The following is a 288,358-nucleotide window of genomic DNA, read 5'->3' on the forward strand; positions in this document are numbered from 1 at the left end:
TTCATTTAAAAGTATATGATTTTGTATTTAACCCTACTAAATTTTACTTTTTTAGACTGTGTTTGAGTCTGTCAAGTTATTTTTGGATCTTGATTGTCATTCTGACAATTAGGATCCCCAGCATCACAATAGATCATGTGTAAATTTAATAAGTTTATCATCTATTCTTTATTCAAGCATTGAGATTGATTGGCATGGGGGCAAGATCAAGTTGTAGGAGTCCTCCATCAGAAATTGCCTTCAGGGGCAGCTTGGTGGTGCAGTGGATAGAGCACCGGCCCTGGATTCAGGAGTACCTGAGTTCAAATCCTGCCTCAGACACTTAATAATTACCTAGCTGTGTGGCCTTGGGCAAGCCACTTAACCCCATTGCCTTGCAAAAAAAAAGAAATTGCCTTCAAGGCTAATTTTAAGACTCTTTTTGTCTGTCAATTGGCTCAGAATATCTCTAATTGTTCTGTCTCATTGCCCATCTCTCTTCATCTTGTCACAAAGTCTTTACTTCAGAAATGCTTTGCTTAAATTTAACTACATGAGATGAACAACATCTTTGTGTGAGTTATTTATGTTGTGTTCAGTTGCTTAGTAATATCTGACTCTTCATGATCCCATGGTCCATAGCTAGCCAGATCCTTCTATCCTCCAGTATCTCCAGAAGTTTGTCCAAACTTATATTTGTTGCTTCAAAGCATTACCTATCTCATCTTCTCCCAACCCCTTTTCCTCTTGCCTTCAATTTTTCCCAACATCAAGTTTCTTCTTTTGTGATCAAAGTATTTAAGTTTCATTTTCAGTATATGATCTTTCAGAAAATAATCTGAATTAGTTTCTTTAAGTATTGATTGATTTGATCTTCTTGCTTCATAAGAGACTCCTATTAACTTTTTAAAAATAGTAGTACTATTCATTATTTTCTTCTGGTCTTATAGTTTCTTCCATGATTTTGAGGGTCATTGAATCACAAAAGCATTTATTAAATTTTTACTACACCAGGCACTGTTATAAATGCTGAAGATAAAATACAAATAGAGAGGGCCATCTCTTCCCTGAAGGAACTTATATTCTAATATAGGAAGATAGTGCAAAAAATGGAACTAAAAATGAGGAGGGGGAGATAACCCAGCACAAAGACTGTAGAGAAAGTCAGGAAGCAGAGACTAGAGAAGAATGAAGACACTCTTTTAAATGGAAGTTCCATTTTTAAAATCCCTTAAAATGATCCCTTCTTGGTTCTTCCCAGACCCTTTATTTAAAGAACATCGAGGGGGTGGAGCCAAGATGGCAACAGGAAAAGATCCTTGCCTAGATGTTCTCTCCATAATATTTCAAAAATCTTGAAATTATGACTCTAAATTTTCTAGAGACAGAATCCACAGAAAGATCCAGTGAGGTAATTCTCCAGACCAAGGTAACCTGGAAAATAGTGGAAAGGCTCCGCTCCACAGGGTTAGAGGGGCAGCCTGCCAGAGTGAAAAATTTTCAGCCCCCTGGAGACAGCCCCAGGGTGCTTGGAAGCTGCAACTCACAGCAGTGGGGACAGTTTCCTGACCTATACCCTGGGGAATACTGGGCACAACTTGGGGGATCAGTGGGGGGGGGTCCTCTGCCAGAATGAGCCTGTGAAGCCCAGGCCATCATGGAGGTGACCACAGTCAGATCCTGATTGCAGTCTAGCCCCCCAATAGCCCCATGGCAGAGGGGTGTGCTTGTGGTCATTCACAGACCAGGAGGGAAGACAGAGCTTCACACACTGAGATCCTTGTGGGGGAGTGACCCAATAATACTCAAAAGCTCAGGAAGCACCCCAAAACCAGGCACAGGCTGGAGAAATGAGTAATCAGAGAAAAAAGAGGAACACCATTGAGAAATACATGATCTATGATCCCAAGAAGGATCAAAATACTCAATCTGAAGATGAGGAAGTACAAGCTCCTGCATCTAAAGACTCAAAGAAAAATGAAAGTTGGCCTCAGGCTATGATAGAGCTCAAAAAAAAGATTTTGAAAATCAAGTAAGGGAGATAGAAGAAAAATTGAGAAAAGAAATGAAAAAGATGCAGGAAAAACATGAAAAGGAAGTCAGCAGCTTAGTCAAGAAGATCCAAAAAAAATACTTAAGAAAATAACATGTTAAAAACCATCACAGGTCAAACAGTTTAAAAAAGTTATTGAGGAGAAGAATTCTCTAAAAAGCAAAACTGGCCAGATGGAAAAGGAGATAAGAAAGCTCTCTGAGAAAAACAAATCCCTCAGATGTAGAATGGAGCTAAAAGAAGCTGATGACTTTGCAAGAACTCAAGACACAGTACTTCAACACTAAAAGAATGAAAAATTAGAAGAAAATGTGAAATATCTCATTGAAAAACAACTGATCTGGAAAACAAATTCAGGAAAGATAATATAAAAAATTATTGGAATACCTGAAATCCATGATCAGGAAAAGAACCTTGACCTCATTTTTAAAGAATTCCTACAGGAAAATTGCCCAGATATTCTAGAAGCAGAGGGCAAAATAGAAATTGAGAGAATTCACCAATCGCCCCCAGAAAGAGATCCAAAAAAAAAAAACAACCCCCAGGAATATTATAGCCAAGTTCCAGAGCTCCCAAGTCAAGGAGAAAATAACAAGCAGCCAGAAGGACACAATTCAAATATCGTGGAGCTGCAGTCAGGATCACGCAGGACTTAGCAGCAACTACATTAAGGGCTCATAGGGCTTGGAATATAATATTCCAGAAGGCAAAAGAGTTTGGAATGCAACTGAGAGTCAACTACCCAGCAAAAATTGAACATCCTCTTCCAAGGGAAAAGATGAACTTTCAATGAACCAGGGGAATTTAAAATGTTCCTGTTGAAATGACCAGAGCTAAACAGAAAGTTTGACCTTCAAATACAGGACTCAGGTGAAGCATAGAGAGTGGAGAAGGGTAAACTATGAGGGACTTAATGATGATGAACTGCATGTATTCCTGCCTAGAAAAATTATACTGGCAATACTCAAATGAACCTTCTCATTTAATAGAGCAGATAGAAGGAGCTTTTATAGATGAGGCACAGGAATTAGAAGATATAATATATTGTAAAAGTGGAGTCAATGGCTAAAAGGGAAACATACTGGGTCTAAGAGAAAGGAGAGGTGAAATAGGCTAAGATACTTCATATAAAAGCCCTTTTTTTTGCAATGAGCTTTCACAGTGATATGGAAGGAGAGGGGGGATGAGGGAACCTTCACTCTCATCAGAAATGGCTCAGAGAAGAAACAGCATGTACACTCAGTAGGGTATAGAAATCTAGAGAAAAAAGGAGAGAAGGGGGCAGGGGGAAGGGGGGGATGTGGGTAATAGCAGAAAGGGTAGATCATAGAAGAGAACAGTCAGATATAACACATTTTCTTTTTTACTTCTTGCAAGGGGCTGGGCTTGGGTGGCCTGCAGGGTCCATGGGGCCAGGTGGTTGCTGGGTCTCAGGTGTGGTATGTGGGCTCAGGGTCTCTTGGCCCCAGGGCCGGTGATCAGTCTGTGGCACCAGTCAGCTACCCTACAGAACATTTTGGAAGAGGGACAGAGTGAAAAGAGAGAGAAAATATAAGTTAGTGGGGAGGTATGGATGGAGGGAATTACAATCAGCAATAACAACAGTGGGAAAATATGGAAGTAATTTTTGTGGACTTATCATAAAGAATGTGATCCACCTGAGACAGAGCTGATGGTATCAGAACACAGACTGAAACACATTTTTTTCTCTTTCTTTTCCTTTATTTCTCATCAGGGTCTATATTTTTTGGGGGAGCGGTATTATGTTTACTCTTAAGCAAGAACATTTTAGTAATATATAAAAAAATCACTTGTACAAAAAATAAAAAATATTTAACAAAAAATAAAGAACATAGAAAAGGAGTAGAACCAATAGAATGTTGCATACAGCAATTGCATTATTATTTTAAGAACAACTTTGAGTAAATAAGTCATTTTGACTATTATAAATACCCAAATTAACTACAAAGGATATATATGAAAGAAGATGCCATCTATATCCAGACTAAACCAATAAACAAAAGTAGATTTAGGATGATATGTGTATATATGAATAGACATAGATATATAAATGTATCTATATCTATCTATCTATCTATCTATCTATCTATCTATCTATCTATCTATCTATCTATATCTGCCTTATGGTAGGCATCTTTATGGCATGGGGGTGCAGAGGGAAGGGAAGAAAAAAGTTACATGATAACTTTATTATATATTTAAAAGGAATAATAAACTATATAAAAGATTGGCAGTTTCATATATAATCATCTTTTTTTCTGTTCTGTTAGGGAAATGCTAGTTTTCTTAAATTCAGAATAAAATAAATAAAAACTATTTTAACAAATAGTTAACACACTCAAATAAATAAAGAACACCCAGGCCACCCGTGTCTTCATCTTGAGAATTTAGTCCTGAGAGTCCTCAAAATTATATTCCCTCTAGTTTAGACCTCCTATATATAAACTTGGCTTGTATCAATCATTCATTTAACCTTTGAACTGTGGTTCCATTTCCATTTGTTTATATAGTGAACTGGGGACTTTGATCTTAGGGTTAAACATGGTGGATCTACTTTCACTGATGTAGAAAACAGTTGTTGTAAACAAATCTTTTCCATCTTTCATCTTTTTTTTGTTTGCACTTAATTTAATCCTTATATACAGTTATAACAATCTGGTTTATAAAATAACCTTTCTCCAGATCTTCCACTATCCTCCCCCCATAAGAAGTTATATTCTTATGTACTAAACTGAATTATCCCTAGCTGCTTTATTTCTCTCCTTGGCAAAGAGATCAAGTTATTGCTAAATGAGACAATTTCTAGGCTCCCCTGGTTTCCTGGAATTTGATTAACATAATTAAGCTTCTATGGGAAATGGTCAGGTTGTCTATGCCAATATGTTTTGCTTTATTCATATTACAAATTTCAATTCTGTTATTAGCCCATTCTCATCTTCCTTTATGCTACCTGCTCAGTTTCCCCATCTGTAAAGTGGGAATAATAATAGCACCAACTTCCTAAGATGGTTGGTGGATGAAAATGAGCTATTTGTAAAACTTAGAACAATATAGATAAATAATAAATAGTTATTATCTTTCTGTCTGAGAAACATCACTTTACTATGGAGAGAAGATTGGCTTTGGAATCAAGGATTCTGTTTCATTCTTGGCTCTGCTGCTTATTATCTAGGCCACCTTGGACTAAGTTATTTGACCTACCAAGGTCTCAATTTCCTCATCTGTCAAATGGGGTTAATATTATATTATGCTACCATTCTCAGTTATTGGGTGGGCAGCATTGGAACCTTAAAGTAAGAACTGTTATTTTGGTGATTGTCTTTGACCTTCCTGAAGCTATCCTTCAACTCAATGCTGTTATTTCATATTCATTCTTGGTTATTACCTCTTCTTTTCACCTCGATTCCTATCTAGTCCTTGTTGCAAAGGATTGCAAACATTAAAAATTTGAATAAAACACATTTAGCTTTGAAGTAGCTATTACTTTTGTCCTCCAAACTGGGATATCAAAATTGTCACTTCTTACTTTTACAACTAATATTAGTACTACTGCTGCTACTCTTCCTATTCCTATTACTACTACTGTTTGTTAGTAGTATAATTACTAGTGTTACTACTACAATTCTATTACTATTATTTTACTATACTTCAACTGCTAGTATCACTACTATTGCTACTCCTGTTGCAACTATTACTACTATTATTATAATTGATTTTATTACTATTACTATTATTACTTCTACTACTACTGATCATAATAAAAATTAGCACTCTGTGATGCTTTAAGATTCACAAAGCATTTTAAAAATATTATCTCATTTGAGCCCCATAACAACCCTGGAAAATATGTACTCTATTATTCATTTTACAGATGAGGAAACTGAGGCAGGCAGGTCAATTGACTTACCCAGGATCACACAGCTAGTACTTGTATGAAGCCAGATTAGACTGCGAATTAATCAAAAATCAATCACAAATATTTATTAAGTGATTACCATATTGCAGGAAGTGTTCTGGGGACTAGAGTCAACAAATACAAAAGGAGGATGCAGGTGTTACATTCAAAAGGTCCTGCCAGAAGAGCTCACATTAATTCAATTCCTGGTAATTACCTTCTGAGAGGTTACTTGGCTCCATATTGTAATTTTGTGTCCAAGTTACAGAAAATTCTGAGAAAAAGATAGGCTATAAGCAGAGAGACTGAAAGCTGTTCCATAGTGAGTGCTTGAATTTGGGTAGAAACATTGAAGGGACCTAGGTGATAAAAGTGATTTTTTTTTAAAAAAAAAAGGTCTTCAAATAAGAATAGAGCTGAGTTCAAATCCTGATTCAGGCTATATCATTAGCTATATGAACCTAAATCCCTTAATCTGTCTCAGCCTCAGTTTTCTCATCTATAAAATAGGAATAATAATAACATCTCTTGTTGTAAGGTTGTTGCAAATATTAAATAAGATAAAAACATGCAAAATCCTTAGAAAACCTTAAAGCATCATCTACTAAGTGTTGACTATTATTAACAAGCACATTTAACTCCTTGCCATATAATTATTATATTCTTCTTGCTCTAAATACTTTGATTTAACTTCATTGAAACTCTTAATTTTTTGTGAATTATTAGCCACCAAGGGGATACCCCATCCTCCACCACTGCTTGCCACAGAGGAGTTAGAAATGTTAGGAGTTAGACTGTTATAGCCTGGGCTTCTTTGAACAACAAAACCACTGGGCTTCTTTGAACAATAAAACCACTTCAAAGATGAGTATATAGAATATCTAAAGTACCAGATCATGTGCATCTAGTGAGTCACTTTACCTAACATAAAAGATAGGAATTCTTGCCAAGAAAAAAAAGACCAATTGATAGTTATATTTCCATAAATTAGTATCTTTAAAATTTTTCTTGGTTGAGGTTGTTTATGCACTCCATTCTCATCTTACACACTGAGCAGTGAAAAGTAGCTTGTTTCCTGGAAGAAGACATTCTTAAAGTTGGTTTTGGGTGGGAAAGGGTGGAACCTGAGAGGTGAAGGAAGACAAATAGAAGACTCTCAATTCAATCTCAATAGTTTTTTAGCAATACAGAAAATTATGCTGGTATTATGCTGTTATTCTCGTAAAAAACCCATTTGGTGTGCACACCACTGAGGAAAGAGTTCTAATCTGACCCAGATTCTGATAACCAAACAGCAGAGGTGTTAAACAGAATTCTAAAGTGTGGGCAACAGAAATCAGTCACTCTCAAACCTATGTATCCTCTACATCATTAAGGTTTGGTTTGGAAGGAAATCAGAAGAGAATAAAGGACAAGAGATGTATAGACTTCTAAAAAATGCTGGAAATGAATGAACATTCCCTTAATTCTCTTCAAAGGATCATAACCCTAGAACTGGAATGGGTTTTAGAGACCATCTAGTCCAATCCTTTCATTTTACAGCTTAGGAAACTAAGGACAGCTTCCTGAGTGGTACTTACCAAGACACAGCACTGTAGAGGTAGGAGGTCCATTCACAACCCTTTCACAGTTTGTTTTCAGCTGCTCAAAAATTATTAACTGGATTGATGGATCATAGCCTTCTATATTTTCTAAGGGAGTTGTGGAAGGGTTGTTTCTGGACATAGAGATATGTACAAGCTGTCTTGATTCAGTTTTAAAGGAAAGCAGAGGTGAGTGAGCCAAGTTTTATCTGTTCTGCAGCCAACTCCCTACCTGCTCATCTCAATAACTCAACTCTAATACAAAGCCTTAAGGTTTGCAAAGGCCTTTACACATACTTTATTATAATTCTGTGAGATAGGTGTTATTATTACCCTCCCATTTTATAGCAAGTCCCCATCTCTTCATCCTTGAAGGGAAGATTTCTTATTAGTTTTCACATTCCAAGACTTGGGGGGAGGGGGTTGGAGCAGGGATAGAGTCCCAGGCTTTGAGTGATGAGATCTGAATTTGAATCCTATTTCAGATATTTGTTAGCTATATAATCTTGAACATTTCACTTACTCTCTGTCAATTTAAACTTCCTCATCTGTAAAATCAATAAGCATTCAGGAAGTGCTTACTATGTGTTTAAGGACTCTGATGGTGCCTCAGACCTTGCACTTTGAGATAAAGCTATGAGACTGGTGGTTGGTGTGAATTTAGCTTGGACAAGGATATATGGACATCAGACGTTTCTTACTCATGACCCTTAGACAACAGTCTCTTTACAGTCTTGATCTCACAGTCGATAAATTCAAACATATCTAATTCTTAAATCTCCTTGCTTTATTACTGTTTACATTTTACCAAATTCTTATCACCTCTCATCTACAAGTCCTATAATTAATCTCCTCTGCTCCAGTCTCTCCCTTCTCCAATCCTTCTTTTACACAGACTCAGGTCTAACCACAACATTCTCCTGTTAAATACTTACAAAAGGTCTTATTAATTCATGAACTAAATAGAGATTCCTTAGTTTGACTTTTAGCACTCAATCTGGCTCCTACTTGCCTTTCCAGATTTATTTACTGTCACCCACCCCATCTTCATTCTCTGCACTGTGACCAAACTGACTTGCTAGTTATTCCCCAACTGGCATTCCTTTATTACATCTCACTGTTGAAATATTGGCTGTGCTCCAGCTCAGGAATATAATTGATGGGCTACAAACCCCTTAGTGTGAGCTAGCTCTCACCTAGCAGAATGGACAAATGAGAACAATTTGTTCCAACGTCCATGAAGACTGTTGAAGTAGGTTCTCTGGAGGACTTAGAGCTTGGTCAGGGAAGGAAGATGCCAGGGTTATTCACGACATCCTGGGTCATTGCCAGTTTTGTCCTTTTGTCTTGTGGCTGAACTTCAATGACTCAGGGGAAAAAATGAGGCCAATGATTTTGTGCAACTCTGTCTCATTTTAATTCAACAGTCAAGACATCACTGGGATATTATTGGTCCTCTTCAAAAATGAAGGATAGACTAAAAAGACAATGACAACAGCAACAATAACATTGTCTCCCTTCCTTTGCCCCTTAGAATCAAGGTTCAGCTCTTTAAATGATGCCTGACCCCAACTTCTTAGTGTTATCTCAGTCCTCAAATTATCTTTATTTCACTCTGTCCATGTTCTATTCTTCAATAGAACAGAAGCTTTTTGAGGATAGGGATTGTTGTCCATTTTGTCTTTGTATCACACAGCACATAGTAGGCATTTAATAATGATTAATGCAATTGGCATCTATCAGGAGATAATTCAATGTAGAGGAAAAGTAGTAGCTTTGGAGCCAGAGCATTAAGGTTCAAATATTTAGTATCTGCTTGAAATTGAATAAGTCACAAAAACTCACCTGGACCTCAATTTCTTTTTTTTTTAGTAAGATTGATAAGATTGGGCTATTTGGTTTCTTCTCCCTCTAAATTTATTGAAGACCTCATCTTTTGCTAGAACTGAATTGAGGAAGATAATTCACTGAAGCACATAGTGCTGTCTACCTCTACTTTGAGTTCTGAAATGGAAACTGGGTCATTGTGTAGAAGTCAGACATGCCAGACTCTGAGGCTTCTATGCAAGCCCTGCAACTTATACTCTTAGAGAGTTGTCCACTGACCCAGTTGTCCACTGGGTAATAGTATGTGGACTAGGCGAGACGTGATGTTAGGTCTTTCTAACTCCAATACCATGCTTAAGATTACAATTGCCTCTAGTTTCTTATTTTAATTCTCTCCTTCCAGGATACAGCCAAAACCTATAGAATTCTACGGTTGAATATGATCTTAGAATTCATGACATTTTTACAGAATGAATTGATTTTCAAGAGACCACTTCATCTAGTCTCTAATTATATCCCCCCCAAGGCACTTTGTGAGACACTCTACCTGTGAGATAGCACTCTATGAGATAACCCACACTCAGTATTGCAGTTCGTGAACTCCAATCAATGTGTTAAGAGTAGACATTGAAATCAAACAAAATAGCAAAAAAACCCCAAAAGATCCCTCTGTGTACATAGGGGATATATTTACATACTACAGTACTATCAGAAGGGAGATTAGTCACAGGCAGAGAATACACTAGACCAAGGAACCATCATGAAAGATGTACATGGCCATGTAACCTTGGTGACTTCAAGGACACATGTGGTCAGGGTGCTCTTCTACTTCTTGTAATTGCCATATTGATGAAAATCTATGATAATGCTATGGTGTTACTCACTACTCTATGCTGCAGCTTGTATCTGTTAGCTATGACACTGAGATGTCTATATTTATCTCTATATCTAATTTATATCAATACTATATATATGCATAAACACATATATACATGTATGTATAGACATATACATCCATTAAGTGATGCTATGTGCTTTGGGGGTATCTAGCCCTTAAGTATACAAATATATATCCATGAAGCAATGCTATATATATATATATATATATATATATATATATATATATAGATATATATATATATATATAGATATAGATATATTTGGGGCATCTTGACATTGAGTTACCATCTGTCTTTTACCATCTGCAGGAAAAGCTTTTCCCCACATGAGCAGTTTAAACTACTTTAGTGCATAATTACTGGACCTGTAATTGGTGATCTTTAGCTAAGCAAAGTCTATAAAGCCCCCCAGAATGCCCCAAGATTAATATAAAATAGATTGTGTCTTTGAGGTCTTTTTCATAGGGAACAGTTTGATAATGAAAAAGACAAAAACATGCTTTTGTGTAAAGGAAGAAATTTCTGTTTGTCAAGTGATGAGCATTTTTACATCTAATGGGAATAGAAAGAGAATTTTGCTTTTAATATATGCTGGGACTATATACTGAATGCTCTCTATCCTGGGGCCAAACTTCTAGGGATATCGATAATTTACTACAACTCATTCCTCAGTGATTAACAACCCCTGATTCCATCATACCATTTCCATCTTTAATTTTGAACTGCTGCCAATATTCAAATTTCATTTTCAGTCACCTACCATTTGCTCTCTTAATCCCATCTGCTCAACCCATTCTAAAATTTCCCTTACAAATGTGCTCATTAGAATTTCTGCTCCATAGATATTGAATTAATTTCCATCTTACAGCTTTTCTCCTATTCCTTCCATTTTCTTATATTTACTGAAATCTGGCTTCCTCCTGATTTCTTAGCTTCCTAGGTCTCCTTTTCCCAGTACTTGTAGTATTTTTATTTATAACTTTGACTGGAAGGTCCAAGTTGGGGAGTTGGAATACTCATTATTCCCCATTGCCACTTACAGGTTCTCCTTTTTGTCACTATTATTCAGCAACCTATTCTCCTTTAAGGGTCACCCAATCCATATTTACCACCCAATTAAGAGTCTGGTATTTGGGGGCGGAGCCAAGATGGTGACAAGAAAGGATGTGTCTTAGGCGCTCTCTCATAAAACTCATAAGCTAAGGACTCTAACTAAATTTTCGAGAGACAGAACCCACAGAGGGACCCAGTGAGGCAGTTCCCCTACTCAAGTTAACCTGGAAAAGAGCAGAAAGGCTCTGCTCCCTGGGGTCGGAGGGGCGGCCTGCCAGAGGGGTGGCCCGCCAGAGCGAAAGAACTTCAGCATCCTGGAGGCAGCCCCAGGGCGCTGGGAACTGCAGCTCACAGCAACGGGGGAGTTTCCTGAGGTACACCCTGGAGAGCACCGGGCACAAATTGGGGGAATAGTGGGGGACCTCTCCCAGAGCCCAGCCCTCAGGGCACACAGCAAGCAGCTTGGCCACTGCAGCCCAGATCCAGGAACAGAAGCAGGCAGAGCCGGTAAGCAGGAGCCCCCAGGGCATGAGCCCATTGATCCTAGGGAGGGGAGTGAAGAGAGAGAGAAAGAGAGACTGCTGGATGCTGAGGTTCTGACTACATTCAGATCCTGATCGCAGTCTAGGTGCCCCCATAGAACAGCAGGGGCCCCTCCACTTCAGCCCCGTGGCAGAGGGGGGGCGCATATGGTCATTCCCAGACCAGGAGGGAGGATAGAGCCTCACATACTGAGACCCTTGTGGGAGTGTCCCAAAAGCTCAGGAAGCACCCCCAAAACAGGCTAAGGCTGGGAAAATGAGCAAGCAGAGAAAAAGAGGAACACCATTGAGAAATATTTTGCAAATGAGCCCAAGAAGGATAAAAATACTCAGTCTGAAGATGAGGAAGCACAATCTCCTGCATCTAAAGACTCCAATAAAAGCAGAAATTGGGCTCAGGCTATGACAGAGCTCAAAAAAGACTTTGAAAATCAAATGAGGGAGTTGGAGGAAAAACTGGGAAAAGAAATGAGAGAGATGCAGGAAAAACATGAAAATGAAGTCAGCAGCCTAGTCAAGGAAATCCAAAAAAAAAAATGCTGAGTAAAATAGCATGCTAAAAACCAGCTTAGATCAAATGGATAAAACAGTTCAAAGAGTTATGGAGGAGAAGAATGCTTTAAAAAGCAAAATTGGCCAGATGGAAAAAGAGATAAGAAAACTCTCTGAGGAGAACAAATCCTTCAGACAAAGAATAGAATTCAGGGAGATTGATGAATTTACCAGAAATCAGGAATCAATACTTCAAAACCAAAAAAATGAAAAATTAGAAGAAAATGTGAAATATCTCATTGAAAAAACAACTGATATGGAAAACAGACTTAGGAAACATAATTTAAAAATTATTGGAATACCTGAAAGTCATGATTAGGAAAAGAGCTTTGACATCATTTTCAAAGAATTGCTACAGGAAAATTATCCTAATATTCTAGAAGCAGAGGGAAAAATAGAAATGGAGAGAATCCATCAAGTTGCCCGAGAAAGAGATTCCCCCAAAAAACCAACCCCTAGGAATATTATAGCCAAGTTCCAGAACTCCAAAGTCAAAGAGAAAATATTACAAGCAGCCAGAAGGACACAGTTCAAATATCATGGAGCTGCAGTCAGGATCACACAGGACTTAGCAGCAACTACATTGGAAGCTTGTAGGGCTTGGAATATAATATACTGGAAGGCAAAAGAGCTTAGAATGCAGTCAAGAATCAACTACCCAGCAAGGCTGAATGTCCTCTTCCAGGGAAAAAGATGAACTTTCAATGAACCAGGGGAATTTCAAATATTCCTTTTGGTATGGCCAGAGCTGAACAGAAGGTTTGATCTTCAGATACAGGACTCGGGTGAAGCATAGAAATTGGAGGAGAGGGGGGAAATATGAGGTACTTAATGGTGATGAACTGCATGTATTCCTGCATAGAAAAATGACATTGATAATACTCATATGAACCTTCTCAGTTAATAGAGCAGGTAGAGGGAGCTTTTGTAGTTGAAGCACAGGAGAAAGCTGACGAAGATAAAATATGGTGTAAAAATGGAGTCAATAGAAAAAAAGGGAAATGTCATGAGAGAAAGAAAAAGGAGAGGGGGAATAGGCCAAGATATTTCATATAATAAGGTTTTTCTTTATTACAATGAGCTATTGCAATGATATGGAAGGGGGGAAGGCAAGGGGGAATAAGGGAAACTTCGCTTTCATCAAAGGTGGTTAGGAGAGGAAACAGCATATATATATTCAATGGGGTATAGGTATCTGGAGTAAGAAGGAGTGGGGGGGGATTAGGGAAGGGGAGGATGTGAGTGATGGAGGAGAGGCTGGACCATGGGGGGAGAGTGGTCAGATATAACACATTTTCTTTTTTTACTTCTTGCAAGGGGCTGGGATTGGATGGCCTGTCCAGGACCATAGAGCCAGATGGATGCTGGGCCTAAGGGGTAGTATGAGGGCTCAGGGCCAGGACCAGGGATCTGTCTGCTGCACCACTTAGCTACCCTACAGCAGAGTCAGAGTGAAAGGAGAGAGAAAATATAGTACATGATAGTGAAGAAATACGAAAGGAGGGAGTTGCAATCAGCAGTGGTAATGGTGGAAAAATATGGAAGTAACTTTTGCTATGGACTTATCATAAAGAATGTGATCCACCTGCAACAGAGTTGTTGGTGTTGGAACACAGACTGAAGCAAATTTTTTATTATTATTATTTTTGGGGGGTGCAGGGCAAATGGGGCTGGGTGGCCTGCCTGGGGCCGCATAGCAGGGTGATTGTTGGGTGTCTGAGGCCAGATTTGGACCCAGGTGCTCCTGGCTCAAGGGCCAATGCTCTGTCTGCCACCCAGCCACCCCTACTATTATTACTATTTTATTTTATTTTGGGTCTTTCCCCCCCCCCCTTTTTTTTTTGGTTTTTGCAGGGCAGTGGGGTTTGGTTGGCTTGCATGTCACACAGCTGGGTGATTATTGGGTGTACGGGGCCGGATGTGGGCTCGGGTGCTTGTGGCTCCAGGGTTGGTGCACCATCCATTGCACCACCTGGCCATACCTACAATCATTATTATTATTTTTTTAATTTTAATTTTTTTCTCTCCCCTTTACTTTATCGCTCAAGCAAGTCTATATTTATGGGGGGAGGGGTATTTTGTTTACTCTTAAACAAGGATATTTTATTAATGTAAAAAATTATTTGTACAAAATGAGAATAAATATTAAATAAGATTCTGATATTTGTTATCTACTGAATTTCTCAATGATTTTGGTTCTTGTTTCACAGTCTTTTTATCCTCTCCAACTCCTGCCTACATTCTTGGGGAATTCAACATACTGAATGATCATTCATCTCCCAGTTCCTTAACTTATTTCCAATGATTTACTCCTTCACCCAACCTCAACTACACAGATAATTATGCTCTTCCTCTTAACATATTCCACTTTCATGTTCCTGAAACTGAAATTGCCTTTTCTGATTGTGATCTATGTTGAATTGGTTGATCCCTCTACCCCAAATTCCCAAGACCTGTTTTTTGACTTCATAAATCTTTTTTTTTTCATTCTTTTCCTGGGTCATCACTCTTGATGCTATACTTTCCTTCCCTTCTCATCTTGACTCTTTGGGTAACCAATTCAACTCTACACCATTCTTTTCTCCCTAGACCCTTTGTCATAATCAGCAATGGTGCTCTGCAAGACTTTAACCTTAAATTGCTCTTTAGGATCTACCTTTGTTCCTATTTCATATGCTGCTGAAAGAGGCCAGAAAAATCCCCAAACTGTGCTGACAAATTATATTATACAATCTGAATCAGACCCTCACTGTAGGAAAGCAATCCTTTTATATCTCCCTAATTGTTTTACTGAGGCAGTTAGGTGGTTCAGTGGATACAGTGCTGGGTTTGGAGTCAGGAAGACCTGAGTTCAAATGCAGCCTCGGATATTTCCTAGCTATGTGACCTTGGGTAAGACACTTAGCCTCTATTTGCCTCAATCCATTAGAGAAGAAAATGGCAACCACTCCAGTATCTTTGCTAAGAAAACCCTATGAGTAGCATGGTGCATAGTCTCATAAAGATTTGGACATGACTGAAAAGCAGCAACAATTGGCTAATTATTCCACTCATAATTATACTTTTTTCTATTTTTAAATTTTAGTTATTTATTTTGAGTTATGAGCTGTCTTCCTCCCTCTTTTCCAACCCTATACTAGAGAAGGCCAACATTTAATACAGATATATATGGGAAACCATACAATATATACTTCTGCATACCAATTCTTTCTCTGGAGTAAATAACATCTTCCTTCATAGTCCTTTGTAGCTGATTTGAATATTTATATTACTCAAAAGAGATGTGTCATACACAGTTATTCTTCGATCAATACTGTTGTTCCTGTGTGCAATGTGTTCTTGGTTCTGCTTATTTTGCCCTGCCTTATTTTACACAAATATTTTGAAAATCAAACTTCTTGTCATTTCTTACAGTATAGTAATATCCAAGTATACCTTTTCCAGATCTTTTCATCCCTTCTCTAATTTCCTATAGCTCTCACTCATCTCCAGCTCTCAAGAATTTTGCCTTATATTTCAATGAAAAAGTGAAGCCAGTTGAGCTCCTCCTTATCCCTTCCTTCTTAGCTCACATTATTCAGCTACCTTCTAGCAACATGTCCTCCTTCACCAGTTTCTCACCCTCTTGCCAAAAGCTAATATCTCTAAATGAATGAATGATCCTACTCTAACCCCATCTTTTCCAGAAGATTGCCCCCTTTATAATTCCTACTTTTCTTATCAATCTTCAAATTATAAATTGCTTCCCTTCTGCTTCCAAATATGTAAATCTCTCCCTATCCTAAAAAAATAAAATAAAATCCTCACCTGATCTGTCCATTCCCAGTTACTATTGTTCTATGTTTCTCCTTTGTTCTGTGCTGACACTTCTTGAGAAGGTTTACTATAATTAGTTCTTCCAGCTCCTTTCCTCTCACTCTCTTTTTAACTCTCTCCAGTCTGGCTTCTGATTACATTATTCAACTGAAAGTTGGGGGATCATGGATATACCATAAAATTGTCTAAAGATTCACAAAACACCCTTGTTAGCCTAATTATCTTGCTGTATCAGTAAAATTCCTGCTTCCTCCCAAGACTGCCTCCCCCTTCCCCAGATGTGGCTGGAACAATAAGATAGCAAATACCACTCCCTTAAACCTGTGGGAAGCCCATGAATACATGACTCCCTCCATCTCAGGAAATATGTTCAAACATAACACAAAGACCCTGACCCTATCCCACTCTGTCTAGTCCCCTATCTGTGTTTACATGTGTTTATGAAAAGACAATATATATAACTGCTGTTTTTGCTTCTGTATCCTGTTTGCTCTCAGTATCTCCCCCCTCAAAACACTATTAAAAACCCTATCCCTTGAACACTCAGGTACTGTCTGATTTGGGTACTCTTCATCCCCAGTAAGTCTCCAGGAAATAAAGATCTCCAAACTTATCAAATTCTGGTCTCCATCTTGCTCTTTGGGTTCAGCAAAACAAGCAATAGAAATGTTTCTGTCATGAATCATACTTGCCTCATTATTGTTGTTGCCCCTTCATTGCCACAGCTACAATTCACTGTGGTTTTTTTTATTTTTTATCTCATCACTAGTATGTATCAAGGCTTGGCCTTGTTGCAATGGTCTTCTTAGAGGAGACTCTGGCATGCATGTCTAGTTTCCCTCTTCCAATGAAATTAAAAATTTCCCTTATAATTACTGTTGATTCTTTGGTTTAATTTTAATTTTATTTTTCAGTGTTAACAATTGGGGTATTACCTCTATGAGGTCTTTGGTATGTTTTAGAGGTAACAACAATTGCATGATCTCTGTGACTCTTTGTTCATTTATTTTCAGTTTGACACCTCTCATAATGTAGTCCCCTTCTATCTCCCTAATATGTATTCAGTCTGGTTCCCTGACTGTTCTGCAAACAAGACACTTCATCTCTTGGTTCTGGGCACTTCTCTGACTGTCTCCTATGTCTGAAATGCTATAACAATGACCTTTCTTTCTCTCTAACTAAAATACCACATTTTGCAAAAAAACTTCACCAACTCCTTTTAATTCCCTTTTGGGGAGGCAATTTGGGTTAAGTGACATGGTCAGGGTACATAGCTAGTAAGAGTCTGAGGCTGGATTTGAATTCAGATTCTCCTGACTCCAGGGCCAGTGCTCTCTTCACTGCACCTAGCAGCCTCTTCCTCTCTTAATTCTTTTTTTCTTTATTAATTTATTTCTTTATTTTCACATTAGTACAATAGTTTTGTAAATATAAACATAATCCTCCCTCTCCCCACAAAGATAGAGAAACCTCAAGAAAAATAAAGGTAGAGAAAGAAAAAAATATACTTTGCTCTGTGTTCAGATACCATCCACTCTGTTTCTGGGATAGATTGTGTTCTTTGTCATAAGTCTATCAGAGAAGTTGCTATTTCTAATTCCCACAGTTGCTATTGCTAACTATATTTCTCTCCATTCTATGCCTCCCCACCCCCATTTATTCTATTTTCTCTCTCCTTTTACTTTATCCCTCTTCAAAAGTGTGTGGGGCAGCCAGGGGGCAAAGTGGACAGAGCACCAGCCCTGGAATCAAGAGGACCTGAGCTCAAATCTGGCCCTAAACACCCACCAACCACCCAGTTGTGTGACTCTGGGCAAACCATCTAACCCCACTACATTGCAAAAAAAAGGTATGTATATGATTAAGCTCTCCTGTGATCTTCTGTCACTTATATCACCCCCCTCCCCCCAGCCCCTTTCTTTTCCCATACCTTTCCTCTCCTTTTTTTCTCTAGGATAAGATAGATTTCTATAAACTATTGAATATGTGTGTTGTTTCCTCTATGAACTATTTCTGATGAGACCAAAGGCTCACTTATTTCCCCATAGCTTCCTCCCCCACTCCATTGCAAAAGCTTTTCTTGATTTTTGCATAAAATATCTTTGCCCATTCCACCTCTCCTTTCTCCCAGTACATTCCTTTTTCACCCATTAACTCCATCTTTAATATAACTTCATATTCAGCTCTCTCCTCTACCTTGTTTATATATGCTCTGTCTAACTGTTCTAATAATTGAGAAAGTTCATATAAATTATCAGAATTATCTTCCCATACAAGAATACATGCAGTTCAACATCATTAAATCCCTCATCATTAGTCCATTCCATCCAGCCTTTCTATGCTTTACCTGTGTCCTGTACTTCAAGATCAAACTTTTTGTTCAACTCTGGTTCTTTCAACAGGAAAGTTTGAAAGTCCCTTATTTCATTAAATATCTATCTTTTCCCCCTGAAAGAGGATGTTTAGTTTTTCTGGGTAATTGATTCTTGGTTGCATTCCAAGCTCTTTTGCAATATAGAATATCATATTCCAAGCCCTATGAGCCCTTAATGCAGATGCTGCTAAATCCTATGTAATCCTGACTATAGTGCCATGATATCTGAATTGTTTCTGGCTGTTTGTAATATTTTCTCTTTGACCTGGGAGTCCTGGAATATGACTATAATATTCCTGGGAATTTGAGGGTTTTAGGGAATCCCAGGAAGAATTCCCTTAATTTCTATTTTACCCTCTGCTTCTGGGATATCAGGGCAATTTTGCTGGATTATTTTTTGGAAAATGACATCTAGGCTCTTTTCCTGGTCATGACTTTCAATAGCCCAAAAGTTTTAAAATTATCTCTCCTGGATTATTTTTCATTCTTTTGGTTTTGTTTTATTGCTTCTTGATTTCTTCACAAAATCATCAGCTTTCCTTAGCTTCATTCTACATTTGAAGGAGTTATTTTCTTCAGAGAGCTTTCTTATTTCCTTTTACACCTGGCCAATTATGCTTTTTTAAGGCATTCCCCCATTGACCATATGGACTGCTTTTTCCATTTGATCCAAACTGGTTTTTAACAGTTTTCTCTTTATCATTTTTTGTATTTCCTTCACCAAGTTGCTGACTGGGTTTTCATGATTTTCCTGTATCTCTTTCATTTTTCTTCCCAATTTTTTCTCTAACCTTACTTGATTTTCAAAACCTTCTTTAGGGGTGGCTAGGTGGTGCAGTGGATAAAGCATGCTCTGGAGTCAGGAGTACCTGGGTTCAAATCTGACCTCAAACACTTAATAATTACCTAGCTGTGTGGCCTTGGGCAAGCCATTTAATCCCATTTGCCTTGCAAAAACATAAAACAAACAAACAAACAAAAAAACCTTCTTTGAGCTCTTCCACAGCCTGAGACCAATTCTGATTTTTCCTGAATGCTTCAGATACATAAGCTTTGACTTTGTCATCTTCTGAGTGTCTGTTTTGATCCTCCATGGGACCACATGTAATTATCTATGGTCAGATTCTTTTTTCTTCTGTTTACTCATTTCCTCAGCCTATGACCTACTTTTAATGTACTTCCCAAACTTTTGATTATTTTTGGGACACCTCCCCAGAGACCTTAATTCCTTCAAGGTTTTAGGAGAGGCTTTGCCTGCTCTCCGGACCTGTGCTCTGGTCTGTGGATGATCACAAGCTCTCCCCCTGCCCTGGAGGAGGGTCCCTCCTTCTGTTCACTCTGGTGCAGTGCTGCTGTGGCCCAGGCTGTGCTGAGACTCTTTTCTACCCTATGGAACAAACTCTTCCCACAGATCTTCCAAGTTGTCTGAGTCCTTGTTTCACTCAGTCTTTCTTTGGATTCTGCCACTCTAGAAATTAGATAAAGTAATAATTTTATTTTATTTTATTATATTATTTTATTTTATTTTTTTAGGCTTTTTTGCAAGGCAAATAGGGTTAAGTGGCTTGCCCAAGGCCACACAGTTAGGTAATTATTAAGTGTCTGAGGTCAGATTTGAACTCAGGTACTCCTGACTCCTGGGTCAGTGCTCTATCCACTGCACCACCTAGCCACCCTAAAGTCATAATTTTAGACAAATTAATTATTTAGTGTCATATCAAACTTCCAAAAAATTCCTTTAATGATTTAGAAAAAAATACTAAATTCATATGGAGGAACAAAAATTCAAGAATATCAAGGGATAAAATAAAAAGAAAGCAAAAGAAAGCAACTTAACATACCAAATCTAAAATTATATTATAAAACATTACTTATCAGAACTGTCTGGTGCTGGCTAAGAAATAGAGTGGTGGATCAGTAGAATAGATTAGGTACAAAAGAGACAGCAGGAAATGATTATAGTAATCTACTGTTTCCCAGAGAGTCCAGCTTATGGGTTAAGAACTCACTATTCAATAAAAACTGCTGGGAAAATTGGAAGATAGTTGGCAGAAACTAGGATTAGACCACCATCTCACACCCTATACCAAGATAAGGGCAAAATGGGTGCAGGATTTAAATCTAAAAGATAATATTATAAGCAAATTAGGAGAACAAGGAATGGTTTACCTGTCAGAGCTATGGGAAGAGGAGCACTTTATGACCAAATAAGAGGTAGAAAACATTATAACAAATAAACTGGATAATTTTGATTACATTAAATTCAAAAACTTTTGCACAAGAAAAACCACTGTAATCAAGATCAAAAGGAATATAGTAAATTGGGAAACAATTTTTCTGACAAAGGACTCATTTCTAAAATATATAGAGAATTGAGTCAAATTTATAAAAAAACAAGTCATTCCCCAATTGACAAATGATCAAAGGATATGTAAAGGCAATTCTCAGATGAAGAAATAAAAAACTATCTATAGTCATATAAAAATTGTTCTAAATCTTTACTGATTAAAGAAATGCAAATTAAAGCATGTCTGAAGTAACATCTCATAACTCTCAGATTGGCCAATATGACCAGAAAGAATAATGATCAATGTTAGAGGGGATGTGGGAAAACTGGGACACATGCATTGTTGGTGGAGCTGTGAACTGATCCAACCTCTCTGGAGAGCAATTTGGTATTATGCCCAAAGGGCAACAAAAATGTGCATACCCTTTGATCCAGCAATACCACTACTGGGTCTATACCCTGAAAAGATCATGAAAAAAGGTAACTATTCCATTTGTACAAAAGTACTCATAACAGCTCTATTTGTAGTGGCAAAGAATTGGAGTTGAGGAAATGTCCATCAATTGTGTAATGGATGAACAAAGAAAAAACCTATTCCTGCTCTCTAACTCTCAGTTTCCTGGGAGATGCAACATACAAACAGTTGTCTATTAACAAATATTTAAATAATTAAATATAAAATAAATATCAGAGGAAATGCACCAGGATTAAAGAAAACTGAGAAAAGTTTCTTGTAGAAGCCACTAAGAATGATAATACAGGATTTATTCCATGTATATTGAGATGGGAAAAAATCATGGCTTTGTTTTGAGGTCTCTGAGGACTAAGATATCACTTGATTGAGTGACCAGTTCAGGTCTCTGACCTAGCTATGGCCTTAGGAATAAGCAGTGAATAATGCTCAAGTTTGGGAACATCAAACAGGGGATTATAGGATCACAGATATAGATGTGGCAGATACTTCAACCTCCCTTATGCTGTGGATGAGTTTAGAATTCTGCTATAAATATCTTGTCTTTCAGAGAAAAACAAGATACAATACAGGTGGAGATCCACGAAGTTAATAGACAAAGTACTCTACCAGTCCACAATATAATTCCCAAAGATGGCTGAAGAACTACAAAGAGGGTGCATTAGGACCACTTATTATCTTCTCAGGGAAGATAAAGAAAAGGAATATGGAAGAATTGAGGACACAAAACCCAAAGAGCTCCCTCTTACAGATATGGCTAGATAATTGTAAAGAGGAGGACTAATTTGGGAAATATATGGATTAAAATCTTTGTAAACAGGAAATTGAATGTGGTTATACTCTTGGGAAAGGATGCTAGCACTGCTCCAGCCTAAGGAAGATCTGGATAAAATGTGATGCGAAAGAAATCATATCCTTAAGGAAGAAAAATAAAGTATAAGAGATCACAAAATTACATAATAAGATAATGGGTTTTTTCCTAAATTGAAGGCAATAGCCTTTGGTCTTTGTTCAAACTCCACAATTCTTTCTCTGGATGCAGATGGCATTCTCCATTGCAGACAGCCCCAAATTGTCCCTGATTGTTGCACTGAAGGAATGAGCAAGTCCATTAAGGTTGATCATCACCCTCATGTTGCTATTAAGGTGTACAATATTTTTCTGGTTCTGCTCATCTCTCTCAGCATCAGTTCATGCAGATCTTTCCAGGATTCCCTGAATTTCCATCCTCCTAATTTCTAATAGTACAATAGTGTTCCATGACATACGTATACCACAGTGTGTTAAGCCATTCCCCAGTTGAAGGACATTTACTTAATTTACAATTCTTTGCCATCACAAACAGGGCTACTATGGATATTTTTGTACAAGTGATGTTTTTACCCTTTTTCACAATCTCTTCAGGGTACAGCCCCAGTAGTGCTATAGCTGGATCAAAGGGTATGCACATTTTTTGTTGCCCTTTGGGCATAATTTCAGATTGCAATGAGCCCATTATTCTGAGTGCTATTTTAATACAAAGGCAACCTGGTACAATTGCAACTTGGCTCTGCCCCCTACAATGCTACCTGTGAGATCTCAGGCAAGTCAGTTCATCTCTTTCTGGGATTCAATTTCTTTATCTGAAAGATGAAATGATTGAATTGAATGAACTCTGAAGTCCCTTGTGGTTCTAAATTTGTAAACCTATGATCCTGTAGGAAAAGGGATTTGGAAAAAAACCTTATCAACTCATGTAAATCCAAATGAACATCACTGACTTTTCTCACTAAGTCAGGTATTCATTTCTTTTTTTATAAAATAAATTAATTTATTTTCCCAATCAAATGCAAAAATGTTTTTCAACATTCAGTTTTTGTAAGGTTTTTAGTACCACATTTTTCTCCCTCCCTTCTCTCTCCTTTCCCCTTGACAGGGAGTAATACAATATAGGTTATAAATATATAACTATATTTTCATAAAAATCATGTTGTGAAAGAAGGATCAGAACAAAAGGGGAAAAGCAAAATATAAAATAAATTTAAAAATTTGAAATTTGTATATTTTGGTCTATATTCAGGCATCATAGTTCCTTCTCTGGATGTGGATTTTATTTTCTATCACAAGTCTTTTAGAATTCTCTTTGATCATTGTACTACTGAGAAGAGCAAATCCATCCTAGATGATCATCACACAATGCTATTAAGTGTGTACAATGTTTTTCGGGTTCTGTGCCTTCACTCAGCATCAGTCCATGCAAATATTTTTCTGAATATCACTCATGATTTCTTACGGAATAATATTCCATGGTATTCATATACCACAACTTGTTCAGCCATTTCCCAATTGATGATCATCTCCTCAGATTACAATTCTTTGCCACCACAAAAAGAGCAACTATAAATATTTTTGTAAAAGTGTTTTCCTCCTTTCTTATGATCTCTTTGGGATAGTATTGGTATTGCTGGATCAAAGTGTATGCATAGTTTTATTGCCCTTTGGTCATAGATCCAAAATGATCTCCAGAAAGACTGAATCAGTTCACAACTTCACAGATCACAACAGTGCATTAGTGTCCCAGTTTTCCCTTCAACACTGATCATTTTCGATATTTGTCATATTGATAATTTGATGGGGGTGAGGTATTTCTCATAGCTGTTTTAATTTGCATTTCTCTAATCAATATGATTTACAGCAATTTAAAATATGACTACAGATTTAGACTATATTATATATATATGTATGTATATATACATATATAAAGACTACAGTTTTAATTTCTTCATCTGATAACTGCCCATTCATATCCTGTGATCAAGTACTCACCTTTCACTATAGCAACTGAAGAAAGAGTTTTATAACAACTTTATTTGCCATGTTGTACCCAAAGAGCAAGATGGAGACCAGAATTTGATAAGGATGGAGATCTTTATTCCCGGAGACTGTCTGGGGATTGAGTACCCAAATCAGACAGTACCTAAGTGTTCAGGGGATAAAGTTTTTATAGTGTTTTTCTGAGGTGGGGTACTGAGAGCAAGTAAGATACAGAAAAGCAAAGACAGCAGTTAGATATATTATCTTGACATATACATATGTAAACATAGGCTTCCATAGGGGTGAGAAGGGGTCAGGGTCTTTGTGTAATGATTGAACATATTTTCTGAGATGGAGGGAGTCAGGAAATTTACTATTTTATGGTTCCAGCCTCATCTGGGGAAGGGGGGGAGGCAGTCCTGGAATTTAACAGATACAGCAAAATAATTAGGCTAACAAGGGTGCTTTGTAAATCTTTAGACAATTTTATGGTATATCCATAACCCCTTGTGTCCTATCCAACTATTTTCAGACCCAAAGGTGCCTAGCCAAAGTTATATTTCTAAGGAATATCTCCAGGCCCAGAAGGAGGTCAGAGACCCCTTTCTATACAGGAATTTCACAAACATTGATATTGTACTTCAGCTATACTAAATATAACACAAATTCATTTTTTAAAAGTTAATTAAGTATGGCTCATAATGTAATACTAACACTAAGATACTAAAAGTGACACTATACTGTTAATTTTGGCAGGGAGACAGAGATGGTCTGTGAAATTTTTTTGTTACAACATTCCCTCCCCCTTCCAAGTTGGTAATCATTGTGCATAATTATGAGGTTATAAATTTTACTGAGGCAACTATTCCCCTGTGATCAGAAAGCATGCGCTGAAGGGGATATTTCTATGTCCTACATCTAGTTAAGAAGTTTGTAGTAAGAAATATTCAACATATTTTCACAGTCTCTCCAGATTTTTTATCCCCCTTTCACCCGGCAAATAATATATTTCAACTACATTGTCTCTAATTAAAACTGCTCTTCTTGTTGTTATCTTCAGGATGGCAGTTATAATAGATGAGGTGTTTTCCTATATATTTTACATCTTCTTACACTGGTTTGGCACTTTTGGTGGGCACTTCCTTGGAATTGTTATCATTTCTTTTCTTTGAAACATTTGCAAAAGAAAAAAAACAATACTTTTCCTCCCTCTCTCCAAGAACCTATCCCCAAGAGCCTTCTCTTCTCTTCTTATGTGTAAGCTCTCTTTGATTTAGATTAATGTCTTTATCTAGTTACTCAGTGACTTCAATTTAACCTATTCCCTGGATCCATCTTGGAATTTTTGTGGCCTATTATTCTACCCTTTTATAGAGGTACTTGTGGTGGTGTTATGGAATATGGGAATAGTTCATACCCTCCAGTCTTCTAAATGAGGTGAAAGTACCTCTCCCATCCCCTTCTGAATCTGCTACCTCATAAAAATAAAAAAAAAACATGAATATTAACAAGAATCAATATATTTCTCTAAATCTAGTAGATTTCCTCTTAGTTTTATATTCTAGAGTTCCTTCACTTCATCAACTCTTCATCTTGATCCCTACTCCAATATTCATTTCTTATTTTTCTTATTTTTCTTTTTTTTTTAGGTTTTTTTATAAGGCAAACAGGGTTAAGTGGCTTGCCCAAGGCCACATAGCTAGGTAATTATTAAGTGTCTGAGGCCAGATTTGAACTCAGATACTCCTGACTCCAGGGCCTGTGCTCTGTCCACTGTGCCACCTAGCCGCCCCCTCCAATATCCATTTCAAAGATCTCATTCCTATATCTTAATCTACATTAAGATTATGTGTGTGTGTGTGTGTGTGTGTGTGTGTGTGTGTGTGTGTGTGTGTGTGTGTATAGATCAAGTAAAAAATATGCAAAATTGCAAAATCATTGTAAAATCACATGGATTATATGAATATGTAGATGAAGTTCATGGGTTGCAGATAGCTATAATATGGGGTCTGGATGGGCTTTGTGGAGAGAATAGGAGGTAAGGGTAGTATCACTCTTGTTAGGCTGAGGATGGGATAACATAGGTGTACCATCAAAGATGAATCCTCTTTTATCTGGTTTCTGGGGCTATCTGAGACATTTCAAATCTGCTGAATCTAGGGACACAAAGAATTTTGGAAAACAAACAATGGGGCAAAGGTAGTAATTAGCTTACATTTGCCTACTTCGTTTTCCTTACCAAGTACTTATTATACAAAAGACAATAACAAATAGCAGAATTATCAGATAAACTCACATATCCCAGCAAATGGAAATAATAGAAGTTATACATATTAGAACACACCAAAGAATACTGAATCCTATCTCTAGCTGGGAGTGAGGTAAGTACCCATTTCAAACCAGGAGAGAAAGAAAAAAAAAATCTTAACCCAAGGATGACAGTTCTAGTAATCCCTAGAATTTCAGATAAGTCTGGAGACATTATGAGGTTGGCTTGCCATGCAAATCTGTCCTTCTAAAGTCCTCTCACTTTTCCTTGGGGTATACTCTATCCATGTGACTTTCTTTTTTATAACTTTTTTTTATTAAAGATATTATTTGAGTTTTACAATTTTATCCCAATCTTGCTTCCCTCCCCCTCCCCCTGCCCTACAGTCTTTACTTTGTTTCCATGTTGTACCTTGATCCAAATTGGGTGTGATGAGAGAGAAATCATATCCTTAAAGAGAACAGAATTCTCAGAGGTAACCAGATCAGACAATTAAATATCTATTTTTTTTTCCAAATTAAAGGGAATAGTCCTTGTACTTTGTTCAAACTCCACAGCTGCTTATCTGGATACAGATGGCACTCTCCTTTGCAGACAGCCCAAAATTGTTCCCAATTGTTACACTGATGGAATGAGCAAGTCCTTTAAGGTTGAACATCACTCCCATGTTGCTGTTAGGGTGGACAGTGTTTTTCTGGTTCTGCTCATCTCACTCAGCATCAGTTCATGAAAATACCTCCAGGTGTCCCTGAAATCCCGTCCCTCCTAGTTTCTAATAGAACAATAGTGTTCCATGACATGCATATACCACAGTTTGCTAAGCCATTCCCCAACTGAAGGACATTTACTGGATTTCCAATTCTTTGCCACCACAAACAGGGCTGCTATAAATATTTTTGTACAAGTAATGTTTTTACCTTTTTCCCTCATCTCTTCAGGGTATAGATCCAGTAGTGGTATTGCTGGGTCAAAGGGTATGCACATTTTTGTTGCCCTTTGGGCATAGTTCCAAATAGCTCTCCAGAAGGGTTGGATGAGTTCACAGCTCTACCAACAGTGTAATAGTGTCCCAGATTTCCCACATCCCTTCCAACAGTGATCATTATCCTTCCTAGTCATACTGGCCAATCTGAAGGGTGTGAGGTGGTACCTCAATGAAGCTTTAATTTGCATTTCTCTAATAATTAATGATTTAGAACATTTTTTCATATGGCTATGGATTGCTTTGATGTCCTCATCTGTAAATTGCCTTTGCATATCCTTTGACCATTTGTCAATTGGGGAATGGCTTTTTGTTTTAAAAATATGACTCAGTTCTGTATATATTTTAGAAATGAGTTCTTTGTCAGAATCATTAATTGTAAAGATTGTTTCCCAATTTACTACTTTTCTTTTGATCTTGATTACATTGGTTTTATCTGTGCAAAAGCTTTTTAATTTAATGTAATCAAAATCATCTAATTGGTTTTTAGTGATGTTCTCCAACTCTTCTTTAGTCATAAACTGTTCCCCTTTCCATAGACCTGACAGATAACTAGTCCTTGATCTTCTAATTTGCTTATAGTATTGTTTTTTATGTCTATGTCCTGTAACCATTTGGATTTTATCTTGGTAAAGGGTGTGAGGTGTTGGTCTAATCTAAGTTTCTTCCATACTAACTTTCAATTATCCCAGTAGTTTTTATCAAAGAGGGAGTTTTTATCCCAGTGGCCGGACTCTTTGGGTTTATCAAACAGCAGATTACTATAATCCTCTCCTGCTTTTACACCTAGTCTATTCCACTGGTCCACCACTCTATTTCTTAGCCAATACCAAACAGTTTTGATGACTGATGCTTTATAATATAATTTTAGATCGGGTAGTGCTAAGCCACCTTCGTTTGCATTTTTTTTCATTAAGCTCCTGGCAATTCTTGACTTTTTATTTCTCCATATGAATTTACTTACAATTTTTTCTAACTCATTAAAGTAATTTTTTGGAATTTTGATTGGTAGGGCACTAAACAGATAGTTTAGTTTTGGTAGAATTGTCATTTTTATTATATTAGCTCTCCCTATCCATGAGCAGTTGATATTTGCCCAGTTATTTAAATCTGATTTAATTTTTGTGAGAAGTGTTTTATAATTGTTTTCAAAAAGATTCTGAGTCTGTCTTGGCAAATAGACTCCCAAATATTTTTCACTGTCTGAGGTTACTTTGAATGGGATTTCTCTTTCTAGCTCTTCCTGCTGTTTCGTGCTAGACATATATAGAAAAGTTGAGGATTTATGGTGGTTTATTTTATAACCTGCAACTTTGCTAAAATCTCTAATTGTTTCCAGTAGTTTTTTAGATGATTTCTTGGGATTCTCTAGGTAGACCATCATGTCATCTACGAAGAGTGAGAGTTTTGTCTCTTCCTTCCCAATTCTAATTCCTTCAATTTCTTTTTTCTTCTCTAATTGCTGATGCTAACATTTCTAATACAATATTGAATAGTAGTGGTGATAATGGGCACCCTTGTTTAACCCCTGATCTTATTGGGAATGCCTCTAGCCTCTCCCCATTGAATATAATGCTTGTTGATGGTTTCAAATAGATACTGCTGATTATTTTAAGGGACAGTCCATTTATCCCTACACTCTCTAGTGTTTTTAATAGGAATGGATGCTGTATTTTGTCAAAAGCCTTTTCAGCATCTATTGATATGATCATATGATTTCTGATAGGTTTGTTATGGATATAATTGAGTATACTAACAGTTTTCCTAATAATGAACCAACCCTGCATTCCTGGAATAAATCCTACTTGCTCATAATGTATTATCTTAGTGATGACTTGTTGTAATCATTTTGCTAAGATTTTATTTAGGATTTTTGCATCTATATTCATGAGGGAGATAGGTCTATAATTTTGTTTCTCTATTTTAACTCTTCCTGGTTTAGGTAACAGTACCATATTGGTTTCATAGAAAGAGTTAGGCAGAGTTCCATCTTTCCCTATTTTTCCAAAGAGTTTATATAGGATTGGAACCAATTGTTCCTTAAATGTTTGGTAGAATTCACTTGTGAATCCATCAGGCCCTGGAGATTTTTTTTTAGGGAGTTCAATAATGGCTTGTTGAATTTCTTTTTCTGAGATAGGGTTGTTCAGGTATTTAATCTCTTCTTCATTTAACCTGGGCAACATATATTTTTGTGAATATTCATCCATTTCACTTAGATTATCAAATTTATTGGCATAAAGTTGGGCAAAATAATTTTGAATTATTACTTTAATTTCCTCCTCATTGGTGGTGAGTTCACCTTTTTCATTTATAATACTAGCAATTTGGTTTTCTTCTTTCTGTTTTTTAATCAAATTGACCAGAGGCTTATCAATTTTATTGTTTTTTTCATAATACCAACTTTTGGTTTTATTTATTAATTCAATAGTTTTTTTTTGCTTTCGATTTTATTAATTTCTCCTTTAATTTTTAAAATTTCTAATTTGGTATTTGATTGCAGATTTTTGATTTGTTCTTTCTCTAATTTTTTTAGTTGCATATTTAGTTCATTGATTTCCTCTTTCTCCAATTTATTCATATAAGCATTTAGAGCTATAATATATCCCCTGACAGTTGCTTTGAATGAATCCCATAGGTTTTGGTATTTTGTTTCATTATTTTCATTATCTAGGATAAAATGGTTAATTCTTTCTATAATTTGTTTTTTGGCCCACTCATTTTTTAAAATGAGGTTATTCAGTTTCCAATTTGTTCTGGGTCTATATCTCCTTGGCCCAGTATTGCATATGACTTTTATTGCATTGTGATCTGAGAAAGATGTAGTCACTATTTCTGCCTTTCTGCAGTTGATCATTAGGTTTTTATGTCCTAGTACATGGTCAATTTTTGTATAAGTTCCATGTACTGCAGAGAAAAAAAGGTATATTCCTTTCTATCCCCGTTCAGTTTCCTCCATCAGTCTACCATATCTAATTTTTCTAACAATCTATTTACCTCCCTAATTTCTTTCTCCATGTGACTTTCTAAAGAAGTCCTATAACCAGCTCCATAATTTCCTTATAATGGGATGCAGCATTGAGCTCAGAATACTCTCCATGAATCAGGAGTTACATCTCCTGATTGTACTTTCCACAATACCCAGTTGTCCCTTCCCCATCTCATTTGGGTAAGGATCTGTTTTACATACAAAGTCTCTCTCTTTTATATGTATGAATATCAATCATTTCAGTATGCATGAATCTTCTGATCAATCAATAAACAAGAATTTATTAAGTACCTACTATATTCCTGTCAAAGAACAAAAATCAAATAATCCCTCCTTTCAAGAAGCTTGCATTCTATTGGGAGAGAAAATATGTGTGTGTATGTATAAATATATATGTACATATATATATATATATAATATAACTATATGGAAAATGCCAAAAGAATACAGTATATGTTGTTTAGACAGGGCACCAGTAGTTGTGGGACTGCAGTGGACAGGAAGCACTTGGTGTAGAAGGTATCGTTTGTGCTGAGCTCTGAAGGCAGTAAGGGATACTATGAAGGAAAGGTGAGAAGGGTGTACCTTCAACAGCTGCTATACATTGGTAAAGGGAGTGATCTCCCCATGCTAATGATATCACTGATCTGGGAAGGAAATGCAAAAATAATGCTATACAATATGATAAGTAAACTCAAAGGACTTGGAAGAAGAAGACCTGGGCTTTTCTACATGATCTTGGGTAAGGTATTGAGCTTTTTTTTGAACCATTTACAAAATGGGAATAAATGTATTTATATCATCTACTTCACAGAGTTTATGTGGGGGATATGATTTTGGAGCAATTTCAAATGCAAACTCATTTGTAAGTCTATAGGAATCTATCTTTTTTTGGATATAGTCTTTCCAAGCCCTCATAAGGTACAGAACCCTAAACACAGATGGTAAATTACCTAATCAACATAATTGACTAACCTGGACTTTTCTCTCTGTTCTTAAGTAGGAAAGCCTGCAAACTCTTTTTTTTTTCTCTGAAGGGAATGGTAAAAAAATAGACCTTTCAAGATCTTTATGTTTCATTCCTTCAACTAGCTCCTGTCTTTTTGATGAGATATGTTTTCAGGCTTCTAGATTACTTTGAAACTCTGGGAGTTTTTATCTTTGTTATTCTCCAAGACTGCATAGTTTCATCTTCCACTTCTCTCCAGATCAAAGAGGATTACTTGGTTTGTTCTTTCCCTTAATTTTGGGGGAAATGTTTCTTAATCGGCTGTTGAGCAGTTTGCTCACAAGCTGCCAACAGGCTCAGTCCCACTGACAAACAGGCATTAGCAGAATGGAGGTTGTTATCTTGATAACATAGTCAGATTGGTATTCTTATCTACCTTTAGTGTTTTTTTCATTTTGCAAGGGATTAGAGAAGTCCAAGTGATGTAAATCCCTCTCTAATTACAGATTGGTATCTTTTCTACAATTTAGCTTTACTGAGTTAAGATACTTGCCCGAGATTACAAAACCAGTATGCATCAGAAGCAAAACTTGAACCCAGGTCTTCCTGACTTGGGGGCTTCTCTCTACTATGTCATGCCAATTCTCATTTTAGAAGATAGAATATGAGAGTTTATTCTAAAAAAAAGTTTGGGATACTTTTGTTTGATGTCCTCTCTCTGTTTTGGTTTAAGAAACTTTATTGTGTTCATTTCTGATATCTGAGGTTGCTCTCAGCAGTAAGGTCAACATCATTTCCCCCAGAGGTTTGTTTTTTCTTTTGAGTTTCCTGTCTATGTTCACAAAATGAATTCTTTTAGTTTTTAACAAACATTATGAACACCTCTCTTTTTTCTATATGCCACAAATTTCCTGTCATCTATCTGAATCACAAAATTAACCACATAAAAATGCTCTCATACTCAGGGGACCTGGAGCCTTTCTCTTAAACATTCCTCTGAGCACATATGTGGAGAGAATAAAATTAAATTGGAGTCAAACAAGATTCAGTCCCCAAAGATATTCCTTCCTGTCATTTCTTCTTTCCTGTCATTTAGTTGCAAGGGCTGTAGCAGAATGAATTATTTTGTAGGGGATTAGGAAGATGAATGAAGAACAATTTTACTTCTCATCCTAGGGTTCTTATACAATAGACATAAATTGTATGTGGCATATGACTTGTCAATTGGACTTGAGCATAAAATATGTCAGAGGGTATGATGTGGAATTAGTTCAGAAAGTTCACCCTTGATTGTAAAGGGTTTTAAATTTCAAGCAGCAGAATTCACATTTCTATTTTGCAGGCAATAGGGAGTTATTGAAGATTGTTGGGCACATACTTTCTTTACATCAATTTGAGTTCCAGAGAAGCCATCCTCAAGACTCATCTCTGATATCCATGGATAGTTTCTTAAATATTTATAATTCCTTTCTCCTTTCCCTCTTTGATACTGGAATTTTCTCTTTGAAATTTAGTTTGAGTGTTTTAGGGAAGAAGTACCGATTTCTTCCCCCCAAATAATGCCTGTCTTTTGTTCATACCTATTTGGTCTTCCTATTTCTGTTTTTCCCATGTTTTTCCCACAGTTCTGGTTCAGTGAACTCTGCTGTCTTCCATATCTCTTGAATGATTGTCCAAATAAATGGTTGACAGATGAATCTTTATCATTTATTTAGGTTACTTATAGTCTCTGAAAAATTAGTTTTATAGTATTTGGGCTTTCAGTTAAGAATCATTTATCATCACTGTTTTGCTTTGTTATCAGCACTTTGCATATACTTTGTATACATATTTATACATATTTTGTATATATTCAAAACATATAAAGAAGAATAAGCATAGCAAATGAATAAATAAATAAACAAAAAGACTTTAATGCAATGAATATGAATTAGGAGGAAAAGAAATACTTTGAATTCTGGAATAAAGGGATAATATTGGAATAACCAAAACAAAATCCTCAAAAATAAGAAAGAAACTGCTACATTAAGATCCAGTCAAAGGAAAATATTAGGAAGGAATTAGAAGTTTTGAAGAATTTGAAAAGACAAGAAAATGAACAACAAAAATAGAGGAAAGAAATTCTGACCAGGAAAACCTATGAAGAATTTTTAGAATCAAAGGTGAAAAACCTTTAAAAAGTGAAAAATGTGGGCAGCTAGGTGGCACAGTGGATGGAGCACCAGCCCTGGAGTCTGACTATCTGACTAATCCAGCCTAAGTCACCTAATAATTACCTAGCTGTGTGTCCTTGGGCAAGCCACTTAACCCCATTACCTTGCAAAAAAAAAAAAACACCTTAAAAAAGTGGAAAATGCAATATAAAAATACATAGCACGAATGGCAAATATCACAGCAGAATCAAAGAACAGCAATATTGAAACAATGTGTGTGGTTTCTAGAAACCAAAGCAAATGACCTTGAAAAAGCTCAGAAAGACAATTTAAAAATCATTCTTTCCAGGAAAAATCATTTTTTAAAAAATGCTAAAGATTATATTTAGGATAGTCATTATATTAAATTGATTGAATGTGTTTGGGAAATGTGTAGATTGGGGATTCTTAACCTTTTTTTTGTGGCATAGCCCCCTTTAGCAATATGGCAAAGCCTGTGAACCTCTTTTCAGAATCATGATTTTAAATGAATAAAATAAATAAGAGTTATCAGAGTATGTTAAAAAAAAAACTAAATAACAATAGCAAGTTCCTGAAACTCTTGCCTAAGACTCTTGCTATAACAAAAGAATCAACAGAACTATGTTAAAAAGTAACTCCCAGGTGGCACAGTGGATAGAGCACCAGCCCTGGAGTCAGGAGTACCTGAGTTCAAATGTGACCTCAGACACTTAATAATTACCTATCTGTGTGGCCTTGGTAAAGCCACTTAACCCCATTTGCCTTGAAAAAATCTAAAAAAAAAGTAACCCCAGTTTAAATCATCCAGAAATAGTTACCAAATAGTAGCATAAATGTTAAAGAAAGTCTTGTAAGCTTCGGCAAAGGAGACAATTTTTTTTTTTAGTAAGGAAAATAAGTACAAATGAACATTGTGTACAAAAAATGAAAGTTTGGAATTGACAAAGAAAAATGATTTTATACCTCAAGATAACATATTCTGTAAAGTTGATTCCTCCAATATGCTTACTAACATTTATATGGCATTTTTAATTTTAAAATTTTTATCCTTTATTAAATTACATGTAATATAATTTTTATAAATTTTTTAAAATTTTGAGTTCCAAATTCTCTCCCTTCCTCCTATCTTCCTTGAGAATGCAAGCAATCTGATATAGATTATGCATGTGCTGTGGTGCAAAACATTAGATGTGATTCAGTTCTCTATATATTTGAGAAATGAGGCCCTTTATCATAAAAAGTTGCTATAAATTGCCCCCCCCATTTTTGTAAGATTCTAATTAGCTTTCATTTTATATTGACTTTATATCATTCACATTCACAGTTATGATTATTGTGTATTTCCCTTCATCCTATTTTCCTTCTTTTTATTCAGTCTTCCTTCCCTTCTTTCACTCCCCTACTCATTATTCCACTCTCCTCCTACTTCCTTGTAGGGCAAAAGATATTTCTATATTTAACTAAGAATATATGTTATTTTCTGAGTCAATTCCAATGAAATGTAGATTCAAATGTTGCCTGCCACTCCCTTTTTCCCTTTCACTGCAAAAATGCTTTTTTGAGGTCTCTTTCATGTGAAATAATATACTCCTTTCCACCTCTCACTTCATCCTTCTCTCAGGTGCATTCTTCTTTCTTATCCCTTAATTTTATTTTATTTCTTTTCATTTTTGGATATCACCCCATCATAGTCAACTCACACCACTGATCTTTGTCTTTTTATACTCCTAACTGCCCTAATAATGATAAACTTCTTAGAAGTTATAAGTATCATCATGTAGGAATGCAAATAGTTTAATCTTATTAAATCCCTTCTTATTTCTCTTTCCTGTTTATCTTTTAATACTTCTTTTGAGTCCTGAAATTGAAATTTTCTTTTTTAGCTTTGATAATTTCAACAGGAATCCTTGAAAGTAACCTCTTTCATTAAATATCCACTTTCACCCCCAAAGAATTGTACTTAGTTTTGCTGGTGGATGATTCTTTGTTGTAATCTTAGCTCCTTTGTCTTCTGGAATATCATATTCCAAGTCATTTTATCCTTTAATGTAGAATCTGCTAAATATTGTGCTATCCTGATTGTGGCTATACAATATTGAATTGTTGTTTTGTAGCTGCTTATATTTTCTCCTTTACCCGAGAGTTCTGAAATTTGGCTATAATATTCCTGAGAGTTTTCATTTTGGAATTTCTTTCCATTTTGCCCTCTAATTTGAGGATATCATGGCAGTTTTCTTGGATTTTTTTGAAATATGATGCATAGACTCTTTATTAATCATGTTTTTCCATGTAGCCCAATCATACTTAAATTATTTCTCCTTGTTATATATTCTAGGTCAATTGTTTTGCCGAAGAGATCTTTCACATTTTCTTTTTTCATTCTTTCATTTTGACTGTTTTATTGTTTTTTGATGTCTTGTGATGTCATTAATATTTCCTCAAATTCTAATTTTTAAGCATTATTTTCTTCACTGATTTTTTAACTTTCTTTTCCATTTGACTAATTCTACTTTTAATTCTCTTCAGTGAATTTCTCTACCTATTTTTCCATTTGACCAATTCTGCTCTTTAAGGAGTTTTCTTCACTAGATTTTTGTGCCTCTTTTACCATTTGACCAATTATGGTTTTTTGGCTTTATTTTCATCAGTATTTTTATGCCTCTTTCACCAACTTATTAACTCTTTTTTCTTTTATTTGTTTGTTTGTTTAGGTTTTTTTTCAAGGCAATGGGGTTAAGTGACTTGCCCAAGGTCACACAGTTAAGTGTCTGAACTGGGCTAGTGCTCTATCCACTGTACCACTTACCTGCCCCTTAGTGATTCTTTTTTCATAATTTTCTTTCCTTTCATTTCTTTTCTTAAATTTTCCTCTTTCTCTCTTCTTTGATTTTTAAAATGCTTTTTGAGATCTTTGACCAATTCACATTTGGGGGGAAAGTTTTGCCTGCAGTTATTTTGACTTTGATGTCTTCTTCTTGGTTTATGTCTTGATCTTCCTTGTCACTATAGTAACTTTCTATCATCAGGTTCTTTTTGCTCATTTTTTCTATCCTATTGCTTAATTTTGATGCAGAAGTCAAGACAATTCCTCTGTTGAAAGGAAGGGTAGGAGAAGTGGTATGAGAAGTTTGAGGAGAATAGTTTTTGAGTAACTCTTATTCATACTGTGATAGTTAATCAGCAAAGAAAAATATTGTATCCAGCAATGAGGACCCAATTGAGATTAGATGATAACAATTTGCCAAGAACCTAGTTGGTTTAATTATACAACTTTCTCCAGGTACATTTAGTGATGTAATAAAAGGAGGCAAAGATAACAGATGGTGGAAGTAAGCAGTTGGGGTTGGGCAAGGGGAAGCTGGTGACAGGACAAAAGGACAAGAGTAATTCAATGATCATTGATAATGTATGATCAGCTATAGGGTAAAACTGTGGGTGGAAATTAATAAGACCAAAGCTGAAATGATGGACTCCTGAGAGAAGAAAAGAGCCTCGAGGTCATGATGAGGATTGAGAAAGAGGGACAGATTGGAGGATAGGAGCTAGTGGTCAGAGAGAAGAATTGCAGAGATGAAAAAAATTTTTTAGTGATGACTGAGGTAAAGTGAAAGAAGAGGTCTTAAAAGTTTAGAAGGTTAACAAATCAAGTGATGGTGTTGGAAGTGACATTGTTATGTACGAATTAGTACCCAAGTATGAAATCAGGGAATAGAGTTTCGAGAAGGACTATGAGCAAGACACAGGGAACATCCTGAGAAAAGTATCCAGAACTCATTAGATGACTGAAGCAAAGGATATGAACTGATTGATAAAGATGGATGGAGTAAACCTTAAAGAAGAAGCCATTTTGCAATTTTGACATTGGAAAAATCTGAAAGTTTGTGTAAAAATCAAGGAGACCCACCTCTTTTTCTTGCCCTGGCTTTCTGTGACCATGAGAAGGAGCACCCAGTACAGAAGAGGATAGCTAGACATTCAGTACAGTGTCTTAGGACAAGAAGTTGGAACTTTCATTGTATTATTTTTTCAATAATTTAAATATCTGTAATTTTGTTATCATGGCAGCTCTTTCTACTGAGACAGACCTTGATAAGTTTTTGTAGATTATTATCATGGCTAAAAAGTTTTTCAAACTGCCACCAACTGAGTGATGGGTATCTCCAGACTTAACTAGGTTATACTTAAAAATTGACCCACTCAACCCTACTTGAGGACTTTACTGGCTTGTGGACTACCTGGGACTACAATAGTTGGCTCTTCTCAGTGTTTAAGTGCCCACACTGGGAGGAACAGATGGGATGGCCACTCCCTTCGAGATGTTTTTGAGAGAGCAGGCTCTGATTTTTTGAATAATTCAACATAGTTGCCTCGTGTGAAGATGGGTGAGGAAATAAGACTGTTACTGTGAACCCATGATCCAGGTGATGATGACCAAACCCTGGGGGGAGGGAAGAGTCACATTGCAGTGACTCAACATAAGCATTTATGAAATTGGAGATAGTGATTCACTTTTGCCATATAGGAATGAGAGGTTCCCAGAGAAGCTAAAGAAACCAATTGGGTGAGATTGGAGGCTATGATGACTCTAAGGAAATGAAACTTTAAGTATAAGGAAGATGGGTTGTGGCCTCTTTTTTTTGAGCTAAAATCCCCCACAATATAGAAACTTGTCCTTATAGGACTAAGTGGGAGAGCTGGTCTCTTAGGAAAAAGATAAAGAAGATAAGTTTGAGGAGAGTCAAAGGACCATGCCTCAAAAAAGAACATAATGATTAGTCTGATGAGCACCAGCTGATGAAAATTAGGAATTAGAACAGTAGTTCTCAAACTTGGTGACTTTAGGACCCCTTTAAAACTCATTGAGAATATCAAAGAGCTTTTGTTTTAGTTTAATATATATTAGAAATTAAAACTTATAAATAAAAATTAACATTTAAAAAATAACAATATTTAGCTTATAGTATATTATATAAATAAAATTTTAATGAAAAACATGTTTTAAAGTGGCATCATTCTTATATATTTCTGTAAAGATGCTGAATCTCCAAATTCTCTAGATGGGAGCAATGAGCTCAAGAAGTAAAAAGACATCAAGATCAGTACTGGAGAAATTAAATGACCTTCCATAGGTCATACAGATGCTAAGCTTTAGAGCTGAGATTTGAACCCAGGTCCCCTAACTCCAGGGTCAGTGCTCCTGTACCACTCCCAAAAATTGTATCTGAGTCCTCCATAAAGGAAGAGATCTTTGACCAAAAAATTTATGGGATTCAATACCCATGCAAGTCAGAATGTTAACTTTCTTTAAAAAGAAAGAGCAACATGCAAAATCTCCCTCCCCACCCCAAAGTCACTTCTTCCACTTATGAACCCTATCCTCTATTTCTTGTAGATGGTTTCAGGAGTAGCTGGAGACAAAGAAGGTGACCACTGGTGACCAAAACTTCAGGTGAAGAGCTTCCTTGAGTTTAGCTACAAGGGATTACTAGATTTGAACTTAGCAATACCCAATTTTAAATTCTGCTTTAAATATTTAGTATCAGCTATGTGACCTTGGGCAAGTCACAACCCCATTGCCTTGCAAAAAGCAAAAAAACAAATTTAGTATCCCTTTAATTCTGGGCAAGTCACTTAATCTTTCTGAGCCTTAGCTTCCTCAACTATAAAATAGGGATGATGATAATAATAGCACCTGCCTCATAAGATTTTGTAATGATAAAAGGGTTGATGTAAAATATTTTTTCAAACCTTAAAGTGCCTTCTTGTAAATATGAACTATTAGTTTTACCTCTGAAATTTTTTTTTTGCAAGGTAAATGGGGTTAAGTGACTTGCCCAAGGCCACACAGCTAGGTCATTATTAAGTATCTGAGGCTGGATTTGAACTCAGGTATTCCTGACTCCAGGGTCAGTGCTCTATCCACTGTGCCACCTAGCCACCCATACTTCTGAAATTATTAATTAGGCTTTGATCTCAGTCCATCTCCATTCATTATTGGGACAATGCTCAAAGCTTGCTAACCTAATAGAAGCTTTCAGGATTTTCACTTCACTGTCACTGAGACATCAAGAACCTATGCATACACTGAAATTACATCCAACTTATCCTGTATATAACTTATTTGTACAGAGTTTATTGCATGTTGCATGGGCACATCCTTATGAATATCTTGAAAACAGGGATTATTTTTGCTTTTTTTAGTACCTTTAGCATTTATCTGTTTCAGGCACAAAGTAAATACTTATTAAATCCTTGTTTACTGACCAACTGGTATTAGGGACTTTTAGGAAGGCCATAAGCTGGAGACTGTCCAGTGGAGAGCAACCAGGATGATGAAGAATTTTAGGTTTATGCCATATGAGGAATGATTGAGCAAACTGGGGATAAAATTCAAGGGAAGAATCTGAAAAGCTTCCATGTGGAAGAGGGTTTAGGCTCTTCTTGGACCAATGTAATAGGACTAGGAGTGAGGGTTAGAAGTTTCAGAACAGCACATTTTGGCTTGATACAAGGTTGGCCTTCCTCACAATGAGTGCTGCCACCAAAATGAAATAGGCAACCTTAGGACATGGTTGGTTCCAAGCAGTTACCAGACAATAAAATTTTTTTTAGGTTTTTTCAAGGCAAATGGGGTTAAGTGGCTTGCCCAAGGCCACACAGCTAGGGAATGATTAAGTGTCTGAGGTTGGATTTGAACTCAGGTCCTCCTGACTCCAGGGCTGGTGCTCTAATCCACTGTGCCACCTAGCTGCCCCAATAAACATTTCTTAAACACCTACAATATTAAGCACTGTGCAGAGTGCTTAGAATACAAAGGAAGGTGAAAGACATTCCTGCTGTCATGGAGCTCACAGTCTACTAGGGGAGTACATAAAAAGAATTAGGTGGAAACAAGAAATATAAATAAAATATAAATTGGAGATGATCAATAGAAGGAAGGCATTAGAATTAAGGGGGGTTGAAACAGGCTTCCTGGTGAAGGTGGGATTTTAGGGTAGCTAGATGGCACTAAGCTTGGAGTCAAGAGGACCTGAATTCAAATCTGGTCTCAGAGCCTTACTAGTTGTGTGACCTTGGGCAAATCACTTAACCATGAGCACTTCTCATTCAGGGCCATGGCCAGTTATCCTGATCCAATTCTGGCCCCTGGACCCAGTTTAGGCACAGCCCCTCCCCCAGACTCAAAGCCAATTCTTGTGCATGACACAACTGTCTTCCTGATGTCATGGTCCTCTTCAAGAACAAAGGGCAAACAACAGCAACAACATAACAGCAAAGACTTGAAGGAAGCCAGGGAGCCCAAGTGGAAGAGATGAGAAGGAAGAGGCTTCCAGGCCTGGGGGGCACAGCAAGTGAAAATGTCTGGAATCAGGAGTTGAAGTGTCTTATATGAGGAACCATAGGACAGTCAGTGTCAGTGGATTATAGAATATGTGTGTGGGGATGGGTTAAATATGTAAGAAGATGGGAAAGGTGAGGAAAGCAGATTTATTTTTGTTATTCCATAAATTAACCCCTTTATTTTTATTTTATGGGCTATAGATATTTGATAAGGAGATTTTATTGGTCTTTCAATTTCTTCAGTCTTCTGATGGTAGGTTTATAGTGACTGCAGAAGTGATATTATATGTCCAAGTACCATCAGCTACTGTTTTCATACAGGATTCACAATGCCAGATATCCAAAGTCCATCTCTTCATTTTAGTCTTACCACAAAAGGAGCAGGTATACTTAGTGTGCTGGCTAATTTCAATTTTCTTCACCATTTTTCTGAAGGAAGCACTATAGCATGTGCCATATTTATCAATAATTCTGATCTTCTTGGTTATCATGTTGCCAGTTGCAGGACTGCAGCCCAGAGAGGGGACAGATTTTGGAGGACTTTAAGTGTCAAACAGGGAGTTTTATTTGATCCTAGAGGTTATAGGAAGCCACTGGGGTTTATTGAGTAGAGGGGGCAGGGTAATCTGGTCAGATATATGCTTTAGAAATGTTCCTTTAAGAAGAATCTTATGGCAGGCAGATCAATCAGCACACTATAGCACTATCAGAGGAGAAAAGAGGGCGTTCGTAAAAAAAAAGTTACAGAGATAAAATTGGCTTATAGACTGGATATATAAAATTGGCTTATAGACTGGATATATAAAATTGGCTTATAGACTGGGTGTGAGAAAATGAGGAGTAAAGTATGACATCTAAATTGTTAGCCTGGGTAACTGAAAGGATGGTGGCACTATTATTCACAGTAATAGGGAAGTTCAGAAGAAAGGACAATTTAGGGAAGAAATAATGAGTTCCATTTTAGATATGTTAAGCTTAAGATTTCCACAGGACATTCATTTTGTAATGTCCAATAGGCAATTGACAATATGAGACTGATGGTAAGCAGAGGGTATAAAGCTGGATAAGTAGATTTGAGAATCATCTGCATAGAGATAATAATGGAGCTCATGGGAACTGATGGTGAGGTCTTCAAAAGAAATGCTATGGAGAGAGAAGAGCAGAAAACTAAGGACAGAGTTCTGAAGTACACTCACAGTTAGTGGACTTGATGAAGGCCCAGCAAAGGAAATTGAGAGGAACTAGTCAGATTGGTAGGAAGAAATCCAAAAGAGGATTATGAAACAAAAACTGAGAGAGAAAAGAATATTAAGCAAAGGATGACTGTTAATGTCAAGGGCTGCAGAGAGCTCAAGAAAATGGAAAAAAGCCATTAGATTTAACAATTAAAAGATTGATAATAACATTGGGAGGGCAGCTAGGTGGTACAGCAGATAGAGCAACAGTCAGAAACACCTGCATTCAAATCCAACCTTAGACCTTTAGTAGCTGTGTTACTACAGGCAAATCACTTAATGCTGTTTGCCTCAGTTTCCTCATCCGTAAAGTGAGTTGGAGAAGGAAATACTAAACAACTTCAATATCTTTGCCAAGAAAATCTCAAATGGGGACAGAGAGAGATGGACATGAAAGAAATAACAGCAACAAAACCTTGGGAAGAGCCAATTTGGTTGGTAGAATGATGAAGTTAGAAGTCAGAGAGTTAAGAATAGAGTGAGAGGTATCTTTTACAGACAGCCTTTGTAAGTTTAGCTACAAAAGATATACAACAGACCTCAAACTTATAGGTGAATCAAAGGGATGTCTACCCCAAACATATGAAGACTTCTTCCAGTAGAATGGTTGGATGAGAACGATTTCTTTTCAGTGGTGGCGGAAGTGGTGATTGAAGTAGCTGAAGGCCACTTTGGAGTACATAGATCTTGGTCAGACATTGAAGATGTCAAGGTCATCCACTACATCCCTGGCCATCATTGATTGCTTTAAGCTTTGTCCTGCTGCAAGATTTCAATGACTCAGAAAGAGAGAGCAAAGCTGATAACTTTGTGCAACTCTTTCTTCTTTAAATCCAATTCATGAGCAGGTCAAGACATGATTGGTCTCCTTTGAACATCACAAATAAACAACAGCCAAAAAGAAAGGAGAGATGTGGGATAAACATAAAAGGGAAAGAATGGGTGCATCAAGGGAGGGTTTTTTGGGAGAAGGAGGGAGACATGGGCATTAGGGAAGGAGCCAGTAGAAAAAAGAGAGATTGAAGGATAATCTTTACATATCTTGTTGGGTAGCATTATTACTGATGTGTCCTTGACCAAGAGCTGTTCCAAGGATGTAGCTTCTAGAGGGTGAGGCAGGAAGTAATCAGCCACTTTGAATCAAGGACTGATAAATGTGGCCGATCACCCTTTCCCCAACTCCTAATTTGTGCCAGATGTATCTCTATAAGTATTTCAAGGTATATAAATGCTTAGGTTAGCACAAAACATCAGGTCTCTCATCTCTCCCACCCTCAGCATGCAAGAAACCACACACAGCTAGAAAGGGCAATCATGAATACGGAAACTACGCCCTTAGAGTTAGACCCATCCAGATCTGAGTGATTCTTGAGAAACAATTTTTTTTTAATGCATCAAAGTCTCTGCAGATGTCTTTCTCTAGTCTGATTATGCATATTGCAGAACAAAGGCCAAAATGTCACCTCTGGGGGTTACCTGATCAAACAAAAAGTAAAAGCTGACAAATAAAGGGAAAGGGTGATAAGACTCAGCCCCCTCCCATCTGCTGTGGAAATCTGTGCTCAGTAGAACTGAGGAGGGGAAACACCTGCACCTTGGGAAAGATCAAAAGAAAAAGGTACCAGCTAGTCTGTTTGTTTGCAACCAGCTGAACCAGATCTCTGATCACCCAAAAATTTATGGGGCAGGTAACCCCCAGGACAACCTCTACCTCCCACTCTTGGAAGGGATTTTACTTGAGAATAACTTAGTGGTTTTTTCTTGGACCCTGTAAATTAAGGGGTTTTAACTTGGAAATTTTGAATATGCATATGAATGTGTACATTTATACATATAGGCGCATATACATATGTGTGCATATTTGTATTTCAACCTAACTTGTTTCCTTTGTAAGTTTTTGTATTTTAATTACAAACTGGGATTCTAAGCTAGGCAATAAAATTATCTTTTGAGAGCATCCATTTGAATACTTGAGTCTCTCACCTAGCAAAGTGTTGATTTCTGGAGACATGCTTTCTGCACCATTCACCTCAATTCATAGTATAAGGTCATTGTTTCACCTGTACATTCCTGATTTCATCCATTTCTTGTGAACTTCCATAGACCTTTTTTTAAGACTTAGGATATTTCACTCAGATAGCTCAAGTTTACTACAGATCAATAAAGAATATTGAACCTGTTCCATTCTGACTAGATTTAGTTCACTCCTCCTCAGTCATCTATTAAGGACACAATATGGGCCAGGAAATGTGCTCCTTAGCCTATTGATCTTCTACTCTGAGGGGCTCACTATACTGGAATTAGGTTAATATGGATACCCAAATAATTTGGGGGACTGTTGCTCAGAACTATTGTACTCAACTGATACAGCAGGCTCAGCCTCCCCTGTAGTTGTTATTACAAAAAAATATATTGGAGGAAGTGAGGTGCTACACTGAGTAGAGCACCAGACATGGAGTCAGGAAGAACTGAATTCAAAACCAATTTCAGGTGCCTTCTAGCTATATGATTGGATAAGACACAATCTCTGCCTGTCCCATTTGTAAAATGAATATAACAGTATCTATATTTCAATGTTGTTGTGAGGTTAAAATGAAGAAATATTTGAAAAAGTTTTTCAAATCTTTTAAAGTATATTTTATTTTTTCCAATTACATGTAAAAAGCAATATTTTACATTTGATTTCTAAAATTTTGAATTCTGAATTCCCCCTCTTCCCTTCCTCTTCCACCTTGAGAATACAAGGAATTTAATAAACATTAAATATGTATAGTCATATAAAACTTATTTCTATATTAAACATTATGAAAGAAAGGGACTAAAGGGGAAAATGAGGAAAATAATTTTAAAAATTATGCTTCAATCTGCATCTAGACTCCATCAGTTCTTTCTCTGAAGGTGGAAAGCATTTTTCATCATAAGTCCTTCACAAATGAATTGGATCATTGTATTGCTGAGAGTGACTAAATCATTCATAAGTTGGCCATTTTACAATGTTGCTATTATTGACTATAATGTCCTCCTGGTTCTGCTCACTTTACATCAGTTCATATAAGTCTTTCTAGGTTTTTCTAAAATCTTCCTGCTCATCATTTCTTCCAGCAGAATAGTATTCCATCACATTCATAAACCACAACTTGCTCACCATTTCCCAATTGATGGGCATCCCCTCAATTTCCAATTCTTTGTTACCAAAAAAAGAGCTGCAATAAATATTTTTTGTACAAATCAGTTCTTCCCCTCACCCTTTTATGTATTTGGGATATAGACCAAGCAGTGGTATCCTTGGCAAATTTTAAGGCACTTTATACATGCATTGTATATTATGGAATAGGTGACCTATCCACACCAATGTCCTGAAGATAAGGCAGCTCTATTTGAATTGAATTTTAAAAAAATATTTCTTTCCCTTCAAATAAGATATTTGATAATGCACTGCATATCTACTGGGTGAAGGGCAGCCATGGTGTTCAATTTATTAACAGGTTACATTATGATTCCACAGGATATTAATGGAACATCAGTTCCCACCTTCAAAGTTCACTTGATAGATAGTTCATAATATAGAGAAACCTTACCCAAAGATTCTTGATTGTTTCCAGTAAGTTGCAAAATAAGAAAGCCACCTAAAAAAAGGCTTTTTAAAAAAATACCACAGTTATTTTCCAAAATTAGTACCCACCATAGAATCTTCCCTTATACCAAAGAGAAACAGTTAAGCAACTCGGTAACGTTCACCCCCATGACAAACCTAGTACCTTGCATAAAAAAAAAACAAACCTGTGATTTTCTTGAAGTAGACAATTGCTCCTGAAGAAACTTCCCTGTCCAAAGTATATTATTGGAACTACTCTACAATTCACAATCTTAGAGTTGTCTTAGTTAATGGAAAATTAAATGACTTTCCCAGAAATATATAGAAATATGTGTCAATGAGTCCTCAAGGAACACTGAGTTAACCATCCTGTCTACTATGCAACATTCCTCCTTTTCTTATGCAATAAGGACTTAATAAATATTAGTCAAATTGAATTGAAGTTGATGTGACTGGGTCTAGCAGCATATGTGACATTTTGTGCCAGGAATCTTTCATCTCCCTACTAAGAAGAAGAAAGTGTATTTCATCATCTGTTCCCCAGGAACAACATAGGTCATTGTACTCAATACCATTTCAGTTTTCTCATACTGTTGCTTTCATTTATATTATTTTTGTCATGATGTAATTGTTCTCTTTATTTTGCATCAGTTTGTATAAACTTTTCCATGTTTCTCTTAATCCTACTGTTTGTCATTTTGTACTGCATAATAATATTTCCTTAAGACACCACAGTTTGCTTGGTCAGCCCCTAAGAACACTGCTTTTCACTTTTCTTTGTGAAAAGCAGTCTTATAATTTGCATTATAAGTGATCCACTGAAAAATGTTCCAGTTGCATTATAAGTGATCCACTGAAAAATGTTCCAATATGTATCACAATGATAATTGTCAACCTGACTGGAATGGGACTCTAACTTCTGGGTGGTCAGAGCCAAACAAAGCAGGCTAGAGACAGGAGAGTCAAGAATCAAATAGAAGTTTAATTTCAAAATGAGTAAAATGCTTGTAAGTGAAAGTTCTCTTGAGAAGCAGGGTTTATGGCTTGTGGCAGGGTTTGGATTTTTATATGAATACCACAAAAAATGCCTCTGGAACACATCACAGTCATTCTTAGGTCTTGAGTAAATGGTTTGCATGGAAGGTCCATAAGTGTAAGCATTTTGGGGACGAAACAGGTAACCTTGGGTACTGTGGGAACAACCTCCAAGTCATTAGATAGTTGAGCCTTGTGATTGTTTTAAGCCTTAAGGGTTGTTGAGCCTTGTAATCATTCAGTGGGCTACAAAACCAGAGTTAGCACTGTAGGAACAGGAGTATAGCACCTGGTTGTGTTCACTTAGCAGTTACAAGCATGGGTATTGTTCAGAGTGTTAGGAAGTTTGATTGATCACTTTCTGTTACAACATATTGGCTAGGGTCTCAACTCTCAGACCAATTTCCCCTGGAAAATAGGGAAATTAATAAATCCTAATGCTGAGGTTTTGCTATGGCTCAGATCTTGGCTCAGATTATTTGGTTCTCCAATTGTTAAGCCAAGTTCAGAGCATAACCTGATTGTGGAACCATAGCTTGAATAAACAGGGTATCTCCTATTATCTTGGCATTTCTCTATTTTTGGTCAAAGGGAAGGGTTCTGAAAGAATCTCTACTTTCATGGCCAATAAAACAGAGGCAGGTACAAAACAAGATACTACAAGAAGTCAGTTAGGCCAGGAAGAGATGTTGCCAAGGGGATTAGTTCCTTGATGGGACCTGTTAGAAAAGTATGTCCCAGTATCATTGCTAGCTATTATTTTGTTGCAAGCAGAAAGGAGGAGCAAAAATGTGAAGGAAGAAATGCCAACATATGCTTAAATCAGGGCCTTGGTATTTGGACATATGACCAAAGAGAAGAGGAGGAAAAAATCTAGGACAGTATACTTGACCTTCACCTAGAATCTTGGAAGAGATACCTCCTCTGGATGCTACTTCTGGGTTCATCCTAGGAGAATCTTGAGGTCCCTGAAGGGTTCTACCATTTACTCAGGAGCAAGGGCATTCTTCAAATGATCCAACAGTATACAACCATAAGATTGGAAGCTGTGCAGGGTAGTCAAAAAGACCTGGGAAGGACCTTTAGATAAAACACCTTATATCAGTCTTTGGATCTGAGTTTCTTTTCAGTATAACTCAGTTCTTAGTTCTTACTTAAAAGTCTTTAAACCACACAGAGAGGTGATCTAGTTTCCCAACCACATAGGGTTAGGCTCAAGCAATGCAATAAAATTTTTCTCACAATTCCCATAATTACATAAAGTCAGGTACAGATAAAACTATGTCAAGGTCTCACAGTGGACTAGTTCTGAGAAGGGAAGATTGACACATCACCAAGATAACCAAGAAATTTTAAACATAAGCCTCTTGAAACAAAAGGTCAAAGCAATACAATAATTATCATAATATTAATTAAAATCAAGTCTCTTTGTATATTAGTAACTCATTCTCAATATCTAGTTAGCTAGCACATTTTGAATCCCAAATGTCTCTTGTAGATACCTAGAAATCTTTTTTTAGGACAATAATCTTTATTATCAGGACATCTCTAAGAGGGCTCTGCTTCTCTGGTTCCAAATCTGGAAGCTCCTAGAAAATTTTGACTTATTATAATTTATTACAGTCATTAAAACTTGGTTCTTCAATTTTGAAGCTTCAGAGAATTTCAATTTATACACCATTTGCTATTTCTATCCTTACCTAAATCTTGTACCTTATATGAGTCTTCATTTCTGAGTTACTTTTCTGTTTCTTAGCTCAGCATCAGATAGTTTTGATAATTCCTGCCTTATGATATAGTTTAAGATCTGATACTGCTAAACATTCTTCCCTTACATTCCTTTACCACTCTTGACTTTTTGTTATATTGACCCTGCCTACCCCAGAATAATTTTTATTTCTCCAATTATTTAATCTGATATGGTTCTGAGTTTGTTTTATCAAATGTACTTCCAGGTAAAACCCAATTGCACCCATATTTTAAAATATTTTAAATAAAGTAAGTATTGTTCTTTACCAAAAACTTTTTCCTACTTCTAATGATATAATTATATGTATATTATTATTATTGATATTATCAATTTTATTAATAGTTTTCATTGTTAAATCATTTCTGCATTTCTGATATAAGTCCCAATTGGTATCCCTTTTCAATTTGGTTAAAGATCAATCTGAGTTTTGTTTGACAAGAGTGGAAAAGTGAAGAAGACCGAAGAAAAGCAGAAAAGTTCAAAGAGATAGAAGTGAAGGATAATTTAAATAATTAATTTTAAGCTCATCTCTATTTGCCTCAACTCATCATATGTAAAAATAGGGACCCCCGGAGGAAAAAAAATGGCAAACCACTCCAGCATCTTTACCAAGAAAACCCCATGATCAAAGTCCATGGGATCTTACAGAGACAGGCATGATTGAACAAAAACATGGGGAAGGAAAGAGAAGATTTTTAGAGAAATTATTTCAATCTTCCCCAAGAGGTGAATGTGTGACCCAAAGCTTTCCTCCAAACAGCCACAGCTGCCTTCTGACTCTGCGTCTGGAGGTTCCTTTTCCCATTGGTAAGTTCTTCCTAAAATATCTGAGGGCTGAACCAGTCATTCCTCATTCTCCAACCACCATGTCCTGTACATTTATATGTCAGCTTTTTTCCTATTTGAATGTAAGGTCTTTGAGGATGGGGACTGTCTTTCTTTTTTTGGCTTGTATCGGTATCTCCAGCATTTAGAATAGTGACTGGCACATAGTAATCATTTAACAAATGCTTTTTGATTGACTGAATGTGGTTCAGTGGAATTAAAACACTGATTAAATTTTAGAAAACCTGGATTCAAATCCCAGCTCTGGCACTTACTGCCTGTGTGACCTTGTCAATTCACTTAATCATTAGTTAGCTTCAACTTCTCTTTTTTACAAAGGGGATTATATTAGATGACCTCTAAAGTCCCTTATTGCTCTAATTTTTAAAAAGACTTTTTTAGTTTCTTTTGCGAGGCAAATGGGGTTAAGTGGCTTGCCCAAGGCCACACAGCTAGGTAATTATTAAGTGTTTGAGACCAGATTTGAACCCAGGTACTCCTGACTCCAGGGCTGGTGCTCTATCCATTGTGCCACCTAGCCGCCCCTTCCCTTCCTGCTCTAAATCTACTATCCTATTATTGGGAATGCAGGTAGAAAGGAGACTATATAATTGAAAAATCACTACATTTGGAGTCAGGTGACCTGGATTCAAATTCCCTAAGTAGTTCACATTGTTTCTTGGAACCTCAATATCTATATCTGTAAAATGATCCATTGGACTTCATGGTCTTTAAAGTCTGAAAGATTCAATGACATGAGTAGAGGAACCTGTACCTCTGGTTCTCTAACTCAAAGAAGATGAGCTCCAAAGGAACTGGGAGATGGTGTCAATCTTTGAGGACATATAACCACCCTGCTATGACAGGGTCTCTGGACATATAGTTGAACTATAGAGTGAGGAGAAGAGGTTTAACAGTTAGAAGGGATCAACACACTTGAAACTAGTCATTTGTGGACTATAAGTGATGAAGCCATGAAACATTGGGGGATGTTGAGCACACTGTAATTTGTCTATCATAGAATATATTCTGTTTAGTGTTAAAACTTGTTTTTTAGATACATTTTTCAGGAGGGTGGAGAGGGTTTGAAGAAGAAAACATTTCCTAAAGTTTCTGGGTGGGATTTAAAATATACCAACTAATGTCTTGGGTATTATTTTATTTCTCTCTAATTTTCAATTTGAATATTCTTTCACAACATGATTAATAAGGATCTATGTTTGCCTGGTTATACATGTAGAGCCTATATTAGATTGCTTTCTGTCAGAGGAAGGAGGGAGGGATGGGAGGGAGGGAGAAAAAAATGTAAAATTTAAAACCTAGGAAAAAAAGATTGTTGAAAACTGCCATAGCATGTAAGTGGGAAAAATAAATAAAATATTTTTTCCCACAAAAAATAAAATAAAATGTAAGATTATAGGTTCAATACAAGATTAAAGGCAACTAGGTAATTTGTCTAAAGTAATATTGATAATGAATAACTGAACAAAGAAAAAATACCAACTAAGACCCATGTCTAAAAGGAACCTTTACCATATAATAGAAATACAAGAATATTTTTTTTTTCATTCTTGGACTCCCAAGATTCATTACTAGAAAGAACCTGAGAAAAACTGCCAAATCTGGGTTGGGGGAGGAGGTAACATCCAATGGGAAATTCTTCTGAAAATATTGTCTGGAAGGAGGAAAACATGTTCTTATCTCTTAGAAACCAAACACTTCAATGAATATGGAAATGTTTTGGCTCCCTGCTTCAAATTATTTAAATTACCCTTCATTTCTTTCTCTTTGATCTTTTCAGGCCGTGCTTTTCTTCAGTCTTCTTCACTTTTCCACTCTTGCCAAACAGACCTCAGGTTGATCTTTAGCCAAGTTGAAAAGGGATACTGTGGCAGCTGAGCTCTCATCATTAGCTTTTATCACATTGTTTTCTCATTTGCTATTCAAAACAGGTTCATTTAGTTTTCAAAATCAAGTTGGTTTTTTTGTTGTTTTGTCATTAGAACAGATCTACCCTAAAAGAAGCAAAGCAAGAGAGCTTCCCCTACTATTTTCCAACCATATGACAGAGAGAGAGAGAGAGAGAGAGAGAGAGAGAGAGAGAGAGAGAGAGAGAGAGAGAGAGTGAGTGTAAGGGAAAAGGAAGAGGAAAACCCTATTTACAAAAAGCTGGAGGAAGATGAAAATATTAACTAATATCATGGTTTATGCAAAAAGAAGGGTAATGAAATGAACCATTTAAAACTCTTCACAAACTGGCCCCAACCTGCATTTATTTTCTTTCTTTCTCTCTCTCTCTCTCCCTCCCTTCCTTTCTTTTTCTTTCTGTGGACTTTTTTTTAGGTTTTTGCAAGGCAAATGGGGTTAAGTGGTTTGCCCAAGGCCACACAGCTAGGTAATTATTAAGAGTATGAGGCCACATTTGAAATCAGGTACTCCCGACTCCAGGGCTGGTGCTCTATTCACTGTGCCACCTAGCCGCCCCTGCGGACTTTTAAAAAAAATGCTCTATTTTATTTTTCTATTTATATGCATTAGTTGTTTTTCCACATTTATCCATTTGCAAATTTATAAGCTACACATTTTTCTATCCCCCCCTCCCTTTCCTTCCCCTCTCCCCTGACAGTGAACAATCTGGTAAAAGTTATACATGTACATTTGTGTTCAACACATTTACATATTAGTCATTTTGTGCAGGAGGAATTAGGACTAAGGGAAAAGAAAGAAAGCCATGAGATAGGAAGGAGAGACACAAGAGGAGTTTTAGAAAAGTAGACACAGTATACATTCAGATTCTGTAGTGTTATTTCCCCCTGGAGGTGGAGGGCATTGTCTATAACAGGTCTCCCACTCAACTTGCATTTTTTTTGCTTACTTTACATTATTCTACTATTCAAACAGTTTAGGCTAGTCAAATGGCCTTCCTGCTTTTCCTTCTCCAAGGCTGTCATCTCCCCAATCTTCCAATTGATTGTCTCCCATTCCTGGAATGCTCCTCGCCTCCATCTTTCTAGATTCCTCATTTCCTTCAAGAACTCAGTTCAATCATTGCATTCCACATGAGACCTTTCCAGCAGCTAGTTCCTTCTCAAAAGCACTTTGCATTTATTTTATTTATATCTATATCTAATCTATCTCTTCTATCTGTCTCTATCTTTATCTCTATCTCTATCTATCTATCTATCTAATCTCCTCTAGCTGGATTATAAGCTCCTTGAGGGAAGGAACTTTTTTTTAAATTTGGTATTTCTGGAACCTAATACTTGAAACATGTTAGACACATAATGAAAGATCATTGTTTGACTGATTGATGGGGACATAAATATAACTATTGAAAAGATTCTAGGGGTGGCTAGGTGGCACAGTGCATGAGCACCAGCCCTGGATTCAGGAGGACCTGAGTTCAAATCCAGCCTCAGTCACTTAATACTTACCTACCTGTGTGACCTTGGGTTAGTCACTTAACCCCATTTGCCTTGCCAAAAAAACAAAGCAAAACAAAAAAAAAGAGAAAATATTCTATATGGGGAACTTGACCATATAACAATATTATGTGAGGATCACATGAAGAATAATGGATGTATTAAATTGAGAATTCACTCTTGAATTATGGGATAAGCAAAGCCACTTGAACAGTAATTTTTGTAATCAAAGCTACAGGTGACTTTGATCCACTGTTAGGTATATCACTCATGTTAAAGATATCTAAAGAAAGAAACCATATATGCTGAAATATTATTTTTAGTAATAAAAACTAGAAACAAAATAGGCTTCAGTTTGTTGAGTAATGATTATTCAAATTGAGGAATATGAGTGCTCTAAGAAATGAAAAATAGGAATTTAAAGAAATGTGGAATGATGTAGATCAATTACCAATTGCATATGATTTCATTTGGTCATCTTAACAAGCCTATGAAGTATAGAGTGAGAGAAGGTCATTGACTTGTCTAGAATCACACAATAAGACTCTGAGGGCATATGTGATCTCATATTTTCCTGACTCCAGGTTCAGGACTCCATTCCCTTCACCACCTAGCTACTTTTGTGGATTAATGTGAAGACAAAGAAGAATATTTCAAGTGAATTCTCAAGATATCTTTCAGCAGAATGATCACATTCCCAAAGATTATCCCCAAATGTAAATGGTGATAGTCACTTAACTCATTTAAAGAAAAGATTTAGAACAGAAATAGGACAGAACTTCTTGTATTAGAGCTGGCTATTTTATTTGGAATATAAGGCCAGGTGTTAATCTTCTGTGCTTAAGGAATATACACTGATCTTTGAGGGCTTCATTTCACTTAGTATCGTAGTTTGTGCCAAACTGAGACACAAATTGAACACACCTAAAAAGAGAAGCTATCTATTTCCTGAAGGTTAAGTAGGGCTTAAAAGAGTGGTGGTTCTAAATGTGGATCCAGTTTCCTTAGGTTATTATAAGGGGTCCATTTCATTTTTTAGTGCTATAGAATGAATGCAAACTTACCTCCTACAGACTGGAGAAGTCTGTCAGCAATACATATGTGTGTTTCTGTATATGCATATACACATCTCATATCTATTTAATTATATATATATATGAGATGGATATTATATAATCTATATTGTATATACACACATTATATGTTGTGTATATATGTTGTTGAGTCATTTATCAGTTGTGTCTGATTCTTTGTGACCTTATTTGAGGTTTTCTTGGCAAAAATACTGGTTTGACATTTTCTTCTCTAGCTCATTTTACAAATAAGGAAACTAAAGCAAACAGGGTAAAGTGACTTCTCTAGATTCACACAGCTAGTAAGTGCCTAAGACTGGACTTGAACTCAGATCCTCCTGTCTCCAGGCTTGACACTCTATCCGTTATATCATTTAGCTGTTCCATATGTATGTATATATGTGTGTATATACACTTATTTTAAAATATGTATGTATATATGTGTATATATACACTTATTTTAAAATATGTAAATTCATGGTGAATAAAAATTAATTAAAAACTACTGAATGTATAACTTTTCATCAACATTTATTTTTCCATTAACTGGTGATAGTAGTACAAATGCTATCATATGAAGGTGTGCAACTTTTTAATGGTCCTCCATACAGAAAGATTTATAACTGCTGAACTAGTGGAAAGAGAACAAGACTGAAATTCTAAATCCTATTCCCAGTCTACAAACCAACCATCAGTGCAGCTGGGGGAACAGTCTATAAAGACTACTAGAATCAGGAAGACCTCAGTTCAAATTTGACCTCAGTCTTTTACTAATAAATTCTCTTTTGTGTACACTTTTACTAATAAGTGATCATTTGCATATACTTTTTCAAATATAAAACGGGGTTAAAAATAGTACCTGAGTAGTTAAGTGACACAGTGGATAGAGCAATGGGTTTGGAATCAGGAAGACTTATCTTCACGAACTGAAATCTGGTCTCAGATACTTACTACCTGTAGTACTTACTAGTAGTTCCAGACTCTGGGCAAATCGCATCATTTCATTGCCTCATGCAAAGAAAATGAAAGAAATTAAAGAAAATGGGTAAGACTGAGCATCTTTAAAGAATAGAGTATGGCCTGGATGAGTGGATTCAGATGGTTTCAGAGGACAATAATAATAATAATAATAAAGCTTTTGTAATTGTGTTCTAAAGTTTGCAAGGTATTTTTAATACTTAATCTCAATGAAATCTCACAATAATCCTAGGAGACTCAGAGAAATTATATGTCTTGCCTATGATTCCACAGATAGAGTAAGATAAAAGATTTAAACCCAAGCTTTTCTTACTTTAAGGATATGATTCAAAACCTAGTATCCTTCAAAGTTTAACTCAATGGATATTTGTACATGGAGACTGATTCTCCCAACACATCCTGCTGAAAAATATATCCTTGCATATTATATATCATATGTTATATGATATATAATAATTTATATTTATTTGTATATAATTATATACACAAAGATTCCCTGATAGACTATAAAGTTCCCTGTGGTCAGAAATTCTTTTCTTCTTTGTATTTTTGTTTCCAGGGTTTGGCAAATAGATTTCAGGTATGAGTAAGTAGCTATTGATTGAATACTTGGTTTTCTGTCTTTACATACCCCTGCCACATAACAGTTCGTATTTTATATAATACTTTAAGGTTTGCAAAGCACTTCCAAATACTGTCCCACTTTATCCTCATAATAACTCTGGAGGGTAAATGCTATTATTTTCATTTTACCAAAGAGGAATCAGACCAGAAATGACTTGTCCAGGGTCACACAGCCAGTTTAAGTATCTGAAATCAGGTTTGAACTCTAGTGTTTCTGACTCTGGATTTAGCATACCATCTTCTATGCCACCTTGCTACCTGAAAGTAGATATTTCATAAATGTTTGTTTATTGATTGAATCTCCTTTTCCATGCCATCTGTCAGGGTAAGTGGTCAGATCATTCAGATTAAATGTTTTTCTCTGGACTGTACAATTTTTGTTTCCCTATATTGGAGTAGTTCTCCCAAAAAAATGAACCAAGGGAACACGGATAGTGAGTGGGTAGATGAGCAAGGAATCAAATTCTTTCTATAACATGAAGAATTGCTTGGGGGCAAGTATTTCCCCAGGAGAGTTCTCTCTTTCAGCCCAAATGTCTTTCATGTGACAGGGTTATTCCACCTGTGTAGGAGTTTATGATTAAAAGAAGATAATCTGAGTGGTTAGTGGAGGCAGGCCTCAAGATCCCCAGTTTAATACATCACTGTTTGTGTAGGTGGGTGACAGGGAAGTAGAAGGAACTTTATAGTCATCAGATACTGACCTCAGATGTGAAAAAATGGGAGAGATCATTATTGGCCTTTTCATAACTTTCATAACTTTTTATTATGTATAATATATTACCTTTTCTCTTTTTCTCACCTCTCATGGAAAAGATAACGTTTGTTCAAACTAGATTAGAGCCTCATCTGATACTCATCTAAGTTTATTTTGACAGTCAGGGAAAGTTACCTTTTGGTTTAATTTGACCTCTCTAAATATAACCTTTCCTGGCTAGGAAAACAAATTAGAGGTATACCAGATAAAACCAGCTCTGTTTAAACATATGCTATTGAATTCATAAGCAGAGAGAAAGGAAGCAATAAAACACATGCTCCTATTAAGGAGTTAGTCCTTCTGAACAATATTGGAGACACTATCTTACCTCTTTTATTTAAAGTTCTGGAAGACTAAAGGTCAGTGGAGATGCTCATTCCCTTCTCCCCACCCCCATCCCTGCCACTTCCTCCAAAGAACAAGACAGCTTTGAATCAGGAGGATCTTACCTATTAATAAAAATAAAACTTCCTTATTTCAATCAACAAAATATGATGGGCTCTAAGAGACAGAGCTGTTCAGGGAAGAGGTGACTGATTCTGCTCCACCAAACTCCTATTTCCTCCCCTAAAATGTCATCACTGAACTCTGTTTTTACTTTCTCTTTTGAAATCATTCTAGCAGCTAACTCCACTAGAATAGAAGCCCTTTGAGGTCAGGAACTCTTTAGTCTTAGTCTTTGTCTCTTCAGTACCAAGCTCAGAGTCTTGCAAATAAATGTTCATTAAGTGAGTAAATGAATGAAAAAGACTGCGAAACTCCCCCATTAATTATCATCTCATCTATACTTGTTTCTAATGAACCTATATTCAAGGCCCATCTTTAATATAAAACCAGATCCTGTGGGCCTAATTTCAGTTTTCCTATTTCTTCTGGAGATAGGATAGTATGAGCCTGCAAAGAAAACCAGTTGTGTTTCTTCTATGTTTTGGGTATTTTCCCCCTAGCCTGTCAATTAGCTAAAGTAAAAAAGCATCAGACCAATGTGTGATTTAATTAAATGTCACACCACCAGTTGTTCAGCATAGTATGGGTATCTGTGGGTGATGGAGAAGCAGGACACTTTCTTTCCCACAGAAAGGAAAATTGCAAAGACTTCAGAACCACAATGGCAGAAATTTGAGTTTTTTCTCTCTCTCTCATCTCAGTCACATCTGACCCAAACTGTCATCTCGGATTAATGCCATAATACACAAATATCTACCTTCCTAAGGATCGGGAATTTACATCATCACTAAAAAATAACTTCTTATCTTCTTCCAACTGTTTCCACTCTTCACCTCTCTACCATTCTCACTCTTTTCAGTGTCACAATTCTTTTCTGCTTGGCTGTCCTTTGCCCATGTGGTAAGTTGTGATTTGTTTTTCTATGTCTTCAGGACTTCAAGAAGTAGACTGAGGAGGTGGCCTTCTGGATATCAATAAGGTAGGAAACCTTTAATAAAAAAAACAGACTTGTCCCTTGGGAAAGGGTAGAAGGACACCATCACTAACCCTCAGAATTGGCAGAACTTGGAATAAAAAAGAAAAGGAAGACCTAGAATCCAACAAGAAGAAACATGACTGAGTCAGACATATGGTCTGACTAGAACAGAAGTAGGAAAGAAACAAATATTTATGAAGTTACTACTATGTCTGAGATACCATGTCTTTACTGATACGATCTCATTTTTTTTTCTTTAAAGCAACCCTGGAAAATAGGTGGCATTATTATTCTAAATTTTCAATTAAAGAAACTGAAGCAGAGATTAAGGGTAAGTGGTTGGATGACCTTCTCAATGTCACTCAGCTGGTAGTAGTAGTAATAAAAATAATTACAAACAACAACAATAATTTATATAGCATTTACTATGCTAGGCACTGTCTTTAAGTGTTTTACATCTTTTATCTCATTTGATCCTCAAAGCTAATCCTGGGAGGTCGGTGACATTATTATCCCCATTTTATAGGAAACTTAGGTAAACATAAATTAAGGGACTTAGCAAGTGTCTGAGGTCACATTTGAACTCGGGTCTTCCTCTTGTCCTAATGCTCTATGCACTATGGTGCCACCTAGAGGTCTGATAGTAAACTAGGCTTAAAGACAGCTCTTTAGATTGTTTTTTCAACTAAAGTGGGGAACCTTGTACTAGGCACTGCAACACATTGACTTCTTCAAGATGGGCAGAAGAAAAGAATTCCCTTTGTTTTTCCTTCACCCTGAAGAATGGAACCATGAGAGATCCACAGATCTTAATCTTTTCTATGAATAAGCAGTTGGCAAGAGTCTACTCTTTTGTTGAATGAATAACTAGTTTTCTCCTCATCTTTTTTTTATGATCCCCCCCCCCCCTGACAAGTCTACAATCTTTGTTTCTAATTGTAGCATTAGGAAGAGGTCATTAGTCAATGATTAAAAAATATATTTCTATAAAACACCGAAAAAGGGGGAAAAAGTGTCTAAAAGAAGACAACCAAGATGGTGAAGGTTTCAAAATCATTCCATATGAGAATTGGCTGAAGGACCTGAAAGAGACTTATTTAGCCTATTGAAGGAAGATTCAGGCATGACTTGATGGCTATCTTCAAGTATTTTTAGGTAGAAGAGGAATTAACGTTGTTTTGCTTGTGCCCGGAGGACGTAACTAGAAGCAATGAATAGGAGCTGCAAAAAAGGCAGGGAGTAGGAAGAATTTTTTAATATTTAGAAATAATATTTATCCTTCATTTTTGAAGACCTTGATATCAGGAAGGTGAATCCATGCCAGGCACATGAGTTGGATTTGAGTGAGGGGGCTGAGCTAAGTCACGAGCCTCACTTTCTCCACTAGAGCCATCTGGGTTCAGAGACCATATATGAATCAGGATGACTGGAGATGGCCCTGTATGCGAGGCAATCAGGGTTTGCCCAAGGTCACACAGCTAATAAGTGGCAAGTGTCTGAGACTGGATTCAAACTCCTATCCTCCTAAATCCCAGGCCAGTGCTCTATCCTCTATGCCTTCTAGTTGTCCTTAATATTTAGAAATAACCTAATGTGGAACAAAATACCCTGGAGCTAAGTTCTTCTAGTAGAGGTTGCACGACCACTTGGTTCAATGCATTGGACAACTCATTGTTTTTTTTCAGGAATCAGCTGGATCACATGAACCCAGAAATCCCCTGTAACTATATAATTCTACGAGAGATTTTTGATGGATGAGGATATTTGTATTAAGTGTAATGAAACTGTAGGACTTTCATGGGGTCAAATGGTTGGTCGCAGCTGCCAATGATGCTTTGCACCTACATATCTCTTTTGGGAAATATCTATGGTAGAAATCGTTTGTGGTGTGTGTGTGGGGGGGTGTCTAAGGCCCTCAATTTATAAGTTATACAGATTTTCTGATCCTAAGTTGGCATGAATTCCAAGAAAGTTATACACCTCTGAAAGACCAGAAAATTCAAAGTAGGCAGATTTGAGGCTAAGATAGAGTTAATTAGTTTTTACAAAAGGATATTTACTAATTTGCTATATACAGTGAGAATAGTATTCTCAGAATTACCTCTCCCCCAAAGTCTGTGACACATTCTCCCATCTGTATTTATGAAGTCCAGTAGAAAAAGGGCCCATTGTTCTCAAAATCCCTTCCTAGCAGCTTCCATGGTGGTACATTATCTGGGTCACCTTTTCTTCTTTGACTACTCTTTTTTCATTTCCTTTCCTGGTGACGCCTTTATGGAACACTCATTGTAACTTTCCCTTGGCATGGTATATATAACTGTTGAGTTCTTTATTGTCTTTAAGCTGTCTCTCCTCAGTGTCTTAATTCCCAAAGAAAATAATACCACTATCTACTGCCTATCCTAGAAATATAGTTAGAATTCTAATGAAGTCTAAATTCTTTGATTCTCCAGTTTATAAGGTACTCAAGTCAAGGTGGCAAGGAAAAAGAAGGTTATTTTTCTTTTCTCTATACTCTAAAGAAATTCCCTTTCAGGGATTTTACTAGAATTGCTCTATTTCTTCTCTAAGTTCTCAGAGATTCAAATAGGGGTGGGGGTGGGGTTGGGGGAGAGGAGGTTTTTCTGAATTGACTTGCTACTTTATTGAATACTCAGAATACATACATAGGAGGAGAGGCAGTACATTAGTTTTAAAAGTTTGATTGATTGATTAAATGAACCTCCAATCTTATACTAGTACATGAATACTGCCATTATCAGCTCAGAAAAGATTTGGGTTCCTTTTTTTTCAGATTGTATACTGAGAGCAGCCATACCCAACATGGGGAATCTTCCATCTTGTCAGTGGAAAGAATCAGCCTCATAATCATCCCCAAATTCTCTCCCTGAGTGATTTAGTCCTTCCAAGGACAGTTAATAAGCAATCATGCAAATAAATAGTCATGAATTTCATCTCTGGATTTATTCTTTTGCTCAGCATTCAAATTTTAAAATCCTTGTCCAGGCATATCCCCAGTGCAGTTATTCTTACTACTCTTGTGTATTTACTTATCAATGTAATTGTTCCATGTTTAATAACTTGAAGTGGTTTTAAAATGGCAAACATAATAAAATCAGTGATTTGTATTTGTGATAATTTGGAAATACAATTGATGTCATCTGAAGTTTTGTTTCATGTTTTAAAATACTTGATGTTTATGTTATATTGCTAAATTCTCTTTATTGTGAAATTTGAGAGGCCATTGTTACAGAAATGTTGTTAGATAAAACAGCTTTTTAATCTAGATTCTATTATATACAAATTGAGCTTTTAAAAAGATGTGATTAAAAATAGATATTTGAAAATTGTTAAATATTTAATGAGGCATATTTTGTTATAAAGCAAACAATAATATATATATTTGTAAATTTTCTTTTGAAATCCTTGATGATTATGAAATATATAGGGTGGTTTAAAGATATAACTTCAACATATAAATGACAGCAAACTACCAAGTATGTGTTATATGTCTGAAATTCCAGAAATATAGGTAGTTTTTAAATTTATAAATAAAGAATAAATGAAATGCTAACTGTTAGGGAAACATCAGGAAAGATATTCAAACCTTAAGTTGTTGGGGGGTGTTTTTGCTATTGAAGATAAAAATTCCTGGGACTGTAATTTTCTTTTGTTTTGAGTGCTTACAGGGATAATTGTCTGAATTGTCATGAAACCAATCATACAAAATGGCATGTGCTGCAATCTGGGAGTTCTAAAGGTGCATGTCTGTACTTGGGAAAATCTTTGGGAATGAGTAGGATCCTTGTGACTCTATTTCTCCATTGTGCTATTTCTTTTCTGAAGAGGAAAAAATGCCCTATCTGGTTAATCCTGAGTCTTGCTTTTGAGACCCTATGGCTATATGATTGGCATTCAGATATGATTCATTCCTGGAATCAAACAGAACTAAGGGAGTTTTTCCCAATTTCTAATATAGGGCATTATTATAACTTCATATTTCCATTTTATAGCAAATTTATATAATCAAGAAGTTTTTAAAATACAATGTGAAATCTATTAAATAATTGATATTGGAATAACGCTGAACTACTAATAGGATGCAAGAATGAATATTTTACAACTTTATCCTAAATTTGTGGTCAAATTATAATAGAGTGATGATATCCTCCTAAGAGGGGAATGATTAAACAAAATAATAAAACAAAGATGTAAAATAAACTTTTCTAATTAAATGGAATAGTAAATTTTGAGAAAGCAGCAGGATTAGATTATTTTCTCTAACAACTATGTACAGATGTATTGGATTGACTTCCAAATTTAACTATCATGGAAATTCAGGCTTTGAGTATCTTTTAATAATCATTTTTCAAAATTAGGTTGTGTTTTTTAATTAAGTATTTAGAAAGTTGCATATAAATTGTATTGATAATGGTGAAGACAGTGAAATTATTTCCCCCATTTAAAAATATTTTTAAAAAGCAAAAGAACAGACTTTAAATGAACTTTCTAAGGAAAAAGCATTAGTACCAGATGGATTTACAAGTTAATTCTATCAAACATTTAAGATCAACTAATTCCAATATTAAATACATTATTCAGAATAATAGACACAGAAGGGATCCCACCCCCAAGACTGCTAAACTGCCTGGGGGGAAAGAAGAGGTCTAAGCTTGTTATTTATCAACATGGACATATTTGGGGGGACACTGAATCATTTGGGCAAGACCCTTAAGATAGATCCCCTTACCTCTCAGGAATTTCCTAAATGACTGGAAATAAGACATAGAATACAATTGTAAAATGTTTTCAGACAAAGATGTCTAAAATAGTCTTCTAGCAACTGTCAAAAGTTACATACAATAGCAAATGATAGAGCCAGGATTCAGACCTATATCCTTTGACAACAAATCCATCACTGGATCTGAGAAACAGTGTGAAGTAATGGAAATGGTGTTCAATTTGCAGTCAAAGGACCCACCTAAGATTCTGATTTTACCACTTCCTACCACATGATCTTTGATGGGTTTCTTTCCCTCTCTGATCCTCAATTTCTTTAGCTGTAAAATGAAATGGTTGGGCTAGATAATCTAAAATAAAAGTCCCACCCACCTCTAAATCTATGATTGTATGAAAATGATGAATGGCATTGTGTTGCAAGATGTTACCTCAATCAAATTAAAACCTGGGAAAAAGACCCACTGCATCCAGTCAACCTGATCCATATCTGACCACTGGACCCAGATGGCTCCAGAGGGGAAAATGAAGCTGGTGACTTTGCATAGCCCTCCCTTCCCTTGCTCAAATCCATTTCTACTTGCAAGTCAAAGCATCACCTTCCTGATGTCATTGGTCCTCTTAGAGAACAGAGGACAAACAACAACAACCTGTCACTGTATTTGTGAAGACTATACAATAAATGGTCATCGATGATTGTCACCAGATAGAACTTTCCATTCTGTCATCAGAACTCTCCATCACTATTGTTTCAATGGGAACAGCAGGAAACCCTTGTAGACATATTTTAGCAACATCTGACACAATTGTTGGCGAAGCATTTGAATAATTCAAACAAGTAGTGCAAACTTTAGGGCTTCTGGAAACCTTTAGCTTCAGCTTGGTAACATTTTCCTTAAAAAGTGAAACTCTGAAAGCTGTTTGTAATCAGATGTGAAGTTATTTTAGGAAGTTAGGTGAGGTTATTTAAGCAAAGTTTAATAGTATTTTGTTTTGAAGAGGCTTGCAAATTAGCCTTACTGAGTAGTTAAGGGCAAACCCTGATGATTGACTATGTGAAATCAGTATGGAGCATGGGCATCAGAATATAATCATGATTCATTTTATTGCAGCAACTTCCCTTGATCCTTTTCTTCTATTTTTCCTTCTCTTGCCCCAGATTGCCAGTCTATATTTTATAGAATCCCTAGAAAGGTTGACCCATAGAAATATCAGTCTTAGGGGGAAAGCAAAAGCATTTTCCTATATATATATATATAGCTAAGTGGTCCAAGGAATAAATCGTTGTACCTAGAGTCAAGAAGACTTGAGTTCAAAGTTAGCTTAGTTACTTACTAGGTATGTGACTCCCCCCCAACAAGTCACTTTAACCTTTATCTAGCTTAGTTTCTTCACCTATAAAATGAAGATAATAAATGCACCTACTTTCTGTAATTTTTCTGAGGATTAAAAGAGATAATATTTGCAAAATATCTAATATGATACCTAAAACATAGGTGCTTAATAAACTCTTGTTTGCTTTTCTATTGCCTTAAGCAAACTAATAGTATCCAGACATCTGCACTGTATTGTGCTTTCTACTCTCAGCTCTAATCTCAATTTATTGTACATGTATAAAATACAATTCTTTGAGTTTGCCATTCCTCTGTTAATAATTATATTTATATTACAATATGCTATGCCCAATAATTATCTCATTGATCCTTACAAGAACCCTGGGGTGTAATTGCTGTTATTATGTCCATTTTACAGTTGAGGAAATTGAGATAAATGGCATGACTTACCTAGTGTCACACAGCTAACAAGTGTCTGAGGTTGGATTTGAACTCAGGTCTTCATGACAAGATCCATTGTGCACCATCGATATGTCCCAAAAGAAGCAATATTTGGGCAACTAAGACACGAACACTTAAAGCAGCTGTAGGTGATACTCTACTACTTTCCACTTTATGCTTTTCTCTCCTCTCCTGGCTTTTCTTTTTTCCTTTTAGTCCTGTTCCTTTTTCTCATTCTTAACTCTTCTTTCCCAAATTCTATACCATCTGCCTTCTAGTGACATCTAGTGGCACCTATAGACTTAGCTTAATATGAACCATATGAAAAAGCAAAATCTGAATAGGGTTAGATGAAGAATGATCCAGTCCAATTAGACCAAATGCTGCCTTACCTTTCCTATTTCCTATTACCACTTCCTACCACATGATCTTTGATGGGTTTCTTTCCCTCTCTGATCCTCAATTTCTTTAACTGTAAAATGAAATGGTTGGGCTAGATAATCTAAAATAAAAGTCCCACCCACCTCTAAATCTATGATTGTATGAAAATGATGTACGGCATTGTGTTGCAAGATGTTACCTCAATCAAATTAAAACCTGGGAAAAAGACCCACTGCATCCAGTCAACCTGATCCATATCTGACCATCCAATATCTGACCATTCAGAGGTCAGATATTAGATTGTAACTAGAAATGCCTAAATAGGAAGTTTCTAGCTTTAATTATCTATATGGAAGAGGTACTGGAAAATTAAAGGATTAATCAAAATTTAGAACTAAAAAAACGTCTTTAAGCCAGCTCTTTCAATTTTCAAGTGAAGATCCTGTTCAGAGAAGTTAAGTTACAGAGGTGGTATTATGATGATATCACTAGTTAGTGAGAAAACTGGTATTTGAACCCAGGTCCTCTGACTGCATGGGCAGTTAGGTGGTAAAGTAGATAAAATATTGGCCCTGGAGTCCTCCGGAGCTGAGCTAAAGTCTGGCTTCAGCAACTTATTAGCTGTGTGACCCTGGGTAAGTCATTTAATCCTGTTTGCCTCATTTTTCTCATCTGTAAAATGAACTGGAGAAGGAAAAGGCAAAACACTCCAGGCTCTTTACTAAGAAAATCCCAAATAAGGTTACAAATAGTCAGATATGACTAAAACAATGATTGAACTATCCCACACCTCCTCTGACTATAAATTCCTTGAGGCCCAGTGATTTTCAGTCAGAAGGAATTACTTTTTTGGTAACAAAAACTTACCGGATACAGGAGGACTTTTGTCCTCTGTCACTAAGAGGCTCCTGGCTCTGGGTTCACATGATTTGTGGTTTTGTTTTAAGAGCAGTCTAACCTTTAAAGAGGAGGGTTAGGTTTTTTTGTCCTTCTCTATGGCTATTTTTGTTACCCCTTCCCCAAATTTCATGAAAAGCCCCAGGGAGGGAACCTCTTAAAAATTAGGTTTGACTCATATCTAGATTCTCCTCTTGATGGGAATCAAAACATATTGTAGGTCTGGTAAAGGACAGCTATTATTTTTATCCACATGAAAGAAATGCTAGCAATACAAAAGACTCAAAAATGTGCATTGCAACGAAAAAGACTTAAACATGAAACAGGAACCCACAATTCCTATTATACTTTCCTGGAAGGCAGATACTTGTAATAGCAAAACTTGAAACATTGTATGGGACTACTGAACAGCCACTTTATCTTCACCTTGGTTTTGCACATTCATAATGCTAATAATAATAATAATAATGATAATACCAATCTTGTGCAGTTTTTTATTTAAAGCCTAATATATCTCAGGCACTGTGTTAAGATCTTTTACCAAATTATATCATTTTATCGTCAAAATAACTCTGGGAGAAAATTTCTCTGATTAGCCCCATTTTATAGTTGAAGAGATTGAGGTTAAACAGAGATTAAGTGGTTTATTCAAGGTCATGCAGTTAGTAAGCAGCTAAGGTTGAATTCGGAAAAAAAAAGCAATTTTCTCATAGTGCATGTCTTCTGGGAAGCCAGACAAGGTTATGGACTCGTCGTTCTGTCAGTGGTCTTCTTCTTTGAGAAAAGTCACAGAAAAGTATTGATATTGCCAATAATCTCTCATTGCAGAATCTAGGAATTCTGAACTCCTGGAGTAACTACTTCTGGAAAATACATCTCATGCTCAGCCAAGGATCTGAGACTCAAACTCAGGCTTAGCTAGATGAGTATATGCTCTTAGCTGTCTTATGTGAGTAGGGGGGGGGGTGAAGGAAATGGGGATATTCTCAGTTCATCCCCTAGGAGTCCAAGTCACAACTTGGGAGAGAGGAAAAAGAAAGTCAAGATGGAACTTGTATCACCTTTTAAAATTGTGCTGGCTTGTGGCCAGTCTCTTTTTGATCTGGCACCTCTTCCCTCCTTTCCATTAGAGATACCCAGGGATTACTACATAATCCCTAAATGCCAAATCTTACATTATGGAGAACTGTGTCTCCAGCAGTGACTGGGGGCTCAGTTTATGCTCCTTAGGATGTCTCCCTCAGAGACCCACCACACAAATGTTTTAATGGGACATAACCTCACCCCTACCTCCTCTCCCTTAGTGTATATTAACAATCACTCTTCTTTTGTGCTAGCCTGGGAATATTAACTAATGGTCTAAAAAGTGAGTGTAGTGGGGGGCAGCTAGGTGGTACAGTGGGTAAAGCACTGGCTCTGGAATCAGGAGGACCTGAGTTCAAATCTGACCTCAGACACTTAAGAATTACCTAGCTGTGTGGCCTTGAGTAAGTCACTTAACCCCATTGCCTGTAAAAACCAAAAAAAGGGCATTTTTTTATTAAAGATTTTATTTGAGTTTTATAATTTTTCCCCAATCTTACTTTCCTCCCCCACCCCCACAGAAAGCAATCTGTCAGTCTTTACTTTGTTTCCGTGTTATACATTGATCTAAATTGAGTGTGATGAGAGAGAAATCATATCCTTCAAGAAGAAACATAAAGTATAAGAGATAACAAGATCAGACAATAAGATATCTGTTTTTTTCTAAATTAAAGGGAATAGTCCTTGAACTTTGTTCAAACTCCACTGCTCTTTGTCTGATACAGATGGTATTCTCCATTGCAGATAGTCCCAAATTGTCCCTGATTGTTGCACTGATGGAACGAGCAAGTCCATCAAGCTGATCATCACCCCCATGTCGCTGTTAGGGTGTACAGTGTTTTTCTGGTTCTGCTCATCTCACTCAGCATCAGTTCATGCAAATCCCTCCAGGCTTCCCTGAATTCCCATCCCTCCTGGTTTCTAATAGAACAATAGTGACATACATATACTACAGTTTGCTAAGCCATTCCCCAATTGAAGGACATTTACTTGATTTCCAATTCTTTGTCACCACAAACAGGGTTGCTATGAATAGTTTTGTACAAGTGATATTTTTACCTTTTTTCATTATCTCTTCAGGGTATAGACCCAATAGTGGTATTGCTGGATCAAAGGGTATGCACATTTTTGTTGCCCTTTGGGCGTAGTTCCAAATTTCTCTCCAGAAAGGTTGAATGAGTTCACAGCTCCACCAACAGTGTAATAGTGTCCCAGATTTCCCACATCCCTTCCAACAATGATCATTATCTTTTCTGGCCATATTGGCCAGTCTGAGAGGTGTGAGGTGGTACCTCAGAGAATCAAAAAAAAAAGGCATTTTTAAAAAGTGAGTGTAACATGGGAAAAAGTAAAAGGGCAGTGTAGGCAAAGTCACCCTCAGCTGCATTTCATCTTCACATTATTCGCTTTGAAGTGCTTTCAAAGTTCAGATTCCCAGTCCTACTATGTGCACAAGAACCATAATTCAAAGACACCAATAATGAAGTCACATTCTAATATAAAAGAAAATGACCTGGAAAAATTATACAATCCAAAGCTTGACAATGGTTTTTCCATTGAATTTGGGTCAAGGTAATACTCTCTCATTTTACTTCCACATTTGGAAACTCAGGCCAAGATTGATGAATTGAATTACTCAAAGTTGTATATTGCTCAAAGTAGCTAGGCCAAATCTAGAAAATTCAGGAGAATTTTATCACAGAAGAAGATGACACCACAATCATCACTAACAGGAAAGACTTGACAATGACCCCTCAGTGCTCTCTTTTAAACATCCTCCAGCACAGCAGATGAAGCTCTACAAGGTTTGAAGAACCTGCAAAAATATGATGACGAAACATATCAATGATCATATTTTGAGGAAAGTCAGCATTGCAACTGCAACTGGTCTTCTAGCTTGTATCTCCCTTCTCTACCCCTTCATTTAATAAAGGGGCCTTCTATATAGTAAGTGCTTTAATTTATCTCAGTTGAATGAAAGAATGAATGTTATTTACGTAGTGATATGATCACTCAAAACATGTACTTAAGCTATGTGACAGCTAGACAGTTCAGTGGATAAAGCACTGACCCAGAGTCAAAAGGATCTGTATTCAAATCCAACCTCAGATACTTTCTAGTTCTGTGACTTTGGGCAAGTGACTTAACCCTAATTACTTCACATCTAGGGCCATCTCCATTCATCCTGATTCATTGCTGGTCACTGAACCCAGATAGCTCTGGAGGAGACAATGAGACTGGTGACTTTGCACAATACTTCCTCACTCAAATCCAGTTCACTTATATCTTGGTATCACCTCCCTGTATCACAATCTTCCTCAGGAATGAAGAATGAAGGACAGGAAGAATGAATTTGTGATTGAATTCTAGCATATGGCCACTAGATGGAAGCAAAAACTAATGAATGTTGTTGTTCATTCTGCCCCCCACCCCCACCCCCACCCCCACCCCACCATGGAAGGATTCTTTTCACTGTACAGAAAGTTTTTTCAAGGACTTTCAACTATGTGGCAGTTTATTTCCAGTGAACCCAATTCAACAATGTTTATTACAGTCTACTATGTGCAAAGAACTGATCATCTAAGTACTGGAGATAGAAAGATATAAAAAAAAGAGTCTCTGCCCTTCATGTTCTCATGGGAAGATATGAAGAGAAAGCAAATTGCTATAAATTATTAGAAATAATTTAAACCAGTGGTTTTCAAAAGTATGGTTCAGGAATAGAGGATATTCCCCAGACACCTTCCTGGGAGTCTCCTAGATTAATGCAATTTTTATATTAAGATGTCTATGCTCTGGCCCCACTTGTTAAATTATCCCTTCTGGTTCTAGGGGATCCTGAGAGATTTGGGGAGTATGTTGTTTTTCTATGTCTATCAGCTCTTACTCTTTGACTTTCTTCTTATATTTTGTCATTGTTCCATTTTCAGAGGGCCAATAATTCACACTTGAGTTCCATTCAATGATCTAACATCAATTAGCTTTTACAAAAGGATGTTTAATTCAAAGATACATTAAAGATACATATCAAACATTTTCTCCTGATAATAGAGGCATAATACCCCCAGATTTCCTTAGTTTGGGTTGCAGGGAGGAAGGAATTAGGTCAATAACTTAGTTTCTACATAGCATTGGTCCCACCAAATTCATATCCAGATGCAGCCTGCCTGCTAGGTGAGTCCCATTAAACTCTTGTCCTGAAGGTTACTGATGCTAGGCTAGAAACAATAGCTGTCCTGGATTTCTGTGAATCATATCCTCTTCCTTGCACCTAGAACAGAAAAGAATGAGCAAAAAGTCTAAAAAAACCCCTGTTTTCCAGGGCCATATGACCTAAAAATTGGGGAGGAGCCCCAAAGATCCTTCTCTTTACCCCATAGTTTTACTGAAAATTTTGAGTTCAATACCAAGTTCCCCTAGATGCAAATAGAGCAAAGCCAAGACTGAAGGTTTCTCAGGTTTTGCTAACATCCCAATCAGAGAGTCAACCATCTGGTTAACCATTCAGAACTGGTCACAGGCTGTTCATACAGGCTCCATAGTCTCTCCAAGAAAATTTTCTGAAATATTACTAAAATTCTCCTAGAAGGGGCGGCTAGGTGGCACAGTGGCTAGAGCACCGGCCCTGGAATCAGGAGTACCTGAGTTCAAATCCGCCCTCAGACGCATAATAAGTACCTACTGTGTGGCCTTGGGCAAGCCACTTAACCCCATTGCCTTGCAAAAACTAAAAAAAAAAAAAAAAAAAAAAAAAAAAAAAGATTCTCCTAGAAGCCAAATTCCCAGCACATGGAGAGATGCTATCTGATCTAGTTAAATAGAATCTGCAAAATCCCTGGAATTTGCAATCATTTGTATGGACAACCCTATTGGCCTATATTTTGGAGAATTGTTTCTCATCACTTTTTTAAAAAAAATCTGGAAAACAGTTATCTTCCAATACTCAATTAACTCTCTCTTTTTTCCTTATCCTTTCCAAGATTACTAGTTAGCTTGTACACCAACCTCTTCTTTCAGTGACCTTGTATATAATTCATCCCTTGAAGCTATCAAGGGTGATAAGGTTCTCTGTTATAATCATCCCCACCCCCTTTGTTAAACTGAGTATCAATTCCCTATTAGTCACATATATATATACACATATGTATATACTTATAGTAACACATAGATATTGGCACACGCACACACATACACACACACACACACACATATATATATATATTTACATATATTGGATTTTAAGAGTTGGGCAGATAAAGTAGAAGAAAAATGAAGGGTTGAGTAATTCTACCTTTTAAGACATGTGTTATAGTACATAAAAAGATGAAACTGGAAGACAGCATTCTAGCAACATCTTACTGATAGTGACAGCTAATGGCATTGTCTTTCTCAGGAGCTGAAGACATACTAGATGAGCTGAAGAAATTTGACCTCAAATTTGACCTCAGATATTTAATATTTATATGATCCTAGGTAAGTCATTTAACTTCTGTCTCATCTATAAAATGAGGAGAATAAAAGCACCTATGGCCTGGAGTTGTGAGGAACAAATGGTATAATATTTGCAAATTGTTGTACAAACTTTAAAGTTAGTATAAATACTAGCTGCTGTTATTGTGGTTATTTTTATTATTTTCTCCCTTATCTCTTTTTTAACAAACAAGTGAACAAACACACCCTAACTGTTGTTTTTCGTCTTCTTTGCTAGGCTCAGTTCACTTTTAACTTCAGAACTCAATGCTTTTTTTCCACTGAGTCTTATTTCTCCCATCTTTCATATATATATATATATATATATATATATATATATATATATGTGTGTGTGTGTGTGTGTGTGTGTGTGTATACATATTTATTTATTTTTACAAATTTAAAGTGTTGATGACTTTAAGTTCTAAGGTAGTCAGTCTCTTTGGACAACTTCCTGTTTTCCACATCAGAATCAGGTTTCTATATTCTTTAGAATGTAATTCTTAACTTTCCCACCCCCTCCTGGGATTCTATAGAATTTAAGACCATGACATTTTAACTATACTTTACCTGATCTCTTTAAAATTTGCTTTCCTAAAACTTAAGGTACATGCTAAATTATATTGATCCCCCTCCTCTGCTGAAAATTTTGAGCAGTCTTTTACCTTCAGTTTTCATGCTTTCTACTGAAATGATCAGTTCTTCCTTATTACTAAGAATCAGATCACTGTTTTCTTTTGAAGGACAAGATTATTATTAATATAAGTTAAGAAATTGCTAATCTTTTTTTTTTTGGTTGAGAATACTTCTTTAATGAACCAATCAGATCTAGGTATGAACAAAATTTGGATACCTTCTCAAAGTGATCAAAGACTTTTCAGCTAGTTGTGACAGGTAGTTTGATTGGGTGAAGGACTCAGTAACCCCCTAAGAGATCTATATAATAAAATCGGGGAGTGAGTTCAGAACTGAGGAGGAAGATTTGAGTATCCAAGAGAGGAGAAAGAGCTGCTCTTGGAAGCAACTGCTTTAGGGTTGGATGGGGGTGAGGTAGGAGGAGAGTGCTTTTGTTTCTGCCTGGGTCTTCTCCCCTCACCTTAGTCAGAGGAAGATCTTATAAGCTTACCTTTTCATCAGCATTCTAGCAAAATCTTACTGATAGTGACAGCTAATGGCATTGTCTTTCTCAGGAGCTGAAGACATACTAGATGAGCTGAAGAAAGAAGACTTTGTTCTGATAACAGGATATAGGGTGGCACTTCCTTGGAAACTCCAAGGACTAACAATGAAGATATTTAGTTTTTGATATTGTTTTCGATGGATGGTAATAATTAACAGAAATCTCTGGACCTCAGATTCCTCATATGAAAAATGAGGGGCTGGATTTCATGTCCTCCAGCTTTTTATGAGTTTCAAGATAATGGAAAATTTTGATTAGAAATGCAGGATGCTTGACGTCTGTCTTCTTCCTCTAACATCAGAATAATCAAAACCAGAAGATGGATAATAATAAATAACAGATGTTTCAATAATTCCTTATTCACCCAAATATATTAAGACTTCCTCATGATCACTTTGTCAGTTGACTTTACTAACTGAGATGAATTTAATCAAATATATAGATGTTTATCTCCAGTAGTGTGGTGCCTAAGCAATGAATTCTTTGGCAGTAAAACTTCTTCCTTTTAATTTAATTTAATTTAATTTTTTTCAATTACATGCAAAATAGTTTTCAACATTATCCATTTGCAAGTTTATGAGTTCCACATTTTTCTATCATCCTCCCTTTCCCTCAGTGCCGATCAATCTTGAAAAAAGTTGTACATATACAATTGTGTTTAACGCATTTCCATATTAGTCATATTGTGAAAGAGGAATTAGAACTAAAGGGGAAAAAAAGCATGATTAAGAAAGAAAAATTATAAAAGAAGTTGTAAAAAGGGAACATAGGAGGTTTTGCTCTGCATTCAGAATCCCTAGTTTTTTTCTCTTGGATGTAGATGACATTTTCCATAGAACAGGTCTCTCAGAATTGTTGTGATCCCTGAACTGTAGAGAGGAGATGCATCCATCACAGTTGATCATATCATAATAATCTTAATGTATGCAATATTCTCCTAGTTCTGCTCACTTCACTCCACATCAATTCATGCAACTCTTTCCAGGCTTCTCTAAAGTCCAGTTGCTCATGATTTTTTACATAATAATAATAATAATGATAATAATAATAATAATAAACAACTACATACCATTCATATACCACAATTTCTTCAATTATTACTCAATTGGTGGGCATCCCCTCAATTTCCAATTCTTTGCCAATACAAAAAAGATTTCTATAAATATTTTTTGAAATTGTGGGACTTTCCAATTTTTATGATTTCTTTGGGATATAGACCTAGTAGTAGTGTTATTGCTGGATCAAAGGGTATGCACCGATTTATTACCCTTTGGGCCTAGCTCCAAATTGCTCTCCAGAATGGTTGGATCAGTTCATAATTCTCCCACCTGCAGTGCATTAGTGTCCCAATTACCCCACATCCTCTCCAATACTGATCATTTCCTTTATTTGTCATCTTAGCCAATCTAATGGATATGAGGTAGTTGATCAAAATTATTTTAATTTGCATTTCTCTAATCAATAATTATTTGGAGTACTTTTTTCATGAGTACAAATAGCTTTAATTTCTTCATCTGAAAACTTGTTCACATCAGTTATTTTGCAATTGGAGAATGTCTTAGAAATTTTATGCAATTCTCTATATATTTTAGAAATTTATCAGAAATTTATTAGAAATACTAGCTATCAAAATTGTTTCCCAGTTTTCTGCATTCCTTCTAATCTTGACTGCATTGGTTTTTTTGTGCAAAATATTTTACATTTAATATAGTAAAAAATCATCCATGCAATTTATATTGTTCTTGATCTCTTGTTTGGTAATAAATTTCTCCCCTCTCCACAGTTACATCAGAGTATTTCTTAATCTCTAATTGGTTTATGGAATCACCTTTGATGTCTAAATGATATTAGCATTTTGATCTTATTTTGATAGGATGTGAGATTTTGCCATGCAATTTTCTGGTTTTCTCAGGAATTTTTGTCAAATAGTGAATTGTTAATACAGAAGCTAATGTCTTTGGGTTTATCAAACAGTAGATAATTGTGGTCATTTACTTTTTGTTTCTTTTGTATCTACTCTAAGCCACCGATTCACTTCTCTGTTTCTTAGCCAGTACTAGATAATTTTGATGACTAGTGCTATATAATACAATTTTGGATCTGATATAGGTAGGACTCCTTCCTTTGCATTTGTTTTTTTATTAATTCCCTTCATAGTCTTGATGTTTTGTTGCTCCAGATGAATTTTATTACAAGGTTTTCTAGCTCTGTAAAACAGTTTTTGGTAGTTTAATTGGTTTGGCACTGAATAAACAATTTAATTTGAATAGAATTTTCATTTTTATTATGTTAACTCAGTCTCATGAGCAAGTGACATTTTACCAGTTGTTTAGAAGACTTCATTTGTATGCAAATTGTTTTCTGGTATTGTCTTGGGAGTTAGATTCCCAAGTATTTTATATTGTCTATAGTTACTTTAAATGGAATTTCTCTATCTCTTGTTGTTGGACTTTATTGGTCAATATAGAAATGATGATTATTTATATGGGTTTATTTTATATCCTACTATTTTGCTAAAGTTGCTAATATCATTTTAGTTGATTTTCTAGGGTTCTTTAAATAAGTCACCATATCATCTGCAAAGAATGAAAATTTTATTTCCTCATTGTCTATTCTGATTCCTTCAATTTCTTTTTTATTGCTGTAACTAAGATTTCTAATACAATATTGAGTAATAGTGATAATGGGCATACTTGTTTCATTCCTGAAATTTGAAATGCTGCTAGTTTATCCATATAATGCTAACTGGTAGTTTTAGATAGAGTAAAACTCTATTTGTTCCTATGATCTCTAGTGTTTTTAATAGGAATAAGTGATGTATTTTGTCAAAGGCTTTTTCATCATCTATTGAGATAATCATATTTCTTTTAATTTTGTTATTGATATGGTCAACTATGTTGATTGTTTTCCTAAAATTGAACTATCCCTGCCTACCTAATATAAATCCTCTGTGATAATAGTGTATTATCCTAGTAATAACTTTTAATCTATTTGCTAAAATTTTATTTAAAATTTTTTCATTAATATTCATTAGGGAGATTGGTCTATAATTGGCTTTATCTGTTTTGACTCCTTCTGGTTTAGGTATCAGCACTGAATTTGGCCAAGCACCTGTTTTTAAAAATAGTTTATATAGAATTGGAATTTAATTTTTTCTTGAATGTTTGGTAGAATTCACTTATAAATCCATCTAACCCTGAAGATTTTTTTCCTTAGGGAGTTTCTGCTGGTTTCTTCAATTTCTTTTTTTTTTCAGAAATGGGATTATTTAAGTATTTTATTTCCTTTTCTGTTAATCCAGGTAGCTTATAGTTTTGCAAACATTCAGCTCTTCCACTAAAATTGTCAAATTTGTTATGATTGGGCAAAATAGTTCCAAATTGTTATTTTAACTTCCTCCTCATTAGTGCTGAGTTCACCCTTTTCATTTTTGATACCTATAATTTGATTTTCTTCTTTCTTTTTTTAAGACAGTGAAACTTCTTACAGGGACAAGATGATGGATCGTTTTGGGTAGTCTAAATTCTCCTTCAAAAATAAAAATTTTATTTCTATGAAGGGATAAAATTAATTGTTTCAGTACTCAAACATGCATCCTGAGGAAGCTTTGTGTTATAAGCAAAGAGTTAGGCAATAATCTACTCTATTTACCTCCAACAATCAGAATGCCCCACTTCATTCAAGATTCAGGTGAAGTACCACCTTCTACATAAAACCTTTCCTGATCTCCCCAACTACTCTTATCTTCCCCAAATTCCTTGCATATATTTTATATTTATTTTCTATGATTCTTGGGGGGGGGGTAGCTAGGTAGTGCAGTGGTTAGAGCACCAGACCTGGCGTCAACTAGACTCATCTTCCTGAGTTCAAATCTGGCCTCAGACATTTACTAGCTGCTCGACCCTTAGAAAGTCATTTAATCTTGTTTGCCTCAGTTTCCTCATCTCCAAAGTAAATGGACAAGGAAATGGTAACCCACCCAGTTGGTGCTTAATAAATGCTTGTGGATTGATTCTTGACAATGGTCTTTGTAGGACAAACTGAACCATCATTCACTGATATAATTATAAAGTGTTTTAAGGAATATAAGGCACTTTTTTTCGGTAGGCAAAGCAAATATTTTAAATTCTGACTTTACAGATGATTATGTTACATAGAGTCTCTGAGAGATTATGATTTCCCTTTAGTCACACATGGAGCAAGGTTTGAATCCAGATCTCCTGAGTTTACATTTAGTATTAATTTTACTATGCGTTGTTTTTCTATCAATGAATATAACCAGAGACTCAAGTTTATTTGTATAACACTAACCTTTATTTGTGGCTTTTGATAACTAGCCATTTGTTCCATACTTGGGCAAGGAACAGAACTGATGAGAGTCTGGAAGAAGGGAGAGTTGGTCTTCTTGTCTCCAGATTTGAGGGAGAAAACACAAGGTTCCAGATTCGCTTCAGGGAGCAAGGAAATGACTAGCCTAATTCCAGAAGGCAAATTGAGAGAGCTGATGAGCTTTCTTAGCTCTACTTTATACTAATAGGGTTTTGAGGAGGTTGGAGGCCAGAAGAGCCCAGAGAGTCAGAAACGGATGGAAGACTTGGATCCATTAAAAAAAATGGAAGGGGATGGCTAGGTTGTGCAGTGGATAGAGCATCGGTCCTGGAGTCAGGAGGACCCGAGTTCAAATTTGACTTCAGACACTTACTAATTACCTAGCTGTGTGACCTTGGGCAAGCCACGTAACCCCATTGTCCTGCAAAAACCAAAATAAAAAAATGGAAAAACCATACTGAACTCACAATTTGGAGAAGGGGGCTGGAATGGAAGGATATTCTAGAGTATGAAGGCCACAAGGGCAAAGTAGAAGGTCAGATCAAGAAGGCAACTGAAGCATAGCAGTGATTATTGCCTAACAGCATATTATTTAACCTTTCTGAATCTGTTTCTTCATCAATAAAATGGGAATAATGACATTGTACTATTTATCTTACAGGATGGGCTTTGTATAAATTATTATATTCTTTTACCAGCATTCAAATGTGGCAGTCTTCTGATTTGATGGACATCGCTAGGATCAACTGTCATACTGCCTACATGGTGACTTTGTAGTTTAATTGTCTCTTCTTCTTGGGGAAAGATAGTAGTGGGGACTTGTTTTTCATTTCTTCATTCTCCTCCTAAGCTCACTCTCTTTTTCAGATAGTCAAAGTCTTTGTGTACTCTTCCCTCCTCCTTCATGCTATGAAAGGGAAATCTAATCTTAGGCTTTAATACTAAAGTATAAAGTCTAAGTTTTGGTGTCAGTCTTGTGAAGAGGGAACATTTTCTAGTTGTTGTAGTGGTGTCTGACTCTGTGACCTCACTTTTCTTAGCAAAGATACTGGAGCAGTTTGTCATTTCTTTATTCATTTCATTAGAAATGAGGAAACTGAGGCAAACAGGATTACAGGTCACAAAATTAAAAAGTGTCTGGGTTTGGATTTGAACTCAGGAAGTTATCTTCTTGTCTTCAGGCCCCACATTCTAGGCTCCCCCAAGAGGGAATATTTAGATATTAAGCTTCATTTCCATTTGTGGTCTTGGAAGGAGAATATTATCGTATACATCCCTGAAATCACAATATATCCCACCTCAAGAACTACAATTTATTTATGTTACTAATTCTGTAGCAGTCAGTTATTAGGGGGTTAAAGCGGTTAAAGGTGACTTCTAGAGAGTTGTGAGTGATTCTAAAACACTTGGTGGCAGTAAAGCATCAGAGAACACGGGCTCCCAGGTCCTGGTGACCCTGGTTCCTCTCATTGGCTAGTCCCCGGGATGCTGTTTGGAAGGGGAAGGAAAAGGTTGAGAAGGATGGGTGAATGGATGGCTTAGTGCAAAATTCTCATAGCTCCCAGAAAAAACAACCAGAACAATGCCTCAAAAATTCCTGACCTAAGTCCAAATATTTACTCTGTACTACTCCTGGGACCTTGGACAAGTTGCCTCCCCTATTGACCTTAATTTCTTCATTCATAAAATGGAAACTCAGGGGTCTTGTCCACCTCCACAATTTATAATATTATAACTGGCAAGACAGGAGCATCTCCATTTGAAATTATGGATTTAGAATTGGAAGGGCTCTCAAGAGTCACATCACCCAATTCCCTCATTATTTAAGTAAGGAAACAGGAGTCATGAAAGTTAAATAAATTACTCAAACTTATAGTTAAGAAGAAGAACCAGGGTATGAAGGGATATCATTTTAGTTCACTTATGTTTAGTAATGATAAATTAGGTGTTGTTTTTTTGCAAGGCAAACAGGGGTTACGTGGCTTGCCCAAGGCCACACAGCTAGGTGATTATTAAGTGTCTGAGACTGGATTTGAACCCAGGTACTCCTGACTCCAGGGCTGGTGCTTTATACACTATATCACCTAGCTGCCCCTTAATAATGATAAATTAGAATGGAAAATTTATTACTTTTTAGAAAGAAAATAACATTAGGTGATTTGAATAAGGACACACAACTAAAAATTTTCTGAGACTAGATTTGAACTGAGATCTTCCTGACTCCAGGATAGGAGCTCTATCCACTGAGCCATCTACCTTCCCCCTTGAGTGGAAAATTTAAAGGAAGATAAATTTCCCTGCTACTTGATTTGTAACTAGCCACAGGACTGTGGCTGATAAACGAGTCCTTCAGGTTGGAAAAATTCCCAGCAGGGGAACATTAATGGAAAGTATCTCTTAATAATCTGTAAATTCTATGTGTTGTATTCAAAAGAAGGGCAGAACCCAGTTTCAATATGACGAGAGCTGAAAGACCCTATCTGCAGGAAATCTCTGTCCTGCCCATGACAGTGCCTAAAATTCCATTCCTACCATTGTGATCAAATGTTTAGGATTTGACTTTGTCTATCCAGAGGATGCTATTTTGAGAAAGGCAAGTTATCTTATCTGAGAAAGAGGGGTCCACAATATTAATTACTGTGAATAGACAGGAATTTAGACCCTTCTAAAAGTGGAATTAGCTGTACTGAGCCCAGGAAGAGCTACATTTATAGAGGTCTGATAGTGAAGATAAATGACTAATTTTTTTTTTAGGTTTTTGCAAGGCAAATGGGGTTAAGTGGCTTGCCCAAGGCCAACTAGGTAATTATTAAGTGTCTGAGGCCGGATTTGAACTCAGGTACTCCTGACTCCAGGGCCAGTGCTCTAGCCACTGTACCACCTAGCCACCCCTAAATGACTAATTATTGAGGATATTGCAGAAGGGATCTGAATATAGGTTCAGGTTATACTCAGTGACTCTGAAATTAATATCAGATTAGATGATTTTGTGATTTATCAGATTGGTATTTGTCACCTAACAGAGAGCAATATTCCAGAGTAAAAGGAATATTATTAGTACCACCATCACCATCACCATCACCATCACCATCACCATCACCATCACCATCAACTACCCCCATCATATTTCTACAGCAATGTAGGGTAGAAAAATGATTGACATAAATCCTTTTATTGATCTTTTCAAAATCCTATGAGGCAGATGTTATTATGATCCCCCAAAACTGAGGTTAAGATATTAAGTGACTTGTCCAGGGTCAGACATCTAATATCTATTTAAGGTAGGATTTGAACTCGGGTTTTCCTGACTCCAAATTTTGTCACTGTTCCCTGAACCACCCTACTTCCACATGGAATAGCCTACATTTAAATGTTGAGAAACTTAGATGTTTCTGCTCTGGTCAGGGGTTCAATAGTGGAGGGGAGGGGCAATTCAGTAGTTATCTTTGCAAAATAGGGATCTGTAAGAGGGAATGAGGCTCTTGGATGTGTAAAACAAAATATCATGAAGACAGAAAAATCAGGACTTTGCCACAGTGCTAATATATAGGGGAAAGCAGGAAAAGAACAGGTTTACTCTTAGTAAATTTTACCTCAACTCTCCAAAAATGTATCATATGATTCATTTTAAGTTTAATCTGCACTAACATACTCTCCATTACATTCTTAGGTCTAGTCAAAGAACAAAACAATACATCATGCCCTGATTTATAGCATTTGTTATAGATCTGTGGTAAAAATTTCCCAACAGAAATTTAACAATTTTCCTCATCACCTCCTATGAATTGACGGTAGCTGCCCAATATCATTGTGCCTTAAAATCTGCCAGTTTGGGCTCTGTGGGCACAACTACACCTGGACCACCATGCCTAGGATTTTATATTCATGATGCCCAGCTCTCTAAACCTGCCTTTCCCTATCTTCACATGCCTTTGTTTCTTTCCAAGGTTGGAAATCTGAGATCATTGGCTTTGTAGTTGGCAGCCTGGATTCTCTGCTCCATGCCCCTCCTCCCAGTTTGCATCTGGTGAGGGCTGCCCTCTATAATAACTACCTGCCTCATCCACTACCTAAATTTGTTTTTAGTGTAAGAATTCCTACTAATAGTCCTTGGGGTAGAACAACAAAACAAGAGGCAGAAATGGTAAAAATGGAGATGTGAAACCATCCTGGACAAAACTCATCTACTTAATAACTTTCCCTGGGGATGGCCCTGATCAGATGTGAAGGTGGGCCAAAAAAATGAACACACTAGTGTTTTCCTGTGAATTCCGATACTATCCGATTACTATCATTTTCAACTGCCCCTCCCCTCATCTTCTGCCTCCCTTGTAGTTGGGGATTGGTTCAGTTCCTGCTAAGCAGCTGATAACCTTGATGTGGGTTTTGTGGTTTTATAGTACTCAGCCCAGCTTTCTGTGGACGTGGCATATTTTCGGTTTTTGACATTGCATCTCTCTCACTCACACACTTTCCTCTTGGGACTAGGACTACTTGTAGGACAAATGACTAGAAAGGAGAAATTCCTGATAGTGTTGACCTGTTTACTCATGGGGCACATTGCTGGGGTTTGCTGTTGGTGTCATCAAGCCTCAGGTGCTTTGACTTAATATGAAAAAATGCAGATTTTAGTACCTTGGTCAATTTTCAGCTGGGTTCAATTCAGGGACTTCCAGAATCTCATACCTGAAGAAAAGTCCCTTCTACAACATAGCAAACTATAGCTGAGCTTGGGCCTAAGGCTAATTCATATGGTTTGAGGTTACCTTTCATCTACTTCATAGTATGTATTTTGCATATAGTTATTTATTATGTTTCTTGTCTTCCTCCTTAGAATATAATCTCCCTGAGGGCAAGAACTGTTTCTTTCTTTGAATACCAAATACATAATATAGTGCTTGAGGCAGCTGAGTAACACAGTGGATACTGGAGTCAGGATGGTTGGAGATTAAATATGACCTCTGACACTCACTTAACCAGATGTTAAGAAGGAAATTGGAAATTATTCTATTATCTTTGCCAAGAAATCCCCAGGATAACTTTGGTGGCTATAGCCCACAGGGTCATGAAGATCAATTAAGAACTTAAATGTTTGTTGATGAAGACTGATGTGGAGTTTGAAGGTACAGAAAGTGCTTCTGATTGGAGTGGGAGATCTTGAGGAGGCTGTGGTGGTGGTGCAGTATTGGAACAGTCATACTTGGAGGGGGTAATCTCCTTCAATATTGATTATATATCCTACAATTTTGATACTGACTCCTTGGGGCAAAGCCCCTTTCACTCTGTGCTACTGAAAATTCTGGCCACCTAATCTGTGCTCCATCACTTCTAGTGTGGGTAAATCTATTCCATCATTTCTTCGGAGTAGCCCATTATATTATTGCATAGCTTGAATTTTTCTGAAGATTTTTCTAAAATCAAACCCAACTTTGATTCTTTGCAACTTTTGCCCATTGATTTTTTTCTGGGTTTGCCCTCTAGAGCTAAACAGAACAAGTCTAGTCCTTCTATCTTTTGACCATCTATCATGAATTAAGATAACTACTGTGTCCCTCCCAAGTTTCCTCTTCCCCCAGGCTTAAACTCTTTAATTCTTTCCAGTGCTTCTCATATAGCTTTGTCTCCAGTTCTTTCATTCATTTCTGTAGCATTCTTTTGAACTGACTCTGTCAAGGGAGTCTTCCTAAAATATGACATAAAAAAGTGAACACCATAATCCAAATATGAAGTATAGTTGAAGTATTACCTCTCTTATTTTTTTACATATTATTCTCCAATTAAGTTAGTATTAACACAAGTCTCAAAGCCCTTTGATATGGAATTCTCTCCTTAATGGTGGAGCTAAGTGTCTCACATTGTATGGGGGTTAGAAGGACTTGGAGAAAGGGGAGAGAGATCCAGTCTTTGCTATTTCCTATGGTTGTTCATTGTGGAACTGGTTTTTTGGTGGGAAGTCAAACCTTGAATATAAAACTTGTGGCCCTTCTTTCTCAGTTATGAATAATAAGAATAAGAATAAGAATAAGAATAAGAAATAATTAACTTAGCTTGAACATCTTCTAGGTTAATAATATTTAAGGGATTAGAGAGATATAATTTAGTCAGCCCTCTCTCTCTCTAAGGAGAATAAAGTCATGACCAATTTCTAGACTCAATTGACCTGTTTCCTCTCTAAACAGGAATTAAAGTATCCCTTAAAGAAGGGGATGGGGAGGAGATGCTAGATAAAACTTCCCTATGAATCACATATAACACTCCCATGTACATGTGATGGGAATAATGTGGTTACAGTGGTCTAAGATTTTCTTAGCTTTCTTGACCACCATATCACATTTATCAGTTCTGAGTAAAAGTTTAATCCATTCGAAAACCTAGATCTTTTTCATTTAAACTGTTCTCTATTAATCCTGAAGTCTGCTTGTTGAGCTGGTACTTAGTCTCTGAACCAGATCACCATATCTTAAAATATTGCAGTCAAGCTTCTAATTTTATTCCCAGTCCACTTTCTCATCTGCTCCCACACAGGTACCTTCTATACCCCTTGTCCATTCTTTCCAATTTTCCTTCATGTTTTGTTCTATTCTTTTCAAATGTATGCTCCTTGAGAACAGGGACCATCTTATATTCTTGGTTGTCTTTTTAAAAACTAATTCTCAGTGCTTAAAACAATACCTGATATTCAGTGCTTAATAAGATTCTATCAATCTATCATCTATCTATCTATCTATCTATCTATCTATCTATCTATCTATCTATCCATCCTCTATTGGTCTATCTACCTATATCTGTGTGATTAAAATCCTTATCTTCATTTATTCACTTGATTTTTAAAAAAAAACCCAAATGTAGTAGTCCTCATTTATCCCTATGATATTTCATGTTTCTCCTCTTTTTGGTTGGGTTTTATTTAAAATATATATATTTAGAACATCACTATAATATTGACTCCTGGGGGTCATGTCAGACGACAGCTTTATTGGTAAGGCTGCTTTTAGAGAACCTAAAGATTCTACAGTAACTTTCCTTGAACTGAGTCCAAAAAAGAGGAAGTGATTTTTTTCCATGAGTTTCATTCCATTAATTGCTAAACAAATACAGCTTAGTTACTATGTGATCAAAACATAAGCTCTGGATAGGATATAATAGAATTAAAAGACATGCTACTTGCCTTTAAGAAACTTAAAATCTAGTTGTAAAATAGTGTATAATTAGAACACAATTAGAGAATGTATTTAACAAAATATGAACAATACATTTACTTTCACTTGTATATGTATGCATATATGTATATATAAGTTAATATTATCTAATATATGTATATAATATTGTGCTGAAGGATTTCATTTAAAAGTATTGTTTAATTTATAAAATATGTTTATTGTATTTTCTTAAAAAATAATGTTGCTTAATTTCTTGGAGTTGCAGTGACTTAATTTACAAAATAGAGATAATAATGCCTATAGTATTTACTTCAGGGTTGCTATAAAAAGAAAATGATATATTTTTGTACAGTGTTTTACATGTTATAAAGAACACCTTAATTTCAGAGATGATTATTTTTCTTTTGACTAATGATGGTACCACTTCTATCTTGTTGAGCTTCAAAGAAGTTAAAAATTTCCTCATATTAAAAAAAAAGACTGAGAACAACTGGTCTAGTCAAATCTTATTACTTCTACCAATTTACAGATCCACTAACTGAGAGTCAAAAAATTTAAATTATTTTGTGTGTGTGTGTGTGTGTGTGTGTGTGTGTGTGTGTGTGTGAAAATTTAAATTGGAAGTCATTATCACTGGTAAATCCTTAGGTAGCTTGCTGCTGATTTGGATAGCAGTAGGCAGCACAATGTGTTTATTAAATTAGTACAACTAATTATATATTTTATATAAATATAATTGTTAATACAATAAATATTAACTTCTAATTACTCAAGTTAATACATTAAATGAAATGAGAATAACCTATGAAGTTAGTTTTACATAAATATATCATATAGGACAGATTCTGTCCTCTCAACTTTATCATTTTTGATCAGTTCTGGGTTCATTTCTTATTTCTGACTCTTTCAATGAGTTGGAACTATTCAATTAAGTTCAATATGAATTGAATGTTTATGGTGTGCACTGAACTTTGTTAGGTCCTACATGAGATACAACAATAAAAAAACCCATTATGTAGAGACGACTGTAGTGGTACACTTCCGAAATACCTACTACTTTGTGGCTAGTGAGTCATTTGAGCTGGAGAGTTCTGAATTGGAATAGGACTAGTCTATCTAGTGTATACAAGAATTCTTCTACCAGTATGATGAGCCTCAGGAGTTGGTATATCATTAGGTTGCCTAAAAAGAGAAGAATTGATGTAGATACAGAAACAGAACAAATCAAAGCTTTCATGCTGATCAGTAGTGGAATCAGGTTTATGAATAATGCCTAAGTCCAGGTCAGTTAAATGTGTATTATAAAGGAGAATTTTTGAATTCTCATACTCACCTATTTACATGTTACAGCTAGCAACAACTTCCTGTAGTTACAGGTGAACTATTCGAATCTTCCACAATTGCTTATCTAACCCTTTCCTTTTGAGCATAAATTGACTAGCTTAATATATCCTATGATCTATAATTCTATGAGGCTATGCATTGGAATAGGTTTCTTTAGTAGTCAGTAAATTTTCTATCATGATGGATCTTGATATAGAAATGAAGTAGCAATGATATTGTAGAGGTGATCTCTTTATAAATATGAACAGATCTTTCAACTCTGAGACTCTCATTCTCTAAGGATATTTGTTGAATAATTTCCTCTTCTTAATATCTGAGAAGTTAAGAAAGCAATATAATATGTTTCTGACTCTCTTTGACTCGCTCTCTCTCCCCTTCTGTCTGTCTCTCATATAGTATCCCCACTCTCAGAGAGTCAGGAGATTCATCTCCTGACAATTAGTCTTGTGACCCTAAACAAATCATTTAACCCAGTTTGCCTCAGTTTCTTCCTCTGCCAAATAAGCTAGAGAAGGAAATGGCAAACCAATTTGCCAAAAATCCCAAATGGGATCTTGTAGAGTCAGACATTACTGAAACAACTACAATAAAAATAGCCCAGGACTTAGAAAAAACAGTAGAGTATAACCTTACATTTGTAAGTTCACATCTATTATCTCATTTTGTCTTCAAAACAAATTGTTAGTACGGTAGATATAATTCCTATTTTACAGTTGAGAAGTCTTGGTAAGACAGAGGTAAAAGTGACTTCCCTTACAATACCAGTTAGTTCTGTAAGAAGGTTTTGAGGTCTTTGGTCTTTTTTCCTCCTTAAAAGTATTCTCGGAATTGACAGATAGACACTTTTGGTGAAGACTGATTTCTCTTCCTGTTTGGAATATTGCACTTCTCATTTTAAATGAAAAATCTCATGCAATTTTATTGGCTATTTATGATATGTGATTTAATACTTTCTGAGTTTCCATAGCACCTTCTTTCATCACTAAGGATCTGGAGTTTGAAGGACTGTTTTTTGATCAGTTAAATTTGGAGTTTTTATCATACCTGTTTGATCATATCAGTTTCCTGATATAGAAACTATATTGGGTCTTCATTACATTTTAGGATAAAACAGAAACTTCTTTGTTAGGCCTTTGAAGTCTTTTAGAATCTGGCTTCAGAATGTTTTCCAATATTTATTGCACATTAATTTCACTGCTGCACTCTATACTTCTGCTATTCTGACACACTATAGTTATATATCTTGTCTCTATGTCTGATCACCACTTCATTCTATGTGTTGTTTCCCTCTTTTATCAGATAGTGAGGTGGCATGGTGGATAGGGTCCTAGACCTGTAGTCAGGAAGATCTGAGTTCAAATTCTGATTCAGTTATTTAAAAGCTATGTTTCCTTGGGTAAGTCACTTAATTTCTGTCTTCCTTAGTTTCCATAATTGTAAAATGTAGCACTTATCTCTCAGGGTTGCTATGACCATTTGCAAAATGCTTAATATAGTGCCTGGCACATTCGAGAGAACATGTAAATGTTCTTATGATTTTAGGTTTTGATTTTAGAATATCAGCTACTTGAGGGCAGAGACTGTCATTGATTTTGTATTTGAATCCTAAAAGACTTAGCACATCTTTGGGTGTCTGCAATAGGATAGTCTAACGTGAATGAGTTAAAAATTTATATATGAAATATTGTAGAGGTAGAAACAGCAAGATTGGACAATTGTTAATAAATGTGAGGTGAATGTGAATAAAGAATCAAATATGACAAGAAGGTTGAAAACATGACTGATCAGAGATTAGTAGCTCTCAGCAACAAGAGGGAAATTTGACAGAGATGAATTTCCAGGAAAGAAAACAGTTTCTGTTTTGAAATGCTGAGTTTGAAATGACTATGGGACATACAGTTTGAAATGTCTAATAGGCAGCTAGTGATACAGATTGGATCTTAAGAAAAGACATTGGAACAAATATAAATAGCATAGGGATGATAATTAAAATTAAGGACATTCATGACATCATTAAGTAAAATAGTATAAAAGGAAAGAGGACTCAGGAAAGAGCCTTAGAGGAAAATGACATCCATTACTCATGACATGGATGAAGATTCAAAAAAAAATGTCAGATAGATTAGTGAGATTGGTCAGAAATGAAGAAGAAAGGGTAAGCTAGGTGGCTTAGTGGATAGAGCACTGACCTTGGAGTCAGGAGGCCTTGAGTTCAAATTTGGTCTCAGATCCATACTAGCTGTGTGACGCAGGGGAAGTCACTTAATCATGATTGCCTCCAAAAAAAAAAGGAAAGGAAAAAATGGAGGAGAAAAACTAAAATGAGAAAATTCTAGATTTAGAACTGACCTTGTGGGTCATCAAATCATTTTAGAGAAATAATTGAGACTCAGAGAAGTTATCACTTGTGCAGAGTCATAAGTTAGTGTTCAGGCAGGATGCAAACCTAGGCCTTCCTGACTCCAGGTCTCATAGAGAGAGAATATTTAGGAATAGAGGTAATCAACAGTGTCAGTTACTTTAGATAATCAAAAAGGATTTTAAACTGTTGAAGAAGACTCCAAAAATTTAAGTAGAAGATAGGAAGCAGAACCAAGGTAAGTGTAAAAAAAACCATTAGGACAATTAAGGACTACAATAAATTAAAAGACTGAATTGGTGGGTGAGGAAAATCAATCAAATAGTAGTAGATTGTCACAAGGATGAAAGAGAGGTGGGTATAATTGTGGAGTTGTTGGTGAGAATAAGAAAAGGAAGTTGACGGAGATAATCAAGTTATTAAGGGTTAATGATTGGCTAAAAAGTTTTAGTCTGATTCTTTGAGTTGTGTTGTGAACAACCCATAAATATATTTAAAATTATAATATATATCATAATATTTATAATTGTTCAACAATTGAGGGCTATGACTTCTTCAGAGCCAAAGAGAGGCTAGACAGATTTAGATATCTTGCAGAAAACTACACCATGCCTAAGGGGAACATCTTGAAGACTCTAGAAAATGAGTTTCTATGAGGTTAAAAAAAGACAGACCTTGCATCTCAGTTTGTCAAAGTCACCTTGGTAGAACATAGCATAGTCTAGATTGGAATCTGATTTCTAATCCAGTGCATCTCCTGCCTGGTCTCTATCCTCCAGAGAGAAAAGAAGAGGAGGGCACCTTAACATCTGAAACTGCCATCTCATAATGGGTCTCCATGGGTCTCTTGTTTGGTCACTAGCCTCCCTTAGAAGAACAGAGCCATTCCAGTTTCTGGCTATTATGGTGAAGAAGGAGGGTACCATTTTGGTCATTCCATCTCAGCCACTCCTATATCCCACCTGTACTCCAGCCTCTTGTGGGAAATGGAAAAGGTCTCTTCCATCACACAGGCTCCCTCTTTTCCCCTCCTCCTTATCTCACATCACCCGGTTACCTCCTGCCACTATCTGATCCTTCACCATAGTCTCACATAATGAGGTAACCCTTCTCCTTGTCAAAATGCACCTCTATTCATGGATAATTTTTCATTCCCTATTCTCTAGAAGATTGCTCTATTATCCCCACTCTATCACTAATCTTTCATCTTGGAGATCCAAGAAGGTCTTTAGTTGGAGCTGTTTAATTCTTACATTCTTTCTGTTTTCTCTGCTAAGGAGAATGATGTTTACATTAGAAATAACAAAAATGACTAAGAGGGAGTTCATAGCCAAGACAAGAGAAGAGATAGTAAAAGAACACCTAGATATCCAGGATGAATATAAGTTGTCCAATAATTTCTTGATCTGAGTAAATGATAATTTCATCTTTCAAATGATAGAGATGAAATGAAAACTCATATACTAAAAATTGGTCACTTTCAGTGATATTTGGAGGATCTTCAAAAATGAGAGAGATACCACAAGATTAGAGAAGGGAAAATGTCTTGAATTTTAAAGAAGGAAGACAACAGAGCCTACAAATAGTAGTCCAGTGAACTTGACCATCATTCTTGGAAAATATCTAGTATGGCTTATGCAAAAGAATAATTGGCAAACATGTAAAAAGGGAAGTGGTGGTCACAGTGAGTCAGAATGGCTTAATTAAGAGCAGGTCATGTTACATTTTCGTGAATTTTCTTTTTCTTTTTTTTTAAATTTCTAGTGTGTGCATTGGGTATGGAAAACTGACTTTGCAAAAACACTATGGGAGCCAAAGATAAGGGGGTTTTAGTCAATCAATTATAAACATTTATTTCCACTATGCTCTGGAGATATTAAAAAAAAGACAAAAGACAAACCCTGATCTCAAGGAACTAACATTCTAATGGGGGGAACAAGAAGGAAAAATTATATACAAAGAGCCTACATAAAGGATAAATAGGAAGTAATTAACAGAAGGAATGTACTGGAATTAAGAAGGGTTGGGGGGAAAAATAGAATTACAAAAGATGGTATTTTAGTTGAGATTTAAAGTAATCAAGGGAAACCAGTAGGCAAAGATGAGGAAGAAGAGCATTCCAAGTATGAGATACAATCAAAAAAAAATCCTGGGACTAAAATATGGGATTTCTTGTTTGTGGAAGAGATTGGAGGCCAGCATCTATGAGAAGAGAACATGATAGGGGATAAAGTATAAGAGAGTTTTAGTGAAATTTGAGCCAATAATATTACAGCCAAAATATCCTCAAACAAGTCTTTAACACAATCATGAGCTTTATTAGAAGAGAGATAGATATTAGCAATTAGGTGCTTGTCTCACTATACTTTATTTACCCTTTTCAGATATAATCTGAAGTTTTATGTCTTAGTCTTGGTGTGATTATTTAAGTACACTGATCAACTGAATAGTGTCCAGGGGAGGGCAACCAGATAGTTAAGGGGCTTGAGTTCATGTCATATGGAGATTAGATGAAAGAACTAGCCATGTTAAGCCTGAAGAGGAGAAGACCAAGGAGGCAGTGATGAGTGTATTCATGTATTTGAATGGCTGCCATGTGAAAAAGGCAAAGTTACTCATTCTTTTAGCAGAGGGCAAAATGGGGAGATTTGCAGAGATCACTGAAGGCTGGATATCTGGAAAAAAGCAAGCAAGCAAACTTCCTAGTAATTAGAGCTGTCCAAAAGTGATCTGTAGAATGGACTGTTTTAAGAGGGAGGAGATTTCTCTCCATCTCTCCCTCTCCTATCCCAAAGAAGTTTCTGGAAGTCTTTGCTGGGTATGTTAGAGTGGGAATTTCTTTCAGATAGGAAGTTGGACTAGATCAGTACTAGATGAGTACTAGGTTTTCTTCCTGTTCTCCAAATCTGTATCTTCCGTGTGTATAGTACTTTTGGTAGGATGAAGGGCAACGCTATAGACCTGTGACGCCTCGCTAAGGAAATCCTGGTGTTTCTTTGCTGATATTGTTAGATACCTTATCTGTAACTGTTAGATTTTGATGAAGAAGACTCCAAAGGATAGCTACCTTATCTCTAACTGTTAGACTTTGTAAGTAGCCTCTGAAATGGTAATATTAAATGATTTGTCCATTGTCACATAACTTGCATGTGACAATCAATTAATCAGAAAAAGAAGTTGGATCCAAGTCATCACAGGGTTTTTCTTTGACCCTTTCAGGTAATAAGAGCCGATAGGTTCCCAAAGTGTTTAATAAACATTACCTCTTTTGAGCCCTACAACAGCCTTCTCAGGAAGGTGCTACATTTGAGGAATCCTATATCACATAAGTGTAGGCTGATCCAGACTCTAAACCTAGCCCTCTTTCTACTTCAACATACTGCCTCTCTCTCTCTCTCAAAACATTGTCATCTATGGTGTCCCATAGAAAATCTCAGGGAAGTAGGTTGGAAAACTAGGGCACAGAGAAGGTAAATGGTTTGCCCAAGGCAGACAAGCCTTGCCTCATAGCAAGGCTTTTTAATTACATTGTATGAAACTGTATTCCTCTGAACCCTGCAATGGCTATATGAATAAACAAACTATTTATTTAGAATTTGTTTTCCACAAAGCATTGCACTAAGTGTTGGAAATTCAAAAACAAAAGTAAGACAGTGTCTGCTCTTGAGGACCATACATTCAATTGGGCTTTACATGAGATGGAAAGATCCCATGCATCCCAGGGTATAATGGCAAAGAAGATGGTAATGTCTCTTCGTTAATATCATTTCCACAGATACAGGCAAATAAAAGAAAAGGGTGTTATAGTGCAGAAAAATACAGAATTATATTTAGAGAATCTTGGTTTGAATGTCTGTTTGGCTGTTTCCTACCTATATGATTTGGGCAAGTTAATTTATTGCTCAATTTCCTTATTTGTAGAAGGACAGGTTTAGACTACATAATCTCTAAGTTCCCATTCAGATTTACCACCTTTGAACTTTAGAAAAAAATAGCTTAATTTCAACCCTTTGGAAATAATTGCCCTGGAGGTAATCTTTAAAAGTTGCCTATTTAAAAAAATGCACATTTCTCAAGAAATAACCTTCAGAAATGACTTGCTGGAATAAACCTATGCTTAGCCCTGGTGAAAAGTTTGGGTGGAGAAATAGAAAACTAGATGGAAACCAAACTCCTGTTCTTCAAGATGGCCTTTCTGACATAACCGTAAAACTCACATGATTCTGAGTTCCCACCAGTACATTTCCTGCTCTTGACTGGGGTGGTGAGGATTCTGGTGGGAGGTCTTTGGCACCAGCACCTTGTCAGACTATTTCGTCACCCCTCCATTCTCTGGTGGACTTAATAAGTAAAAACTGAAGTCACCAGTCAAACCACAGCACATGTTATTCATTGTCTCCCCCCTCCCACGCATATCCCCCTTTTGATGCTGGAAATGCTAGTAATGTTCAGCTTTGAAGAGACCTGAGCTTCTCGACCTTCTGCTAGACCTTCCATGGCTTCTGGGATTTTCATCCTAAAAATGAATCTGTGGACCATGTATTCAAGCACAGTGCTGTAGATAGCAAAACTGGTGACCCATGTTCTATTCCAGAAATAGACAAAGACCTTCTTCAGAAGACCATGATGACCTCACAAATGAAGTGAAACCTTTAAAAGATGAATATAAATGAATGACACTAATTTATTAACTAATATTTGTCAATTAATTAGCTAACTGATGTGGGATAGTCCTTTTTTAATTAGGGTTTTTTTTTTGCAAGGCAAGGGGGTTAAGTGGCTTTGCCCAAGGTCACATAGCTAGGTAATTATTAAGTGTTTGAGGCCAGATTTGAACTCAGGTACTCTTGACTCCAGAGCCAGTGCTCTATCCACTGTGCCACCTAGCCACCTCTGGCATAGTCCTTTTAAGAGAAAAAGTCAAATGTCAATATAGTAGAAAAGGTGTTAATCTGTGAGTCAGGAGATCTGAGTTCTTCCTGGTCCCAGCTCTGCCACTATCTACCTGTAGGACCTATGGTAAAGTCATGGCTCTTCTTTTTGCAGAGTTTCATTATCTACAAATTGAAAAAGTTAGACCATATGGTCTTTTTTTTTTTTTTTTTTTTTAGGATTTTTGCAAGGCAAACGGGGTTAAGTGGCTTGCCCAAGGCCACACGACTAGGCAATTATCAAGTGTCTGAGACCGGATATGAACCCAGGTACTCCTGACTCCAGGGCCTGTGCTTTATCCACTACGCCACCTAGCCGCCCCAACCATATGGTCTTGAAGGTACCTCCCAGTTTTATGATTCTTTGTTTCCATGACAAGAAAGCATGCTAATAACTGGTACTTGGTTTAATCACAACTACATTGGTTCCTAATGATCAGTGAAAATCAAATCCAGTCTCTTAATCCTTTCAATATCTCTAACAACTGGCAGTGAAATGATTTAGAGTCCAAAGACCTGGGTCCAAATTCTTTTTCTATTACTGAAAACCTGCATGATCTTGGGTAAATCATTTTCCACAACTTAAATTGAAAAGATCAGATAAGGTGTCTTTGAAATCTATGATCTTATTATTACTTTTTACTATTGTAATGGTAGTCCTTTAAATTAATGTAGGATTTTCAGTTTAATCTTTACTTGAAGATTATGCTTACTTGACTATACTTAATAATACAGAAATGGACTAATATATTTTAGAATGATTTTTTAGCAACCAGGATTATACAGGAAGCTTGTTATATATGCTTGTTAATCATAAAATTGTCTATAAGACCCCCATCTCCATGGTTTCTGTTTAATTGATTCTTTATTGTATTAATTTATATATTGTTAAAGATTTTTTTTTTACTAGAAAGGAAAGCTCTTGGCCTTCAGAACCTAGGTGTGTTTGTGGAAGAGAAAGTTGTCCTTTATAGATACAAAAACATAAGAAATAAATATAATGGAAATATATATAAGTATAATCTCTCACTTCAGTGACTGATATTTGCTCATATCTAAAATAGGAGAGTTAGATTAGAAGATCTCTAAGGCCATTTCCAGTTATATGTCCTAGAATATATATATGTCCTAGAATGCCAAACTGTATCTCCAATTCCATTATTCCTTTCTTTATCTTTCTTCCTTACTTTACTAGGAAAATTATCTTCTTCAGTCACACTTTTGCCTCGACAGTGGCCTATGCTTTCCTTTTTAACTCCATGTTTTATTGTAATATTCCACTTTTTTCCCCCAATCCCAGAAAGTCTACCTAAAAGTATTATCATGAGAGGAAAAATTAAATCATTAAATTAATAACAATAATTAATATTTACATAATTTATATATTGATAAATAAAAGTAAAAAAAGGAAAATTAGTCAAGACATATTTATTATCCTTATAGTCCAAAGAATCTACCATAGGCTTATGAAGGCAAGAAGGGTAGATATTGCAATTTTTGCTTTATAGGAGAGGTTAAATGAGCTGACAATCCATTTATAGAAATGGAACTCAGATATCCTGATTACATGCCAGGCCTCTACCAGCCTGCCCTTTTAAAAAGCTCATTAGCAAGGTTTAAGCTAGGTTTGTAATGTTCCTTCAAGGAAATCTCTCATTTCTTTTTTTCCCCCTCTGGATTCCAGTCCCCTGTTTTGCTTTTGTTTTCTAGGAGGTAGAAAGATAGAGATGTACACAAAGACACAAAGATAGAGGGAAAGAGAATCAAAGGGAGAATAAAAAAGAGAAAGAAAGAGATGGAAAAAAGATATTAAAAACATACAAAGGACATCCTCAAATAACTTATAGAGAATTTAATCCATTGTTTCTCAAAGTGACACTTATCATATATAATACATAGTCTAGAAATTTAGCTAGGGAAAAGATTTATGTTTTGGAGTGGCTAAGAAAGGTTTCATTAAACAGAAGATTTAATTTTGTCCTTCAAGTATAGACAGGATATTTGGAAAGGTAGGGAGGAGATATATGAGATAAGGGGAACTACATGAACAGAGACTCGGAAGGAGATATCTGCACAACATACTGAGGAGTCAGTGAAGAGACAGTAGAGTAGACAGTCTATGTTGAAGAGGGGTTGAAGAGTTTTTTAGCTTCTCCTAGAAGCGAGATTGCTTTTATCTTTACTTTCCAAAGACACTTTCAGATCAACAAAGATCAAATGAAATAAATATAGAAAGTACTTTGCAAAACTTAAAATGATCTATATGTGTTAATTGCTATCATTAGCATCATCAAACTACTGTCTTTCCTCAGCTTCCTGTCAGTAAAAGTTCATGCTGTCCCTCTTCAAATCTCAATACAGTTTTTGTTCATTGCCCTTTAATATTCATTTCCACTTTACTGTATTCTCATTCACCCTTCATGATGCTCATTGAATCCTATGTTTAATTCATATTTCTTTAACTCTTTAAAATCTATAGTCCATCATCTTCCTTCCACATGAGCCATAGGGATCTTGTCTGGTTGTATTCCTTTTTTGATATTTCAGACTTGGTATCTCCCTTGGTCCTTATTTTCTCCCCCCACTCTTTGTATCTATGGTGTCAATTGTCTGTCCTCCCTGGAATTTATAATTGATATCATTCCTTATTTTGTTCAATTCACCTTTTTTCAAAATGGTAAATTCCATGCTCATTCCAGACTTCCTGGTTCACTGCTTTAAAAAATTATTGATACATTTTGGTTTTATATCCCCTATATTTCCCAATATATCATTTCTTTTCTTCTTCCCTTCTCCCCTTTTCCTTTTATAAGGAATTAAAAAAAGAAAAGAAATAATCAACTCATGAAAACTAGCACACTGGAAAAAGCCTGAAATCCTATGTAGTGTTCCACACCCAGGGTCTTTGCAAAAAGGGAAATACCTTCTTTTTCATCTTTGAGGCCAAATTTGGTCATTACAATTTCACAGTATTCAGTTTCCATTGTTTTGTTGTTATTTTGGATATTTTATTAAGAAAAATTTATATTACTTCCAACTTAATATATTTTTCTGTTTTAACAGTGATGCCAGACCTTACTGATCAAACAAGGTCATAGATAAAGTAGTTATGAGCTTTTCATCTTCTTTGATTCTTCTTTAGTTTCTCTTATATTCTACTGTAGTTTTTCATTATGTACTAGTAACTATTAATTTGGAACTTTGGGGAATGTATAAAGGTCTCGTATATAGAGACAGAGAGAGAGAGAGCAACACAGAGAGAGGGAGAGACAGAGAAGGGGAGAGGAATAGGGAAAATGAAAGCGAGGGAGAGAGAAAAAGAGAGGGGGAGGCAGCGAGGCAGATGGGGGAATAAAAGAGTGGGGGAAAGGGAGGAGAGAGAAGGAGGGTAACAGGAAGGGAAGGCAGAGGAGAGGGAAGGAGTGTCTTTCTTTGGTCACTGTTTTTCTTGAAGGGGAATGTCTGGGTAAAAGAGTATGTACACTTTAATCACTTTCTTAGTCTAATTCCAAATCTTTTCCCAGAATGTTCATATTGACAGCTCTATTACAACCTTAACCACTCATTCTGCCTTTACTCTCTCATCACCCATTCACTGTCATGTCCCAACTATGAATCACCTCATTTTCTCTGTGCCATTTCTGCTTATGTAGGCCAAAGAACATTAATGATCTAGAATAGATTTCCCCTCCTTGTCATAACCAAACCCCTAGAAAGAAACTGTTTGTTGACTCTAGTCTTATTATCATTTCTAATCTTTTCTGCTAGAATGTGAGTTTATTGAGGACAGGAGTGTTTTCTGTGCATCATTATATCCCTATATCAATTAGTCTTGTGTCTTTTCCTGAAGTAGGTACTCAAGAATAAATTTTGAAGTCAAGTATGTTTAGTGCATACCTTGTAATTCCAGCTACTGAGAGGACAAGGAAATCTTTTGAGCTTAGCTCTTCTTATTTGCAAAGCTATGCTGATTAGGTGTCCCTATCAAGTTTGACTCCAATATTGAGTCTCCATGAGTGGGTTTAAGTTATCTAGTAGGAGATGAAGCTGCAGAATTGGAAATAGTACAAGTCAGAGTTCTTGTGATAGGTCCTAGAATTAGGTTCATAAGGAGCCCCTTCACTTCCAGCCTGAAGTCTGAAATATCAACCTGAATGAGATAAGGAGACCCATCCTTAATATTTACATAGAACTCTCTGTCTCTGCCTTTCTCTTCATCTGTATCTATTATCTATATCTATCTATATCATTGAACATATATGCATGCACACATATGCTGAATTAATTTTGCTGTTGATGTCCCTCTAAGTAGAGGATTAAATCTGAGTTTTTTCTCTGAATTTATGCAATAGGTTTCTCCTGGTGAAAGGAAATTCTTGCCTGAAATTTTCAGATTGTAACTTATTTCACTTGCTGTCTTTAAGATGGAAATGATCCCAATATTCTTTGACTTTGGCCTGTTTTGACCAAGCCTGCCTGTGACTGAGGACATTTTGAATCAAAGGTATCATCTGGTTAGATGACATCTGTATTAGAGTTGGTTTAAAAAAAAAGACAGTTTTATAACCCTTTAAATTTAGATTGTTCATGTCATGCATTCATTATTCTCTGCATAGATGTGAAAGGTCACTAGAAACCAAGAGTTTTACAAAAATGCAGCTGAAACTGAAAATTTTTTTGACCTAAATCCTTTCAAATGAAGATCCCTCTTACATTTTTTTTGTCCCCATGGGGGGTGAGTTTGGGGGAGGTTGGTGGCAATAATTGTTTTTCTGAAACTCTTTGGTTTTGACTGTGACCTTTACCATGTACCTGTTCTTGGGGTTTGCATCATCTAAATGGAAGAAACCAGGGTGGGGGAGTAGAGGAAACATTTTAGGGGAACCTGAAGGTTGGGCTTAGACTTGGTGCTTTAAGGAAAAGCAAGAAATCAAAATTATTAGATCAGGCTTGTTGCTATAGTCAGAAAATGAAAAAAAAGTTTCTCATATTTTTACAACTGAAAAATTTCCATTGGTTCTAGCCAAATTTGTCAACAACCTTTCCCTACTTCTTGTCTTGTTTGCAACTCTGCACTTCCCATGCTACTAGTGAAGATGGCTTATATACCTGCCTACAAATCCTCATTTTCTTCACAAAAGCAAATATCCTTAGAAGCTACCTCTGTCCCATCCCCTAATTTAAAGCACGAGTTTTAGAAACATGAGGAGGAGTTTGGAAGTCAAGTATCTTTTTGTTATGTTTTTCCTTTTGACTGACTTGAAAATCATTAGATTCAATTGGATTCATTCAACAAATATTTATTAAAAGCCTATCATACACAATGAAGCACAATGACAAGAATCTGGTTTGAAATTCTACTTTTTAAACACTTACTTGAGTTCCTCCCTCATCCTCAATTTGCACCTATAAAATGAGGGAGTAGTCTCAGGACCATTTTAACTCTGGGACATAGATTTATGATGGGCACTGGGAATATAAAGACCCCCAAAAGTTACAGTCCTTGACCCTGAAGAGCTTATTTTCAGTTGGAGGGTGGTGAGGTGATCACATATACTCAGAGAAATCAATTCCATGTAAAGTCAAGAATGGGAGAACATTTGTAAGTATGGGAAGGAGAAGGCATCAGAAAAAGGCTTTATGTGAGAGGTAGCATGTTAGCTGTGTTTTGAAGGGGGTCTAAGCTGTAGAGGTAAGGTGGGACTGTATGTCAGACAGGTTCAAAGACACCGAGATGAGAGTTAGGAGGTCCTTTATGGGAAATAATTAATAGGCCAGTGTGGCTGGAAGGTAGACTATAGTAAGGACAATAATATGTGAGACTTTTAGAGAGACAGGCAGGTGGAAGTTTTATTTTAGAAGATTACTGAATAAACTGATGATTTTTATCTTTTCTTCCAGAGGCATTAAATAGCCACTGAAGATTATCAAGTAAGGGTGAAACATGGTCACAAGAAGTAACTGTTGGACAGCTATGTAGATGTGAGAAGTCATCTTCTCTCTATTGCTGATTTTTTTCCCTATGATGCTGGGGATGATTAAAATCTTCAAGTTTCTCTTCAGTAAAATAATTCCTGAATCCTATTTACTTCTTAGAGGCATTATGAGGACTAAGTAGATTTTTTTTTAATTAAGAAAGTACTCTTTCTGTGATGTCACCATCATTGATTCAACTTGACTCATAATTCAAGGGCCCACCAGGGAAGAGCATGATTTTAGGTACTGGAGAACCACAGATTAAATAAAGCATTATGTCAGTTTCTGTTCTATGGAGTTCACAGTCTAATAAACTACAAATAAATAAAATACAAATTGAAGTTTGGGGGTAGATTGAATCCTCAAAATCTTCCTTGGACAAATGCCAACATCAAGAAATTCAGTTTCATCTAGAGAATACTAATATGCATTTATGCATAAAAGTAAAACATTTGATTGGGACATGACCTGATTGTATTCATGATGGCTTTCCATTTGGGTCTGATTTTGATTTTGTGTTTCCAAACTCATTTACCTTTACAGTAGAGGCAAGAGTTGCCAAAAGGAGAATCATGACCCCTTTCCAAAAGGGAAAACTGAGCAAATGAAAAAATCCTTTCCTATACTTTCTCTCCAGTTCATAATTCCTTGTCCCCTATGAATGCCCTGTGCCCCTTACTGAGGTATATAGTCTTTGGCCCAAAACTGGGGAATTCCTTGGGTCTTTCCATTAAGTATAATTTCCAAAGAAGAGCTTCTCCTTTGTACCTGACTTTTAAAACTCTGGAAAGTTATATCCTAACTCAAGAGTAGAGCTTTAGGGGAAACCTCTAAAATAAAGGTTAAGCATGGTTCATGTCTCCTCAAAAAGATATTAACAGATTATCTTGTAGAAAAGTTATTTAGGATGAAGTAAAAGCTATTTCTTCTTCCACCAAAAATGTTTCATAAAAAGACACATATTCTATGTGACATGTATCTATTCACTTCTATTAGAAACAACCAAGAGGTAGGAAATACTCCTGGCAAATCTGTTCAAAAGATATTTATGTTTAACCTTATATTTATGTTTAACCTTTAATTTCTTAGTATCATCTCATGGTCCATATCTTCTGGTTAAACATGCATGGTCCACACACATAGATAGACATATAGATGCAGTTGCAGAGCCAAATATAGTCAGACACAAGATAGATAAATATGTGAGTATAGTCATAGAAATAGATTTATTGCTATATAGAGATGTGTAGGTATAGAGATTGAGATATCTCACCTTTCTCTTGAGAAGGAATGCTTAACAACTTTGTGATGGCAAATTCTATCTTGTTTATTCATAAGTGACTAGTTGGCTAATTTTGTCTAATAGTCACCATCTCTAGAGCAGGGAAGGGGGAGTAAATGAAAAAAGGAGTGGGAGAAATTTATTTTTTGATAATTTTTGTAGTATATTTGAAAGGAATAGGAAATTGTGCATACTGGATTTGCAATTTCATATGCAATCATCTTTTTAATTGAATTTTGCTATAGAAATGCTTATTTTATTCCATAAATTAAAAAACAAAAAAGAAGTGACTAACTATCTTTTTCTTCCTTCAACACATAGGAGATGCAGGGGACCCCAAGTAGCCTGGTGTAGCAGAAAAAATATTGCATTTAGAGGTATAAAACCTATATTCAAATTCCAATCCTTCTACTTCCTTTTGGTGAAACTTTGGGTAAGTCATTTTATCTCATTTTCGTGATTTTTAAAATGAAGGGACTGCTGGGATAACATAGATTCTTCCCCTTCTCTCCCTCCCCCTCCTTCCCCCAGCCCCCTATCTCGTCCCAGAGAAGAAGATTTATAGACAGAAGTAGCTAAAAAGTAATGATAGCAACTAGCATTTATATAGAACTTTAAGATTTGTAAAACAAAGTGCTTTACAAATATAATATTTTTTATTCTCTAAACAACCCTGGGAGATAGCTAGCCATGATTATTCCCATCCTACAAGTGGGGAAACTGAGGCAGAAAGAGATATTGTGACTTGTCCAATGTCACACAGCTTATAAGTATCTCAGACCATTTCTTGGTTTCAGTATTTTACTCACTGTGCTAACTTACTGCCTGCTAGAATGACTGACCATTCCATAAAAGCCCAAAATGAATTTTGCCAACTTCTGTTTTTATCATTATCAAACCTATTTGTGACCCACATAAATATATACAATATACACATGCATACACACATACATATATCAATACATTTATACACCCATATGAATGTGAATAAAGATACATATATGTATAATAGATAAATTATAGGTACATTTATAAATGGCTTTTGGACCTCTGAAATTTAGACACATCTGGACAGGGTTGAGTTCTCATGAAATTTGCTCTATCTCACCTTTCAGAACCAAATCCAGGTTAAGTGTAAAGCAAACTAACCAAATGTATCTTTAGCACATTTTGCCTGCTAGTTCGGCCTATGTAATATCAATAAACATGCCATAGTTGGATCAATTGACTGAGTAGTACCATTTCTGTTCCTTGGTATCCAAATAGAAAGTTTGATAATGATAAAACAAGTGTTGGCAAAGTTATGGACTGATCAAATATTCTAGCAGGCAGTGAGTTGGTAGTGGGTCTTACTAGAATTTGAGTGGTAGAATTTGGCTCATTTATCTCCAGTCCTCTAATCTATGATTCATGAATAAGAGAAAGTGAGTCTGTAGTTATGGTATAAAAGGAAGGAAGGGAAATAAAGCTTTGTAAAAATCCCCATCCCAAGTTCTAATCGGGAGTCTCAGAAGTGTAAATTTTTGGGGGGTCAGTTAATACTATAGTTCAAATCTTTGGTACCCTTTCACCTCTGTGTTGACTTAATATTATTTCCTAGTCTCCGGTGGACATCTCTGGGTTGGGGCATCTGAATAAAAAAAAAATAATAGGAGGAAAGGAATTTTAATTAATTAAATAATTTGTATTCAAATTTGTAATTTCATCAGTGTTGACAACTCCCTGGTGTAGAAACTGCTTCCACCACTACAAATTGGACACAGACCTATAATTTATCATCTAAGGGGTTTGCATGGGTTCCTGAGAGGTTAAATATCCTGGCCCTCATCCTACAAATGGGATGTGTAGGGTATTGGATTTGAACCCAGGTATTTCTGATGCTCAGGCTGACACTTGATTTACTGCCTCTCTGGGGGAGGAAATAAAGATTGAAAATCAAGAAGTGAAAACTTCCAGTGAAGCAGCATTAACATTTTAATTTAAAGACTGTCTGGAGAGAGACTCCCAAAGATATAGAGGACCTTAGTATTCATTCAGACTAGCAACTGCTTTTTATAGAAAATCAGGTTGAGACAAGATGACTTTCCCAAGCCATATGTTCTCAGTGAGTGGCAGAACCAGGATTGTAATCCATGTGATCCTAGGTATGTGCTCTTTCTAGTATCCTATCCCAACTACATAAATCATATGGGTTGGGTATATAGTAGGCACTCAATAAATGCTTGGTGTTTAATTGATTGACTATGTAGACAGACTTATGACTCTATTAAATCCTTTCTCCGTAATTATAATACTGACTTTTGGTATTGTTAACCTGGAGTACTACCTTGTGACATTCCTTGTTTTGGAAAATCAATTTCATCATATATTGCTGCATTCATTCATTCATTCATTTATCTATTTATTTGTTTATTATCTGTATATTTATTTATCTATTGATTTTTCATCCATTTATTTACCACTTCATCTATTCATTATATGTGAATGTATTGTGTACAAATGTGTAAAAACACATACATACATACATATATTTACATTTATTTGTGTGTATATGTGTATGTTTATCTATCTATCCATTTCTTCTCTCTCTCTCTCTCTCTCTTTTCTTGGTCACTGTCTATATCTATCTTTGTGTGAGTGTATGTGTGAGATTTCTTTCATTTTAGGGAACTCTCTGGAAATCCTCCTCATGGATAAGGTCAGCCAATTTCTGTAATACTGTAATACTTGGTAATACAGACTAAACCCTCTGAATTTCTCACCAGATTGTAATCTAGAATAATTAATCATTTTGCCCCAGATAACTTATTTCAGAAGTTCACTCCAGCTCTGTCCCAAAGACATATAACTGGAAATAGCCCTCAGCAAGCTCCAGTCCATTTCCAGGAATATCTATCTGAAGTCTGCACATATGGTTTGATATTCTCTAAGGGGAATCTAAGTCTGGTGGACAATAATGCAAGTTACCCATGATGAAGATAGTTTTTCATGTGCATTCATACCTGCAACAAATATATATTAAACAGCTACTGTGTACAAAACACAGTGTTAAAGGAATACCAAGGATAAATAAGGCAGGGGTTTGAATAGAGCCCTAGTAGAGTTAGAGTTTACGATCTGTTAAGTGTCTTTGATTTTGTGTGCAGGCAATAGATGAAACACATGTTATCCTGCTTTTGATCTAGGAATTGAATATGCCTAAGAGGATTGGTTTCAGGCTCATTGGATGGTTTTCTCCATGCCTGTTGCAGGCTCACTAGAGCATCTTGCTTATGTAAGGATTTTGGTTAAACGCCCACAGACTCAGAAGGTCTTTGATTATGTGCCAACGTGGTATCGCCTCTTCCACAACATCCCCCCGCCTTGCCGCCCACAGTAGAAAAGAGAAATCTCTCTTGTTCTCAGGGCCCTTAGGGGCCCTGTATTTCTCAGATGGAGCAGTCACACTTGAATCTGATTTTGAATGTATTGACTTGATGAACAGATCTTCTGTTCATACATGTGGTATATAATGGGCTCATATATATACATATATATGTATATGTATGTATATATATATGTATATGTATATATATCTGAGTTATCATAGGAAAGGGACCCCATGGTACATATGTATTTGTGTGTCAAGGTCCTTCCAAACCTGGTGGTCAGGTCATGGACATAAACCTCAAAGACTTCAGGAGGTTATTATTTAACAATTAATTGGCTCTGCTAACATCCAACAAAGTCTTCCCTTTCCATTGATATTTTTTATTTTCCCTGCCTCACTTCCTCCTTGAGAATTTGTAAGGAAACAAATTTAGGGGACATCGCTATATAGGTTTTGTTTTTGTTTTTTAAATAACTATTTAAAATACCATAGGAAAAAATGTAAGTTCAAAATGTTGACTGTTTTGACCAGCAGTCAAGACTAAGAGCTTCTTCCCCACTCCATACATCCCTCCTTTCATTGCATCACAAAGGAAAATGGGACTCAGTAGAAAATAAATTGTAATTGGAGCATCTGGATTCTTGTATAACCATTTACTGCCTTTATTTCTTTCTTCCAACCACCCCCTTTTCCTCTTCTCTTTGTCTCCCTTTGTTTCTTTCTCTCTGTCTCTCCTCTCTCTCTCTTCTCTCTTCTCTCATCTCTCTCTCTCTCTCTCTCTCTCTCTCTCTCTCTCTCTCTGTCTCTCTGTTTCTGTCTCTCTGTCTATCTCTCTGTCTTTCTGTCTCTGTCTGTCTCTTTCTCTCTCCTCTCTTCCTCTTCTCTCTCTGACACGCTCTCTTTCTGTCTATCTGTCTGTCTATCTCTCTCTGTCTCTCTGTCTCTTTGTCTCTGTCTCTCTTCTCTCTGACATTGTCTGTCTCTCTCTCTCCTCTGCCTCTCTCCCTCCTCTATCTCTGACACACTCTCTGTCTCTGTCTCTTTCTTTCTGTCTCTTTCTCTAATACTCTCTCTCTACACACCTACATACACACACATACATACAATAACATACATCCCCCAACACACACACCTGAGACTGATTTTCTACCTTCCCATACTACCTGAAAAGTTGTTTCCCACTTTCCTGTATCTTGTTACTTCTTCTCTGATTCTTCCCCTTTAAAAAGGACCCAGTTTAGTTCTCTAAAAAATATCACTTTTCTCTTTCTAGGACTAATCACAGAAAGAAGGTTCAAATCCTGTCTTAGACATAAGTATTATCCTGGGCAAGTCACTTAATCATTTTTTGACTCAGTTTCCTCATCCATAAAAATGAAGAAAATAATAGCATTCATTCTCTGGCTTTGTGGGAAATCAACAGAGATAATGTATAAGAAATACTTTGAAAATCTTAAAATGCAATACAAATATTAACTATTATTCTTATTCTTATCACCTCTTACCTATAATCTTATGATAATTTTCTAATTGGTCTCCCAGACTCCAGCCTCCCTTCTCTCTGTTTTATCTTTAAATTGCTATACTCAAAGCAAAATTCTGATAATTTTATTCTATTGCTCAAGAATCTTCCATGTCAGACATTCTTAACCTGGGGTCTCTAGGCTCATTTTAAAAAAAAATTACTAACTTGAGATTTAATGAATTTGGTTTCTCATGTAATTCTTATATATTTTATTTCATATATTTAAAAACATTTAGAGAAGAGGTCCACAGTGTTCACTAAACTGGTCCAGAAGACCATGACACAATAAATATTAGGAACCCTTGTTCAAAATAAAATTAGAGCACTCAGAGGTCCCTAGAACATACTTTGAGGTGATCTTTGTAATGCATACATAAAGTTTTGAAAAGTCAAAGGGAGCTTTAATAGTATTTTATTTTTCCCCAGTTATATATTTAAAAAGTTTTTTCAGCATTATTTTTACAAGATTTTGAATTCTAACTTTTATTCCCTCCCTTACTCTTCCCTTCCTTCTTCCGAAAATGTTAGTTTGATATAATTCATACGTATGCTATTATGTAAAACATATTTCCATGTTCTTCTCAGTTATGGAAGAAGTAGACAAAAGGAAACGAAACTACAAATAAGAATAAAGTAATTGGAAAAAATATGCTTTGATCTGCATTCAGGGTCCATCTTTTTTTATTAGGATATGGATAGTATTCATTGTATTGCTGAAAAGAGTATGGTCAAAGTTGATAATCATACAATGTCACTAATGCTGCTAACATTGTTCTCCTGGTTCTGCTCATTTTACTTTGCAACAGTTTGTACAAGTCTTTCCAGGTTTTTCTCAAATTGCCTATTCAACACTTCTCATTGCTCAATTGGATACCATTGTATTCATATACCAAAGTTTGTTCAGCCATTTCCCAATTGATGGGCATTCCCTCAATTTTCAATATTTTGCCACAATGAAAAAGGTTGCACATGTAAGTCCTTTTCCCAATTTTAATGATCTCTTTGTAGTGGTATTACTGGATCAAAGGGCATGTAGAGATGGTAATCCTTTGGGCATAGTTCCAAATTGCTTTCCAGAATGTTTGGATCAGCTCACAAGACCAGCAGTGCAAATCAATGTCTCAATTTTCCCATATTCTTTTTAACATTTATCTTTTTTCCTTTTCCTGTCATATTAGACAATCTGATAGGTGAGGGGTGGTATCTCAGAGTTGTTTTAATTTTCATTTCTCTAATCAAAAGTGATTTAGAGTATTTCTTCATATTCTTATAGATAATTTGATTTTTTTTCCTCTGAAAACTGCCTGTTCATAGCTTTTGACCATTTATCAATTGGGGAATGACTTGTATTATTGTAAATTTGATTCAGTGCTCAATATATCTGTGAAATGAGGCCTTTAGCAGAGAGACTTGCTCTAAAGGTTGTTTCCTAGATTTCTGTATTCTTTCTAATCTTGGTTGCATTAATTTTATTTGTACAAAAGCTTAATATAATCAAAGTCAACCATTTTACATTTTAAAAATTCTCTGTATCTCTTGTTTGGTAATGAATTCTCTCTTAATAGATTTATCAGGTATACTATTCCATGCTCTTCTAATATCCTATTAGTGTCTAAATCATGTACCCATTTTGTTCTCATCTTAGTACATTGTATGAGATGGTTGTCCATAACTATTGTTTAGTCAGTACCAGATAGTTTTGATGATTACTGCTTTATAATATAGTTTGAGGTCTGGTGTTGCTAGGTTTCCTTCCTTTGTATTTTTTTCCATTAATTCCCTTGATAATATTAAGTTTTTGTTCTTCTGGATGAATTTTGTTGTTATTTTTTCTAACTTTAACAATTTTTTTGTAGTTTGATTGGTATGGCAATGAATAAAAAATCAACTTAGACAAAATTGTCATTCTTATTATATTGGTTCAGTCTACCCATGGGCAATTGATAGTTTTCCAGTTGTTTAGATCTAACTTTATTTATGTTAAAAGTGTTTTGTAATTGTGTTCATATAGTTCCTGAATTTGATTTGGCAGGTAGATTACCAAGAATTTTATGCTGTTTACAATTATTTCATTTTATTTTTTAAAATTTAATTAATTAATTTATTTTCCAATTACATGCATAGGTAGTTTTCAACATTTATCTTTTTACAAGATGCTGAGTTCCACATTTTTCTATCACTCTCCCTTCCCTCCCTCCTCTCTATGGCAGCAAACAATCTGATATAGGTTTTATATGTATAATTGTGCTTAACATATTTCCATATTAGTCATGTGGTAAGAGAAAAGTTAGAACTAAGAGGGAAAAAAAGAAAGAAAAACATAACAGAAGTTTTGAAAAGTGAATTCAGAATTCATAGTTTTTACTCTGAATGCAGATGGCATTTTCTTTAACAAGTCACTCAGGATTGTCCTAAATGACTGAACTGCTGAAAGAAGTCACATCCATCACAGCTGATCATCTCACAATAGTAGGATTAAAGTGTACAGTGGTCTCCTGGTTCTGCTCACTTCACTCAGCATCAGTTTATATAAGTCTTTTCATACTTTTCTGAAGTAAGGTCACTCATGATTCCTTAAAGAACAATAGTACTCCAAAACATTCATATACCATAACTTGTTCAGTCATTCCTCAATGACTGAATGTATCTCTTAATTTCCAATTCTTTGCCACTACAAAAAGAACTGCTAAAATATTTTTGTAAATATATTATATTAAATGTAATTTAATTTTTTGTAAAATTGTAATTTATAAAAAATGTAAATATTATATTAAATGTAATTTCTCTTTTTATCTCTTGATGTTGGGTTTTGTTGGTCATATAAAGAAATGATCATGATTTAGGTGGATCTATTTAATATTCTGCAACTTTGCTGAAGTTTTTAATTATTTTAAGGAATTTTTTAGTTGATTCTATCGGGTTCTCTAAGTATAGTGGCATATCATCTGCAAAGAACAATAGTTTTGTTTCCTCATTGCCTACTCTAATTCCCTTGATTTATTTTTCTTCTCTTATTATTCTTCCATTTTATGGGAGAGTTCATCCTATTCACATTGATAGTTATGATTATTACCTGTGCATTTCCCTCCATCCTGTTTGTCCTCTCTCTCCTTTCATCCTTTCCCTCCTCACCAGTGTTTTGCTTCTGTCTACCATCTTTCCTGATCTGCCCTACATTTTGTCAGTCTCCCCTCCTCTCTTTATTTAATCTCTTCCCCCTTTACTTCCCTATTGGTTAAGATAGATTACTATATTCAACTGCTGTGTATATTATTCCCTTTCTGAACCAATACTGGTAAGAGTTTACTGTTAGCTTCTCTGGTCTCAGTTTCTTCACCGATAAAATGAGAGGGTTGAACTAGATGACCTCTAGAGTAACTTTCAGCTCTGTCTAGGATCCTATGATGCTAAGAAAGGATTAAGAGCTCTGCCTTTGGCCTCTTGTCTGCACCAGTTTTGCTGCCTTAGATGAATTCTTTCATATTGAATGATTAGCAATTCTATACTAATGACATGTCATTTGGAGAGAAAGAAATGATGTTATTACAGCGTGAGAAATCTCAGCAAACAAACTGTGTTCAAGCAGCAAAGTTGCAGATACACAATATAGTCATGAACATCATCTTTGTGCCTTAGCAATGATATGTCTGAGAGCAGGGGCTCTTTACCCGGTACCTTTGAAGGGTTTTTTTAAAAAACATTTTTATAATTGTATTTTAATATAATTGGTTTTCTTTTTTAATCACATTTATATGTATGCATATTTATGTTGTGTGTGTATGTCTATGACACAAAAATGAATAAGAATCCTTTGCAATATGGATTGCCTTCTAAATTTCTTGATGCCCATCCTATTACTCAGTTCAATCATTCTCGGTTCCAGTTTACTTCTTTAGGTTGCTGAAGAAATCTTCTGTTTCTTAGTTTTTAGGTATGGTTCCTTCCTTCCCCTCCTCCAAGTTAGAACTATACTCTCTTAGTAGAGCATCTGGGTGGTCCAGTGGATAGAGCACTGACCTTGGATTCAGGAGGATGGGAGTTTAAATCTGGCCTCAGACACCTGAGTCCAGATATGTGACCTTAGGCAAATCATTTAACCCTGATTACCTCATATCCAGGGCCATCTCCAGTCATCCTGATTCATATCTGGTCACTAGAGCCAGATGGCTCTGGAGGAGAAAGTGAGGCTGGTGACTTAAGCACAGTACCCTCTCACTCAAATCCAATTCATGAGTTTGATAAGGCATCACCTCCCTGAAGTTGTGGTCTTCTTAGAAATGAAGGACAAAACATTATACTCTCTTAGCACATTTAGAGATTATACTTTGGTCCTTCTCTCTCCTATGGAAATTATTTTTATTATTTTCTTCTTCCTTGATTATTCATTGGATTTCTCTAGACTACTTCAAAATACCTCAGACACTACATCTTTTATTATAGGTTTTTTTTATCTCCTTCCCCTTTCTTTTAAAAAAAAAATAATTTCAGGGAGGCAACTAGGTGGTGCACTGGATACAGCAACAGTCCTGGAGACAGGAGGACCTGATTTCAAATCTGAGTTTAGACACTTAATATTTACTTAGATGTGTGACCTTGGGAAAGTCACTTAACCCCATTGCCTTTCAAAAAAACTTTTTTTCTAATTACAAAAATGAACTTTTTTTTTAGGTTCTTGCAAGGCAATGGGGTTAAGTGGCTTGCCCAAAGGCCACACAGCTAGGTAATTATTAGGTGTATGAGGCCTGATTTGAACTCAGGTACTCTTGACTCCAGGACCAGTGCTCTAGCCACTGAGCCACCTAGCCACCCCCAACATTCTTTTTCTAAAAAAAAAATTGAATTCTAAATTCTCTTTCTTTCTCTATCCCTTTATCCCCCCCACCACTGAGGTTTCCTTCTCCTTTCTTTTAAAAAAATAATATTTTTCTAATTGCATGTTAAAAAGAACATTCTTTTTTTTTAAAAAATTGAGTTCTGAATTCTCTTGCCTTCTCTCTTTATTTCCTTCTTCCTCCATTGAAAAGGCAAGTTGATATAGGTTATACAAGTGTAGTCATGCAAAACATATTTCTGTATTAGTCATGTTGTGAAACAAAGCACAGACCAAAAAAAATAGAAAGTTATAAAAAGTAGGCTTTGATCTACACTCATATGCCATCATTTCTTTCTCTGGAAGTGAATAGCAGTTTTCATCATATGCCCTCCAGAACTCTCTTGGATCATTGTATTGTTGAGAATAGCTAAGTCATTCACAATAGCTAACTCAATCATTTCCCAATATTGCTGCTGTGTACAATGTTTCCTGGTTCTACTCACTTCACTTTGTATCAGTTCACATAACTCTCTAAGTTTTTCTGAAAGTATCTTGCTTCTCATTTCTTTTAACACACTAGTATTACATCACGATCATAAAACAACTTGTTCAGCCATTCTCTAACTGATGAGCTAAAAGAAGAGCTGCTATAAATGTTTTTGTAAATTTAGGTCCTCCTGACTCCTGGCCCCGAATTACATTCACTGTACTACCTATCCTTTGAATGGCTAGTGGTTTTGTTTATTTTATATGTCTTTTCTATATACTCAGTTTGTATTGACTGGGGAGAGTCAATTGTTAAATTTTCAGTGTGTACATTTACACCTGGAAATTTAAATACATGGAAATTAAGACTTGATTTATTGCTTTTTAATTGCCTAGATTCTAGAGATTTAAAAGAAGGAAATGAGAATAATAAGAGAATTAACAATGAAGTTTAAATTTAAAAATGTGGCATGTGCACATTTTTTTTTTTAGAGACCTGATCAGTGCATCCTTTTGTACAAAATAACCTCCCTGACAGCAGAGGCTGTTTCAGGTCTTTGTGTCTCTCATAGTGAACGCAGGACCAAGTCTATAATAGATGCTTAATAAATGCATGTTGACTTGATCTGACTGATTTATTGATTTGACTTCTTCCTTCAGCTTATTTCTTTTTTCAATCATCTTCTTTAATTTACGTTTGGGTAAATTTATTTCATCTTTCACACTTCTTTGATTATAACTATCCTAAACACCACTGTGTTTATTTTTTTTTTTTATCATTCGATTCCTTCCAGGAAATCAGATGATAAAATTCAGAATTAAAGGGACTCAAAAGATCATTTAGTTTAATTCATTGATTTTTAAAAGGCCAAGGTAGCTTAAGTAACTAATTTAAGCTCACATACTCTGATTATAAGTCCAGTGCTTTCCCCTAACACCATGTCTTGAGTCACATATTTATGCTGATATAATTTTGTCTCTTGCAAAACCAAAAATAGTATATATGTATGTATATATATATATATGAGATTGTTATGTAATTGAGAACGTTATAACTAAATGTTCTCAATTACATAAGGCAATCTCCTACTTCCTCTTTGTCATGCTGACCTATCTTCTTCGAAAACCACCCCAAAGCTACCATGTTCTCAATTCAGACCTTCAAGAACACATGATTGGTGGCTTGTCACTTTATTTTTTTTAATCCCAGCATTAAAATGAGAATTATAGCAATGAGATACAGATGCTACCTGAATTAAGAGTATACCATAATTTCACTTCAGAGTATAAAATCACCCTGTAAGGCTTAATCAAATCTATTTTTTTCTTATGAAACATATTCAAGGGGAGAGCCTCATACCCAATTCCAATAAAGATTTTGGTGAGTTATTTGGTGAGCTTTTTCATTTTCATATTGAAAACTGAAAATTGTGTAGTATATAATGCCACTTTATTCTTTAGTTTCTTAATCTCCATGCATTTTAACACATAGCCACAAGATGTCACTTCTTTTCAATAAAGCGAAACCTAATTATAAGCCCTATGAATCTTAGGAAGAGAGTTTTGATGCGAAGAACCATCTTTAAAATACTGATTTCCAGATGTTCAATTATAGTGAACTTCTCAATCTCAAACCTTAGAATAAGTTATTTCCTCCCCATATCCAATTTACTTACACAAATCTATGTAAATAATGAAAAAGTGTTATCCTTGGATTCAGGATAAAAATTTCAGATTCCCCACTTTGAATTTTTTTCACTGTGAGACTATTGGTGGTAAGTCTGTTAACCTGTGAGAGTCTCAGTTTCTAAATCTTTCAAAGAGGACTATAGTAAGATTACTATATTACTGTTTCAATTATTATATGTAGTTCACATTAGATAATTTATATAGAGTGCTTTGGAAACTTTATATAATTATAAGTTATTAAGATATGACTATAATGAAATAACATTGATTTCATGAGAATCAGCCTTTTTACTTTCATGCCAAGGTATAGGTGATATTATTGTGAATCGATGAGAAAATAATATCGACCACCATACTTGCTTATCTTGTGGGACTCTATGTTCTCCCATAAATTGACCACAAAGTGTCTACTCAGTTCTGGGGGAGGCTCTTCTTCAAGTTCTCTTGATGATGAGATGGAGTCTTTGGGCTGTCTAGGGGTATCTGTCACTCTCATAATGTGACTCGGTCATCTTCTCTTTCAAACATATGTTTGTGTGACAACTTCCTCATAATGCTATATTTGTGGTATGTTGCATCCTACTCATGGTCATTTCCCTTTGGGTGATACTTAACCAAGGACTAATGACACATGACTTATAATTCATACACTATAATGCCAGAGAATATTTGTTATTAAAAAGATTGCCTTTATTACAGTGGAAAATTTAGGGCCATTAAAGTCATTTTCAATAGCCCTAAGTAATTCTGTGGTGTTATCAGAGATATAGGGTGGTTTAACTGGAAGACTTCTTGCATTTTTGTTAACAAACCTGTTCCTTAAAACAAGGCTTTGCTGATGGAAAGACTCAAGAGATTGTTAGAGGAAGACAGCAGGGATTATGATAGCAAAATTTCAAATTCCTTGCGTGACTTCTAAATTTAAAAGATGACTATCAAATTGCTGCTCTATGGAAGCAGCAATATATATATATATATGCATTACATATAAATACACATATTATCCTTTTTTGCATTTCATTTATAACTGTATGCTAGTTGCGAACTACTAGACTTTTGGTCAGATGATTTGGATTGAATCCTAGTTCATTTCTTTGATTGTAATTAGCCCATAATAAATTAAGAATTGTCTTTGGTGAGGGATAGGGAGATGAGACTAACTTGGACGTTTGTAAGTATTAAATAAATACATTGATTCTGGAAAGAATCAATGGCCAAAGGGTTTGTTATCATTATTTAGAAGAGTGAAAGAAACAAAGATGCCATGGGAAATGAATTGGATTAAGCAAATGAAGGAATTTAAGGATAGTTAAAAAAGGAAATGATTCCAAATAGAAATTAGACAGATGACTGATCCCAAAAAAGGATCATAGGTTTAGATTATGAAAGGAAGAAGGAGGTCATTTATTCCAATGGAATCATTTTACATGAGAGAAGAAGTAAAGTCCAGGGAGCTTAAGTGATTTATCAAGGTCACAATGGGGCAGTTGGTGGTGCCAAGGATAGAGTATTGAGTGCTGAACCTAGAGTCAGGAAGATCTGATTTTACATCTGATCACTGAACTAGTTGTATGATCTTGGGCAAGTCTTTTAATCCCTGTTTGCTTCAGTTTCCACATCTGCAAAATGGGAATAATAATAATAATAATAATAATAATAGTGACAGGGTGACAGGTCTAGTGCCCTTCAAAGTCAATTCTAACCAAATCTCTTGCACAGACTTTCCCCCATCCAGTCTATTCTCAGAGGGTGGTAGTGAGGATAAAATGAGATAATATTTGTAAAGCATTTGGCAAATGCCTGTTATATAGTAAGCAATATATATATATATATGTTAAGCAATATATATATATAGATGAAGTGATACTTCAACTTCAGTCCTCTCATTTCAAATTAGCACACTCTTTCTTGCTTTTATCATCCTAAGCTAGAAATAACCTAGTCACATAAAGACAAGAGGAAGGAGGAGGATTAGTCAAGGAAAATAATAAATCCCAGAGTATGTAATTATCAACTTCTGCAAATCTATGTGTAGCATAAATGTATGTGCCATTTCTAAACTTAAGACAAATCTTCTCATGATAGGAATAGTGGACTAATAATAAAAGATGTGGGCTCAGTGCCAAGTAGAGTGTGCATTGATATGTAGATCTGTCTATATAGGAGAGGAAAGAGAGAGAGAGAGAGAGAGAGAGAGAGAGAGAGAGAGAGAGAGAGAGAATTGAATTTGAACATATTTGATCATTTGGAAATCTTTATATTCATTCCTTAAGTGAATTTAATCTACATGAATATTCTCTGTGGTAGTGTTGCTTTTAACATTGTCATGCTTTCTACATACTGTATGGGTTTTTTTTTAGGCTTTTCCAAGGCAATGGGGTTAAGTGATTTGCCCAAGGTCACACAGCTAGGTAATTATTAAGTGTCTGAAGCTGTATTTGAACTCAGGTCCTCCTGAATCCAGGGCTGGTACTCTATTCACTGTGCCACCTAGCTTCCCCAGTCTGAGCAGTTATACCATTCACCTTTTTTAAAGTTTTTTTTAAGCATCTCATGAGTGCCTGCCCTTTTAATGCTTAGCTGCTCAATGGTCATCTGCTCAAATTTCCTCTGAGTACTTGTCCAATTTCCCTGCTGTCCCACTCATGCATTTCTTGTATGATATACTCCATGTCACTTATACACAAATTAATAATATGCTGCAGTTTAGTTGCACTTGCCATATTGGGAACTCTTCATTGCCCTTTTTGGAAAGTAAGGAAAACCTTCCAAGAAGTCCTGACTCAGAAGGGGCAGGGAAATTTCTCCAGTTTCCCTATCCCCACTCCTATTTAGTTCTTCCTTCTAACTTAATTCTTAGAGTAGTTCTTGGTTGTTTTTTTTTTGTAAGGCAATGGGGTTAAGGTGATTTGCCACACTTAGGTAATCATTAAGTATCTGAGTTCAGATTTGAACTTAGGTCCTCCAGACTCCAGGGTTTGTGTTCTATCCACTGTCCCACCTAGCTGTCCCTAGAATAGTTCTTTACTGCTCAGACTGCTTTAGAACACTATGCTCAAGGAGACTTCTCTGAAGCAGTGACACTGGTTAAGTGTTTCCTTAAACATTTCCCTGCTGAGATGCAAGTTACTCACAGTAAGTTAATGAGAGAATACAGATATTACTAAAAGGATAATTAGGCATAATATATTCATAGTTGCCAGGGTATGGTATTGGAATACTCACTGGAATTCCAGCAAGAATTCTTGAAAGAAAGATAATTCCTCTTGAAAATAATGGATTCTGGGGGGCAGAGCCAAGATGGCAACAAGAAAGGATCGAGTCTCAGGAGCTCGCTCATAAAATTCATAAGCTAAGGACTCTAACTAAACTTTGAAGAGGCAGAACCCACAGAGGGACCCAGGGAGGCAGTTCTCCTACTCAAGGTAACCTGGAAAAGAGCAGAAAGGCTCTGCTCTCCGGGGTCGGAGGGGCGGCCCGCCAGAGGGGTGGCCCACCAGAGTGAAAGAACTTCAGCCTCCCGGAGGCAGCCCCAGGGCACTGAGAGCCGTGGCTCATAGCAGCAGGGGAGTCTCCTGAGCTGCACCCCGGGGAGCACAGGGCACAAAGTGAGGGAACAGCGGGGGACCTCTGCCAGAGCGAGCACGTGGAGCCCAGCCCTCAGGGCACACAGCCAGCAGCTTGGTCTTTCAGCAACCCAGATCCAGGAACAGAAGCAGGTGGAGCCCCTAAGCAGGGCATGAGCCCATTGAACCGAGGGAGGGGAGGGGAGAGAGAGAGAGAGAGAGAGAGAGAGAGAGAGAGAGAGAGAGAGACTGCAGAGCTCTGTCCTCTGTCCCTGGAACAGGACTCTGGGGCTCTGACCACATTCAGATCCTGATTGCAGTCTAGGCCCCCCCATAGAACAGCAGCCCCCCCGCCAATCTCAGCCCCGTGGCAGAGAGAGGCGCTTATTGTCATTCACAGACCAGGAGGGAGGACACAGCCTCATATACTGAGACCCTTGTGGGAGTGTCCCAAAAGCTCAGGAAGCACCCCAAAACCAGGCTAAGGCTGGGAAAATGAGCAAGCAGAGAAAAAAGAGGAATACTATTGAGAAATATTTTGCAAATGAGCCCAAGAAGGATCAAAATGTTCAGTCTGAAGATGAGGAAGCACAAGCTCCTGCATGTAAAGACTCCAAGAAAAACAAAAATTGGGCTCAGGCTATGACAGAGCTCAAAAAAGACTTCGAAAATCAAATGAGGGAGTTAGAAGAAAAACTGGGAAAAGAAATGAGAAAGATGCAGGAAAAACATGAAAATGAAGTCAGCAGCCTAGTCAAGGAAATCCAAAAAAACTCTGAAGAAAATAGCATGCTAAAAACCAGCTTAGGTCAAATGGATAAAACAGTTCAAAAAGTTATGGAGGAGAAGAATGCTTTAAAAAGCAAAACTGGCCAGAGGGAAAAAGAGATAAGAAAACTCTCTGAGGAGAACAAATCCTTCAGACAATGAATAGAATTCAGGGAGACTGATGAATTTACCAGAAATCAGGAATCAATACTTCAAAACCAAAAAAATGAAAAATTAGAAGAAAATGTGAAATATCTCATTGAAAAAATAACTGATATGGAAAACAGACTTAGGAAAGATGATTTAAAAATTCTTGGAATACCTGAAAATCAGGATCGGGAAAACAGCCTTGACATCATCTTTAAAGAATTACTACAGGAAAATTGCCCTGATATTCTAGAAGCAGAGGGAAAAATAGAAATGGAGAGAATCCACCGATCCCCCGCGAGAAAAAGATCCCCAAAAAACCAACCCCTAGAAATATTACAGCCAAGTTCCATAACTCCCAAGTCAAAGAGAAAATATTACAAGCAGCCAGAAGGACACAGTTCAAATATTGTGGAGCTGCAGTCAGGATCATGCAGGACTTGGCAGCAGCTACATTGGAAGCTCATAGGGCTTGGGATATAATATACCGGAAGGCAAAAGGGCTTAGAATGCAGCCAAGAATGAACTACTCAGCAAGGATGAATGTCCTCTTCCAGGGAAAAAGATGGACTTTCAATGAACCAGGGGAATTTCAAATGTTCTTGTTGGAATGGCCAGAGCTGAACAGCAGGTTTGATCTTCAAATACAGGACTCAGGTGAAGCATAGAGATTGGAGGAGATGGGGGGAAAATATGAGGGACTTAATGATGATGAACTGCATGTATTCCTGTATAGAAAAATGACACTGATAATACTCATAATGAACCTTCTCAGTTAATAGAGAAGGTAGAGGGAGCTTTTATAGTTGAAGCACAGGAGAAAGCTGAATTTGAAGATAAAATATGGTGTAAAAATGGAGTCAATAGGAAAAAAAGGGAAATGTAATGGAAGAAAGAAAAAGAAGAGGAGGAATAGGCCAAGATATTTCATATAACAAGATTTTTCTTTATTACAATGAGCTACTGCAATGATATGGAAGGGAGGAAGGCAAGGGGGAATGAGGGAAACTTCGCTTTCATCAGAGGTGGTTAGGAGAGGAAACAGCATATATACTCAATGGGGTATAGGCATCTGGAGTAAGAAAGGGTGGGGACAGGGGGAAGGTGGGGTACGTGAGTGATGGAGGAGAGGATGAACCATGGGGGGGAGACTGGTCAGATATAACACATTTTCTTTTTTACTTCTTGCAAGGGGCTGAGATTGGATGGCCTGTCTGGGACCATAGGGCCAGGTGGATGCTGGGCCTAAGGGGTGGTATGGGGGCTCGGGGCCTCTTGGCCCTAGAGCCGGGGATCTATCTGCTGCGCCACTCAGCGACCCTACAGCAGACTCAGAGTGAAAGGAGAGAGAGAATATGGCACATGGTAGTGGAGAAATATGAAAGGAGGGAGTTGCAATCAGCAATGGCAATGGTGGAAAAATATGGAAGTAACTTTTGCCATGGACTTATCATAAAGAATGTGATCCACCCGCGACAGAGTTGGTGGTGTTGGAACACAGACTGAAGCACATTTTTTATTATTATTATTTGGGGGGGTGCAGGGCAAATGGGGCTCGGTGGCCTGCCTGGGGCAGCATAGCAGGGTGATTGTTGGGTGTCTGAGGCTGGATTTGGACCCGGGTGCTTCTGGCTCAAGGGCCAATGCTCTGTCTGCCACCTAGCCACCCCTACTATTATTACTATTTTATTTTATTTTGGGTCTTTTTTTTCTTTTTCTTTTTTGGTTTTTGCAGGGCAGTGGGGTTCGGGTAGCTTGCATGTCACACAGCTGGGTGATTGTTGGGTGTATGGGGCCGGATGTGGGCTCGGGTGCTCGTGGCTCCAGGGCTGGTGCTCTGTCCATTGCGCCACCTGGCCATACCTACAATTATTACTATTATATTTTTTATTTTAATTTTTTCTCTCTCCCCTTTATCGCTCAAGCAAGTCTATATTTATGGGGGGAGGGGGTATTTCATTTACTCTTAAGAATATTTTATTAATGTAAAAAACATTATTTGTACAAAATAAGAATAAATATTAAATTAATAAAAAAAAGGAAATAATGGATTCTGGGGCAGCTAGGTAGCACAGTGGATAAAGCACTGGCCCTGGAGTCAGGAGTACCTGGGTTCAAATCCTGTCTCAAACACTTAATAAATACCTAGCTGTGTGGCCTTAGGCAAGTCATTTAACCCCATTTGCCTTACAAAAACCTAAAAAAATGGATTCTAATAGGTAAACCAAAGTATTGGAAAAGTTGCAAAGAAAGAAATCCCAAGCTAGCAGTACTGGCAAATGTATTTTGTTGGGGTATTTACCAATTTTTTTCCTCAAAAAATTACCATTAAAATGGAGGAAATTTTTGACTTTTTAAAGAGCCATACACATGATCTCCCTTGCTGTTAAAAGTTCTTTATGACTGCAGTTAATTATTAGAAATAATTAAAATGGAATGCAGACATTTGTGAATTTTAATGATGAAGGAAGTCACGTAGCCCCATTGCCTTACAAAAATAAAAATAATAAAGTAAGAGGTAATTTCAGAGAGAAAAATACAAATATTAAAGGTAATCGGGAAAAGTCTCTTATAGAAGGTGAGATTTGAGGTAAATAAAGCAGGAAGGAAGGAAAGGAGGAAGAGAGGAAGGAAGGAAGGAAGGAAGGAAGGAAGGAAGGAAGGAAGGAAGGAAGGAAGGAATTAAGGAAAGAAAAGTAGTTAGATGGCTCAATGGATAAAGTGTTGGATACACATGGATAAAGTCAGAAAGATCTGAGTTCAAATTTTATGTTATATACTTACTAATTCTATGACCTCTACTTGCCTACTGGAGAAGGAAATGGCAAACCATTCCAGTATCTTTGCCAAGAAAACCTTATGAATAATATAGTCCATGGAATCACAAAGAGTTGAACATAACTGAACAACAATAGCAACAAAATAAGTATGACAGAGAAACCAAGATAGAGGTGAATCAGGAAAAGCTTTTCAGATGAGGGTGTAACTGGAGTTAGAGGTGGAAGATGGACTATCATCCTGAAGGAACAGTTAAATTGTGGTTACACTACTGACCATGAAGAAAGTAAGGGGTAAGAAGATTGGAAAGGTAGGAAGGGGTCAGGTTGTGAAGAGCTTTTAAATGTTGAATATAATTTCATATTTGATACTAAAGATAACAGGAATCAAACAGGAGGGTGACATGGGTACTTTAGGAAGAACACTGATCATGGCTGAATGGAAAATAGACTGGAGGGGGAAAAGTCTGTGCAAGAGATTTGGTTAGAATTGACTTTAAATGGTACTAGACCTTCTGGACAGGAAGGACATGAGCAAGCATGATTGTGAAGTTTTGATGAGATGTCAGCAACTTTGGTGTAAGATGAAAAATTCCCCACTCTTTTCTCAGAACCTTGGGCTTTTCATTCATTGCAAGCTTCTTGTTTGTGGTAGTGATGGTGGTAATAATCTTGGGTTTAAGGAAGAACTTGGCTCTCTGGAGGGTTTCTGATGAGCTAAAGAGAATTCTGCCATCTAATTGCTCACCTGGGAGGTGCTTCCTGGAGGGGGGTTTCCATAGCTGAAGAAGGAATCATGAAGAGTATGAAGGAGCCCAGCCCTTAGAGAGATAAGCCCCTGATGATCTGAGAAGATTAAAGGGGCATTTAGAGAGCTGGCTGACTCACTATGCCTAGTGGAACCTCTTCATGGATGAGAAGTTAAGGATTCTTAAGATACTGAGAAGAACATTCCCAGAAACTCGAGGAAAAGCTAATCTTGATAGATTGTATTTGGATCACCTCCTCCTGCCTCCCCAACTCTACATCTCCACAATTCCATACATAGAAATTTCAGGGTATATATTTTGTCACTGAATGAAATTTGTAGGGTAGGATAAGGAAAGAATGAAAATTATACCCTGACCCCCTGACCCTTAGTAGGGTTGGAGGAGACCTGGAAAAATACCTTTGTGACACAGGGCTGCTGTCAATGACTTTGAAGATAGTCAAGAATCATAAGTACACAAAATGTAAAAGGGGGAGATAGATTTCTGATAGTACCATGGTGAACACAAACATAAGGCATGCATTAGATTTCTGATTGCTCCATGGTGTTAGATCTATAGATTTATGACTTGTTATTTGATTAGAATTATTTGCTATAGGCCTGTACTTTCATTAATATAGGGAATTCCTAGCATTTCCCCTATCCTAAAATAAAGAATTTTTTAAATGAAAAACTATAGAAAATAATTTTTCAAATTATATGGTATCTTTTTCATTGGTGTTTACACTGTATATCTATCTACAATGTATGTATAGATATGTTGAAACAGTCATGCATACAACCAATCATACATTTATGCATATTATTCATATACTCATTTATATGTCTGTTTGGTCTGAGTCTGTGAATGATGATGGGTAACTCTTAGTATTGAAACTTTTTCCATTAATGCTGAGCATCATCTCTCTGAAACTAATACTTTTAGAGAGCTGCCTAGGAGTCTAAAAAATGAAGTGACTTACCTATAGTCAGACAGATTGCATGTGTCAGAAATAAGACTTAAATTTTTCTGACTCCAAAATTCTTTCCAGTACATGTTGCTTTTCATGGTTACAAAAAAGTTGCAAATATTTGCCTTTTAACTGGCTTAACATATTTTCATAGATAATAATATTCAGCTTCTTGAGAGACCTTGTGATGAGGGAAGGTGGATGGATTTAGAATAATAATGATGATAATAGTTAGCATTACTTTGCCTTAATCACTGAATGGGCATTGCTTCAGTCAAACTGAGACCTGTTAAAGACCTTAGCCTAAAAAAGCTGAGGTCTCCCACTGCATCCAGGACTATCTCCAGTCATCCTGATCCATATCTGCCCACTGAATCCAGATAACTTGAGAAGAGAATGTGAGGCTGATGAATTTTCATAGTCCCTCCCCATCAACTTCAATTCATTTGCATCTCATGGCATTATATCCCTGATGCCATAGTCCTCTTTAAAAATGAAGAACAAATAGCAGTTATTTGCCAGGTGCCCTAAAATATTATTTTATTCAGTCTCCATAACAATCCTGGTAGGTGTTATTATTCTCATTTTACATTTGAAGAAACCAAGGTAAATAATGGTTTCTTGACTTACCCAAAGTCACACAGCTAGAAAGTATTTGAATTCAAGTCTTCTTGACCCCAGGACCTGTGTGCTATCCCTTGCTCTACCTAACTGCTGGTCTTTTGGAAGAGACTCATATGGAATAGTAGTTCTCAAACATTTCAGACTTAGATTCTCTTTATATTCTTAAAATTATTGAGAAAATTCAAAGAATATGTTTGTTAATATTAACCACCTTAGAAATTAAAATGTCATAGTATTATAATGAAAATACCTTTGACCTCACAGACTCCCTGAAAGGATCTCAAAGACTTCCAGAGGTCCCCAGACCATGCTTGAAGAGTCTTTGATACAGAGGGTATGAATATCGGAGATCCACAAAGTTTAACTTTCTTTCTGTAATAATAGAGCATGGGAAATCTCATGTCAATATAGGGATACATCAAATTCTTTTAAAAGAAACTGACTCTCAATAAGTTCAAATTTAGAGATACTAAAAATCAATGTTTGGGGAGCGGGGGAAGGCTTTATTTGATAGAGTAACCAATAGGGATATCAACTATAGGAAATTCCCTCCTTGGCACAGGGTGCCACCATATGGGAATTCCAAGATACATTTCTCACCATTTGTTGCTGGTTGTTTCCAGGTTAGATTCACACTGGGCTAGTGTAGTCCCCTTTCTACTCATCATATGAAAGAAAGAAAGAATCCAGGATGCCCAAGTTCATTGTCACATAGGATTTGCAGGGGGTATACTTCTGATTCTTAATTTCATCACCATGACTCAGTTGTCTTCTTATCTTGAAAGCTCCCTCTGCACCTGGGGGCCATCTCGATCTGGATCATCCCTCCCCCAAGCTAACCCCCTTCCTCCATTGGTGAGTCCCCTTCACGGTCCCTCCATTTGGGGGACAGGCCCAGAGCTTCCATGCTTCTTTCTGGTAATGAGAGTCAGAGTTCTAAATCTCTCTGGACTCCACCACCATGACTCAGCTTTCTCCTCACTCTGGAACTTCCCTCAGCACCTGGGGGTCATCTCACCATAGAATATCCCTACACCATACCAGTCCTCTTGTCCTGTTGGTGACTTCCTTTCAGGGTTTCCATTTTGATGTTGGTCTGAGAGTAACTATGACCATTTATCTTCTGCCTCTATGTGACATTTCTCCCCAACCTCTTCCCCATTTGTTAGTTTAACTTCTTTGTATGTATTGTTTTCTCTCATTAGACTCTAAGTTCCTTGAGAGCAGGAACTGTCTTGTTTTCCTCTGGTATTTATATCCCTATGGGAAGTGCCTTAAATGTTTGTTGAATATTATTTTATAGCATATATTCTATTATTTTAGTTTTTTTTAGCAAATGGTTGAAAAACTCACAGACTCTAACCTTCTACACAATAGTATTAAAAAAGTATGTGTAGACTGTGGGAAAAAGTATGTCAAATGAAAGCACTCAGTGGGAACCTCATCCAGGGAAATCTCTAGTTATCCTGATCCTAATCTGACCATTGGATCCATATGGCTCCAGAGGAGAAAGTGAGACTTGCATGTCATGGCAAAATCAGTTTTGGTGTATGAAATATTAGCAAAGTACTTTATGTAAAAGCACCACTGGGTTTGTCGGTAATACTAAAATCGACTGCTTTCCATCATTAATCTCATTCTCTAATTTTCTCTTTCATTCCCTCTTACAACAACCTGGCCAGAGGTCATATCCTGGACTACCTCTACCATGGCCTTGCTTAAGTCCTACTCCAACCCTTGGTCCCTTCATCTGATTAAATGGATCCTTTCAGAACTTCCATTTAAGGGTGGGGTCCCTCACCAGTCTCACCCAAATGTCTGCACTCCAGATTTCTGCCTCTGTCTCCCTCAAATCCATTTTAGCTTCTTTTTTTAACTTGTTTGTAGTCTTGTCTCATTAGAATGGAGTAGAGACTGTATTTCTACTTGTATTTTATTCCAAGGCTTGTTGTCCTTTAGTTATGTCCAGATCATTTTACAGATGAAGAAACTGGGGTAAACAGGGTCACACAGGCTAAGTAAATGTCTGAGACTGGATTTGGTCTGAAGATGATAAGTCTTCCTGAATCCAGACCTAATATTCCATGCAATGTACCATATAGCAGGTCATACCAGGCTTAACCCTTAATAAATTGCTTAATAAAATTTGTTGACTGATTCTTTTCTTCTCTGACCTTCATCAGTACTCCCTCTCCTTCCCCTTTCCCTTCCCCATCTCCTTTTCTTTTTCCTTTATTTTTGCCTTTTGTTCCTCAGGGAATGTTTGTGGTACTTAAGGGTAGAAAGCCTGTTATTCCCAACTAATGAATAATTCCTAGACAATTTAGGAAATCAGTCAGCCAGGTTCATAAGCCTATAAGGGAGATTACTCTTGCTGTCCTCATAGTTTAGATGTAACATAGGGTGACGTGATAGATGATTTTTTGTGGCAGGGCTTCTTCCTTCAGCAAGATGTTGCTGAAAGATTAGATCACCCAGGTCAGGGCAAATAAATGTCAGCCTTCAAATAGAAACCAGCATAGGTTCTAGAAAATAAAAGTTGAAGATGATCACCCTATCCCATTATCTTTAAGGGCAAAAGGGTTTCAGTGTCAGTTCTTGCCCATTTACAGTCAAACTTCCCCTCAGGGAAGCTGAAGAATCAAATAACCAAACTTCCCAGGAGATTGTAAATTGCTCCAGGGAAGAATTCTGACTAGAGCTAAGTTTATATATTGAATTTAGCACATAGTTCCTCTTATCTCATGGGAGCTCATTAAATGTCTGGATAATGACTCAATATATCCAAAGCAGATCTCATCATCTTTCTCTCTAAATTTGACTATCTCACATTCCTTATTTCTCTTAATGGTGTCTACCATCTTTTCAAGGACTCAGGTTCATAACCCCTAGGAATCCCTCTTTCACCTTCTACCCCACATTCATTCAGTTGCTCCTTAGTTCTCTCACCATAACTTGAATCTATCCTTTTGTCTCTATTTAACACAAGACATCATAGTTCAAGTCCTATGTCCCTTTTCTTATCATCCATTGTATAAATTATTGTAAAAGTCTGTCCTAATAGGTCTTCCCATCCTTTGTAGAATTTCCAAAATAATCTTTCCAAAATGCAGATCTCATTGGAGCATTACCCTGTTCAAAAAAAATCTCTAATGGCTCCCACTTCTCCAGAGGATAAAATTCAGGCTCATTAGTTTAATTTATTCTCACTAGCCTAGAGAAGACTTATGGAAGATTCAATAAATGACTGGTAAACTCAGTATTTGAAAAACTGTCCCATAAGAGTGGATTAAATTTGAAAGTGTCTAGAGGGTAAAACTAGGAGTAGCTCCCGAAAGACGAGTTTAGGCTTGAGGGAAGGAAAAACTGAACAATTCAAACTGTTTAAAAAGAGGAACTGGCTGATGAGATAAATGGTAGGTTTTTCTTCTTTGGGGAGTCTTAAAGCAAAGACAGGCTTCTTTCTCAACTGCAGGTTGCTCTAGACAGCTTCCAAGATCCCTTCCATGATTCTGTAATATTTTAGGTCTTAACATTCTGACTCTGTTACCTTTCCAGGATTATTTTGCCTCACTCACTTCACATTCACACAACTAATATTCCAAAGACTCTGGCTTATTAACTGTTCTTCCAATTTGACCATTCCAACAACACTGATTTATTAGCTGTTCCACCAATAGAAAATGTTCCTCCAACTTGACGAGCTATTTGCCAACCCTAAGAATTATTTACAGGCTTTTTGTTCCCTGTTCTTAAAAACATATTTCTTCCTATACCTTTCAAAATTCTCTTCAAGATTCATCTCAGATTCCATCTCCTCTAGAAAGCTTCCCAGCTAAAAATGTTCTGCTTTTCCTCAAATGTCCCACAGGACCTGAAAAGAATCTCTCCTTTGCTACTATTATAGTCTATTTTACATTATTCTTCTCTCTGTATCAAGGAATATAAAATCTTTGAAAGCAGGAATTGTTCACTTTTTATCTTTATATCACCAGCACCTAGCTCAGTGTATTTAATGGTGGGACCCCAAAAAATAAACCCACCCCAACCAAAACAAAACTAAACAACAAACCCTAATATTGTTGAATTGAATTTAATATTAGTGAGACTGACAATCAATTGATGTGGTTAAGTTTCAGAGAAGAAACCTTCCCATTTGTCATATGAATATTTCTGTTTTCCCACTGAGAGCTAAATTTTTACCAGCTATAGGCAATCATTTAAGTTCTTTTAAGACCAACCTCCTGGGGACTCTTTCAATTCCATGATCTGAAACTACCCAAAGCAGAAGTTGTTCACAGTGCACCCTTGTTATCCTTCATATATGGTACTCTTTCTCTTGACTCCAAGCATTTTTACTAATTGTTCCCCATGCCTAGAATGCAATTCCTCTTCATCTCCACCTCCTGAATCTTTTTTTGATTTTCTTCAAGTCTAAGTGGCTGTAAGAAGTCTTTGCCACTCTTACCACCTTAATGCTAGTGCCTTCCCTCTATTAATTATCTCTAATCTATCCTGTTATGCCTTATTTGTAGCTAGTCATTTGCATATTATCTCTCCTGTTAGACTGTGATCTCCTTGAGAGCAGGGGCAGGTTTGTTTTGTTTTATTATTCATTCCTTATTTATTTGCCATTCTTTGTATCCCTAGTTGGTGCTTAATAAAAGCATTACGACTTGAATTGACTTTTTTCGTTTTGTAATAGAACCTGGTCCAAATGTAAGAATTTTTCCCTGATGGGATTCCCAAAGAGATAGAAGGCTGGAAGTTGATGACTTCAAGCTGGTACCCAAGTAAGTGCTCTAAAATGATCTAGTATGATTTCATCTCTGATCAATAATTATCTCTGATCACAGGGAATCTCTCAACCAGTTTCAGGATCTATGATGTATGTCCTTGTGAGTCAAGACTCTGACTCTAGTTCCTACCTTGGTAGGAAACATGTGAGGATTTCCTCCCTGGACACTTCTTGTCTCATAACAGATTCCTATGTTAATCTGTCCCAAGTTTTGACCCCATTAGCTGTGCAACCACAACTAAACTGGAATACTATAGAGATAAAGATTTCAGTACCAACATAAGAAAGAATTTTAAACCAATGGAACCTGCCCCCAAATCATTGCATTGTTCAGGAGGTAGTGAATTCTTTAACTCTAGAAGTTTTCAACAAAAGGAAACTCCATGTAAACTCCCCAATCTGTACTTTTCTTATACTTCTGACTTCAACTCTACCTTCTGTATCTCAGCAATTGATCTCAGAATCTGTTTTACTGAGATTAAGACTACCCATCATTGGGTCTTTCCTGTCCCATCTGTTACATTTCAAAACTTCTCTACCACTCATCTTTTCCTCCTTCATTTCAGTGTTCTGAGGTGGAAAGGACTATCAGAAGAAGAGGCAATGTGGTACAGAAGAAACTGGATTGGATTTAATGTCATAGAACTTAGATTCAGTTCCTTACTTTTTCCATTTATAACCTGCATGACTTTAGGCAAGTTTGTGAGCCATTTTCAAAATGAGGAAGGTTAAGTTTGATGGCATGCCAAGGTCTTTTCTACTCTAACACATGTTGATTTATTTTCTGTTATCTTCAATATTTATTGATAGATATCTGGAATCTTTTAGTTTATTTGAAGGTCATAGTCCCTTTTGCTATTAGTATTTACCCTGCTGGTGTATTTGCTTTTGTGCAAAATCTTAATTGAATTTTCCCTGAGATTGGTAATTTTAGGGTTTTTTTCCTCTCATATTTCTTTATCACTCATTTCCTGACTCCTTTGATGTCAGTTTCCCTGAGGGGGGTTGAATCAAAGTTATTTTAGCCTCTTCCCAAGCTGGGCAATTCACATGACTTAAGCTTCAGTCTCTGTCCCAAGTGACATTTTAGAGGAAAAGAGCAGAGAAAGCTTCATTTTTTGTTTTTTGTTTTTGGTTTTATGCCACTGGGAGGAGAACAGGCCTGAGAGTAGTGGCCAACACGGGAGAAGGAACTGAGTGAAGATTAGAAATAAGAGATTAACTCTCTTTCACATATTAAATCATTGAGTTATTCCTTCCCTGATACTTGGTATCCTAGACCATAAAGACAGCTGAGATTATCTTGCTCATAATTTCTATTGTTGATCTCATGCCCTGGAACACAAGATTCTTCCTAAATCTAAATCTATGATACTATGATCCTCTTCCCTAGGCTCTTGCTAATCTCTCCACTAATGCTGTTGTCTCAACCCTTTCTTGTATCCTCTTAGACTTGGGCTCTATCCATTATTCTTTCTCTGTTTCTATCACTATCTTAGTTTCTTTCTCTCTTTTACTCTTCTCCCTCTATCCAATTTAGCTTCAATCCCTCCCCTTTCCTATGCCTACATCTCAGATCAATAATTATTTCTTATCATAGGGAATCCCTTGGCCAGTTTCAATAGCTATGCTAAATCTGTGTATTAAGGATATATTGAAAATAGGTCCCTCACTCCTCACATTTTCCTTAAGCACTTTGTTTAGACCTCTCTTTTGCCTCTAGCATATTTTACATTGTGTTATATTTAGCTGTGAAGATTTTTATCTTTCCCTATTAGATTCCCAATTTTTGGCAGCTTTCATCTCCTTAACATTTCCATTAAAGTTGTACTAAGAACTTGACCTTGGGTTCTCAATTATTTTGTTGGCCAGGAATCTCTCTCTCTCTCTCTCTCTCTCTCTCTCTCTCTCTCTCTCTCTCTCTCTCTTCTCTTCTCTTCTCTTCTCTCTCTCTCTCTCTCTCTCTCTCTCTCTCTCTCTCTCTCTCTCTCTCTCTCTCTTAGTTGAGGACTAGTGCATGTTGGGAGAGGCTCTTCACCGGAATGACCACCTGACAATGATTTTTTTCATCATAGCAATTCTGGAAGATCATCTATCGTGTCATGGAAAATTGTATTCTGTGTCAGTAAGGAGTGCCTGCACTGAAAAATAAGAAGTCCTCAACTACTAGTTGTATTTTTAGCATACATTACATAGAAACTTAATATATATATATTTAATTGAACTGAACTTTTGTCCTAGGATTGCCTACCTCATCTGTCAATGAGCTAACTACTGAGGATGTAAAGATGAAAGTCACTTCACTTTTTTTATAAGAATTTACTGATAATTTATAGATAATTTAATTTACAAATAATTTATATCCTCATACCTGCCTCCCATAAAATACACACATACTTATGGCAAAATAGATATGTACATGTGCATTTATATACATTCACAAAGAGCCACTAGCTGTTGTCAACAATAATATATATCCAGCTAGTGGAGAATTCCTTGACAAAGGCAAATAAGTAAATTAAACAAAATAGAAATTGTGAGTAAATTTGAGAGGGTTAATGAAAAACTGAAGAGGAAACCAACTTCCTCATGTAAAACATGACAAACAACAGTCCATTTTATGAATAGGTATCTATATACTGAGAACCTAGCATGCCCACTAGGAAATATATTGTAATTTTCTCTAGATGGATACGAATGTCCCCTTCTTTTATATCAGTTGATTCACAAATGTTTATTGAATTTCTGCTATTTGTCCAGCATGCTGCTTTAGTACTGTGGGAAGATTCCCCCCCAAAAAAATAATAGTTTCATTGGAAAGGCAAGCTTTATACAAAAGAAGCATTAATGGCAAATAAAAGACAATATCCAGGTTTTTTCCATCTTTTCAGTAAATATTTATTGAATATCTTCTTTTATGGAAAGAAAAATGATATTGAAGCAAAGTGAGGCATGATTTTCTCCTGAACAAGATTACAGTTTATTAATAGTTATTCATGTAGCTGTTAATAAAGTAGGTCAGACTATCCCTCAACTTATTTGAGTCAGTGATTATAATGGGTCTGAGAAAACCATATTTCTTTTTTTTAAAAGATTTATTTATTTTGAGTTTTACAATTTTCTCCTAATCTTCCTTCCCTCCCCTCAGCCCCCACAGAAGGCAATTTTCCAGTCTTTACATTGTTTCCATGGTATACCTTGATCCAAATTGAATGTAATGAGAGAGAAATCATATCCTTAAGGAAGAGACATAAAGTTTAAGAGATAGCAAGATCAGACAATAAGATATTCTTTTTCTGAATTAAAGTTTATAGTCCTTGGTCTTTATTCAAACTCCACAGTTCTTTCTCTGAAAACAGATGGTATTCTCCATTACAGAGAGCCCAAAATTGTCCCTGATTGTTGCACTGATGGAATGAATGAGTCCATCAAGGTTAATCATCGCCCCCATGTTGCTGTTAGGGTGTACAGCGTTTTTCTGGTTCTGCTCATCTCACTCAGCATCAGTTCATGCAAATCTCTCCAGGCTTCCCTGAATTCCCATCCCTCCTGGGAAAACCATATTTCTTAAGACTCAATTGAGATCTTCAGGGTTGTTGAAAAACCTTATGATTAGCTGCAGCTGAGAAAAATGGGTTGGCTTTCATTTGTGGTTGATCAGACCCCTGTCCCACAATTAAGGAATGCTAATTGCTTTATGGACCCAGTTGCCTCTAGTAATCTTGGCCAGAAAATCAGAACCACCCCAATAATAAGACCCCCTCTACCAACATTATCTTCCCTTGGAGACTAAATCACCCCTAATTTTGACAAGGAGAGGCAAGGACAGAAGAGTCATCCCCTGGGAACAGGGATGGTTTAAGCTGGTTCTTCTGCTCCCCCACTACTCCTAGAAGGGACATCAAAGATCTTCCATATTTTAATACCTTTTGTGACCGTCAATTAGACATCTCATTTACTTCTTTTAGGATTGGTTCAATTCAAATTATCACTCAATTCAGATCCTATTAAGGCAGCTGGGGGCCTTAGGTACAGTGCCTGGGGTCAGGAAGATTCATTTTCCTGAGTTCAAATCTGACTTCAGGTATTAACTAGTTGTATGCCCTTAGACAAGATATTTAATCTAATTTACCTTAGTTTCTTCATCTGTATATTCAGGATAACAATAGAACCTACTTCCCAAGGTTGTTTTGAGGCTCAAAAGACATAATAATTGTAAAGCACTTTGTACAGTATTTGCTCCAAGTAAGAATTAAATAAATTTTAGCTATTGCTATTACTATTATTCATCTCATATTTTACTAAAAGAATGTTAACTTTCTCTTCTCTTTTCAATATCTCTATACTCCTCAACACCATCCTTTATTCCAGACTCTCATGAAGAGGTGAATTTTCTCTACAATCAAGGTCCAATTTTTCATAAGTTCCTTTCTTAACATTTCCTTCCATCTTCTCCATCAGATTGCTTCCACTAACATCCCCTTTCTCTAATCTTCAATTTATCCTTATCTCTCATATAAAACTACCAAGCCACTTCTATCCTGAAAGAAAAAAAACTTTACTGGATCTTATTATCTCCTCAAACTTTCATCCTATAACTCTTTCACTTAAAATATATAATCTCTTTCACAGTTAAACTCCTTCAAAAAGATGTCAACTCATTATTTTCTTTTTCCTCATTCATTTTTCAGTACTTTGCCATTTGACTGCCCATCTCATTATTCAACTGAGTGCTCTCTCCAAAGTTAACACTGATTTTTTTTTTTTTTTAGGTTTTTGCAAGGCAATGGAGTTAAGTGTCTGAGACCGGATTTGAACTCAGGTATTCCTGACTCCAGGGCCAGTGCTCTATCCACTGTACCACCTAGCTGCTCCCAACAATGATTTCTTAATTGCCAAATCATATGGTCTTTTATCAGCCCGTATCCTTCTTAAACTCTCTTCTGTTTGGCACTGTTGACCATCTTTTCCTCCTGAACACTCATCTCAAGGAGTTTGGTTCTTTTACCCCCTATTTGACCATTCTTGTTTTTTCTCTTTTTGCCAGTCTCCTCATGTATATCATATCCCTTAACAAAGGTTGTTTCCCTAAATCTCTTTCCTGGGCCCTGTTCTCTTCTTTCTCTAAACTCTCTAATTTGGTGATCTCATCAACCCCATGAGTTTAATTATCATCTCTATGGAAAATACTTCTGAATATATAAATAAGGGAATGAAAGTAAATAAATATGTATGCTTCTCTCTACTTTCCTTATCTATTGAAATACCCTCCTAAATTGATTCCCTGGAGAAACTCATTTTTTTCCTATCTACTCTATCATACATATATATGCAAAGTGATTTTCCTAAAGAACAAATATAAATATTAAATATTCTGTTCAATAGACTATTACTCTCATTGTCTCCAAGATCCTACATCAGTGTCTTGTAGGAATTAAAAAATTATAGCTTTTGTTTTTATATCACCACTATTTCTCAATATTTTTCTGATTTCAGCAAGTGTGGTATTAAATGCAATATTCATCATTGTTTGTCTCCCACCTCTTCAAAGAAACAAGAGGGAGGTGTCTTCTTATATATTTTCTTAGTCAAATTTAGTCATTACATTTTCAGGTTTAGGTTTTGATTGTTTTGTTGCTTTTCTTTCTAATTACATAATTTGTTTATATATATATATATATATATATATATATATATATATAATTTTCCTGTTTCTTCTTACTTTACTTTCTATCAGTACTTGTAAGTTTTCCCATGCTTTCCAAATATTCATTATATTTATTATTCCCTATAGCACCTGTAAGAAATGTGGTACATCAATCAATCAAAAAAATTCTATAGACCTAGAAAAAATAGTAACAAAATTCACCTGAAAGAACAAAAACTCAAGGATATCAAGGGAATTGATGAAAAAATGTGAAAGAGGACAATCTAGCCATACCAGATCTTATTAAGTGGTAATAATCAAAACAATCTGGGACTGACTAATAAATAATGGTGGATCAATGGAATAGATTAGATACAAATTGTTATAGTAAATGACCATAGTAATCAAGTATGTTATAAATCCAAGATTCAAACTTTTGGAACAAAAAGTCATTATTTCATAAGAACTGCTAGAAAAACTAGAAAACAGTATGGCAGAAACTAGATATAGACCATCTCACATCAAAATAAGATCAAAACTGAATATTTTTATTTCCTTTCATTTTTTCTTTTATTTGAGTCATCTCATATAAAATGATTAATATAGCAGTGATTTACATTGCACAATGCTCATCATCTCAGGAAGGGAAGAAGGGAAGGATCAAGGGAGGACAAATAAAATGTGAAACTAAACTTTAAAAAATGTTTAAAAATTTTAAAAAAGGAAATGTGGTACATTCATGTACAATTTTAATTTTGCTATTTATTTAATTTACAATTCTTTATTACTACAAAACTTCTTTTATAAATATTTTGGTGTATATGGGAAATTGTGTGATTATAATTAATCTCCTTGGGATATATATATTTAGAAGTAAAATCTTTGAATCAAATTTATTTCCCAAATAGGAATAATGAATTAATGTGCTTCTTAAGCATTGGTTATTCTTATTTTCATCACTTTTGTCAATTTTACCAGGTGTGGGATGAAAGCTCAGAATTGTTTTGTTTTTTGATATCATTGGTAATTTATAAATTAATTTACATGATTTTTAATCATTTTAATTCTTCTTTTGAGAACTGTTTGTTTATATTTTTGGACACATCCATTGGGGAATGGTTTTTGTGTTATTTATATATTTTTCCAAAGCATCTATATTTTGGATATCAGACCCTTTCCTAAAATATATATATATATATATATATATATATATATATATATATATATATCCAAAATTATTTCCCTAGTAAAATGCTTTCCTTATTATCCAAGTTATATTTTTGTTCATAAAAATTTTAATTTCATGTACTTGAAATGATCAGTTTTATTGTTTGATCACTTCTATCCCTTTTTGTTAACAATTTACCTCATATTTATAATTTCAAAAAGGATAGAATTTACTTCTCTTCTGTTAATGGTATGATTCTTAATACCCATGTCATTTTAAATTTATTGCTACTATAAGTTATAAGACATTGGTTTGCACCTAATTTCTTCCAGAATGCTTTCCAGTGTGCTCAGTAATTGTTGTGAAATGGGAAGGTTTTCCTGAGTAATTTATTTTTTCACATTAATTGAATTATTCTATTTTTAATTCTTCCTTGTCTAATCTGTTCCATTGATCTATTTTTCTATTTTTAAAACAGTACAATTGCTTTAATAATATGGTTAGTGATATAATTTCATAGTATATTTTATTTTGACTTCTGGAAATATTATTCCCCTTCATTCCTACTTTTTTTCCATTGTTTTCCTTGATTTCCTATATCTTTTTGCTCCAAATGAATTTTTTAAAATTATTTTACCTAGATCTGTTAAGTCTCCTTTTGGTAATTGATGTTCTATCTTTAAAATTCTTCATAATCCAATCTCATCTCAACTACCTATTTTTTGCAGTCCAGCCTAACTGGTTTATCTATCACTCCTCACACACCAATATCATTTCCTATCCCCACCGCCCTGTTTTAGAATTCCTTATTTATTTTAAATTTTTGCTCAAGAACCACTTAAGTCTATATAAAACTTTCCAGTTTCTTTCAGTTACCAGTATCTTTCCCCTAAAATTTAACTTCTATTTATTGTGTATGCTTGTGTAAGGGTGAGGGTGAGGGACTCCACTGAAAGAGTAGGGCTCAACTCCATATTCTTTGCCTTTCAAGCTAATACTAGATCTCCAAGTAGAATCTTAAACCAGAAATTTATTTGTGGGTTTCTTTTTTTGGGGGGGGGGCATCCGAATCTGTTAACAATGTAGAGAACTCCTCTTATGGAAGTTCCTTCCACCACAACACAAGATCTACTTATCTATAAATCATAGAGATTGACTTGGGAGCCCTGACAGGTTGAGACTTCGTTGTGACCCCCTCATTGAAGCAAGGCTTGAAATTAAGTTTTGACTCTGAGATCGACCCCTTACACATTAAACACAAATGACTCTCTGATAATATTTTTAAATAATGCCCTCTAAAGCTATGTTACTCAGTTTCTTGAAAGAGTGGGAAGGTGAATGTCATCAGTAAATTCCCCTCTTTACCTCTTCCTCTCCTATTTCATAAAAGGGAAGAGCACCTCCATATTCAGAACTCTCATTCAAAACCTCTTCTGGATCCGGCAATGTTGTTAAACTAGTGACAACTTTGGTAATACTGAGGTGCTTTTTGAAACCACATATCTCACTACAGACCTTACATGTGGGTCAATATGTGGTATCCCACACTAGTGTCCCCATCTCTGGGAAGGAAAAAAAACAAGGTTTGGTTTTTTTTCCAATGAATGCCTCTCAGAGAGAAAGGACTAGGAAGAGAGTAGGCTGAAGCAATATAGGAAAAACATAAGGTCATCTTACTCATCAGGAAATTCTCCATCCTCAATTTATGAGAGAAGGTCATGACTTGCTCCTTGATAACAGGGGTTGAATTGTTTTTATATTTATTCTCCCCAGAGATTATCACAGAGTAGTAGTTAGGGACAGAGTTGGAAGGCTTTTAATAATAGTAGACATGCATAGATTCAGAGCCACAGGGAGTCCTTAGAGATACTATAGTATAATCGTTTCATTTTATAGTTGTGGAAACAAGAAGCCTAGAGAAGTGACTTGTACAAACAAGGTTATGCAGGTAATAAAGTTGTAAATCAGGTCCTCTTACTCCAAACCCAACATCTTTTCTATAACAATAGGATGCCTGCTGATTGATGATTCAGATGGATTTGCTGAGGAAGCCAAAGTGGAGGCATTGTCTTCAGAAAGTTATTGTTATAATGCATATAATTTATCTGGAATGGTAAAGGTTGAGGATATTAGGGGGTGGTAGTGACTATTCTTTCCTCTTTCCCTTTCCTAATGGAGAGCTACTAACACTTGTTGGTAGGTAAAGGGGAATGGATGGAGGGCATGGGGTTTCTATGGGTTTGTGGGAGTGTGAGGTATGGGATACCGGCAAGGAAATCTGATGTCTGGGGACATTTATGGAGAGGTTGGTGGCAAATCCTCAATGATGTGAGACTCTGGGGAGGCTGGAATAAAGCATATAAATGGAAATTATTTTTATATGTTATATAAAGGAAAGGTATTAAATTTCATGGAGAAAAAGCAAGATTATAAATGAAGGGGTGAGGGAGACGGGAAAATTAGCAAAGAGGAAAAGGAAGGAAGGATAAAGGACAATAATAGAATTTAGAGATGGAAGGGATCCTAGAGACCATCTGGTCTAATACCATTAGTTTATAGATAGACTTTCTAGGCAAATAGCTTGCTCTTGATAATACTGCCCATATATATAGCAGAGCTGATTTGAACCCAGTATATATTCAATTTAAGAAATATTATTATAAACAATCTGGTTTCTTTGGAACAGTATATAGAATGCTCAATCCAGAGTTAGGAAGATCCAAATTTAAATACAGCTGCAGATGTTAGCCACATGACCCTGGGAAAATTATCCTACTGCTTACTGTCTGCCTTAATTTTTTCATCTTCAAAATAGGAATAAAAATAGCACCTATGTCTCAGTGTTGTGAAGATAAAATGAGATATTTATAAAGTGCTTTGCAAACTTGAAAGTATTATGTAATGTCAGTCATTGTCATCATCATCATCATCATCATCATCATCATCATGATTCATCATTCACTTGAAACTTCTCTCTTTATAGGTAACAATGATCTCTTACTATGTCCAGTAAACTTTCCTCTCATCTTATCCTTCTCTCACTCTTTGATACGTTGAGTATAAAATTTCCATTCTCTTTTCTCTACATAGACAACCATCATTCTAATTCAGATTTTCATCTCTTCTCACTCAGACTATTATAAAATGCTCCTAAATTGATCTCCCTGTCTCAAGTCCCCCATCTTCCTCTCCAATCTGAACTACACAAAAATGCCTAAGTGATATTTCCAAAGCAGGGGTATGACCCTGTCATTCTCCTTTTTTAGAAAACTCATTGACCCTTTAATCATTTGTAACATTCAATACAAATTTCTCTTTGGTTTTTACAGTCCTTCACTATCCTGCTCCAATCTAGCTTTCCAGGGTTTTGGAATATAATTATACTCTATGGTCCAACCAAATTGACTTTCTCATTCTCCACACAGACATTATCTCTGGTCTCTATGATTTTGCCCAGTCTATTTCCCTTGCCTAGAATGTGCTCTCTTTTAACTTCTATTTTTTAGTTTCCTTAAAGGATCAATTGGGTATCATCTCCTATGTCATGGTATCCTCAGCTATCAGTGTCCCCTCAAAAAAATTTAAAAGTAATCTTTTATTTACTTTGTGTATACTTGTGTCTGTGTTGTATTGGCAAATAAAAAGCAATAACAGGGAAAATAAAGTATTTTTCTCCAAGCAAGGATCAATTTGTTAACAGTGAAGCATAAATTTGTTAATAAAGTTGATCAGAATATACCAATAATTTCTACCAGGAGGGAAAATATCTTATTTCTTAATATGTAGTACATGAAAGAAGGAATTCTGAGTGGTTGGGGAATGTTAGTTCATTCCAACTGGAAAAAGTGGGTTTGTCTTCAAGTGTGGTTATCACTGCATGGGATTCACCTGTCTCTTGTCCTCTTGAAATGGAGACTAGAACCACCTGGGTTGGGCTCCACCAAGGTAGGAATCAAACCCCGTAATTTCACAAGGAAAGGCAAGAGCAGAAAAATTATCTTTCAAGGGATCTCTAGTGTGAGCTTATTGATGGTTCACAGGTAACAAACTGAAGTCTCTGGTTAAAATGGTTAGAAGCAAATGTCCCAGGCACTAGGGCAGGATTGATAACATTCCCTTTCAACCACACCTTTATACCAAAACGACTAGAAGAGGCATAATTTTGAGCAGGGTGAGTTCAGGAAGATTCTAATTATAGAAAATCAATACCACATATAATCAATTAAATTGTAAAATCAATTCAGGAGAAATGAGAGGAAATGTTAATTTCTATCTTTTTATTGTAATTTCTCAGGGCACTTTTATTCCAATGGAATACAACATAGACAGATAAGAAAATTAACAATGAGTAGAGCATCAGTTGAGTCTCAGACACTAGTTGTGTGAAATTGTGCAAGTCACTTAACCATGACTGCCTCTTCTTCCAAAGAGGAAAGACAAATATCATTAGATAAGTAAATATAAGGGCATCTGAAGAGAGGAAAAAGTCTTAGACCTGGAGTCATCAGGAAAAGTTTCCTTGTTGAACTGAGCTGAGCCTTGAAGAAAGATGGAGGTTTTGAGCAGAGGAAAATATACTGAAGGCGTGGGGATTAATTACCACAAAAGTGGGAGATAGGATGTTGAATAAGGCAACTAGCTAGTCCTATAGTCTGACTTGGTACTTAGACTGTCTGAAGGGAAGGAATTCAGACTGTATGAATGTGAATTAGGTTTTCAATGTAAATTATTGAGGGGCAGGTTGAGGAATTTATATTTCTTTGCTCCTGCTTCTGAGTGCACAGAATTTCTGGATAGTCACTCTCTGTTTTGATTTTTTTAAACAATGGGCCAACAAGCAACCAAAAACAGTCTTGAGCTGAGCAATGTTTGATTCTCAAAGTCAAGTCTACAAAACTAATAGCAGACATTTGCTTGAAAGGGACCCTTGTGCTTGAGTAGGAACTTAACCATTTCCATGGACTTTTGAAATGCCTCTTCCTTTTTTTCTCCCTTTTCTTTGTCTACCCAATGTGTTATAAAAAGTTTTCAGTTCTACTATGAGAAGTATGATGGGTTAGGACCAGAGAGTCAAATGAATACCCTCTAAGATCCCTAAGAATGCTAATATTTGATGATCATAGGACTGGGAGCTTTTGACTCCCTATAGTAACATATTTAAAATGTTCCAGTTAAATGAAAATCTTAAGTTTTTGAAAAAAAAACCCTCTCAGTGTTTCTACTCTAAAATCACAGGATCATAGATTGATTTAGGGTAGCAAGTATCTAAAAGGTCATCAGGTCCACCTACAACCCCACCCCCATTTTATAAACAAGGAAACTTTTGAGGGTCAGAGACTAAAGGTAAATGATAGTCAAGATTAGAACCCAAATCCTGTGCTTTTCCCCACATCATGATGTTGCCCCTAAAATCTAGATGCTCCAAGATAAAAGACCAGTTATCACAATCTTAAAAGATATATTTTGTATGAAAATTTCATGTTCATTTTTCTCTCACCCCAGAGAGGTTAAAACACTAATAAGCACACAACCACAGGGGATAATATCAGCTTGGCTTTCCCCATGGGGGTTCTGTGACAACTTTTCCGGTGGAAGTTTTCTAACCTTGTGGAGGCCATTCCCCGGGGGTTGAACAAATCCAGAATATGTCATTGCCCATAGTGGATAATTTGTTGTTGCAAAACCCTTGCTTACTCAAAAATATGTTTCATATCTCATCCCACCAGTTGACTAAACTATTTTAGGATTATACAGCTAGATCTCTGATTGTTATTCACTTCTTTCCTTCATGTTCAGCACTTTACTACCTCCTTTGGGATTTTCTTGGCAGAGATACTGAAAAGCTTTGCTATTTCCTTCTCCAGCTCATTTTACAGATGAGGAAACTGAAGCAAATAGAATTAACTGATTTGTTCAAGGTCACACAAAGGATGAGTGTTTGAGACTAGATTTGGACTCATGGCTTCATGATTCCAGACCAGATATTATATCCAACTTAATTGCCCATATCTTGATTAGTATGAAAAAAGAGTTGCTGCCCCCCCCAAGCAGTTGTATTATTTAAATCTACATCACATTGGGCCAGGACTTTCTTATTATACCATTTCCTCCTTGAGCTCAGTCTTTTTACCTTTCTTGACATCGCCAGTGCTTAACACAATGCTTTCCACACAGTAGTTGTCAAATAATTATTAATTGACTGACAAAATATTGCAGATGTGGTTTGACCATTTAGTATATGGTAGAACCTTGGTCTGCTTTCTTCTGGACACTGTATTACTCTTAGTGCAGTCTACATTAGTGTTTTGTTTTGTTTTGTTTTTACTATCTCAGTACACAGCTTACTCATGTTGAGCTTGCAGGCCACTAATACCACCAGATCTTTATCAGAAAAACTGCTATGATGCCAAACTTTCCCTAATATTTCTCTTTCATTAGAAAAATTATCTGGTGGAAATAGAAGATGGGAGATTGTGGGGAGGGGAGGTTGCTATTAAAATGAGGGGAAGGACAATTCTCTAGGGAGGCTTTTCATTTGATCAGGTGGTCAGATAAGCAGACTCACAAATTAAAAAACTCTTAGAGCTTTGGTACTAAGGAAATAATGTTCCCTACCAAGATATTTTATTGTGAGTAGGGGGAGCATAGTAATTTCAAGAAAAGATTGTAGGGGAAGAGGAGTACCATGGGGTCTCAATTAGAGAAGGTAGGCCCAAGGGTACCATACCTGGATAGTTGAGAAGGGAGCACTAAAAAGTACTTGAGGTCAGATACCAATATTGGAATCTCCCTATGTAAGAAGCACACAATACACGCATAATAAATATTGAATGGAATTGAAGGAAGGTATTGGTCTACTGGAAAAGGTTATAGTAGAAATAGATATCTCCTTTGCTTCCTTGTTACTATCCAAAAGTGTGGGTCCTTTCTAATGGCTACTTGGACTTTTCAAGATTTATTGAATACTTGCTGCCAGAGATTCCACCACAAGCTTTATAAGCACAAGATAATGTCTATTCAGCAAGGTGAAGTGTAAGAAATACTAACTTTGGAGCTGGAGAACTTGATCTTGACTTTTACCTCTGAAACTTAGTATCTGTGTGGCCTAGGGCAAGTAACTTCACTCTGCGTCTTAGTTTTCTCATCTGTAACATGAGGGAGGTTGGACTAGATAGTATTTAAAATCTCTCATCAGCTCCAGGAAGACCAAAATTTTCAGTGATTATAACATAGTTGAAAAGACCATAATCAAAGTTCAAGAGCAATAATATAAATTCTGAATGTTATTGAGAGCAAGAAAAAGAACCTTGAGAGTAGACCCTTTCCCTAAACTCCTATACCTGTCCTCCCACATGGTAAATATCTTGAATAATGAAACAGTCAGAGACCTTAAGACTGGAAAGAACACTAGATCTGGCATCAGAAGTCCTGGATTCAAATCCTTTCTCTGCTACAATTAATTTTCATCTCTTTGAGCCTCAATTTCTTCATCTGTCAAAAAGTTGAACTAAGGCATTTCTAGCTGTAAATCCTATGTTCTTTCTTTACTTACAGGGAAGAGATTATTACTACACAGAATAGAAGCAGGTTCTAGCTTCCTTATACTTAGGAGTCAAAGATTTTTCAAGTTGATAGGGACCTAAGAGATCCACAGAATCATAGATTTACAGCCAAGGGAACCTCAGAGATCTTCCAGGCTAACCATGTGTAAACAGGTCCAGACAATTTTCAAGTATCAATGACAGAGAAGAAATTTGAATCTGAGTTTCCCTACTCTAAATTCTATACTCTTCTGCTATGTCACGATAACTTCATCTAGACCAGACCCCTTATGTTCTTGATAAGAAAAATGAGAGACAGCAATGTGGGTCAGAAATATTCAATTTCAAATCTGACCTCAGATGCTGTATGACCCTGGACAACTCACTTAACCTCTGACTTCCTCAGTTTGCTATTCTGTAAAATGGGGGATAATAAAAATGCTCACCTCCCAGGGTTATGTGAGGATAAAATGAGATGAAATTATTGAAAGTGCTTCAGAAAATTTAAAGTGCTATAAAAATACTAGCTAGTGCTATTGACTTATCCAGCATCATGCAGTAAGCTAGTGGCAACAATGAGATAAGGCCTAATTTACTAAGTTTTCAAAAGCACATTTATTTAATGATAAAATAATATAATTATAAATAATATATATAAGCAATAATATAAAAATAAAATATTTTATTTAATTTATTTTGTAATATTTAAAACATTTTAAAATCCCAAGTTACTCAGGTAGTTGTCCAAGGTTATGGAGTGAGTGTGTGTGTGTGTGTGTGTGTGTGTGTGTGTATGTGTGTGTGTGTGTGTGGATGTGGGTGGTACTGGTGGTGAGAGTGGAGTGGCCTAGAGTAGGGAGGATAAATGGGAGGTTTTATTCTAGAGATGACCTTTTCCAGTGCTATATAATATTAAAATTCTGCCTGGCAAGATTTTAGACAGTGGCTGGAAGAGGAGCTCTCCGTGAACTATGACAAAATCAACGAAAACATCCCGTGGCCCACGTTTTGGAACAGTGGGAGGTTACCTAGTGAATTCAGGGAACAGATACTGAGGGTAGCTTCCTATAGTGGGAGGAAGATGAGGTGGCAACCCCAGCTGGTGCTGAAATGACCTTGAAGTGGTCACTTATACCTCAATCCCTTGTTAAAAATCACAGAATCTCAAAACTCTCAAGGACCTTAGAGCTCCTCTATTTCTACCTATACTTGAACATTGTTGTCACTTAATAAATGTTTTTTGACTAATTGATTGAACAAGGATCCTTTCTGCAGTATCCCTGACAGGTGGTTATTTGGAAATGATTGAAAATTAGTCTCTTCCTTTTAAAGCAATCCCAATTGTTAGGAAGTTGTTGTTTTTTTAAAATATATATCTAGTCAAAACATCCCACCTCTCACCTGTTCTCATCATTCCCTCTGAGGCTAAGCAGAAGACTTTCATTTAACCAGGAGAAAACTATCATGAATGAATAAATGAATGAATAAAAAAAGCATTTAATAAGTTTCCTCTGCCAGGTCCCTGTTTTCAAAGGGCTTACAAAGAGAAGTGGTGGGTCATAGGGAATGTGACTAAAGCCATAAAACACTTAAATGACATACCCTTTCCAGAAACTAATGAAGAATTCATTTGGTCACTATTCTCAGAGAAAGAGTTGGAGATTGAGGGTAGGAAAAGTCTTTCTAAGGTACCATTAGCAGGAGGAGGGCTGGAGAAAGGGAGGTCTGGGACCACCTAGAAATAATGGACTCATCTCCATTTTAGGAGATCCCCAGATTAGGAATTCTAAGGCATGTGGCTTAATTCTCTCTTAATTCTCTCCCACCTCAACCCTCCACCCCCATCCCTCTCCACCACCTCTGTCACTTAAATATAAACACTTCTTTCAACTAATCATCAAATGCCATGGTCATTTTAGGGCCAGAGTGGTTATTAGATTTCAGGTCAGAGGAGTTTAGATCAGATTCAATTCCTGATATTTTCTCCTTGTAATTATCTATTTTGAGTAAATCATTTTATGTCTCTAAGACTCAGTTTTCCTATCTTTAAAATGACTGCACTACAAGACCTCTGAGATTCTTTCCATATTTGATCCTGTGATATGATTGCTTCACATCCCTCACCAATTCTGATAATTCTCCTCTCAAATAAATAACCAACAGATTTTTATTTTTTTAAGTTATTTATTTTTTATTTTGAATTTTACAATTTTTTCCCTAATCTCGCTTCCCTCCCCCATCTCATAGGCAATCTTTTAGGCTTTACATTGTTTCCATGATATACATTGATCTATATTAAATAAGAGAGAAATCATATCCTTAAGGAAGAAAAATAAAGTATAAGAGATAGCAAAATTACATAATAATGGTTTTTTTTAATTAAAGGTAATAGTCTTTGGTCTTTGTTCAAACTCCACAATTCTTTCTTTGGATACAGATGGTATTCTCCATCTCAGATACCCCAAACTGTGCCTGATTGTTGCACTGATGGAATAGCAAGTCCATTAAGGTTGATCATCATCTCCATATTGCTGTTAGGGTGTACAGTCTTCTTCTGGTTCTGCTCATCTTGCTCATCATCAATTCATGAAAATCCTTCTAGGCTTCCCTGAATTCCCAAACTTCCTGGTTTCTAATAGAACAATAGTGTTCCATCACGTACACATACCACAGTTTATTAAGCCATTCCCCAATTGATGGACATCCCCTTGATTTCCAGTTCTTTGCCACCACAAACAGGGCTGCTATGAATATTTTTGTACAAGTGATATTTTTACCCTTTCTCATCATCTCTTCAGGGTATAGATCCAGTAAGTGGTATTGCTGGATCAAAGGGTATTCACATTTTTGTTGCCCTTTGGGTATAATTCCAAATTGCTCTTCAGAAAGGTTGGACAATGCATTAGTATCCCAGATTTCCCACATCCCTTCCAATATTGATCATTGTCCTTTCTGGTCATATTGGCCAGTCTGAAAGGTGTGAGGTGGTGGTACCTCAGAGATGCTTTAATTTGCATTTTTCTAATAATTAGTGATTTAGAGCAATTTTTCATATGACTATGGATCACTTTGATTTCCTTATCTGTAAATTGCCTTTGCCTATCCTTTGACCATTTGTCAATTGGGGCAACAGATTTTTCTTAATCACGTAGAATGTGCCCCTGAATAGCACCATGCTAGGCACTAGAGACAGAAATATTTTTAAAAACTGAAGCAGCTCATTTCAAGGATTTACTAGTGAGAGACATGTCTACAGAAATAAATATGGGATATATTTAAAAAAGCACATAAGGGGTGAAACAGAACTATAGACTCAAAGGTTTTCCAGATCCTACCTAAAATATGCACTTACTTCATTGCCTTTTGTCAAGGGATAATGTAGGAGAAATTAAGACTGAGGAGCTGCCAGTTATGCATCTCTTGTCCCTCAACCACCTTCTATTCATCTCCTCAGGCTTCATCTTGCCCTTAACAACTTCAGTCATTGTTCTTGGTCTTTTTTATTAGTACCATTGACCGAGGTCATGTTGATTTTAACTGGAATTCACCCATGCAACACTGTAACCAGATAGAGTGATGGGAAGGGGAGACCCAGTGTGATCTATCTTGGGCATGCTGGACTGTTTGCAATGCCCGGGGATAACCCCATCTGTAAGATATTTCTTTTGGTGACGAGGTGACATTTGTAATTTGTTACTGGCTCACCTTTTAATTGGGGGGAGGTGTAACATAAAGACATCCTTTGACACATTGACTTGGGTGACATTAAATCATGAACTTGACACCACTTAGTATCTGTCTCATTAAGAATGTCATCGGGTATCATTTATAATATGTCTGGGTCAATTGGAGCTGCTCAAGTTGGTAATGGTGTTAGCTTTGGGGTAGGTGAAATATGTGATGACCGCAAAATTGGGACAGGAACAGGGTTAGGTTAGGGTCTTATTTCTCTTCCAATCTACATCTTTCAGCTACTTTCTTCTTACTCTAAAGGGCCTGTGTGGAGTTCCCCTTCTCTTTCCCTTTGCTTTGTGGTGGGGCATATCTTGCTATTTTAAATAGCCCAATAATGTCATTTTCTTGGGGGCCCCCTAGAAGTTGAATCCACTGCCAAAAATGTCTGTTGGTTTCAGTTTCTGTCCAATTACTGTGGAGAGCCAAGAGAAAGGGCAGAGTTTCTCATTTTTGCTTTATCCAGTGGCATACTGATGGCAAGCTTAGTTTCCCTTCCTCTTCCAATCTCCTTATAGTTTACTAGTGTAATTTCCACTGGCTAGAAAGGAATTCATTGCAAATCAATAATTTAGCCTAATTTTGTATAAGAACTTGCCTCTTATGGAATCCTAACTCTGGGAGGGTACTTGGAACTCCATCCAATTCTTTTCTTCAGCCATAGCAAATGAAGTTTTGAATTCTGTGGATATGTTCATATACCTTGGCAATGTATTTTCCAAGGAGGTACACATTGACAATGAGGTTGACACTCTCATTGCCAGAGCCAGCTCTGTATTTGGGAGGTTCTATAAGGAAGTATGGGAGAGAAGAGATATTAGAAGACTACCAGTTGAAGGTCCACAGAGCCATTGTTCTGATCTCATTGCTGTATGCCTGTGAAAACTGGACAGTCTACCAGTGCCATGTCAGGAAACTGAAATGCTTCTATTTAAATTGTCTTGGGAAGATTCTGAAAGTCACCTGGTAGGAGATAATACCAGATACTTAATTCCTTTTTTTCAAGTTAAACTGCCAAGCATCCAAATGTTTCTACAGAGAGCACAACAATGATGGGTTGGCTTACATTGTTAGAATGCCAAATATATACTTGCCAAAAAGACTATTTTATGTAAAACTCACACAGGGACACTGAAGGTCTCTCTTAAGAACTTTGGAATTGACTGTTCAGCATGGAAGACATTGGTTTAGAATCAACTGCTCAGCATGGCATACCCTCCATCTGAGAAGGCCCTGTGCTCTACATGAAAGGCAGAATTGAAACAACTCAAAGGAAACATGAGATGTGTAAGTTGAGAAAATCCACACGGACTATTTGTGCTCCATCTGTATTAGAGCATTCTGAGCTTGTATTGATCTGATCAGTGATACTCAAGAGACACTGTAACTTGTCTCTAACATAGTGATGTTATTTTGGTCTTCTTTGATAATGAAAGATGAGAACCAATCAATCATACCTTAATACTTGCAGCAAGATATCTATGAGAAGCATTGAGATTTTATGTAAAAAGGTAGATACAGATCTTATAATGTAGACTTGCTTTTGAGTCCCTGACACTTACTAAAAACATGATACCATGCAAGCATATGGAATTTTAGTACAGTTCAGTTCAGTGGAAAAGAATATTGACTTTTGAATCAAAGGGCGGTTCAGATTCAGCTTTTGTCACTTTCTGTATGAACTTGGATAAGTCACAACTTTCCTGGACCTCAGTTTTCTCATCTGAGGAGAAGAGGTTGGACTCCACGATATCTCAGTTCCCTATCAGCTCTAAATCTATAGTCTATTGGTTCCTTGTTCCCTAAATTTTTCATCTGTGTAGTTGAGATTCAGTGTTTAAGACTTCCTTTTTTTCATAGGGCTACTATACCAAAGTTCTTTGAAAGTCTTAAATTGCTATGTACATAAATTGTTAGGAAGAAAAAAAGAATTTTTTCTAGAATCTTTTAATAAAAGAAAGCTCATAATCTTATCAGTTCATTTAGCTATTATCTATATATCTATCCTATCTGTATCTATCATCTATCTGTCTGTCTGTCTATCTATTAAGTTGGCATCAAAGTCAGCACTAATTCTTGGAATTCCTGCCTTTCAATCAAGTGTTTTAACAGACTACAGAAAAGGAAATTGGAAATCTAGATAGGCTGAATGAATATTTATGGAATATCCTGGACTATGGTCTCTTGTTGCAAGTCATATTTCCTCTCTAGGCCTCAATTTTTCCATCTGTAAAATAAAGGTATTAGTTTAGAGGGTTCCTAAGATGCTTTCTGAGGTAACTAGGTGATGCAGGGGATAGGCCGCTGGGCCTGAGTTCAAATCCATCCTCAGAACCTTCCTAGCTGTATGACTTGAGCAAGTCACTTAACTCTACTTCCTTTTCCTCTTCTAAAATGAACCAGAGAAAGAAATGGCAAACTGGGGCAGCTGGGTGGTGTAGTGGATAAAGCACCAGCCCTGGCACCAGGAGTACCTGGGTTCAAATCCGGTCTCAGACACTTAATAATGACCTAGCTGTGTGGCCTTGGGCAAGCCACTTAACCCCATTTGCCTTGCAAAAACCTTTAAAAAATGGCAAACTACTCCAGTATCTTTGCTATGAAAATCCCATATGGGGTTATGAAGTCTGAAATGACTAAACAATAAAAATATCTTCATTATGGAAGACTGTACAACTGAAGAAAATAGGGGAGGGGGTGGCAGTGCTCCTTCCTTCTGGGATGGGGGTGGGGTAGGGTGGGGTTGAGTGAGGGTTGTAGCAAAACTAGTTTCCTTGGTACTGGGGAAAATACCATTCCCAGCATGATCACAAAGTGATGTCATAACTGCACAGCACCCCTCCAGAGGACCCCAGCAACACAGATCACTGTGTCTAAGAACTTGAATGCTTTTATGGATTTTATGGATTTCAGGAGACTTCTAGGCAGCAAAAAGAGTCAGCAATTCTATCTGCCTCTGACTAGAGAATACCTAGGAAATTCCTCATATTTTCATAAAATACTTCAGGATGTCTTAAAATGACTTTGTCTGAGGGTATCCAGGTTTCTTCCTAGATGTATTTACCCTCACTCTTCCTTGGTTCTCTTTATTTTTACCTCAATAGAACATAATTTCCTTAAGGGTAGATACTTTTTTTGTTGACATACTTTTGTATTCCTAGTACTTGTAACATAGTAAACACTTAGTAAATACTTCATCATTCCTTCATTTGTTCATTCATGCAGTCAAATCAAACTAAGTCAAATCTGATTCCTTTTTCCTTCCTATCTCCCTTCCTCCCTTCTCTTCCCTCCTTCCTTCCTTCCCTCCCTCTTTCCTTCCTTCCTTCTTTTTTCTTTCTCGTTCTTATCAATTGAATATTTATTACCTTCTACAGTATATGCTAGACAAAATTCTAGGAACTGGGGATAAATAAACAAAACCAAAATAACCTATGACCTCAACAATCTTCAGTACTACTGGATGAAGGTTGGATGGGGAAATCAACACATACATAGATAAGCATTCTATATACAAATATATGTGAAATGATGCAAAATAATTTTTTGGTAGGAGAAGCCCTAATAACTTGAAGAAATAAGGGAAAGTAGGTCTCTTGGGAGAGACAGCATTTGAGTTGAGTTTGAAAAGAGCTAGAGATTCTAAAAGGTGAAGGCAGGAATGGCATAGAGAAAGGAGATGGACTATGGTGTACTGAAAGTCAGTTGGCTTGCAAAATGTGTGTGTGTGTGTGTGTGTGTGTGTGTGTGTGTGTGTGTGTGTGTGTGTGTGTTGGGTGCAATGTGAAATCATTCTAGGAAGATAAATTGAAGTCAGATCATGGAAGGCTTTAACTATCTAATCATGATATTTTTATTGTAGAAGCAATCAGAAATTTCTTGAGTAAGGTTGTGACATAGTCAGTCCTATGCTTTTAGAATATGGATTTGTCAGCTCTGTACATGATTGATCAAAGAAAGCAGAGACAGGATGAAAGGAGATTAATTTGAAAGCCTAAGCTAGGATTATGGATTCATGAATGGAAAGAGAACATGTAAATAGAAGTCACAAGACTTGCTAACTTATTAGACACGTAGAGTAAATATGAGTAGAAGGTTGAGGAAGATTCCTAGGTCATGAACTTGAGATGACTGGAAGGATGATGACAGAAATAGGGAAATTAGGAGGAGTGAACTTTGAGGAAGAAGAGAATGAGTCCTCTTTTAAAACCTGCTGAGTTTGAGAGCCCTAGGTTTCATCTAGGTGATGGTCAGAAGGCAGTTAGTGATGCAAGACTGGAGTTCTAGAGAGGGGTGAGGGCAGTAAAGAAATCATTTTTATAGATGATAAAAAGCTACATTCTGGTAAGTATTATTTATGATTGAGAAACGAAAGTTCAAATTCTTGTAGTTTACTCAAAAAACTCATACATTTATTTTATGAACTCCTTTCTTCAAGAAGGGCCACACTGAATGGGAAGAGCATCAAACATTATCACCAAAAAATTGACTATTTCTTGACAGGAAATAACTGGTTCCTTGATGTGGGCGTAATTTCAGAATCAGCTGTCTGTGACTAATCAGATAGATCCCTGCCTGGTTATAACAAAGGTCAAAATCAACTACAAATTAGAAGGAAGGATAGAGATGAGAAGATCTTGTATACAGGTATTACTCCTACTTGACCTATTTAAACATGTTGTTGACCATGAAAAGTGGAAAATAATAAAAGTAAAGACAATGATTCTGGTTATCACTATTTTTTAGAAATGCTGAACCATTGAAAAAAAACTGAAACAATGAGGAACTAAAAGAATCCCCAAACCCTCCAGTAAAACAAAACAAAAATAAACTCAAAACAAAAACAAAAACCCTTGGTCTCTTTTCCATGCAGAAAGACAAAACAGACAAGAGTACCACTGGCTTAGAGTGAAAGATCTTTAGCAAAATATTAGACAAAAGAATTATGGATAATTAAGAGATATATCACCTCACAAAAAAGAAAAATGAAAAGCAATGGAAAGGACACCGGTTGTAGAAATGTCCGTGTGAGATTCAACTAGGAAGATATTTGTGGCTAAAACTGTAACTAAGAAGGCAGAGACATAATGTAGCATAGGCTAGTATTTTTTGTAGTAATCAGATCTCATTATCAGTGTTAATTTGACTGGAAAGAGAAAATCTGGGTTTGGATTTTTGTAAAAAGAAAGGGTTAGATATAGCCTTAGAAGTTTTTTTCCAGGAATTGATGAGTGAGATGAGCAGATCCAGAAGAATATTGTATATCCTAATGGCAACATGGGGGTGATGATCAGTCTTATTGGACTTGCTCATTCCATCAATGCGACAATAATCAGGGACAATTTTAGAGCGCCTGTGACAGAGAATACCATCTGTACTCAGAGGAAAAAAACTGTGGAGTTTAAACAAAGACCAAAGTCTATTAACTTTTTTAATTAAAAAAAAAGTCTCATGTGCTACATAATTTTTCTATCTCTAATATTTTATTTTCTCCTCAAGGATATGATTTCTCTCCCAACACATTCAATTTCTATCAATGTATAGCATGGAAATAATGTAAAGATTATCAGACTGCCTTCTCTTGGGGGGGATGGGGAAGGGAGGGTGGAAGAAAAATTGTAAAATTCAAAACCTTACAGAAAATGATGGGTAGAAAACTACTATTGTATATAATTGGAAAACAAATAAAATATTAATTTTAAAAAAAGTTCCAGCTTCAGAATATTCCATCATTCTACAGACTCTTTCTACTACGTGAGGAACTGTATTTTGGAGGATGATTTGGGAAATGATGTACCCTGAACAAATACTTTCAAAAGAAATCAGTTTTAGAGGTTATAAGATATTTAAATGGAACTCATGAATGGATTAGTTTTTAGAATATAACAAAGTTGGAAAGATGTCAAAAGAATGGGAAAAATCAGTGCCTTTTTTGTTTTTCCTTCTCTTCCTTCTCAACCTCCACTCCACCAAATTAATTGAGAAGAAACTTTTATTCCTTATTTTTACTTTTCATTGCCTAATATTTAACATAGTCCCAGAAACATTTTGTTTTAGTTAACTCATTTGAGTCATGACCGACTCTTTGTGACTCCAATTTGGCTTTTCTTGGTAAAGTTACTTTGCCATTTCCTTCTCCAGTGCATTTTAGAGATGAAGAAACTGAGGTGAAAAAGGTTAAGTGATTCGCCTAGGGTCAAACAAGTGTCCTAGGTCAGACTTGAACTCAGGAACATGAGTCTTCATTACTCCATATCCTGTACTCTATCCACCATATCAGCTAGTTGCCTGGCCCATAGAAAGTGCTTAGTAAATGCTTGTTGCCTTGACTATAAAATCTTTTTTGAAAAGTGTTCACCCATATATGGGGGGTGTATTTAGAAAAAATATTTTAAGGGAATAAATTGAGTTTTAAATATTTTTTCTATAGGAGAACACATATTTATAGTCACATTGATTGAGGAATCAATCTGGGCCAGGCCATATAATTCAAGCTTGAGTGTTAAAATGCAAAACACACTCATGGGCAATAAAATGTAATTGAGAACCAATTTTTAATTAGGATATTAAAAGAACAAAGTTTCTAAGGAGAAAAGGAAACACATATTTTTACTCATAAGATTATGATGATGTTTGAACATTATTGAAGAATATCATGACCTCAGGGGAGGTGAGGCCATGACAAGCATAGGATTACAGATATTGACCAAATAGGGATGTTTTTTAGTCCTTCTTTTACAGATAAGGAGATTAAATGATTTTATATAGTGACTCAGACATTAGACATCATAGAGTCCAGATATGAATCCAGATATGTTGACCTCAAAGCTTGTATTTATTCCAAAGGGTGGGGAAACCCAATGGGTTAATTCATCAGTTCATACTTCCTGAGCAGACATTGCAAAAGAAAATGTTCTGATTACAAACTTGAATAGGAGGAGTAAATTAGGTTGGATTACGTTTGGAAAATTACATAGCATTTTCAAATATCCAAAGCCACCACTGCTTGGCAACAATACTCATGTTTTAAACAAAATATTTTCCCATTAAGGCTATAAAGCTATGCATCATAAGATAACATAATTTCAAAGTGTAGCCACTGGCTGCTTGAGTTCAGCTCTGCCTATGAGGAATCATTATTCAGACTCAGGAAAGTAAGGGTGGAAATAAAACAAAAATTTATTAAAAGAAGTTACAATTCATAAGGAAATGATAGGTAAAAAAAAGACAGAAACAAAAGAACAGTCAAGCAAAGTCAGAGAAGACTGATCGGCCCTGAGTGGAAGTCCAAACCAGGTTTTTATGTCTTGCCTCTCATCCAGAGGACAAAAGATGAAGTCCCTTTCCCTTACTGGACTGGAATTAAGTAGAAGGAGAAGTCTAAGGAGATCAAGATACAAATTTTACATCAAACAATGAGTCGATGGTAGCTGATTTACATCAAGAATGGGAACCTCCACCCAATTTGACAAGATTAGCAGCCTTTAAGACTGCAAATTTTGTTTCTGTTATAATCTTAATTCTCTATATTTTTTCCATGGTAGTCAATTTCCATCTCAAGAGTAGGTAGTAGTCAGTTTACTTCTCTACCCAATTTCTGCATTCACAATTCTCTTCATCTTTTTCTTGCATCAAAAGGAGTCAAAATAGTATATTTGACCCAAAGAATGACAACTAGGTGGCATATTGGTGAGAATACTGGTTCTGGAATCAGTTAAAATTCAACTTCAGACACTTAGCTGTGTGACCCTAGGCAAGTAACAACTCTTGTGCCCTAGTTTCTTTATTTGTAAAATGAACTGGAGGAGGAACTACAAACTACTTGAGTTTTTCTTTGCCAAGAAAGTCCCAAGGGGTCATGAATGATAGAAAGATACACTGTGGGTTTAATTAGTCTATTGCTCACCTTGACTTTCATGTAGTCCATTGTGTCAGTGTAGATTTTGACCTGGAAGGGATCTTAGGAGCCATGAACTCCAACTCTCTCATTTTAAAGATAAAGAAACAATGGGACAAGATAAGTGAAGTGTCTTCCTAAGTAAATGTCATAAATATCTCAAGCAGAATTTAAACCTAAATCTTCCTGAATCCAATTTCAATGCTGTATTCACTACCAGGTTCCCTCTTTGAGATAATCTATGCAAAACACTTTTCATAACTTAAAATGCTACTTAAATTTCAGACTGAGAAGCAAGGTAGAAGAGATGAAAAGACAGAGTATTTCATAGGTATTCATGAAATATTAATAATGAATCTGTCGATAAATATTTATTAAGTACCTACTAGGTGCCAGATACTGTGCTAAGTGCTAGGAATTAAAAATAAATGAGATAGACAGTCCTTGACCTCAAAGAACTTACAATTTAATAAAGGGAGACAATAAGCAAACAAATTTGCTCAAATTACATATAGCAAATAATTAGGGGAGAAAAGGTGTTAGAATTAAGGAATTCTGGGAAAAGTTTTTTTAGAAGGTGGAATTTTAGCTGGGACTTAAGAGAAGTCAGGAAAGGAGGACATTCTAAGCACAGGGGAAATTACAGCCCAAAGAAAAAGCCTAGAGCTGAGAGAACAGTCTTGGTTCAAAGGAGTCATTGAGAATGTTGGATGGACCCTCCATAGAGGAATTATGAAATAATATACATATGAGAATAAGGATAAGAAGATGAGAATGGATTTTAATCTATATGAATGAATCCAACAACATGGCAGAAGAAATATAGTCTTACATATGTATCAAAAGCAAGTTTCTCACCTCTTGACCAAAAGATGAAGAATGAGAAGTATAGACTGAAGCATGCATCAATGTATAATTGTATCTACACATATACATACATAAATACAGATGTGTGTGAGTGTGTGCTTCTGTGTGTGTATTTTTTCATTTTCTTTCAGTATATGAAGGGGAGCAGGTGGTTGGTTGCTTTCCTTCATTCTTGAAGAAGACCAAATCTACTTTTATTATTTTGGGGTCAAGGAATAGTATGTTCAACTGTGACTGATCAGACTAATAAGAACTCTAAATGGTCTACCATAGTTCGGGTCCAAATAGTCTATATGAACATTTGGAGTAAAAACATCACTAAATTTACACATTTCACCTTTCTTTTAAAAAGTATTGCCATTTTGTTTTTTTTTTTGATAGAGTATAATGCTTTCTTTGATGTAGACATGCCATATTGAATGATCCTCTGCCAGTGTTTCCCATGTCTTATAAATGATTGCAAAGTTCTTCAGAGAGACCTTGAGAGTGTCCCTGTATCTGACTCTCTGTGAGCACTTGACTTGTGTGAGTTCTCTTTTAGGCAGATATAAATTTGGCATTTGAACAACATGGCCAGTCCATTGGAGTTATACTCTTTGCAATAGAATTTGAATGTTTGACTGTTCAGCTCAAGAAAGGACTCCCAGTGTCTGTACCTTGTCTTACCAGGTGATCTTCAGAATCTTTCTAACATAACTCAAATGGAAGCAATTCAGTTTCCTGTCATGGTGCTCATGTGCTGTCCAGGTTTCACAGGAATACAGCAATGATGTCAGCACAAAGGCTCTGTAGATCTTCAATTTGAAAGTCAGTCTAATACCTCTCTCTCTCCCATACTTTCTTTTGGAGTCTCCCAAACACTGACCTAGTTCTGGCAATGCATGCATTAACCTCTTCATCTATGTATACATACCTGGAAATTATAGTGCCAAGGTAAGTGAACTTACCCAAGCTATTCAATTTTTTTCCATTTCCATCTAGTTATGGATGTCTTGGTGCTTGTTAGTGGAGAACTTCTGTTTTTTTCATGTTAACTGTTAGGCAACAATTTGCAGAAGCATTACAAAATCAATCCATATTTTGTTGCATCTCAGTCCTAGAGGTTACATTGAGCACACAATCATATGTGAACAAAAAAAGCATGCACCAATTCTCCTTCTTCTTTCAATTTGGCTTGTAGCCTTTTCAAGTTAAATAACTTACAGTCAGTACAGTAGGTGACCTTGATGACATTTTCATTCTCATTGAAAGAGTTGGGCAACATTACTGAGAATATCATGCTAAAAATCTTGTGAGTAAACACATGGCCCAGTTGATAAAGCATTGGCATCCAGGTGACTAATTGGCTCAGTAGTTTAGCATTAGATTCAGGAATAATGAGTTTAAATCTAGCTTTGGACATTTAATAGCTATGTGATGCTATACAAGTCTCAACTTCTATTTGCCTCAGTTTCTTCTTCTATGAAATGAGGATAAAAATAGCACCTACCTCCATGGTTTTTGTGAGGATGAAATGAGATAATAATTGTAAAACATAGTTAAGTACTATATAATTATTAGCTAAGGTTATTTTTAATGGATCTCTTTTACTTGATAATGGATATCACTTTAAAGGAAGGTCTTTATTTTTGGCCAAGAAGAAAATTGTGAGAAGAAAGGTTGACTTGTGACAGTGATATCAATTTTTAAAAAAGAGAGAAGCCAATAAATCTTTTTTTCAACTGCAGAAAAGGGGGGGGCTCAGAAGAAACATGAATTTGCAGAGGAGTGATGAAATCAGTGTATTGACTTTATCATGTATTGAAGAAAAATAACTTTTAATAGGTATGAACAATATCATAGATCATCTTTTTTTCTGTTCTTCTTTGTATATGGGATATTCATATTTGTTAAATTCTGGATAACAAACAAAAAAAAAAAAAACAAAATTAAAATCCTGACTAAAAAAATAAAGAAAAAGACTTGGAAGTTTTAGTAACTGCAGTCATTAGAAATCAACAATACAGCCTAGTAGCCCATAGCTTTTGTGAACTTTGGATATTTTATTTTTTTAGTTTTTTAGTTTTTGCAAGACAATGGGGTTAAGGGATTTTTCCAAGGTCACAGAGCTAGGTAATTTAAGTGCCTGAGGTCACATTTGAACTCAGGTCCTCCTGACTCCAGGGCTGGTGTCCTATCCACTGTGCCACCTAGCTACCCCTTTTGGCTGCTTTAATAAAAAAAATAGTTTACCCAAAAGGAGAGTGATCAAAATCCTGCTCTGTTGACTGATATGGTCAAATCATGACTGTAATAATGGATTTGATTCCACAGTGTCACATTTTATGGAAGATGAGCAGTCTAGAGATAGTGCCAACAAATGAAGAAGATGCAATTGGTTAGGGTAAATGACAGAAGATTTAAGAGACATGGCAGGTGTCTTCACTATTCCATATTAAAAACTATCATATGGAAGAGAAATTTGACTTGTATGCTTGACCTCAGATGAGGCAGGGGTGAGGGGAAGGGAACAAACATCCTTATGTGCCTAAAAGTGACTCTGTGATCCTGAATCACCTTCCAACTCAGAAATTCTATTAATCTATGATTATAACTAAATTTCACTCATTTGCTCATTCGCTTATTCATTCAGTAATAATTTTTTAAGTATATATTATATGGAAGCTACCTTGCTAAAAACTGGGGATTCAAAGAGAAGACAAAAGTTCCCACCCTCAAGAGAAAGGGAGTTACAGTTAAATAATAAATAAATGCAAAAAAATCTGAAGAGGAAGAGCATGCTAACAATTAGAGACTGCCAAATCCATATTCGTCATCTTCCACATGTGCTCCCTCACTCTAGAACAGGGGTAGGGAAGCTCTGACCAGCGGGCCTTATAAGACAGGTGAGATCTTTTGGCCTGGTGCTGCTAAGACAATCACAGGAAGGACTCAAAATTCAATAAATCTAGAAATTTTTTAGAGTTACCATTTTAGTTGATAATTTTGCATGACCCAAGAATGATGGTATAAATGAGCTTTGACAGAAAAAAAGCTCCCCACTCCTGTTCTAGAATCTAGTAAGCTTATCCAAGATTGGGCTACACTCTATTGTTACTAATATTTTACTAAAATATAGTTAATTTTATTTGTATTTGTAAGTTGTAAGCATAACTTCATATAGAAGAGGACCAATGTCATCATGGGGTGATGTCTTGACATGGGAGTGAATTGGATTTAAGTGAGGCAGAGTTACCCAAAGTCTTCACACTTACTCTCTCTAGCATAGACATCTAGTGACAAGACAAAAGTCAGGATGCTTGGTGATGGACCAGAATGTAGTGTCTGACCTTGGAGTCTTTAATTGTCCAAGCTCTGACAGTACCTGCTTCAGTTGTTTTCATAAACATTGAAACAAATTCTTCTCATCTGCTTGTTCTGCCAGGGAAAGTCTTCACATGCTTAGGGTAAGAGCCCCCTAATTCAGCAATGGGTTTGAAGTCTGTTGGTTACTGCCAAACTGGTTTAGCCTCTCTGCTGAGACAGATGATTTTACCAGAGTGCTTCCTCTGTGAATACTACAGCTTTTTTGGAGCCACAAGTGACAGGTGGATACCAAAGGTGGATGGGCAGCCCCAGAAAAGGCCTTGGCAAACTTTCATACCTCATAGTCCTCTCTAAGTACTCCAGGCACTACTGTTAGTGTAAGTATATGTGGTTAGTCAGATGTACTTTTGATAACCTTCAATGTGACTACAAATTAGCATAGTGGTATACAATGAAGACAAACTTGTCTGTGAAAATCGCCCTTGCATAAAAGGATCCTTCCTCATAAGAAGAGCATGACTGAACCTTGGTGACCTCTGACACAGATATGACTTATTGCTCCTAACCAGAAGATGCAAGACCTTCTCCAAAGTCCTTTACAAAAAAGTCTCATAAGCCTTTAAATATAAGACAATTTTATTTATATAATAAGGACACTCTGAGCTCATAGAGTTGAGTGAGATAGCCCTTTCAACATTACAGTAATCTCTTGTCAAAGACCTGGAGAGTTTCCATATTTCAAAGCACAAACCTGGATGCCCCTGGCAAAGGTGGGGAAGACTTGAGGCTCAATCTTTCATAATGATGCTCCACCCAAAAAAAACCTGCTTCATTTTTATAGGTTGCAAAAAATTTTCACAGACATCACATTTTATCCACACAACAATCCAAGAGAGGTAAATGGAATAGTTATTGTCATCCCCACCTCGAAGAGAAGACTGCCATGATGTTCTATGACTTAAAGTTCCATAATCAAGAATGTAGTGGATCAAAGATTTGAACTAAGATTTTCTGAGTCAAAGTTCATTTTGGTAAATCTTGTCATCTGTTCCCTGCATTCCTAAATCCAAATTGAAAGTTACTGGAAGGAAATCATGCTGATAAGATCCAATTCATTACTTTTTTGTTTATCTATCTATCTATCTAGATATTTATTTACTTTTATTTATTTAAGGCAATGGGATTAAATGACTTGTCCAAGGTCACACAGCTAGGTAATTATTAAGTGTCTGAGTCTGGATTTGAACTCAAGTCCTCCTGACTCCAGGGCCAGTACTCTATTCCCTGTACCACCTAGCTGCCCCTCAAATCATTTCTTTTTTTTTCCTTTATTTTTTTTGTTTTTGTTTTTGTTTTTTAGGTTTTTATAAGGCAAATGGGGTTAAGTGGCTTGTCCAAGGCCACACAGCTAGGTAATTATTAAGTGTCTGAGACCAGATTTGAACCCAGGTACTCCTGACTCCAGGGCCGGTGCTTTATGCACTACACCACCTAGCTGCCCCACCCTCAAATCATTTCTGACCTCAATTTATGTCTTCTAACATCAGCCTTATTGTTCCGTGGTAATTTACTGATTTTCCATCATAGCTCTCACAAAGGATATGTAATTTTCTCTTCCTTCTTTAGGATGACTTAATTTATATCCCCTCTCTTTTGGAGGACCTTGCTTCCCTTCCTTGCTAAGACAATTGAGGTCATCAAAGAACTTCTATTCACCCCTTCTCTTTCTATAAACCTTTCTATTTCCTTACCCACCCTCACTTCCTTCCCTTCATTACAGAAAGAATTAATCTTTCTTCTGACCTATTTTATATTGCATAAAAATTCAAAATCTTAATTTTTTCAAGCAAGCTGTTGCCCAAGGAAAAAAAATGGGGGGAGAATTTGACATTTACCTTTAACACTATAGTTGATTTTTGTTGGGTAAAATTTGTTGTAATCTATCTATTATCTACAAATTATAGTTATAACTTTTTTCAGCTTTCTGGCATTCTAAACCAGATATAACATAGAATTCTTATGCTGTAATCAAGGCCATTAGTCTGCCCCGATGGTGATGCTACCCTAATTCATTTCTGACTTGTGATTCAACCCATTATTCTTCTGATGTAATCCCTGAATATTCATCCTCTTTTCATTTATACTGGCATAGAGCAGTTGCTTTGGTCAAGGATTAAAAGATAAGAAACAAGTTAAGAAATATTTTTTTCTAATTCTCTTAGTGACTAAGTTTGAGCAGAGTTGAAAAGAATAGAGCATTTTCCATATTTAGTGAAACAATATGATAAATGTATAGGGCTGTAGACTATGTATGATTATTGCTGTTTGTTCATTGGACCATGACAGCAGGGAGGTGATGCCATGACATGCATGACATGCCATGACTTGGATTTAAGTGAGAGAAGGCTGAGCAACATTGCTGGCTTCACTTTCCCCTCTGGAGCCACATAAGTCCAGTGGCAAGATATAGGTCAGGATGACTAAAGATGACCCTGGATGCAGTGGGAACCTTGGTCTTTTTAAGCTAAGGTCTTTATTCGAAAGGCTCAATGTCCCTGGCCAACCAGTCCTCAAGAACTGGATTTCAAACATTGTTTCTATCCCAAACTTGTGTTTTCACTTTCATTTTCTTACTCTGGCAGCTATTAATTTTCTATTGTAGTTCTTGCCTTGGGAATGTTGGCACTGAGCTGGCTGCCTTGGGCCTGGGTTGTCCAGTTTGCTACCTTGCTTGTCTTCAGGTCTTATCTGACTAAACATCTTTGCTTTATGAAGTCAGCCTTAATATTACAAAGAGAGAATGTGCTGAGAAGAGAAGAGGACCCAGGACAAAACACTTGGGCACACCCTACACCCATAGGGAGATGACATTTAAAGAAGACTGAGAAGGATCAATCAGGTAGAAGAACTATGAAGAACAGAGATGCAGCATGAAAACCCAGGGTAGAGATAAATTACAAGGAAGAGGATATGGTCAAATTTCAAGCTTTACAGAGAACTCAAGAAGGAAATGGCCACTGGATTAAATGACAAAAACATCATTGATGATTTTAAGGTCAACAGTTTCAGTCAAGTGATAGGAATGAAAGTCAAATTAGAAGGAATAAATGGGAGGTAAGAAAGCTTAGGCAAGAAGCATAGTTTGTCCCCCTACCCCCAGATCTCTAAAATCCCTTACAGGTCTGACATTTTGTTTCTATATATTTTAGTAGGCAATGTATTGATCTCCAGTAAGTCACTTACCTCTAAATGTTATGATTTCCTTACCAGCAGAATTAGGGGGTTGGGATTAAAGGATTTCTAAAATCCTTTTATAGACTTGGATTTCTTGGCAGCTAGCACAATGGATAGAATGCCATGCCTGGAGTCAGACTCATCCTTCTGAGTTCAAATGTGACCTCAGACACTTACTGTGTAACCCTGTGCAAATAACTTATCCATATTTGCCTCAGTTTTCTCATTTGTAAAATGAACTGAAGAAGAAAATTGTAACCTACTCCAGGATCTTTGCCAAGAAAACCCTAAATAGGGTCACAAACAGACATGCCTGAGAAACTATTGAAACAATGACAAATTCCTTTCACCTTCAGTATGGTATTCTATGATTTTATTGATGAAGAGAAATGTGGGCATAGGTAGTGTTGGGTTCAGTTGGAGACAAACTTTGTAAATCTTTTGTTTGCATTGTTAAGGGAATCTTCCTTTTTCCTTCTTCCTTTATCATCTAATTTAGGCCACATCTGAAGACCTGACCTCCAACTTGATTTGGATTGCATTGGGGCAGTCTGGGAACTCAGAAAGCACATCCAGGACCACCCAAAAGAGACCCCTCCCCAAAAGGCAAAATCTCCAAATGTGGGACTTGGGACACTCCCAGGTTACCACCCCTGCCATGGATTCTGAGGAAGAATTTTCTACCTTCCAGACTGCGTTGACACCCTGGTCAGCTGGTCTGACAAGTTCAATCAGCAATCCACTTGGTCTGTTCTTTAAATTCTTCTTAACTTTTCTATCATTTTTCTTATGTGAAGCACTTTTTAAAAAATAAATCTTTATCTTCTTTTCACACCTGCATTCCAGGTCTGAGTGGTGATTCATCACAGGCAAAACTTAACCCAAGAAACCAGTGGCAACACTATGACATAACAGTCCTAGATAGATGTTTCATGCAGAATCACACCCAGACCAATGCAAGAAGTTGAAAAATTATAGCTAAGTTGGCCTCACATTTCCTCACAATGACTGGCCACTCTCCTCTTTTCCTTTCTCATTTCCTTCTCCACTCTTCATACACCATAGTATATATGCCTCTTCACTTGTTTCCCCTCTCCTTCCCCTTTTGTTCTTCAAAATCTATTTTATTTGGCCATTTGTTTTATATTTTCAGAGTCTTTTCCCCATATAGCAGTGAACTAATTGGGAAAGATTCAGAGGCCCTAGGCCATTCAAAAGCATATATCCTATTCTAAAAAAATATATGCATTCTTTATCTACTTGTTTTCTCCTATGTGGATTTTCTAGACTGAAGAAACTGATGCCAGGATTTAGTGAAGCTAGAACCATGTCATTCACAAATAAGGCAGTTAGTGTGTATGTAGCATAGGGATGTATGCCCAGAATCCCAGCTACTTAATAAATGGAAACTAGGAGATCTCATGAACTATGGAGTTGTAAACTGCAGTAGGCTACACCAATGGGGATAAATTTAGCATGAATCTGGTGAGTGCCCAGAAGCAAAAGGTCAATAGCTATGTAAAGAGGAGAGAATCAGTCTGGGAAGAAGTAGAGATGGGCAAGATGGGGAGACAGGTTTAAAAATATGCATCCATCCTTCCCTTAAGTAAGGAAGTTATATCTTCATTGACTTTAATTGCCACATCAAAGTGATCATTTTATAGACTTTGGATTTTTGGTAACTAAGAAGATCAAGAGTATGATTAAAATGTTTTCTGTACTCTTTTGACTCTTCTTTGTGGAAATTATTATTTTATTTCTAAGAAATAGAAATCATCGGTCAACATTGCTGCTTTTATCCATTTCTCATTCCTCTCCCAAATCAACAGCTCATTCAGGTAGGTCAAGTTGGGACTGTTGTCATTAAATTTAATGTCTCTTTATTTGTATACTTTCTTCTATTTGGTAATACTCTTGACCTTTCCTTTAAGCAGTCTATGATATGATTTTGCCCAGACAGCTGATTCTGAAATGACTCCCACATTTCCTATTTATTAAAATACAGTCAATTTTGTTTTCATGCAATGATATGCTCTAGTTCCTACAATTTCAATGTGTTTCAACTTCCTACTTGGAGAAAGTATTCATGATAAACAAGCTTGAGGTCTTTGAGTAATCTCCAATTCTATTTTTTTCATTGTTTAATCTTGAAATCCAATTTCTACTACATTTTTTTTTTGCTATCTGTACTGAAGTCACTTTGAATCAAGATAGATGTTAACTCAATTTGGAGGTCTTGATCTGTGCTTTTGTTGAGTTTTTTACTTCATTTTCTACATCACATATTAGAATGTATGGAATTAGAACTATATTCATGGTAGTCCTTTCCTTATGTTCCTCAAGTGTCCCATGAAATAATATTTCTTTTTGCCCTTGGAGTCCATGATGAAGTCTTAAGGAAATACTATAAACTATCCTTTCATTTAGGTTTCACATTCTTAATATTGTCTGCTTTCATTTTAGAGCAAGAATGCCAGTATTGGTGATGTTCTTTTCCTCTGGGTAATTAATGTTTGGGCAGCTAGGAGGTGAAGTAGTTGGAGTGTTAGGCTTGGAATTAAGACTCATTATCTTATGTTCAAATATGGTCTTAAGACACTTATTAGCTGTGTGACCCTGGGCAAATTACACAAGGCAAACTGTGTTTTCCTCAGTTTCTTCATCTGTAAAATGAGCTGGCAAAAGAAATGTCAAACTGCTCCAGCATCTCTACCAAGAACTGAATAATTAATTGTGACTTTGATAACTGCACTACCATCAGGGAAGTCCAAAAGACTATAGAGAATAGAGAAGTGGTTCAGGAGAAGAACACAAGATACAACAGAAAAAATGTTGGCTTTGGGTAGGAGGAGCTGGGCTTGAATGCTGGTTCTGCTACTTTTTACATGTAAAATCCTTGTTCAAGTCATTTAACCTCTGGGGAATGGGGAAAGCTGAGGCATATAAAATAGGGGAGGTTAGACTAATTGACTTCTTCTGAAATTCCTTCCAGATCAAAAAAATGTCATCGATTATTAAAGATTTAGAGATTTAAGACAGAAGATTTAAGGCCACTAAAAAGGTAAAGGCAAAAAGGCAAAAAAAATTCCCATTCTCTGGGAATTTAAAACTGCTCAGGATTTTATTATAGCAAATTATTACAAATATACAGATTAAAAAGAATAGGCTAGGTGAAGTTTGAGTGAAAGTGAAAGATAGAGAAAGAGATAAAGAGAGAAAAGAGCAGGCAGCCATGAAGCTTGGTTTAGTCTGGCCACACGGCCTGGGGGAGGACCATGGTGCTTCACATGGTCTAAGAAAGAGTGTGAGAAAAATCCATCCTTCTAGGGTCAAAGAAGAAGGGGAAAAAAAAGGGAAGAAGCAGCGATACTTCCTATTAAATGCTCTTCTGTGGTAGGTTGGGCAAGGGACAGCACTTGGGGAATATTCTTATACCTTGGGCCAGGTATCTTCCAATGGCATTCTACACACTGGTCCATTCTGTTCCAGGGTGATTGACCCCCAAGTTTAACATGTCATTTCCTTTCACTCCAGGGTCTATAACCGAGATTAGGTGAAAGGGAAAACGGGGGACAAGATAGAAAACAAGAAGGTCAAGAGGTGATAGGATACAACCAAGGTCAGTTTACATCTCTGGAGCAAACAACCTTCCACAATTAGCGAGATTTTAACATCATCAAAGCTACATTCATAATTCTCTACATCACAATGACTGGAGAAGGACAAAGTAGTTTTGATTTTCAAAAAGATAACAGAGTGTAGAGTCTGCCAAGTATAGACAGTAGATGAGTTTGCCTTTGATTCCTGCCTCTGTCTTTTCAGGACCATCCCTTTCCAGTTTTGAAAAAAAAAAAAACTTATCAAAGTCCTGGAAAAGTCCTTTGGTTGTCCCCTTGGGCAATCCCCACGCTAGGAATTGAAGTGGTTTGTCCTCCTACTTAAAGCTGTTGGCCTACTTCTGGATTTTACTGTAACATGCTAATAGCAAGTGCTGAGGGTGCAGAAAGACCTTTTGTGGGTTTGCTTTTGACACTTTTCAAATTATTTTCAAAATTGTTTAGCATTTCCTGCCTATCTGGCTCTCTGTATTAATGGTGTGTCCATTAATTTTTTTTTCTTTCTCAATATTAGCTTTTATTTCTACTGGAAAATTTACAAAGCTTTTTGCCTCCCTCCAGTAAACCCTGGGAGGTGGAGAATGCAAATATTATGATTTCCACTTTCATTTGACAGTTGGTAGAACTGAGAATCTGAGATATTAACCTATTTGCTCATGATTTCATGGCTAGTAAATAGGAAGTTTGGGGAGTGAAATTTGAAACCTTGGGTCTCTTGATTTTTTCTACTACTTGAATTCACTATAAATTGACTCTTACATATTTCCTCACAGCAAGAATTCAGTCTTTTTAACTCCTTCCTCTCTAATTCTCTAATCCTCCCCCAAGCAGCTGCCTCACCCCTTCTGTTGTTTCCCAGACCATACTCTGCACCTAGGTGGAGACCTTGCCTCATATATTAACAAGAAATAGAACCCATTCAACATGAGTTTCTTCTCTCCTCTTCATCTTAAAATCTTGGATGCATCTTGCTTTCTTTCCTCTTTTGTTTTTGTCTCTGAAGAAGAGACAGGCATTTTGCCAACACTCTTGATGTGACAGTGCAATGAAATAATGAGAATAAAGCCCTTTGCAAACCTTATTGCATCATATAAATGTTAGTCAGAATAATGAAGATGATGATGATGAGCCTGAGCCCTCTGTTGCCTTCCTACTGAGCTGAAGCAAAACTTATATAACAATATCTAGTGTGCTGGTAAAATATTTAACATCTAGGTTCTTGAGGGATGGAGAATGAAGTTATACTATTTAAAGTTTCATCTGCATTGATAACACATTCTTAAATCTAAATAATTAAAAAAACAACAAATTGTTCCCTATTTTATGATTTATGAGTTATAAATGCTCACTTTGAAAACTTAATAAGGGATTTTCTAAAGATGAGTCCAACACAACTTGTCTTGATTCTATTTCCTCACACTTCCTCCTGTAGATCACTTCCACAATCATCTTCCTGCTCTAATTTTCCATCCCTTTCAATTTACAAACTTTCTTCCCCTGCTGCCTATAAACATACCCATTTATCTCCCTTCATTATAAAATCTTCTCTTGATCCTGCTATTCCCCAAGCTATTTTCCTATAGCTTTCCTCACATTCATAGTAAACTGCTAGAAGTAGACATATATTATTCATTTTGTCTCCTTTCTTCTTATCCCTTTGCAATCTAACTTCCAACCTCATCATTTAAATGAAAATTGCTTTCCCATTGATCTCTTAATTACCAAATCTGGTGACTTTTACTTAATCCTCATTTCTCTGAATCTTTCTGCATTATTCTATCACCCCCTTTTTTTTCAAGGCAATGGGGTTAAATGACTTGCCTAACATCACACAGCTTAGGTAATTATTAAGTGTCTGAAGCTGGATTTGAACTCAGGTTTTTCTGACTGCAGGGCTGGTATTCTATCCACTGCACTACCTAGCTGCCTCATTTACCCTTTTAAAAAATTGAATATTTTCTCCTTTCTCTCGATTTTTTCAGTCTACCTATTCCCCTCAGTCCCATTTGCAGGATAATCAGCTATAAGGGACTGTTGTGTATGGGAGTACTGCAAACCTTTATCACCTGGTGTCCTCTAGTACAAGAGCATTGTTTTACTAAGTGCCATGGGAAAGGGAGTGGACCAGGGACTGGGAGTGGACCAGGGACTGGGGAGGATATTTAAGCACTTGTATTTGGTTTAATAATTGGAGATCTTGGAGTACTTGGAGATCTTGGAGAACTTTAAGGAGAACTTGTCATCTTTGTCTCCCTTGTCCCCCATCCCTTCAACATTCGCCTGGGTAAGGAACCTAATACATCCTGAGCAGCTAGTCTAACAGGAACTTAACAAATGGCACCCGAATAGGGACACAAAGGCAGAGCTACCTGACTAGAGTCCAGGATAAGGACCAGCAGATACAAGCAAGAGAAATTCCAGGTGACATTCCAGAGCCGAGGACTTCAGAGAGAGAGGTAACAGGATTGGTTGCTACCATGAGGCAGATTTTAAGGAAGCTGGAACAAAAAAGTGTGGAGGAAAGTGAAGGTAAAGGGAAAATGTATTCATATTCATGGCCTGAGGCAGAAGAAATAAAGAAATATTATCATGAAAAGCCTAGGATCAGCCCTACAACACCTAGGGAACAGATTTCAGCAGTACAATAGGCCATCGAAAAAGCAAAAGATCAGGGAGAAAGTTTGATGGATCTAGGAGCAGAGTTTCAGTCATATCCTGTTATTGAGGAGCCAGACCATTTTAATCCAGGAAACCTAGATATAAAAGCAGTCAGAGATTTAAAGAAGGTAGTGGGAGAATATGGGCCAAGATCACCTTTTGTCCAGCTACAATTGGATGCTCTTGCATACTCCATATTAACACCCAATGATTGGAAACAGATAGAACGTGTTTGTCACCTGAATAATCTGTCTTTTGGATGACAGTTTATAGAACAATGTAGACAGATGGTTTGAGGCATGCACAAGGTCCCAATGCCATCACATATTATGAACAATTAAGTGGCACAGGTCAATTTCTCAACAATGCAGAATTGCTCCCTGTGTGAAGAATGCTTGAGGACATATTCCAATACAAAATGAAAAGAAAGAACCATTTGCACTTATCAAACAAAGAAATGATGAGGCTTTTGTGGATATCTTTACCCGATTGCAGGAGGCAGTAGGAAGAATTTTAGGAGATGTAGCGGGAATAGATATATTAATGAAACAATTAGCATGGGCTAAAACAAATGCTGATTGTCAAAAAGCAATGATTGGCTTAAGAAAGGATGCCACCATTGAGTAAATGATTCAAAGATATGACAGAGTAGGGTCTCAGGTGTATCATGCAGAATTAATGGCAGAAACATATGCTAAATATGCACATGGGAAATAAAGAGAAATGGACTGCTTTGTTTGTGGAAAACCTGGACATTTAAAGAAAGATTGTTGGAGTGCCCAAGGAGCTAAACCCAGAAAGGTCAGGGCATATCACCCTAAAACTCCATGCCCAAAGTGTAAAAAGGCAGGACACTGGGCATCAGAATGTAGACAAGGAAATTTAAACAGAGAAAGAGGCCCTTTCCCAGGGGCCCATCAAAAATAATCATGGGGTATGACAGTTCAGGACCAGCAGGAGATAGAATGGAAAAAAACAGTATGCAGCTTTGGCAGCAGCTGACCCATATCAAACTATTAATGGTCAAAAGTGCTGGAAAATTTAGGGTATCTCCACATTCTTCTACTGAAGTGCCTATTCACCCTTTATGATTAATGAATAAGGAGTTTTCAATCATTTTGGCTCCACCAAAACCAAAGTATACTCAAAACCAGAGTATACTCACATCATACCTTTAGTAAAGCACGTGAGTGAGGAAATTTTCTCTATTGCAATAATGAATGCTAATGATGATGATAGCTACATAAATGGGAACCAATGCATAACTCAATTACATGTTTCTTCAAGATCTGGTATAAATAGGAAGGAAAATGAGTTAAAAAGGGGGCCAAAACTGAGAAGCCACAATGAAATTATGTTTGAAACTATGATTTCTTCGGAAAAACCTCTTTGTGTCATCCAAGTAGAAGGAATTGCTTTCCTATGGTTGATTGACACTGGGACAGATTGGACTGTGTTCCCCATACAGAACATTCACAAGCTAGGCCTAAACGAGCTACTTATACTAATCTAGTAGGCATTGGGGGTTGACAGGATACAGAAATTTCTTGTCAACCCTTGAAATGGAGAAAAGAAGATAGAGCAGGGACTGTCACTCCTTTCATAGATGAAAGACTCCCTACAATATTATGGGGAAGAGATATATTATGTCGATTAGGGGCAAGAATTAGCATGGATTCTTTGATTGGGGCTGCTGTTGAGTTGGGAAGTAGAATCTCCAAGGCAGTGCCGCAGGGGAAAGGAGCTTCTCTCTCAGCAGCAATACATACCAGTGCCATGAATGGGATGTGGGGGACCTGCTTGCTAGGATCCTTTTGGATGTGGCTGTTGGCCTGATTGTGCTATGCCTGCTGAGTGCGACTCAAACCCCTAAACCTCCGACCAACTGTAGAGACTTCTCATTGGTGCCACAGACCCTAATGCTGACCCTGATGCCTACGACAATGCCTTCAGAAGCCACAATGAATTTCACTCTCCAGCCTACAACCAAGCACGCCACGACTCTTGTTCTGGCACCGGAAAGCCGTGAAGCACACACACTAACTGCACTTCTTGTGTTGAGAGTAAAAGTGTCACATGCTATTGGACAGTTTGCAATGGTGTTGACTACTGTTCAAAAAATGCAACAACTCCAAATTGTACTGTTGTCAACAATTCAAGTAATTTCAAACGCTCTCTCTCTCATTCTCTGCCACTCCCATCTTCTGCAGAGGGAGGCAGGAAGGAGAAGGGAAATCTTCCTTTTTGGAACTTTGAAACTCAAGTCTATGTCTCAGAAGGAATGCATGCTTCATTACAGAAAGGGCAAGACCCCCCAAAAACCTTATTTCACAAATCAAGGAACCCCCATGCCTTCTTCCTGGTTTGGGGAGGTGGGGGTTGTTGGGCAATAGGCTATTGACTGGGAAGCTTCATGATCAATTAATTAAGAAAAAAAGGGAAGAAGATTTTTTTTCTGGGACTGGAAAATTCAGATTTCATCTTTTGAATTAAGCCTGTGCCTATCTCTGTAACAGAGTAGCTAACTTTGAATTTTGTGAAGTTGTTTAAGAACGCATTCAATTTTTTTTTGATTGGCTATTTCAAGATTTTCATGAATATATATGAGGTTCCTCAAGAAATTCTGTTTGATTCCAAAAGTTATTTTTGACCAGTCTTAATTGGTGCATTCTGTGTGTATATGTGTATTTAAACATCTATAGCACTAGCTGCCCTTGTTTTTACTATTTTTAATTGACATTTGTTTATAATATTTTTGAATTTTTGTTTACAACTTATGTGGCATTCATTATGTAATTGAATTAAGGAATTTTGCTTCAAAGAAGGGGGGGACATGCAAGGGACTGTTATGTGTGGGAGTACTGTAAACCTTTATCACCTGCTATCCTCTAGTACCAGAGAATTATTTTACTAAGTGCCATGGGAGCGGGAGTGGACCAAGGACTGGGGAATATATTTAAGGACTTGTATTTAGTTTAATAATTGGAGATCATGGAGTACTTGGAGATCTTGGAGGACTTTAAGGAGAACTGGTCATCCTTGTTTCCCTTGTCTCCCACCCCTTCAATGTTTGCCTGGATAAGGATAAGATAGCCAGCAGGAACCTAACACTTCCTGAGCAGCTAATCTAACAGGAATTTAACAATCAGCCAAATCTCATTCCCTTACTATAGTTATACTACAAAACTGTCTCCTGAACACACACACTCTCTCTCTCTCTCTTTCTCTCTCTCTCTCTCTCTCTCTCTCTCTCTCTCTCTCTCTCTCTCTCTCTCTCTCTCTCTCTCTCTCTCCCCATTCTGTCTCATCCCCCCTTCCTTCTTTGGTCCCCCCCCCTGTCTCTTTGTCTCTCTGTCTGCAACCTTCTCATCTTATGAGCAGATGATCCCAGTTCAATATATCTAGCCTTATTTTCCTCTCTCATATAACTATTTATTTCAAACTAGAAGTCCTTTCTCAAATTTGGCATGACCAAAAAAGCAAAAGAACAAAAAAACTCAGCATCTCAAACTCATTATCACCTCCCCACTTCTCTGCAAACCATTTACTTCCCCTTCTATCTTGAAGTTACCAATATATCTCTAAACACTACCCAGATTTGTGAACTTAAGTGCCAGTGTTCTTCACCCTTTTTCATCCATATATCCAGTGAGTTGCCAACTTTGTTAATTCCATTTCCATAGCATCTCTCACGTGTTAACTTTTCTCCATTCACTCTGCAACTCATTTTATTGTTTCTTGCCTGAATTATTGCACAGATTTCATATTTGATCCCCTTGACCTAAAACCCTCCTCTTTATAATTCATCCTTAATCTATCTGCCAAATGGATTTTCCTATGTCTTGGTCTGACCATTTCACTTCTCTACCCAATAAACTATTGTTTTTAGAATTTTATATACAATAAACTCATTACTTTTAGAAGTATATATAAACTCCTGTTTTTAAAGCTGTTGAAAAGTTGCTCCAATCCACATGTTAATTTTTACATTAAATAATACATCAACTAATCCACTTTTCAACTTTGATGAATTAAGTATTATGTTGGGGACTATTCCCTTTCAGGAACCTTACAATCCAGCCAAACTGACTTCCTTGCTCTTCCTCACAAATGTTACTCTGAAGGCTACTTCTGTGTCTTTTCTTGATTGTTCCCCATGCCTACAATGCATTTCTTTGATATCTCTTAAAATGCTCAATTTCTTTCAAAATTATCCACCCATCCCTCTAGCAATTTCTAATCACCCTCACTTGCATTGTTCCTCAGCTCTGACAGTACCTATAAGATAGCAAACTCTTTTTCCCTGAGGGATTCAATGATAATGATGATGATGATGATGATAATAATAATAATAATAATGATAATAATGAGATATAGCACTTATCATGCATTGGTCATTATTCTAAGTTCTTAACAATTATTATTTCAATTGACCCTCACAACAACCTTGTTGGGTAGGTGTTACTATTATTATTATAAATTATTATCAACTTAGGCAAATATTATTGAGTCAAATAGAGTTGAAATAACTTGCCAGGGTCATACAGCTAGTAAGTGTCTGAGGTCAGATTTGAACTTAGGTCTCTCTGACTGACTTCAGGCTCAGCACTCTAGCCAATGTATTGCCTTGCTCTACCTTTAGCCATCTCCATCTTGGAAGTGATTGAAAAGTTAAGTGATTGATGGAAAGTTTAGTTAACCCATGCTACTTAGTTCATCCCAAACCATTTTTCACATCTCATCCAGCCAGAATGTTTTACAGGTTTTGTCATTCTGGTCCCCACCCCCAGCTCTGCGTTCTAAAAGTATCTCCAGCACACACTTATCTTGATCCCACCCCCTGACATTTCCTTCAGAAGATCACTCACACAACCATCTTCTTCCTCTAATCTTCCATCCAACTCCCACAGTGTTTTGAAAAGGACTGACTGCCCTACAGTCAGGTGACTTCTTAGACCAAAAGTCCCTTCTCTGAATGCCATCCCCCATATATGTTGTCTCCTTCCATAAAACAACAATCAGGGATTATTTTGCTTTAATATTTGTATCCCCAATATTTGTCACAGTGTGGTGGACCAGGACACCAAAGTCCCTATTGTATCTACTTGTGAAATAGGAAATCTGAGGAAAGAGGTACTCTAAACTAGGGTGATTAGTCCAAGCTTTAAGAGGGGATCATATTTATTATAATCCTTGCATGGCAATGGATAGCAATTAGCAGTATAAGTCTAAACAAGGGCTTTGTTCTTAAGTTATTTATGTGTTTTGCTGAATCTGCTTAAGGAGGGAGTAGGTTGAAACATGCAGTTGAAACTAAACAAGATATGCATATGTCCAACCAAGGCCAAGTTGACTACTAAGCCAGCATCATTCTTGACCAACCAAAAATATTTATAAGTTTCTTCCTCCTAACTGCAACCATGATCCATTTAACCAACACACAGTACCCATTGCATTCAATAAGTGTTTAATAATTTCTTTTTCATTCATTTATAGCACTGCTCAAACATCATTTAATTTATGAGGTCTTTTTCAGTCCTCTTTTCTCCTAATTGCTATCTTTTCTTCAATTGTTTCATATTCATTATGGAAATGTTTTCCATATATTTATGTTGCTGTTTAGTCATTTTTCAGTTATATATGATTATTCATGTCTCCATTTGGAGTATTCTTGGTAAGGATGACTGGAGTGGTTTGCCTTTTCTTCCTCCATTTTATAGATGAGGAAACTGAGGCAAAAAAGGCTTAAGTTATTTAGCCAAGTTACACAACTTAAATGTCCAAGGCCAGATTTGAACTCTTCTTACTACTCTTACCAATTTGTAGGTAAAAATATTTGTTTTTGAGAACTCAGCTCCAGACCACAGAATAATATCCCGCTAACTTGTTATTTCCATTAATCTTCCCTTTTTTGACCCTTAAGAGCAGCTGTAGCACCTTGATTAGTATCACATTCAAGTCAGTGGAATCATCAAAATCCAATTCATTAACTTTTCAGGATCTCTACAGCCTTCAAAGGAACAATGAAAGTCTTGAAGTATATGAAATCCTTCTTCTTTGCTGCTCTCTTCCTTTCCCTTCTCGTAGTTGGACTTTAAGAGGATGAGGAGGATGACTTTGTTACCCATAATGTTACTTTTCTTTGCCTTATACTTGTCAAATTTGAAGATCATAACCATATTTTCCTTATTAAGTATTATATCTAATATTTATAGATTACTTAGGATGTGCCAAACACCATTCTCAGTGTTTTTTAAAAATATGATCTCATTTTTTTCTCTGACAACAATCCTTAGAGGTTGATATTATTATTCTCAAGTTAAATATAGGGAAACTGAGTCAGAGTTAAAATGACTTGCCAAGGGTCATATATAGTAAACGATTGAGATCTGTTTTAGTCTTCCTGATTTAGTTTTTTCTGACTTCAGGCCCAGAGCTCTCTTCATTGCATCATCTACTGATCTGATAATGTCTGTTCATTTGCTTATTCATCCCTCCATCTGTCTCTGTCTGTCTTTCTGTCTCTCTCACTATATTAATCTATCCATCCTGGACTGGGCCTGTGATTTCATTGATGTAGGGAATTCCTAATGATGAAACACCCTCTACTAATGTCAATCAGCCCCTGCTCTGGTACTTTATTACCTGCCTTACCCAGAATCACAAAGAGTTAGCACGTATTTAATGAACATCTTTTATAATCCATTCACTGTGTTGTGCTGTCATTTTTATTCTTTCAAAAATTGCACTGAGTTGAGAATACTAAGAAAGACAAAAGCATTTTTCCTGCACTCAAACTTCTTAGGAGGGAAGACAACATGCAACTAACAACACACACACACACACACACACACACACACAAACACACACACACAAGATATATAGAGTTTAAATTGAAGGTGGACTCAGAGGGAAGGAATTGGGGTGACCCAAGAGGAGAACGGGAAAGACTTGAAAAAAAGGTAGGATTTGACAATTCAGAAAGCAGAAGTGAGAAGGGAGAGTATTCCCGGCATGGAAGCCAGTCAGTATAAATAATTGAGTTGGGACTTAAAACTGTGAGAATTAGCAAAGAAGTACCAATAAAGTTGGATTGGAGAGAATGGAGAAAAATCAAAGTGAAAAACTGATGGAAAAAGTAGAAAAGGGCCAGGTTGTAAAGAGCTTAAAATGATTCAGAGATGCCCATTTCCAAATGTAGCTGAAACCATATTAAAAGATAATTCCTATCTGATTTTAATGTTAATATGTGAATGAAAAAAGAAACATGTAAACATGTATTGTCTTAAGTTAATATGTTGCCTGCAAGAATCTTTATTTATAATTTAAGGGTCCTTGTTTTGATTTTTGTTTGATAAGACTATATAATAGGGTCTGGAATGATAAAGAAATGTAAGACAAGACAGTGCGTTGAGGAATTAACCATTTCATTGATGACAAAAGACCCAGATATAAAAGGCTAAGTAAGAGAAGTCCATAATACACTTAAGGGTTGGATGACTGACAAGACATTCTATGCTATAGGATAATAGAGGTGAGAGATCACTATTGGTGGTGGAGATCAAGGCTTCATATAAGGATTACCTTGTACATGGTAGGGTTAAATATTGATTGAATGATTGAATAACCCCTAGAAGTATTACTGTATTGCAGAACAATATAAAAATGACCCTGAGTCACCATATTTTTGCTAAAGTGGGTCATTTTTAGATATATTTTTAGAAGATTTCCTGTAACAGCTAGTTATGGAAAAAAGATTTAGCTAAAATTAGAGATGTGTTTGTATCTAAAAAATTCAGTTTCAGTTATCTGGAGAATCCAAATACATTGTTCTTCCTATTGTCCACCATGGCAGATAAATAAGGTGTTTCTGTAGATGACTTTGCTTTCCTTTTAGAAACAAACTAGAGAGATTTTACATAGATGTAAAGCTACCGATTATCTAATCCATCTTTAGTTTTACAGGTGAAGAAGTGAGACTTGGGGGTGAGATTGAAAAATGAAGTGACTTCCCCAAAGTCACACATCTAGTAAATGACAAAACTAGAATTTCAATCCAAAGTTGGTATTTCCAAATCTAGCACTTTACCCACAATACCAGGCTGATGGCGGGCTTCTGCAACTTGGGGGAACTCCCTGAAAGAGGTGGTCAGAGATTTTTCACTGCACCATGGCATAGAAGATAACTAATCTGCTAGTTCTAGTTTTCTAACTTCAGAGGGTGGTTGAAGGCAATCACATTGTACCTCTAAGATATTTGCCCATAAGAAGTAAAATGTCTCTCTTCACAGGAAAAAGGAAGCCCTGGGTTTCATATTAGATTCTTTTTAGTTTCATAGACCAATGTCTTTGGTCTATGTGCTTTTATTCTCTTTTTTTGTCTTTTGTTACTGTTTCCTCTTCCTGCTCCCTTCCTTAAATGTCCTTCCTTCACCTTAATGACTTGATTACTCAGGGTAAAGAGAGTAGATACAAAATTGAACCAGTTCCTAGGCCACAGAGCCTGAAAGAAATTAGTCAACACCTTTAAAGCAATTGTTCTTAACCTCTGTGTCATAAAAATTTTTGGCAGTCTGATGAAACTTAAGAACTCTTCAGTATAAAATTTATAGATAATTAAAGAAAATGAGAAGGTTCAGTAAGAGATGACTAAAAATTGAGAAGCATTCCCTGCCCTTTAAATCTCAGTTCTATTTTAAAGAATCCCCAGCTCTCTCCCAAGCACAACTCAAGTGGTAACTTCTTGGTAGGTCTTTCCCAATCCCTTTTTTTTCCCTCCTTGAAATTTCTCTCCTGAGCATAGACTCTGAATTTACTTTCTTGCACAGAGGTGGGAGGAAAGAACATGAGATATGTTGGGGGGAGAATCAGAAGCTCTAGTTCAAATCCCCAAAGAGATGTAACTCTCTGACTTTTGTTTCCTTTTAGATTTTTCAAGGCAATGGGGTTAAAGTGGCTTGTCCAAGGTCACACAGGTAATTATTAAGTGTCTGAGGTCAAATTTGAACCCAGGTCCTCCTGACTCCAGGGCCAGTGCTCTATCCACTGCACTACCTAGCTGCCCCTTTTTGTTGTTTTCATCTGTAAAATTTACATTAAGGAGTTAGATGAGGTCGTTTCCAACTTTTGGTTGATGAGCTAGGATTTAATCAGCCATTTGAATATAAACTCATTAAAAACAGACTGGATTTTTGTATTTTTTGTCTTCAGTACATATAATTGTGCTTTTCATGGAGTGAAAATATTTATTATTTGAATTAAGTTAATCAGGAAAATATTATTTGTTTAAGGGAAAATCTGTCTGTTGAGGTAAATATTACCTCTCTAGATATCAGATATCATTAATAAAAGTCCTTGATTTGAAGAACAGGATAGCAAGAGGTAGGGAAGACCTTAGATTCTCTTCTCTCATCATCATACAAAGGTCAAGGAATACTTTCTTTCTTTCTTTCTTTCTTTCTTTCTTTCTTTCTTTCTTTCTTTCTTTCTTTCTTTCTTTCCTTCTTTCCTTCTTTCCTTCTTTCCTTCTTTCCTTCTTTCCTTCTTTCTTTCTTTCTTTCTTTCTTTCTTTCTTTCTTTCTTTTTCTTTCTTTCTTTCTCTTGGTTTTTGCAAGACAATGGGGTTAAGTGAATTGTCCAAGGTTACAGAGCAAAATAAATATTAAGTGTCTGAGATGGGATATGAACTCAGATCCTCCTGACTCCAAGGCCTATGCTCTATCCACTACACCACCAGGCTGACCCCATTCATATACTTTCAAAAATTTGCCACAGTATGTTTACTCAAAATGTTAGGAAACTTTTCCTAAAGTTCTTGATACTGAGTGACTACCAGCAAAGCCCTTGAACTTTCTATCAGTTCTATTTTGCTCTTTTTTCCCCCCATGGCAGTTAGCTAACTCAGTGGCTATAGAACACTGGGATGTATATGGAGCAGGAAGATCTGTGTTCAAATGTGTCCTCAGAGATTTACTAGCTGTATAGACCCTGAGTAAGTCATTTAACTTCTTTCTACCTCAATTGGTTTGTCTATAGAGATAATTTAGTAGTACCTACTTCCTAGGATTGCTGTGGAAATCAGATGACATTATGATTTTCAAATTTTTAACCACAATGCCTGAAACATAATAGATCCTAATAAAGCATCACTTCTCCCTTCTGTTACTGGCCTTTATTTTTGTTTCCAGTCATTTATAGTTCTCTTTCAAAAAGTATATTTTATTGATATAGTTTTCTTGACTAAATTTCTCCTGTATTCCTCTTTCTTCTACCTCCCAGAGAATATTAACATAAGAAATATTTTTTCATTCATTTTCTGTTGATTCATTTTTACAACTTCTTAAGTGAAATTTCTTTCTTATTTCCTTCCTTCTTTTTCTTTATTTTTCCCCACTCCTCTTCTTTCTCTTCTTCCTCTTTGTTCCCTCATTTTCTTCCTCTTCCTCCTCCTCCTCTTTTCCTCCTCTTTCCCCTTTTCCTTCTTTGTGGTAAGCAGTTCATAGCCATCAAAAGCTATTCCATTGCCCTTCTAGTGAATTTTCATTTAAATTCTTTGTACTGTGGCGGTGGCTAGCTGGCACAGTAGATAGAGCATTGACCTTGGAGTCAGGAGGTACCTGAGTTCAAATCTGACCTCAGACACGTAGCTGTGTGACCTTGGGCAGGTCACTTAACTCATTGCCTTACAAAAACCAAAATAAATTATTCAGGCTGGGCAATAACATTACTTGAAACCACACAATGCCACTGGAAGAACATTGGCATTAAAAAAAAGATGAATTTATTTTAAGCAAAAGAACTGGTTTCCCAGAGGCAATCCATTCCACTTTTCTCCTGTTCTATTTTAATCTCACTCTCTCTCAATTTGCAGTATATACCAAAGATATATGTACTGATGACTGATCTCTGAAGGTTGTATATCCATTCATATATTGTTGTCTGGAAAATAGACATTCTTCATCTTCCTGGTTTTTCCTGTGTTAATATTAGGCCAAACTCTTTTGAGTGATCATGGATTACATTTAGGAGTCTTCTGAAATGTTCCATCATTTGATGCTCTCAGTGCAATGTTATCCCAAAAGAGAACTATCTGGACTACTTTACCATCTATAGGAATCTCTTTTCAATCTATATTGGGTGCTGTGTATTCTTCATGATAAGAGAAAATAACTGATGAACATTCATCTTCATGTTTTATACCTTGCTTAACATTAATGTTCAGACTCTTGGTCCTTCAACATAATTCAAATCTCTAGAAGTTCAAAAAATGGTTGGGGTGTATAGGCTGTTCTTGGAGGACTAACACCTCTGGTGTGAGGGCTCGCTGAACCCTTTTCAGGGTTGCTCATTCACGTTTCATGTTCATCTGTTCATCTGTCACCCACCACTCATTTGTGGGTCTCTCTCTCTCTCTCTCTCTCTCTCTCTCTCTCTCTCTCCAATTGTTATATACTTCTTTTAAAAAATTACTAGTAGTATTTGGGTTAAGAACTGATATTTATTTGAATTTAGAAGAAAGATAATTATATATATATATATGTACTTAAATAGAGAGAGAGAGAGAGATGAAGGAGGAGAGGGAAGAAGAGAAGGAAGAAGGGAAGGAGGAGGACAAGGAGAAAGAGAGAGAGACAGAAAGAGAAGAAACAGAGAGAGAGAAGAGATATAAAGAGTCAGAGCCAGAGCCAGAACCAGAGGAACAAAAAGACAAATACAGAAACACAGTTAGACAGAGAGAGGTAGGAGGTAGGGAGTGAGGGAGAGAGAAAGAGAGAAAGAGAGCGAGAGAGAGAGAGAGAGAGAGAGAGAGTCAGACAGAAGGAGCTCTTTTCTACTCACTCATCTTCACCCCCAACTTGGCATATTTGTGTTAATATGTTTTTATATTATATACAAATTTCTGTAAAAAATTATAGAATTTATTAACTAACTGCCAACGTAAATACCTCCTCCTTCATGCTCTTCCCTGATGCTTTTGCCACAAACTGAATATAGCACTTTGCTTCTGAATTCTCCAATACAATTTTTGTGTGATATACTGTATTTTGATTACCTGTCTTTACTACCTGAATTTTCATTCTATTCCTCAGAGCTGTGCACTCTCACTATTTCTGTGACTCTGGACAAGCCATTTAATCACTTGAAGTCAGAGATTCAGTATTTTGTACAGAGAATTCTTCAATTCATTATTAAACTCTCACTAAGTATATTTCAGGGAGCTATATGTCTGCCCTATTATTTCAATGGACATGTTTATCCATTCCTCAAACAGTTGGGCATATAGATGGAAACACTACTTAGAGTAATGGGAAGAGTTCACAGAATTAAAAATTAGACTCAAAATCTAGGTAGATAGAGTAGTGGATTTGGAATCCAAAAGATCTGTTTTCCTGAATTCAAATCTGGCCTTAGTCACTTAGAGGCCAATTCACTTCACTGGATTTGCCTCAGTTTCTTCATCTGTAAAATGAGGTAGAGAAGTAAGTGGCAGGCTACCCCAAATGGTGTCACAAAGTCAGATACAACTGAAATGACAATAACAAGAAGAATATTTAATAAATAATTGCTTTTTATATACTTAGATGTCTTAATTCATTATTTATAGCATTATCATAGAGTTAATCTCCTTGTCGAAATATTTTATGGTTCTTGTGAGGCAGGTTAATATTATATTCTCATTTTATAAAGGATGAAAAAGAGACCAATAGCAATAAGAAATAGAAAGCTCAAGATGAAATTGGCAATAGATCTCTCAAACTTAGAATTTGAGTTTGATAGTTAATTCTGTGAACTCTTCCCATTACTCTAAGTAGCATTTTCATATATATGCTCAAATGTTTGAGGACTGGATAGACACATCCTTTGAAACAATAGGGTAGACATGATATTTAGACCTTATGACTGAAGATAGCTCAAGCAACAGAAGCAGCAGGGGCCTTCTATACACACTATTATTCCATTTCTGTCTGGGCTATCATTCTTCATGGAAAGGAGCAATCCTTTTTGTGGTTTTTATAATCAGCTGCCTTGATTGGCTTCCTCTCTTACAAAGCAATGCAATCTATGTAGAGGACCTAGTGAGGTGATAGTTCTTTCCTAATAAGTCTTAATTTGATATGATCCTCTGAGGACAAAAATACCCTCCACCCACCATTTTTGTTCATTTACTGACTCACTCGGTATCTTTGAAATTCTATCATTCAAACAAATGCTAAAATCAGTTGAACTGTGAGTGTTAAGAAGGCTTGTATGTATGATTCTATGTTCCTGTGTATGTATGAAGTATTTGTCCTGATCTATGGGCAAGAAAAAATACATGATCTGATCTTTCCCTTACAATAGGAATTAGAGAACTCATGTAGTAGGATCAGCTTAGGATCATAAATTTGGAGCTGGGAGGACTTTGGAGGTCTTCAAGTCAAACTCTTCCCCCCACACACATAATCTTTTGCAGGAAAGGAAACAGGTTCAGGTGAGGTGAATGATTTGACTAAAGGTCTATGACTAATAAGTGCTTGAGGTGAGATTTTGAACCAATTTTTATTGACTTCAATCCTCTATGGAATATTATCTTCTCCTAATGAATGTAGGAAACTTATTTTTGAGCTATGGAAGCTAGGAGGGAAAAATGGAGAAGAAGAAGAAAGAAATTCATCTAGATTTTGTCTAAAATGGTAGCCAAAAGTTCAAAGAAGAAAAGAGGGATGGAATAGGATTGGGTGAGAAATCCAGGAAGAAGAATCTTGAATTCTCAACAAATAACCAACCCATCTTAATTGTCCTGCCTTAGGTCACTTCTTTGACTTTTCATCAGGGCTTAGAAAGAAACTCATTGAAGCCATAAGGCAACAAATTATTTGTAACCAGCTTTCCCTTTACTCAGATCAAAGAGAGACTCCAAGATGCTAGGAGTTTTTTTTTTCTGTAGGAAAGGAGTACTTTTGTTCATATTCATACCCTGGAATATGGATCTGGAAAATTAAAACAAAAGATGAATTATTGTCTATTCTCCCACTATCCACTAAAATGCATGAGTTGACATTTCCATTTGTAGAAAGTTAACTCACATAGATAAAATTATGGAAAAGAGAGTATTGAAATAGTTTTTAATGTTAATTACTCTCTCATTGTATCATTTCATATGGATTATGAAAATGATGCTACCTGTGAGGTCTTAGGTAAATCATGTAGGCTCTCTGCATCTATATTTCCTCATCTGTTAAGTGATAGATTAATCTAAATGGTTTCGGAGTTCTCTCCTAAATCTATAGAAGAGGATAGGGAATGGAATAAGCATTTATATGTTGTCTATTTTATGATAGACACTGTGGTAAACACTTTACAAATATTAAATCATTTGAACCTCACAGCAACCTTATGAGATAGGTGCTTTTTTATGACTCATTTTTCAGTTGCGGGAACTGAGGCAAATAGGTGCAGGGCCTTACTGAGGGTCACACAGTGAGTGTCTGGGGGCAGAACTCAATTCTTTCTGATTCCAGCACTGCCAGCTATCTCTAGCCCTCGAACTTTAATTCTCTGAATAGCAAAATGAATGCAAGGAATCATTATATTATAGCTATAGACATCATGATGGAATATTGATGAGAATTCAAGAAGGGCTAGGTGAAAGTCTTGGCAAAATGTTGAACTTTTCTGGACTTTACTTCCCTTATCTGTAAAATGGTGATGACTATCTCTGTTGTACTTACCTCACAATGCTGTTATAAAAATCAAACGAACTTTTTGCTTTGCAAAGTTTACTGTTGTTGTCCTTCAGCTCTTTGTAAATCTCTACTGTTGCTATTATAAGGACTAAGTATATTCTACCAAATCTGCATGGATTATAGAAAAGTGAAGGGATTTGGTTCATTTTTGGATTAAATCATCGGCTTGTTTGCTTATAATCTCTTTTTTCATTAAAGTAAATGATCAAATAGGTAGGCTTTTCCAAGAAAGTCAATTAAAGAGTTTATCCACTGACAGAAAGATGAATTTTTTTTCCGTCAATGTTGATTAAATGTAGTCAGGACTAAGGTGAAACTGATTTCCTCTGTTGCTGTATCTGATGGCACTATTTTTTAACCACAGTCAATGGATTTTTTTCCCTTGAGGCATGATAGTTGATCTAATACTCATTTCTGAGCTCTCCAACTTTTCATCAAATGTTCTTTTGGGTATCTGTGGCTACCCCATTTTATAGATGAGGAAAGAAACAATTAACAGCTTAAGTGACTTGGTCCAAATCACAAAATGAATGGTAGTACTCAGGGCCATGAAGAGGAGATAATGATCATCTTTTTTAGCCTTTGAAATTAGTGCCTTGAATCAAGGGCACTTAGTGAATTCTTGGGAAAGGTTTCATACAGGAACAAAATGACAATTAGTAAGAATATTTTGACCACTTATTATATGCTTCCTGTAGACACTATGGGGGAATATAAAGAAACTTCATATAGGGTCCTAGACCTGAATAAGGTTATAGTCCCACTGGGGAGACACAATCACTTATATTTTTATGGTATTCAATGGTTTGCAAAATGCTTTATATAAATTATATCTTTTGATGATTGTGGAAGAGTTATGTTGCTTTTCATTTTTCTATCCCCAGAATGAAATACCTTCACATGCAACTGGGTGAATGAATTAAGCAAATCCTGGACTGAACATATATGAGCATGGCATTGTTAGCAGACACCAAGGAGGTGATCTTGACTAAAGGGAAAGGTATGTATAAGGGAACAGAAAGAGATGGATCAGAAAGATTGATGGGGCAAGTTTTTGGGTTTTTGAGCTCTAGGCTGAAGCTGACAAATCATATGTAGGAGCATATAAAGATTTTTTTCAAAAACCTGAAAGAAGGGAATAATGCAGTTTCAAAATCATGGGATCTTTTTTTAATGTAAATTTTATTTTTTCCAATTTCATGTAAAGATAGTTTTCAATATTCATTTTTCTAAGATTTTTTGAGTTCCATATTTTTCTACCTCCTCTCCCCACCCCCCGTGACAGTGAATAATCTGATATGGGTCAAATATGCACAACCATGTTTAGCTTATTTCCATATTAGTCATCCTGTGAAAGAAGAATCAGAGCAAAATAGAAAAAAAAAACTCAGATATCATAGAATCAAAGCAGGAATGGATCTTAGAGCTAGTGCACCCAGCTCATTTTATAGATGATAATACTGAAGCCTGAAACGGGTTAAGTGACTTGGCAAGGCTGGTTCTAAAGTACATCCCTAGTGACTCCTTTTTTAGTGTTTTTTGCATTACATCATTTCTACTAGGGATGGTATTCTTTCTTAACCTTTTAACCCATTATTTGATGTTGAATTTAGGAACAACTTTTTCCAATTGTAGGAATGCAGATAGAAAAAGTACAGACAACCTACAGATATTGATATTTGGAATCTTAGTTTAGATTATATGTGTGTGTGTATATATATATATATATATATATGTATGTATGTATGTATGTATGTATGTATGTATATGCCAACTGGACCTCTGGGAGGTGTCTTTGGTAACTGATTTCACTACTTTCCTGGGTATATCATGGTTACCTCTGCACAAATTGCTTGAGCTCTAAGAGGAATTTATGTTTAATTTTAAAGAAATTAGCTCTTGGAAAATACTCCCTTTTTAAAAAAGCAATAATATATATGACTTATTTCCCCCTTAATTTAGAAATATGGATATTCTCATAATAGTAGATACCATTTATACTGTACATTCAGCTTTTCAAAATGCTTTGCAGATATTGCTTTGACTTTTGGACTTAAGATACAGTTGCAAAACTATGAAGCATGGGAGGTAGAATTCAAACTTTGGTCTCTTCTGATGTCAAGTCCATTGTCATTTCTGTCAGTTCCAAGGTAGTCTAAATAGTATTACAGAAAAATTAGATCAATAAGTAGAGACACCCTGGCATGGTAGGTATCACACCAAATCTGGGGATGGAAAGACTTCTTTTCATGTCCTTCCTCTGTTATATACTGTCTATGAGATCAAAGGACTAATTTCTTAAGGACTAAATTCCACTAACTTCTGCTCCTAGATAATAAACTCCACTGTTAATTTTAAAATTTAGGGTGAGTGACAGAAGTTCTATTTAACATTTGCTTCCTTCTCTGTAAAAAATTGGTACCATAGACACTTCCCTGTGCCTCAGAACAGTTCTCTAAGTTTTAGAGGATTTGCCAAACTATAGCTATATATGGAATTTCCACAATGGAAGTTTCCCACACTGATAAAAGCAAGGCTTGGGATACAAAAATCTGACAATTGTGTACAAACTATATTGGAGTAGGTCGAGAATGTACTCAGAAAAGCAGCTGAAAACTATTACAATAATCCAGTGGGAAGTGATAAGGTTATTTGCAAAAGTGATAGCATTGTGTTAGAGATTCTAAGAGCTAGAAGGGGCCTTACTGATTGTCTGATCCAACCCCCTGATTTGGCAGATGAATAAACTAATGCCCAAAAGAAGAAAGTGCCATGTTTAAGATAATACAAATAGTAAGAGAGCTGGGACTTAAATCTAGCTCTCTAGATTTCTAATCGAGGATGTTTTCTCTAGATAGGAACAGAAAAAAAGGGGTGGATGCAAGAAATATATCAAAGAAAAAGTAAGGACTTAATGACTCTATAGGGGATGTAGAAAGAAGTTCCCCATGTTTTTGTTTTATTTTGTTTTTGTCTGGATGTTTTCAAGAAAGGTGATACAGAGGAGGAAGTAAAAAAAGGAGATTATATATTGGTGGTAGTGAGGATAACATGATGAGATTAGTTTTGAACATAATAGAGTAATGATGAGTTATATAAGTAAAGGAATTCCAGATGGCGATTGGAATCTGAGAGTTTGGATTTAAGTAGGTTCTTATTAGTTTTTTGATGAGTAAGATCATATTAGAAATACAGATTTAGGAGTAAGTGTCACAGAATGTACAACTGAAGAAATAAGCTTGAATAGGATCATTAAGGGATGAAGAATAGAGTTTAAAAGTAGAGAACTAAGACTAGGTTCTGGGAAACAACTAAGTTAAGGGTAGAGGAGACAAAAGAGGTAATGAAAAGAAATGGGAATGCTAAAAGTAGACATCACATAAAGCTAGATATTGATTAATAAAAATCATGAAACCTTCTGAACCAGTAGCATTATTTGAAATCTTATTTCCACTGGGCTGGAAACAATGGCCATACTTTATGTAATTATAATTTTAATTAGTGTGAAAGTGAATGCACAAGAACCCTTCAGAACACTTGCATGACAAATATTTAGGTTGGAGGAAAGGGATAATGCAAATATGTAGGGTTATGTCATCCAAGAGAGAAGAACATTTCTGGAAAGAGGAGGGTAACTAATAGTTTGTAGTGAGCCAGAAATATAGAGAGTTCAAAGAAAAATGATGATGAAGGAAAGGACCAGTCAATTTGGTAATGAGATCATTAGTGACTTAAAAGAAATTTACCTGGCATGATAAGGATTGATCTAGAGTTCAGGGAATTAAGTAGTGGGTAGAAAGGAAGTGAAAATGGCCTATAATAACCACTATTTCAAGAAGTGTGGCAATTAAGGGAAGGACAGAAATAGGATTGCTGCTAAAGGTAGTAGCAAGGTCAAGTTGAGATTTTTTTCCAACACAGAGAAATCAACTGGGAGCTAGAGCCCATTAATAGTTGGTGTGAGTGGATATATAATGGGTTAGGTTGGTGTCCTTCAATGGAGCCCTGTAGTCCATGGAACATTAGCTGAGAGGGGTAAAAGTTGAAGTGCTTCAAGGTTAAGTATTGCTACAGTAGACATGGCTGGATAAAACTGAAATAGTGGATGATAGACTCTGGTTGTCTTTAAAGTCAACCCTGAGAATTTCCCTATGACTTCCCCACCTTAACTTCTCACATGTGTAGACAGAACTCTGGTTTATTTTGCTACTTGCCAGGAGAATACAAGATTACTCTCTGTCATCAATGTAATCAGTTTCTTTTATCAACCCAGTTGAGGTCCTGCTAAAACCATTCAGTAATACCCAAGAGATCTTTCTAGTCCACTTTACCAAGTTCCCTCTTCCATCCCCCCCACCTCAGCTTTTATCTATAGCTCTTTCTCATTAAGTTGCACACTCATGTTTTTAATAGGCACACACTCAAACATATAGCATTACTTAGCTCACAGTCATCACATTCAAAAATGTTTGTTGATTAACTGGTATTTTTTTAGCACACAAGAAGACTCGATTCACTGTGAGAGCCCTGCCTTCTGTGAGTCAAAATGATGGGAATGTTAAATAAACTATATGAAGATACCAGAGGATGTTTGTTAGTACTTGACATTGTAATGACTTTTGCAATTCTTCCAGACAAATGGGATTTCTTCTGGTGGACTATCCTGGCCCACAAGGAAATTTCAGTTTGGCGTTTCCTTTTTGGCATTCTAATGTTGGCATAAGAAATAAATATCTTTGCTTCTCTGGTGTCATTAAATGGACTCTTCTCTGTATTTGTGAATCCAAACAAGATCCTGTTCTTGATCTGGATGAAGCAGTATCTTTCTGTTCATTTTTTCTTTTAGTGCTTAATTTTAATCCTTCGTTTCCCCTCTTAGTTGGTTAATGATTGACCATCCTACCAGTTTCCTGCCCTAAAGTCCTAGTGAACCATTCGTCCCTGTAGTATTTCTCTCTGCTTGTTTTACTTCATTTCATAATTTGCATTTTTTAAAGAAAGCGAAATCTTCCAATAATTTTCCCATCTTTATTGTCTACAGTATTATAAAATGTGGAAATTGGGTCTTTGAGTGTAACTACACAGTTGGAGAGAAGAGAAAGGGGGAGTCAGAGACAGCTAAGAAATAGTACCAAGAGAGAGTGACACAGAGAGGCAAAGAGAGAGAGATATCAGAGCAGGAGGAGGAGGAAGGGAGACACAGATATCCCTGTACAACTTAGAAAATATATATATTTAGAAAACCAAATAGGAGAGTGTCTGTGGCCAAAGTAGTAGTAGTAGTAGTAGTAGTAGTAGTAGTAGTAGTAGTAGTAGTAGTAGTAGTAGTAAATTATTACAAAAAAGAAAGGAGTGAATATTATTTATACTTTGACTAAAACTCAGTCAGAGTAATGTAGTAATTTTCCCAACAAAGTCTTTCATTTCTAATTTTAGAATGAAAGACCTTGTCTTCTATGAAAGGAATTTCAGGCATTAGGGAGAAGGTAGAGGAAGTGTTTTGGGAAGAGGGGAATTTTTTCCTTGCTCCAAGAATCATACTAAGTTTCCGTCAGGCCCTGAAGGTAAGAAATAGGGAAGTTTCAAAGAAGCATCAGAGTACAGTGGTTCAGGAGAGAAGATGGGACTTAGACTAAGTTCCTCTCCCTTAAATTTAATCTATTCAATTCTAGGTATACTGGAAGTAGAGTCCATTCTCAATCTTTTAAGTTCAAGTCAACTGACATTTATTAAGCACCACTGTTTACAAAGCATTGTGTGCACCCCTGTAGCCTGAGGCTCCGCTTCCCCCAGTGATCCTGCTCCTTTCTTTTTCAGACCATGCACAACTTTCTGGCCTAGTTTCTGTTGCCACAACTGTTTGTTCAGAACTTCTACCATCAGTAATACTTGCTTGGCAGGTAACAGGTGATTGCTGATAATGGGATGGGAAAAAAGTACTGGGGATTGCTTTTTGTTTCAGAAAAGGGAGTTGAGGGGCAGCTAGGTGGCACAATGAATAGAGCACAGGCCTTGGAGTCAGGAGTACCTGAATTCAAATCCGGTCTCAGACACTTAATAATGACTTAGTTGTGTGGCCTTGGGCAAGCCACTTAACCCCATTTGCCTTGCAAAAACTTTTTTTAAAAAAGGGAGTTGGATTACTCTGTTGAACAATCAATGGATACCCACTGAAAACTGAATCACAGAATAAGTTTTAGAGGCCAAATTTAGCATAATTTTTCTTGACTCCAAATTCAGGTCTTCATTATAGCACATTGCCCTTTCAATTTCATTTTACAGTTGAGGAAATTGGGTCAGAAAGAGGTTAAATGACTTAACCAAGGTCATATACCTAGTTAATCCCTAAGAAGAATTCAAACTCAAACCTTGCTGACTTCAGAGCCAGAGCTTTTCTATTTCCACTAGGCTGATCCAAGATAGAGTGTTTGATAATAGGCACATCATCACTTCTGTTTTGATTGTCTGTATGCTGACCCCATAGGAAAGAACATGACCCTGAAGATTTGTCTCTCCTTTCCTCAACTTTGATCCCACTGTGTCCTAGACTCTTGCACTAAATAAAATTCTGCTTGCTACAAATCTCATGTACACAGGTGGTCAGTAACAGTGACTATTCCTGTAAGTGTTGATAATGTTGGTAACTAAAATAACATTTGCTCTTGTTACTTTATGAATTCTAGACACCCAGGGGAATGATGGACCTGGAGTGAAGGAAACTTGGGTTCAAACTCAACCTCAGACATTTCACTAGCTGTGAGATCCTGGGCAGGCCACTTCACCTCTGTTTTTCCTTAATCCATTGGAGAAGGGAATGGCAAACCACTCCAGTATTTTTGCCAAGAGAACCTTGTGAACAGTTTGGTCCACAGGGTCATAAAATCAAATCAAATGACAACAATTGAATGACAACAACTTATGCATAGAGAACATATTAGAAAATCTAAGACCAAAAAATGAAATAGAGTAATTTACTTTCTACTGGGGAGCACAAGATCCTCACAAACAAGTAAGTACAAAGTACCTGTGAAGTAATGAAAAGAGAGTGGAGCATAAAAATTAAGAGTGGGGAGGGAGGGGAATCAAGAAAGGTCTGATAGAGGAGGTAGCAAATGAGCTGTATTTTGAAGAAAATTAGAGATTCTAAGAGGTATAGGTGAGGAATGAGAGCATTCCAGATCTAAGAGACAGACTAGATAAAGGTGCAGAGGTGGGAAATTAGGATGCCATTCAAGAATAGGGAGTTTAATTTGATTGGGAGGTAGGGTATATGAAGGGAAAGTAATAAAATAAAGCTAGAAATGTGGTAAGGAACCAAAGACTTTAAATACCAGACTGAAGATTTTATATTTTATCCAGAGATAATGAGGAACTACTTAAGGTTTTGGAGTATAACTGTGATATGATCAGCTCTGGGTTGTAGGAGTATCAACTTTTCAGCTTTTAGAGTCCTGATAGGAAAGAAGGAAAGTTTAGGAAATAAGGAGATCAGTTGGGAGACTCTTTTAATAGTCTAGGTGAAAGGTGATGTGGACCCAAATTAGACTGACAACCATGTGAGTGGAGAGATGAGGATAGAGTTGAGAGATGTTGGGGTTATAGAATCAATAGCATTTCTCCTAAATAAATGATTGTAAAAGGAGTAAAGTGAAGGAAGAGTCAAAGATGACTCCAAGGTTGTGAATCTAGATGAATGATATGAATGCTCTCAAAAAAAATCTTAGGAGAGGGGCAGCTAGATGGTGCAATGGAGAGTACTGACCCTGAAATCTGGAGGATAATGAGTTCAAATCCAGCCTCATTTAATATTTTTTTTAGCTGTGTGACTTGGGCAAGTCAATTACCCCATTGCCTTGCAAAAATACCTAAGTGTGGGGCAGGGGGGGAGAAAGCTTAGCAAAAGAGTAGAGTTGGGATGACAAGTATTTTGGAAAGAATGCAATGAGTTCTGTTTTGGACAGTCATATTTCAAATGATTATTGGGACATCTCAATGAAGGAATTTAATTGTAATATAGGAATGATTAGGATTGGTGTGTATATTTTGGATTTATATAACTTATCTAGGGCAATGTCAACAAAATCTAGAAATAAGAGAGCATCCAAGAGGAGAGGGTGGTCAATAGTGTCAAAAATTGCAGAGATCAAGTGGGAATCCTAAGGAAGACCACTGGATTTAGCAGAGATCATTACTAATCTTGAAGAGAGCATTTTCAGTTGTGTAGGGTGGGCTGTAAACTAGGATATAAGTGAATGACACATTGGTAGGAAACAGAGAATGGAGATAGCTAGAGTAGACCACTTAGAACCTTGATGCTGTTATTTTGGGATCTATGAAGTCAACTCTCATCAGGTCCCACCTCCCTCTACCCCGACACACTGGGGCAAATGAGTCAGCATCCTAACCTTTCCCAGAGAGAATAGAAACATTTCCCTATTCTTATTCCCTCCTTAGAACCCTCCTTTAATGTCCTAGAAATCATTCCAGTGGGGTTATTTATTGAGAATTTCCAAGATCCAAGGAACAGTACAGCCATCCCTTCTTTGAGTTCTTTTACCTAGCCCATGGACTCAACTTACTTCCTAATTCTTTCATCTCTTCCTATTCCAGATGGCATGAGAAAGCAATGAATAAATCAGGAGGAAAATGTAACTTCTCTTTTCCAGATTCCTGTTCTTTAAGGAAGGATTTGAATTTAAGAATATCACAAAGGATCAAGCTGTCTGCTGCTATAATTCAACTGCACATTATAGAGAGAAAAGACTGAACTTTTTTATTTCAAAGTAAAATGATAACATCAACTTGTAAGTATTTGTTTTTTTATCATTTGTACAAATAGGAGAAATTTTAGTAAATCATTTCAAATTTTCTGTTCTTTTTAGTGTTAATTAATGCTTCTCCTAGAAATAATTCTATTTTATTCCCACCTTCCATTTATCCCAGTCAGAACTTGATGGGTTGTATATGTGTTCCAGGAAGTGAATTATTTCCAGAGTTCAATAAATTAGAATGAACAATAGTGATTCTCCATTATTTTCTGCTCCAGGAGTAAATTCTGCTTAATTCCACAAACATTTACCAAATCCCAACCATGTGCAAAGCTTTGTATGAAATCTTGGAGATACAAGGAAGAAAAATCCCACATTCCCTATTTCAAGGAATTCAGATTTCAGTAGATCAGGACTATATTTTCATTTGGAATACATTAATAGTTTACATTAATTCAATGTTGTATTGTCAAATATTAACATCTGAACATGGATTATCCTATTGTAACCTCATAATAATCCTATGAATAATACAAGTTCAATTATTTCCATGTTATTGAAGAGTCAATCTAGAGTTATGATATGAGTGGGTATGACCCAAAGGCAGAGTCAGAAATCAAAATAGACTTCAAGTCTAGGGTTGTTGGAATTTTTTTCTTTTTCCCCCACCAAGATGTTTTGCTTCATATTTATATAAGTAAATGTATGCATATTGACATCAGATCTAAAGTTCTGTGTATAGTGATGTAGGTGGGCTTTTCACACCCCAGTGGTTAGGACTGCTCTTATGCTCTGTTAGAATAAGTAGTTGCATATATTTGAGGGGACAGAGATATTTATTTTCCTCAAAAATATTTGTCCTCTAAAAATATTTTCTTTGCTGTTAAGAGATCCATAAAAACAGAGTACTGTTTTTTATATTGGTATCAACTACCTTTGAGAAGGGGTTATTGTTATAGTCATTCGACTGTAGACTATAAGTATTTTTAGGGCAAGTAGTAAAGTATTATACCTCTAAATTCAGAAGCTCCCTCCCCCACCCCCAACTAGTGTTGAGCTTAGAGAAGAAGTTGAACAAATCCTTGTTAATGATTGTGAAAACTGTGAAAAACTGGTTTATCAGAACTTTCTTTAGTAGGAGGAGAAATAGAAATACTGAGCAAGGAGGTTTGGGGAAGAATTTTGAAACTTGGAAACTACTAGCAAGGGCCTGGGTCTACATAGAGCACCACAGTGAGAATAATGAGATCACTGGACACCTGAAAGAAAGAGAAAGTATAGCGACAAAGAGGAAAAAGAGAAAGAGGAAACAGATGAAAGAAAATCAGTGAAGACAAATTTCCTTCATAATTGTAAGGAGATTGAAACACTTGAGTGGTGGAAGGTAGAGAGCCATGTTAGGCTGAGAGTTCTGGAGGGATTGGCTAACAAGGGGTGTGTGTGTGTGTGTGTGTGTGTGTGTGTGTGTGTATGTGTGTAAGAATAGGGTACAAATTTCCAGTTGGAGGGGGCAGTAGAGGGTTATCTAATATTCTAATGCTAATGACCTAGTGGCCAATGACCATTTTGTCAGTTACTTAATAGAATATATCTAATACTTCACATGTTCTGGGCATTTTGCTAAGTGATAGAGATATAAAGAAAGGTAAAACAGTCCTTCATTCTAATAAGAGAGACAGTATGTAAATAACTAGGTCTATAAAAATAAATTGATGATGATATTTGTCCGTTGTTCTCAAAGAAAACATGACATCAGGGAGATGATGCCACCTCTTTGCGTGTGAATTGGATTTGAGTGGGCAGGTTGTGTGCCAAGTCACCAGGACAAGATATATCCAATGTAAATGGAAGGTGATTTCAGAATGAAGGAATTTACAAAAGGTGTGGAGGAGTGGATGGGAGAGGAAAGACCTCTTGCTCTATATGACATTTGAGCTGAGTCTTGAGGGAGGCCAGGAAATCTAGGACATGGAGGTGAGGAGGAAGAGCAAGCCAAGCACGGAGGACAGTCAGAGGAAAGGTAGCGAAAGGTACATCTCGTCTTGAGTGTGAGAAATAACAAGACCAGTGTAGCTGGATCATATAATATATGGAGAGGGTCAAGTGAAATCAATAAACATTTGTTGAATGCTTACAATGCATTAAGCTTGGGGCTAAGAACTGAGAATGAAAACAAAAGCCAAAAAAGACCATATAGTCCTGTCCTCAAGAAGCTTATACTTTAATGAGGAAAAACATATAAGAAGAAACTGAAAAGCAGGAGATGAGGTGGGTGAGAGGTGAGGGGATGGTGGAAAAAGAAATACAGAAGCTCAGGAGAGGAACCTGGAGAAGTTAGCTAGCACAAGCACATTCCTTAAAACGGAGGTTCTAGTGGAAACTGTCTACTTAGGGGAAGGGGTCACAGAGAGCAGAGTGATCTTAGAGGGTGAGAAGTTCATAGAAGTCTAATGAAGGAGGCTGCCATGGCACGGTGAGGGGAAAAATTAGAATCAGGAGCAAAACCTAGAAAGCAAGAAAAGACTAATAAGACTAGAAAGGTAGAACAGTAGGAAGGGTCCAGGTTATGAAGGGCTTTAAATCCAAATGCCAAAAGAGGAGTTATTTGATTCTAGGGGTAATTAGGAACCACTGGAGTTGATTGAGTAGAGACTGACTGAGTGGCCCAGAAGAACCAAAAACTTGACCATCATGCTCTTTGACATCTCTGTGGTGTGGGACTTGGGCTTTATGAGAGTGATAAGCAAACTTACATAGTGTATATTCATATAGGGTAGCAAGCTATGATGAAACTAGGAAGTCAGATATAGCCTGTTGAGCCTTGTTTCCTGTGCTTCAGAAAATCCTGTTTGGTAGATGAATGGAGGGTGGATTGGAGTGGGGAGATGACCAATTAGAAGGTTACTTTTATCATCCAAACATAAGGTGATGAGAGGTTGTACCAATGGCTTATATGAGTTGAGAGATACAGATATTTGAAAGATGTTCTAAGAGTAGTAAGGATAAGACCTGACAACAGGATATATGGTATGGATATATATGGATATATGAGGTGAATGTGAATGGAGTGTTAAGTTTAACATCAAATTGTTAGTTTGCATGACTGGGAGAATCCAGCCTTATCATTTTATAATTGTGGAAACTGAGGTTGGGGGGAGGTTTCATTGACTTGTTTAAGGTACAAAATTAGTAAGCATCAGAAGTGGGATTTAACCCAGGTCCTGTGATTCTAAAACCAATAATGATCTTTCTACAGTGCCAATTTCCACAGGGGCATTTAGGTGTTCCAGGAGGTAAGAAGACTGTTGGTATGAAAGGTGTGTAGATGGCAGAAAAGAAAAGAGTCAGGATATTTGTCTTGTTCAACTTTCTTCCATGACAGGTGTGTCCAGCCTGTGTCCCATGAATCCTATATGGCTCTCAAAGCTCATTTATACATCATTACATTTTATTATTAGGTTCAATGGTAGTATCATAGTAATAAATAAATATTAAATTTTATATGTGGCCTTTGGCAAGTTTTGTTGGGTAATGTGACCCAGAAGAACTAAAAGGTTGGACACCCATGCTTCGTATCATCACTGCGATGTGGGACCTGGGCTTCATGGGAATGATCCAGGACACCTACATAGTGTGTATTCATATAGGGAAGCAAACCATGATGAAACTAGGAAGTCAGATATGACCTGCTGAGCCTTGCTTCCTGTTTTGGTCCCTTAGAGATGATGGCCCAGGCCCCAAGTATCCTTAAAAATAAGTTTCCCTGATGTCTTCTTCAAATGGTTCTGCTAGAAGGAAATGAGTTAGATAGTCTGCCTGGGTTTTGCAGGTACCTGATGATTGGGACCTATACCAAGAGGATCAGAAAAAGATTATTTTGTCAACATTCCCAGCAGGGAAAGAATGATTAGGCTTTTATTGATACCAGCTCTTCTAAGTTAACTGCAGAAGGACCTAGAGACCTGAAGTAACTCATCTGTGTTCTCTGTGCTTCTCTAGTTGGATCTTTTGATTAGAGACTCACTTTGAATTAAGCCCTTTGTTAGTTCGATCTACCAATGTACATAGGACCCTAGATTTAAAACTGGAAGAGTTCTTAGATACCATCAATTCCACTCTCCTCTCATTTCATAAATGAAGAAACCTAGGCGCAGAGAGTTTAGTGACCTGTCCAGGGTCATAAAGCTAGTAAAGGTCAAAGTCAGGGTCTTGCCAATTCCATTCCCTCATCACTATATTGTATTGTCTTTTTGTCTTTTCTGATGATGCAAACTCAATCTATTTCTGAAGCTTACATTTTTTTTAAGTCTTCTAGGAGCATTGAAGAAATTTAATCAGGCAACAGGGTTTTTTTTTTTTTTTTTTTTTTGCTGTAGTCTATTTAGGTAGACAATAAATTTCGATTTTGCAAAGCATAGAGAAGTCAATAAAGATAGCCTCCCAGTAAAAGTAAACTTGCTATGGAAAAAACTTGTGAGTTTCTAAAATTTTGTCATGAGAGTAAATCCTAACTGTTCTTAAGAACTCATTGACTCTGCACCACCTGTTAAAAAACAACCCATGCTGATCTTCTGGACCTCCCCTAGCCCTTCCTGTCTCTGTGTTCCATTTGGTTGTCCTCTGATTGTTGCAGGTTAGTCTTGTCCTTTCCTAAGAGGATGGTCACCTCGCCATAAGCTTCTCTCTTTCCCTCTGGTGAGAAACACAGAAATATAAACCTCCCGAGAACGGAGCTGAATGAATGCTGCAGAGATAGAGGACACACGCAGATGAGAAGGGGGCTTTCCCTTTGATACCTCCACCCCCTCACCTCCACCTCGCAGATTGATCTGTATTGTTTGTTGTCCAAGTCTTTCCAGGCCTGGGCTTACTGAAGGTGTGGCCTGCTGACTAATATGCAAAGAAGGACTTGGGTTTCTGGTGATCACTGGTGCTCCAGCCGGGGGACCACAAGCCTCTGTTCAGCTGGTGTCACTGACACTGCAGGCCATCGGAATTCCCCGGTGCTTTTGAGAGAGATGGAGGTACTTGAGGACAGCTTGTGGGGGAAGAAGTATGTTTTCAGGGGCTCCTATATTATATCACACCTCTTTCTCTGTCTCTGTCTCTGTCTCTGTGTGTCTTTTTCCTCTGTCCCTCTCTGTCTCTCCCTCCCTCTCTCTCTCTCCCCTTCTCTATCTCTGTCTCTGTGTCTCTCTGTATCTCTTTGGCCGTCTGTCTGTCTGCTCTATCTCTCTCTCAGACTCTTATCTCTTTGTTTCTATCTCTGGCTCTCTGTGTGTCTCTGTCAGTCTCTTTTGTGTCTGTCTCCTCTCGTTTCTGTGTGTGTATGTATGTATATGTGTTACATACAGATCCATATTACATTCTGTCTATAATTTAGTCAGTGCTTAATAAATATTTATTGGTTGAAGTATTGTCCTGAGAAAAATCAAAGAAACGATGGAAATTTTGAATCTAGAAGAAAAGATGGTAACTGACAGAAGCACAATTTTACAGAACAGAGCCAGGGTAGCTGGTAGACAAACCTACTACATTAGAGAGAGTGACTTTTGTTACAGAATTTGGACTCTCGTATAAAAGCATTGACTTTACCAATTATCACTCAGGCAGCTCATTTAAGTTAGACACAGTACCCATAACTTTCTTTGATTCCTGATTAAAAAAATCTGAGACAAAACTTAAAATAGTAATAATAATGACTAGCATGGATGTAGGTTGGCAAGTGATGGCCCTGCATCATTTCATTTAATCCTCAAAAGAATCCTGGTAGGTAGGGTTCTGTAACTAACCCCTTTTTACTTTTTTTTTAGGTTTTTCCAAGGCAAATGGGGTTAAGTGGCTTGCCCAAGGCCACGCAGCTAGGTAATTATTAAGTGTCTGAGACCAGATTTGAACCCAGGTACTCCTGACTCCAAGGCCAGTGCTTTATCCACTATGCCACCTAGCCACCCATTAACCCCTTTTTATAGATGAGGCAACTGAGGGTGAGAGAGGTTAAATCACTTATCCAGGATCACACAGTTAGTAATTATCTAAGGCTAGATTTGAATTCAGGGGTGTTCTTGACTCCAGACCCAGAGCTATTTACTGGAACACTTAGCTGCTTTATAAATGAATACAAATACCATTAGTATTCTTAGCATAAATCATTTTCATTTCCTGCCTCTGGCCTTGATTTGTTCCACAGCCTCATTCTGCATTGTCCATTTGAGGTCCAGGACATATTAGGATGAAATAATTATTCTGATCGATAATGCAGCTATCTATGCCATTATGGCAGTAGGAACAGTAACTACCACAGCTCCCTAAATTGTTATACCTTCCCTAGTATCTACACCACTTCTTTTTTGATTTTGGTGCTAATTTTTCATGTGGAGGGAGAGCCTGGTGTGTTAAAAAAGAACATAATTGGGCTTCAGTTTGTTTACATCTCTGATATGCTAAATTGTAAGCTCCTGGAAGGCAGGGTCTATAATTTTGTCACTTTTGCATCTCCATTGCATTGCATAATGACTAGCAAATAGTAGGTGCTTAATAATTATTTAGTGAAATTAATTTAATTGAGTTATTACATGTTTGAGCAAGCCACCACCTCCCTGGGCTTCTTTTTCTTCATATGCACAATGAGAGATCTAGACTTGATGATAATCTAAGATCTCTTTGACATCCACATCTATAAACTCATATCCTGATTAAATCCTCTATTTTCTAAACAATCATTTCCTTTTTCTAGTTCTTGTTTTTATGATTTGATAAATTAGGGGATGGAATAGGTGATCTCCAAGGTCTCTAAAAACTTGAAATCCTAGAATTTCTGATATCTTTGCCTTGGATTTTGCTTTAATCTCACAATATTAATTTTTCATTAGTTTATGTTTAACTTTCCCGATTTGAATCAGCATCTTGAATCCCTGCACTCCTTGATGTTAATATATAAAAATAATGTTTTGTCCATTATTTTTGAAGAAGACCACAGTATCAGAGAGGTGATGCCCATGAATTAGATTTGAGTGAGGGGGATGCTGTGCTAAGTACCAGCCTCACTTTCTCTTCCAGAGTCATCTGGGTCTGATGCCTAAGGTCACACAACTAGTAAGTGGCAAGTATCTGAGGTTGAATTTGACTTTCTGTTCTCCTGACTCCAAGGTCAGTGCTCTAGCCACTGCACCACCTAGCTACCTATGGCAACATATACTTGTTGATTGACTATTTGAGATTTACAGGGTCTAGGAAAAAAGGTAAGAATAATTAAAACATGAGATGATTGATTTGAAGATTTGATTTGAAGATTTGATTTGATTTGAAGACACATTAGATGGTAGGAAATGCTGAGACAGGACAATGTTAATGTTCAAAAAAAATCTGAGAATTTGTCTTTTCCTTGTTTTGTGTAAATTCTGAAATATGTATATATGTAAATAGGATGGAGTCAATCATTTGTTTTGAGGATGAGTGGAATATTCCTAATAAAACCTTCTTTGGGTTAATGTCCCTAATGAAGTCCTCTCAGGGTTAAGGAATATTAAGAAAAACAAACCATTATTCTCAGAAGAAGGAACTTGCATTCCAAATGAGACTTGTAATACCACCTATTTTCTCAATAAGTATATTTTTACTAACTGGGAGGATGGTAGACTTTCGTAGAAAGACCTTGCATTCCAAGACAACTTTATGACAAACCTAGTTTTACTAAATAACTTTATGACAAACCTAGTTTTACTAAATTTAGATAGTTATAATCCTGAAGGTTATTCTCACATTTGGATAATGAGGTAATATTTTATATAATCATTTCATTCTTTTCTTTGTTTCTGGGATAGATTTTTGTGAGTAGAATGTAACTCTGAAGACTAACCAATGAGCTGACAGAGAGTGAGGATAGGGAGGAGAAGGGGATTGTTGTTAGGCCATATAATCTTGCTTGACTGTTCTTTGGGTGCAGCTCTTTGATCGTTAGTCTGCTCTTCTCTGGAGAAAAGCAAATAAAACCTTTCTTTTTACTCAGACTGGTCTCTGAACGTTTTCTTTGGTGTATTTTTATCATATACAAGGAGACTGTCAAATTATCAGCAGGACTATTTCTATCTTAGAAATAAATATACATGGGGCAGCTAGGTAGCACAGTGGATAGAGCACCGGCTCTGGAGTCAGGAGTACCTGAGTTCAAATGTGACCTCAGACACTTAATAATTGCCCAGCTGTGTGACCTTGGACAACTCACCTAACCCCATTGCCTTGCAAAAACAAAAACATAAAAAGAAATAGACATATACTGCAAATCAGAGGTTGCTATATTATTTAGTTAATTGTCTAGATTTAAGAATGTGATGGAAAAAATTTTAATAATGCAAATTAAACTTCTAAGTGTGCCATAGGTATATCTTTTTTCTTCCAGAGAGTTATTTACTAAATATTTATCAGCATAAAATTATGGGATACAATGACATATATGAATGGGCACTCAAATAGTAAATGATGAAAATAAGGAGAGATGTTGTGTAGGAAGAAAGGGCAAGAAGAAGGTACAGTTGGAGGATGAGGAGAAGAGAAGACCTTGGTGGTGTCTGACTTGGTGTGGATAACCCTGGAGACCTACCTTTAAATCTAGTAGATATATCACCTCTCATTGTGATCAAGGGCAGCTAGGTGGTGCAATAGATATAGCACCAGCCCTAGAGTCAGGAAGACCTGAGTTCAAATCCAGACTCAGACATTTGACGTGTTCTAGCTGTGTGGGCTTGAGCAAGTCATTTAATCCCGATTGCCTCACATCCAGGGCCATTGTCCCAATCCATATCTGGCCACTGGACCCAGATGACTCTGGAGGAGAAAGTAAGGCTGGTAATTTTCCACAGCAAATCCTTCAGTCAAATCCAATTCATGGGCATGTCATGACATCACCTCTGTGACGTCATAGTCTTCTTCAAGAAAGAAGGTCAAAATGACAACATTGTAATGAGGAAATGAAGAATGGAATAAAGGAGCTATTTAGTGCTATCCACACAACTATTATTCACAATGGTGAATAATTTAGCTTTCTTTTTTTTCTTTCCAAATGCTCACCAAATCTGGGCAGTGATATTAGAGACAGTTGGTACAATGGGTTATGTAGGTAAAAAAGTAACACTGTGCCTGTGGTCCCTTCTACAGATGTCACCTTTAAGCAGGAATTATGGGGAAAAGTCCCTGGGGCTCTCTCCCTAAAGCTGTTGAAGAGTGGGTAAAAAATGCTGACTTATAAGAAGACTAAAACATATTAGGTGATAAATATATTCATATTTTCAAGTTTATTTATGCAAAAGAGTTTAGATCCCTGTTGGGAGTGCTACCCTTGAAGTCAAGGGTGTGACCTATACTCTTGAGAGAAGAGATCATTAGCAAAACTTTTGCCCTAGGTGTGTCTGGAGTGATTGATTTTAATAGTTGGAGAGGCTCTCTAATTTGGCTTGGCTCCAATGTTGCTATCCTGATTAGTTAGGCCCCAGATGTCTGCCTCAGATAATTGCCCTTAGATAAGCATTTATACACTGCTCATAGCAATCTTGGAGCAGTGTGGGTAGCAGCAACAACAACATTTGTATTGTGAGGTTAACAATGGCTCAAAATCTGAGGCAGCATAGCACAGCAGAGAGAAAACTGGCCTTGAAACCAGAATCACCGGGGTTCAAATCTCACCCACTCTAGGAAAGTTATTTGACCTTTCAGTGCTTTAAGCAACTCTAGTTCTGCCTTGGAGTCAGTCACTAGTTTATTCTAGGAATTATGTAGTCCTCATAGGGAGACAAGCAAACAGATATATTCTTATAAAATATTGATAGAATATAATATGCTAAGGAAGACTTTAGACAGACAAAAGACAAGGAAAGGCCTCTTGGAGAAGGTGGGATTAGAAATGAGTCTTGAATGAAGCCAGGTGGTGGAGATGAGGAGAGAAAACATTCTAGACTTGGGTTACACAAGTCAAATGATATTGAACTGGGAAATGGGGATAACATGTGCCATACATAATAAAAAGGCCGGTGTAACTGGATTGGAGAGTGCTTAGAGATGACTAAATTTTAAGTCTAGAAAGGTAGGAAGGGACTATGTTATGAAGGGCTTTAAAAGTCAAACAGGAGACTTATTTGATGGGGTGGTTAATGGTAATCCATTAGACTGTCAGTTCCTTGGAGGCATGGACTGTCTTTTGTCTCTATTTGCCTGGTTCATGGTTGATGCTTAATAAATGCTTAGATGGATTAATAATGTGCTACTGGATGTGTGTGTGTGGTATGTGTGTGTGTGTATGTGTATGTGACGTGATCAGATCTGTGATTTAGGAAAATGAGTTTGATGCCTTTGTGGAGGATGGATTGGAGTGAAGAGAGACTTGAGACAGAAAATTATTCTCCACTTATGAGGTGAATAGAGACTGCATATTAGTAGTTATGTGAATGGAGAAAAAGGGGACATAATATGAAAACTATCATGAAGGTTATAAGAAAAAGATTTACAAACAAATTATGTGGGATATATGAGTGAATCATCAAGGATGACATGGAATTGCAAACAGTTCACTGGGAAGATTGTGTCCTTGATAGTGATTGGAAAGTCTGGAATAGGAGAGGGTTTGGGAAGAAAGATAACCCACACCAGTGAAATCACATGTCCCTGTCTATAGTAGATGAAAAAACTATGGAAAAAAATTTTGAAAACGGTGACCATTTTCTTACCTAGATACAATCATTTGGGCTAAAATATGTGAATGATGCCTAGTACCTTGATCTATTTATTGTGGGAATGGCAATCCAATAATGTCCTGTATAGATAGAGATCCAGATAGATGATGTAACAAATCTGCTGAGAATATATGGGTTTGTTAGTTCTAGTGATAGAAAAAGGCAGTGGGAATCGATCTACATTCTTTTCCATTAAGAAGCTTGTAAATTGAAGATGACTATCTACAAGACTTACAGGGGCAAGATCCAATGGACAACATAAGCATTATTGATACTGTATTAAGCATTGCAGATAATCCAAATTTCTTGATCTTGTTTCCCGAGTCTTCTTTTAACATTCCCAGGAATATTTTCAATTCATCCCAATGATTTGTAAAAACTGCATGTTTGTGTGTATGATTATAAGTGTGTCAATGAGTGTGTGTGTGTGTGTGTGTGTGTGTGTATGTGTGTGTATGTGTGTGTTGTGGGGTAAGGAGAGGGATTTGTGGGCAGGAAATAGCAGAGAGGAAATAAATTCTTTGACCAACAGAAGACTAGCACCATGTCACCTCCAAATAGGCAGATTCATTCTCAGAAAAGTGAGTCTGTTCAAAGCTTCAGGTTTCAGTTCTGTTATTCTATAACTGACCAGATTCTAGGCTCCTAGAAACTAACAATTCACTTTAGCAAGTCCTTCAACTGTCAGCCTTCTCAAGAGATAACGTATAGTCAGGAGAGATTAAAAGAGAGTACAACGCAGATCTGTGAAACCACCGTGCTAGAAAATTTCACTAGAAAAAAATTGGCATGTATGTGGGTATAGGTATCATACCCCTATCAAACATTTTACTGTTTCATTTTTATGCAAAATCTCACCAGCAACCTGTCAAAGTGCCATCTCCTTAGGATAACATATAGTCTCCTGAGTCAAGTTCATACCCTCAGGCCCATATCTGTCACATCACAGAAATGATTGGAACCTTTGTGTCTATTTAAAAAAAAAAACTTGAGGTAACTTTCACAAAAGGAGAGAGGCTCTCTCCAGTTTCCTTGACTGATTTTAGGTGGTTCTTTTCTGCCTGTGCCTACCTATGCAAAGTGTGGAAATGACCTTCCTTCTTCCATCTTTTTCTATACTACTACTACTACTACTACTACTACTACTACTACTACTACTACTACTACTACTGATGATGATGATGATAAAAATATTAATAGTAATAATAACTAGTTTTTATACTGCACTTTAAGGTTTACAAAGTATTTTCCAAGTTTCTCATAGCAATCCTGTGGGGGCAGAGTAAGTGGTATGATTATTCTCATTTCACAGCCTAGAAAACTGAGATTGAGAGAGATTTAAGTCACCTATCCAAAAGTTGCACAGAGTATAAGGAAAGATTTGAACTAAAGCTTCCTGACTTCCTACTCTATCCATTATACCATCCAGCTGTCAATCCAATCCACCAAATATTTCTTAAGTATCTGCGATGAGTTATATGTAATCATGTTCTAATAGATAGAGCAGTAACCCCAGAATAGGGAAGATTTGAATTTAAATCCCATCACTCACTGTGTGGCCTTTGACAGGACACCTAAATGTCTCAAGTCCTCAGGAAATTCACTAAATATAAGGTGCAAGTAGTAAAGGAGTTTCCTTACTAAAATTCAAAGGACCTGAGATTTCATCTAGTCTGTTCTCCTTATCCTCTTTTTTTGGTAATGAAAAGGTATTTATTAAGCAAATGAACCAGTTACATGCTGATAAGTCACTGAGTTAATCCCAGGTTTATTTTACTTTTAGAGATTTACAGAATAGAAGGGAAAGCTACTAACATATATATATATATACACACACACTCTCTGGGTGACCTCTTCATCTTATAGTTGAGAAATCTGAAAAAGAGAGAGGTTAAAGTTTCTGAAGTTAACTGGTCAATAAATCATTAGTCAGGGTTTGAATGTGGGACCTCTGAGTCCAATTTCAGTGTTTTTTCCATTAAACATAAAATCTTCTCTGCCTTTAAAGAATGTATAATTTACTCATCCCTGCCTGCAACTATGAACACAATTTTCCCATTAAATTTTATTTTTATATTTAGAGGTTTGTCACACTTAGCCTGACAAAATCATAGTAACACAGAGAAGCATAATTACAAAAACAAATAAATATTATGTCCTGAAGTATTTTCTTTCACCAGAACATTAGATCAGCCTGGACAAACAGAATTCTACATAAAACTTCTTTGTCTTAATCCTGTAAAATGAACTTCTTAATACCAGCCTTTCCAATCCCCACAGTCCCCCTCAGTACTTTTGTAAAGCAGCACTTTACCTTCTCTTCAGAGGATTCCATTGATGCCTTAGCTGAGGAAATGAGATGCCAATTTCCTCATCCACAAAATAATAATTAATAATAATAATCCACACCCCATTTGCCTCACAGGATGAAATAATGGAATGAAGTAAGGAAGGTGAAAGAACATTAAACATAAGGTAGTATGAAAACAGGTGGTAGATAGATTATCCCTCATTGTTATTACTTCTCTGTCATTTGGTTCATGCCATTGAAGTGACTGACATAAGTTTCAGTAGGAGGACTCTCTCACCATCTTTTATATCTGAATACACTTCTGGGCCCTGGTCCATATACCCTTACTAGGGCTGGTTTTCCAAGCTACTTTGTTATTGTTGAGCTGTTTCAGTTGTATCTGATTCTGTGATTTGAGGTTTTTTTTATTTTTATTTTTCTTCCCCAGCTCATTTTACACTTTAGAAAACTGAGATAACAGGTTTAAGTGACTTACCCAGGGTCACACATTAAGGATATAACTGAGGCTTCATTTGAACTTTAGTCCTCTTGACTATAGGGCAGGAACTTTATTCACTGTTCCAGCTACTTTATCTTGTAATAAACACTGGTCACTTCTAATTACACATTTTTTTCTTTTTGTTTTAACTCAGCTTGGATTATTCTTCCAGATCACAAAGTTATCAATGAGATAAGTATTCTTTTTTATTGAACCAGAATAAGAAACAGAGATTTAAAGAGAACTCAGAGGTTATCTAGTCCAACCTCTTCATCTTATCACACCCAGTGGAATTAAATGTTTTGATAATGACCAAATTATAATAAATGTCGAAATCAGGGTTTGAACTCAATGCTTTTGACTCCATAAATGATATGATATATGTATTTAGGATTCTACATGTACATATGCATTCACTACATATGTATGCATTTGTGTGTGTATATATACCAAGAAAGGAATCCCTGTTTTTGTACTGCTTGCTTTTGTTTTTGTATTACTTTAGAAATATATATATATATATTCACATATATATGTATATATAATAAATCCAATATGAAACTTTCAAAATTATTCTGCTTGTCTCTTTCTTTTGATCCTTCCATTGTAGTCTTTAAACATGATTCTATAATCTTTTCTTTCTTTTCTGCTTTTATTTATTTTATTTTTTTATTTTTTGCAAGGCAAATGGGGTTAAGTGGCTTGCCCAAGGCCACACAGCTAGATAATTATTAAGTGTCTGAGACCGGATTTGAACCCAGGTACTCCTGACTCCAGGGCCGGTGCTTTATCCACTGCACCACCTAGCTGCCCCTCTGCTTTTATTTTTGTAGCAACTTTATGGTTGGTTCCCATCTCTGTTTACTTCTCTTCCCCTCCCCATCCCAAATGAAAAAAAAAAAAGAAAAAGAAAAACTCTTGAATCAATGTTCTGTTGCATCATAGTGACAGAACTAAAGCCTATCTATGATCCAAAGAAAAGGATGTAAATAAAAAGCCAAGTTATCTGAGTTCAATAATATTCTGATAAAATTAGACTGCTGATAAATTCAGCATCAATGTATTTTGAAAAAATAGAGAATAAAACCCACAAAATTAAGTCTACTCATTATGACTTTTATTAAGCAGATTAGACTTACTTAACTAGGAGTTTAAGATATTGCTTGAAAGCCATAAGCGTTCAAAGCATAAGCTTCAGAAGTCCAAGAAGAAGAGACAAGTATGAAAAAATATAGTTTGATTATGAATATAAGAAGGTAATGCCAAGAATAGTTAGTCCATTTATACGTGACAGACGTATAAGTCTAAAAATGACTATTATTTGTCTTCAATTTCAGTGAACTACTGTAGCACAACTGTAGAGAGCAGAAGCAACTCCAAGTATATATGCTACATTTCCTCCTGTGTGCCTTTTATATAACCCAATAGTCTTCTAGGCTTTTAAAGTACTCTTGGTTCCTCCATCCCACTATTGTACCAGATTGAATTCTTCTTGGCCATTAAACTTGAAAGCAAATTCATGTTTGTTATTCTCTGAACTTATTATTCTAAGTAAGTTTGATTGATACTTCAGATAGAACATGGAAAGCATGGAATGCCATTGAATTGAAAAAAACATGAATCATAGTGAGAACGGATAATGAGAAAGGAAAGACCTTTGGATACTCCAAGACTGTCGTGGTGGCAACAAGTGTTAAATGAATAGAGAAGAAGAGCTGAATTGAGCTTAATAGACTGTGAAAGGACTGCCAATTTTTCAAACAAGTCCTCTACATTTTGCTTCTCTTGGGCAAAATCCCCATCGTCCTGTCTTAAAGTAGTGCTTTGTTTGAAGCACATTTTTTTTTTTAATTTAGTTTTTGCAAGGCAGTGGGGTTAAGCGGCTTGCCCAAGGCCACACGGCTAGGTAATTATTAAGTGTCTGAGGCCAGATTTGAACTCAGGTATTCTTACTCCAGGGCCGGTGCTCTATCCACTGTGCCACCTAGTCACCCCCTTAAAAGTAAAAAATGATACGAAATTCTCCTAACAATCAGTGAAAAGAGGATTTGGACCTGCTTTTTGCCCTATAACGGAAAAACTGGAAGAAATGGATGGAAAATATGCAGAGATGGATTTCAATACAAAGAAAAACCTTCCTTTCAAATAGTCATCTAAAAGTGACACGAACTGCCTTTGGAAGTAGTGTATTCTCCCTTACTGTAGTTTTCTAAGTCAGTCAGACTGATCACTTTTCAGGGATGTTGTAAAGGAGATTCCTGTTTAGTTAGGGGTTGGATTGGGTGACCTCCCAAATTCTTCCAAATGCTTGCAATTATCTGAAAATAAAAATCCTTTAAAATTAGTGTGGCACAGGGGCGGCTAGGTGGCGTAGTGGATAGAGCACCGGCCTTGGAGTCAGGAGTACCTGAGTTCAAATCCGGCCTCAGACACTTAATAATTACCTAGCCGTGTGGCCTTGGGCAAGCCACTTAGCCCCATTGCCTTGCAAAAACTAAAAGAAAAAATAAAATAAAATAAAATAAAATTAGTGTGGCACGAGAGGAAGGGAAAAAAAAAAAGAATTAAACTCCAATTTCTCCCTCTGGTCTTTACTTAGCTTGTTACTCACCTCTATTATGCCTAAAATGAAATGGATAATAAAGAATTGTTTCGAATGGTTACTGTGACAAAAAACAAACTATGGTGCACAATAATGGGGAGAAGTCCTCTTCTCAATGACTAATGAGTGACATAGCCTAACTTTCAGACCACAAATGTTTATTCTAACCAACACAATTGCTTCACCAAGGTTTTGAAAAACCACAAGTTAGGAATGAAAAAACATTTATCAGAGTGGTTAACTATGGTGTAAACTCATCTCAGTCCATTTAATCTAACCAAGACATTTCAGTTAGGCCTTTTCCACTGATCTAATCATTAGGCCAGAGAACTGACTTACCCAAATGCTAGCTAATAACAATAAAGGGAAATTCAAAAATTAACCTCCCATTGTGATGGGAAAGGGCCAGAAATAACCAGAAAAACTGAATTTATCTTATCTGAGGGGAAAAATTTCATATTGAATTGAAACATCTCAAACAGACATTCTAAGAGTGTTTCAAGGACTTGCCCCATATTCTCTCTCTGTTCAGAACTTTGCACTTTTAACAACAAAAGAGCTAATTCTTCCAGAGTGTGGAGCTCAGGGTTATGGGTTTCTCTGTACATCTGCTAGAATTCTCCTCATCCTCCCAACTTTGTCCTAAACTGAGTCAAGTCAGTAAGCACCAGTGAAAGAGTTGATTTGACCTTGGATTCCAAACCTTGAAGAGGGGAACCCCAACTAAATCTAGTTCATTTATGCCCTTTGGCTACCTAGACACAGCTCTCATCATCTTGTGATAAGGTGACAAGAATACTGGATTTGACTCTTTCATATGATACTGATATGACCCTGGACAGGCCATATCAGTCTTATCACCTATGAAATGAGGCCCTTAGACTAGATAATCTTGCAGAGATTGTTAGTCTTGTATCTGTAAACTATGATGGGGGAAAAATTTTTCATACTTATTTTAATATAATTGGTTTCCAACCCTATGAATTTTATTTAATGCATTTTGAAAACATTATTCAAGGGTTTCACCAGATTGTTAAGGGGGCCATGACCCAAGATAGGTTGAAATGTCTTTTCTAGCTCTAACATTCTGAAGGTTCTCTAAGATTCTTTCAAGGTGAGCATAGCTAAAGTGCACTCCTACTAATCTAACTAGGTAAATGGGGCCAGCTTTTCACTTAGAATGATATGTAGGTGTAATTGGGTCCTTTGAGATGCTAGAGGCTTCAGAGAATCCCTTTAACACCATACTTTCATGTTCTACAGTACAGTGCTTTAAATTCCATTATTAAATATTCATATGTCCATAGTCTGCTCTAGGGTCACCCAGCTAGCAAATGCTTGAAGTGAGATTGGCACTCAGAGTTTGAGGGAAGATTTGAACTCAGATCTTCTTAACCCCAAATGCAGGACTATCTCCACTAATCCAAGGAACTTCAGTTCTCAAGTCTAAGATTAAAAATCTAATACTTTAGCAACTCAGTTAAGTAGATATTCATTCTTTTTGTATTAAATCATTGGGTTATCCAGGAGCAGCTAAGTGACACACTGGATAGAGAATTGGCCTTGAAATCAAAAAGATTTATATTCATGAATTCAAATCTATTCTCAGACACTTAGCATCTGGGTAATCCTGGATGGGTCACTGAATCTTGTTTGCCTCACTTACTCATCTGTAAAATGAGCTGGAGAAAGAAATGGCAAACCAATAGCAAACTACAAATGGAGCTGACTAGGTACAGTATCATGAAGACACAGTTAATTCTTTCCTGTGTAATCCTTCAACACATTCATTAAATAACCATTTATTAATTACTAGGTACAAAGCCCTGTCTTCAGAGGCAGTTAGGTGTTGAAGTAGATAAAGTTCCAGATTTGGAGTAAGGAAAACCTGAGTTCAAATTCTGCATCAAGAAATAGGTGAGTGATTCATTCATCTGTAAAATGGGGATAAATAATAACACCTTTCTTTTTTTTTAAGGTTTTTATAAGGCAAATGGGGTTAAGTGGCTTGCCCAAGGCCACGCAGCTAGGTAATTATTAAGTGTCTCAGGCCGGATTTGAACTCAGGTACTCCTGACTCCAGGGCCGGTGCTCTATCCACTATGCCACCTAGCCACCCCCTAAATAATAACACTTTTCAAGGTGATTTTGACGATCAAATGTGATACTAAGGTTTTACAACTGTAAGGTCCTTTATAAATACTACCTATTGAGAGAAAGATAATTGGAATTATATTTATATAATTATTATATTATATTATAGAATTAGAATTAGAATCTTACTAGTGGAGATATGGGTGAATTGGTTTGTCTCTGAAAGAATCCCAAAGTGAGTGAGAGAAACTCAAAAAGATATGATGGGAAGGCTCCAAAGACAGAATTTATCTGGGGCTGTCCCTGTAGGTGAAGAAAAGAAATCATATTGATTTTCACTTTCTATCTATGTATCTATGCATCTATATATATGTATGTATGTATGTATCTATCTATCATCTAGCTAAAGTTTCTTTCAGGGTCTCTTTAGGCCTGTTCACAGTATATTACAGAAAACTTCAAGCTTCGTTGGACAACAGTTTGTTCATTTGTAAAATGCAAGATTTGGGGGAATGAAAGCACTTTGAAAATACAAAACTCTACTTGAATAAATGGGAATGATCATTGCCCCCACCTCCATCTCTTCAAAGGTCCCTTCCAAATCTAAGGATCCTTGATCTTGGTACAGTCATATCTCTTTTAATCTCCAGGCAAGAAGACATCCAAAGGCCTCCAGATACTTTGCTTGAGATATTATTTCATGGGGTGGCTAGGTGGTGCAGTGGATAGAGCACCGGCCCTGGAGTCAAGAGTACCTGAGTTCAAATCCGGCCTCAGACACTTAATAATTGCCTAGCTGTGTGGCCTTGGGCAAGCCACTTAACCCCATTTTCCTTGCAAAAAAAAAAGAAATTTATTGGCAAACTGGGTAAATAGAGGAAAATAACTAACCTTCAATGCTTCAGTTTCAGGAACTAAAATCAAGAAACAAAATGAGGTGTTATCATAGTTCTGAGATTTTAAGAAATTATTAGACCAGAAGCAAATGTTAAAGCATCTTCTAAGAGCTACAGAAAATCCATATGAATTAACACTTGGATATTTTTCTAGATATACACTATTATTATAATCCTATAGATGACAAACTACAGGGATGATGTCTTATTCTTTAATGCATTCTTCTCCCAGTGACTAACATTTCTCATATTTCTGTGAATTGTTAGGGTCCGGCTAGCAATATCCCCTAAGGTAGGAGTTCCTTAAAAGCTGAGACTATTTTTATATTTTGTCTTTGTATCTCTAGGGTCTAGTATGATACCTGGCACATGGCAAGTATAGGTATCCATCTCTCCTTTAGAAAAGGAGTTAGAAGACTTCTCATTCATTCATTCATTCATTCATTCATTCATTCAGAAAGAATAATGGCACACAGATGTTTGATTCAATAGATTGTTTGAGAGTATTCAGACCTGAGTCTTAGGAGGATTAATTAGGCAACTGTGTGAAAGACGGTTTGAATGGGGGGAAATGGAAGCAGGAAGACTAGTTAAGAGGTTATTACTATATTGTAAGAAATACTGAGAATCTGAACTTCTGTGGCAATTATGGAACTAGAAAGGTGTATATTGTTGCAAGTTATGTTGTAGAACTATCATTGACAGGAATTGTTTAGAATAGAGTGATGAGAGGGAAAGAAGCAGTCAGAAAATAATCCAGTGTTATGAAGTTGGATAAATGGATAATCTTGGATAATCTGTGAATAGTAATGTTTGTCATTCATTTTCGAAAAAGAAGAACATGCCGTCAGGGAGGTGGTGCCATGACAAGCATATAAACTGGATGTGAGTGAGGGAGTACTATGCTAAGTCACCAGCCTCACTTTCTTCTTCAGAGCCATCTGAGTCCAGTGGTCAGATATAAATCAGGATGCCTGGAGATGGTCCTGGATGTGGGACAATCAGGGTTAAGTGACTTGCCCAAGGTCACATAAGTGTCTGAGGCCAGATTTGAGCTCCCTTACTCCTGAATCCAAGGCTATGCTCTATCCATTGCACCACCTAGCTGCCTCTAATCTCTGAATAGTGATAACCACTCAAAAAAATAGGGAAATTAGCAAAGAAGAAATGATTTAGAGAAAAATTTATTAAAACTGCTCTTTTTTTTAAGTTTTTCAAGGCAATGGGGTTAAGTGGCTTGTCCAAGGCCACACAGCTAGGCAATTATTAAGTGTCTGAGGCCGGATTTGAACTCAGGTACTCCTGACTCCAGGACCGGTGCTCTATCCACTGAGCCACCTAGCAGCCCTTGAGAAAAATTTATTAAGTTCAATTTGAGGACATGTTGTGGATGCTATGTTGGTGGGACATCGTAGTGAAGATGTCCAGGATTAAGTCAGGAGTGAAAGACTAGAATTGTTGAAATAACCTGAGTCTAGAGCTATAGATTTGGAAGTCATTTACAGGGAAATTATAGCTGACACTATGGGTAATGTCATCAAGGAAGAAAATACTGAGAGAAGGACTAAGAGACAGGGTCCTCTCAGATGATGCCTACATTTAGGCCACATAAGAAGAAAGAAATGGAAGGGAGGTAAGTTTAGGTCCAGAGAAGCCAAAGGAGTATATATATTTTTTTTTAAAAAATTAAAGAATGTCTAAGCTGGAAGGGAACTTGAACTCATAAAGTCCATTCCCCAACATGTATTCACTTAGATTTCCTTCTTTTTAAGTGAGGGGGGAAACCACAGCCTTCTGAGTCAGCTTATACCACTTTGGAGGAGCTATGATTGGTAGGTAGTTTTCCTTACTCAAGTCAAAATTCATCTCTTTTTAACTCATTGTTCTGAATTTTATCCTTTGGAGTAAAATAGAACATTTTTTCCTTTTCCTCATGACAGCTTTTCAAATACTTGAAGACGGCCAACCAATCTCCTCCCCAATCTTCCTAAGAGGTGTAGTAGAGCTATCATCATTGACAGGAATTAATAATTGTTTAGAATAGAGTGATAAGAGGGACCGTTAGGTGGCGCAGTGGATAGAGCACCGGCCCTGGAGTCAGGAGTACCTGAGTTCAAATCCCACCTCAGACACTTAATAATTACCTAGCCTTGTGGCCTTGGGCAAGCCACTTAACTCCATGCCTTGCAAAAAAAAAAATAAATCCAAAAACAAAACAAAGCAAAACAACCAAACCAAAAAACAAAAAAAAGCAAATGAAAAGAGTAGAGTGATAAGGGAGAAAGGAGTCAGGAAATAATCCAATATTTTAAAGCTGTATATTATATATAGGATCTGGTAAATAATGATAGCCACTCAAGGAAACTGGGAAATTAGGAAAAAAGCAAGGAATTATAGGGGAATGTGTTTGTTCAGTTTGAGGTCATGTTGTGAATGGCATATGGTGGAGATGTCCAGGATTAAGTCAGGGGTGAAAGGATAGAGTTGATGAGATAACCTGAGGCTGGAGCTATAGATTTGGACTTAACATCTTTATTCTTTTCAACAACTTTCATATTGCATTGAATTTGAAGTCATTCCCTTTTCCTATTGATATTTTCTGGTCATTCTCCACTTTATCCATGTCCTTCCTAACAAGAAACATGCTAGGAAGCATACTCCTTTGAACACAGCATAACATTTCAGATGTGAACAGACCAAGGTCCTAGGTCTTTATCTTATATATCATTTAGGGTAATCTAAGATTTTGCTAACATTATTGGCATCCATATTACAATCTTGACTCATATTGAGTTTTCAGTCCACTATGTCTTCCCCAAGGGATTTTTCAGATGAACTGAAAATCTGCTTTGTTCATCTAATACTTATGATTTTTTTAAAAATCTTTGGTAGATTTCAATTTATCCCTATTAGATTTCATCTTATAAAGATAATAACAACTAGCATTTATAAAGCACTCCTTTTTGTCAGATACTGTTGTAAATTTTTTCCAGATAGCTTATTTGATCTTCACAAGACTCTTGGGAAGTGGTTACTGTTAATATCTCCATTTTTCAGTGGACAAAACTAAGATAAAGTTAAGTGACTTGCCCAATGCCATACAGTTAGGAAGGGATTTGGGCCAAATATGAGCTAACTCCAGACCCAGAACCCTATCTACCACACCACCCAGTGGCTATCTAATCTTATTAGATTTGTCCCAGTGTTCTAGGTTCTCCCGATCATCTTAGAATTTGAATCTGTCATCCAGTGGGTTGTTTGCCTCTACTGGCTTTGTGTCATCTGCACATTTGATAAACATCTAATCTATGACTACATCTAAATCATTAATAGAAATGTTAACTCAGGAAAGGATATGGATTTATGCTATATACTGGAGTAGTTGAGAAAGGTGGTAAGTATCCTGGATGTTGCTAGACAAGGGCAAAATCATAAAATTCAAAATTGGTAGGGACATCTGAGGGCATCTTGTTCAAGCAATACTCCCCAGAGGAATCTTTACTTCAACACATCTGTCCTCACAGCTGCCTTAGAGTCCCACCACTAGGTCTTATCAAGGCAAAAAGTCCACAAAATAGATTATGGCTGTTTCTTTTTCCTTTTACCTGTTAGTTTTAGTTGTTCTCAACTCTGGCTCAGAAAGGTAGCAAAAGGAGGTGTGGGCTGCTGCTACTGCAGTACAGTGTGATTCTGGGAAGCAGGGTATTCCCAAAGCAACTTAAAGGTAACATGACTCTCACTTTTAGTCTTATTTCTATGGTGCTAATTACATAAGCAGCCTAGTGTGGTTGCCTGTTTACCTGAAGAACTTGGGGCTTCCTGGAACCAAAGAAGAATCCTTGGTTTTGGAAGAGACCTCAAGCTATCTTCTTTCTGTTATCTTGTGATAGATTCTGTAAACCAAAGGGAGAACCCCAGTAATACTGATGCTTTTGCATAATCCTAAAATAATAATGATAACTTGTGTTTCTGAGTTCTTTGAAAATAATTTGAATCATAATTTGAAAAATTATTTCTTCAGGACAAATTTATGAAGTAGGTGGTACATCTCCCATGCTCCCTATTTTATAAGTAAGGAAGTTGAGGTTCATCCCTAGATCAAAAAGTTAGCAATCTGACATTGATGAGATGCAAGCCATGGCTCCCTCTCTCCAAGTACCAAGCTCTTTCTACCCTGATATGTGTTTCTTTGTCTTCTTATTTGTTCTTTTTTCCTCCTAGAAAGAACTTAGCATACCAGTTCTTTCATTTAATACCTCAGTTTGTAACTTTGAAGGGCAGCTAGATGGTACAGTGGATAGAATACTGGCCCTGAAGTCAAGAAGGACCTAAGTTCAAATCCAGCCTCAGTCAGACCTTAGACAAGTCACTTAACCCTGATTGCCACCATCTAGGGCTATCTCCAGATGTCCTGATTCAGATCTGGCTACTGGGCCCAGAGATGCCTGGTGACTTAGCCCCTCACTTAAAACCAATTCATGTGCATGTTACATGGCATCACTTCCCTCATGTCACAGTCTTCTTTGAGAATGAAAGGCAAACAACAATAATGTAACTTTGAAAAATGCACTTTCAATTGTCTAGGTCTTTTTTCTTCTTGCATAAAATAAAGTCAATAAATTTTAAGCTTTATTCTAGTTTTAAATTTATGATCTTATGATGATACCCATCAGAACATCTTCCTAACAGTGGCCACAATTCAATTAAAATATTTCATTATATGTTTATTATGTACAAGATACTGATTGTAGGCTATGGTAATACAAATACAAAATTGAAACAGTTCCTTTCCTTAGTACCTAAGGACTATAAAAGTGATTAGTATAACTTTATTACAGAAAATGTACTAGTGAGATATTCAAAAATACTTTTTCCTAGTCTAGTAAAACTGAGGGCATGAAGTTTCAGTAATTTTAGGGACTCAACATTTTCTGAAAAGAATAGCAGACATGATACCTTTATGGTTGAATGACTATCCAGGCAATTTGCATGTACTGAAACCTACTCTCTCTCTAGACTACATCAACAGTGTGAGCTCTGATCATTTTTTTTCTCCAGAATTTTTCAGGTTCAATTATTTTTAAAAAATAAAGCCAGAGATAATGAATGCGGTGTGATTATATGTCATGAGACACCAAATTTTCCTCTATCTGATGGTATAGTGATTAGGGGTCTGTTTCCTGTGACTATTTGCCTAAATTGCTCATTGAAATCTGAAAACCAAGACCTTTGATTAACATCTGGACCAATATTCTCTCTTAACTTCTGTCTAGGTCAGAAATTCTTAATCTTTTTTTGTGTCATGAACCTCTTGGGAAGTCTGGTAAAACATATATATTATCTATCTATCTATCTAAAATATATAAATATATACTCAGAATTAGATTATTTAATGAATAAAGCAAAATACACAGTATTATAGTGATTATAGTGAAATACTACTATCAAATTATTCAGAAAATTTCACAGATCCATATTAAGAAACTTTGGCCTGGGGTTCTAGGACTTAGGAGGAAATATGGTGAGTGCAGATGTCATATTTTTGCCTTTCTTTATAGCCCCAGCAATTATCGTATTTCTTACACAAAAAAATACTTATTACATGTTTGTTGACTAACTGGTATCTTAAAACTGAGATTCTGGTCTCAGAAAGCTTGGGCTAATGTTCTAGATCTGTTACTACCTATGTGACTTTGGTCAAGTCTCTTAAACTCTTTGGACATCAGTTTCCTCATCTGTAAAATGAGGAAGACCAGATGACCTTGTAAAGTATTATCCAGATTGAAATCTGATGTATTAAGTCAAGTCCATAAGCACTTTTTAGACATTTTCTATATCCCAGTCACTTTGTTAAACTCTAGAGCTACAAAAAGAGAAGAAAAACTACTCCAAAGCAGTTTCTATCTCTACAGAACTTCCATTCTAATAGGGGAAAATAATATGTAAATAACTAATTACAAATAAGATATAGTCAGTTGGAAGGTAATCTGAGAGGGGATTACCTATGACTTTTCTAGTTTCCAAACTAACTTGTAATTAAATTCATTTGTATCAAGATGTGATCATTCAGATATGATATAGAGCATGCCTGAGATGTCAGTAACTATAGTAAGAAGTCCGATACCCCACAACTGCCAGTTCTGTCAATTCCACACCAAGCCTCAGGATTTGACAAAAGGGAGAGCTCCAATCTCTTTAGCTGTTTTTTAGTATCTTCAGATTCTGCAGTAACTTTGGGCATTTTTAGCTTCTAGCTTCAAGAGAGAAGATGGACAGGGCAACAGGTTGCTGAAAGAAGAATAAGAATCTGGAAGAAGCCAGATGGGCTAGTAGTATGTCTAACTCTTTTCATAAATATTGTTAGTCTAGGAGATTGTAGTTTTCAAATTGAAACTCTATATAATACAGATAATACAGAAGAAGCCAACATAAGAGGAGAAGGTTGATTCTAATATGTCCCTATCCCCAGCTTGCTATACTAAGATTTTAGGGGATTTTCTTTTGGGGGAGATCTAAGACCTTCTTTTGGTTGAACTGGATTATACTATTCATAGGAGTTTTCATTCTGTATTTATCTGCTATATAGTCTTCTATGTACACTTCCTTTGATTTCTGTTTTGCTTTGATTTGGATAAATGTTTTTTCTTACTACTTGCTATATGTGCTTATTGTGGGACTGGATGTTTGATGGGAAGGAAGTCAAATCTTGGATATTGAACTTGAATCTTTAAACTACAATCACTGAGACTAACAATATTTATGAAAGTAAATAAACATACTTCTAGCCAATTATCCTTGGAGAGAACAGAGTGGTCAAGTTTTTTTCAGGAATAAAAGTCTTTCCTGAAGCATGATGGGAGGTGAAAGAACTAGGGAAGGGGAGGCTAGGTGGCGTAGTGGATAGAGCACTGGCCCTGGACTCAGTACCTGGGTTCAAATCTGGTCTCAGACACTTAATAATTACCTAGCTGTGTGGCCTTGGGCAAGCCACTTAACCCAGTTCGCCTTACAAAAACCCTAAAAAAAAGAATTAGGGAGCCTCAGAGTCTCAAATTAGATTCAGAGTGGCATAAAAGATGATGCAAGTCATCTGAAAAGTCCTAGTGCAGTTTTAAATCTTTAAAACTGTACTAAACTTCTAAAAGGCATTCCTCACAATAATTTTATAGAGCTCCTACACAGAGCAAGTAGTGTAGGAATAGAATTATACAGGAGAAGCAGCGCTGGTTTTGAAGTTGGAAGATGTTGGTGCATCAGATGCACCTGACTTAAAAAGCAGATGGAGAGATAATTTAAGAATATTCTGTGACCAAAATAAGACCCTGGGCATCATTTCGAAAATTTTAAAAAGAAAATTAACCAGATCTTTTTAAAACCAGATATCAAAATGAAAAATAGAAAAAAATCCACTGATCACTTCCCCAGAGAAACCCCCAATTGAAAACTCCCACAAACATTACCGGTAAAATCCAAAGCTTCTGAGTTTTTTAAAAAATGCTGCAAATTGAATAAAGAGAGTATTCAATTCACAATCTAGATCGTAAATATTTAGTATTCACCACTCTAAAGGAGGGATATAATTTTCTAAAAGGCAAAAAATATTGTTTTACAACCAAGAATAACTTATCCAGAAAACAAAATGAGATTATAGGGGGAAAAAAGGAATGTTGAATGAAGTCCAAAGACTTCCAAATATTCTTGATGTAGAGAGGGGATGAGTAGAAACTTCTAAAAACACAAGAGTCAAGGGAAATATAAAAGGAAAAAAACCATAAAGAACCAATAATGCTGAAGTATTCATATTCTATTAGACTAGTATATATATAATCTATATATGGTATATATATATATATATATATATATATCATATATAATCTATATAGTCCATTAGAAGATGATATGTGTATCTCTTTAGAAACCTATTATTATTTGAGGACCATAGTGGTAGTACAAAAAAAAAGACCAATTATTTTGGGCATAATTTTCAGGTAGACTAATACTCCTAAATTAGCTCATCTTCTTTTTAAGTCAGTTTTATCTGGTGTACCAACATTCTCCAACTTCAAAACTATGATTGCTTCTCACGAATAACTCTATTCCTAAACTACAAATGGTTTTTAATATATTTTTGTAGTCTTAGATGAAAATAAATGTAGTAGGGGGTGGCTAGGTGGTGCAGTGGATAGAGCACCAGCCCTGGAGTCAGCACTGCCTGAGTTCAAATCCAGCCTCAAACGCTTAATAATTACCTAGCTGTGTGGCCTTGGGCAAGCCACTTAACCCCATTGCCTTGCAAAACTAAAAAACAAAAACAAAATGAAAATAAATGTAGTAGAAAAGTAATGTACTAAGGAGGGAAGGAGAGGAAAGTTAGGAAAAATTATCTCATATAATTTTGCTGTCCAAGTAAATATAATTATACAAACCTGGAAGAAGAGTTGGGTACTACAAGTGACACTTGGAACTTACTTTCATCTGAACTGCTTAAAAATTGAAAGAATATACACAAATATATACTTGGTTTCAGAAATATATTTTACTTAAAAGAAAAACAGAAGAGAAAGGGAAGAGAGAGAGTGAAAATTCAGGGAAGAAATGGTCATAAGCAAAACTAACCCTAACTACAGAAGATGGATCATAATGAGGAAAGGAAAAGAGGGGTAGTTTTTGTTCCCATATATATTTATATTAGCTGTTCACATTGTCTTTACAAAAATCGGGCATAAAAGCCTCACAAAATCAGAAAAGTAGAAATATTAGACAAATCTTTCAAGGATCACAGTGCAATAAAATTGTATTCAATGAAGGGCTACTGAAGAATGAAAAAGATTATATAATTTAAAAACAAATTATGGAAACAATATTCAAGCTAATGACAAAGATGAAATGACATAAAATTTTGAGGATATAGACAAAGAATTCTTTAGGGGAAATTCTTTAGGTTTTATCAATAAAAGAAAGAGTTTATCAATTGCTTGAGCATGAAACAACTCAAAAAGCAATACAAGCAATACATTTTTAAAAATAAATACCAAAATGGAAATCCTAAAAACTGAATAAGAAATTAATAAAACTGAAAGAAAAAATATTGAATTAGGCCATCAAGTTGATTTTTACAAAGCTTTAGGAATATCATGTTGGCACCTCATTCAAATGACTCTATCTTATTTCAAGGATCAATGAAAAGCTCTATGTCATTCAGAGTTCTTTAAAACCTGACTCCCCTTTCCAGTCTTCTTTCATCTTACTCCACCTCTTCTTTCCATGTATTCTTTTATTCTGGGATGCTGACCTCTTTTCTGTTCCATGAATGAGACAAGTTATATCCCATCTCTGCATTTTCATTTAGCTATTGCCCATACGCAGAATTCTATTTTGCCTTATATCCACTTCCTGGTTTTTGTTTTTATTTTTCTTCAGGTCATAACTAAAAATTCTACCTTTTCCAAGAAGCCTTTCCAGATCTCTCTCAATCATAGTACCTTTTCCTGTGTTGCTTATTTTCAATTTATCCTATATATATTTGATTTGTACATTGACATTTTCATATTATTTTCTCTATTAAACTATGAGTTTCTTGGAACAGGGACTATATTTTTTTTAAATTTTGCAAGGTAATAGGTTAAGTGACTTGTCCAAGGTCACACAGCTAGATAATTTTTAAGTATCTGAGGATGGATTTGAACTCAGATTCTTCCAATACCAGGGTCGGTGCTTTATCCACCTCACCTCCTAGCTGCCTCCGCAGAAACTATCTTTTGAACTTTGTATCCCCAGTGCTTAGCACAGAGCCTACACATAGTGCAAGATTAATAAATGCTTATTGACTTACTAAAAACTACAAGCTATTTTTAAAAAATTAAATAGATAAACTATTAGCTCTTTGGGTTTTTCTTTAATATGGGAAAACTAAATCACCAGAATCAAAATGAAAAAGGTAAATTTCTATAAAATGAATAAAGAAAGGAAACAATTTAAAACAATTTGATTCAATTAAATTCCCTTGAAACTGAAAATTAAATTAAATGGATGAATATAAAACATCAAGATAACAGAAGAAGAGACAGAGAAATTAAAAAACCTAATCTCAGAAAAAAAGAAGTTGAACAAGCCCTAAAAGAACTTCCAAGGTGGAGGTGGGAACCCAAGAACAAATTGGTCTTCAAGCAACTTCTACAAATCATTTATAGGGCAATCAGTTCCAATGTATTACATAAGTTCTTTGAAAAAATAGAAAAATATTGGGTCCTATAAGATTCCTTTTCTGATGCAAATAAGGTACTGATACTAGATTAGGGAAACAAAAAAAAAAGATTAAGTAAATTATAAGTCAATATCCCTTATAATTGTTGCAAATTTTAAAATGAAATATTAATAAGGAGTCTACAGAAACATTCAGTAAGACTACTCTATGACCAGTTTGGATTCATACTCAGAAGGCAGGGTTGGTTTAATATTAGGAAAACAATCAGCATAATCATTTTAATAACAAGAACAAAAAAATCTTTTAATTACATAATTGGAACAGAAAATATATATCATTCCAGATTAAAAAATACTATTAAATATAGGAATAAATGAATTCTTCAACTTGATAATATGATAAATAATAACTAAAACAATGTGCCACCACTATGTGTCATGGGGATAAATAAGAGGCTTTCCAATAAAATCAGGGACAAAGTAAAAATATCCATTATCATCATTAGCTTTTGAAATTCTGCTTATAATGATAAGAAAGAAATTAGGAAAAAGAAAATAGGCAAAAAAGGAAATAAAATTCTGCATTTTCCAAATGATATAATGATTTGAGAACACTAGAAAGTCAATTAATAACTTCAGCAAAGTTGTAGGATATGAAATAAACACATAAATCATTTGCTTTTCTATATATTACCAACAAAACCCAGGAAGAAGAAATCTCAGGAAGAAGAGATAGTAAGAGAAATTCCATTTAAAATAATTATATTAACTTAAAATATGTGGGAATCTATTGCTCAAGATACTGTCAAAGCATGATAATTTCTCAAAACTACATATCCTGGTAAATGATTGATTCCTCAGTCTTCACTCATCAGTCTTCACATATCAGTAAGAAACTATAGTCTCTTAAGTATCTTGACCTTTGTTAATTATGAACTTTGGAAGACAGTGATCAGGATGCTGGGAGAGTTGTCCTACCGAGAAGAAAGGACAAGGGATCTTATAGTATTGTACAAGGAAGATAATCTTTGAGAAGCAGGTTTGGCAGAGATATTATGGAACTTTCATGGTTAGGTCACAAAGGAGGTTAATGATTTTCCCTATTCTCTGTTTTTGTATAAAAATCATTCCTTTTCTACTCCAGAGGGTGATCATTTTCTCAATAATCTCCATCTTAATGTTTAGAGGTAAGTCCTTAGAGAATAAAACTGAAAAATGGCTAACATATTCTCTATCATTTTGTTTTAATTCTATATTTTTAAGGTTTGTACAATTTTAGAGTTGACAATACACAAATGAATTAAATGGCTACAATTACAAAAACATTTCATACAAATACATACAGTAAAAATAATGATATTACCTACATTAACTTTTCAGTGCTATCAAGCTAATACAGGATTACTTTATAGAGTTAGAAAAAAGTATTGAAATTCATATGAAGGAATAAAATATCAATAATTTCAAAAGAAATAATTAAGGGAAAGTAGAAATAAAGAGGGTCTAGTGGTACCAGATTTCAAAGCATACCCCATACCAGTAATCATCAAAATTGGTATCTAAACTTCTAATTATGAAGATTAGATAACATAATATAGGGAAACAAATAAATAAAAAAGTATAATATTTAATAAGCCCAAATATCTTTAATACTGGGGTGAGAATTACTACTTGATAAAGATCTGCTTGGAAAACACCAAATAAATCAGTTAGAGCCTAGGCATAGATCAATATCGCGTACCACATACCAAGATAAGTTTCAAAAGGGCACTGAACTGAGATAAAGAGGGTGACAGAATAAACACAGCAGAAGAGTAAGAAAGAAAAATACTTTCCAATCTATGAGTAGGTTGAATTCATGACAAAAGAAATAATAAAAAAACCCACAGAAAATAAAAAAGATATTTTTATAGTATAATTTTTTAACATGCTAAGTCAATGTAGCTAAAATTAGAAGAGAAAAAAGTAAACATGTTCATAGCAAGGTTCTCTGAAAAAAAATCTCATTTCTGAGATTTGTCAGTAACTGATTCAAAAGTATAAAAATAATTGTCATTTTACAACCGAAAAGTAGTTAGACATGAGGAGACAGTTTTCAGAGAACAACACCTAAGTTATCATAGACATATAAAAAAAATGTCCCAGATCACAAATTATAGCAATTATTAATTTCCACCACAGATTGGTAAAATTGACAGAAAATAAAATGACATGTTGGAGGAGCTGTGGAAAATATAGTAGATTAATGAACTATTGGGAAAAGTTGTAAATTGGTCTAGGCATTCTGCAAAACAATTTGAAACTGTGCTCCAGGTTTTACTAAACTGTATATCCTCTGACCTAGTGAAAACTCTGCTAAGTCTATACTACCCCCAAAGCAGCTCAAAGAAAAAGCACCCATATAAACAAATTCTTTAGCCTGATGTATTTCCTAAATATTTCCTAAGTAATTTCCTAAAAGTTTGATGGAGTATGATTGCATTTCTTTTTGCTAATCCATCATCTTGACTCCAGTTCTCACCGCCCCAAACCACTTTTCTTTGTGTTATTTTTTTAATCCTTGCTTACCATATTTGTTAAGCTTCTTATATTTTTGTTGTCTTGGGTGTTTGAGAAACAAATAATTTCTTTAGGCTTGATTTTCTTTCTAGGAATGTTTTGAAGACCTCTTTTTATTGAATATCCCTCTTTTTCATTTCTTGTTAGACTCATATTTGCAGGTAAATCAATTTGGGCTGCATACTGGGTTCCATTGTTCATTGTAATACGTAATTTGTTAAATTTAATCAGTTGTCAGATTTTTGCGGTATGGAGTCGTTTCTTTTTTTCTTATTTTATCTTTTTCTAGAGGCAATCTGTAGAGACTGTCAATCAATACTTTATCCTCTGTATTTAGAACTTCTAAGCAGTTTTTTTTTATATTAGGGTACTCAGATTTTTGACTTATTTTCTTCTGCAAAGCATATCCTGCCTTTAAAATCAATATTTTTGGTTATGTGAAGACAATCCTTTCTTTTTTTTAATGGAGCTTTTAAAAAACACCTTTATTTAAAGTTTTGAGTTCCAAATTCTATCCCTCCCTTTCCTCCCCCTGCCCTAAGATGGGAAAACAATTAGGTATAGGTTATGCAAGAATAATTAATAAAAACATTTCCATATTAGTCATTTTGTACAAGAAGACTTGAAAAAAGAAAAATAAACTTCAGTCTATATTCAATCAATATCAGTTATTTATCTGGAGATAGTATGCTTCATCATTAGTCTATTGGGATTGTCTTGACTCATTATTTTGCTAAAAATAGCTAAGTCATTTATAGTTCTTCACTGAACGATATTGCTTTTATTGTGTACAGTGTTGTACTGGTTCTGTTCACATCACTATGCATCAGGTCATGTAAGTAATTTTTGCATAACAACAATAATAATAATATTAATAATTCCATTACTATCATATACTACAGTTTGTTTACTCATTCAATTGATGGACATCCCTTTGATTTCCAATTCTATGATTTGTTCTTTGACCCACTTATTTTTTTAAGATTAGATTATTTAATTTCTAGTGAATTTTTAACCTCTCAATTTTCCAATGTTGCATGTAATTTTTATTGAATTATGATCTGTAAAGGATGCATTTACTATTTCTGCTTTTATGCATTTGGTTGTGAAGTTTTATGTCTTGATACATGGTCAATTTTTGGGTCAATGTTATTTTGCTGAGAAAAAAAGTATATTCTTTCTATTCCTGTTGGGAGCCAGGGTCTCTAAGCTGTTTGACACAGTCACGGCAAGAAGACTCAGGGCAGTCACACTGCCTGATGGAACAACATTTCCTTCTTTAATATATATATAGGGATTCCATGTATACCCATATTTATAGGTCTATTATTGATTGCAAAACTTACTCATTCTAATAGTGGAATGACTATAAAGGAAGGATTTCAGAGAAATTCCTTGAATAAAACAGATTGTGAACTCTGTCCAAATTTAACAGGATTGCCTCTCCCTGAGACATACAAAAGGCTTCAGCAATATGAAATCTTTGGAAGACACAGAACTGGGAGTTCCAGGGAGATGTCAGAATATATACAGGGAAACAAGATACAAGATGGGTCAGATATAATTCCAGGGAAATTAACAGCTTTGCCCCCCTTATCATACACAGGAATATATGATAAACATGGTGAGAGAATAGTATAGGTAACCAATATGTGAACTCTAACAGCCTTAGTTTATTGGCAAAGAATATAAAGTCATAGAAACCATAGTGTCCAATTAGTTATTGAAGGAGTCAACGGACAGGTGGACAAACATAACTACCCTCACTATAGGTTGTCAAGGGAGCATATTGAAAACATTACATATGTGGCACAAAAACATAGAAGCATTCCATTAAACAAATTATATGAAAGATTATTCTAAGGAAAGTTCTGTATAATCAATAACTTTACTATGCAGCAACAAACTAGGCAACAGGCAGGTTGAGGTCATCACGGTCTGAGCAGGGACAAGAAAATTAATTACATGACTGATAATCACACTTGTAACCACTACATGATCGAACTTGTAACCATATGAACTATGTGATTAATGATGAAAATTGTATACTTTTGTAACCAAGGAAATGATTTTAGTTTGCTTGTTTCATATGATTCTAAGACATAAAAATAAATCTAAGCAGCTGACAGTCAGTCAACCTGCTCCTGCCTTTACCCACTTGTTGACTCAACTCATTTCGCCAACTCCATCCCTCCTGTCAAGTTCCAAGGACCCCGTGGAGGCTGGACCCCCGCATATTCCCATTCAGTTTTCTTCAGAGATTTATCATATCTAACTTTTCCAGAATTTTATACACCTCCTAAACCTTTTTCCTGTTTATTTTTTGGTTAGATTTATCTAGTTCTGAGAGGAGAAAGTTGAGATCCCCCACTACTACAGTATTATTATCTATTTTTCTCCTGTAATTTATTCAACTATTCCTTTAAAATTTTAGTTTCTATATATCACTTAGTGGGCATATGTTTCTTATTGATATGACTTCATTGTCTATGGTACTTTCCAGCAAGATATAATTTCCTTGTTTATCACTTTTAATTAGATCTATTTTTTGCTTTAACTTTGTATGAGATCATGATTGCTATCCTACTTCCTTTGCTTCAGCTAAATCATAAAAGATTCTGTTCTAGTCCATTACCTTTACTCTATTTTTATCTCTCTGCTTCAAGTATGTTTTTTGTTTGGTAAAAATATATTATAGGATTCTCATCTATTCTGCTATCTACTTCCATTTTATGGATATATTCATCCCATTCATCTTCACAGTTATGATTTACCTTCATGTTATTTTTCCTTGGTTTACTTCCATTGTCTCTTACCACCTACTCTTTTCCTCTTCAAAAGAGTTTCATTTCTTATCACTGCCTTCCCCAAAATACCCTCCCTTTTAACAGTCCTTCTTTTCCTTCTATTATTCTTATCACATTTTACTTCTTTATAGGGTAAGAGAGATTTCTATATCCAACTGAAACTATATGTTGTTTTCTCTTTGAACCAATTTGATGAGAGTAAGCTTTAAGCTTTTCCCCCCTCCCCACTCCCCTACTTCTATCTTCCTCTTCATTATTATAGCTCTTTCATCACTCTTTTATGTGGGATACTTTATCCCATTAAATCTCCCTCCTCATTTTTCTTCCATTACAATTATCTTCCTCAGCCCTTCATTTTGTTTTTTTGAGTATCATCCCATCAAAGTCACCTCTATCTACATATACTCCTGGAAAGGTAGATGGTGCAGTGGATAGAGTACCAATCTCGGATTCCGGAGGATCTGAGTTCATATCTGACCTAAAATACTTGACACTAACTGTATGACCTTGGGTAAGTCACACTCAGTGTTCTGATTGTCTCACATCCAGAGTTATCTCCAGTTGTCCTGATCTATATCTGGCCACTGATGGCTCTGGAGGAGAAAGTGAGGCTGGTGACTTAGCACAGTATCTCCTCACTTAAATTTGATTCACATTTATGTCATGGCATCACCTCTCTGTTCTTTGAGAATGAAGGACAAGGAAAAATAGCAACATACTCCTTATTATTGCTCTTTAGGATAATAAAGTTCTTAAAGGTTACAAGTTCTATCTTGTCATATAGAAATAAAAACAGTTAAACATTATTGAATTTCTTGTGTTTGCTTTCTCCTTTTCCTATTATCTTATTTAATCTTCAGAACATTCCCATGAGGCAGATAGGCTATTATTATCATCTATTGATAATAAAGAAACTGAGGCACAGAAAAGTCATGTAATTTTTCCCCCAAGGTCACCACAGGAAACTGCATAACAGAACTAGGTTGAAAATTCAGGTCTCCTGTGTCCCATTTTGCCATGGTTTGACCACATTTAGAGTACTGTGTTCAGTTCTGAGCATCATCCTATAGAAAGGGCATTGATCAACTTAGGTGGTCTCAGAAGATAAGACACACAAAGGAATATGATAGTTGTGTGCATGAAATTTTCTACTCGGGACAAGAGAATAGACTTATTCTGCTAAGCCCCAGAAGTCAGAAGGTCAAAAAATGGGTGGAGGATGCAAAATAGCAAGTTTAGGCTTGATGCCAGGAAAAACTTTCCTTCAGAGCTTTCCAAATATGAAATACAGGGCCTCAAGAGATGAAAGTGGGCAGATTCACCTTCACTGGAAGTCTTCAAGAAAAGACCATGTGACTGACCACTGGTCAGTGGGTTGTAGTGGAGAATTAGCTGGGTTATCTAGGCCTCTAAGATCCCTTCCAATTCTATAATTTTATTTACCACTATTGATCTGGTACTTAGGGTTCTGATTCAACACATCCTGATGATATTTAACTTCCTTGTCTCTTTTGTTGTAGGAAATCACTGGGAAAATGTTGTTAATACCTCGCTGTTCAATGGAGGAGGACCCAAAGCAAATAATACCTGTAAGTTCTCTTTTTTACCAAACATACTCTCTAAGCTTGAACCCTTGGCATTATGTACACACTGGCTCTCTTCCTTGCCTTCATTGCTGGTGCTCTGGTCATCTCTGATTCCTTTCCCTAGTTTGTAATTCTATGAGAACTGCTCTCTTTTATACAAAGTCCTTAGAGTGGAAAAACAAGAATTGAGTCTCTCAAGCAATGGCTTTGATTAATTCAAGGAGCTGTCCAAACCCTGTTCATATCTGATTGGTTTACCTGATTCAAGGGTAATTACTTTTAAGTGAACTGTATAATCAATAAAATCCAGCCTTATGAATCCAAGAAGACAATTATTTATTTCCATAATCCATATCTGAATTTTACCAGAGAAAGGACTAGGTAGGTCAATGGTATAACCCATTCTTCATGTTTTCATTATTATATGGATCTCTCTCCCCATCTCCTTCCATTTACAAATTAAAGTACTATATTTAATTCATGAAACCTTCCCTCCTCCGTGGGGAATGGGTGAGATGAGAGGAAAACCTTTATCTACTCCAAATTCCTATTGCATTTATAGTCTGTACTGCACAATCTCATATTTAATTATTTTTCCTTACATTATCTAATTCACAGACACAACCCACATATTCTGATTCCTTCAAGGCCAGTATGACAGGATGGGTGATCAATCAATCAACAAATATTTGTTAAGTACCTACTATGTGCTAGATACTAGGAATACAAAGACATAAAAGAACCATTCCCTGCCCTCTAGGAGGTTCCATTTTGCTAAGGGAGACAATCTATTTCTATATAAATATATCTCTATAAATTGTACTTTTTTAAAAATATGGTTAAGGGCAGGACCTGTTATTCATTGGATAAGAAGACACTTTTTACTAATAGAGGTTAGCAACTTATAGATTTAGAGAGTTTCCTAGAACTTTGAGAGATTAAATGACTTATATTGCGTTATATAGTCAGTATGTTGGAAATGAAACCGAAACCCATTCTTTCTGGTTCCAAGTCAACTATCTATTCTCTATGTAATAATCTTTCTCTTTTTAAAAAAAACAAATACATAATTTTACATGATTGTAATGTATAACCTATATCTGATTGCCTAACATCTTGGGGGGGGGGATAAGGGAGAGATAGAATTTGGAACTCAAAATTTAAAAATAAAGCTAAAAATTTCTTTAACATGGAATTGTGAGGAAATTATATGTATGTATATGGAAATATAACAAATAGATAAATTTCAGATCATTCTGTGGGAGAAAGCATTAGTGAATGGAGTAGGGAGAATCAGGAAAAACTCATGTGAAAAGGAATGCTTGAATTGATCTTAGAGAAAATTAGATGAATTTTCACATGACTCAGTTCAAAGAAAACTGAATGGGACAAACTGTGACTTCCATTTTATTCTATTTTTATTCATTCCAAAGCCTAGTCCAGTGCTGACCAATGTAAAAGCAATCTTCAAAATATTTATTATATTGAAACAATTAAATGAAAATTACTCATCTGGAATTCTAATGGAGATTTTTCTGGCAGAAGTTATAATTATTTAATTTTTATTAATTTTTATCTTTTCCTTTCTTCTCCCACTCCCATTGGAGAAAACCCACATAATAATTATGCAGGAAGTGAGGAGAATTCATCATCAGTTCTTTGGAATTTTTGTTGGCTTTTGAATTGATCAATTTGGCTCTGCTCATTTTTGCAATGCAATTAATTCTGGTTTGGCAGAAATAAAGTATATATTCTTCTGCTGGTTTTGCTAGGGATCATTGCCCATGGGCTGCCTAAATGAAGTGTCCCACCAGTCAGAACTCTGGTTCATAGATTTCTCAGTAAGTGAAGTTCTTGTTTATATGGTGAGTTTGGAAATGACAGAAGGTAGAAAGTGGAGAGCCACACAAGTTGATGTGGTTAAGGTTTGCGCTCTCTGTCTCTCTATTTCTCTTTTCTCTCTTCCCCCCATCTCTGTTTCTTTCTCTGCAGTATCTCTATTTCTTGGTCTAAATTTCTTTTTTTCTATCTCATTAGGTAAAATTTTGTAATAATGAGCCATGAAATGAACAAAAGCATAGTGGTGGGAAAAAATGGAGTTTATCCGAGAATCATAGGACTTAGCACAAAAAAATCATTTAGAGATCATTCCCCCATTTTTACAGATAAGGCTCAGGTGGGCAAAGATTGTATAGGTAATAACAGAGAGAGAATTTAAGCCCAAGACCTCTCATTCCAAATCCAAAGGTCTTTCTAGTGTAGCTACAATCTGTGGAATATGTAAGGAAGGAGTGAAAAGTAAAGCTAGAAAAATAGGTTTGAGCCACACCAAAGAGAGTCTTGATTGGCAAACTGATTAGGGACATTATTTGATGGGCAAATGGGGGACCATGAGCAATCTGGAAAGGATTATTGATCTGATTTGCTTATGGGTAATGAGAGATGAATCCAGGATTCTGTCTCCCTTTGAAACATCACTCTAAAGAGATAAGTTCTCTGGTACTCTCAGACAACAAATTAAGTAAGATGTCTTGGGTTTTTTTTTTAATTGAGAAAGACTTTAAAATTAAAAAGATAGGGGAAGAGAAAGTAGCATGTGTATATATTCACTAATTTAAATCAAGTAGAGAGTAGTAAGTCAATAAGTTCCTACTGTACTAGTCACTATGCTAAATTCCATGCATACAAAGAAAGATAAAAGGCAATCTAAAGGAGTTCACCATCTAATGAGAGGAGATGATCAATAAATAAACATTTATGAAGCACTGACTGTGTGTAGATGTTGTGTTAAGCTCCAAGGACACAAAGAAAAGTAAAAGATAGTCTCTGTTCTTAAGGATACATGAAATAAATAGGTACAAATGATTATAGACAGCACAGATGTAGATAATACAAAGGAGGGCACTGACATTGTGAGTAGCTACAGTAAAGAAAGAAAAATATAATTGAGACATCTAGAAATTCACAGAAGACAAAAAATTCAAGATAAAAGTACCAAGCAAGAGTAACTGGTGGTGGGGCAGCAGCTAGGTAGCACAGTGGATAGAGCACCAGCCCTGGACTCAGGAGGACCTGAGTTCAAATCCAGACTCAGACATTTAATAATTACCTAGCTATGTGGCCTTGGGCAAGCCACTTAACCCCATTTGCCTTGCAAAAAAAAACCTCATTACTGGTATTTAGCTCAAGAGGAATATACATTGTACAAAAGCAACAGGAGATGTTAAAAAGGATATCATTTTATATTTTAAAAAGCTGTATGTGTGTAAAAAATATATGAATCAAAAGGGAGAAGCATATTGAAAAGCACTTTAAGGAAGATAAAGTGTTGGGGGAAAAGAAGCAATTTTATCATCAAAGTTTGCTATAGATCACCTGGACAGAAAAAGGAAATGAATGAGGAGTTTGGAAAACAGAACTTAATGATAATATTATTTGAAGTTTTATTATTTTAAAGAAGAATTAGATTCATCCCATTTGACCCTAGAGTATAGCATAATTAATAATAAAAGCTGAACAGGAGCAGATCTAGGCTTTATGTTAGGAAAAAAATGACTAGAACTATCCAAAAATGGAATGAGCTCCCTTAGGAAATAGTGGGTTCCTCCATCATTGGAGACCTTCAAGATTATCTGGATTGCTGCTTGTTATTTATGCCATAGCAGAGATTTCAATTACCCTGACATCTATTAGAGCATTTGTTCTTCCAAAAAAAACAAATTCAAGTCTCTTCTCAACATGTATTAATGATATTGGATTTGGTTCTAACAAGGAATTTTAGTTAGAAAGATTACTGTTTTGCAAATGATGTGACAAGTGATCACTTTCTCGTAGCATTTGTGATACAATAGAAGACAAAAAGCCAGGTTTCAAGATATAGTGGAGGGGAAAGCTAAGCATATAGAAAGCAGATTTCATGGGGTTTATAGAAAGAATAAATGGGATCTTGTGGATTAAAATTCTAGAGAGCATGAGCTCAGGAAGTATAATTGTCAAGAATAAAATTCTGAAGTCATAAAAGATAATAAAACTGATGATAAAAACAAAAATGTGTTACTTAAAGAGATCAATTCCAGATATACAGGTAACTCACCAACCAACTCAGATTTTCTTTTAAAAAATATGTATTAAAGATAAAAGCAGAAACAGATAGTAGAGGTTGATTATAAGTAAAAATGAGAAATAGTTTCAAGAATACTAAAGTTCAGAATAATATAAGGCTGGTGAGGGAAGCTGAGAACAATGGAGTTGTTTTCTTAATTTTTTTACTTGTTTGGTTTTTACTTAAGTTGTATTTTTCTTTTTTTTTTTTTAGGTTTTTTTTTTGCAAGGCAAATGGGGTTAAGTGGCTTGCACAAGGCCACACAGCTAGGTAATTATTAAGTGTCTGAGACCAGATTTGAACCCAGGTACTCCTGACTCCAAGGCCAGTGCTTTATCCACTACGCCACCTAGCCACCCCTTAAATTGTATTTTTCAAAGAGAAAGACTAAATAACGAATCATAATTTTGTTGGGTCGTGAGTTGATGACAACTGACAGAAAGAAAACAGAGGTCTTCAATTCTTATTTTGTTTATCTTTTTCTGCCAAGGAAAAGGACCTTTGTGCTGGAAATGATAGATCAAAATTTTTTTTATAAAAGGGTAACAGAAAGTTTTTATCCAAGATAAGTAAAAGAATAATAGGAGAGCATCTATCTGTCCTTAAAAAAATCAAATTTCCTAGGACAGATGAAAGACAGATGAAGAAGAAGAAGGAGAAGGAGAAGGAGGAGGAGGAGGAGAAGGAGAAGGAGAAAGGGGAGAAGAAAAGGGAGAAGTAAAGGGAGAAGAAGAAGGAGGAGGACAAAAAATATAAATCAAAGGAAAAGAGAAGAAAGAAAGAAAGAAAGAAAGAAAGAAAGAAAGAAAGAAAGAAAGAAAGAAAGAAAGAAAAAAGAATGGAAAGAAGAAAGAAGAAAACAAAAAAGGAGAAATTAGCATCTATGAACTATAGGCCTTTGAACTTGAATTTTATTTTTTATCCTTAGGGAAAAAGTCTGTAATGCACCCTTAACATTTTGGTAAGTAAACATCTTAAAAAGGAAACTGAAGTTACCAAAAAGTCAACATAGCTTTGACAGAAGAAGAGCATTCTAGACTAACTTTATCTCCTGTGATAGTCACCAAACTGAGCATCTTAGAGAATAATGTGGTGAATACAAGTTGCCTATATATGAATCTGATACATTTGGAATTGGCTGAATTACTATCTAAAAGAAATCATTAATTGTTCAGTAACAACTTGGCTAAGGGTCTCTAGTGCAGTGTCCCAAGTTTATGTATTAGCTTTGTGTTATTTAGTACTTTTTTATATGTACATGGCAAGGCTTTGGACTGAATTTAACAAAATGAACTTCAAAGGGGGTTCATGTAATGCCTATCTATTAAGGTTTTAAAACTCAACCTTACAATTATAAAATGAGGAAGGCTTAGCTAAATAGTTGTTCATAAAAAATATTTGGGTGTTAGAGGACCATAGTTTCAAGATGAGGTAATAGTTTGGCATGGATACCAAAAAATATTCATGTGATTTGCTCCAGGAATCTGAGATCAATGGAAAATGAGAGCTACTTCTCAACCCAAGTACCACACTTGTTCATGAGCAGCTCTTGTGAAAGCATTCATAGATGACCTGCTACAAGTATAATTATCATAACAGCTCCTTAACCATGATCTATTGAAAGTCGGTCCTTGACCCAAGCATTTGTTTGTTTGGTTTTTGATCTTGGACTTTTGTCAGAACATATCTGGAGTATTATATGTAGTGCTGAGTGCCACAAATTTGGAAGTCATTGAAAAGTTGAAGAACATCTGGAGAAGGACAATGAGGATGATGAAGACCTTTTAGCTCTTGATATATGAATATCTATGGAAGAAATTGTGTAAATTTAGTATGGAGAAGAGAAGACTCAGGGAGTCATGAAAATTGGGTTTAATTATTTGAAGTTTTATCATTTTAAAGAAGAATTAGATTCATTCCATTTGACCCTAGAGTGTAGCATAACTAATAATGAAAGCTTAACAGGAGCAGATCTAGGCTTTATGTAAGAAAAAACCAACTTTCTAATGACTAGAACTATCCAAAAATGAAATGAGCTCCCTTAAGAAATAATGGGTGCCTCCATTATCGGAGGCCTTCACACATTGTCTTATTATTTTTATTATAGCATAGATTTCTTCCAGAGACTGTGACCTCTTAACTCCCTTCAAGGTTAATCCAGAAATACTATGCAAGATTGGAGGAGGAGGCATTGGAGACTGAGAAATCCTTAAGATAGTCTAAGTATTTTGTAGCATCTCGAAATGGAAAGCATACAGTATTTGAAGATAGAAAGTCTTTGTTTAAAAATCAGTTCTTCCATTTAATACCTGGGTGATCCTGGTTGAGAGAGGTTGCCAGCCTCCCTCAGCTTCTTTATCTGTAAAACTGAAGGGGTCAAATGAAGTGATTTTTGAGTGCCTTCAAAACTTTATTAATTTATTTAGGTTTTTGCAAGGCAATGGGGCTAAGTGACTTGCCCAAGGTCACACAGCTGGTAATTATTAAGTCTCTGAGGTCAGATTTGAACTCAGGTACTCCTGACCCCAGGGCTGATACCCTATCCACCATGCTACCTGGATGCCCCCTTCCCCTTAAAACTCTTAATTTACTTTCCCATATACTGAAGAATCAATAAAAATTTTGCTGCCATGATCTTGGATTCCTGGTGTTTTTAGGTTCCTTTTATTAGCAAGAATCCAAGAAGATAATTCTTGCAATTGATATTTATTTGGCTATTATGGCTCTATTCCTTGGAATCAGGGTCCACCTACTACTATTAAAGAAGAAATGGATGGAGGGAGCAACAGAGTGACTCAGAACAAGACAACTCCTAATCAAGTCTGCACAATGAGTCACAAGGATAAACAATAACATTTTGGCAGATTTCTTTGAAATTTTGACAATAGTCATTGTGTTAGTTTTGTTATTCACTACTTAGTTATGCCATCAAAAAAGATTAAGCATAATCAGCAATGAAAAGTAAACTACTTAGGAACTATATCAACACCTCTTAGGGATTATAATTCTGAGCACTAGGTCAGCAGGTGTCATTCCTAACTACTCTCTGCCCTCAGAGAAAGTGAGGTCACATACAACTAATTACTGTATTTAGTAAGGAGTTTTATCTGATTTGCCAGTGTAGTGCAGTCAAAACAGCAATGGATTTGTAGTTGGAGGACCTGAATTCAAATCCCAGCTTTGCCCTTTATTACCTATAACCTTGGGCAAGTGATTTTTCCTTTCTGGTGCTCAACTTCATCTAAAATAATGAACTAGACTCAATGACCTATAGGTTCTTTTTCTAACTCTGCATATATGATGTCTAAAGTCTCTTCAGTTCTAAATTTTTTTCCCTCCTTAATTGACAAAGACTCCCATCACTCTGTGGTCAAGGCTAAGTGTCAGCAGTCACTAGAAATCATTTTTTGGGAGCTTATTGTGTAACAGAAGATGGATTTTGAAGTCATTATCCTTACCTACAGTCTGTCTTTTATACTAGTCTTTTTAGCAAAAGAGGGTAATTAACAGTTAATTGACCAACATCTTTGGATAAACTGAAGGTATCACAGCCCTTTGCTTTTTTTCTTCCTAAATGTGGATTTTTGAGACCATTTCTATACTCATTAGAACTATTCCTAAAAAAACAAAACAAAATATAGACAGACTTTTTAAAACTTTGTATTACATGATTTGAAAGTAAAAGAAACCTTAGAGACAATCTAGTCCAGTTTCCTCAATTTACTGATAAGGAAATGGATTGATGTCTATATTTGTTCTGTGCCATAAAAATTACAAATAGTAATGCTGGGATTCAATCTCAAATTATCCCATTCAGAATCTTCTCTATTTCTATTTCTTAATATAATTTATTGAATAAGTGCTTAATAAAGACATATATATTGATGAATTATATGGGTATAATATGTTTCTCACATGTTAAAATAAGATTGTAAGATAAAACTATGAAAGCAATGGATATTTGGGATTTGAAGTAATATTTCATTAGCTTCTATCCTTCTCTACTGTCAGATGTGAATGACTGAGTAATTGAGAGTTGGTAGTTATGATTCTACCTTTCTCATGGAGTATGGTAATTAGTATTGGACTTTAAGAAGCAGCAATTGTCTTCATTTGAGACATTCTCCATAGAGGAATGGAACTAGTCAGGGTTGTTCTCTCCTCTTCCCCAAACCATTTTGTGGTTACCTGTTTGGCACATGTTTTGTCCCACAGATAGTTGGGCGTAAGCTTCTTGAGGCCAGGGATTCTCTCTCTCTTTTTGTCTTTGTGCTATTAATGCTTAGAACAACCCCTGAAATGTAGTGGGTAATTAATGAATGTTTATTGAATAAAATGCCCTTTTTGACTTTTAAAGTCTTTCATCTAGTGGCCCTTTCTCACCTTTGCAGTCTTCCTATATTTTACTCCTTCCAATCACTAATTATACCCAATTCTTTGAATAGCTTGTCCTTTCACTTCCCTGATCTCCTTTAAGACCCAACACAAATCCTACCTCTGCAAGAGCTCCTTCATGATCCCCTCAATTTCTGATGCCTTTCCTCTAGGATAACCTTCCAGTTACACTGTCTGTATTTTTCTTTTGTAGTCATTTACATATTATTTTCCCTCATTAGGATACTAGCTCCCTTGAGGAATTGGATTATTTTTGGCCTTTCTTTGTATCCTCAGTCCTTGGCACAATGTTTGATACATAGTAAGTTATTAATAAATGCTTATGGATAAACTGACTTTTCTTGCCATCATATTCATTTCAGAGTAGAAAGGTCAAACTCAATGATTTCTGGTCCTAACCTAAAAGTTGTTAAAAAGTCTTAGTAATTATTAAAATAAAGTATGTGGCTAAGAAGAAACAACTAGTTGGGGTAAAATAAAAATATGTGCATTCTTAGTGATATATTCAAGTGACTTAACTGTATGTGTCCAGTGAAGTGCTTTGATCATGGGGTAGCATCCATTCAATACATTGTGTATACAAGTTTTCCTTAAATCCCAATTTAATTAGTTCTTGTCAATTATATTCTTCAAAATATTTTAGCTAATTATAAAGGAAATTTGTCCTCTTTCTTTAAATTCAGAAATACTCATTAAATATAGGGATGCTATATATTGACCCAGAAGTGACAGGAACAGATTGAAAGAGTTGTCTAAATCTAAGCACCAGGAATCTGGAATCAGATTTAAAATATGGTCTGAGTTGTTACTGCCTCCATCCTCCACAAATCTTCTAAAATATTTTTTTCTACATTCTATTGGTCACCATCATTTTAGTTTTTCCCCTGAACAAAACAATGGAGATAAAGAATTTGTGATGAGAGCTGCTACCAACTGAATATTGAATGTCCTTTGACACTGAATCTCAAAGCAATTTCTGTAAGATTTTCCTTCCGTGAAGCAAAAATGCATGGTGATATGTTCAGGACAGAATTTAGTTGGGGAGAATCAAGAATCATTATCAAGTTATCAGATATTATCTGAAATATTTGTCAATAGACAAAATAATCTACTGCCATCAGAATGAAAGAAAAGATGAGAATATGATTTTTCATATGAAAAAATAGTATGATTAAGAAAATAAGTCACAATTATAGAAAATAACAAGACTAAACCATGACTACTATCCTCAAATTTGCAGTATTGAAAAAGAGAAAGTTCTCTCTTTGTCAGAACTCCAAAGAGTAGAGCTAAAAGGCAAGTGTAATCCAAAGCAATAATTGCACGGTTCTTCTGGAATATCTTTCACCAAAGATCTCTAAGTAGCTAAGAATTCACTTATACTGTGTACCTCTTACATGTAATAAGATGATATCTATTCACCATCAATCTAGTGGCATCAGTGATGGATCTACAAAGAAGTCAGTAGTCTTCCTTCCTTGTCCTATTCCATAACCACTAGATGGCAATCCCATCTTTCCTTCATGTTAGAATTTTTGATACCAATTTGAGCCCATTTTTCTTGATAGTCCATGTGCATGACTAGCACTGATTCTAATACTGTTTTCATTGCCCAATGAAATAATTTTTGTCTCATTTGACCTTTCCCAATTTCTCTGCGGCTGCTGTGAAATCATAATGTCCAAGTTTGTCCCCAAAGAATGGAAATGAAAAGAATCTTATCCTGTCTTTTTTTTCAGATACAGGAAATCAAGACCATGGAATGTTGTCTACAATGTCTGTCTGACTTTTTGTATTCTGACAAATTTGGTAGAATTCTTTTTTTTTCCTTTTGTATTATAAGAAATGACTCTTAAGCAGAATGGAAAGAGGGATTTAATTGGGTTTGGGGGGTTTGGTTCTTTTTTTTTTTTGGCAAGGCAAAAGTGGCTTGCCCAAGGCCACACAGCTAGGTAATTATTAAGTGTCTGAGGCCAGATTTGAACTCAGATACTCCTGACTCCAGGACCGGTGCTTTATCCACTGTGCCACCTAGCTGCCTCCTAGGGATTTAATTGGGAATAAAAAAATTATTAAAAATTATCTGACTTTCACCATCTAAGCATGGCCTTGTCTCACCTTGTCTCCTACATATCTATATTTAGAATTTTGGAAACTTTATCTTAAAGTCCTTTTCATTGAAAGAAGTCCATTTTTGCCTATTTTGATCTTTCCCAATTTCTCTGCAGCTGCTGTGAAATCATAATGTCCAAGTTTGTCCCCAAAGAAAGGAAATCAAAAAGAACCTTATCCTGTCTTTTTTTTCAGATACAGGAAATCAAGGACATGGAATGTTGCCTACAATGTCTGTCTGATTTTTTGTATATTCTGACAAATTTGGTAGAATTCTTTTTTCCCCCCTTTGTATTATAAGAGTTGACTCTTAAGAAGAATGGGAAGAGAGGGATTTAATCTGACTTTTACCATCTAAGCATGGTCTTGTCTCACCTTGTCTCCCGTATATCTGGATCTAGAATTTTGGAAGCTCTATCTTAAAGTCCTTTTCATTGAAAGGAGACTATTTCTATCCTGGCACTCTCCTGTGAGAAATATATAAAAATACTTTCTATCTCTTAATTGACCATTACAACTTGTCAAATGCAAACTATTTCTATTTAGTAAAGAAATACATAACTAAAAGAAAAGATAGAGTGAAACCACAACTGATAGAAACAATGAATAGCAATTGACCCTGATGAAATCACCTTTCTCTAAACCTCTCCACCTTTATCACTACAATGAAAAATACCTAATCTTTGTTGTGACTTAATATCAATTTTTGAACAAATTATGTTTGGAAGTGGGAAATTTTCCATAAAAAATCAGTTTACAACATATGAGACTAGAGTATATCAGAATAATGTACACTAATAATGTTTATCCTTCATTTTTGAAGAAGGCCACCACATTAGGGAGGTGATGTCATGACAAGCACATGAATTGGATTTGAATGAGGGATTGCTGTGCTAAGTCATCAAACTCACTTTCTCCTCCAGAACAATCTGAGTCCAGTGGCCAGATAATAATGAGAACAACTGGAGATGGCCCCTGGATGTGAGGCAATAAGAGTTAAGTAACCTGCCCAAGGTCACATAGTTAGTACAGTTCAAGTATCTGAGGTAGGATTCAAATTCTGGTCCTTCTGACTCCAAGGCCAATGAGAGGACCATAGAAACAGCTGAAAAGCACCCAAGACATATCTGAATAAGTAGTCATTGAGGTTTTTTGCTCACATTGTTGGCAATTTCATGGCCTTCTGGGGATAATTTATTCCATTTTAAAATAGTTTTAGTTGTTAGAAAGTTCTTCCTTATGATGAATCAAAATCTGTTTTTTGGGAGCTTCCCATCCTTGGTCCTAGCTCAGTCTTGTGGGGTCATGTAAAACAAATGTATTCTTCCTTCACATGTTGTTTTTGTTGTTATTTAGTCATTTTTCACATTCTTTGTGAACTCATTTGAGGTTTTCTTGGCAACGATATTGAAGTGGTTTGCCATCTCTCTCCAGCTCATTTTACAGATGAAGAACTGATCAAACAGGGTTAAGTGACTTGCCCAGGTTCATCCAGCTAGTACAGATCTGAGTCTGGATTTGAACCCAGAAAGAGAAAATTTCCTGATTCCAAACTCATTACTCTATCCACTGTGACACATAGCTACCCCCTTCTCCATATGAGGGACTTTCAAATATTTATAGACAATTATTATATTCCCAACCCTATCCTGCCACAAGTCTTTTCTAAGCTAAACTTCCACTGTTCCTTCAACTGATATTTACCTAGCATGGTGTCCATTCTGCTCCCTATATAGTCTTGGGAAACCCACATTACTGGAGGCCCAACCTTAAAATGTTTCCCAGCAAAAAAAAGTGATTATATTTATTTTTAATGTTTAACTGACATAATTAATTATATTTCTTTATTCTTTAAAGAGTCAAAGAAATCATATCATTAATTTAAGTTGAATAATAAAAGATTTCTGATATTTTACTTAAGGGATTCTGTTTTTCCAGTTCTTTTTTATGACAGCTTTTTAATATATTTTTCCAAGACTTTTTATGTCAGTTTCTAGCAGGAAACACTCATAGATTTAGAATTGGAAGAGACTTTAAAGATTTTCTCTAATTTTACAAAAAAGAACCTGAGACTCAGATAACTGGGAGTGACTAGAACAAGGTCACCTAAGTAAAGTAGCAGATAAGATTTTGACCAAGCCCTCTGGCTCTAGTTGGGGTAAGAAGTGAAAGATGAAGTTTAAGTTCAACTAAGCTAGTCAACAATCAATCTTATGAGCCTTTTTATAAAGTCTTCTCCACTATGCTGCCTATTTAGATAAGCCTGATGTCTACATGGCCTATAATCATAACAAGGCAGATATATATGTCATGAGGTGACCAGGTATGTTCAATTCCTTACTTCTTCTCCCACCACTCATCTCTGACCTCAGAACCCTTTAGATTCCAAGTGGAAAGAGGGCTGATGAATTTCTATGAACATTCCTTGTTCAATTTAATTCAACAACCATTCTAAAGCCCCTATTCATCAAAAGATTATTTGGTGATATAGGTGATATATGGGATTGGAGATCTGGGATATGAGATATGGACTGGTCCTGTGGTTTCATTAGTATAGAGAACTCTCCAGTAATGAAACTCAGTCTACCAATGCCAGTCAGCACCTTCTTTCCAATTCATAGTTTCACAAAGGGGTTAATGATTTATCTAAGGGTCATACTACTAGTATGAGTCAGAGGCAGGACTTTACCCCACATCTTCCTAGCTAGTGCTCTCTCTATCCATTATACCATTGCCTCTCATGGGTTCTGGGAATATAAAGATAAAAGTCCCTACCCTCAAAGAGTTTATGTTCTATTCTAGACACAGCAAGGGTGCTTTTCTAACTAGCCACTAAAACCCTTCAGTGATCTGGGCATGTTGATCAGTGCCTTAGTTTCTTCATCTACAAAGATGAGGGAACTAGAATATGTGACTTCTACCATAGCTTTCATTTCTAAATTTTATTATTCTATCCATTAGCTTTTGAGATTTTGTTCTAGTCCCAGCGTAGAAGCCACCACAGGGATTACTCTATTGAACATATCTCAATCTCTGCTCTGAATTTATTCCAGCCCTAGGAATAGCAAACAATTCAGCACCTTTTCATCCCACCATGCTACAAACCAAACTGCCATTTTTTTTCTCCACCTACATCACTGCACTTAAAAACTTTGCTTGCTTTTTTGTATTCACTGAGAATGTTGTCCTATGCTGTAGAGGCTGAGAGATGGAAGAAAACTTTCCTTCCTTGGCTTCTCAACTTAGTTGGTGGAAAACCTCGAAAGAACTGGAAAGCATTCATTAATGGATAGAAGAGGAACTAAAGAAATAGTTTGCCTTAATATTCCTTGACCTTTTCTGAGTCACAGAGAACCATAAATTCAGAGGAAGTTAGAGATAACAGGATCACAGAGCTGAAGCTGAATTGGAACTCAGAAACCACACAATCCAACCTCTTCATTTTACAGTGAGCAAACTGAGGCTATTTTGTCCAACACCCTAATTTTTTAGATGAGGAAACTGAGGTAAAGAAAGGTCAAGTGACTTTTCCCTTTCCACATTCACATGTGACCTCAGAGAAAAATATGGTCATTATGGGATTGTTCTCTTCACTACTTCCTCACTTGCTCATAAAAGATGTGCTGTTCCTTCTGGCTAGGGACTTTTGCTACCCTGGTGGGAGGACATTGGCAAGTGAAATAACTTGTCTAAAGTCACACAGAGAATAAGCGGTAGACCTAAGATTTAAACCCAAAAGGTCTGCTACCACTTATACTGTCTTTTCACTATTCCTTTCAGAGTAAAGAAAAAAAATGTAAGGAGGAGGGAAAAAAAGAGGTTTCTTTTCTCATTCTAGGTTTGAACTTTTGTCATCATCATTTTATTTTACATATTTATTTACTGAACTGTGTCTCAGTTGTGGCCAAGTGCATTCCCAGGGTCATATCCCTGTAGGTTAACCTGTGTTCTTAATCACTAATCAGCAAAGGCTGTTAAAGAACTCTCATGCAACAGGAATTTCTAGAGGACACTGAAAACGTATCAAGACTAAAGAATGAAGGTCATGCCAAGTTGGCCAAAAAAACAAAATACATCATAGAGGAATGGGGGAGTGGGGGAAACACGAGAGAAACTGCTGCTTGTCCACCTCTATGGGAGTGTAAACACATTCATATAAAAGGATCTACTCTTTGGTTGGGGGTGGGGGGGAGAGGAAGAAAAGAAGTGCTGTGGATTAATAGCAGGATTTTCCAGTGATTGTCAGTGATAATATAGGCATTCACAGGATCATAAAGATATCCAAGCTAGCCTCATTTTTTTGTTGAAGTAACTGAGGCAAGGAGAGGTCATATGACAGTCATGTAGGAAGCAAAAGACAGAGCTGTTTTGAATCCAGATCCTTAGCCTCCATAGTCGTCATTCTTTTTCATAATATCACACTATTTCTGCAGTGAGTAAGAAATACTTCTCCACAATTAAAATTGGTTTGGACTAGTCCTACATAAGGGTTAAAATCTGTTTTGCTCAGAAGTGAGCTTTTGGTGAAATATAGAAATATGAGCAAGTTGGAGGTAGAAGGGAGCATAAAATTTTGGTAGATATATGGTTTTCAGATGTAGATAAAGAGAAGGAAAGGACTCATTAGGAAAACAACTAGAAACACTATGTTGGTCTGGCTAGGAAGAGCATTTGAGGTTCACAATTCCCAGAAGTCTCATCTAGGAAATACCAACATACAGTGACCACAAGGTTAGATGGTCAAATACGGAATTCTTTGGAAATTCCCTTGAGTAAATCATTAGCACTGAGAAATATTCTATGTAATTCTTAATCCTGGACAAGGGGATACAAATTTGCCTAACACAGGGAGTTTTTCCACCCTTCTCCCACATTTTCTGATAGGCAAATCTCACGTTCACTCTTAGAAAGAAAGATGGTCAAAACAGGATAGTCCTTTCTCACTGTCTCACAAAAGATATGCTACTTATTTGGTTAGGGATTGTTGTTATTCTAATAAGAGGACACTGGAGAGTTTACCTGGCCCCTATATGGCCACAGAATAGTGAGGGGGCTGTTCTACTTCTCCCCATTCATTTATGTGGACACTGTCTCAGAAATGCTAGATGAAAAATGCCCTATCAAAAGGATTTTCGTATATATTAGGCATAGGTAAATTTATATATATATATAAATTTACCTTTGCCTATACCTACCTACCTATTTTCAGAATATATCCAAAATAATTTTGAGGTTGGGAGCAGCAGTTCCTTCATGAAGAATGTAGTGTCTGAACTGAGACTTGGAATTCTAAAGGGCACAGATAGGAAAGAAATGTATTCTGGCTGAGATTGGATTTGAAACCACCTCTTTTGACTCTTGTACCTTGTCTAGGTGAGAACACTTCTTTAATTGACTCAAATAATAAAGGAATATGGGCAGTCTGGCCTGGTTTCCCTCCTCCTTTTTGTTTATCCAAATTCTATCCATGTTTCAAGATTTTCCTTGTTTCCCCTTCTCCATGAAGCCTCTCTTGGCTATCTCAGTTTACACTGATCTTTGCCTTTCTATGAATTTCCATTGCAATTACAGTCGGTAAGTTTAGTATTTATTGGATTCTCTGTTTCTTTTGTACTAATTTGATCATGCTGAGCAGATGTCATGGGTAAATATTATGTCATATTTATCCTTTGTATTGCTACAATCACTCAGCACCTAGTCAAGTGCTTGGATGCAGTAACTTAAATATTTTTAGTTGGTCAATTATTAAAACATTTTTCTTTCAACTTCAGGGAATCATTTTGGAGCTTAAACATAATCTCTTTAACATAAGATTTTATTGCTACAATCTATTTTTATTACCTGAATATTCTAGTGTACCCTTACCTGTGGCAGGAGCCAAAGAATCTTTCCTTATAACAAAAAATGATAGAATAAGAAAAAGTTTAAAGTTCAACAAAACCAATCAATCCACAGGTGTTGCCATTATCTGCAGTATTCCATAGCTGTAACTCTCCATCTTTGTCAGGAAGGGAAGGAGATATCTTCTTTGTTCCAATTTTTTTTACCAAGAGAAATCCTGGAATGATTAAAGTACCTGGGAAGGACCATCGATTTCATCTATTCCTTTCCTCTCCCTTTGCACATGAAGAAGCATGGAGCCTCCAAAGGTTAAGGGTCCTGCCCAATTGCACACAGGTGAACCTCCATCTTCCAGTCCATAAGAAATGGTCTGGGGACCAGCTTATAGTTCATTTCGGTTAGAACATGGAGAATATAAAATGGGGTAATATGAAATGAAACTGAAAAGGTAGGTTTGGACAGATGATGAAAGATCTTAAATTCCAGTATGAAAATCATTTTTTATCTGAGAATATATAGGGAAATGAATATTTTACGTGAGAAAGTAATATCCTTATAATTGTATAATAGGAAGACTACTTTCCAGTAAGTGAAATAGTTTAGAGAGAGGGGAGACCAGCATCATAGAAACCAGTTATGAGGCTACTAAAATAGTCCAGGAAAGAAGTAATAAGTGACAAAACTAGATTAGATGCAGTCTGTGTGGAACGGATGGATGAGAGATTTGTTGTGGAAAGAAAATCTATTACTGGAAATAAATTCCTTCAGAACTTTAGTCTTTGAGGGCAGGAACTGTTTCTGTCTTTCTTTGCAGTCCTACTATTTTCTTGGTCTCTAGTAGGTGTGCTTGACAATGTCAGATGCTCCAGAAAGGTAAAAGAGAATAAGGACTGAGAAAAGATGACTGGATATAGCAAAGGAGAGATCATTGATGATGATGCCTTTTGGGATCAATTTCAGAAGAATGAGGTTTGAAGGCAGATTTCAAAGACACTCAAAATGAAAAAAACAGAGAAATGAAATGAATGATGAATTGGTCAATAGGTTTCATAGTATCATGAGATTATAGCTGTAGGAAGAGATTTTAGAAATCATCTAGTCTAAACCACTAATTTTGCATATGATGAAACTGTACTTACAAAGGGAGAAGTGACTTTCCCAAGGTCATGCAGAAAATAAGTTTACATGTACAATTCAAATTCAAGTCTTCTGACTCCAAGCTCATCACACTTTTCACTAGTTAGGAAGAGTGGGACTGAAGGACAAAACATGTTCCTTTGAGAGAGGAGGAGAGAACTGAAGATTAGAAAGGTTCTAAGATGTGAAGCTGAGGGACCTCACTTAATATGAATATTCTCAGTAAAATAGAAGGCAAGTTCATCTGCTAGGAAACAGGGGAGATTGGGGTGAGGCTATGAATTTGGGAAAGATTTGGAACAGTCTCTGTGAAGAGTTTGGCTAAACTCTTCATCATCCAGTCATTTGTCATCCAGAGATAAGCACAAAAATTATCTTGTCCTGAAAAGATGAGGTAGGATAACATGAGTACACTCCTCTTCTGGTAGTTAATGGTGATGAATGGTTATTTTTGATTTTGAGAGGCAAGTATAAACTGCCTGTCAGCTGTGTGCGTGTTTCCTTCTTAAAATGAGAATACATTTGGGGGGAGAGTGGGTATACCTGGTATGCTCATGTTTAGTCAAACCCAAAGTCAGCTTTCTTCTCTGTCATGAAAAGATGACTTTTTTAGACAATGGGTCATTCGCTCTGGTCAAATGTGGAAAGTTATTAACCTTTCCTCAGAGCACACAATCTCTTCACTTGAAAATCACTGAGTAGTGATGTACCCCCCAATTACCATTCAAAGCAATAGTAGGAGGGTAGTTGTGAGACTAAATGAAAACCACAGTGCTCAGAGACTGAAGCAGATGGCTTCTGATCTCAGTCTTGGTCTCCTTCTCCCAGACATATCAGGGGAGAAACAGAAACTTGAATGGTTAGACAAGTGAGAGTAGGCCAAATTCCACTCTTCATGGAAATGTCAGACCAGCTGGGATGGGAAAGTCTCAAGAATGATTCTGAAGGGAAGTAGTTCCAATGAAGATTTATCTTTGAAAAGCTCAGAGAACCCACTAAAAAGTTTAAACTTAAGTATTAGGAGTATATTTTTTGCTTTTGAAAGTGTAAATGAACTTTAGCAAACATACCAGCAGTTTGATAAAAATATATATGTCTCTGTATTACATATATATATATATATATATATATATATACAAATAAAATATTTGTACCTATATCAATTATATATACATGTACAGAATATGAAACCAAGAACAGGCATTGAAATCAGTAAGCATAAATTAAGTTGTTTACTATATGATGGTAGCATGTAAAGCACTGTGAATACATTAAAAAGGGGGGGGGGAATAATCCCTGCTTTACAGATGCTCACAATCTAATGTTGTAAAGTTTATTTCCAATTATTCATCAAATCCCATAGATTCTAATCCCATAATATATTTCACATCCATCTAATCCACATGCTGTATCCCATTTTGTTCTTCCCTGGACTATTATAGAAATCTCTCACCTGATTTCCCTGGTTTTGTTCTTGGTTTTAATCCTTGGGGATGTAAAGAAAGGCAAAAACTAAACAATTAAACAAAAACAACCCCTTCTTTCATTGTGTTCTCAACCTAATGGAGAAGACAACTGTGTTTAAACAATATACACAAGGTTAAAAGAATTGCAAGCAATTAACAGTTATGTGAAAAAAGACTCCATATTACTGAACCTTGTGAAAAAAACAGCACTTTTTTAAAGCCAAGAAATCCACCTCTCAAAATTGAAAAGAAATGTAAATCAAAACAGTCCTGCATTTTACCTCACATCATAAAAAAAGAAGACAGAAGATGAGAATAGTCAACACTGAAGTAATTGTGAGAAAAAAAGCACATTGATGCATTGCTAGTGGAACTGTGAATCAGTATGATGATTTTGGAAGCAATTTGGAATTATGAGAATGAAGTGACTAAAATGTCTATACTCTTGACTCAGAGATTCCATTATTAGTTTCATACCACCAAGGATACCATTGATTAGAAAAAAGTCCCTTTATATACCAAAATATTTATAGACTTCTTTTGTGATGATAAAGAATTGGAAACAAAATAAATACCTATTGATTAGGTAATGGCTGATCAAATTTGAGTATATGAATATAATGAATTATTACTGTGTTGTAAAGAAAAGATAAGTGTAATGAACACAGAGAAGCATGGAAAGAGCTGCATTAACTGATGCAGAATAAATGAAATAGCACCAAGATAAAATAGACACACTGACTGCAGCAAGGTAAATAGAACAATCATACAAAAATAAAAAATGAATATTGCAAAATTGTAAAGAATAAGCATGTTTGAAAGAAGAGATGTGAAAACATACTCCTATTCCACTTTTGCATGTGAGAAGTGCACAAGCCACTTTCCCATGTGATGAATGCTGTCTTAATATTATATTGTTGTGTCCAATAATTGTGAATCCTGGAGTTGGAAGATCCTGTGCTCTTGGTATTTGACTGTATTGCAAATGTTATGCCTTGAATCTTTCCCTTAATAAAGTATTATATTGCTTGGACAACTCATTGCAATGTACAAAAGTGTGATTTCTTTAGCCCACCCTACAAAGATCTTCAAGGAACAAAATATGGCAACTCAGAACCTCCTTAAATAGACATCTAGCTCCATAAGTTCACCTTGAACTAGGATCTTTTTGGTCAGTTTCTCTCTCTCTCTCTCTCTCTCTCTCTCTCTGTCTCTCTCTCTCTCTCTCTCTTAATATTCCAAGTATGTATTTTTATTCTTTTCCTTTCTTTTGTTTGTTTTATTTATTTTATATTATAAAATAATCCTGTTGTGATAGTAAATATAAACCCCTCTCCCCCCCAAAAAAAGATAGAGGAACCTCAAGAATAGTGAGAGAGAAAAAAACATGTACTTCAGTCTGTGTTCAGATTCCAATGGCTCTGTCTCTGGGATGAGTTGCCTTCTTTATCATGTCCACCAGAGATGTTGCTTCAATATTTTTTTTCACAGTTGTTGTTACTAGCTGTATGTCCCTCCACTCTGTTCCTCCCCATTCTCATTTATTCTAGTCTCTCTCTCTTTTTATCCTGTTGCTGTTCAGAAGTGTGTTGTATCTGAATATCCTCTCCCACGTTCTTCCCTATCTTCTATCACCTACTCCCTCCTTACCTCCCCCATTCTCCCTTATCCCATCCCTTTCCTTTCATTTTTCTCTAGGGTAAGATAGATTTCTTTACTCTATTAAGTGTGCATGCTATTTCCTCTCTGAGCCATTTCTGATGAGAATGAAAGCTCACTCATTCCCCCTCACCTTCCACCATTCCACTCCATTGAAAAGGCTTTTTTCTTGACTTTTATGTGAAATATTTTAGCCCCCTTCTTCCTCTCCTTTCTCTTCCTGCTAGTACTTTATCACCCACTGATTCCATCTTTTTACTATATTATACCATTATATTCAGATCCCTCTTGTGCTTTGTCTATATATGCTGCTTCTAACTGTTCTTTTAAATGAGAAGGTTTGTATGAGTTATCAGTATCTTCTTCCCTTGCAGAAATACATACAGTTCAACATCATTAAGTTCCTCAAAATTATGCCTTCTCATTAACCCCCTCTATGGTTCACCTGAGTCCTGTACTTGAAGGTCAAATTTTATATTAAGCTCTGGTTGTTTCAATAGGAGGGTTTGAAAGTTCCCTGTTTCTTTGAAAGTCCATCTTCTCCCCTGAAAGAGTATGTTAGGTTTTACTGGGTAGTTGATTCTCGGTTGTAATCCAAGCTCTTTTGCCTTCTGGAATATCATATTCCAAGCCCTATGAGCCCTTAATGCAGATGCTGCCAAATCCTGTGTAATCCTTACTATAGAGCCATGGTAATCGAAGTGTTTGTTTCTGGCAGCTTGTAGTATTTTCTCTTTGACTTGGGGGTTTGGGAATTTGGGTATAATATTCCTGGAAGTTTTGCTTTTGGGATCTCTTTCAGGTGATTGGTGAATTCCTTCAATTTCTATTTTATCCTCTGCTTCTAGGATCTCGGGGCAATTTTGCTGTATTATTTCTTGAAAAATGAAGTCTAGGCTCTTTTCCTGGTCATGATTTTCAGGTATCCCAATAATTTTTAAATTTTCTCTCCTGGATCTGTTTTCAAGGTCAATTGTTTTTCCAATGAGATATTTCACATTTTCTTCTAATTTTTGGTTCTTTTGGTATTGTTTTATTTCTTCCTGATTTTCACAAAGTCATCAGCTTCCTTTAGTTTCATTCTACATTTGAAGGCATTATTTTCTTCAGAGAGATTTTTTTATCTCCTTTTCCAGCTGCCCAATTCTGCTTTTTAAGTCATTCTTCTCCTCAATTACCTTTTGGGTTGCTTTTTTTTCCATTTGGTCTAAACTGGTTTTTAACATATTATTTTCTTCAGTGTTTTTGTATTTCTTTCACCAAATTGTTGACTTGGTTTTCATGATTTATCTGCATCACTCTCATTTCTCCTCCCAATTTTTACAATATGATCAGTGCTGTGAAATCTATTTGTGGTTTATTTAAACCACATTAAAATAGGAATGATGAAAGATAGGTCTTCCCAAATCCATTAGAAAAAAAAAAACAGAAGTTCACTAACCATGAAACCAGTTTCCAAGAAAGTTCCATTTTCAACTGGGATAGATTTCTTTTTCCAAAGAGATCTAGTCCTTCCAATATCTTGGGAATGAGGAAGTGACTGTGGTGGAAGTTAGACTCCCATGCTAAGGTAACAGAACAAATTGTGAGCATTCATATCTATCCAAGAGGTTGAGGTGGGGGAGGAGTACTGGAGAAGTCTGAGACCATCATAATATTTTAAGATTGCTTCACAGCTTGGGGGCAGATAGGTGGTGCAGTAGATAGGATGCCAGCCCAGAAGTCAGGAGGACCTGAGTTCAAATCCAGCCTCAGACACTTAATAATTACCTAGCTGTGTGACCTTGGGTAAGTCACTTAACCCCACTCCCTTCAGTAAAAAAAAAAGATTGCTTCACAGCATCTTTTAGGAGTCAATATTATCCCCCTTTTTACAGAAAGTAAAATGAAAGAGAAGTATCTATTGAGTACCCACTATGTGTTAGACACTATGCTAAGTGCTTTACAATGCTACATCATTTTATCTTGACAGCAACCCTGTGATGCTCATGATTTGCCCATAATCACATGGCTAGGACCTGAGGCAAAATTCAAACCAAGTCAATTAAGCAATCAATCAATAAACATTTATTAGAACCTATTATGTTCCAGATAGTACTATATGCTAGTATCTGAGGATGCAAATATAAAAAATAAAGTAATCCCTATACTAAAGGAATTCATACTTTAATGCTTTTTGTTCCAAGACTAAGATTCTATTTACTCTGCTATGTTTCCCAAAGTAGTAAATGTGAGTGACTATATGTTTACTCCAATGTTTCTGCTCTTGTTTAAAACACTTCAGGGACTCTTATATTGGAGTTTTCTTCTGAGTCAACTTATCATTTGAAATGCAGTCTCTTTGACAGTCAAATATTGTTTGTTAACCTCAAACAAGATCACCCAGCTTCTTCTCCCACTTTATTTTCCAGCCTTAGCTCCAAATGACTTTTGACAGTTTCAAACCATCACTGTAATGGTTTGCATATTTTAGAGATCTGCTTGGACCCATACTGTTTAGCATTTTTATCAATTACATAAATAAAGGTATCAATGACATGATTTTGAAAAAAACAAAAGAAAACTGTGGGACTATTGACTAACACACTGGGATTATAGTTTTGATTTATCAAGTGCTGCTGGACATCTCCACAAGGATATTTCATAGGTATCATGAACTCAATAAATTTGAAACCTATCTCCCCTCCACACTTTCCTATTTCTGGTAAGGTCACGAGTAACCTTCATAGTCACCCGAGTTTGAAATCTTGGACTTTTTGATGATTCTCCTATCACTCAATTTCAATAATGCCAGCTGCTAAGTGTAATTAATTTTACCCCCTACACCATCTCCCAAGAGGAGGGAGATGAAGGTATTTTGGAATGGAAGCATGGTAGAGGAAGTCAAGAGTGCAACCTGTACAGTAATGAAGACATGGCTGACCTAAGCATCTTTCTTAAGAGAAGGTTCTAGGAAGAGACATCCAATTAGAGGAAGAGGGCATAGAGTGGAAGATACTCCTAGGGTAAGTGTGAGCATTAAAGATGAAAAGGTTTTAGGAAGCATGTTGAGAAAATCAGTAATGAAACCCAGGTAACTATAGGAAGGTGCTACCCTTGACAGTGATAGGAAAGTTTAGAAAAGGAGAGGATTTGGGGGAAAAGATAACGAACTCAGTTTTGATGATAAGTTTAAAATATCTTTAGAGTATCCAACTGAATATGCCTAATAAGTAGCTAGAGAAGTGAAGGATGAGAGAGTTAGGGCTAGAACAAAAAATCTGAGAATCACATAAAGAAATAATAAATGAATCCACAGAAACTTTTGAGACAATCAAACAAAATAGTATAGAGATAGAAGGTAAGGGGTCCTAGGACAGCCTTGAGTTACACCTATGCTTAGCAGGAACAGCCTTGGATGAAAATCTAGCAAAGATGATTGAGGAGTGGTCAGAAATGTGTAGTAGTAAAAACAGGGGACAGTTCATGAACACTTAGAAAGAAAAGAGTATGAAGGACAAGAGGTTGATTGATGGTATTCAAAACTTATAGATAGGTTTTTGTTAAGAAGAATGAGGATTTAAAAAAAGACCATTACATTTAGCAATTAAATAATCATTAGGATATTTAGAGAGAGTTATTTTAATTGAACAATGAGGTTGAATGAGGTTTAATTGAACAATGAGCCATATTTCAAATTAGTTATAGAGCAAGAAAAAAGGAAGTGAAGATACTGATTGTAGACAAGTCTTCTCAAGAAATTTAATTAGAAAAGGGAGAAGAAATAAATTAAATTAGCTAGTGGGCATAAATGAATCAAGTGAGAGATTTTTGGAGATGGGAGATACAAAGCCATATTTATAGACAATAACCAATTAACCTTAAGATAGGAAGAAACTGAAGATTAATGACAAAGTGAGGATAATAGAAGGAGCAAAATGTTTCAACAAGATTGTATGTGTAGAGGATTTTGTCTTGACAAAGAAAAGGACTACCTCATCATTTAGGATAGAAGTGAAGGAAGGAATGAATGTAGCAGAAGGTATCTGGGTGATATGAGATGAGGAGAAGAAAAGAAGAGGGAGCGTTTGGTGAAGGTTCTCAATTTTTTAGTAAAATATGGGCAAGGTTCTCCACTGAGAGACTGAGAAAAGGGAATTAATTTATGGAATATTTGAGGAAGGATAATAAAGTTTTTAAAAGTCACTATAGTGAGTAGGATAATTAATTGATTCAATAGTTATAAAAGGATTATCTAAGATGCAGTGAAAGTCCAGTTGGGTTTTGTATCAAGTTTTTCATGGGCATGTCAACAGTTTCATAATTTTCCCAGCTTTGGCAATAAATGAATAAGAGCAAAGGCTAGGATGGTAGAAATAATCCAAGGTAAAGTTTTAGCATGGTAAGATTTTTGATAGGATATAAGGTTAAGTAACTCAAGAGGGAAGGGCAGTTTAGAGTTTGGACCACCAAAGGATCAAGATGGAACATGCCAATGAAGGAGTACCTGGGAAAGGAGCAAAGTTTGGTAGAGGGGGTTTAGGCCACATTGAGGGTAAAGAATAAAGTTTGGAGATTGAAAGGAAGAGAGAAATATTATAACAAGAGATTGTGATAAGATACAGTTATTTCAGAGTTCATAATATGGAAGTGGAACACTTGTGGGGGATGGCAAGATTAAAGGTATAAGCATCACTGGGCATAATTGTGGTATATTGGAGGAGTGGGTAGTTCATGAGAAATGAGTAAGTTGAGGACTTTGAGGTTAAAGTGTTTGAGAAAGTATCGATATATGTGCTAAAGGCTTCTAATATAAGGACAAGAATGGGAAGGACATAAATTTGCATTGAAGACTAACCTCATTGGGTGGAGAGTGTACAGAATCTTCATTAGGTGATAAATATAGATCGACTTTGGCACCTTTATAATAATCATTGTCTTCATTGTAATGATAGTAGCTAATATTTATGTAACACCTCACTAAATCCCTGTGAGTTAGGGAGTATTATTATTTCCTTTCTATAGATGAGAAAACCAAGGTAGACTGAAATAAAGTGACTTGCCTAGAGTCAAACAGATACTAAGTGTCTGAGGCAAGATTGAAACTTGTGTCTTCATGACTCCAAGTCTAGCACTCTTTCTATATTACCACTTAGCTACCATATTGAAGGTATGAATTCTCAGTGGAATATTTTAATTATATTTTTAAAAGATGATATCAGAGAACAAGATTGGATTTCTGGATCATGAGTATAAAATCATGGATATAGAGTTGGAAGAGACCTTGGAAGTCATTAAGTTCAATTTCCTCATTTTCCAGATGAGGAAAAAGAGACTTACAATGTTTAAATGATTTACTTAAAGTCACACGGCAAAAACGTGTCTGGAGCAGATCTTCTCAACTACAAGTCCAGGCTGCAAGGTGGCTCAGTGGATAGAGAGCTGAACCTAGAGTCAAAGAGATCTAAATTAAAACCCAACCTCTGACAGAGGTAAAATGATAACAGACTGTGATCAGATAAAGGCATTTCAGAGTTCATAACATGAAGTAGAATACTTGTGGAGGATGACAAGATTAAAGATACGACTATCACTGGGTATAGCTGTGTGCTGGGCAAGTCATTTAACCTCTGTCTGCCTCAGTTTTCTCAACTATAAAATGGAGCTAATAACAGAACTCAACTCCCAGGGTTGTTGTGAGGATCAAATGAGTTCATATTTGTAAAGCAATTAGCAAAGTGGCTTGTATATATAATTAGAGACTGTGTAAATGCTTATTCTTATCCTATGAATTATCCCACACTGAAGAGGAAGGTATTTCTAATGTATGAATTCTAGGGCAAGTGTGAGCATTCGAGATGAAAAAGTTTTCGGAAGCATGGTTGAGAAAATCAGTAATGAAACCCAGGTAACTGTAGAATTGTGCTACCCTTGATGGTGCTAGGAAAGTAAAGAAAAGGAGATTTGGGGGAAAAGATAATGAACTCAGTTTTGATGATAAGTTTAAAATATTAAATTGAATATGTCTAATAAATAACTAAAGATGTGAAGGTCAAGAGTGGTTAGGGCTAAATAAATAGAACTGAAAATCATTTATAAAGAAATAATAATTGAATCCAGGGAAACTTTTGAGACATTCAAATAAAATAATATAGAGGAAGAAGGTAAGAGGGCCCAGGACAGTCTTGAGTTACATATATGCTTACCAGGAACAGCCTTGCATGAAAATCTAGCAAAGATGATGGAGAAGTAGTCAGAAATGAGTACTAATAAAAACAAGGGACAGGTAGTGCCATGAAACCAAGAAGAGATTATGAAGAACAAGAGGGTGATTGAGTGTTAAAAACCTGAAGGTAGGACAAAAAGAATGAGGATTTGAAAAAAAGACCATTACATTTAGCAATTAATTGATCATTAGGAAATTTAGAGAAAGTTATTTTAATTGATTAATGAGGTTGAAAATCATATTTCAGATAAGGTAGAGAGTAAGAAGAAAAGAAATGAAGGTACTGATTGTAGACAAGTCTTCTTCAGAAACTTATCCAGGAAAGGGAGATGAAATAAATTACAAGAGCTAATGGGTATAAATGAATCAAATGAGAGACTTTTGGAGACAGGAGATACAAAACCATATAATAGATAATTAGCCATAATATAAGAAAAAACTGAGGATTAATGACAAAATAGGAATAATAGAAGGAGAAAAATGATGAAATAAGATTGTTTATGAATGTAGAGGAATTTGTCTTGACAAAGAAAAGAACTACCTAATAATTTAGGATAAAAGGAAAGGGCAGAAGATATCTGGGTGATGTAAGATGAGAGGAAAAGAAGAGGGAGCTTTTGGTGAATGTTCTCAATTTTTCAGTGTAATATGGGCAAGGTTCTCCACTGAGAGACTGAAGAAAGGGAATTCATGGAATATTTGAGGAAGGATAATAAAGTTTTTAAAAGTCACTATAGTGAGTAGAATAATGAATTGATTCCAGAGTCATAAAAGGAGTATCTTGATGCAGTGAAAATCCAGTTGGGTTTTGTATCATCAGCTTTTCATGGTCCATCAACAATGTCATTGTTTTTCCAGTTTCATTTGGCAACACACATAGGAGAAAAGATTAGGATACTAGAAGTAGTCCAAGGTGGAGCTTTAATATGGCAAGATTTTTGATAGGATAAGAAGATGAGGAACTCAAGAGAAGAGGGAAGTATAGCATTAACTGGGTCATGAAAGGTTCAAGATGGAGCATGTGGTTAATGAAGGATATCTGGGAAAGAAGCAAAGGGCAGGAGGGTTTAGGCCATGTTGAGGATAAAGAATAAAGTTTGAATATTGAAAATAAAAAGAGAAAGATAATATGACAATAGATTGTGATCATATAAAGCCATTTCAGAGTTCATAACTTGGAAGTAGAACACTTGTGGGGGATGGCAAAATTAAAGGCATGAGCATCACTGGGCATAACTGTGGTAGTTCATGGGAAATGAGTAAGTTGAGGACTTTGAGGTTAAAGTGTTTGAGAAAGTATCAATATGTATGCGAAAGTCTCCTAATATGAGGGCAAGAATTGGGAAGGACATAATTTTATGTGCTAGACACTGACCTCATTGAGGAAGGGTGGAGAATGTCCAGAATCTTTATTGGGTAATAAATATGGATTGACTTTGGCACCTCTATAATAATCATTATCTTAATTCTAGTCCTAGTAGCTGATATATATATATATATATAATATATATATTATATTTATATACATATATATGTATAAAACCTCACTAAATTCCTATTATTATTCCCATTTTACAGATGAGAAAACCAAGATATTTCAAGACTGAAATAAAGTGGCTTGCCTAGAGTCAAATAGATACTAAGTGTTTGAGGCAGGATCGAAACTCATGTCTTTGTGACTCCAAGTCTAGCACTCTTTCTACATTATCATTTAACTATCACATTGAAGATATGAATTTTCATTGGAATTTTTAAATTATATTTTTAAAAAGGTTATCTAAGGACAGGATTGAATTTCTGGACTATCATAAACATGGAACTAGAAGAGACCTTGGAAGTCATTAATAATAAGTCCAATTTCCTCATTTTCCAGATGACTTGCCTAAAGTCACATAGCAAATAAGTGTGATATTCTTAACTACAAGTCCAGATAGCAAAGTGACTCAGTGGATAGAGAAAAGAGCCTGGAGTCAAGAAGATACAAGTCCCAACCCAGCCTCTGACATTTCCTACCTTTATGATACTGAGCAAGTCATGCCTCTATCTGCCTCAGTTTCCTCAACTATATAATAAAACTCAACTCTCAGAATTGTTGTGAGGATCAAATGAGATATTTGTAAAGCAACTAGCATAGTAACTAGCACATATAATAGAAACTATGTAAATGCTTATATTTTATTCTATCAATTATCCCACGCTGACTTAAATATAAAAATGATAGGATCTTGGTGAATATTCATCTACCCAGCAACTTTAAAAATATATTTGCCTTCAGGCTTTTGTTTCTAATCAAGACCAGTTTAAATTTAAAGCAGAAGAGAAGAGGAACAAAAAAGTCTCAGATCTCTCAAACCAGACACTAGGGAAAGTGGCAGGTACAATAAAGGAAGAATGGAAATAGAGAAGGCCAATAATTGACAGAAGAAAATGTCCAAGAAGGAAGTGTCAGCATTGAAAATCACTGATCTCCTAAATCAATTCATTTATGAATACATTCGCTGCATATAAATAGGTAACAACAGCAACTGTCATATATAATATGGCTTAAGGTTGACAGAGCACTTATTATTCATGATTTTATTTGATCCTCACTGCAGTCCTGAAAAGAAGATATTACCAGATTTATTGCCTTCATTTTAAGTATGAGCAAATGAAATTCAGAGACATTAAAGAACTTATCTATGGTCATATAGCTAATAGGAACTTCAGATTTGAACCCAGGTCTCTCTCTTCAATCTAAGCCCTGCTCTTTATCAATTCCACTATATTGTCTCTGAACTGGGGACCTTATTGCCCAGAGTCAAATCTAACCTCATAGGAATTTCTGGTCCTTGGTAGGATGGGAGTCCTTAAATCACTTGACCAATGGGCATTTTTAACCTCCTATAACTTTGGAAGGATAATGCATTATACAATTAGATTAGAGAAATTATTGAGCAATATTATATGATATATTTAAAATATATACATATGCAATATATATTTTATATGTTGTTGCTGTTATTTCAGTTGTCTAACTCTTTGTGACCCCATTTGTGGTTTTCTTGACAAAGATGCTGAGGCAGTTTGCCATTTCTTCTCCAGCTTATCTTATAAAATGAGGAAACTTAAGCAAGCAGGGTTAAATGATTTGCCCAGCATCACATAGCTATTGTCTGAAGATGACTTTGAACTCAGGCCTTCCTGACTTCAGGTCTGGCATTCTATCTCTCTGTGTATGTGTGTGTATTTGTATATATGTGTGTGTTGGTATATATAAACATACATATACACATATGTATATGTACATGTATGGTTGTGAACAAAATCTGAGAGGTGAAAAAGAAGATGGAAACTTCCTGGGTAAGGATCAATAAAGAAAGAAAGAAAAAGCAATGTTTTAGTAGAATAATTTAGAAAATAATTAGAAGAATGATTTAGTTTGACAAATATGTCATATGTCAATTTGACATCATATCATTCAGTTATACCAAAATATGTTGGAGTTCCTTCTTTTGATCTAGTGTGGTAAAAATTATAAATTATTTTCTTATATTCTGACAATTTCTTCCTTCAAAAAGGGGAATACAATAAGAAAATTTTAAAGTAATGAATTTTAAACTAACAGAACATTTTAGGTTTAAAAATAAACAACAATAAAATAGGGGAGAAATGAAAAAACAGTATATCTAAAAGATCTAGGAGATTGTAAACTTATGATAGGTAGATAGATACCCAAGCTAGATGCTTTGCTCATTATTTTTAATTTTCATCAAAGACCTGCTTGATAGTATGGTTTGATAAGCAGCCTCTCATTCTATAAAGTCACATGCTATAATTAGCAGACTCAAACATTTAGAACATTCTTTTTCTGCAAGGAATACTGAAATGGTAATAAGATGATAAGTGATAGTCTTATATTGCTCATTGGATATTTCTGACTTGGTTGGTTCCTATAGAAGAAGAACAAAAATGAAATCACTATGTTAGAGGCAAATTACAGTGTGTCCGACTGTGGATGATCAGACCAATACAAGCTAGGAATACTCTACCACAGGTTGGACACAAATAGTCCATGAGGTGGATTCTCTCAAATTACATATGTCACATTTCCCTTTGAGCTGTTTCAATTCTGCCTTCCTCATAGAGTATAGCATCCTCACTGATGACAGTCCTATGCCCATGTCTCTCATGCTGTACAATCAATTCTAAAGTTCATCAATGAGAACTTCAGGGTGTCTCAGTATTGATTTTTCTGACTCCCTTGTGAGTGCTTACCCTGTATGAGTTCTCCATAAAGCAGTTTTTTTTGGCAAGCACACTTCTAGAATTCTAATAACATGTCTAGCCCATCAAAGTTGTACTCTCTGTGGTAATACTGGAATGCTAGGCAGTTTGGCTCAAGAAAGACTTCAGAGTCTGATATATTCTCCTGGCCAGTGATCTTCAGAATCTTCCTAAAACAACTTCAATGGAATCATTTCAGTTTCCTAACATGGCACTGGTATACTGTTCAGGTTTCACAGGCATATAGCAATGAGGTCAGGTCAGTACAATGGCTTTGTAGACCAGACATGGCAGGGAGTCCTTGGGAGGAATAACTGTCTTCAAGTTACCTAAATGAAATAAAACTTCCTGGATGAACCCTATAGCAAACATTGGCATCTAATAAACTATGTGATTTTAAGAAGAGACAGACAGTATGTGAGAGTGACAAAGGCAATGGGTAGAGCAGAGTGCTGGAGTGATCACAGACTCATCCTCTCTAAGCTAAATATTCACATTCAGCCAAAGCAGCAACCCCGAGACAAAATGAATACTAGAAGAATTAATGTCAAGAGATTAGAGTGTGTCTATAAGTGGGAACAGTTTGTTGCTAATTTGGAGGGAAAACTGAGCCAAAACACAGTTGACAACAGTGGAGCAGAAGAGTGGGCAGCTTTCAGAGATCTGGTGGACAACACTGCATTTGCTCAATCTGGGCCAGAACACTCACAAACACCAAGACTGGTTTGATGAAAATGATGGGGGAAATACAGAAGCTGCTAAATGAAAAACAAGAACTCCACAGTAGGATAGTGTATCCTTGTCTAAGAAGGCAGCATTTAATTCCACCAAAAATAAAGTACAAGTGAAACTTAGAGAAAGGCAGGATTCTTGGCTCAGTAGGAAGGCAGATGAATTTCAGTATTATGCAGATAACACCAATCCAAATGCTTTTATGATGCCCTGAAGGCTATTTATGGGTCAAATACATATGTTGCATTTCAACAACTCAGTATTTCAACAACCACATCGATTAGTGATAGGGACATGATTCTAGACAGATGGACTGAATACTTCCATAGTGTTCTTAATAGACCATCATCAATCAATGCAGAAGCCATTACCACAAGTTGAAGTTAATCCTACCCTAGCTGAAGTTTCAACCGAAGAAGAGGTTTTGAATGCTATTAGGCTCCTTTCATGTAGCAAAGTACCTGGTGCTTATTCTAGTGCAAATGAGATCTGCAAGGTGCGGGGGGGATCCATTGCTCATTCAAAGCTGACAAATTTTGCAGATCATATGGTATGAAGAGGTGATCCCACAAAAATTCAAGGAGGCCTCCATTGTACATCTCTGTAAAAGTAAAAGAATAGATTGTCCTGTGCCAATTATAGGAGTATTTCAAATTTAGTCATTTCTGGTAACATTCTTGCCCGAGTCCTTCTCAACAGGCTGATCCTTTGCCTGGAAGGTGTTCTCCTACCTGAGAGCCAGTGAAGCTCCAGAAATTGTGGAGGAACAGTCGATATGGTGTTTGTCATTCAACAGCCCCAGGAAAAATGCCAGGAAGAGAATAGAGATCTGTATACAACATTTGTGCATCTGATTAAAGCTTTTGATACCATCAGTCATGATAGTTTAATGGACAATTATGTCAAAATTTGGTTGCCTTAATTTGAAGTTCTTCAGTATTGTACATCAGCTTTATGACAGCATGCATGCATGGGTTCTGGATAGCGAATGATGCTCTTGAGATTTCCCAATCACCAATGAAGTGAAACAAGGATGTAAACCTTTGAATTATACCCTCACCCCCACTCTCACTTCCCCCTTCATTGTGCAATGAAAAAATTTAAGAGTTTAAGTAACTTTCCCAGGTTTTTATGAGTAAATGTCCAAGAAAGGCTATGAATTCAAATCTTCCTGATTTCAAGTTGCCCTATTTTTGTGACCCATTAATTTCCCTTTCCATTGGAAGCAGACATTTAATGAAAAGTGTTTTAGTTTTTTCCATTACAAGCTGAAAATATACTGTACATGGGAACTCAGATTTTGAAGCTGATAGGACAGTAGGGAAAATTTTCTTACTGTGTCAAACCCCTTGTTCCAGGGAGGTAGATCCCTATCTCCTGGGAAAGAATGTTAGTTATAATGAACACAACATACCTTCAGTTAGATACCCAACCTTTCCCCCAAGCTTTCATTTCCTTCTCCAGAATCCCTAGCAAGAAACTAGGTATTTTTCCCTGGCATGTGTTTTCCCATACTTTCTCATCCCAAGCAATCACATTCTTCATTTATTAGTGCAACATTCTTTATCTCATTCTCTTGTCATGAGTCATTAGCAGCCCAAACAATTCAGTGCATAATTGACTACACTGCAATATGATTGAATTTTCTTTTTAAGTAACCATTTATTAGACCCTAATTCTATGACTATTTGAGATCAGAAGGCACCCTAAAGAGAGCCATCTGATTTTTTCCCACTCTATACTCACTCTTTCTCAAAACTTCCTTATTTATGTTGAGGGTACTACCATCCTTCTGGTTGCCCAGATTTACAATCTGAGTTATCCTCAACTTCTCATTATCACTTATTCTTCTACAATCAATTAACCAATTATTTTGTCAGTCCTTATTCCAAAATATTTGTTTTTATTTTCTTCCCCTTTAATTGTTTTAATGTTCTCAAAATTCTGAGAAAGATTCTGGTCAAATTGTTTACATTTAAAAATTACTGATTTAAAAAAATACTGCTGTGGAACAAATGTTTCACAAAAGTATTCCTTTACTCCTTAAAGCTTTTATTTCATGTTGTAGTCATTAACCAATCTTTTACTTTTAAACTTAATCAAAGGGGCAGCTAGGTGGCACCAGTAGAGAGAGCACCCACCTTCAAATCAGGAAGCCCCAAGTTCAAATATGATCTCAGACACTTAATAATTACCTATCCACCTAACCCTGCAAAAAACAAAATAAACTTAATCAGATAATTGAGACAAACAATTCTAAGACCTTTCTTCAACCTTGTCCATTCCAACAACTTTCCAACTGCTTTGGTGATATCAACTTAAGAGTCTGTCTCCTATCACAAAAGCAAAATGACCTTCAGGAGCTCTCTATACATCACCAGATTTCAGGAATTTAAGGCTAATCTTTAGCTCCTTATCAGAATGATGATCAATCTTTGGTTTAACAAATTTGCAAACAACATGAGCAATGTGACACTCTAAAGCTGGTGCATAGCCATTATTGATTTGACTTGAAAAGTTCAGTATAATGACCTGGACAGTAAAGTCAGCTATTTCCATTGGTGGATCATTCTTATTCTCATCAGGCACATTACCACAGCAGAAATCTTTTTTTTTAGGTTTTTGCAAGGCAAATGGGGTTAAGTGGATTGCCCAAGGCCACACAGCTAGGTAATTATTAAGTGTCTGAGACCAGATTTGAACTCAGGTACTCCTGACTCCAGGGCCGGTGCTTTATCCACTGCGCCACCTAGCCACCCCGACAGCAGAAATCTTTTAAAAATTTTTTTCATAATTTAAGGCAATGGGTTAAGTAACTTTCCCAATGTCACATAGCTAAGCAATTATTGTCTGAGGTCATATTTGAACTCAGGTCCTTCTGACTCCAGGTGCTCTATCCATTGTGCTACCTAGCTGCCCCCACAGCAGAAATCTTTAACAGACAAGTTCTTCACATTGAAACCAACATAATATCACTAGGCAGACCCTCACCCAAAGCTACAGGGCACATTCCAATAAACTTGTTTAAATTATAATTCTGGTTAGGGCAAAGGCCATCCCATGCCGGTTTTTAAACACCAGCCTCCAAACAAATAGATACCTGCTTATTGAAAATATATTCTATCATTATAAATGATGTCCTGTGCAGAGTTCAAACAGAAGACTTGCTTTTGATCTCTAAATACTATTTGTGGAAGACATTGTATTGGTGCTGAGTCCTGAAACCAGAACCTTTTTAATGAAACCTATAGTTAAAAAAAACAAGTAAACCCTATTAGTCTAAACATTGACCCTGGACAGACAGAGTGGAAGAAAAATACATATAGCTTAGATTGTGGTTGGAGGAACAACCAAGTGGGTTATTACATATACAATCATTTGTGCACATGTATACATATATACATAATTATACATTTTTGTAATTTATAATATATAAATACATGATATTTGTATGCTATAGGACAGGTATAGAAAATGGAGAGTGAGCCACTATTGAGTAGACTTATTATTCAGTTGTTTGGTCATGCCGAATTCTTCATGACTCCATCATGCTGATACTGTCCATGGGATTTTCTTGGCATAGATAAATGGAATGTTTTACTATTTCCTTTTCCAATAATTAGTAGCTATGAAAATTATATTACTCATGAGGCTGGGAATCTAAAATGTTAGGTGACTGAATCATGCCTCAAAAACTTGGTATCTGTGTGTTCCTGGGCAAATCACAACCTCTATCTGTCTTAGTTTCCTCATCTGTAAAGTGGGGACAGAAATAGCCCCTCCCTCTCAGGGATTGGTACGAAGAGAAAATGAGAGATATTTATAAAGTAATTTGTAAACTTTAAAATTCTATATAAGTGCTATCATTATTAAAAAGAGAGTCAACAGGTGGTTAGTCTAAGTTGTTCTGGTATATCTGATTATTTATAGAAATAAATGAAGACCTTTAGAATATTTGGGTTCATCTAATATAGATCAATAATGATGATGGTGGTAGTAATAATTTGCCTTGCTAACCACCATAGGATTTACAAAGCACTCTACATACATTATCTCATTTGTGGAAATACACAAAGATTTCCTGGGAAGAATATATTCAGAGGTCTCATAGCCCATCTTGGCAGAGAGAGGAGTAACCTTTCACATATTATAACATCATATTGAAGAAAATCTTTTTAAGAAGAATTCATCATTTATGCCAATTACTTTCATATAGATGTTCAAATTTGGGAAAAGCTTCTCAATAGAAATATTGTCAGAAAAAAAGAAATATTGTCAGAGAAGCACTTATGCTCTATGCAATGCAAAGCATACAAATGGTTTTTATTAAAGATCTGAGAGTCTGTGAAACAGAGGCAAATTTTGCTTAGGGAGGCAGAGTGTATAATGCACTGGACTAGGGTCAGAAGATCTGAATTCTAATTCCTCAAAAGTCATTCATTAATGAAGTGATGATGTTGGCCAAGTCATTTAAAATCCTTAGATTTCAATTTCCTCATTTGTACAGTGAATAGGATTGATTTCAATAACTAAGGTCACTTTCAATCCCTCAGTCATATTTTTTGCTACCCATTAAAGTTCTTGGCATTATCAGGATGAATATCAAAATAAATGAAAAGACAAAATTTAAATGCATTCAAATCAAAATTTCCTTGTAGCTAAGACACTAGATATAATTCTGTAAAGATGTGACAAAGGATGAAGTGGGATGGGGTGGAGTTTATGAATGGGTTTGGGGTGTTATTTTCAGTGATGGGAAACTGTATTAATATTTGTATGATCTTTCCCTTCCTCATCCATTCCTGTGATGAGAAAAAAGAAGTCAATGTCAAATCAAGGAGGCAAATGTGGCCCCTCAAAAAAGAAATTTCCTCATTGTAATAATCTTTATGGAAAGCATCAGCTGGCTAAATTCAGAGTATCTGTGCTCAGATTTTGAAGTCAAAGAAATTGAATATAAATTCTGCTTCTGGAATTTAATAGCTTTGGTTTTTTTGGGTAAGTCACTTAAGTTTTCTGTTATTCATTTTCCTCATTGGTAAAAGGAGGTCTTGGATAATATGGAGTCCAAGATCCTTTCCAGACCTTATGAGCCTGCTTTCCCTTTCTTTTTCATTCTATTCATCTGACTCTCAACGAGATGTGGCTTCCTCTGATACTACTTTTCTCACCTAACTTTCCATATCCTGTACTCTCCCACCTGCTCATTGGCCATGGTGAAGAAGTCAGAGTAACTTTTGAAGCTGACTTCAACTACCTTCACTAAGACACCTCTTTTCTTTTAATGCTCATGATAGCCAAATTTATCAACCAATCCTGAATCTGGTGAATAATATCTTTTGACCTTCAGGATATTCATAATAAATTTGCTCAATTCAGTCTCTTGATCTCTTTCTCTGTCTCACTTTTTCTGTCTCTGTCTCTGTCTCTTTTTCTCTTCATGTTAGACTCTTCCTGACACCATTTGATTTTTTCTTGTAAAAGATACTGTAGTGATTTGCCATTTCCTTCTGTTCAATTTGAAACTGAGGCAAAGAGAGCTAAATTACTTGGGGTCACACAACTACTAAATCTCTGAAGCTAGATTTGAACTTAGGTCTTCCTTACTCCAGCCAAGTTTGGCACTCTAGTCACTGTGCCAAAATGGACACATCCCAAGACTCCATCATATCCTGGGCCTCTTTTCCTTCTCTCTCTATACACTTTCTCACTTGATGATCTTATCAGTTTCAACAGGTTCAATTATTTTCTCTATGTAGATGATTACAATCAATATATCTACCCCTAGACTCTTTCTTGATCTATAGTCATATATCTCCCATAATCTTTGGATGTCTCAAACTGGATACTTATAGATTATCTCTTATTTTATTTTATTTTATTTTTGAAATAAGACAAACATTTCCATTGAAAATTTTAAAATGGCAGAATTTTACAAAATGAAACTGTAAAATTATTATGTGCAACTTGCTATTCCTTTTAGATATCTAATAAATGTATGGTGTAAATTTCTCTTTACCTAGAGATGTACCTCCTTAGCCCTAGAGATGGTTAGCATTAAACATAAATATATATATATATAAAATCATTCTATAATGCTTCTATCAGTTCTTTCTCAGTCCAAAATGGAACTCATTATCTTTCCCTCCAAATTCTCTCCTCTTCAGAACTCCCCTATTACTGTTGAGGATACCACACCATCCTCTCAGTCAACAGGCTTACAAGTTCAGTGTCATCTTTGATTTCTCATTCTTACCCCACATATTCAATTAGCTGCAAAATTTTGTCATTTCTACTTTTACCATGTCTCTGATTTACTCCCTCCACAAATAGCCCCAACCCTAGTTCAATGCTTGATCCTATACTGCCTGAATTATTATGTCTTTCTAATTGGTCTCTCTATTTCAGGTTTTTCCAGATTCTAATCCATTAGCCACTCAGTTGCCAAAGTGCTTTTTCTAAAGTGCTGGTCTGAACATGTAGCCAACTCCTTGTTCAGTAAGCCCCAGTGGCAATTTATTACTTCCAACATCATATAAAAATTCCTTTGTTTGACATTTAAATCTCTTCACAATATGGTCACTTACTATTTTTCCTGTCTTCTTGTAATTTCATGCACTCTGTGAATTCTTGGATCCAACAACACTGAATTGCATGCAGTGCCTTAGACAGAGCTCTCAATCTCTGATCTCTGTGACTTTGCCCTTCTGGCTGCTCTCTATTCTGGAATACTGTGCCATTTCCCTTTTAATCTTCAGATCAACCTGATTTCCTTCATGTCTTAGTTCAAATCCTACCTTCAGCAGAAGACTATTCCTACTCATTCCTCCTCTAGGTAGTCTATATTATCTATGTTATCTCTCTCTGTTTTTCTATGTCTCTGTCTCTATCTCTGTCTCTCTCTGTCTCTGTGTGTCTGTCTTTGTCTTATTCTTCATAAATAGATAGATAAATAGATAACCTAAGTATATATACATATTATGTACCTAGTTATTTAAATATTATCTCCTCCTTTAGAATTAGAGGACAGAACTGGGGGTTCTTTTGCGTGTCTTTTTTTGTTTTGCTTTTGCTTTAATTTGAATCTCTGGTGTACAATGCACACTTAATAAGTGCTTGCTGGCTAATTGATTGTTGCTAGACATATCCACGGTTCTGTATTTATATATGTGTAGAAGGGGAAATGAAGAAAAGGGGGAATCTATATCCAAGAAGTGGAAATGGCTGAATAAATTTTGATATTAATATAAATACGAAGCATACCAGGAAAAATAGACCTATCCATACAAAGTGATGCAATGGGATCAGAAAAACCAGAACTATATATACATTGATTACAACTATATTTTTTTTTAAAAAATACTAAATCTAGAGGCAACAGAATAGTTTCTAAAATATATAATAACTACCTGGAAGGCAAAAGGAAAATTGTATAGTATCCAATGCTTTTAACAAACATTTTCTCATTTGATCCTTACAATAACCTTGGAAAGCAGGTGATATTATTCCCATTTTATAAGTGAAGAAATTGAGGCAAACAGGTTAGATTACTGGCCCAGGGTCACACAGATAAGTAGATAAGTTTGGATTTTACACTCCAGACCTGGCTCTATCTACTGCACAGCTAGCTGTCGCTGAAGGAACCCAGAACAAAAGTAGTTTGTTTTCTTTTTTGTTTGATATGTCTTGAAAGTATACATCACTTCATTATTTGTATTTGTAGTCTGACACATACTAGATGTGGTAAATGCTCATTGAGTGATGGAATTTATTTGGTTTAATCTTTTTAAAAAAATTTTGTTATTTAAGGTAATGGGGTTGAATGACTTGCCCAAGGTCACACAGCTAGGTAATTATTAAGTGTCTGAGACTGGACTTGAACTCAGGTCTTCCTGACTCCAGGGCCAGTGCTCTATCTACTGGACCACCCAGTTGCCCCCAATTCGGTTTTATCTTAAGTATCAAAAGCTTATATAAGATTTTATTCCTTCCTTTTTATGTTATCATATTTATAATGAAAACTCCTTGTGGAATTAGAAAAATGAAAAAAAGAAAACATGTGTCTTGACAGTCCTCCAAGGTTCAATGAATTATTGTGGAAAATGAGAACAAGTGTTGGTCTAGACCACAGTAACCAGAAGTCTCAAGAGGAATTAATGAGTATTGTCTGATCACATTCTATTTTAAGTGAACGTAAGTCTCACATTTTTTTTTCCATTAATTGATTTTGTTTATTTCCTTGTAAATAAATATTCATACAGAATTCAAGTTAATTCTACTGTTTGGGTTTGTCTTTTTAGCTTCAACTCCTAGCAGAATACTTAAAAGATAGAAGAAGGTATTTGATAAATATTTACTGAGTGAATGAATGAGTGTGGGGAAGGTAGATGTTTATAGTTAGTATCTGAGTAAAGGATGCCATTCTACTGTTATTGTTTTTGTTTTGGGGGGGGGTTGGAGGCAGGGAAGGTACTGGATCAGGCAAAATCCTGGGTTTTACTTTGTTTGGAAAGTTGAGATAAGTAGGAAAGAAACAGATCTAAAAACAGGACTTTTCCCTTCAGGACAGATCTCATCTTGTTCCATGACAATTAGGAAAGAACTAATGGAAAGTATGGTCCCAAGCAGGCTCTCTCTTAGAGTTTAAAAAAGTATCAGAGGAGAACAAATAAAATATATAGGGGCTTGGATGAATTCCCTTAGTCAAGGCCTGGGAAGGAACCTAATTAAAATCTATATAGTTGTGAAGTATACAATTTAAGTTTAGCAATTAAAATTCTGAACTCAAATATTACCTCTTCTGAAAAACTTTTGTGATTACTCCAGGGTGAAATAATAATCTACTTTTCTCTCATTTTCTCTATCCCTTATTCTTTCATATTAGCATTCTGTAATATCTCTATTTGTCTTGTCTCAAAAATGATTAAAATATTTTATTTTTTGTTAATCTGACAAATTTATTATTTAGTTTTTTGTTCTTGTTTTTCCAATAATATTGTAAGTTCCTTCAGGGCAAGAATCTTAGAGTCAGAGAACAGGGCAGTGTTTTTAGTCAATTTTATTAATCATTAAATTTGTTCAATTGCAGGTCCAATTCATTTACCATCAATAAGATCTGTTCAAGGTACATGTGTCAGTTTCATAGGTTTTCTGTTTAACTACAAATCATGTTCTGAATAGTAGATATATTTATCATTTCATTTTTCCTGTGTGGATAAGTTTTTTTTGGATTTCTATAATTAGGAGTTTCTAGAAGTTTCAGAATTGATGCAATCAATGAAATGACATTCTGAAACAGAAGGATGTCACTTTTAGAGAGGATTTCTTTTCTATTTGGAGGGCCATCTATGTTTCTCTCATCTGTGTCAATAGAATTGTTAATGTAATGAAAGAAAATTATTAATATGGACTGCCTAAATCTCTTAGACATCTTGGCAATGTCAAAATTCCAGAATGTTTTACATTCTTAAGTTATGATAATGAGATTAGGTTAAACTGAACCACACCCTAGGTTTCCAGAACCCAGGGACTTTGCCTTGTGGGAAACCCAGTTCAAGTTGGATCTCAACTTCTAGGGTCCTTGCCCTCTTCCATTAAGATTCATGGCACAAAGGGCAAAAGAGATGAACTGAAGTGGCTTTTCTTGCCCAAACTGCCAAGGACCCCTAGGATCTCATGACTAGACTCATACTGGCTCCACCCCTTCTCCTCCTAAAACTTTGTTTGGGAAATCCACTGGACATCTCCCAGGCTGGTAGATTTGCTAACCCTATTACCATGATTAAAGACTATTCCTCAACTCATCATTTTGACTGGACAATATTCATAATCAGACAAGTCCAATAAAGTTTAGATTGAAAAGAAGGAGAAAGGTGCCCTGTATTGCACCTCAGTTTCAGTGACCCAGCTTTTGCCTGAAATAAAATCTTATCTTTTTATTCCAGTATTATTCTAATGATAAACGCATCATGAAATACCATGAAATTCCTCTTGAGGAATCAAAATTGCATTTCACATAAAGAGGCAACGGAGAAATTCATGGTGGGCATAAATATGGAAACTCAAGTGGATACAAGAAGAGGTTTTAAAGTGATCAGATATATGATTAGTAATGAAAATTAACTAATCATTTAAAAGTAATGAAAAAAGGGTATATAACCCAGGTGCTAATTATTTGTACCCTGCAATGGATAAGCTCAGCTTCCAATCACTTCACACAGATTAAGATCAAGACAAGCAAATGGTATTAATTCAGTAACTAATGGAAGAAAAGAGTTAAAAGCAAAAATGTACCCAATTTCTGAGAGGTCCAGGATCTCAAAAGGAGTGGCATGCTCCTCAGTAACCTGGTTGCTCATCATCTAGAAATGCTCTTGTCAATGGACCTTGAGCAGTCACAACCTATAGTTTATATAGCATTTCTCTTTCAAGTTATGTGGTCTTTTTGAACAATAAACATCTTAATTTTATAGTAAGATTTGGCAGACCAGGAACAAGGAAGCATACTATCAAGAAGAAGCAAGGCTGAGTGAGAAGTACCTTATGACTATTATCTACTCAGCACACAGGTCTGATCAAAAGACCAACATTCACATCCTATCCCTAGCAGTTACAAGTTTCAAGTGTGTGTTCACCTTTCTCATCCTTCCCTCAATGTCAAGAGATTTAGAAGATGATGCCCAGCACATTGGACAATTCTTTGTGTGGAGTTTATAACTGTTTTGCATGCATGTTCCATTGGGGTAGGGGTGAGGGGGAAGAATCACATTAAGGAGGTAACATATCTATCAATATACTTAAGTATTATATTTCCAATTCGTACTCAATTCTATTATTTTATGGTTTGTTTGGGTTTTTTTTGTAAGCCAATGGGATTAAGTGACTTGCCCAAAGTCACATAGCTAGGTGATTATTAAGTATCTGAGACCAGATTTGAACTCAGATCCTCCTGACTCAAGGGCCAGTGCTCTATCTACTGTGCTACCTAGCTGCCCTCCATTCTATCATTTTAATGATTGTGTCTAAAGTAGTTTTAACTCTACTGATTTTTTCAGTTGATTGACTAGCTCTGCTACCAAAAAATCTATGTGACTTGGTCAAGTCACATAATTTCTTTGAACTTTAGGGTTTTTATTAATGTATAAAATGAAGGGGTTTGATTAAGTGGTATCTAAATTCTATTTTGTGCGCACACGAGTGGTACAGTGAATAAAATATGAGCTCAAATTCAGCCTAATAACTAGCAATGTGATTTTGGACAGCAATGTGATTTTGGACAAGTTAATTCCAATTTGTTTCAGTTCCAGTTCAACCAAGGCAGTGGATAGAGTGCTGGGTTACAGTTAAGAAGACCTGGGATCAAATCCAGCCTCAGACACCTACAAGCTGTGACCTTGAGCAAGTCATTTTAATCACTGTTTGCCTCAGCATCCTCATCTGTAAAATGAGCTAAAGAAACAGCAAATCACTCCCGTCCCTCTGCCAAGAAAACTGCCCCCCAAAGGGTCATAAATAGTCAGACACAAATGAAACGACTGAACAATAACCACTATATCAAATACAACAGTCAATTTTGGTACTGAGTTAATTTTTCTGACCACAAATATGCTCATTTTAGACAGTAAGCCATACCCTTTTTCTGGTACTGTCTTTTAGAGGATCTTAGTTAAAATTACCCTCGATATGTTTCTTGAGTGGTTCCATATGCAAGGAAACCAGTGAAAAAAAACTAAAGCAGCAGGTTCTCTTACTCAGAAGCCCCACAAATAAAAAGATTCCAGGCTAAGTAGAGTTAGAAAAATTGCTCCAAGTCAAAACAATGAGTTATTCTTTAACACAAGAAAGAGATCAGTTTGGGTGTTTTAGGACAACAGATAAAAATCTCTGCTTTGTTTTAGAGGATTATATGAACATGGAACATTGTGCCAGCTGAAAAAAAATGCATTAAGTTAAAAAAAATTAGTTATTAAGGAAAGATAAGGCTGATTAGAATATATCTACTCTTAGATAACCTCAAAGAAGACCACCCTCTGAAATATGACCCTTGATGATGTCTAAATAAGGCCCTGGATCCCATTGATCTGACTTGTTATGGCATTTCTTTGGATTTTATGTTAATAATGTTTTAACTGGTAGCAGGATAGGGATTTCCCTCAGACATGAATTTTTGCAGGAGACCACACCTGCACAAATATGTCTGGGAAATCTACATTCACATTCTTTTCCATCCTTCTTTTCATCACCAGATGTGAAGTTAATAATGCCAAATTTTATGCTTGGGACTTAGCAAAGATACCATATTTTTATTTGCACAGATATGTCCAAGTGAGAGATAAGTAAATGGCTCAACCATGTCAATATACTCTTGAGAAAACTCTACGGATTTCTAACTGATAAGTCCATTAGCATAATCATGAAGAACAGGCAAGAATGAAATGGTATATTTGGATTTTCCAATTATATCTGTTTTTAATCAATTATTCTTGCCATATTCAATTATAAACTGGCCTTACAATTAGGTCTTATCTCTATTCATGTAAATGGATCTAATAACTAACATTCCTTTCCTTTCTATATATTTCTAAGATAAATATTTTTATTAGTTTATATTATTATAGCCCTGAACTAAAATGAAGCTTTAACTCTAGGTTTGCTTTTGTTTTTGTTTTTGTTTTTTTAATTGGTGAAGCCATCAGAGTTAAGTGAATTGCTCAGGGTCACACTGTTCCTTAAGTGTCTGGAATGAAGCTTTAACTGATGGAATCACAAATGCTTGAAGGGATTTACTTAAATGAAAAAGAATTCTTGAACTTTAAATAAATTTTGGTTCAGCAGAATTGAATTTGTTCTGGGATTCCCAAGTTTGAGGGCAACTACCACAAGAAGTGGAAATGGGGCAAGAATGAGATGGAAGTAAATAATTAGAAGAGAATAAGAGTGGGAGCGTAGTAAGTAAATCTTTCCCCCTGCTTTTCAAGATCACAGCTACCAGCCACATCACAGCTTCTATATTTTTAAATGTTCATTTATGATGATTAATTATTATTTGATAATACTAACAAAATGCATGACCATTACTGTTGACTTTTTTTAAGTCAACAAATTAAGGGTTTGATATTGAAGACAGAATAGCTAGCCTATGGGAGAAATAAACTTCCCTGTTGACCCCTAGGAAGGGTGGAGGCCCTTAAAGAAAGTGTTTATAATTTTAATAATTTCTAAGGATATTCCAGAGCCTACCCACTAAGATTTCATATTCTTCCTTTATTCTCTTTTCTCTATTTTTATTTTCTATTTGTTATCTTTTCTTCCTTTATTCTATTTCCATATGTTTTCAAATGAAGATTAGGGTCTTAGATTGCTGTTTCACACAAGAATCTGGGAGCCAAACATCATTCCATTCAGACAATCAGAATTACTTTCCTATTACAAGAGTAATCCCTTCTGAGATGACTTATCCCTGTAGGGCTCTAGCCTCCAGATACACAGGGAACCAGAAAGCATTGGTTACAGTCATAGTACCTGAACCATATTACAAAAGAAGGAGGTAGGTCATTAATAGTTTAAGACATGTTTCCTAATCTCTGTCAGTCTGCCAGAGAATTCTATTGCAATCATAGACTGGGCATAATGCCCAAACCCTGAGTCACTTCTCTGAAGTAGCTAGAAACACAAAGTCAGTGCTTGGTAGTGGTTGGTAACCTATCTTTTGATTGTCTTTTATAATCAATTCATTTAAAAAAATCCATCTTCAATGAGGAATCTTTTCTGATCTCCCTTAACTCTAGTGTCTTCTTTCCATTGATTATCTCTAATTTACCATTATATGTATGTATGTGTATTTCTATCTTGCTTGTATAAGTTGTTTTAATGTTGTCTATTATATCATGTTCTCCTTGAGAGTAGAAGCTGGTCTTCACTTTTCTTTATATTCCCAAGCTTAATATAGTGCCTAGCAAATAGTAGGTCCTTAAATGTTTATTGTCAGGCAATTGGTGGGACAATGGAGAGAGCACTGAACCACAAATTAGGAAGACCCAAGAACAAATCTGGATTCAGACATTTACTAGCTGTGGGACTCCCGGAAAACCACTTAACCTCTGAGGTTGTGAGGATCAAGTGAGATAATATTTGTAAAGCAAGTAGCACATTGTAGGCATTATATTTTCAATCCCCTTCCCTCCTTCCTATTGATAAACATTTATTAAGAAACAATTACGCATCAAAACTTGATACTATCAAGTCTTGGGTATACAAATCCAAAAAGGGGAAAGTTTCTACCCTCAAAGAGCACACATTCTTCTAGGGCCTCCCTTTGAAGAAGCACCATCTTTTTGTTGTTTGTGTTACATAATGTACACACAGTTCTTGCTGAATTGTGAACAACACAGTTCCCATCAACTATCGGTGAAGTATGCCACACTGTGAAGCATAAGAAAACCTACTCTCTTCATTCCTTCTGGTTTATTGACATTAGCTAGTTGACTTGATAAGAAAATTCAAACAAGTTTCAGCACTAAGCCTGGGGTGATGCTTTGGGGTCACTGAAAGCTTTCAATTCCCCCAGCTGTATTGACTCTGAGGTGCCTGGCCCCCAGAGAATCAATATGAAGGGTCCACATGCTATTATGTTCATTAGTTAGTGCTTCTCCCCTCTGCCCAGACTAAGGTCATTGCCCCCCCCGCACCCCCTGCCAAAGACCGTATTGCTTTCCCTCTTTGATTTGACTGTACTTTTCCAATGAAGACCACCACCAAACACTTGACCTCTAGACCTGTGGTAACTAAGACATTACATTATTTCCACATAGAGTTCCATTTTCTCTACATTTCCCAGCATAACTGTAGCTACCTAGCTTGGTTTCTTTGACATGTGAAAGAAGATGAAAGAAATAATTTATTAAACACCTCCTATGTTCCAGGGACTGGGTTAAGTATGTTACAAATATCGTCTCATTTTATCTTTACAGCAATCTGGGAAGTAGGTGCTCTTATGATCTTCATTTTACATTTGAGGAAACTAGGAGAAACAGAGGTTTAAATGATTTGCCCAGGCTTACCCAGCTAGTAAGTGGCTAAAACTGCTTTGGAATGAAAGTCTTCTTGATTCCTGGGACCAGCATTTTATCCATCAGTTTTGATGGTATAATTCCCTGTCCTCAGGATATCCTTATGTCTCTGTTCCACCTCTGAATCTTGCTAAGATGTCAAAATGTCCACTTTTGATTCTGATACCCAGAGTTACCTTTCCTGCTGTCAACTTGATCTTGGGATAAAATGGGCAGCTGCTATAATTAAGATTGGTAGAGCTTTAATGGATGGGATCTCATAGTTTTATCTTTATTGGTCTATTGTCTCAAACATGCTGCATATGTACTAAGGCAAACACCTGTAAACAACACCAGATTCCATAATGAGGTCATGGTGGCAAGAGACACAAGACCCAACACTAAAACCCACTTTCCAACTTCTACTAATCTTTTTTCCAGTTTTCAATTCTCCCAGTCAACAAATATATCACACCACTACTATGCTCTCTTAATATAGAGGATGTGCTTTACGTATAGGCCAATGCACTGGGATATCAGCATTCTTATTATATCACATCCAAAATATACTAAAGAAGTAGGTATAAGTTGGTGGGATCTACCTGATCTCACAGCAGGACAATGTTCTTCGATGAGAGAAATTCCACCCTACAACACTCCCATGCCCACAGTGGCCTTATCTCCTTAATTATGTGAGAATGTTAAATGTTAAACCATCATTAGCCAATAATCTCAGGACAAAGTAAATTTCTCTGTGGCTTGCCTGTCATCTATCAGGGTGCTAAATGAAAGGTTCACAGAATAAGGAAGTTGAATGGTAGGGTCTATAGTATAATGTCTTATTCAAGGGGAATATTCCAGGTAAAAGCAAGGCAGTAGGAAGTCTTGGAAAGTCAGAAAATCCAATGGAGTCATTGTCTGTCTAGGACTTTGGAAAGAGAAAAGGGAGAGAATAGTGACAAAGAAATACTTTGCCTCTGGTTTACTCCAAGAGGAGCAAGGGTAAGAAATGTGGGAAATCCATTTAGTCATCAAAAAAATTCTGTTTATCTGCTAGAGTATACAAGGTATATTGCAATCTTTCCAGAAACTTGAAAGGAATGATTAAAATGTTTTAGATGACAGATCATATAATCATATTACATACCCCAGATAAGACTATTTGAGCCTTGGGAAGTCACCTTTTTTTTTTCCTTATCCTCAGTATCCTTTAGTATGAAGGAGGATAGGGAGAGCCCAGACTGATGTTCAGTGAGTAACACAGTACCTGGCTGAATGCTGGAATGTGTGACCTTTAACTTCCTCCTATATAGGTTCTATTTGAATATGATTCCTAGAACAGAGGACTCCATAAAAACACATCTTGCCAAGCTACCTCAATCTCTTTGTCAGAATGATGCATTAAGTCAGAAGAAACTGTTTAAATTATCATTGTTTAGACCACAAAAAAGATATGAGTTAAATGCAACTTGTTACATCATTAATTGAAAGCAACACCCTAGATCATCCTAGACTAATCTCATTTGAGGAAATTGATGTTTAGGGAAGTAAAATGACTTGCTTTCAAGGGCAAACTGGTTATAAGTCATAGAGTTATGGTCAATTCAACAACAATTCATTCAATAACCATACAAGATAAACAGACAAAAATGAAAGTCCCTACCCTCAAGGATCTCAAGGGCCTGGGGAAATAGAATAGAATGGAAAAGTTTTTAAGTGCAAAATACTATGCTAATTACTAGGGACAAAAGGAAGAAATCAAGGCAAATCCTTGCTTTGAAGGTACTTAAATTCTAATGGAGGGGATGATATATATGGAAGATTTAAGTTACAAGTCAGATGGAAAGGTCCCAAGGTCTTTAGGGGATAGCAGAAAAGTGAATGTGAATGGCTCTTCTTTAATGTCATTTTCATTGGTAAAATTATGTCGAGTTTTTATATTATATGTGGCTATATATATATATATATATATATATGTATGTATATATATATATATATATATATATATACTTTGATGTCATACTTTCTTTTCCAGGTTTTCTGTAACTATGGCTCTAACACCCAAAGGAGTGGTGACCAGGGTATATTTCCACAGGGGTTATTTCCCAGGATGATGACTAAGTGCCCTGAGTTGGAAGCTACCCAAGATTTTCTTATTCAGGGTCCAGATATATATCCATCAAAATCTAAGAAGAAATCATGGTAAAGATGGTGGTATGACTTGCGTGGAACATGCTGCCTCTTGTCTGTTCCTCCGAATCACCTGTTACTTCATCTAAGTCAACTTGCTCAACAGGTGACTGGCAGTTGGTTGGTAGTTGTGAATAAGACTGACCCTTTCTCTATAGAAATTGCTTCCCTGGATGATGGCCATGAGGGATGAGCCAGAAGTAGAGCCTGTCATCTAGGGAGTGTTACCATTGCCAGAACTCTTGTTACTCTCTGCCTCTTGGTAGAATCTGATCAATAGTGATTACTGTTTGTGAGAAAAAAGGTGAACCCTTTCTTTACAATGATCTCACAAGACAGAAATTGGACTAGACCCATAATGGAATAGAAAAAGAACTGAGCTGGCTCCAGAACTCACAAGAGGTAGACAGTATGGTTTGCCCAAATCCCCATTACCATGTGCTGTTTTAATTTTCTCAGTGCCAACACAATAGCAAGAATAGTAGTATCTTAAACAGAATCTCTGATTCCAGATCCACTTCATTTTCTATTGCACCATCCTACCATATTTGAATTGAATCTGGAAGCAAAAAAGCAACCGATAGAGCCTTATCTGCAGGCAGGTGTCATTGAGCACTGGCATATACTTCTCCACAACTAGAGTTTTGGGAGAGAGCTTCTAGAAGAGTACAGAGGGCACAGTAATTCACTGTCCACATAGGTCCAAAGAGTCCATGAGGTTTGAATGGAAGAGAAAGCATTTATATTTGCATGGCTAATTTATAAAGAAAAAAGGATCCCTGGCTTTGCTTCCTTGCTGAGTCAAGAGCATTGGAGGTTTGGGGATTCCCAGGGAGAAGAAAAATAGTTTCAATCCCATTCCCTGTCATTGCATTCATTCTTGAGTGTAGCAATCATCTGGCAATAGAATTGGAAATTTGATAGTGAAAGGGAATCCTAGTGCATGCCTTCAAATATGAGTCAACACTATGATGCAATTACCTAGAGAACCAGTACAGATGTGATAGTCCCATTCAATTGGGCAAAAATGAAACCACATTTTGTGGTTGTCCAGGTCTGGATACTTTAAGGGATAATGCATCTCCTAGACCTGGAAATGTTCCAGAAGAGGTAAATGATCTTGTGTCATAGACATTGCAGAGAGGATTCCTGAATGGGGGATTGAGGGAGGGTAAACTCTCTTCAAGGACAAATTTCGTGATTAAGAACCATTCATACCTCTTGGTGATAATTTAAAAGATAATCACTACTATTGGAAACTTCTTTTATATTCCCTTCCACTTTAGGTGTAAAAGGGAAAAAGGAGGGTTGGGGAAGCTGATGCAAAAGGTAGCACCTGAGTGTGTCTGCTTCTACACATCTCACTGTTTTAACCTTTCCAAGCTCATAAGGCCACAGTCATCTCCAGGCTATTCCTGATAGCAGGTAAGCATGGGCACAAAAGAGACAGTTGGGTCATGTGTTCTGGGCTATACCCTGGGTCCAGTTGGGAGAGTATCCTCAGTGACTTGTCTTTTTGCTCCAATACCAGCCAGTTCAAAAAGAACCAGAGCCAATACTTTCCCAAGCTGCCAATGCATTTTGAAGGTACCCCATTACCAACCACAAGGACAATCATCACCTGCATAGTACACCGAGACCATCTACAAACCTCAGTACATGCTCCAAATCCTAACAGCATCAGTACCAGTATCACCAAGATTGTCCCTTTCAGTCTTCTGCCTTTTGAATAACTTCACAATATGTATTAGGGATAATAAATGGACAGCTATTAACCTTCTTAGACATTCTTCCCATTCATCTGTACTGTAGGACAGTCAAAGAGGTTTCCTTGTTACTCATACTTCTTATTCCATCTCCCATCTCCATTTCTGTGCACTAGTTGTCGCTCATGTGTTTGGAGTGTTCTCTTTCTTTTTTGTTCAGAGTTTTTACTCACTATTCTCCTTCAAATTCAATTCAAGTACTATCTTCTGTAGAAGGTCTTTTCTGGTCTTCCTTTGTGTTTTCACCCTCCTCTGTAAAATTAGATATACTTATATCATATATATGTATATCATATATCATATATCATATATACTTATAAATACAAGTTTCTTAAAGGCAAAGATTCTTTTGCTTTTGCGCTTGCATCCCCAACCCTTATCATATGCCTGGCATATATCAGTGCTGAAGAAATGCTTAATTACCCATAGGGATGATAAGGGTGATTAATAATCCTTTGGTATAGCAGGAGCACCACAATGGTGATCATAATCACCAGCATCCCCAGTCAGGGAAGGATGGCTGTGACCTGATATTTTCATTTTTTTCCTATGTATATTCCAGTGGCAGTGAAAATAGACAATGACTTACCTTTTCAGAAGAGTATAAGACAGCTGCTATCACTGGTCTAATGTAGCATGGAAGAGGAGTTGAGGGAAGAGGAAGTTGGAAGGGAGGGAGGGATCAAAGAATCCCAGATCTCAGATTTGGATGGAACCTCAGAGGCCATCTATTACAACTTGGACTTGAAAACCTATATAACTCATCTGGCAAAGAAATGCTCATTTGTTTGAAGACCTATTGTGAAGGGAAATCCACTGCTCTCTGAGGTAACCCATTTTTGATGAGGTTGTTGGAAGTTTTTCTTTTCAAAAAGGACTAAATTTCTCCCTTCGCAACTTCTAGTAGTTGCTCCTCCTTAACCAAATAGAAGAAATCTAATTCCTCTTTGACATGAAGTCCTTCAAATAGCTAAACAGTTAAATAAAGTCATATATATAATATTCATATTGGGTCACAAATACATATATATCATACATATATATGCATATGTGGAGAGAAGAGAGAGAGAGAGAGAGAGAGAGAGAGAGAGAGAGAGAGAGAGACTATAGATTAAAGAGTTCCTCTGATGGAGGGAAGAAAATCTTCTAATGTGGAACTATAAATTAATTAACATAAGCTGGGGTCATTGAAGGCATGTGTTTACTGTGAGAAGGATGTGGTTCCCACCATGCTAGGTCACTAATGGAAGATGAAAACTACATTGTATTGGGAGGAGATCGTGTTGATGGAAGTTTTTAAAACAGACCTGAATAAAAATGTAAAAGACATTAAATGGGGTGGGTATTCTCTGCTAGGTGTCTGGAACAGGGCTGTTCAAAATATAGTACCTGCCTCTTGCAGTGTGGATTTTTGTGCAGCCCTCCTGTGGGTTTTAATTTTCATAAGTGAAAAAATAAAATAATAATTTGCATGGAATAAATATTAGATTTTTAAAAATTCTAGCATTAATAAATAATATCATTGATGTTAATTTTCTTTGGTGTTTTTAAGCAGTATTACCAGACAGAACATTTTGCACAGAATTTTCATTTGATCTGTGGAATGCATTCCCTCTAAACAATGCAGACTTGTCAGTATGCACCTACCTTTATACCTTTGTGTTGTCCCATTGTTTTCTGTTTCTTTTTTGCTTATCACACCTTTGCCTGTCATACTGATGTCTTGCATTCCCCTACTTTCTAAGAAGTTATGAGGCAACTTTTTATATCTAAGAAACTTGGCCCTCATGTACCACTACATCTGATGAACGTGGACTGTGTTTTTTATTCTGGGTGCAGCCCTCATATAATTATTTTATTCTAATATGGCCCTAAAATAGCCTAAGATTGGACATTCCTAGTCTAGAGTATTGTGATAGTCCAATTGAATGACCACCTAGAAGATGGGAAAAAAAGGAGATATTGAAGACTAAGGAGGTATCAGGAAGTCATAGAGGGAGCAGAAGAGCTTTGGGATTATGAAACTAAGTTATATAAAAGTCAGCAACATTAGATTCAATAGATGGTACAATAGAAGGAGAACTAAACCTGGAGTCAGGAAGACCTGAGTTCAAATCCAACCTCAGACTTTTACTAAATGTATGGCCCTAAGCAAGTTACACTCTATTTACCTAAGTTTCCTTATCTATAAAATGGGGATAATAATAGTATTTACCTTCCAGAGTTGTTATGAGGATCAAATGAGATATTTTAAAAATATTTAGCACAGTGTCTAGCACAAAGTAAGTACTATATAAAGTTATTACTATTGTTATTATTAACAATCATTCCTATAATCCAGGTGTGGTACTTCTAATCACGTAGCTGCTTTGACACAAGAGTCAAACTCAAAGTAAAAAAGGATCCATAAATCTGTACATAAGGATCCCTGTGAGTTACATACTGCAATTTTAAAATGTAAGTTTTTCCTATTTATTGTATTTTTAATTTTTATTTATTTTCATGTATTTTGCTGATTTGTTTTGTTTATTTTGTTAAACATTTCCCAAATATATTTTAATCTAGCTCAGGTCATACTCAGAAATGTTTTGGACCAAGTGTTTCCCCTGGGTTGCATGCTTGACACTTCTGATCCAAAGAAACAGTATGAGGGGGCGAAAATTGGTCTCATGGAGAAGTACCCTTAAGAGGACAGAAGTCCTCAAGACCATGCAAGCAGAAACTAGCTGGAGTCCTTAATCTCTTAAAGTATAGTTATATCATGATCACATGGTGAGTGATTACCTGAGGCAGATTGCAACCACCTGAGGATGGGGTTACTAGAATCAATCAACCAACCAATCAGCCAATAAAAATAAAAACAAAATGAGATACTATTAGGTCAATTAACATTTAACATTTAACAATTAACACAATTTACACAGCCATACTGGAGGAGGCTATTCATGGAGGACATCTCAAGCTGTATCAGCTGAGTGAATTTCCCTCATCCTGGTTGCCCATTGTGATCTACCAGTCAAGCACTGAAAGTGAATCTGAAGCTCCTGTTTTCATGGTTGTAAGGAGTTCAACATTTTGATTTTAATCCCCAAGGCAACCAAGTCTTGGGATGGTCTTCATAGGATGTTCTTTAAGGAATTTCTCATCCTTCCCTTAAATTCAATTCCATAAATATACAAATCATTCTCAGATCTATTTATCTAGTCCTGACCTCCTCCAGTCTTTTATCACCAATGACCCATAGGACATCTTGATTGCCTATTACATAGCTCAAACTTAATATATTCAAAACTAATTTCATTATCTTTCCTACTCAACCCTCCTTTCTTCTGAACTGTGTCCTACAAATCCAAACTTTCTCTCATTTCACCTTCACAACATTTCTTCCAAAGTTCCCTTTTCTCCTCAGAAACAGCCAACACCTCAACTATTTCAATGGTCTTCTGAGTGGTCTCCTGGCCTCAAGTGACTCTCCACTCCAGTCTATATTTTGCTTAACTGTCCAAGGACTTAACTCATTAGTTGAGAAAGACTGCCAAAGTTGTCCTCAGGAATTTGCAATGTGTAGGGTCAATCAGTAGGGGGATCATTGAGCTTAACATCAGAGATTTACTCACACTCCTACTGATTTCAAGTAGTCTCCAAATTCTTGCTCCACTTGCATCCCATTTCAGATGTTATTTCCCATGTAGATTCTCCTTGAGGATCAGAACTATGTCAGCCATTCTTTTATCGAGTCAACTGCTTTGCTCATTCCTCCTCAAATGCTGACTTCTTTGTATGGAAATGCACCACAAGATACAAAGTTGCAATTAGTCTCAGGACTCAAAATATAGTGAAAATAAACCTAAATTCAGTAGGGGAGAATGAAAGAACAAATGATTAAACAAACATTTATTAGGTGCTTTTGGTGTTCTGGAAATTATGCTAAAAACTAGGAATATTAATACCAGCAAGCAAGCAAGTCCAAATACTCATGGAGTTTTTATTCAAACAAATGAAGCCAACTTATAAAGGGGAAAACCGTTCTTACCCTCCCATAAATCAAATGTCAACCTTTGATTCATACTACTGCTCTCTTATCCATACCATCACTCTTTGCATCAACTTATTATGCTGTATTCTGATTATAACTCTTCAGCTATATTTTATTCTTGATACTTTCTGTACTATGTTCTCATTCAATTATAAACACCCAGAACAGTGAGACAGAGACAGACAGAAACAGACACAGAGAGACACACACAGAGACAAATAGCAGTAGAGATAGAGGCAGAGAGACAGAGACAGAGACAAACAGAAACAGAGCAAAAAAGAGATACAGGGATAGAGAGACTATTAGTCCAATTTTATGTTTTAAGAGGCTCATGCCTTCTTTGAAGTTGACTGAAGTTGATTCCTCTTCTTTTGGCCCCATTCTTTCCCTAAAAGTCACTGCCCTGCCACCTGGGGAATAATGGAGGAACAAATTGAATGGAATCTCTTTCTTCCAGGCTTTCAACATGAGACAAGGTATAGATGAAAAGTATAGTACATACTAATTTAGAAATAGTAGAAGCATTAAGAGAAAAGAAATTTAAGTTTGTGCATAGGTATCTAAAGAGAAGTGAGTGTAGAATTTTTTGTCAAAGTATTATTTTCTCTTATTCAGGACTACAAGCCCCACCCTATTCCCTCTTTGGATAGTATAGGAACCATTTTCAAACTTGTTTTGGATGGTGGTTAAAAAAAAAATCAAAGCAGCTAGGGACACTGCCTAGTTTCTCAACTGCCTAGAGTTGAACTTTGCTTTGCCTGCAGCTGGGTTCAACTTCTATCTCCTCTGTGATAATCACTTTTTCCATCAGAGCAGAGCATGTTTTGAGTTTGCTATTGTCAAGTCTTGGACTGTTGGAAGGGTGTGTGGAGGAGGTGGGAGAGGTGCAAAGTCTAGCAGAACTGTCAACCCAGATCAACCAGACTTTGGTAAAGCTATTGGTTCCAGGAGCTCCAGGGAAAGGAGAGGTGAGTCAGAACCAGGTTCAGACTTGTTAGGCAGATAAGCGTCCCAGAGAAGGTGCCTGTTTTCTGCCAGTGAATATAGCATAGTAGCTACTTTTACTCTTCTCCCTAGTCTTGGATTGTAAATGGCTTCTGTGTGGTCTTTAGGATCTCATGGAGGCAAGGACAGTTTTCTTGGAGTTCTGAAGGAGGGGATGTTTTGGGAGGATGAAAATGTGCTCCCTGGAACTTTTATAGCCAAACTTATTGCAATTCCAAATGGAACAGATGAACTAGGTATGCCTTCTGCTTTCTTGTGTACCTGAAACATACAAGTGCAGAGGAATGGCAGGAGTGAAAATATACTTCAGTACATTAGCACTTTTGAACTGGTCTGCAATCTCATCATGGTGTGCATCCTCTGGGGCATAGCTCATAATTTAAGTAGGTCTTCACTCTGTGAAAGAGAGAATGTCATTTGCTTCTTTGTGAGACTTCTTGAAATTGCTCTCTAGGGACCATGGAGGAAACAAGTTATCTCCTAATTTGTCCATCACTGTTGCTAGATAGTCAGTTAACAAATAGACATTTATTTAACACCGATTATGAACTCAATCACTGTGCTAAGTACTAGAGATACAGAGAAATACAAAAGACAGTCTCTGGCCTCAAGGAGTTCATTGTATGATGAGAGAAACAACATGAAAATATGTATTACAAATAAACTACAGACAGGATAGGTTGGAAATATTCAACAAAGGGAAGGGGCTAGAATTAAGAGTGATTGGGAAAGATGTTCTGTAGAAAGTATGATTTTAGCTAGGACTTAAAGGAAGCCAGGGAAGTGAGGAGGGACAGGATTATATGTATATGGGATGGTCAGGGAAAGTGTACACTTGAGATGGAGTGATTTATTCAAGAACCACAAGAAAGCCAGGACAATTGAATCAAAGAGTACTTGAGGTGCAGTACATATAAGGTATAATAGCACTATGGAGATTGGAATGGAGAAGGCTAGGTTATAAAGGGCTTTGAACACCTAAGAAAGGAAATTATATTTGATTTTAGAGGTAATAAAGAACCATTGGAATTCTTTGATTAGGGAAATGACATGGTCAGATCTCTGTTTTAGAAAATATCTTTGTGGTTGAGTGATTGACTAGAATGGAATGACTCATGACAGGAAGTTATTTTAATAGTCCATATGTGAAGTAATGAGGATCTGCACCAAAGTTGTAGGAGCAGAAGAGAGAAGAAGGAAATGTGTTGAGAGATGTTTCAAAAAAAGTTCTTTGCAATATATTGGTGAAGAATTGAAAATAATGTCTATTTTATAGATCTGAGGGACTAGGATTATGGTTCCTAAAATAATAAGACTATAAGATTGAACCCAACTTCTTTTTCAGTTATATATTTATTTGATAATATTTATTACAAAACTTATTCATTAAGGGGCAACTAAGTGGCACAGTGGATAGAGCATGGATCCTGGAGTCGGGAGACCTGAGTTCAAACCCTGTCTCAGACACTTAATAATTGCCTAGCTGTGTGACCTTGGGCAAGTCACTTAACCCCATTGCCTTAAGTAAATAAAATTTTAAATAATTATTCATTTACGATATGCCTATTAGGAATATCAGTAATGAAGCAGAAAGACTACATGGCACTGGTTTTGGAGTCAGCAGGGTGAAATGTTGCATCTGAAGAAAGAGAAAGCTAAAACAGAAGATAAGGTCAATGGTAAAATCAAGTTGAGTACACGAGAGATGATGTTGGAGATGTACAATATCCAATGACTTCAGCATAAATATTTTAGCCAAAACTCTTACATGTAGTGAGCAACCCAAGGATCCACATCAACCTTATGGGCCCTTTTCTTCTGGAGTTAACAAGTGGGAAAATAGAACTTCTTACGATTCACATCCCTCAAGACTTCAGTATAGACACACACAAACCAAGAAAATCAGTCAACCAATGAATCAACAAGTGTTTATGAAACACTTACTAAGAGCCAGGTGCTGTGATAGAAACTGGGCATGCAAAGACAAAAAAGAAAACATTTTATGTGCTTAAGGAGCTTATGTTTTACACTAGGGTAGAGAGCATATCCATACATGTTCATTGTACCTATATTTTCATATACTGTATAAGTAAAGCACCTATTCCAGAGGGACTTTCCTAACTAGTATTGCACTGGTCAGATGGATCCAGTGGTGTCTAACTACTGCTTTTTCAGGGCCTTAAGGTTAATCCAGAAGGGATTTTTTAGTAGCATTTGTCATAAGGCCCTACCAGTGTGCTCCCCACTAATTGTCAGTCACATTCTTAGCTTTTTGAAAAGGGACTTAATGAGAAAGCAAAGTAAAAGCAATTGGTACAAAAAATATTCCCCCCCCCCAAAAGGCTGGAGCAATTTCTATCCCAAATACACATAGGATCCATCAGGATAACAGGCACAAAAATTTACAGTCATTATGAGACCCAGTTGCAAGATAAATGTTTAACAAAGAATCAATCCAACAAACTTGATGCTTTATGGCATAGAATTCCTTTCTTAAAGTTCAGAGCCAGAATTTTTCTCTGCTATGTACCTCTAACTAGTCATGTAGTTTAAGCTACTTTTTCTTTTGTAGAGCTATTCATCTCTCTCTCCCCCCCCCCATACTTCTTTGTTTTCCTGTTTATTTTCTTTTGCTGGTTCATTCTCTGATGAAAGTGAAATGCTGTAATTCCTCCATTACATAAAGTTTCCAGGAGAATGTCTAGCCTTAATGGTTAGCCAACCACATTGATGCCTTTCTGATCCAATCAAAGAAGAGTTCATATTTCTCAAAAATATCACAGACTCAAAACAATCATATTCATAAATGTAAAACCTCATCAAATATTCCCTAATTTAAGTTTAATACCTTGTAATTTCATTAATGGGGGGTAGAGTAGAGCCCCAGCTTTTCAAAAATATATCCAAAATGCATGCAAAATAAATATTAAAACCCACTTGGCAAAGATTGGCACTGGCATGTAGGTAGCTTATGAATGGCCTCATATTGAAGATAGTACTTGAGCTGAACTTTGAAGAATTAAAAGATTTTAAGAGGAATGGTTCTTTGATGTGTCTGTTGAGGAACAAGGGAAGATAAAGGGGTAAAGAGGAAGCAAAAGAGGAGAGGGTATATTGGAGACCCACAGAAAGTGACTTAAAGCTCTTGGAGCACATACATTTGACATATCCCTTTATTTGTTGTAGTCGTTCAGAATCTAAGGTCTTTATAATGCAAGCTCTCTCACCTACCAAGTTTATCTCCTTGTCAAGGAAAACTGAAGAGTCAGGCAAGACTCACCTAACATTGAGAAACAGTTACAGGGACTACTAGGCATTTCACATTTCACTTCAAACTCGCACTTTCCAAACAATTCCTGTCTCACTACATTTGTACATTTGTATTATCAATACCCAATGATTTGTGACCTTGTGTTAAAAATAGGCAAACAAGTCAATGTTTATCTTGCATTTGAAATAGGAAAAAACCTTAGGTTATTAAATAAAAGTCTAACCAAAGAATCTGGGGCTTCCAAGTCAAGTCACTCTAGATTAATCTTGGTAATATACATTTTTCATCCAGATTAATTTATTGTTGTTATTTTATAAATTTTATTTATAAAGGAGAGGTGGGATTTTGTTAGTAAATTATTCTGCTAATCTCTACTATCTTCATCCTGGTAATATTTTTTTTTATCCAGGATTAGTTTGCTGCTGTTGTTTTATAAAGTTTGTTTATAAAGGAGAGGTAGAATTTTGTTTGTAAATTATTCTACTAATCTCTACTATGCTCTAATTCTATTCATCTGTAATCTAATACCTCCAAAAGGGGAAAGGAGAACTTCCCTTTCCCCTCTTGGGAGGTCTTGGATTACAAATTAGAATTAATAAACCAATTACATCATCCTTGTGGGTATGATGAAGACATACTTAAAAATAGACCATATAAATATGAGCTTAGTTTTCCAACTGTCTTTAAGTTTGTTTCATTTGGGCTGTGATCAAGCAGCAGCAACTGTCCCCTAGTTCTTTTAAAAAAAGGTATTTCTAGAGGCAATTCCCATTTCTCTAAAAGTTCTACAATCAGAGACTGAAAAGTGGTCCATTGGTGCCATGGTCAGTATAGGCCCATCTAATAACAATGTTTCATGGGGTCTGAAGTGTGAAGCATCTATGCTCTTCAGGTTAAACCACTGTAGGTCTCACAGTTCAGGATACCAACCATCTAAGAGATCAGGACTATGAGAGGAAATCTGCTGTGAAAAGAGTAAGAAAATGTTGGTATAGTATGTGGAAAGAACTCCAGTTTTGGAGTTTGAGGTCCTAAATTCAACCCCCAGCTTTTGACAGCATATTCTGAAGATCAAATGTCTGAAGCCAGATTTGAACTCAGATTCTCCTAACTCCAGGACTGTTGTTCTATCCACTGCACCACCTAACTGTCCTCATTTGGCATCTATTAGCTGTGTGACCTTAGGCAAGTCACAACCCTAATTGCCTCACATCCAGGGTCATCTCCAGCTGCCCCGATTCATATCTGGCCACTAGACTCAGATGGCTCTGGAAAAGAAAGTGAGACTGATAACTTAGCATAGCCCCCCTCACTCAAATCCAATTCTTATTTTTACCATGACATCACCTCCCTAATATCTTCTTTGAGAATAAAGGACAAACATCACCATCATCATCATATTAATGATGAAATCAAAAACCCAAATGGTACTGGATTTGAAGTCAGTGGGCTGAAATAGAAGCCGTATGGTAAGATAGAAGCCAATGGTAAAATCAAACTGAGTATAGAAGAGGTAACACTGAACCAAAAACAATATTCCCTAATGACTACTTGACCAAGTTGCTAAAAAGTCTTTCAAACTTAGTTTACTCATCTATTTTAAAAAACCAAAAACAGATAGTTTCCTCCCAGCTCTGAGTCTCAGATTCTCTCAGAACTGGAGGCAAATGCTAGATGAATATCACAAAAAAAGAGATCAGTACTAGATTTTGGCAGGATTTTTCTAAGAAAACCCCATGGACAGTATTGGTGTTGTAAAGGTTAATGGAATCATTAAGAGTCAGACATGACTAAACAACTGAGCAAGAGAAACACCAAAAGTATCAGATACATATGTCCCTCCAAAAAAGGAAAAGAGAAAAACAGTGGAAAGAGAAATAATGATCAAAGCCACAGTTAGTAACAAATCAATTGTGGGCAAGTCAAAGGAACTCTGCAGTTTAGAGTCTGCTATTTAAAAAAGCAATCTAATGATGTTTGTGGGATTTTGAATTGGTTTACTAGGTTTATCCATCTGAATTTTCCAACAGGTTGCTGCTGTGGAAAGCTCCAGATTACCTCCAAATCTTTATCAATGAAATCTAGTTTAACCTCCAATTTAACACTTAATTCAAATCCTAAAAACCCTTTTCTATTCATCTCAAAGGCATTGCTCTGCCTTTCTCATTGCATTCAGTGGATGACTTTCCTTTTCTCTCCAATATCTGCTCTCAAACTAAAATATTTTAATGTACATAATAATGCTTTCTCAAAAATCTTTCAATTTACTCATTTCCAATGACTTACTCTCCCACTCTAGCTCAAACTACATAAAAAATTAGTCATTTCTTTGACATTGCCATTACCCACTATTCTTTCACTTCCATGTTCAGGAACTCTGAAATTCCTTTTTTATTTCATCATTCCATCTTGTTTATCCTTACTATGACTTCTGTCATCTCCATTCCTCTGTTCTTTCCAAGACTATTCATTATTCCTTCACTAGCCTTACCTTCTTCCCTTGTCTATATTCTTTGAATTCTCAATTTCTTTACATGTCCCATTGCCACAATTTGTCAAACTCCACACCTGTATAACTCCCACCATCCACCTATTTTGTTACTATGTACTTCTGGATAGAGTTGGAGAAAATCTAACACTACAGCTAAAACTGATTCTCTTCACCTTCAATCATTCTATTCCTCTTTAATCAGTTCAGCACTCTCCAAAGAGACTGATCCAAACCTTCTTTTCTTTCCTCAAAATTTCTATAGCACCTCCTCCAAACACCCTTTCTTTCAAAGACTTCTCATATTTCACTTAAAGAAAAAAGAGAGCATTTGCTGAGAGCTCCTTATTCTGCTCTTCTTATCTTACAGATCTGAGACATCTTCCTTCCATACTATCATCTTCATCATTTGTTAGTAGGATAAAGATGAGTACTTCCAAAATCAAGTCCTCTACATGTCATCCTGGATCCCATCTTTTTCTCCCTTTTCCAGAACATTGTCTTCAATCTCTTGTCTATAAATATATTCAATTATCCACCATCCTTAAAGTAGAAGGGAACATATACAGATTAAAACAAAATGGCTATGAGACATCTGGTTTGATGGGAGGAGTGCTAGTCACCTGCATCCCTGCCTAAGGAGAGAACAGTAAGAGAAAATGGGCTTAAATTCCATTTTTGTGTGATATGTCCATCCCTTCTAGCTATTGCCCTAGATCTCTCCTCCCTATTTTTGAGGCTATACTCCTTGGGAAGGTTCATCATTCAAGTGCAACTACTCTCTCAAAAATTATCCATGATGTCTTAATTGCCAAATCTAGTCTTTTCTCCTCATCTGAAGATTTTGACACTGGTGATTACACACTCCTCTTAAGTGCTCTCTCCTTTTCAGATTTTTTGTGTGCCATTGATCTCTTCTGGTTCATCTAAATCATTTGCATGAAGCATGAATGTTTGAACCCTCTTCTCTTTTATCTCTGTACTGACTCTCTTGATGATTTCATCAGATCTCAGGGGTTTGATTGTAATTTCTGCAGATGATTCCAAAAGCTTCTAGAACCCACATTAATTTCTCTTCTGTGTTAATAGGCCCACATGCCTATTTGATCCAAAACAAAATGTTATTCATTATCTTTCTCTCCAAACCTTCTCTTCTTGAGAACTTCCCTATTACTATAGCACAATCCTTCCATTCACCAGTTTTGGTGTCATCTCACTTATCTCAATATCCAATTACCAAATCTTGTCATTTGGACTTTTACAATATCTTTTCTATGTTTACTCTTTTCTCTACTCATGAAGCCTCAACTGTAGTTCAGATTCTTATCACCTCTCACCTAGAATATGATAATACCTTTCTAAATGATCTCCTCACTCCCAGTCTCTCCTCACTTCAATCCATCCTCAATTCAGCTATCAAAGTGATTTTCCTAAAGTTTAATTTATGACTCTATATAAATGCTCTTTTA

At 36.2% G+C, this 288,358-nt stretch overlaps 1 long non-coding RNA gene across 2 annotated transcripts; it reads left to right on the forward strand.

Moving 5' to 3' along the window:
* Positions 1–30,218: 30,218 nt before the first annotated feature.
* LOC141512798 (uncharacterized) lies at positions 30,219–225,234 on the forward strand. 2 transcript variants are annotated; one of them, XR_012475600.1, is made up of 11 exons: positions 30,219–31,128; positions 57,524–57,570; positions 57,830–57,898; positions 70,834–70,913; positions 96,566–96,717; positions 98,115–98,195; positions 99,793–99,904; positions 130,526–130,575; positions 181,031–181,146; positions 188,813–188,950; positions 225,106–225,234. It is a non-coding gene; the product is annotated as an uncharacterized LOC141512798 (long non-coding RNA). The 2 variants fall into 2 exon arrangements; XR_012475601.1 differs by having other exon boundaries at positions 96,638–98,195.
* The last annotated feature ends 63,124 nt before the right edge of the window (positions 225,235–288,358 follow it).

This window comes from Macrotis lagotis, chromosome 2, assembly GCF_037893015.1.
Source record: "Macrotis lagotis isolate mMagLag1 chromosome 2, bilby.v1.9.chrom.fasta, whole genome shotgun sequence".
NCBI lineage: Eukaryota > Metazoa > Chordata > Mammalia > Peramelemorphia > Peramelidae > Macrotis > Macrotis lagotis.